The sequence below is a fragment of the Bos indicus genome, chromosome 16 (assembly GCF_029378745.1).
Source record: "Bos indicus isolate NIAB-ARS_2022 breed Sahiwal x Tharparkar chromosome 16, NIAB-ARS_B.indTharparkar_mat_pri_1.0, whole genome shotgun sequence".
NCBI lineage: Eukaryota > Metazoa > Chordata > Mammalia > Artiodactyla > Bovidae > Bos > Bos indicus.
This window is the reverse complement of record NC_091775.1, coordinates 51,298,950-51,532,706: the sequence shown is the minus strand read 5'-3', so window position 1 is coordinate 51,532,706 and position 233,757 is coordinate 51,298,950. Positions and strand designations below refer to the sequence as shown.

Sequence of the window (233,757 nt, the reverse complement as noted above, 5' to 3'; positions counted from 1 at the left end):
CATTGTAGGAATCAGCGAACTGAAATGGACTGGAATGGGTGAATTTAACTCAGATGACCATTGTATCTACTACTGCGGGCAGGAATCCCTCAAAAGAAATGGAGTGGCCATCATGGTCAACAAAAGAGTCCGAAATGCAGTACTTGGATGCAATCTCAAAAACAACAGAATGATCTCTGTTCATTTCCAAGGCAAACCATTCAATATTACAGTAATCCAAGTCTATACCCCAACCAGTAATGCTCAAGAAGCTGAAGTTGAACGGTTCTATGAAGACCTACAAGACCTTTTAGAACTAACACCCAAAAAAGATGTCCTTTTCATTATAGGGGACTGGAATGCAAAAGTAGGAAGTCAAGAAACACGTGGAGTATCAGGCAAATTTAGCTTTGGAATATGGAATGAAGCAGGGCAAAGACTAATAGAGTTTTGCCAAGAAAATGCACTGGTCATAGCAAACACCCTCTTCCAACAACACAAGAGAAGACTCTATACATGGACATCACCAGATGGTCAACACCAAAATCAGACTGATTATATTCTTTGCAGCCAAAGATGGAGAAGCTCTATACAGTCAGCAAAAACAAGACCAGGAACTGACTGTGGCTCAGACCATGAACTCCTTATTGCCAAATTCAGACTGAAATTGAAGAAAGTGGAGAAAACCACTAGACCATTCAGGTATGACCTAAATCAAATCCCTTATGATTATACAGTGGAAGTGAGAAATAGATTTAAGGGCCTAGATCTGATAGACAGAGTGCCTGATGAACTATGGATGGAAGTTTGTGACATTGTACAGGAGACAGGGATCAAGACCATCCCCATGGAAAAGAAATGCAAAAAAGCAAAATGGCTGTCTGGGGAGGCCTTACAAATAGCTGTGAAAAGAAAAGAAGCGAAAAGCAAAGGAGAAAAGGAAAGACATAAACATCTGAATGCAGAGTTCCAAAGAATAGCAAGAAGAGATAAAAAAGCCTTCCTCAGTGATCAATGCAGAGAAATAGAGGAAAACAACAGAATGGGAAAGACTAGAGAGATCTTCAAGAAAATCAGAGATACCAAAGGAACATTTCATACAAAGATGGGCTCGATAAAGGACAGAAATGGTAGGGACCTAACAGAAGCAGAAGATATTAAGAAGAGATGGCAAGAATACACAGAAGAACTGTACAAAAAAGATCTTCACGACCCAGATAATCATGATGGTGTGATCACTGACCTAGAGCCAGACATCCTGGAATGTGAAGTCAAGTGGGCCTTAGAAAGCATCACTATGAACAAAGCTAGTGGAGGTGATGGAATTCCAGTTGAGCTATTCCAAATCCTGAAAGATGATGCTGTGAAAGTGCTGCACTCAATATGCCAGCAAATTTGGAAAACTCAGCAGTGGCCACAGGACTAGAAAAGGTCAGTTTTCATTCCAATCCCAAAGAAAGGCAATGCCAAAGAATGCTCAAACTACTGCACAATTGCACTCATCTCACACGCTAGTAAAGTAATGCTCAAAATTCTCTAAGCCAGGCTTCAGCAATATGTGAACTGTGAACTTCCAGATGTTCAAGCTGGTTTTAGAAAAGGCAGAGGAACCAGTGATCAAATTGCCAACATCTGCTGGATCATGGAAAAAGCAAGAGAGTTGCAGAAAAGCATCTATTTCTGCTTTATTGACTATGCCAACGCTTTTGACTGTGTGGATCACAATAAACTGTGGAAAATTCTGCAAAATGGGAATACCAGACCACCTGATCTGCCTCTTGAAAAATTTGTATGCAGGTCAGGAAGCAACAGTTAGAATTGGACATGGAACAACAGACTGGTTCCAAATAGGAAAAGGAGTATGTCAAGGCTGTATATTGTCACCCTGTTTATTTAACTTATATGCAGAGTACATGATGAGAAATGCTGGACTGGAAGAAACACAAGCTGGAATCAAGATTGCCGGAAGAAATATCAATAACCTCAGATATGCAGATGACACCATCCTTATGGCAGAAAGTGAAGAGGAACTCAAAAGCCTCTTGATGAAAGTGAAAGTGGAGAGTGAAAAAGTTGGCTTAAAGCTCAACATTCAGAAAATGAAGATCATGACATCCGGTCCCATCACTTCATGGGAAATAGATGGGGAAACAGGGCAAACAGTGTCAGACTTTATTTTTTTGGGCTCCAAAATCACTGCAGATGGTGACTGCAGCCATGAAATTAAAAGACGCTTACTCCTTGGAAGGAAAGTTATGACCAACCTAGACAGCATATTCAAAAGTAGAGACATTACTTTGCCAACAAAGGTTCGTCTAGTCAAGGCTATGGTTTTTCCTGTGGTCATGTATGGATGTGAGAGTTGGACTGTGAAGAAGGCTGAGCACTGAAGAATTGATGCTTTTGAACTGTGGTGTTGGAGAAGACTCTTGAGAGTCCCTTGGACTGCAAGGAGATCCAACCAGTCCATTCTGAAGGAGATCAGCCCTGGGATTTCTTTGGAAGGAATGATGCTGAAGCTGAAACTCCAACACTTTGGCCACCTCATGGGAAGAGTTGACTCACTGGAAAAGACTCTGATGCTGGGAGGGATTGGGGGCAAGAGGAGAAAGGGACGACAGAGGATGAGATGGCTGGATGGCATCACTGACTTGATGGACGTGAGTCTCAGTGAACTCTGGGAGCTGGTGATGGACAGGGAGGCCTGGCGTGCTATGATTCATGGGTCAGACACGACTGAGTGACTGATCTGATCTGATCTGATCTGAAGAATAGTTAGAAGCCTTTTTAGGAGATAGTGAGCTTAGGATACTAGGGGCAAGCAGGATTTAGAAAGATAAGAAATAAACTGGGGAATGTGGTATGTGGCCCAGACATAAGCATGAGTTACAATGTAATCACAAGTAAACAGGATTCTGAGAGAATCCCTGAAGCAGGAACTCTGCTTGAAGGCCAACAATGAGACAATAAATCTGGGTGAGGGGGAACTGAAAATATAAAACCGCTGTCTAATGCTTTTGTCAAAGTATAAAAGAAGACCTGATGCTTGAAATAAACATGTAGTCCCATACCTCGAGTCAGAGGCTACATCATTCTTAGCCGACACGGCTCATCCCTTCAGGCTGATTCCCTGGCTGATGGAGCTGGACTCTGGCAGGCCTTAGGAAGCAGCATGAACAAAGCTAGTGGAGGTGATGTAATTCCAGTTGAGCTATTTTGAATCCTGAAAGACAATGCTGTGAAAGAATTCCAGTTGAGCTATTTTGAATCCTGAAAGATGATGCTATGAAAGTGCTGCACTCAGTATGTTAGCAAATTTGGAAAACTCAGCAGTGGCCACAGGACTGGAAAAGGGCAGTTTTCATTCCAATCCCAAAGAAAAGCAATGCCAAAGAATGTTCAAACTACTGCAAAATTGCACTCATCTCACACGTTATAAAGTAATGCTCAAAATTCTCCAAGCCAGGCTTCATCAGTACCTGAACTGTGAAATTCCAGATGTTCAAGCTGGTTTTGGAAAAGGCAGAGGAACAAGAGATCAAATTGCCAACATTGGTTGGATCATCAAAAAAGCAAGAGAGTTCCAGAAAAATATCTACTTCTGCTTTATTGACTATGCCAAAGCCTTTGACTGTGTAGATTACAACAAACTGTGGAAACTTCTGAAAGAGATGGGAATACTAGACCACCATGCCTCATGAGAAATCTGTATGTAGGTCAAGAAGCAACAGTTAGAACTGGACATGGAACAACAGACTGGTTCCAAATCTGGAAAGGGGTACGTCAAGGCTGTATGTTGTCACCACATGTGTCCCACATGCCTGCTGCCAAAAAGCCAAAACATAAAACAGAAGCAGTATTGTAATAAACTCAGTGAAGGCTTAAAAAATGGTCCACATCAAAAAAAATCTAAAAAAGGAATTAAAAAAAAATTTATTTATTTATCTGTGCCAAGTCTTAGTTGCAGCATGTGGGATCTAGTTCCCTGGCCAGGGATGAAACCAGGGCCCCTTGCATTGTGAGTGCAGAGTCTTAGCCACTGGACCACCAGGGAAGTCCCTGTAAACTCTATTTCAATAAAGCTGACTAAAAATAAAACAAACCTAGACAACCGTCTGCATCTACTGGACCACGCATGACCTGGCTTCTGCCTACCTTGCTCTACAACCGTTACTCCCTCCCTCCCAGACCCACTGGCCTGGCCTTGCTCCTGCCTCAGGGCTTTTTCATGTTCCATTCTCTGCCCAGAACACTTATCTGGCTCTGGATGGGGCTGCCTTTTCCTCCAGAAGGGACAGAATAGAATCCAAGCCTCAGCTCAGATGTTACCCCTCAGGATGGTCCTCCCTGTCTGGACTGCCCACCCTCCTCATTATTTTTATCGTTCTCCTCATTATTTTTATCTTTCTGAGATTCCTTCCCAGCATGCATTGTACTTGAAATGATCTCTTTTGTCTGTTTTGTTGTTACTGTTCAATCACTAAGTCATGTCCAACTCTTTGGGACCCCATGGACAGCAGCATGCCAGGCTTCCCTGTCCTTCACTATCTCCCAGAGCTTGCTCAAACTCATGTCCATTGAGTCAGTGATGCCATCTAACCATCTCATCTTCTGCCACCCCCTTCTTCTCCTGCCCTCAATCTTTCCCAGCATCAGGGTCTTTTCCAATGAGTCGGCTCTTCTCATCAAGTGGCCAAAGTATTGGAGCTTCAGCTTCAGCATCAGTCCTACCAATGAATATTCAGGGTTGATTTCCTTTAGGATTGACTGGTTTGATCTCCTGGCTGTCCAAGGGACTCTCAAGAGTCTTCTCCAGCACCACAATTTGAAAGTATCCATTCTTCGGCACTCAGCCTTCTTTATGGTCCAACTCTCACATCCATACATGACTACTGGAAAAACCATAGCTTTGACTATAAATGGACCTCTGTTGGCAAAGTAATGTCTCTGCTTTTTGATATACCATTTGTCAATTGTTTGTTTACTCACAATTGTCCCTGTTCTTCCTCCTAGAAGACAAGGCCACTAAAGGCAGGGACCTTTTATATCTTATTCAGGCTAAACATCTAGACCAGTACTTCACAGAGTCAGATGAATAATTCCTTAAATGGTTAGATTTGGGTTAAATAAATATCGACCTGTGTTGGGGCCTTTCTTGAGGAAGTTTAATCAAAGCATCTATATATCAAGTGTAAAAAAGATTACAGCAAACCTCTTGCTTTTATTTCTCCAACATCCTACCCAGGGGATCACCATGTCAGAGCAGAGAGGGGCTCAGGGAGCCAGGTTGACTTCCTCAGGGAGTCTGGGGAGCATGGCTGCCTGCCATCTGGGACACTGCCAGCAGACCCTTCAGGACTTTCACATCGATTCAGTCTTGCCGTGGGTGCCATGCTAAGCTGCTTCAGTTGTGCCCAACTCTGTATGACCCTATGGTAGCCTGCCAGGCTCCTCTGTCCATGGGATTCTCCCAGCAAGAATACTGGAGTGGGTTGCCATGCCCTTCTCCAGGGTTTCTTCCCGACCCAGGGATCAGGCCAGCCTGTCTTATGTCTGACCTGAATTGGCAGACGGGTTCTTTACCACTAGTGCCACCGGGAAGCCCTCGATTCAGTCTTGCTGGCCCCAAAGCTGAGTCTCACTTGACAGGCAGCCCTTTGTCGGTAGTGTTAATCTGTGTTTAGTGTTTTCCATCAGGTGAAAGAATCACCACTTTAAAAAACATAAAATAGGAGAATAGAATTCTGACTTCTCCTCGTTACATGTGAGCAGTTGTACTTGGACATCTATTTACCTTGTGGAGAAAAAATTCTCTAAATGGCCAAGTTTGATCACTTATTGGTCCTCAGGGCCTCGATGACTAAAAGCAGCCATGAAACCCAGCTTCCTCATGCATCCTTAGTTTGAGTAGACATTGATCTCAGGCTGCTGCAAGGATTTTGCATGTGGTCCTTTCTGCCAAGTAGTCTCTGCTTCTCCAAGTGAATGAATTCCATCTGGAAATCATGGGATTAATAATGACACTCTAAGCTCGGAAATATTTTTCTGTGTCACTGCCATTTCCTCTATTTGGTGCATTTTCCCAGGAAAATAATAAAACAGCGTCACCAATGTATCAAGCAGGGATTTTAAAATTAGCAAGTACAGTTTCCCCTCCTGGGTCCCATGATTCACCTCTACCTCCTGGGGCCCATCCTGCTGCTGCAAGAGACTCAGGCCAGCTCTCTGCCAAAGCTCTGGACTCGGTGCCATGGCTTCCCAGACGTTGAGAGCAAGCAGCAAAGCCATCACTCCAAAGAAACAGAGTGGAAACAGGAGCAGGCTGAGGATCTCAAGAGTCAAGCAGACCCCAAACCACACCTCCCAGCTCCCTAGACACTACCCATGGTCTTGTCACCCAGAGAAGTGTCGAGTTGGTGACCCTGGGGCAACCACGGAAGCAGAGTTTCCATACCTTCTAGGGCCAAGTGCGTGATGCCCCACTCTGCACCATATGGGGAGAACAGAACGCCTCCCTGCACGGAACAGGAGGGAGGGACCGAAGCTGACACCCTGAGCCTGTAACCAGAGCGCTCTGCATGCATCATCCAGCCAAGAAGCTGCCGTGTTACCTGTGAAATAAGAGGAAGGGGAGAGTGTGGGTGAGTTAACTGGACCCACAGGGACCACAGGCCTCACCATTCGGGCTTCTTGTTTATTTCTGTCTGCAGGCATGGACACCAGGTGCCTGACTGGTCTCCGTGTCCAGACACAGGGATGGGACCATCGCGTATCTGGGCGAAGAGCACAGACCTCACGAGAAGTGGACAGAGGCCCTTCATCTGATTGATTTGGAGAGTTTCAGCACAGTCAGACATGGTGTGTGAAGTTCTACTTCCCCTCTAAAAAAAAATCACAAGAATGAATAAAGATGGGGAGAACCTACACTATTTTCCAGAGAAGGTGGGAGAGCCTGAGCTCATATAAATTAGACTTCTGTCTTTAGTGAAGACAGTCTATTGAGATTCTTTGTAACAGGATCAGCCATGTGGACTTGTGCTCAGGACACCCATCGCTGAGCAGCCCCTCCTTCAGCAAATGAATAAAACAAAGCCGGGAGAAGTTACTCCCTGAGGCCACACAGCCATTTAGGAGCAGGACTGGGACTAGTTCCCAGACCTCTGACTTGGGGTCATTTCCTGAATTATCAAAAAGTGGGGAGAAGTGGACTGTTAGCACTTCCTGGGGGCTTGCCTCAGCAGCAGGCCAACCACCCAGCACTGAGGTCCTGGTTTCCTGACCTTTAGTGGGGCTGCCTGAACAGGCTTCCTCATCCTGGGGTGTCTGGAGCTTGTCTGGGTGAAGCAGAAGAGGAGGCTGGGGAGACCAACATGGGGCACATCATGGGCTGTGACTGAGGTTCAGGAGTGTGACTAAGTAATTCTTGAGGAAGGAGCAATGAAACTTCTCATTCTTGAGATCCAAGCTGAAGCCAATCAGGGGCATGGAGAAGGCAATGGCAAGCCACTCCAGTACTCTTGCCTAGAAAATCCCATGGATGGAGGAGCCTGGTGGGCTACAGTCCATGGGGTCACCACGAGTCAGTTGTGACTGAGCGACTTCACTTTCACTTTTCACTTTCATGCAAAGGAGAAGGAAATGGCAACCTACTCCAGGGTTCTTGCCTGGAGAATCCCAGGGACCGCAGAGCCTGGTGGGCTGCTGTCTATGGGGTCGCACAGAGTCGGACACGACTGAATCGACTTAGCAGTAGCAGCAGCAGAACTGGAATAAAGTTTGTAGACTCTGAGGGAGAAATTTTGATTTAAGGTCAGTGAACAGCGGGCACCCCAGGAGGAGGTGGGAGGGAGGTGCGGTGTCACAGGGCCTGTGGGTGTGCTGGACACTGCTTGACCTCTTTCTCTAGTCCTGGCTTTGAGTCCTGCTTCCTCCAGGGCTCGAGGAAGAAAAGGCAATTGCTGTTTATTTTTTTGTTGTTGTTTTTTAGACTGCACCATGTACTCCAGTAGCTTCCCTAGTAGCTCAGATGGTAAAGAATCTGCCTGCAGTGCAAGAGACCTGTGTTTGATCCCTGGGTTGGGAAGATCCTCTAGAGAAGGGAATGACCACCCACTGCAGTATTCTTACCTGGGAAATTCCATGGACAGAGGAGCCTGGCAGGCTACAGTTCATGGGGTCACTGAGTCGGACACAACTGAAGCGGCTTAACACACACATACATGCAGCATGTGGGATCTTGTCCCTCCACCAGGGAAGAATCCCCCAACCAACGCACTGGGAGCATAGACTCCTAACTAGTGGACTGCCAGGGAAATCCCAGAAGAGATGCTGCCCAGCACCCTGAGCTACAGCTGAGACGCCCGTGCAGGGAGTTCTCCAGGGAAAGCTCAGTATTAATGTTATGCCTCAGATAACAGAGGAGCATGTAGAAAATGGCAATAATGTGGTTTACTCTGAACCAACTGAATCAGGTGATTCAAGGCCAGCAATATTTCTCAGAGGCCCTCAGCACCTGGATCTTCTCAGATCCAGGAAAAGAGTGTGACAGGATATGTGACCAGTGCAAGTTCAATGCGTGAAGCAGGGCACCCAAGGCTGGTGCTCTGGAACAACTCAAAGGGACAGGGTAGGGAGAGAGGGAGGGGGGTTCAGGATGTGGGGGACACATGTATACCTGTGGCCGATTCATGTTGATGTACGGCAAAAACCATCACAATATTGTAAAGTATTTATCTTCCAATTAAAAAAAAAGAAAAGAGTGTGACAGGGAGCCATGCACAAGAGCCAGAACCTGGACCAGCACGAAGTCTAGAACTTGGCGCCGTGCAGCCCCGAGCAGCCCTGAGCAGGTCTGACCACACCCGCTGTGCTGGTTGTCGTTGACTCTGAGCCTAAATTTTCCCAGTTATTAAGCGCCTATCATAATAGAGGCTGTTAGACCCAAGGGCTGCTTTGAAGAAGCAGACAGACAAGATCTCGATCCAGAGGAGGAATAAAGAAAAGGATCCGCTCTCCACACTTTCTGTTGGATTAATTTCTCAACTTCCCATCAAGCCTGTGGGAGGACACGTGGGAATGTGTCCAGAGAAGCACCCAGGACACCATAACAGGCACAGTAGGGCAGCACTTCCAGGTCCCAGAAGATCCTCCCAAGAGGTGGGGTTGGGGGGCAGGGAGAGGCATTTATGCTGGGACCTGGTTGCCTGTCTTAGGTCTGGGTGGCTTTAAGAAAGAAAGCTGAGTGGGTCTCAGCTTTGATCTGTGGCCCTCAGGACTGGAAATTCCCAACAGTGAAGCCCTTTCTACCTCCCTCCACTCCGCCCCCACTCAGACCAAGTGTCCACAGTCACCCACAGGACCCAACCCACTGCCAGACCAGTTTGCCCAGTTTTAAGATGAGGTGGTTGGACAGCATCACCGACTTGATGGACATGAGTCTGAGCAAGCTTTGGGAGTTGGTGATGGACAGAGAAGTTGGTGACGGACAGTGCTGCAGTCCATGGGGTCGAAAAGAGTCGGACACGACTGAGTGACTGAACTGCAGGAGACGCTCACTTCCGGTTGTCAGATGACATCCAGTCCAGAAGTTAATGGACAAGACCAAACCATTAAAGTCTGTGGTCAGCTTTGGGGGGAAACTGCAGAGCTTTATGTTGAGAAGAGTCATGCTAGAGAATTCGAGGCCTTGGCCTTCTTAGCAGGTCCGTGGGGTTGGGGGTGGGGATGGGGTGGGGTGGGATGGGGGCGTCATCTCTTCAGAGCCGGGCCTTCGGCTTGCCCTCGGACGGCAATGTGGGCGGGTGTGGTGGAGCTTGGCCCAGACAGGCGGAGAAGTCAAGTCCTTGCGTCCGGCGACCAGCGCGGGGTTTTGGGTTTTGACTGCAGAACCGCGGGCAGCGGAGCGGCAGCACGGCCACCCCCGCTCCGCTCACCGCCCACCCAGCCTAGGTGGGCGAGGCGCAGGCCTGAGGGTTTTGGAAGGAGCTGCGCGTGTTGGGGGGAGGTATCTCGTCCGGTGGAAGGTGGAGGCTTCTGAGGCGCTGGGACCCTCGTCACCCCGAACCTGCTCCCGGGGACCGTGACCCAACAAATAGCCGACCTCCAACTTTTCCCAGGGCGGAGGTCCTGCCGCGCCCGTCAGTCCGCAGGCTTCTGGCCGGCAGCTGGAGGCCGCGTCCACGCGGGTCTTTCGCCTGGGTCGCCTCCGGACAGACGCGCGGAGGGACCGTTTGTGGTCGGCAAGGGCAGTGGCGACCGGACGGGGCGTGCCAGACCCCCCGGGGGACCGCGGCCCTCGGGTAGGGGCTGGCAGAGGGGGCGGGGCGCGGCAGGCGGGGCTGCCCGAGCTGGGGGGCGGGGCGGCCGGCGCGGGGGGCGCGGCCCGGTTCGGGGCGGGGCGGCTCCGGGCTCCGCGCTCCGTCCGCCCTCGCTCCCGCGCCGCGCGCCCTCCCTCTCCACCCGCCTGTGCCGCCGCCGCGGCAGCCGGCGAAGCAACTTCCGAGCGCCCGCGACCGCCGGACCCCGGCGCCGCCCCCGGCCCAGCGCACCGCCAGCCGAGGCCATGGACGAGCTGGCCTGGCTGCTGCCCCCGCTCCTGCTGCTCTGCGCGCAGCACCGCGGCGCCAGGTGAGCGAGAGCCGGTCCGCCCTGCGGCCGCCCTCGGTGCGGATCCCGCGCCGCCGCGCCCGGGCTGCGAGATGGAGCCCCGCGCGAACCCTGGTCTTCAGGGCCCCGGTCTGTCCCCCGCCCACCGGTTCCCACCGTGTCTGCCCCCATCCCCTCCTCCACGACTCTCCCAGCGCCGGCCCTCCTCTCTCCAAACTCGCCGCGACGATGCCCTTGGGCGCGGGCAGCGGCGTGTTCTAGGTTCCGGCTGCCCCGGTGCTGTCCGCCGTCCCGGTGCTGAACCCGGCCGCGGGGCCGGTCGAGGGCGTCACAGCAGCTCTCCGTTCCTCCCCAGCCGGGGCTCTTCTGCTGAGCTCGGGTTCCTCGGCCCCGGCCGCCACTTGGCCGGTCCCTGGCTGGCTGGTGTCCTTCCAGGCGCGGCTTGAGCGCTCAGCATGGAAGAAAGGAGGGGTCCTGAGAACACGGGGAGCGGGTTGTGCCCCTTCCCCTGACAGCATCGCTCCCCGCAGCAGCTTCCGTGCAGCTAGCAGTCTGGGGTGGACACGAAGGCGCGTCCTCATAGCGGGTCTGGTTGTGGGTCTCCCTTCTGGGGCCATTTCAAATGCCACCCAACTCTAGAGAATGCGAATGGGGGAGCCAGGTGCCCCTGGCAGGAGAGAGACTCCAGATTTCTCCTTAATTCTGTCAGGAGAGCGGATGAGGCGCCCTGTCTGCCCTAGAGAGGGAAGAGGCTAAGAAGAAAGGTCCCAGTGCTGGGGCTCCCTCGCTGGCTCCCAGGGCCAGTGCAGTTCCAGCTCGCTTTTTGCATCTCTGCAGGCTGGACTTGATGTGGGCCCCAGGTCACCCAGTGTCCTGAGCACTGAGTCTGGTCACCTTTGAGGGGCCCTTTTGAAAATCAGCTGGGTGCAAGGACTGCAGAAAAAGCAGAGCAAAACCAGCTCTCCCCACCCCTTTCCCCAGCATTCCAGACTTCGTGGTCAACCAGCTGATGCCCCAGACTTTAAAAGCTAGAAATGGTTGAATGCTGACCTGTGTTTTGGCTGTAGGTGCTCGGTCAACATGTAGCATGGCTCTGTGTGTGTGTGTGGTCACACCTTCCTTGTTGCTGGGTTGGTGTAGAGTCAGGAAGGCCTGGGTCTGGCTGGAGAGGCGGACATCCCGCTGAGGTCACAGGCAGTGTTGATGTGGCCCCCGTCCCATTCCTTGTTTTTATCAAGCCTGATGGGCCGTTCTCCTCTCTCTTCTTCTGTTTCATGGTCCCAGGAAGGACAAAGTGTCCTGGTGTGGCCATAGGCAGATATGCTGGGAGCTGGGGGTGGGGGTGGGGGAGGGGTCAGCTGCTGGCTCATGCCCTCAGTCTTGTAGCCCCAGTTCTGAAATACAAGCTGCTCTGAACTCCCAAGTCTTTACCCAAGTTTGACACCGAAACTCACCTGGCAGCAAAGCCTGCCCTGCTCATTTTGTCTTTATTCATGCTACTCATGGGGCATATTTACATGTTTGCTGCTGGAAAATTCTCCAAACACCTCTTTCCCCCAACCAAGTCCATAAGTGCCTCATATCACCCTTCTCCAGTCTACAGTGTTCTGAACTCTGGCCCCATCTGGATCCTAGGTTGTGGGGTGAGGGGGACCTGTCTGCCTGCAGGAAGGCTGAGGCCCCAGTTGGGACAAGAACCTCCAGGCTTTCGGGGCCTTCATCCATTCAGGCCTCCTTTCCCATCTGCTCTGTGTCCCTCCACTCGAAAACAAGAGGAACAGTGTCCTCACTTCCGTCATCACCTCCCTCCACCGGGGCACTGTGGGGGTGGACCGTGGGGCTGAGGGAAGGGCCTCTCTGCTGCAACTACTAAGCGAGATCCCAGGGTTTCTGGTGGGATGAGAGGGGGGTGAGCCTCACAGACTTTGTGTGTTGGGTCAAGGCCATGCATCCCTGAGTTTGAAGGTCCGCTCACACAGCGGCCTCCTAAGCTTGCCGGCTGCACACCTGAGTGGGTGGCCTCCCCAGCTGCTGGCACCTCCGTCTCCCTGGAGAAGCTGCGCCTGCGGCTCCCGCCCGCCTTCACCTCCTGTGCGAGCATCGTGGTGTTTGCCTTGGTAACTGAGGTGCCAGCACGGTGGTGGCTGCTCTAGAAGCAGAGCTGTCAGGGATCTGTGGACTCGTGTGTGCACAGGGGAGGCTCCTGGGGGGCACCTGCTGCCTCGCTCAGCTACGCCCACCTTCCCTTCCAGTCCCCAGGGGCACAGGCAAGTGATGGGCTGGGCTCTCTCTCAGGAGAGAAGAGAGGAAAGTGAAGCCAGGAGAGGGCGGGGCCTGGCTACACCAGGGGTAGCCAGGGTGGAAGCTGCCTGTGATTTCAAGGCACCTGCTTCGTTCAGGAGCTTGAGCCTAGTGTGTCTCTGAGCTCTAGGCCAGCGCCGGCCAGACCTCTTCTCAGGACAAGGTCGATGTCCCTGCTTTCTAACTCCATGCAGAGCTCCCAGCAGTGGAGCTGGTTCCCGGCCCACCCCCACTGACTGCCTGAACCAGTGGAGGTGGGCGGGGTCCTCCAGGACTCAGAGTAGCACAGTCCTCGGGCAGCCCCAGCCCCCACATTCCTTGATGGCTGCAGAAATACCCATCCTCATCCCAAGTGAGATGTGACCCAGGGCAGCCTGCTCCCTTCTCATCCCTGGAGACGGCAGAGGCTGACTGGGGTCCTGACACTTTCTGGTGAGTTTCAGGGGGGTGCTGCCCTTGACCTTGCCTCTGTGCCCCTGAGTGGATGTGGGGGCCCTGGCCAAGGGCAGGTGTATCCACCTGTGTGCCAGCCTGAGCTCAGGAATGATGGCGTCTCCTAACAGCCTGGCTGCAGGTAGGCCAGCCGCTACACAAGACGGCATCTGGGCCGGTCCAAAAATAAAGCCTTGTTCAATCCCTTCATATCCGACCTTCAGGGTGACCTCCATTTGCATTTTTAATTGTGCTTTACTAGGGATCAGGGCTTCAGTTAATTCTGTCTTTTACTTTGTCACCAAAGAACCTGCCCTGTGCACATGTCCCACCCAGCCTTGCCTGGAGGGACCCTGTGGGCCTGCAGGGTGGGGCAGGCTTCGCGGGGCTCACTAGCTGAGGACCTCCTGTCATAGTCAGCCTCCCCACAGGCACCCGGCCTGGTGCTTCCCAAGCCCCCGGCAGCCCCCAGGGCTTCTTGAGCCCACCTCTGTGGATGGCTTCAGGGCTGGTCCAGTGGGTTGCTCAGCCCCATGGACTGCATCCGAGTTTGCTCCTGGCCCCTCTCTTCCCCCACTCCCCCACCGTTGGTCTGGACTAGGCCCCTTCCCGTCTCCACGGCCTGGCCAACTCAGCCCAGCTTCCCCCACCTCCACAATGGGCCCCCAGTTTATCCCCAGGACACTCCCCAGCCCCTCCCTCACCAGTACCAGTCCCCCCCGTCCCCCGTCCACCCCTTTCCACTCTCTGCCCAATGCCTCCTGCCACCCTCCAGGCCCCTCCCAGGGCCCCCCATGCGGAGTCCTCGCCTGCCTCCCACCTCTTCCCATCCCTGAGACTCCCATTCTCTCTCTTTGAGCTCTAATGTCACTTTCCCCAGGGGGCCGGTGTGGGGTGGCTGTCCCTGTGTCCCCAGTCAGAGGACTCCTGACCTCACCTTTCAGTGACTCTGTTCACACTCACAGCCCTCGAGTTGCCACCCCTCATGGACACTGACCATGCTGGGCTTGGCCCACAACTGCCCTTGCCTGGCTCAGCCACATCCCTGGAGTAGGGCGGCACTGAGGGTCTCGCCTGCCAGATGAAGGGTGGATGAATACAGGAGTAACCAGGCAGCTTCCTGCAGGGCCAAGAGCAGGACCAGGAGAGGGATGGGGTCAGTGGAAGTGGGGGGAATCAGCTTGAAGATATGGGTATGGTCAGAGTTAGGGCTGGAGAAAGGAGTCGGGGCAGAGGGCAAGGTCTGGAGGGTGAAGCAGGCTTCTAAGGGGAGATGGGAGAGGAGAGTCAGGAAGCACTGGCAGCCTGGGGGTGCTGGGGTGAGGGCAGAGCTGGGAGGGGTGGGCAGCAGCCCTGAGGGGGCCCAGCGGGGCCAGGGGTCTTCTCAAGGTTGCCAGAAGGGCCCAGAGTGGGGACCCAGGCATGCGGCCACACCTGACTCGGGGACAGGGAGGAACAGCCTCAAGGCTCCTTGCAACCTTCATCCAGACCTGGCCAGTCATGTTCCTGTCCCCTGGGCTGTGGCCAGGCTCTGGCCAAGGTGACCAAGAGGCCTTCTCTGCTCAAGGGGAGGGAAGTGACTCAGACGGAAACTCGAGGGTTGCTCCTAAATGTCCCTCCTCCTTCTGGCTGTCCAGTTTAGGAGAAATACCACTCCCTCACGGTGGGCCAGAATAAGAAGAGGGTCTGAGGGTCCCATGGCTGCTGTAACAGTGGCTGCAAGCTGGAGGATGTAACAGGAATTTATCCTCCAGTAATTCTGGGGCCAGGAGTCTGAAGCCAAGGTGTTGGCAGGGCTGGGAGAGTCTGTCCATGCCTCTGTCCAGTCCCTGGGAATGCTGGAGTCCCCCATGTCCCTGGGCTTGTGGCCTCATCACTCAGACACCCGCCTCTTTGGGCACATGGCTTCTCCCTGGACGTCCATTTCCTCTTCTTGTAAGGATATTCATCCTGGATTTAGAGCCCACCTAGTCTAGCATGACCTTATCATAATTAATAATGTCTGTTAAGTCCCTATTTCCCGTTAGGGTTCCATTCTGGAGCTCTGGGTAAATATGAATCTGGGGGGCACTGTTCCCAAGAGGATGGGTAAGCAGAGGAGAGGTGGGCCAGCAGAGCCACTGGGACATCTGGCAGTCAGCGTGTCCAGGCCACAAGATGCCTGTGTGTGTGGGTCCCTGTCTGGCATCCCTAAGGACAGATATCACCAGCACCGGCTGACGGTAGGGTTCACCTGAACCAGCGGACACGGCCTACATCTGCTCCGGGGTCAGGCTGAGTCCCAGAGGCACATGGTAATTTAGGGACTTCTGGGGCCTGCCTAGGAGGGGACAGAGCTGGAAGCCAGACTATGGCCTCCCCACAGGCCCCAGCCCGGCCCTGGATCTCCCTCTCCTGAGCCCTTAGCCTCCTTGTCACATGTTTTTTTTTCTCCCATCACCTCCTACAGGACACTTGGCCCTCAGAGCTGAATGAGAGGCCATGTGCTCTTTGTGGGGTCCCCCAAGGCCAACTTGTTGAGGAACCCCAGAAGTGGAGGTGCAGGCTGGTTATGGAGGGAGGCTGGGGCCTCTGCGTGACCTGGCATCCACCCTCAGGGCCGGGGTGAGGGGGTGGGGGAAGAGGTCAAAGAGTCCCGGGTCCTGCACCTCCAGGGGTCCCTGTGTCCCCGGAGGGCCTTCTCCCTGTCCACTCCTAGCCTAGCTGCCCAGAACAGGCTCTGTCCCTGGTGCCCTGCCTGTGAGGAGCGGACCTTGCGTTTCCAGGGCAATGAATGACATTGGCGACTATGTTGGCTCCAACCTGGAGATATCCTGGCTCCCCAACCTGGACGGCCTGATAGAAGGCTACGCTCGCAACTTTCGGCCCGGCATTGGAGGTGAGAGTGGCTGCCGGACTCGGGCAGACCCTGGGTCTGGCCATGATGTGAACCCCACTGGGCTCTGGGCTGGGGCAGACCCTGGGTCCCCAATAGTGCATCAGAGCACCAGTCCCCAGGAAGCCAGCTGGGAAGGTGAGTCTGCTCAGGCCTGGGCAGATCTGCACCAAGACAGCCTCCCTGCCAAGCTCCCAGCTGTCCCCTGTCCTGCCTGTGGGGGCATTTGCTGGCCTGGTCGAGTTCTCGGGGATGCTGGGGCCTGGGCTCAGCCCAACCTGCCTCCAACCCTGCTGTTTCCTTGCAGGCCCCGCTGTGAACGTGGCGCTCGCCATCGAGGTGGCCAGCATTGACCACATCTCGGAGGTGAACATGGTAGGTCCCGTCGGCACCCCGGCCCTGCCCCGGCTGCGTGCCCCCGGGAGCGGAGGGGCTGACGGCCGGGCCTCTGTGCCCCCAGGAGTACACCATGACAGTGTTCCTGCACCAGAGCTGGCGCGACAGCAGGCTGTCCTACAACCACACCAATGAGACCCTGGGCTTGGACAGCCGCTTCGTGGACAAGCTGTGGCTCCCGGACACCTTCATCGTGAACGCCAAGTCTGCCTGGTTCCACGATGTGACAGTGGAGAACAAGCTCATCCGGCTGCAGCCTGACGGGGTGATTCTCTACAGCATCCGGTGGGCTGCCTGCGAGCGCCGCTGGGAGCTGGGGGTGGGGTTGGGGGGACGGGGTGGTATTTATATCCCCAACAAACAGCAGCTGTGCAGGAAGCAGAGGTTGCTGGCCAGCAGCCAGCACAGGCTGCTTTTTGGCTAACACGTGCCCTTTTCTTTTTAAATTGAGGTGAAGTTCACATAACACCAAATCAAGCATTTAAAAGTGAACAATTCTGTGATTTTAGTACACTCCCCACGGAGTGCAAACACCACCTCCAGCCAGTTCTAACACACTTCACCCTCAAAAGGAGACCCTGTCCCCATCAGCAGTCACCCCCTTCCCTCCTCCTGGCTCCAGAAACCGCCAATCTGCTTTCCAGCTCATAGATTTGCCGATTCTGCACATTTCACACAAAATTAATCCTATGCCACGTGACCTATCGTGTTTGCTTTTTCCCACTTAGTGTAGTGTTTTCGGGGTTCATCTGTACTGTAACATTTATCAGAATTTCCTAACTCTTTATGGCAGAGCCACATTCCGTTGTGTGGACACCAGTTTGTGTATCCACTCCTCCATCAATGGACAGCTGTGGGGCTGTGGACACACGTGTACGTGTGTTTGTTTGTTTTCTGATACACGCCATTTAAAAGTGGACTTAATCGCCCACATTTTAAAAATCAGATTTACACAAAAACCTGAATTCTCTTGGAAAATCAGCCTTTTTACAGGCTGCAGGGTCAGTGGAGACACCTTGAGGCCATTCCAGTGATAGGCGGGGGGAGGACGCTCAGGGTGGACCTGCCTTCTTGGCTCCTGACTTAGGTGTTCTGAAGGATGAGTAAAGTGAACAAAATCCAGTTATTGATCCCTGAAGCGAGACTCACAAATATCTGTAAAGTGGCCACAGTTTCTGCCCAGATGTCAGCAGCTTGCTGACAAAACCAGGGGCAGCCTGGGCACTGCCCCCGCAGCAAGGTCCCACTGGCCGTATGCAGGGGCGTCTCTGCCGTGGGGGGCAAGGGAGCCGCCGGTGGCCCTAGGCTGGCCTCACCCCGGCAGACTGGTGTTGTCTGGGCAGAATCACGTCCACGGTGGCCTGCGACATGGACCTGGCCAAGTATCCCATGGATGAACAGGAGTGCATGCTGCACCTGGAGAGTTGTGAGTGTGGCTGGCCTGCCAGTGGGAGGGAGAGGTTGCAGGGGGTCGGGGGGTGGGGGGCAGAAGGCAATGGGGAGGCGGGGCACTGGAGGTGGGGGAAGGGGGCTAGGTGGGGAGGTGGGGGAAGGGGGCTGGGTGGGGAGGTGGGCAGGGGGTGCTGGTGGGATGGGGTGGGGTGCATGTGGGGGATGGGGGTAGGGCACTGGAGTTGGGACACTGGAGTTGGGGGTGGGGGCAAGGGGGCAGGGGGCACTGGGGGAGGGGTGGGCTGGCCTTGGGGTGTGTGGGGGAGAGGAGGGGGCGTGGGAGAGGGGCAGTGGGGTGGAGATGGGCAGCAGAAGCATAAGGAAGAGAAAGGAGCAGGCTGGCCCTCCTCCCTTGGGTCAGCGTCCTGCCTGTGACAGCTGGCCCCAGAGCCCAGATGAGACAGATACCTATGTCATTGTCCAGTATGGCAACCCCTGTGGGCCACCTGGCAAGGGTGGCCTGCACTTTTGCCAGCTCCTCTGGACTTGCCTACCTTTCCAAGGCCCCAGGTGTGGCCCCAGGCTCCTTGTTCCCTGTCTCTGTGTATCGAACCCTGGTATAGTCAGGGCAGTCCTGTAGGAGCCACCAGGGGCTGAGGAGGGGAGCTGCAGGGGCTGGGGAGGGGGTGCCAGGCCCTGCAGCCCATCCGCGGCCTCTCCTGCAGACGGCTACTCATCCGAGGACATCGTCTACTACTGGTCCGAGAACCAGGAGCAGATCCACGGGCTGGACAAGCTGCAGCTGGCCCAGTTCACCATCACCAGCTACCGCTTCACCACAGAGCTGATGAACTTCAAGTCGGGTAATGTGGTCACTTCCTGTGAGCCCTGCTGCTGGTTTTCTAGTGTTTTCCGTGGGGCCCCTAGTCAGCTCTGAGGGCCCCGAGGTTGCAGCTAGAATATTGCTGGTCAGTGCAGGCCGTACCCAGCCTAGCTGCTCGGGACAGGCCACAGTGCAAGCCCAGATCAAGTTTCCTCCATCTTGCTCCTCGGCCCTTCATTACTTCCCAGAGTTTGGGGGATATCTGGTGGGGTTGGGGGTACCTTGGGGGTACATTGTCTTCTGGCCTCTCCTGCCCCTTCCCACTCCTGCTGCCCATTCATTGGAGCCAGTGAGCCCAGACTGGCTCTTTCTTGCCGCTCAGCTATGCATGGGGAGGGTGGGGAGAAAGGGGTGGGGGACCATACCCTGGGAGGGTCCTGGCGGGCCAGCAGCCACACTAGGCTCTCCTCTCCTTTCTCTGGTGGCCCTGCAGCAAGGCTGGCCCTTTCCTGACCCATCAGGCTATTGGGAGGTGGGGACGAGGGCCCTCCTTCCTTTGGAGGCTGGCAGTGGCCCGGCTGCTCCCCCAGCCCTCCTCTCCCGGTGCTGTTGAGGGTGGTGGGCCTGGTGCTGATGCTGTTGGGGGTGCTCTCCGGCAGCCGGCCAGTTCCCCCGACTCAGCTTGCACTTCCATCTGCGGAGGAACCGCGGCGTCTACATCATCCAGTCCTACATGCCCTCCGTCCTCCTGGTCGCCATGTCCTGGGTCTCCTTCTGGATCAGCCAGGCAGCAGTGCCCGCCAGGGTGTCTCTAGGTAGGGGCCCTGGCCTGTCCTCCGAGGGAGCAGGTGGGAGGGTGGGAGTCGGGCCTGGACCTGTCCTGAACACTGGCCCACGTCCTGGGGCAGAGGCCAGCTAGGCCAGCCCCGGTAAGAGGAGCCTGACCTGCACTCAGGTTGGGTGGGGTGGCAGGGCTCCAGGGATGGCACCCTCTGCGCCCCCAGGCATCACCACAGTGCTGACCATGACCACGCTGATGGTCAGTGCCCGCTCCTCCCTCCCACGGGCATCGGCCATCAAGGCATTGGATGTGTACTTCTGGATCTGCTATGTCTTTGTGTTCGCCGCCCTGGTGGAGTATGCCTTTGCCCACTTCAATGCTGACTACCGGAAGAAACAGAAGGCCAAGGCCAAGGCCAAGGTCAAGGTTAAGGAGCAGAGGGCTGAGGTGAGGCTGGGCAGGGCAAAGGACAGCCCCTCCCCCAGCACCGCCAAGGGCCAGCATTGCTGGCAGGGTGGGGGGCATTTTGTCCCGCGCTCAGCCCGGCCCCCCTCTCTCCTGCTATGTGGATGGAGCCACTGGTTGGGTTGGGGTCCCCCGTGCTGGCTGGGTCAGGGGTCCCCCGTGCTGGCTGGGTCAGGGGTCCCCCTGCTGGTCAGGTTGGGGGTCCCTCTAGCTGTCTGAGTTGGGTTCCTGCCCTTGCTGTCAGGGTCTGGGTCCCCCCTGCTGGCTGGGTTGGGGTCCCTGCCCCCCGCTTTCTGGTGCTCAGCCTGCCCCCTCCCCATGCAGATGGACGTGAAGAATGCCATTGTGCTCTTCTCTCTCTCCGCTGCGGGCGTTACTCAGGAGCTAGCTGTGTCCCGCCGGCCATGCCGCTTGCCCGGGAACCTCATGGGCTCCTACAGGTCTGTGGAGGTGGAGACAGGGGAGACAAAGAAGCAGGGGAGCCAGGGGGGCCTCCGTGGGCTTCTCAAGCCCATCGACGCGGACACCATTGACATCTATGCCCGTGCTGTGTTCCCCGCGGCCTTTGCCGCCGTCAACGTCATCTACTGGGCCGCATACACCATGTGAGGCCCACGGGGGGCTTCACTGGCCCAGGACCTCCTGGGGGAAGGATCCTGGGCAGCTCTGAGTGTTTCAGAGGAGGCAGGACCATGGGCCAGATGAGATGAGAGGAAAGCTTCGGTCTCGCTCAGCGCTCCCAGGCTCTGACCCCACATTTGCCAGGACCCCGTCTGCAGACACCTCCTCTCCAGCAGCCCAAACGCCTGACCCAGTAGCCAGGCAGGCACGGCCCTGGGAGCTTCACGTCAACTTGGAGACAGATCCTGACTCAGGGACTGGCTCTGTGGGTCTGGACCAGGGAGGGGGAGGAGGCCGGGTGAGGATGGTGCTCAAGTCTCGCGAGACCATGGGAAGGGCATTCCCGGGCATTGGGTCCCAGCATGAAATAAAACGGAGCCTTTGGCCATCACTCACACTGTGGCTGTGGCCTCCTCTCCTGGGGCCTGCACGGCCCTCCTCCACTGTGGGCTCCACAGGTTTGGGACAGAGGGGCTCCGGGTTGGGATGTAGGGGCTGAAGGTGTCCCTGGGGTTCATGGCGAGGTGCCACCATAGTGCCTTCTGAATGTGGTGATGGGACAACAGTGGCCACTGAGTCCCCACAAATGCCCAGCCCCTCCCACCTCTGCTGCCACCAGGGACTCAGGGTGACAGGGCCACTGCTCTTAGAAGGGCTCCAGGTGCTCCCACACCAGAGCAGAGCAGGCTGTCACACTGGAGGGAACAGAGGCAACCGTGGGGCAGCTGTGGGTGAGCTGTCTACTGCGAGGTCAGGAATGCCAGGCCCAGGGCCCTGCTGTGATCAGGTGGCAGCCAGGCCATGACCCCACTGGCCTGAGGTCCTCCCCAAGCCACCTTGAGGGGTGGCAGTGACTTTGTGGGAATCAGAAAGGGTGCCTGCTGGGCCACCTGCCCTCAGCCAGCACACGTGCCCAGGATGTGCAGTGTTCCCAAGCTCTGGGGGCAGGTGCTGGGGACCCTCACCATGGGCAGGCTGAGCTGGCTGAGTGACCCAAGGCCAGCTGAGCCCACAGCGGGCTCCCACAGAAGCAGCCGTGTCTGAGGCCTGTACCTTCCCAGGGTCCACACCTTCAGCTTGAAGACCTTACCTCCTGAAGACGCCTTCCTGAAGGGCTGCCCTCCGGGCCTCTGCTCTAAAGGACTGGCCTGAAGGGCTGGGCAGGGTCATCCCAGGGGCGGGATCGGCCAGGGAGTGGGACCCCCAGACCCCATCGTGACCCACGTGGGAGCAGGAGAAAGCAGGAGGCAAAGTCTGGACACACAGGCCCCAGGCCAACTCCGGACAGTGGGGGTGGCAGGCCATACCCGGCCAGTTCTGAGAATGAGGACAGAGAGACCTTTTTCTCCACCTCCCAGATGGGTACCTTCTGGCCTGCATGCCCAGAAGGGTCACCACGCCCTCCTCCTGGAAGGTGGAGCATGGCCTGGGGGTGAGATGTCCAGGCCCAGCTGGCACCCTGAAGCTACTGAGCTGGATCACAGCACCCCTGGCACCTAGGGTCCTGCTCCAAGGCCTGCCTTCCCCGGGACCTCTGGTGGCCACACAGGTGGGTCCAAGATATCTGGAACTTCTGTCCTTACCTGGTTCCAGAAGCTGGTGAGCCAACCCCCCTCTGCTGCCAGGACCCTGCCCACCCGGCGCCACCTCTCCACACTGTCCCCACCACTCCCAGGCTGCCCTCCTTCTGCTGCGCGTACCCACAGGAGCTATTTAAAGCCGGCTTTGTGACTGCCTTGGGCACCCACGCAGTGAGGCCCGCCCGGGCAGGAGACTTCTCCTGATTCCAAAGCCAGCAATCACTCCCTCTAGCCTGCAGGCTGCTATTTCTGCCCACGTGTTTACAGGGCTGGAAAGAGGGATGGGAAGGGTTGATGCTCTTTAAATGCAGTTCTGTGCTGGTGCTGTTGACTCGAGCAGATTGAAGGCCAGGGGTGGATGGAGATTTGCAGTTGAGAGGAGCCAAGTCGGGCAGGGGGGCAGTGTTCCCTGCAGGGGCACCCAGGCTGGGAGTAGGGTGGGGTGGCAGGGAGTGGGCCTGGACTCTGTCTATGGGGACTGGTGACTTTCTTTGTGACCCCAAGAGCTGTAGCCCACCAGGCTCCTCTGTCCATGGAATTTTCCAGGCAAGAATACTGGAGCAGGTTGTCATTTCCTACTCCACGGGATCTTCCCCATCCAGGGATTGAATCCACATCTCCTGTGTCTCCTGCATTGGCCGGCAGGTTCTTTACCACTAGCACCACCTGGGCTTCCTTGTCTGTGGTCTCCTGCGGAGGCTGGGACACCTGTGTTATCTGGGTAGATGCCCAAATGCTTCCCTGAGAGCTGGACCAGCTCTTCCCCAAGGTTGGAGGGGCCGCAGTGTCAGGGGACAGGGCCTCAGCTTCCCTCTGCCCCCACTTACCCTTCCTTCTCCCTCCCTGTGAGGCTGACAGCCTGCCCACTGGGTGGAGCCCACACCTGGGGGGCATGGCTTGAGACAAGGACCTGGTGCAGGGAGTTTATTTGGGGGAAGATGTTTCCTCAGGCAGCTATTACAGAGTACCACAGACTGGTGGGCTTAAAATTCAGAAATTCAGGGACTTCCCTGGTTGGCCCAGCGATCAGCACTCTGAACTTGCGGTGCCTTAGCCTGGGTTTGACTCCTGGTTGATGAGGAAGTAAGATCCCACAAGCTGCAAGGCACAGCCGAAAAATAGAAAAAGAAAAAAGAAGAAAACCTGGTGCTTTCAGAGTTCTGGGGACCAGGTGTCCAGGACCCAGAGGCGGACAGGCTGGGCTCCCGAAGGCTGATGGCAAGCCTGCCCCAGGCCTCTCCCCAGCTCCCCGTGCTGCTGGCCATTGCCGGCACCCCTGGATTGTGGATGCATCACCCTGTCTCCGCCTCCGTCATCATGTGACCTCTCTGTGTGTCCCTCCTCTCCTTGTAAAGGCAGCTCTCATTGGACTTGGAGCCTTGTAATCCAGTGTCCTTCATCTTAAGTCATCACAGCTGTGAAGACCCTATTTCCAAATATGGTCACATTCTGAGGTTCTGGTTAGAAGTGAATTTGGGGGTCACTGTTCAACCCAGTACAGAGGGTGACACCCCAAACACAGGAGCAGGGGTGGGGGACACAGAGGTAGAAGGCAAGTGCACAGGTGCTGGACTGGCCTGGGGACCCCTGCAAAGCCCTGGGGAGTGGGCCCCAAATTGTCCTTTTGAAGGAGAGGCTAGGGCTTCACCGACTCCCACCCTCAGGCTGCCTGCCTGCCAGCTGAGCAGCACTCTGGATGCTCCAGAGGGTGCTTGGGGCGGCAGCGGGGGTGCTGCCCTTACAGCGGGACAGTGGCAGGCAGTCACCCCCATGGCGCTCACGTCTGCCAGGATGGCACTGGTCCTCCAAGGTGGTGTCTGTCACAGCAGCAGCAGCAAAAAAAGCGAAATTTAGTGGAAGAAGCCACGGTCAGTGCCGTAGTGCCTCCAACCGGGGCTGTGATCAGCCATTCCCACCCCCCTCTCCTGTCCCCAGCCAGCACTTCTGCTTGCTCAGGGCACCTCCTGGAGCAGGGGCCACCCTGATCCCGGGAAGCCTCGGTCCTTTTGCCCTCACCAGGCGCCTGTCTCCGTGGCCCACTCTGCGCCCACAGGCCACGGGAGCCCGAGAGGTGACTCCTGTAAAACTGAAAGGGTGCCACTCAGATTTCCGCCTGGGGCGGGGGAGAGGGACTCTCCACCTGCCGCTGTCACCACTGTTCTGTGATGGCACCCTTGGGCAGGGCTAGCAGCCACCACAGGCCACTGGCACCTTTGATGGATGTGGAGCTGGCACCTCTGTGAACCAGGTTGCCTTCTCTGTCACTTGGTTTAGGGGCTCAGCCCCCCATGAGGCCACCAAATCAAGCTGAGCCAAGGTGTCTGTGCCATGGCGTCCAAGTACCTCTTAACATAACTTCTTCACCCTTGAGACTCACTTGGTGCTAAGCTGCAGTACCGGTGGTTCCCCCTGTTGCTGGACAGGGCCATGCCCATGTGGCAACCCCATCTGGCAGAGGGCAGCTCCTGGTGTGATGGCACCCACATTCCGAGGTTAGGCACCCAGCCCCCCACCATGAGGGCCTGGTCGCACTCTGGGAGCCACTTTCATATGTGAACCAGTCTTCATGCCAGAGGTTCTGCTCACCCCAGAGCCCTAGGGAACCCCCAGACATTCCCCAGCTGGGCTTTAGCCCCAGGTCAGAGGGTCCAGGGGCAGGATGCCCTCACCTCAGCCCAGACCACAAGGTCTAAGAGCCAGGGCTGTGGTTTCCTTGAGGCCCCTCCTCCCATTGCCATAACTAGGCTCTCGTTGCCTGGATGGCTACAGGCTGCAGGTCTCTGCTCTCTTAGGACCCGGGAGCGTGTCCTCCCATCCACATGGCCACTCGGGCCAGCGCACCTTGTGCTCCTTGGCAGCCCTGCACCCTCTTGCCTATACTTTCTTGTTGTTTCAGCGAAGGCCTGTCTCCTAAACCCTCCTGGGGACCCAGCAGGTGGTGGTTCCAGTGGATTCATCCTCACAGTGCCCCCTGTCCCCACTCCCGAGTCTTCAAGCTCCTCACACACAGCCCAGGGTCTCCACCATCACACCCCAGCTTCAGGGAGCTGCCCCAACTGTACGAGGTGCCACCTCCTTCGGATGGTCCACCCCACTCAAAGGTGAGCACTCACATCAATAAACTGTCCCCTTTCCAGCCTTATGTCCACCCTGCCCCCATTCCAACATCCTGGAGAGCCACCCCCACGCGGCCAAGCATGGGCAAGCCAGGGGTTGTAGGTTCCCCACGTCCGTGCTCAGGCCACTGAGACTCAGTCCTCGCTGTCAGTCTGGACACTGAGAGGGAAGGCGGGGGGAGGCGGGCAGATTCTGAACAGCATGAGATAGTGGGGTGAATCGTGTCCCCCAGAAGATGCCTTAGGACCTCTTCATGGCGCCTGTGAGAGTGACATTGGGAAAAGGGTCTCGGAAGATGCGGTTAAGATGCAGGTTTAGATGAAATGGGTCTCGGGCCCACCCCCCGCATCCTCAGTTAAGGAGCGGACACAGTGAGACGGGACAGAGGCAGGGAGGCATCCACAGGCCACGGAGCCTGAGGCAGGGGCTGGCAGGGGTCCTCCCTGGAGAAGCCTCCAGCCTGCCCCACTCTCGCCGCAGGCTTCTGCCCTCGACCGTGGGAACGGATTTCTGCTGTTTTCAAGACTCCCTAGTCTGTGGCCCTTTGTTACAGCAGCAGTCCCCAACCTTTCTGGCACCAGGGACTGGTTTTGTGGAAGACGATTTCTTCCATAGGGAAGGAGCTGGTCTCAGGCGGATTCTCATGAGGAGCAGGCAAACTAGATCCCTCACGTGAACGAGTCTCAGTTCACAGTAGGAGTCTCAGTTCACAGTAGCGTTCTGCTCTTCGAGGGTCTGATGCTGCCACGGATCTGACGGGAGGCAGCGCTCCCCATGAGAGAGCGATGGGGAGCGGCTGTGAACACAAAGCTTCACTCCCTCCCCTGCCTGCTACTCACCTCCCTCTGCGCAACCTGGCTCCTGACAGGACCAGTACCAGTCTAGGGGTCTAGGGATTGGGAACCCCGGATTACAGCATCCATAGGAATCTCATATGGCAAGTGCCCTTCGACAAAGGTATTGTTGCTGAGTCACTCATTTGTGTCTGACTCTTTGGGACCCCATGGACTGTAGCCCCCCTAGCTCCTCTCTCCATGGGATTTCCCAGGCAAGAATATTGGAGTGGGTTTTCAGTCCCTTCTCCAGGTGATCTTCCCGACCCAGGGATGAAACCCGCATTTCCTGCACTGGCAGGTGGGTTCTTTACTGCTGAGCCACCTGGGAAGCCCACATGTATTTTTAGGGACTCCCAAACAAGTGCAATATGACTAAGATTACAAGACCCTCAGGTGGACTCGCTTACATAGACCGTGAACCTCAGGCCTATGCCTCCCAGTCCAGGTCCGGATCTTAGCACAAGGTCTGGCAAGGGCTCAGGTCTGCCCTCTCGAGGGTCTAGGATTGGACCCGGGGCCTGATGTGACATCAGTACCCCCTGCCCTCCAACTGCAGGAGATGGGGTGACCTGGAGAACTTGCCGGCTCTCCCTGCCCCCAAGGCCGCAGCTGGCTCTGGACACAGCGGCAGGAGGTGTGCAGGCCTCTTCTCACCTCTCACATCCAACAGCAGAGCTGGGCCCTTGGTGTCACTCTCGAGCAGCAACCCCAGGTCTCTTCCAGGACCCAGCAGTGCATCGGCCTCAAGGACCTCAGCGTGTGCAGTGACCTTGGGAAGTGACCCCAGGAGGCAGGAGCAAGCTGGGGCTGGGTAGGGGAGATGGAGGGAAAGCTGGGGGAGTGTGGTCTCCATCCCCGGAGCCCCTGAAAGGCCCCTTGCCACTGCCCTCTGAGGGTGATCAGCTGGGTCTCTTACTCCTGGCCAAGGGCAGCCCCTAGGGATGTTAACCCCCACTCTTTCAGGCTGCCCCATCCTGGGTCGAGCAGGTCAGAGGAAGTCCCAGGTGGGACAGTTGTGGAGACAGGGCACTGGCCGTGTGCTCAGGGACTGTCCACCTGCTGCTGAGGATGGAGGTGAGCTGAGGGGCCCTGGCTGAGAGCCGAGAGCCCCCACAACTAGGAGGTTCTGGATTTCCTGTGTCACAGGTAAGGCTTGCAGGGAAAATGAACGCGTTGTCTCCTGTGCCCACCCTCTACTCCCTGCCCAGTGTGGCTCCTGGGTTGAGAAGTCCTAGAACATGGTGGCTATGGTGTGGGCTCCTGACCCAGTGCCTCTCATGTAAACTTGGGAGGTGACTCACCCACCAGGGGACCCTCAGCTGCTAAGTAGGAGGTGATGGTGTGTGGTCGTTGTGAACGTGAACTGCTGTGAATAATAAAAAGAACCTGCAACAGGGCTTGCAGTCTGCTTCACTCAGTTGTTGAGTCGCTGAGTCGTGCCCGACTCTTATGCAACCCTGTGGACGGCAGCCCACCAGGCTCCACTCAGGAGGTGCTACTTAACAGCTGTTGTTGCCCAAGGTACCCATCTGCCCAGCTGGGAGGCGATTAGCCAGGTGGCGGAGACCTGCAGGAGAGCCTGGTTAGTGTTTGGGTTTGTTGTTGTTGTTCAGTTATGCCCAACTCTTTGCGGCCCCATAGACTGCAGCATGCCAGGCTTCCCTGGAATGCTTCACTGTCTCCTGGAGTTGGCTCAAACTCATGTCCATTCAGTCGGTGATGCCATCCAACCATCTCATCCTCTGTCACCCCCTTCTCCTCCTGCCTTCAATCTTTCCCAGCATCAGTGTCTTTTCTAACAAGTTGGCTCTTTGCATCAGGTGGTCAAAGTGCTGGAGCTTCAGCTACAGCCTGTCCTTCCAATGAATATTCAGGGTAGATTTTCTTTAGGACTGATTGGTTTGATCTCCTTGCTGTCCAAGGGACTCTCAAGAGTCTTCTCCAACACCACAGTTCAAAAGTATCAATTCTTGGGCGTTCAGCCTTCTTTATGGTCCAACTTTTACATCCGTACATGGCTACTGGAAAAACTATAGCCTTGACTGTTCTTCACTTTGTGACTAGTCACTTTGTGACTACTACTTCATTTCACAAAGTGACTATTCATCACTTTGTCAGCAAAGGGATGTTTCTGCTTTTTAATACTCTAAGTTTGTCATAGCTTTTCTTCCAAGAAGCAAGTGTCTTTTAATTTCATGGCTGCAGTCACCATCCACAGTGATTTGGGTTTAGACACTCGAAATAGGGTTTGCAGTGATGACAGTGGACTTGCAATCTGGGATGTCTTGAAAATTCCCTGAAGACTTTTAGCTCCTGTCTAGCAGAGCAAGGGCACCTCCAGGAGACGTTGGCCTCTTCCTCAGAGGGGGCTGCACTGCCCTCTAAAGAAGGATCGGTCCTGAGAAATGGAGGAGCCCCCTTTCCCAGCCTGGGAAGCTCTGCTCCCATTTCCCGCTGGGATGCTGCTCCCCTTGGGCCTCAGGTCTCTGCACCTCTTAGGAGCAAGGTGCCACCTGCCTGTCACCCTGCACTGTCTCTCCAAGGAGGCCTGTGCCCACTCAGCATGGACCAACCCCTTGGGAGAAGGAGCAGGTTGTCTGCCTAGTATAAATACCTGGGTTCCTGGAGCTCAGGTTCATCTCCTGTAAGGGACCAACTGTGCATGCAGTGCCCACCAGGGCTGCCTTCCTCAGGTGCCCACCAGGGGGCCGAGGTGCCCGAGTTCCTGGTTGGGGTGGCCGTGGGTTTCGTGTCCTCAGCCTGGGGCACCAGCAGCCCCACTCTCCTGGGTACAAGGGCCCCAGGCCTGGCCTTCATGGGTCCTGGGAACTCTCCGGCCAGGCTGGTGGCTTCCTCTCGGAGTTACCCTGAGGTACTGTGCTGGGGGGTAAGGGGGGGCATGGAGGGGCCTGCCTTCAATCTGTGCTAGACCCTCTCAGGGCCGAAGAGCCCCACTCGCCCACCTGGTGGGAGCTGCAGAGGTGAAGTGCCATGCATCCTGAGGGCATCTGTCAACTCCAGCTGCTCTGCCTGGTGAGCGCCGTCAGGGGTCCGTGAGGGCTGAGGGTGCAGCTGGCTGTCCCGAGGGGACAGTAGTGAATCAATTCCTAGGTAGGTTGATAAGAAGTTCGGGGTTCCTGAGGAGGAGAGAGGGGTCTGGAGTTCTCAAGGAAGAGGAAAGAACATTTTTTTGTGCATTGCTTTGTCTTAGTCAATATAACAGTGTATTTCTCCTTAACAAGAACCTTCTGACTAATCCTATCGTCTTAAAATGTATGTTGTGGGAGTGGGTCTGGTAAAACCTGTCTATTGTTAGTTCTAGTCTTGTTAATTTAAGATGTTGTGAGAGTGGGTCTGGTAAAAGTATATAAGGCCTTGATAAGGGTAGTAAGTGGGGGCACTCTCTGTCCCCCTTCTGATGTCTATGTCAGAAGCTTTCTCTGTCCCTTTTTCACTTTAATAAAACTCTGCTACACAAAAGCTCTTGAGTGATCAAGCCTGGTCCCTGGTCCTGAAGCTAAATTTTCTTTGGAGATCATGAATCCAACATCATTCCCTGTAAGCCAGGTCCACGCCCAGAGGAGGCTGCTGACCCTGGGTGACGATGAGACTCCAGAGGGTCTTCTCCCTGTGTGGGAAAACTTTCTTCAGACTGATGCCTGCACACAGCCGGGCTGGAGCTCCCTGCTGGACAGTGTCCTGCTTATCCATCTGCTGGTCTGCCTGGGCTACTTGGCAGGGGTGCTGGCAGTGCTGCTCCTGCCTGGCCGCGTGTGCTGCATTGCATGTGTGTGTGCGTGCCTGAGTGTGCACCTGTCTATCACAGGGTCACGTGGAGCCTGTGGCCAGGCGGGTCACCATCCACCTTGGACCCTGCAGCTGACATGGGGATGTCTGGTTTGGAACTGTTGGCACTTCTGGTTCTTTCCGTAAAGCAGATCCCCAGGAGCAGAATGACGGGACCTGCCGATGCAGGCATGCTCTGTGCACCGGTCTCCCCGGAAGGCAGGCCCTGCTGCGCCTTCCCTGCTGGACAGGGGCCTTCTGCCTGCCCCCACCCCCACCCCCACCCCCAGGGTTAAGGACAGCAGTTCAGAAGCAATGATGGGCTTCTAGCCTTGCTCACCCACCTTGGGCCACAGCCTCGGGCTCCCATGGGCAGGGCTCAGTGATGTGGGGGCAGTGCAGCCAGGTGGGTCCTGATGCAGGTGGCCCACTGAGGACAGGCAAGGGGCTCAGGCGGAGAGCTGGGGACCTGTCCCAGCTCCACCACCATGTTTCCCTGTGATGCCTTGTGGCTAAAATAGCCCTGGCTCAGTATTGCCATGGCGACCGTGCTGGGTGCTGCCTCCCCAGCTTGCTTTGGGTTTTAAATATAATCCCAGGCAGCTGAGGGGATGGGTGAGCGGCTGTTTCCCGCAGGAGGGGGAGCACCCCTCCCCCACGGTGCTCTGACGGCTCATCTTAGGCCCCGTCCAGTGGGCACGTCCAGCCTGAAGGGAGAGATGTGTGTGTGTGTCCCCACTGTCCTGGGTAGGGCTGGTTTCAGCCCTAGAACCTGGACAAAGCACTGGCCAACCTGACCTCGGTGTCCCCCTCCGGAGAGAGGTCATGTCCTAGGTAGGAGCCCGGGGCTGAGGCTGGCACAGGGCCTGCCCTGGGGTGCCTTGCCCGGTGATCTTCAGCTGGGTAATGGACGTGAGGTCAGCCATGAGCGTGTGGGATGTGCCTGCTCTGCAGCGACCAGCCCTTGCCAGCAAAGCAGTCGGTGTCCTGCCAGTCCCCCTCCAGCCTGGACACTCACCCCCCCGCCGGCTCTGCTGTCCTGCATCTGTGGACACGGCCTCTCCTAGAACCTCCAGCAGCACATGCATGTGGAAACACATGCAGGCCCACAATCACGTGCCGTAGCACACACACACACACACACAGACTGTCTGGGTCCACAGACAAGCTTTGTGGTGCCTTCAGACAGGGAGCATCAGTGTAACTGATGGCTGAGATGAACGCGTTGCTGTCGGGGGAAGACAGGGCTTATGCCATCGGAGAGATGAACTTGGAGGGGCCCCTCCCAGGTGGACTCGTGGTCTGAGCATATGGTGAACATCCTTAGCCCCGTGCCCAAGACTCCCACCGTGTCCAGCTGCGCCCTCTGCTGGGAACTTGCAGCACTGCGCCTGAGGGAATGCGCTGGGGGTGAGGCAGGCCCAGATGCTCCTCCACACCCGCAAGACACTGGGTCACTGCGGTGACCCACCTGATCCAAGTGCCAGCGGTGCTGGGGGAGAGACCCTCAGGATCACCTGGAAGGAAGCCCGTCTAGGGTTACAGGTAGAAAACGGTGCCTGAAAAAAAAAAAAAAACTGTGCCTGAGTCTGATAGACACACGGCTGCCCAGACATACACACACCGACGTGCCTGCGTGGACACAGGCACCCTCCAAACCTCCCTGCTCCCCAGGACCCAGGGCCTTCCACAGGCTCCTCCACCCACCACTCCTCACATCCTCAGGTCCCCTGGGCAGGGTCCCTTCCAAGGCCGTGGGCACACCCCACTGTCTCCTGTCTCTCTGCCAGGTCTGACCTGCCCCGTGCCACCTGGGTGTAGGCTCTCATCTGCACAGTCAACGGAATGAAGGAGCAGGTAAAGCGAATGTTGTCACTGAGCCAGTCTCTCCAGACCGCGAGGTCCCAGACGAGGAAAGGAAGCACCTTCAGTCGTCCCCCGACAGCTGTGTGCCCAACGCCTGTCAGCGGGTGCCTGGGCTTTCTAGTGACCTGTGTGGTCCTCACCTGGCCCTGCGTGGGTCAGTGTCACACCTGAAAGGATGACCAGTCCCCACCCCCTACCTTCCAGGCTCAGGGAGATGCCAGCTCCGCCAGTCATCTCTTCCTGGGCTGCCCCAGGGCTGGCCTGGCACAAATGTAGCCTGTGAACCTTCCTGGCCGGGGCCTCGCAGTCTGGAGAGACTGGCTCAGTGACAACATTTGTTTTACCTGCTCCTTCATTCTGTTGACCGTGCAGATGAGAGCCTGCACCCGGGTGGCACGGGGCAGGTCAGACCTGGCAGAGAGACAGTGGGGTCTGCCCACGGCCTTGGAAGGGACCCTGCCCAGGGGACCTGAGGATGTGAGGAGGTGGGTGCTGAGACCAGCCCCTCAGGCAGGACCACTGACCCCCAGCGGAGGCCTTTGCTTCTGTCTGATGGGGCTCACTGAGCATAAATTCCACCTGACTTTTACCTTTCACCTATAAGGGCTCAGTTGTTGATATTATTTCATAAAGAACATTTATCAAAGAAAGTAAGGGGGCCAGCCATGCACCAGGGGTGGGGGCACTCTGTCTTGCCCACCTCCTCCCAAAGGGCCCACAGTGGGTGGGACGCACATGCAGCAGCCCCGCCCTGGGTCCCAGGTGACTGGAAGGGCAGAAGGCCCAGTTGGGTTTGGGAGGGGCGTCAGCGCAGGAGGAGGTCTTCTCTGCCTGCACCCACTGCTGTCAGAGCTCTACAATGAGCCTCTGTCACTTTTATAAGCAGCTAAAAACAACACACCTTTGTACTTTCTACTTTGGAGATAATAGGTGTTTGTGATCATGAAAGTTTATGAGATCTTTGTGGAAAACTGGGAAATAGAGAAACTGCCCAGAGGTGGAAAGGACTGGCCCTCAGCGGCCAGGCTGCCCTCAGGTCTGTCTCTGCTGTTCCGCACCCAGGCGCCGGGCGAGTCCTCTCATGACCTCATCACACTGCAGCCTGCTGGCAGGTGAGCCCCAGAACAGGCCCAGGGTCCAGGGGGACAACTGGCCCCAGCGTTTCCAAGGGGTCTCCACCCTCTCACTCATCGTTCGCGCCAGCCGTGCCAGACGCTGGACACAGCGGTGACTCAGGCTGATAGAGTCCCAGCCTGCCAACCACTGGAACACCCTGTGCCTGTGGCCGGGATGCAGGGTGAACGGTGGACACCAGGCAGGCACACCTGCCTGTCACTCACTGGGGACCAGCCCTATGCCCTCGAGGCCCCGGGGTGTGGGAGACTCAGCGGCCTCACCCTCTGGAGCTGGGTCCATTGGCCTGAGCTGCCTGGGGTTGTTTTGCAAAGCTTGTTGGGGAGTGGGGGAGGGGCTCAGGGAAGTGTTCTGGGCATTCTGGACAACCATGTACCCTCACCAGGGCCTGGGGCTGGTTATGGTCGGAGACCCCAGTCCCAGAATAGGCCTTTCCCCTCCCCCAGCCCTCTTGGAGAACAGAGGCTCCACCCTCCAAACCCACCTGACCCCGAGTGGGCAGCAACAGCCCCCTTTGGACTTCCTCACTAAGACTGGTGGCCCCAGCTTCCAGCCTCCTGGATGGAGGGTCCCACGCGGCCCTCAGGTTTTCAGGCAAAGGCCAGTATCCATGGGGCCACTTGGATGTGGAGGCTCCCATTGCGGCCAGGGCTTCCTTCCTTAGAAAGGGCTCTTGTGTTTGGTAGGGCCTTGGATGGAGCAGGTCCAGGAGATGGTGCCCAGGGAAAGGCTCTGGTTGGCCAGTGCTGCCTTCAGTGGGCATCAAGGACTGGACCCACTGACCCTTCCTCCTCTGTCTCCACCCCACTCTGGGGCAGGAACGTGGGGAGAGGGCGCAGTGGGGCATCTTGCCTAAGGCCACATGCCAGGCTGGGCTGCCGATAGCCCAGGGGACACAGCCCCAGTGCTGGCCATGGGGCCAAGAGAGGGGGACTGGGGACTGTATCCCACACTCTCGCCCCTGGACTGCAAGTTCCTGCGCCCTCCTGTGGTGGGCGTGGAGGGATGTCCACAGGGTGGGGCTGAGAGCAGACTCACACGGGCGTCAGAAATGTTGAGTGGGCGCTGTAAGTAAGTGTGGGTCTGGGCAAAAGTGCCACCACACACACAAAGGCCCGGAGGCAGAAGGCAGCCGGGGGCTGGTGGGGATGAACCAGAATGAGGCCGGCGGGAGGCAGGGCAGGAAGGCCTGGGGTCCCTTAAGATGATGGGAACCACTGCAACTCTTACGTCCAGAGAGATGGACATGGATGGACTGAGGTTTTAGGGAAACAGAAGGCTGATGCAAAAATCCCAGCTGGACCAGGTGGCAGCAGTGGACGTAATCACCAAATGGAGGTGACCACCCCACACCAGAGAACTCTGAGCTGAGAGTGGAAAAAGGAGGGGTGGGCACCCTGAGATGGAGAAGGGCCTGTCTGAGGGAGGCCTGGTGGGATGAGAGATGGTGGAGGGTGAGGGGGATGGTCAGCCCAGTGGGGCCATCGAGCTTGGGAACGAATCTTGAGCCCTAAGTGGACATGAGCAGCTCAAGGGTCTGAGAAGCATCAAAGACTGAGGCGGATGTGGTGGGGGCACATTTCCAGGCTGAGCAGCTCAAGGGTCTGAGAAGCACCGAAGACTGAGGCGGAGAGGGTGGGGGTGCATTTCCAGGCTGCCGGAGGAAGCAGCAGAGGGAGGTGCAGGAGAGGTGGGAGACGGCAGCGTTCAGGGGTGAGTGTGCTGCCAGGGGTCAGTTCAGAAAAAAGCAGAGAATTGGCCAGTGTATGTAAAACACAGGAGTTGGTGGTGACAATGGGGGACGAGGAGGGCTGAGAAAGTGGAGATGAGGCTGCAGATAGTTGGGAGGGGGGGCAGGCGGGTATTATGTTGTAAAGAAGAGCAGAGAAGTGGGCAGGCGGGTGTGGTATAGAGAGGGCTTTGTTTTTTTAGGATGGGGAGTTCAAACCACCCTAAGTAGGAGAGAGGTGGGCTGTCAACAGATTTGTGTGTCCATCTCTAGGGAGGACAAAGGTTCTATGACCATAGGGACATGGTTCTTCAGGAACACCCAGCACCCTGTGCTGGGAGGCGCCAGGAAATGTCTGTGGAATGAAAGGTGAATGAGAAAGCCTCACACTATGCAGGTGAGGAGTTGTGAGGGCTTAGCCAGGACTGGAGGCGAGGGTCAGAGGTTGCCAACGGGGTAGCGGTGGGGGAGGGGAGGGAGGCAGGCAACAGGGGTGTGGCCCAGCGGAGGACCGGGCTTGGTCGGGAAGGCAGGAATGCTGGGTCTGCAGATCCCCGAGCCCCGGTGGGCACCCGGTGCCCGGCTGAGGTGCTACAAATTGCAGATTTGGGTCCCTGTGGATGCAACCAGTTAAGGACGTGCTCCTTGGAAAAACCCCATCCCAAGGTTAAGGGGAATGGGCCCAGGATAGAGGCACCTGGGGGGTGGCGGCGTGGAGAGTGTTCCAAAGAGACAGTCCCGGACAAACGCCCGGTGTTAGTAAGACCCAGAGAGGATGTGGATTCAGAAGTGAAGGTCTCAGGCGGCCTGGACAAACGCAGTCCTTTTGTCCCGGACCGAGGAGTGAACTGGAGCAGAGGGAGCAAGCCAGCGAGTGTAGACAAACCTTCTGCACGGAGAGGAGGGCCGCTGAGTCCGGACCTGACGGCTGTGACCTTCGCCGGGTTCTAGGCTCTTTGCAGTCTGTCTCCGCATCTCTAAGCTGGTAGAACGCGTGTCACTCATTCCGAGCGCCGTTCGGAATCCAGGGTCGAAGGGGCGACCCGTTGCCGCTGTCCCCTAGCCCGGGAGCTCGCAGACTCGCGCTCACCTGAATTACCCGGACTGTGAGCTCAGACTGCTGGAGTTTCAATTCAGCGAGTCTGGGCTGGAACCTGTATTTCCAAAAGTTCTCGAGACGCTCAGTGCGGGAGCCCACCTGGGAACAGCGGCCCCGGGAGCCCACTGCACCCGGGGACAGACGTGCCGGGCGGGCAGGGGGCGCGCGTTGCCGGGCAGAGCCGGGCCACGCGCGCTCCCATTGGCCGCAGGTGGGGCCGCACCCCGCCCGACAGGTAGTCCGCCCCGCGCCCCGCCATTGGGCTGCAGCTGCGGGGTCCCCCGGGGATTGGCCCAGGTGGCGGCCCCGCCTCGCCCTCATTGGCCGCAGGTGCCACCGCCCCCGCCCCGGGACCGCCCGCCCCGCCGATTGGCCGCCGGCGGGGCCTCGGGTCGGCCATGTTCGGACACCCCCCGCCCCCGCGAGGCCTGACGCTGGACTCCGTGCGCGCGCCCCCCGCGCGCGCCCGCCGGCCGCGCCCCCGCCCCTCTCCGCCCCGCCCGCCGCCAAGTTTCTAGAGTTGGACCCGTGTCCCTCGGTCCGTGCGCCGCGCGCTCCCTTCCGCGTTCCGCCGTCGGCCCCACCTGCGGCCCGGCTCGGCCGCTGGGGCCCCGCGCCATGGCCCGAGTGTCCGGGGCGCGGCGCTGACGGCGACCGGCGGAGCGCGCAATGCCCAGCAGGACGGGCCCCAAGATGGACGGGAGCGGCGGCCGCGGCCGCGTCCGCCTAAAGGCGCACTATAGCGGGTGAGCGCGAGCGCCCGACGGCGGGGCTCGGCCGGGGTGGGGGCTGTGCGAGTCGAGGCAGCGCCGGACGCAGGAAGCTGCCCCCGACCGCGCTGGCCGTCGGGGACCGTACTGCCTCCGCTCGGGAGGCCGAGGTTTGGGGGCAGCGGGCGGTGGCGCGGGAGGGCGGGGACAACGAGGCCCCTCCGGGCCCAGGGGGTCCCAGGAGCTTTGGACGCGCCCGCGCTTAGAGACTGCCCCAGGCGATGCGGGCGCACCGGCCTCACTAGGACTTCACAGACGGGAAAGCTTGCGGGCAGGGCTGGATCTGCGTGCACCCGCCCTCCCGTCCCGACCCCGGCTCGGAGTCGCCGGTCCAGCTCCGAGCGCCGCTGCCTCTCGGGTCAGCGGGTCTCTCCCCGCTCCGACGGGGTTGTCCTGGGCTGGAAGTTGCCCGGAGGGGGCCCGTGGCGCGGAAGACGGGCACCTTGAGGCTCTCCGCGTCTCCGAGCCCCGTGTTGACATTCTCCCTGGGAAGTTGGCCGGTATGTTAAGGCCGCAATCTGTAAGGAAGAAAGTTTTCGTCAAATTGTGAAGACTGCTGGCAGGTTTTAAAAGCAGAGGTTTTCTAAACTTTTCCCAATTTACCCGACCGGATATCTCAGTTTAAGACCAGTTTATGTGCGGGAGAAGGGCAGGTGCGGTGAGCCGTGGGGGTCGCGCGAATGGAGGGCACCTGGAGGGCCTGGGGCCCTGCGACTGTCCACACTCGGTGCTCTGGATTTGACCTGCCTCTCTGTGAAATGGGCGAACCGGCGTCCACAGGGGTCAGTGGCCAGACCCCTGGACTGGCCCCGGCGCTCGCTGGATTCTTGGCCGCTGGACAGTCCTGGTGGGGGTGGAGAAGGCTGCGGCCCCCAGCACTGTGCACGCAGATACTGGGGGAGAATGAGGGTATTTGGCTTTTGCAGCCTTCTGCTCCTGTTGGTCTCCAAGAGCCCCCAAATCGGGCGGCTGCCCCCAGGGTCGCCTCTGAGGGGTTGGGGGGTGGGGAAGCTGAATGCCACCTGCAGTTGAACTTGGTGGTTGAGTATAGGGCCTGGAAACCCCAGCTCTTGACCTGGAGAGCACACCTTGTTTGGGGTGTCAGTCAGGACGCACCTGCCCTCTCTGCTGTCCGCAGCCTGACTGCCTTGGGAGTGTGGGTGTGGGGTGAGGTGGTGGGAAGGGAATTGGTGGTGGTGCCCTAGAGAATAAGGATTTGTGGGGGGGATGACTGGCCATCCCACCTGAAGAGGATGAGGGATCGTATCTTCTGGCCTGTCAAGGTGGACTGCAGACTGAAGCTGGTGAGGTGTCAGCTGGGTCCCGGCTTGTCCGAGAGGGACGAGTGGCAGTCATACATCAGACAGTCCTCTTTTCTGTCTGGAACCGTGGGATTGAGCAACTAGTGACTGACTGTGGAAATCAGAGCTGATCCTTAGCCAGAGGAAGTCCACACCCGGAGAGGCAGAGGGCAGGTGGGAACCAGACCCCCAGCCCTCCACCCAGGGACGAGTTCCAGTCGGCACTGCGCCCAGGGAGGGGAGGGGGAGGTGGACTCGGCCGGTGTCCGGGCAGTGCTCTGGGAGTCCCTGGGAGTGCTGGCCGAGCAGCCTGTTTAGCCGCCCCTCGCCATCCCCACCCCCTAAGCTTGGGCCCCTGGAGAGCGCTTTGGTTACCTTGGGAAATGTGACCTGTTGAGTCCGGTTTCCTGGAGATGAGGCCACACCCTACACTCTTCCCTCTTCTTCCCCTTCCAACCTGTGCCCCTTCCTCTCTCCTCCCCAGCCCCCTCCTTTCCTCCCCTCCCCCTCTTGGTTCCTCTTCTTTCCTCCCCACTGAGGCTCCCACCTCTTTATGCCTCCTCCCTCCTTCTGCATCCACCCTTCTTGTTTCTGCCCCAGGCTAACTGTCCCTTCCCTGTCTGAGCTCCTCTTCTCTTCCCAGTGCTTTTCCTAAAGGCTTTGCACTGTTGCCTGGGGAGGGGCCTGGGTTGGGAAACTTAGTCCTCAGGGATGGTAGACCTGACGCAGGCTCCAGAAAGTGTCCGCCAGAATCCTCGCTCACTTATCCAAACCCCAAGGTCCAAGTGAAATTTTGTCCCTGCCCTGTGGCCCGTGGAGGGAGGTTCTGTTTAAGCACCTGGGCGAGGAGCTGAGGGTCAGATACACTGGAGACACTATTGTTAAAAATAGGGGTCTTCAGGGCCCCCCCCCCCCCCCGGAATGGCTTCTGCAGTCACCCTTTCCCATCCCCTCTCCTCCCCAGGCCCTCCGGAGGCTTGAGATTAGGGTCACCCCCTCGCCAGTGGGGCTTTTTGAGGGTGTGGTCACTGGAGTCTCAGGGGTGTCCTGTGTTTTGGGGGGTTTCCGGGTGAAGTGTGCTGGGTTTGGAGACCCTGCTCTGCCTGGTTTTCTGAGATGACAGAAAGACCTGGCTGGATCTTCTTCTCTCCAGCTCAAGCCTGGTTTCCAGAACTCAAAGCCTGGGCTGCATATGAGGCTTGGGTGGCCTCGTGGGTGCTGCCCCTGCCCAGGGCTCTGTCTGAGCTGTTTGCTCAGAGAGGCTGCCTGATTCCGGTTTGGGGTGATGCTCGGGGTGGTGGTCAGAGACCTGGTCAGGGAGTGGGACGACCTTTCCCCGCTGTGCTCAGGTTGTGGGGTGGAGGGAAGAGCTAAAGTGCTGTCACTGGGTGATGACCTCAGCCTGGTGTCGGTTGCCTCCAGACCACTGGGGAGCCATCCACCTGACCTCTAGGCCCTGAAGCACCGGGCAGGGGGACTAGCTACCACCTGGGGGTGGAACTGTGGGGGAGGATCGTGGGGCAGGGATAGATAGTTTGCCACCCAGGGATAGATGGGTGGCAAACTCAGTTCCAGAGCTCCCTGTGACAGGGGGACTGATGGGTGTGCCGGGTGGCACAGGTACAAGGTCTGGGAGATGTGGGAGTGGGGGGGCTTGGTCTCTGGGGCCCCCACTGATAAGCCGTGAGACCCCTCTATGCCTCAGTCTCCCCATTTGCCAAGATGCCACAGGCTTTGGTGAGCTTGGGGCCCTGGGGTGGGCGCTGAGGGTCTGAGCAGATGGGGTGGGTTCCAACTGTGTCCCCCCACCCCCTAGGGAGCGAGCCATGGGCTGGACACGGGCTGCCACGGGCATCCAGCAGATGGATCCTGGATCCTGGTGGCCCTGGGTCTGTTACCTGGTGGACCGAGACGCTCTGTCAACACGCATTTGATAGAATTCAGAAGCCATTGGTGTTAATGCTCAGTGGACCCTGTGTTTCTCTTGTTGGGGGTGTTTCAAAACTTTTTTCAGAGGCTCCCACCCTTGTGGTGTCAGATGTGGATAAACTTCCCCCAACTTCAGTGTATCCTGTGTGATTCCTGCTCAGAGTCTCAGCAGACGTACGTTTACCCATGTCAACACCAGCCCTGCTTTGGGTGGTAGGTGATGTGGGGACAGTGCATGGGGGTGGTGAACACCCCTCCCTCCCTGTCCTAGGGAGTCGAGTGTTCCCTGGTGCTGGCTTGCCTTACCTCTAAGGGCCATTCTCAAAGACTGACCATGAATCCCTGGGCTGTCTTCAACCATCCAGCTTTTATATCCCAAGTGTGGATGAAAAGATAAAAGGCAGTGGCATTCTGGGACTTGGTTTTCCCAACAGACTGGGTCTGGAATTATGTTGTGGCCCTACCAAAGGCAGTTGTCGAATGGTGCCTCCAGGGTTTCAAGAGGCTGTGACATTGGGGTGATAAGTTAGTCCCCCTCCCCATACCCCCCACCACTTCCCACCTCTCAAAGGTCTCACACCCTGGATACCATGTGGCCCTGTTGGCACCATCGAGGTAGTGGGATGATGTAATGAGGCCTGCGGGCTTGAACTGAACAGTCTGTCCAGCTGCGCCCACCCCTCCTGGGTGACTCCCCCTTACCCTGTCCTTCTGCCTCTCGGAGGCACGTTCAGGTGCCAGGATGCGTGTTTCTGCACCAGGGTACTCATGGTGTAATTCACATGGCCTGTGGGCAGTGGTTCCGGGTTGCGGGGGGAGCTATCATACCCTTGGGGACAACACAGCTTCCTGTATTTGATCAACAACTTGGTTAGTTGATCATCAGTATCTTATGTGACTTAAATGTGCTCCCTGGTGAGACCTGTGTGTCCTCTGCGCCCAGGGACCTCCTCATCACCAGCCTGGACTCCGCCACCACCTTCGACGAGCTCTGCGCAGAGGTGCGGGAGATGTGCTGGCTGCACCCGGGCCACCCGCTCACCCTTAAGTGGGTGGACAATGAAGGTGGGCCTGGGGGGTGTGGTGGTCGGGCAGTGGCTTTCTAAACCTGGGCGCGGCCCCTTCCCTGTGGAGGTAGACAGCCCTGGGATTAAGCGATTCAAATTAACTAGCTTCTTGTTTCCAGGGAAGAGGCTGTGGCAGGTCATGGAGGGACTAGGGGGCGAGGGTGAGGGTCCCTCGGGGGTGGTCATCCCCGTCAAGGCCAGCTCTGGTGCTGGGCCCCGGGGAGAGGCTGCAGGAGTCCCCCCCACCTTGTGTGGGTCCTAACCTTCCTGACCCCGTTCCTCATGTTCTGGATTTTTCTGGCGGGTGATTTGCTAGCTGAATTGTGGTTTCTAAGGGAAATGGGGAGGGGAGGGTGGCCAGCTCCCTAGGGTCCACCTCTCTTTTCCTTTCCCTCCCTCCTTTCCTGTAGCCAGACACACGTCTGAGATAGTGGAGGGTTTGGAAAACAGTTCAGAAGGGCCTGCCCAGCAGCTCTCAGCCTGGATATGGGAGTGGGGCAGGGTAGGGGCAGGCAGACCTCTGGCCACGTGCCTTTCCACTGAAGCCAGGCCACGTTGTCCTGGCTCTGGCTGTCCAAGCATCTGTGCTCCTGTCCAGCCTCAGTAGACAAGGAGCCCTTCCTTCCGGTCTAGGACTGGATAGGAAGGGTGCTCATTCTCTCTCAGGCCAGGAAACCTGCCCAGCTTGGCACCCCATGTGGAGCTGTGGGTGAATTCATTGCCATTCTGGGGCTCGTTGGTTCTGACCTGGGCCTTTGGGTTGAGGGGGTGACTCACTCTGGGACCGGCCAACTCTGCCCTGGGCGGCTGGTCACTAGCAGCTGCACTTTGCCCTCCCAAGGTTGGGTGCTCACCACCGTGAAGCCCTTTGCCTCGGGCCTGCAGTGGCCTCAGCTGTGTCTCTCGTCTGCCTAGGTGACCCCTGCACTGTGTCCTCCCAGATGGAGCTGGAGGAGGCCTTCCGCCTGTCCTGTCAGCACAAGGATGAAGGGCTCACCCTTCACGGTCAGTGCCGGCCAGTGGACGCTCTGGGGGTGGGGGTGGGCACTTGGGCGCTTTGTTAGACCGGAAGCCACACAGATCACGGTTTAAGATCTTAGGATGCAGAGGATTTAAGAATGTGGAACAGGAAGCAATCTGGTTTCATTTTTTGCTCTTAGGTCTTATTATCCCAGATAAAAACCGCTCTTACTTGTCAGGAGTCAGTCAGGTGTCATCTCACTGGACACGGAAGCCTGGGTTCTGGTGATCGGCCCTCACTCCCTGTCCATGTGCAGGGTTTCCAAGGTTTTGCCTTAATAATTATCTGGCAAGAGCAGGCCATGGGGCTCCATGGGCAGTCAAACTCAGTGCAGGGCTCCTTGCGAGGCCACAGTGGTCACTGACCTTCACTCTTTTTCTGGCTCTCTCTGCATGCAGTTTTCCCCAGCATCCCCAAGGAACCAGGCATGCCCTGTCCGGGAGAAGACAGTGAGTACCGTCCTCCTGCCACGCGTGTCCTGGTTGTGGGTTGACGTGTCTGTTACGCCAGGGAGGGGAGAATGGGAGCCGGATGGCCTGGGGTTCAGTGCTCCTCGTGAAGTGTGTGAGGACAGAGTGGGCAGCTGGTGTGGCCTCACAAGGGGTTCTTACTGGTGCCCCTGCCCTTGGCTGTGTGTGTTCAGGCACCAGTGCCACCACTGGACAGGGCATCGGCTTGGCCAGCGGTGCCATGAGGAAACATCCCGGAAACACCCTGACCTCCCCAGGCAGGCAGGACCCTGGCTGGGATGGCTGGATGCGGCTCCCGTGTGTCTGTCCCAACTCCTACTGGCCCCATTCTCCTTCGCGGAGGGTCTGTGGGTTGAAGGTGAGGTCCCAGGGGCAGTGGGTCGGAGAAGAGCTTCTGACCACACCCCAAAGGCCCCTGACCCTGGGCAGTTTGGTCCACCTTGTCCTTCAGGGCAGCCTCTACTGATTGGAGCACAGAGAAGCTTATAGGACTGTGCTTGGCCCCTGGCATGGGGCTGAGGGCATGCCATGGTGCTGGAGGACCTAGCTCAGCCCCTTTCCTGGCAGGGGTCCTCAAGGGTGGGAGCAGATTCCAGCAGAGGCCGGGCTGAGTTTGTGTGCACCCCCCAGGGGTGTTCAGTGGGCCCTTGTGTTTGTGAGTCCTGGATTTAGGGGAGAAATCAGGGCTGAAGAGAGGTTTGGGGGTCTTTGAGACCGAGGGTCGGAGTGGCCAGTGAGCAGGGCTGGCCTGGGGTCCCACGAGGAGAACAGGGGACCCTGAAGGAGCACCAGCAAGGCGGGGAAACATCTTGATTGTGGAATCCTGGCAGGAGGGGAGCAGGCAGCCTGAAGAGGTTGGAGCAGCCCAGGGGTGGCAGAAGGTGCTGCCCCAGTGGTGGTCGTGGGGGTAGACGTGAAGGGCAGTTTTGGGGGAGCAATGTGAGGAGCCCAGGAGGTCCCAGCTGGTGTCAGACTATGGTAAATAAAGTTAAAGGCGGCAAGGGGAGGGGCCTGGAGATTCTGAGGCCTGGAAGTCGCCTAGAGAAGTGGGGGTGGGCGGCAGTAGCCAGTCCTGCAGGTGAGACTTTCTGGCCAGAGTGGGAGGAGCTGATGGGAGGCGCCTGTGCGCATGTGCAGTTTTGCTGTGCGTGTACTTGAACCTGCAAGGATGTGGTCAAAGCAGGACCTTGGGGGGTAGGGTGGGTAGACAGAGAGGAGCCTGTCAGTGGGGGGCTCAGAGATGGGTGGGCTGCACAGGGGCTTCGGGGTCCTCATCCCCATGTGGCTGCCCCCACCTGACCTCCTGCCTGGGTGCCCACGTCTCCTGGAAGGGGCAGCATCACACTTGGTACATCTCACCTGTGTTTTCAGACACACGGAAAGGTAAAATGAGAGAGGTGTTCCTGTTGGAGACGAGGCCCTTTCTACTGTGCTCTGTGGGCAACTCTCAGCCAGAGTGACAGGCTGGCTCACTGTCTGCCCAGAGCCGTCTCTAGCAGCCAGAGCTGACCTGGGGCACAAGGGACATCCAGCACCTCCGCGTCTCAGCATCCCCGGGGCAGGAGCCAGCCATTGGCTTAGCCCAGGGCCCTGGCTGTGCTGCCTGAGGGCTCAAGTCTGCCCTTTCTGTCCCTGCCTTGGTGCCCTCCTGGCTTGATCCTCATGTGGATGTTGCCCCATCCGGGGTCTCACATAGGGGATGGCAGTGGGGGCTGCACTCAAGCACCCCGGTGACCTCCTGGTGTCACGGGGTCTCTACTGGAGGTTGACATGGGATAACGTGTGGGAAGGGCCGTGTCCCTGTGTGGGAATTCGGGGAATGTGGTGCCGTCTCTGCTCGCCAGCAGGCCCTTGAGATGCTCACCCGGGGCGGCTCCGAGGCTCCAGGCCCCTTGGTGTTGTTGGAACATTCCAGCAGTGCTGTGGGGGGTGGGGTGGGGGTGGGCAGAGAGGAGAGCGGACAGAGTGTGAGAGGTGGCATCTCCTCCGAGTTCTGCTTGTCTGGCTTCTTTGTGACGGTGCCCTTGGGCAGTCAGGACGGCCCGCACTGTTCCCTTCCGGCAGTCAGGACAACTCCCACTGGTCCCACCATGGCCCAGCTACAGGTGTGATTCTAGCACCTGCATCTGTGTTCCCTGCCAAGGCCGTGGTCAGTGAGAAGGGATCAGTGGCAGCCATGATCCGGGTCAGGACCCCACGCGGAGGGCTGACGGTGTGACAAGCCGTGGCTGGAGAAGGACGTGCTGTAGAGATGCCGATGCAGGGGTGCCTGGGTGCGTCTGGCCGGAAGGGCCGTGCCACACCTGCCAAGCCTGCGTTCCTGGCAGCAGAGCCCCTTCTGTGCAAGTCCACAGCCTGAATTTAATCGGTTCTCTCGGGTTTTTAAAAAGTTGTGTAAAGACACCTAACATAAAACCATTTTAACCACTTTGAACAAATTCAGTGGCGTTTAGTAAGTCCATCACCTCTGCCTGCTTCTGAAACAATTTGGGAAGAAAAACCTGAGCCCCCGAGCAGTTGTGGCTCCTCCATGCAGCCCCTGACGGCAGCAGACTGTGCCATCTCTACGGAGTCACCCTGTGTAGACATTGCCTGGAACGGAATGTACAATATGTGGTCTTTTGTGGTAGCTTCTTTCACTTAGCGTGATGTTTCTGAAGTTCATCCATGTTGTAACATGTATCAGAACTTCATTCCTTTTTTTTCCTCCAGTTTTTATTACCATGGTGAAGTACATGTAAATTCACTATCTTAACTATTTTTAAGTATACAGTTTGTTGATATTAACTAAATTCACATTGTTGTGCAACCATCCCCACCATCATCTCCAGAACTTTCTCATTTTCCCAAACCGAAGCTCTGTCCCCATGAAACTCTCCCCACCCGGCCCCCAACCCCTGGCCCCCACCCTCCCACTCTCTGTTTCTATGATTTTGATGCCAGGGACCTCCTAGAAGTGGGATCACACAGGATTTTTTTCTTTGGTGTCTGGCTTGTTTCATTCAGCATCATGTCCTCAGGGTTTATTTGTGCTGGAGCAGGTGTTAGATTCTCCTCACTTTTTAATGCTGAGACATATTCCGTTGTATGGACAGACTACAGTCTGTTTATCTGTCATCTGATCATGGACAGCTGGGTTACTTTGTGTTTTAGCTACTCTGAATAATGCTGCTATGAACACAGGTGTGCAAATATCTCCTTGAAACTCTGCTCTCAGTTCTTTTGGGTATATATGCGCAAATGGAATTCCTAGGTTGGAGGATGAAATGGTTGGATGGCATCACTGATGCAATGGACATGAGTTGGAACAAACTCTGGGAGATGGTGAAGGACAGAGAAGCCTGGCATGCTCTACTCCACAGGGTCGCAAAGAATCGGACATGACTTAGCGACTGAACAACAGCAATGCTGGCTCTGTTTGTAATTTCTCGAGCAACTGCTGTGCTGTTGTCTCCGGTGGCAGCACCGTCTTCCGTCCCACCGGTAGTGTGCGCAGTGGCTCTCCTCGCCCCCTGCGTTCACCAGTGCTCATCTCCTGTTTCTGACACTGGTCTCTCTGGGCTGTGCGGGATCTTCGTTGCTGCCCTTGCAACCTTCCTTGTGCAACATGGGATCTCTCGTTATAATTGGGGTGTGCAAACCCTTTGCTGCGGCCTGTGGGATCCAGTTCCCTGACGGGAGATGGAATCTGGGCCTCCCGCGTTGGGATCGTGAAGTCTAAGCCACTGGACCACCAGCGTAGTTCCTCCCTGGTGCTGCTTGTTTTCTGTTCTGTTGATGGTACCCTTCCTGACGGATGTTAGGTGGTGTCTCATTGTGGTTTTGATTTGTGTTCCCGTGATGGTCAGTGATGTTCAGCATCTTTTTAGTTCTTGTTGGCCATTTCTTTGGAGAAATGTCTACTCAAGTTTTTCACCCACTTTGAATTGGGTTGTTTTGTTGTTGAGTTTTAGAAGTTCTCTACCTACTCAGCATATCAGATACACCAATTTGCAAGTATTTTCTCATATTCTGAGGTTTTTTTCCTACTTCGTTTGTGGTGACAAAATTATAAAATTTTCATGAACTCCAATTTGTTTCTTCTTTTGTTGCATGTTTTGCTGTTGTTCAGTCGATAAGTTGTGCTGGACTCTTTGCAACCCTGTGGACTGAGGCACACCAGGCTTCCCTGTCCTTCACTATCTCCCAGAGTTTGCTCAAACTCATGTCCGTTGAATCGGTGATGCTATCCAACCATCTCATTTTCTTTCACCCCCCTTCTCCTCCGGCCCTCAATCTTTCCCAGCATCAGGGTCTTTGCTAATGAGTCAGTTCTTTGCATCAGATGGCCAAAGTACTGGAGATTTAGCTTCAGTCCTTCCAATGAACATTTAGTGTTGATTTCCTTGAGTTTTGACTGATTTGATCTCCTTGCTGTCCAAGGGACTCTCAAGAGTCTTCCCCAACACCACAGTTCAAAAGTGTCAATTTTTTGGTGCTCAGCTTTCTTTATGGTCCAACTCTCACATCCGTGCATGACTACTGGAAAACCAGAGCTTTGACTCTATGGACCTTGGTCAGTAAAGAGATGTCTCTGTTTTTTAATATGCTGTCTAGGTTTTTCACAGCTTTCCTTCCAAGAAATCATTGCCAAATCCCCTGTGGGGAGGCTTTGGTCCTTTGTTTTCTTCTTAGGGTCTTTGGTACATTTTGAGTTGACTTTTGCACATGATGTTAGATAAAGCTCTGGCTTTGTTCTGTTACATGTGTACGTCCAGTTTTCTCAGCACCATTTGTTGAAGACTGTCCTTTCCCCATTGAATGGTCCTGGCACCCTTGTTGGAAATCATTTGACCAAACTTGTGAGGTTCATTTCTGGGCTTCCTGTTCTGGCCCATATGTCTTGTCTGTATGCAGCACCGCAGTTTAGATCACTGTAGCTTTGCAGTAATGTTTGAAACCAGAGAGTGTGCATCTTCCAGCTTTGTTCTTTTTCAAGAGTGTTTTGGCTATTCTCGATCCCTTGTGATACCATATTAATTTTAGGACGTTTTTCTGCAAAAAAATTGGAATTTTGGTAGGGAATACACTGACTCTTTAGATTACTGTGAGTAGTATTGGGACTTCCTTGGTGGCTCAGACTGTAAAGAATCCGCCTGCAATGCACCACCCCACCTGAGTAGGGAAGATCCTCTGGAGGAGGAAATGGCAACCCACTCCAGTATTCTTGCCTAGAGAACCCCAAAGACAAAGAATCCCAAAGAACCCCAGGACAAAGGAGCCTGGCAGGTTATAGTCCATGAGGTCACAAAGAGTGGGACATGACTGAGCGACTAACACTTTTTTGATGTCTCAACAATATTAAATCTTCTGGTCCATAGACATGAGATCTCTTTTTGCTTATTTTTGTCATTTAATGTCTTTCAGCACTGTCTTATAGTTTTCAGTGTACAAGTCTATCACCTCCTTGTTAGATAATATTGTGAAGTACTTTATTCTTTTTTAAAAATTATTTTTGGCTGTGCTGGGTCTTCATTGCTGCATGGGCTTTTCTCTAGTTGTGACAAGCTGTTAAGCTGTTTTGGTGAATTTGTTTATTAGTTCTAACATTGTTTGGAATTTTAGGGTTTTCTATATTACCTGTGAAGAGAGGTAATTTTACTTTTCAGTTGATAATGCTTTTTATCTCTTTTACTTGCCTAATTGCTCTGGTTAGAACCTCTAGTACTTTGTTGAATAGAATGGTGATACTGGGCATCCCTGTCTTGTTCTTGGAGGAAGAGCTTTCAGCCTTTCTCCATTGAGTGTGGTGTTTCCTGTGGGTTTTTTGCGTATAGTTTTTCTTGTGTTGAGGTGGTTTCCTCCTGTGTATAAGAAGTGTTTATGGTCTTCCTCCCTGGTTTATGGCAGGGAGGTCCTGAAACCCTTGGAATCTCCTGAGTGATAGGTGTGTCTTGTCATTCATTAGCAGTGGATTCTGGGTAGGGCCCCTGATAGCCTCAGGATGGGGCTGGTCACTGGAAACACCCAGAGATTAGAGGGTTGGAACCTGACCTCCAGGGAGAGGCAGGGGGCAGGATGAACTAATCTCCAATGGCCAGTGATTTAATCTATCATGCCTCTGTAATGAAGCCTCCATAAAACCCCAAAAGGATGGGGTGCCGAGGCTCTCTAGTTGGTGAACACATGGAGATTTGCGGGGAGTGACTCCTGGAGAGCCTCACACTTCCCTGGTGCATCTTGCTTCTGCCTGTTCCTGAATTAATCTGAGTTCTGTGCTGTGCCTTAGCAAATTAATCTGAGGAGGGGGTTGTGAGCCTGTAGCCTGTGGGTCAAACCTAGACAGCATATTAAAAAGCAGAGATGTTGCTTTGCTGACAAAGGTTCATCTCGTCAAAGGTATGGTTTTTCCAGTTGTTATGTATGTATGTGAGAGTAAAACCATAAAGAAAGCTGAGCACCAAAGAATTGATGCTTGTCAACTGTAGTGAAGACTCTTGAGAGGCCCTTGGACTGCAAGGAGATCAAACCAGTCAGTCCTACAGGAAATAAGTCCTGAGTATTCATTGGAAGGACCGATGCTGAAGCTCCAATACTTTGGCCACCGGATGCGAAGAACTGACTCATTGGAAAAGACCCCAATGCTGGGAAAGATTGAAGGCAGGAGGAGAAGGGGACGACAGAGGATGAGATGGTTGGATGGCATCACCAACTCGATGGACTTGAGTTTGAGCAAGCTCTGGGAGTTGGTGATGGACAGGGAAACCTGGTGTGCTGCGGTCCATAGGGTCGCAAAGAGTTGGACACAACTGAGTGACTGAATTGAACTGATCTGTGGGTCAGAAGCCCAGGCATTAGCCTGGACTGGCGGTTGGTGTCTGCAGTTGGGTTGGAGGGCAGTCTTGTAGAACTGAGCCCTTAACGTATGGGGTCGGCCACTGCCTGCAGGTAGATGGTGTCAGAATTGGTAGTATGAGTAAAAACCAGATCAGGTACCTGCTGTGCCTAGTTTGTTGAATATTTTTATCATGAAAGGATTTTCAGCTTGTCAAGTGCCTTTTCTGCATCAATTGAAATTATCATTTTTTTCCCTTTGTTCTATTAATGTGGTTTGTCGCATTGATTGTTCATCTTTTTATTCCAGGAATAAATCTGACTTGGTCATGGTGTATAGTTCTTTTAATATGCTGCTGGGTTTGGTTTGCTAGTATTTTGTTGAGGATTTTTCATAAGGCATGTTGGTCCTTGGTCTTCTTTTTCTTGTAGTGTCTTTGTCCGACTCTAGCATTAGGGTAAATCCACCTTCTGGAATAAGTTAGGAAGTGTTCCTTGCTCTTAAGTTTTTTGGAAGAGGAAGATTGGTGTTAGTTCTTCTTTAAATGTTTGGTAGAATTCACCAGCATAGCTCTCAGGTCCAGGACTGTCCTTTGTCAGGAGATTATTATTATTTTTAAATTACTGATTCACTTTACTAGTTATTTGTTCTTATTCAGTTGCTCAGTTGTGTCCAGCTCTTTGCAACCCCATGGACTGCAGCACACCAGGCTTCCTTTTCCTTCAGTCTCCTGCAGTTTGCTCAAACTCCTCCTGTCCATTGAGTCAATGATGGCATCTAACCATCTCATCCTCTGTCACCCCCTTCTCTTCCTACCCTCAATCTTTCTCAGCATCAGGGTCTTTTCCAATGAGTCGGCCCGGCAACTAACCTAACTGGTTACAGGTCTATTCAGATTGTCTGTTTCTTAATGACTTAATCTTGGTAGGTCCTATGTTTCTAGGAAACACAGAATTTGTGCATTTCATCTCAGTTATCCAGTTTGTTGGTATACAATTGTTTACAGCGCTCCCTTACAGTCCTTTTTATTTCTGTGAAATCACGAGTAATGTTCCCGTTTTCATTTCTGATTTTAGTAATTTGAGCCTTTCTTTTTTCTGGGGCATCACTGGTTAAGCCTGCACTTCCACTGTGTGGGCTTCCCAGGTGGCTCAGAGGCTAAAGCATCTGCCTGCAGTGCAGGAGGCCTGGGTTTGATCCCTTGGTCAGGAAGATCCCCTGGAGAAGGAAATGGCAATCCACTCCAGTATTCTTGCCTGGAGAATCCCATGGACGGAGGAGCCTGGTGGGCTACAGTCCACCGGGTCGCAAAGAGTCAGACACGACTTCACTTTCACTTTTTTTCCATCTAGCTGAAAGGTGATCAGTTTTGTTGATCTTTTCAGCAAAAATGGTTTCACTGATTTTCCTTTGTTTTTCTATTCTGTTTTGTTTATCTCTGCTCTGGTCTTTATTATTTCCTTCTGCTAACTGGGAGATGGTGAAGGACAGAGAAGCCTGGCGCGCTGCAGTCTATGGGGTTGCAAAGAGTCAGACACAACTTAGCCACTGAACAACAACAAAGTTTCGGATCTTAAGGTGTATAGTTAGACTGTTGATTTAAGATCTTTCTTGCTTTTACAAGAAAGGGTTTATAGCTGTCAGTTTCCCACTTAGCTTTGCTTTCTCTGTATCCTTTGGGTTTTGGTATGCTGTGTTTTTGTTTGTCTCTGAGTATTTTCTTATTTCCCTTGTAATTTCTTCTTTGATCCACTGGTTGTTTGAATGTGTTGTTCAGTTTCCACGCATTTGTGATTTTTCCAGGTTTCTTTCCTGTTGTTAATTTCTAACTTGATTCTGCTGTGGTCAGAGATTATAGTTTGTATGATATCTGTCCTTTAAAACTTGATTGAGACTTACTGTGTGGCCTGACATGGTCTGTTCTGGAGATGTCCCTTTGTACCCGAGGACGTGTGCTGCTCTTGGGGGTGGTTCTGTGTGTGTGTCCATCACGTCTCCTTGGCTTCTTGTGTTGTTCAAGCCCTTGGTCTCATTGTTTGTTTCCAGTCTGACTGCACCGTCATTGCTTCTTATGGCTGAGTAGTATTCCGCTGGGTGTTTTGTTATATCTTACGTATCCATTCACTCACTGATGGACATTTGGGTTGTTTCTGCATCTCGGGTATTGTGGACATTCATGCAGAGATTATAGGTTTTTGAAACAGTGGATTGGTAATTTTGTTCTGGCCACAGCACAAAGAATTTTTCGAGTCTGTGTGTGTAGAAGCATCATAAGAATAAACTGTCAGCAGAGCCCATGAGGTGCCCACTTTAAAGGGGTCTGGCTCCCGCCCAGTTCCTGGGTGAATAGAGCCCTGTATTGCCTGGGGGCTACAGGCAATGGAGGTGAACAGGCCAGTGGCTCAGCCAGAGAGCCGTGCTCCCTGGTGTGGCAGCTAGGGGCTTGGTGGCTCCCTGCCACCAAGTGGAAGCACGTTTCTAGGGCTTTTGGGTTGGGCGCCTGACAGGATAAGGGGGTCTTAGTGGTTGGTGGGCTGGGTCTTTGTGGGGAGAGGTGAGCTTGCTGGTGACATCCCTGGGCCAGGCAGAACCCCTGGCCAGTAGTGGCTCTGGGTGGCTTGTTGGAGCCCAGGAATGACGTGGCAGTGCAGGGGCCTGAGGGGGCCACCTGCTGGCTCTGGGCAGGGGTGGCTGCAGCACAGAGGGGCTTTGTGACCTCATGGTCCCCAGCAGGCTTATGTCAGCCCCTCTGTGCATTGTCCGTCCTGCGCTGGTGGGTGGGGGGGCTCCTCTGTTGTGTGGGTCATCCTGCCTCTGTTCACATGGAGACGTTCATGTTTGATTTTTGTGTTAAGTATGGTCAGATCTGTTTAACATTTTCACATTGCCTGTGCTGGTCACTTGTGCACAGACTGTGGGTCCTCCAGCAGGGAGCAGGCCCAGCAGGGGATAAGCATGGCTGAGGCCTTCAGCCCTGCTTCCAAGGACACTGGGGTCCTGCTGCCCACTGCCCCCTTGGCCCCTCTGATGGCTGCTGTCCTTATCATCCGGCCACACTCCCCACAATGTGACTGGAGCCCCATCGGCCACTTCTGCCAGCCCTGGGGCCTCTTTCTAGGGACCTGACTCCAGCCTAGGGGTGGAGTGGAGTGGCCTCCCTTGGTAGGTATGGGCTGCATGTGTGCGGCTGGGAATCAGGCAAGTGCCCAGGTGGCAGCCAGGGCTCCACCAGTGAGCAGATGATGGACCCACTGTTATCCATAAAATGGGGTCATGGGGCTGTGAATCAGACACGGTTGTGAGAGCGCTAACACCTCTGTGGAGGGAGCGGTCATTCAGTGTGTCTTGAAAGACAGCTGGGGGCACTTACAGAGCAGAATAGATATAGTAAAGAAGCCCTTTCTGTCAACTTGAGGATTTCCCTGGGGGTAGTGAGCGTTGGCCCCAGGAAGGCTTCCTGGAGGAGGAGTCGTGCCAGAGGCCCTGTCACATGGAGCTAGCCATGGACACTGCTAGCACTCAGGTGACCCCCTGGGAAGGGGTACAGAAAGGAAAGCTTCTCAGTCCTTAATGGTCTCAGAGAAAAGCTGAACCTGGGGGTGTGTGGCGCGGCAGCCTGTCTTAAAGCCGGGGGTGTCCCTCGAGGCCATGGGAACCAGGCACTGGCACCCTGACTGCTTCATGTCCTTGGCCCCACCCTGTCCATGCACTCAAGTGAGGAGGTGTCCCTGGATGGCGGGTGGACTGGCTGGTGTAGGACGGCCCTTCTCCAGCCTGCTCCCTGGAGGCAGGCAGCCCTGCAGAGGACCCTGCTTGTCACCCGGGTGGCTGGCCTGTGGGACTGGTGCCCAGGGCAAGGAGACTGTACCTGGTCAGACCCTGAGGAGCCAGGACCCTGTCCAGCCCTACCCCTCTGGTCCGGAGGTGCAGTCTGAGGGGGTCAGGGGCTGTTTGATACATGGCTTTGCCCGCAGCTGTGCCCCTGCCAGCCCCCGTGGCCCAGGACTGAGCTGGGCTTTCTGGCCTGTCAGGGGTCCTGGCCTTTGGAGCTTTTGAAGCCCTCTAGCCCCTCATCAGTGAGGTTGGGGAGGTGACAGGCTTGCCCCTGCTGTCCCTGCATCTGGGCCCCAAGCCATTCCTTTTTCTACTCCAGCCACAAGGAAGCTTTCACAACCCAAGGTGTTAAAGAAGGTACATGCCAGTCAGCCTCTGGAGGGGAAGCTGAAGGGACATTCAGTTCGGCTCACCTGGACAGGTTCCTCCAGAAGCCCGGAGGAGTGGTGACCATGGAGTGGCGCCAGGTTGGGGCTAGTGGGGTCAGCCACAGGCTGCAGGAGCCATAGTGGGGTGCAGAGGAAGGGGTGGCCTTGCCAGGGGCTGTGGAGGAGGATGGAGCTCGTGCTAGGGCCCACCCTTCTCCCTCACATCCCCGCCCGGTGGGCCCAGAACTGCTGTCTGTCTCTTTATTGGCTCTGAAGCTTTGTGTGCTTCCCAGTCATGCTGGATACCCACCCAGGAGCAGAGCTGTGCAGGAGAGGCCGTGCTGAGGCGCATCTCCCATGGCCACAACCCACCCAGGCAAGCAGGGGCAGTTCTGTGGACTCAGGCGTGTTTGTAAGACCACAAAAGGGGTTGCTTCTGTGCTGTTAGGGCCAGACCCCGGCTCTGGGCAGGCGGGGGTGGCTTTCTGTGCCTCAGCTCCCCCTGCTGTGGAAAGGATCTGGAGTGACCACCCCCTCGGACGCCATGTGAGCAATAAGAGAGCTAGAAGGGCTCCGAGAACGGGCTGGTGCCTGGTGAGATCAGCTCTCTGCCTCCCCTGCCCCCGCTGGTGGGTTAGGGGGAGCAAGTTGCCCTGCCATCGTGTGCTCAAGGCCACCCAGCATCCTCAGATGAGAGGACAAGAGCCAGACCCAGCCTGAGTGAGGGGCTCGGGGGGCACTCAGGGTGGGGGGTCAAGCTGGCAGGGCTGGACTAGTTACCACTGAATCCTTCCAAGGTAACAGACGCTTGTTATTCCCTGGTATTTTTATGTGTGTGTATTGCTTTATTAAAAGTCCAGTTTCATTCAGCTTTGTCTCAGGTTATCTGTAACCTAGAAAAGCTACTTTTCTATCTAAAATGGACTGCCATTAAAATGAACAGTCCCCCAGTTTAGCCTGGGTTTTCTAGAGCTCTGCAAAGCTGCACATTTGGAATGACTGGAGGAGAGTGGGCTGAAAGGTGGTAACTGATGTCCAGCTCAACTTACTTGGGTTTACCTGTTGGACTCAGGGTAGATGCGTTTCCCACTGAAGCCCCCAGTAGAGGTGGTGGGTCTGTGATTTTGTGGTTTGATAGCCTGAGGGTGATGCAGACCTTTCCAGTAGAGGTCCAGTAATGAATATGTTGGGCCCTCACGTGTCATGTCGTGTGAAATTGGCCACCATGCAGAAACGGGGGGTGAATGGGGAACAGGGCTGTGCCCTCACGAGGTGTCATCAATGGACAGTTTCTTGTGTCTTCTGGGAACCTTCTGTTCCACTGGTTCTTCCAAAGTCACATGAGTTTCAGACGCCATCACTTGACGACTCAACTCTCCCAGGTGACTTTAGGCCAGAGTGAGGGAAGGAGCTGGGTTTCGAACCCAGAGCTTTGGTCAGATTCTGTGTTGGGAACACAGAGAAGTGTAGACTCCTGAGCTGGCCACTTGCCTAGAACCCATTGCAGAAGGGTTGCTCCCCTTCCCAGCCCTGGTGTTGCCTGGAGGTTAGGGGGAGAAGCTTCACAGACCTCTTGGGCTCCCAGCGTGGAGCCTGGATGCACAGGTCAGCTCAGGCAGTTGGGGGTCTAGGCAGGGTCGGCATAGGCTTCTGGGGGTCCAGGGAGGTCGGCTGAGTCCCCTCGTGATTTTGGAATTGGAAGGAGAAGCTGGCAAGGACCAGATGTCACGTGGGGGAGCGGAGTGACTGTCGGGGCCCAGAGGTCTGCTCTGGCCGTAGCCGGCACAACAAAGGCCACCTGCTGGGGCCCACCTCTTGCCTGAGGCTGGAGTGGGTGTGACTCCAGGCTGGTCACCCCAGTGCTCGTCTCTCTGGGACCTTGGTTCCCTCATCTCTGCCCTTCCTGCTCCCCCCACCCCCACCCCTCGGAGCAGCAGCAGCACCCAGACACCTCCCGACCCTGGTCCCGTTCACCTCACTGGCCAGAACCAGGCCTCCCTCTTGCCCTCCCCCCAGCTCTGGCACCCGGGAGCCCGGGACCTGTGAGCATTTGTGTTGGACCCATTCTTGGCCTCTGCAGAGCCAGGTCAGAGGTCACCCACAATCCGGGGCTACTGTCACTCGGCCAGCGAGCCTGGCGTGTGACAGGCTGGGGCCCCACTGGGTCTGTTCCCCACAGACGCCGCTTCTGGGAGGCTCAGAGGCCGAGCTGCTGCCCCGGCTCCTGAGGTCCGTCTCCACGCAGAGACGCTGTGCTCCCGTGACGTCAGCTCCTCGGCATCCAGGCCATGTTTTAGTCGGTGCCTCAGCTGCCGGCTCCAGCTTCCCCGGGGAGCCGGGTACCACCCGGGCCTGGAGACATGAGGAGGCAGGGATGTGAGAGGCGGGGGTCGGGCCGGCCAGCCTTCCTTTAAATATCCATCTGCCCTGGTGTGTGAACCCCTCCGCCTATTGTCAGGGCCCACGGGGAGCAGAGGGCAGCGTCCGCGCGTTCACGGAAGGAGGATGCCTTCTTTCACGCCCACCGCTCCGTAGAGCATAAAGAATCTGCCGAGGAGGCAGGAGAAGAAAGCCCGGTGAGTAACGTGCATCGCCCGGCGGCGTGCAGGCAGCGGTTGTGTCCGGACGCAGCCTCCCCGCTGCATGGATGCTCCAGACATGGGCGCGCTGGTGCTGCTGGCCCGGGCAGGGATGTGGCTGCTGCAGCTCCAAGCTGAGCCGCGGGGGGAGCAGCACTGTGGGGTGACAGGTTTTAGAAAAACAAGCCCCAGGAGAGCCTGCCCAGCGAGGGATGCGGCTGATGCGGGGGCGGGGGAGGAAAGGTGCCCCTGAGATGGACGGTGTGTGCCCGAGGCCTGGCGGCTGGTTGGCTCCGGAGCAGCCTCGTTTTCATCCAACACCCTCGCCCGGGGGCCCTGCTCACTCGCTTCTGGGAGTCCTGCTGCTGGGCTCCTCCATGGAGGGCCTGGGCGCAAGTGTGCATGTGCGTTGCCTGCTCTGCGCTCCGCGTCGCTGCCGCCCGAGTGTGGGCAGCTACCGAGATGGGGCCGCCCAGGCTGGCCGTGGCCGGCACCTGTTTCCCCGCCCTGAGCCCTGTCCACAGAGTAGCTGCGCTCCCGCGGCCCTGGCAGTCCCGTGGACAGCGGGTCGTGTCAGTGTGGCTCTTCCACCCGGCCCTGGGCTGTTGGCAGCGAGTGCGGCTGGGTCTCGGCTTCTTCGTCCTGACATGGTGGGAGGTACACGCGGATGCTGGGTCTGCGAGTCGCTGGTGGGGACAGGGGGATGTGGGTGCTCCTCTGACGTCCATTTTGCAAGATGTTTTTGCAAAAAACAAAAGAAGCAGGAGGCAGCCCCCCACTAGGCCGGCGGGGAGCAGGTCCCCCCATGTGGACAGTGCTGGGGTGACAGGAGGCTGTTCAGGCAGGGCCGCCCCTCCCCCAGAAGCAGGACCCTTGAAATCTGGCCGCTCTGCAGCCAGTCCAGGGTGTGGGGGTGACTCGGATAAATCATAGAATTTGGGATGCACTGGAGGGGTGCATGGCAGGGGAGATGGAGCGGGAGTTGCTCGCATGTGTGTGGCCACGGAGCAGAAATTAGCTGTGTCATAGTTTCTCTGGGCCGTCTCGGCCTGTTCCCATTCATGATCACGCGCCGCCTGTGCAGGGCTGGTGGGACCCTTGGTACAGGCAGGCTGCCCGGGGGCTCAGGACGTGGCCTTGGGGCCCAATGCCTCGGCTGGGTCTAGTCAAAGCCATGAATGGGGGACCGGTTGGAAGAGTGAGCCCGCCAGAACCGCAGCCATCCTGTCTGCGTTGGCACTGCCAGGTGGGGTTGTAGTGGGGCCCACCTGTATCCGTGTCCTGGTCCCATCTGTGTGGCTTTCTCACTCCTGTCTCCACTGCGTCAGCCACCGATAGACCGCCTTCACAGAGTTGAGAGCCGCTGACACTTACGTAAGGAGCGTGAGCTGTGTAACCTACCTGACTTTACCTCCAGGCTGCCTGCTGTTCAGTCGGTCACACGGAGCAGCGAGGAGCCCTCCTGGGCAGATGCCACCCTCAGGCCCCCTCCCTGGGCGCTGGCCTGGGGCCCCACAGAGACAGCCTGCTTCAGAAGATCCCCATCTTCCTGTCTTGTCCCTTTTCACATTTGTGCAGTGAGTTTGGGGGATGTGTCTATGCCCTAGAATGAAGCGGGGCCCACGGCAGTCCGTCCGTTGTGAGGTCTGTCCTTCTCAGTGCTCCAGCTGGCAGGTGCCTGGCTCAGGCCCCAAGCCCCACTGAGCATCCTAAGGCCCGGGGGCACCTGTCTCCTGCTGCTGTGGGGCGGCCCAGGGTGAGGGGACTGTCCTAAGTGCTGCCCTTGGAGCCAAGGCCTGGTGACGCCAGTCCTTGGAGGACAGACCCTCCTTCCAGGTGTCATGTCACTGTGTCTACAGCCAAGAACAGAGATCAGTTCCTTTCTGTATTTCCTTGCCTAGATCTTGGGAATGGCACGTTTGGGGTGAGGGACCAGTAGGTCTGGCCCCCCCCCCCCTTAGTAGACGCCTCGTGCTGCTGGGCCTCTGCTTCTGGGGGGCAAGTAGCACTTGGGGCCACAGCTCCAGAAGGGTCAGATGTGTGTTTCATGCTGGGGTGGGGGTGGGGCCCCAGGCAGGCTTTCTGACCATAAAAGCTGGCTGTTCTGTGCAAAGGGCAGGAACAGCTTTGTCTAAGATCAGCCACCTGAACCGGCAACTCATCCAGCTTTCGAGTTGTTTTGGTCCCCAAATCATGGCTGTTATCTTTCACTCAGGAGGTGGCACTGCAGAATCCCCGCCATGCATGTGGACGTGGCGGTTTATTTTTAGGATCATCCTAAAATGTGGAGTAGGCCACCTTGTTCATTCTGCCTGGGCCCAGTCGGGTTCCACACCCCCTCATCCCTAGCCCCAGTTGCTGAACCACGAGCCTGCAAGTCTCCGTTTCCTCCAAGAGGCCCCCGATCAGGAGGGGTGAGGATCCAGGTTGACGACTAACCAGCCTTCTTGGAGATTATCTCAGAGGCTGTGATCTGATGGCCATGGAGGCTGCTTCATTTTCATTTTACTCCATGATGGTTTATGGGGTGAACAAGAGATTGTGCACGGGATGCTGGGGCTGGGGGGACCCTGAATTTGTGTTTTACTGTTTAATTTGGTAGTTATGTGTGTGGTCTTTTTAAAGGTTGCTCTTTTTCATGTGCTTTCTCCGGGAAGTTGAAGAGTTGATTTGCAGCAGCAAGGAGTGTCTCTGTGTGTGGGCACCCTGAGGGGAACTGCAGTCAGCACCCCAGGGCTGCCCTGGTCACCTGCCCCATGGCCCTCCTGCCCTGTGCCTTGGTTTCTTTTTCTTTGACATGGGATTGTCAGGAGGCTGGAACGAGGTCATGTCAAACAGGGTGGACATCTCGTCCTGGTCGGGATGTGCTCGTGTGTACGGTTTGTGTGATGTATTGTTTTCACATCTTGAATTTAAATTTGAGTTTTATGTATTTCTGTTTTAAGGTGCTGAATAGTCCATGTGGCTTAAAGAGAGAAAACTGGTATCACTGCCTCTCCCCCACCCTTGGCACATGTTTCTGCATTTCTGAATCTTGCATTTCCGTCAGAGGTGTTTCTTGTTCTGTCATGTCTCTGGACGCGGCAGTGCAGCACTCCTTCCCTCTGCCCCCAGTGGGATTGTTTAGTCACTGACTGTTTATGTCTACGTGACATAAACATTCACGTAGATCGTTCATGGGGCTTCCCTGGTGGCTCAGTGGTAAAGAATTTGCCTGCCAATGCAGGAGATACAGGTTCAGTCCCTGGGTCAGGAAGATCCCCTGCAGACGGATTTGGAAACCCACTCCGGAATTCTTGCCTGGGAAATCCCAGTGACAGAGGAGCCTGGCAGGCTACAGTCCGTGGCATTGCAAAAGAGATAGACATAATTTAGTGACTAAACATAATTCAGTGACTAAACAACAACTTAATGCACAAGTAAATGTTTAAGAGCCACCAGCGTCATATTTCCTGTCTTGCACAGCTTGTAGTTTCTCTTGCTGTTGATACTTGTCTTGATTTTCTTCCTTAGAATTTTCTAGAAGTCCTGCCTGAAATATTCCCACAATCTTCTCAGTACATGGGCAACACTCCTGGGCACCCCCAGGCCCCACACAGCATACCCAGGACCTCTCTTTGCTTTCATCCCTGGATCTCCCACTGCTCTGCTTTATCTGCCTCTTTCATCCCTGGTCCATCCTCCATCCTGTGATTTGGGAAAATGACCTGACCTTTCTGGGCCTTGCCCCCTGTCCTCTTTCTTGGCCTGGTCTCCGGTTAAGATGTTCTCCAGATACGTTCTGAGAAAGGGGTCTGGAGGGAAAGGAGAGTAAGTCTTTTGATACCTGGAGTGGATGTGCGTTTACCTGAGTAGAACACTTGGTGATAGTTTAGCTGGGTATAGAAGCCTATGTTAGAATCACCCCCATTGGCACATTGAAGGGACTGACCATGGCCCACTGGTTTCTGGTCTGATCATGAAGTCAGAGGCCAGTTTGATTGTTGTGGGATCTTTTTTCTGCTGAAGGTTTCTAGGATCTTTCGTTTCCTATATCCTCAAGTTTCATGACAACGTGACTCGATGAGAGGTGCTTTGTTTCCTGTGCTGGAACTTTCAGCATGGACGCGCCAGGCATTCCTGGTGGGACCCTTCTGTTCAGTTATTCCTTTGACGGTTCACTCCCCTCTGGTACCCTTTTCTAGAATGCCCACCAGTGGTTTGTTGGAACTCTTGGACTGGTTCTATGATTTTCTGTTTTCCACTTCTGTTTTATTTTCTAGGTGATACCTTTAATTTTTCTCATCCAAACCATCTATTAAGTGTGTTGTCTTATCCTTATTTTTTAAGAGTTCTGTTTTGTTCTCTGAAGGTTCATTCCTGGAATAGACTGTTCTGCCCTTGTTTCAGAGCTGGATGATCGTAGTGTTGCTTTGAGGTTATTAATTGTGGCGAGAGGCGCCGTAATACACAGTGAGTCACTGAGCACTTTGATGGCTTTAAGGCTTCACACACATGAACGCTTTAGTCCTCACGATCCTCTCTGGGCACCTGCTGCTGTTGTCTGTGTTCTGTGGAGAGAATGCCACCCACAGCACAGAGAGGTCAGATCATTTTCCCAAATCACACAGCTGTGCCTGGCAGAGCTGGGATTCATCTTCCGCAGGCTGGGTCCAAGTCTAGGCTCTCTGCTGAGAGTTTGGCTCCCACTCAGACCCTCTTAAATGGAGTGTGATTGTGAGCTCAAGTCCCCACTACTTCGAGGACCTAGTTCGTGAATGAGACACTGGCACCCATAGCCAGTGGGAGCAGAGGGGGGTGGGTGAAAGAGGAGCTGGTGTCTTCATTCTAAACATGTTCTTCATCCCTTCCCATGGTTCCATGTCCACCTAGGTTCTTTTTCGCAGCTTATTTTGCCGGGAGGTTTCCATCGGCCCCTGTGACCCACGATCACCAGCCCATAAGGATGGCCAGTTTGGTATCCCCACTGGGCTACTCCCAGGAGGCTGGGGTCTCATACTGTGTGACCAGGCTGCCACCATCCCCCTGGGTCAGGCCCTCATTCCATCTGCTGCCCAGGTGAGGATGGGGGTCTTCTCCTTAGAGTCTAGGAGTCTCCGAGTCAGGCCTCAGGGGCTCCTCCCTGTCTCGTCTCCTGTGACCACAGTTGGGGGGCTGCCTTCCGGGGTTCCACATGGTGTCATCACCCACCTCCTCTTTGCTGTGATGGGTTTATCGGTGTTTCTTTTCCTTTGACTGTGGTCTTGGAGGGAACATAGTAAGTGACTGTGTTCCTGCTGCTGTTTGCCTGGACACCTTCTATTAATAGATGATTAAAACTGTGCAGAAGAACCTTGGCTGGTCAGGCCATCATGGGTGAACGTGGGTGGGTGTGGATGTTGGGAATCAGTGCGTCCTAGGGCCCAAGTGCCCGTGGGACAAGGACTGGTGCTGCCAGAGGGGTGAGGGTGAGCAGGGGAGCCCCAGCGGCTGGGGACAGCAGAGCTGGCGCACTGTGGCTCTTCCCAGCCCAGCTCTGTGTGTGGGTTGATAGACACCATGTTTCAGAGCAGGCTTGGGTTTAGGGCAGGTCGGGGTGGTCCCGCAGCACCACCAGTGTGTGTGCCAGTCATGGCCGCTGATCCCGTGTTGGCCCGTTTCCATGGGCTCCTGTCCCACCTCACCCGGTGTCCTCATTTCCCACCCAGGCCCCCATGTGACGTCAGTCGTCATGTGTGCTTGGGCTCCTCTGGCTGCGACAGGCCCCAGACCCCCTTGTTTCTGTGACCTTGGCCTGTGAAGGAGGTCTGGCCAGATGTCTGTCAGGTGCCCTGCTGCTGGGCTTTGTCTGATGTTTTTCTCATGCTTAGACTGGGGCAGGGCCTCCAGAGGAACCGCAGGACCACCACCCTGCTCAGCACATTGCACCAGGCCCTGCTGTCTCGCCTGTGCTCACGGCACCAGGTGACGTGGCCTTGCACCCCTGGCTGAGGTGTCTCTGCCAGGGGTCCCCTTGTAGAGCCCCTCTTTCCCCTTCTCACCCTGTTTTCTGAGGAAGGTAGCCAGCCCAGCCCACCTTGAGGGGAGGGGGTATCCACGTGGATTATCTGGACTTTTCTACTCAAGGTGTTTGATGTCACGCCATTTCCTTCTTTATGTTGGTCTGGACTCTCAGATGGTAATTTCATGCTCCTATTTTGTTTCTTGTCCACATTATTCCAACTTTGGCCACTGGGAGCTTGTGATGGGCCTGGGGAGCAAAAGGGCCAGACCCTGGCCAGTAGGGTGATGCTGGGTGCTCAGTGGTGGGTGGTAGGCCTGGAGCCCCCATGGTGGGGCAAGGCAGAGGGCTCTCCGACCCCCACAGACAGGGACACAGACTTCCCTTCAGTCCCATCATCCGGGAGAGGTGGCCAGGGCTAGAGGGTGTGGAGGGCAGCACAGCTACGGCTGTGGACACGGGATTTTCCCAGGGAGCACGGTCAGTTCTCTGCCACCCGTCCTCCTGTTAAGTGGTGGTGGTGACAGGCTGATCTGGCCGTCACAACTCCAGGCGAGTCCCCAGGTCAGACGCTGCAGTGCTGCCCCAGGAGAGCCCAGGCATATTCTGGCTGCTCTCCTGACCGACCTGAGCCGGAGTGGCTGCATGTGGCTCCCTTCAACCCTGGCTGCCTCCCCCACCTCCATCTCTGGTGTTGTCTGGGGAGGGAACCCTGAGTGGGTGGGGAGCTGGGGCTGCCGAGCAGTCATCCAGGATCAACCAGGCAGGGGCACCTTTCCACTGGTGCCGTGTGTCCCTTGGCTGGTGTGAGGTGAGTTTGCAGGAGACTCGGGGTAGCTGACTAAGCATCAGTGACTGTTTTGCCCTGGAGGCGGCTGAGCACTTGGAACGTGTAAGCTTGCTCTCCCATGTCGCTCCTGCCCATTTCCCTGGTGCAAATGCTGCTGCTGCAGCCGACCTGGAGCTGCCCGGTGACCTGACTGCAGGCAAGAGATGCACAGTCATCAGAGAAGGTCAGAGGGCGACTCGGACACCGGGTCTCAGCTGGTTGATCCCCACAGCTCAGAAATGCCACTTCCCCAGGCTGCCCCCTTCAGAGCCGTACCCATTGCTATTCAAAGTCGATGGGCGAGCCTAGTGGTGGGTGGCTCCCTGGAGCAGCCCTGAGGACGTGGGCAGGGGCAGAGCGGCTGCACGGTGACAGGACTGATTGAAGCCGTGGTGAGGGTTGTCACACTGCAGAGACCAGCTTTAAACACCCCGTTCCCAGGTTTGCGTTCCACGTGTTGCTCTCCTGAAAGCACTGAGTCTCAGAACAGACCGTGTGGACCACGTACTCCTCCTCCTCTTGCCACACTGTGCTGTTTATCACACTTTTTCCAAATCCTTTGTTGTCTGGAGCAGCCTTTCCAAGCCGGTGCCACCCACTCCGTGGTCCTGCTTCTAGCACTGGTGTCCCAGGTCCATGGAATGAGGGGAGGTCTGGGATGGAGGCTGAGGGTGTGTGTCTGCTGCACGTGGTGTGGGCCTCTGTGGGAGGGTTGTTGTTGTTGGGGCACTCATGTAGCCAGTTTCTCTTGCCGTCACTCCCTTTCCTGGTGGTGGTGTTGTTTAGTGGCTCAGTGTGTTCTACTCTTTCGCAAGCCCATGGACTGTATAGCTCCCAGGCTCCTCTGTTCATGGGATTTCCCGGGCAAGAATACTGGAGTGGGTTGCCATTTCCTCCTCCAGGGATCTTTCCTGACCCAGGGATCGAACCCGTGTCTCCTGCATTGACAGGCAGATTTTTTATTGCATTGTATCCATGTGGACTGGGATTTTTCTGAATCGTGAGTTTATTAAAATTCATTTTTATCATTCCTTTTGAGGCTCCAATTTGCTGCATTTGGCTGGCAGGGCCTGCAGAAGCGGTTTCTGCCAATGTGGGGCACGTTCCCCCAGCATTTAAGGGGGTCCCCACTTTCTGGCACAGTTGCTTCTGGGACTAGCAGGCACGGTCCTTGTCCAGCCTGGAGCTGCTCCGGGGACCTGGCCTCCTTGGGGTGGAGGGGACTTTTGGAGGCAGGTCTGGGCTCTGTGTGCCCCTCACACCCAGGAGTGGGGCCTAGGCTTATGCTCTGACCCTCGAGCTCCCACCTGGACTGGAGCTGCCCTGGCTCCAGACACCTGCCTCAGGCCTCCTGGGCTCCTCAGCCCCAGTCCACTGCATCAGGACACGTGTGCCCTGCCTACGTGCCAACATGCCTCCCTTGCAGCCTTGGTCCTTGGACTCTGCTACCCTGACATGGGTTCAGTTCAAGTGTGGCTCCTGGGGGGTCACCTGGGCCCCATGGCCCCCTGGGTGTTGTCAATGCAATGGTCAGCTGGGTTTATTTCTTTCTGTCTGCACTCACTTTTAGGGTATGTCCCCATCTTTGTTTGTTTATTGAGGAATTCTGTGATATTACATGAATTGAATCAAAAATAAAAACTCTGCACAAAGATTCCTAATCATGTACCTTCAGCCCATGTGCAGCCAATTTCATTCATCTTTTGTGCTTATTCTTCCTGTGTTTCTTTTTGGAAAAATAGGGGTGTGTGTGTGTGTGTGTCTTGTGATGGTGGTGGTTTAGTCACTAAGTCGTGTCTGACTCTTTAGACCCCATGGACTGTAGCCCTCCAGGCTCCTCTGTCCATGGGATTCTCCAGGCAGGAATCCTGGGGTGGGTTGCCTTTTCCTTCTCCAGGAGGAAATGTGTGTTTTGTTCACCCTTTTCTGCTGCATGAAGAGTAGCCTGGTACATGTGCATGTGTTTGCTTGTACTTTCTGCACTTGTCTGCTTTTACACATGTATGTGCATTTGTATTTAGTATGAGAAGTAAAGCTAAATGATAACTTTTAAAATACAAACAGCATTCCAAAATCTTGAAAAATCACCTTAATTACACTCATCATTAAATATCTGCTTGGCATGATCCTATAATACATTTCTTTAATTTTCTTCTCAAATGACAGTTTTGCAATGTTTCCTGTAGAGAAACCTCAAAGATAATTACCTCAGTCTTTCCCATTGTATATGGTTTCCCTTGTGGCTCAGACAGTAAAGAATCCGCCTACAATGCGGGAGACCCTGCTCCGATTACTGGGTCAGAAGATCCACTGGAGAAGGGATTGACCCACTCCAGTATTCTTGGGCTTCCCTGGTGGCTCAGACGGTGGAAGAATCTGCCTGCAGTGTGGGAAACCTGGGTTCCATCCCTGGGTTGGGGAGACCTGGAGGAGGGCCTGGCAAGCTACAGTCCGTGGGGTCACAAAGAGACACGACTTTCACTTTCCTGTTGTATAGTTGACAAAAGTTTACTTTGGGGCCATTTAGAAAAAAATTTTTTTTCACCCCCACAAACTACTATTGGAGGGCCTTCCCTGGTGTCCAGTGGCTAAGACTCCACACTCCCAATTCAGGGGGCCTGGGTTCAATCCCTGGTCAGGGAACTAGATCCCACATAAGGAAGAGTTTGCATGCTGGAGCTAAAAGACCAAAAAGAACCCATAAACAAAAAGTTATTATTGGAAATGTCACATCTATTTTTAGGATTATTTTCTAATTTTGGAAAAACCTCAGTTTCTTTCATTTTTGACTTGTAAGACTTCATAATATTTCAAATTTTCTCATGCAGTGACTCATCTTAAATATTCTTTGAGATGATAATCATGCATTTACCATTTTGCTGTCCAGGTCCTCATAGATGCACACTGCATGAATTTTGTGTTACCTTCATTCACATTGCAGTTTTTAGAGATGCTTGCAGTGTGTGACTTGACTCAGTATTTCTGTAAGTGTGTGAAGCACAGTGAGTCACACAGAAGCACCAGCAGCCCCTGGCCCTGCTGGAGGCTGGTGCCCTCAAACAAAGTGATGCTGCGTCAGAGCTGGGATGGAGGTGCCGGTCTCTGTCCTGCAGAGCAGCTGGGACCAGCCAACTCCGGAGCATCCATGACCCTCCACGGCCCCCTCGTCCCTCATACATCTTCTTCAGTCAGCCATCGCCGCTTAACACAGGACATAAAAATCACTGTCTCAACCCTGCTTAGGATTCTCTTTTAAAATTAAGGTTTTATTTTCTAGGACAAGTTTAGATTCGCAGCAAAATTGAAAGAAAGATACAGAGAGTTCCCACACATGTCCCACCACACACACAACCTGCCCATTATCGACACCCCCACCAGAGGGTACCTTGTTACGTCTCCCAGATCCCACAGTTTACGCTGGGGGTCCCTCTCGGTGTTATGCGTTCCGTGTGTTTGGACAAATGTACAGTGATGTGCACCCACCACTGTTGCATCACACACAGCATTTCACTGCCCTGAAAGCCTTCTGTGCTCCCCCTGGTCACCCCGCCCACGGCAGCTACTCATCTTTTACCGTCTCCAGCATTTTGCCTTTTCCAGATTGTTTTATGTTGGAATTATACAGTATGTAGCCTTTTCAGATTGGCATCTTTCACTTAAGTCATATGCATTTAAGTTTCCTCCATGTCTTTTCATGACTTGATGGCTCATTTCCTTTTTAAAAAAAATTTATTTTTATTTTTGGCTGCCCTGGGTCTTCGCTGCTGCACGTGGGCCTTCTCTCGTCGCGGCAAGCGGGGGCTGCTCTCTAATCGTGGTGCACTGGCTTCTCTGTGTTGTGGAGCATGGGCTTAGTAGTTGCCACTGTCAGACTCGAGAGCACAGACTCAGCAGCTGTGGTGCACCGGCTTAGGTGCTCTGTGGCATGTGGGATCTTCCCGGACCAGGGCTTGAACCAACATCTCCTGCATTGGCAGGTGGATTCTTTACTACTACACCACCAGGGAAACCTGGCTCATTTCTTTTTAGCTGGGTAATATTTCCATTGTCTGGCTAGAACAGTTTATTTGTCCATCACCCACTGAAAGGTACCTTCATTGCTTCCGAGTTTTGACGGATATGAATAAAGCTGTTGTAAACATCTATGGGCACGTTTTTGTACAGACATGGTCTTCAGCTCCTTTGGGTAAACACCAAGGAGTGTGGCTGCTGGCTTGTCTGGTAAGACTGTGTGTAGTTTCATAAGAAAACTCTGAACTGTGTCCCCAAGTGGCTGCACCATCTGCATCCCCATCAGTGGCCACCGAAGAGTTTCTGTTGCTCCAGTCCTCACCAGCATTTGGTGCCGTTGTGTTCTGGGTTTTGGTCGTTCTAACAGGGCATCCTAACCACTTTTAATGTGTGGTTCAGGGGTGTTAACCATATTCCCATGTTGTACAGCAGAGCCTGAGAATTCTTTCATCTTCTCATCTGCTTTTAAACAGAGTTCTGTGAGAAACAGAATAAAAGACAGGTTTGCTGCCTCATAGCTTAGAGTCATGGTGTTGTCACAGGCTGACCATGCCCACAGCGGGGCAGAGCCCTGCTGACCGTGCCCACAGCTGGGCAGAGCCCTGCCTCCCAGAGAGCAGTGGTGGTAGTACCGTTGACAGGGAACTGAGATGCCAGGTGGTCCTTGCACTTACGAGCCACTGGTAAGACCTTGCTCAAAAGCATTTTAATGATTCCCTTATTCTCGCATAATATGGGGTTTTTGGAGGGGAGGGGACATTTTTTTGGTCTTATCTCATCATCCAGAAATTCTTATTGTTGTTAGCACAGGGCTGTGATAAGGTATCTGAGCAATGTGTGTGTTGTCATCAAGAAGACTTGTGGGAAGAATAAATTAATAAGCCGAGGTGGTTTTTCTTCTGAAGCCGGCATTTAGGGGGTTAGGGTACCATCTTTCTGCCCCTGTGTGTGGAGAAGTGACCCCCCAAGGAAGGATGTGTGTCCTAATGGGGCAGGCACGTCCCATCCGGCTGGCCTCCAGGGAGCTCGTGCCCCCAGGGAGCTCGTGCCTGGTGTGGAGGCCCTGGGGGCAGCAGTGGAGGCAGTGTCCAGGCAGCCATGGGGGGAGCCCTGGCTTCGAGGTGGGGCTGCAGGTGGGCTGTGGGGACGGCACAAGGGGCTGGCTGCCTGGTGACTGGCACGTGTTGGCAGCCTGGACACGTGGCCTGAAGGCATCCTTTGTTCTGCTGAGGCAGAGCCATGGCTGAATAGCGGCTTTCTCTGCGCCCTCCATTTCTCTGTGGCCTTTACTACCTCCATCCTGCTCTTTCCCTCTCATGTGACCTGAGGACAGTCACAGCCTCTCCAGGTCTACCTGGCCCAGGCTCCGCCCCCTTACCTGATGACCCTGCCCCTGCAGCCTGACAGAGCCTGTAAATGGGCTCTCCCTGGGCTGACTCCCCATGACCCCCAATCTCCATCTCGCCAGAGTCGGGGGCCCTCTCTGCCCCAGCCCCCACCTCCCTCTGCAAAGGCAGCTGTGTTGGGGTGGGGGGCAGGCCCTCCACCCTTGTCTCTCTCCCCATCACCTTCCACCCCATCTCCCTCCCCACCACTTCCCATCCCTGTCTCCTTCCCGCCCCTCTTCATCCCCACCCCCACCTCCCCCATCTCCCCATCTGCTCCCAGCCCTGTATCCCTCCCTACCTCTTCCATACTGTCCTTCTCTCCATGAAGACCACCCCCCCACAGCCTTTCCTCTCCCCCCAGTACACAGGACTCTTGTGCTGGAGGTTGGAGTTGGCCTGCTTTGATCTCAGGTGCAGTCTCCATGGGCATTTATCAGATGGGCTTCTGTGAAGATGTCCCCTCCTTAACACCAAAGGTCCCCCAACCCCAGGACTGGTCAGCAATGGGCTGCACATGCTGCCCGCTGCCCGGGAGGACTGGCAGCCCTGCTATGTGGGTCAGCCTGCCAGGGCCTCAAGCCAGCCAGGGCTGGATCATGTGTGCCGCTCCCTGAAGCTTCCGCCACCGCAGCATCTTCACTCGCCATCTTGGGGGGAACAATGGTGACCAGGAGTGGACAAAAAGGCCAAATCAGACAGACAGGACTTTCCAGTTTGTATTTAGACAGCATTTCTGGTTGAAACCACAAGCACATGTTGACTGCAGAAAATCTGAAACAGGCAATAAAACAGAAAGGAAAAATTTTAATTGCCCTTTCCGGAGCTACCCAGTGAGTGGATCCTTTTAAATTCTAATCTAGTCTCACGTGCTTACTAATGTTATGGTGCTGTGGAGGCATCACGTTAGTTAAAATTCCTCCCCATCTTCAGCTTGGCTGCAGGCGGGTAGCAGCTGCTAGTGGCCCCGGGGGCGGCAGGGTTCCCAGGGCTGCGCTGTGTCAGCCCCTCTGGTCGACTCGTCATTGCCTTGGCGCAGAATCCCAGACCAGCAATCACTCTGGCCAGGAACATCAATGTATTTTAATCATTTAGAATCATTTTATAAAGCCACCAGTCATTCGGATCAGGGGCCACCCTGTGACCTCATTCTAACTTCAGACATCTGCAGCGACCCTATTTCCAAATGAGGGCACGGTCTGAGGTACCGGGGGTCAGGACTTAGCATTTGGGTTTGGGGGAATGCAATTTGGCCAGAATGGGACCTGCAGAAATTGAATCCTGGGGTCCGCACAAGTTCACAGCCTGGCAGGTCTGCAATCCTTGTGGTCAGCTGTCCTTGGCGTCCTCTCCCAATTGGGAACAAGAAAAATGCCTGAGGATTTATAGTGAATGGTGTGTGACTGACCACAGAGGACCCTGCTAACCAGGACCCCAAGCCCAGTGTCCCCACAGGGTCCATCACACCACCTGGAGGACGTGGTGAGGCTCTGACGTCCTACTCTGCAGCTGCCCCTTCCTGGACAGGAGGGTCCGGTCACTGGGGAGTCCTGAGCTCATGTGGTCGTGAAGAAACCTCTGACACTTCTCCAGAGAGGCCATCACACACGTAGGAATGAAGGGTTGCGCCTCGTTTCCTGTGTCCAGCATGCGGTTTGCTCTTCAGATCTCACGTGGCTGAAGTGTCAGAGAGAGCCTGTCCAGATATTTCCACCATGTTAGTTTAGTTTTCTGTATAATATGCAGAACTTCGTTTTTCTTGACATTGTGATCTAAGCAGATCATTGAATACACTTTGTAAAGACCACTTATGAAGACCAGCCAATGTACATGGACACACTTTAAAAAAAGGGTTAGAAAACTATGGCCAACGCACCAAATCCAGCCCACCTTTGTTTTTTGTTGTTTTAAAAAATGGTGATGAAAATATACTTGATCCCATGATCCATGGCATCCCATCATTTCATGGCAAATAGAAGGGGAAAAAGTGGAAACAGTGACAGACTTTATTTTCTTGGGCTTCAAAATCACTGTGGATGGTGACTGCAGCCATGAAATTAAAAAACACTTGCTCCTTGGAAGAAAAGCTATGACAAACCTAGACAGCATATTAAAAATCAGAGACAGACCTCACTTTGCCGACAAAGGTCCATATGGCCAAAGCTATGATTTTTCCAGTAGTCATGCAGAGATGTGAGAGTTGAACCACATTGAAGGCTGAGTGCTGAAGAATTGATGCTTTCGAAATGTGCTGGAGAAGACTCTGGAGGGTCCCTTGGACTGCACGGAGATCAAAGCAGTCAATCCTAAAGGAAATCAACCCTGACTGTACATTGGAAGGACTGATGCTGAAGCTGAAGCTCCAATACTTTGACCACCTGATGTGAAGAGCTGACTCAGTGGGAAAGACCCTGATGCTGGGAAAGATTGAGGGCAGAAGGAGAAGGGGACGACAGAGGATGAGATGGTTGGATGGCATTAGTGACTGAATGGACATGAGTTTGAGCAAACTCCAGGAGATAGTCAAGGACAGGGGAGCCTGGTATGCCGTGGTCCATGGGGTTGCAAAGAGTCAGACATGACTAAGTGACTGAACAACAAGAAAAAAAATAGGCTTCATATAAAACTTGCCACTTTAGCCGTTTTTAAGTGCACAGGTCAGCAGTTAACGTGTACTCACATAGTTGTGGAGCCATCACTGTGATCGTCTCCAGAACTTTCTCCTCTTCCCAAATTGAAACTCCATCCCGTTAAACACTCCGCACCCCTCCCCTCTGACACCCACCTTCCAGGTCCTTCCGGAAGTGCCATCTTACATTGTTCTTTCACGTCTGCTTGTGTCACTTGGCACCGTGTCCTCGAGGTTCACCCATGTTGCAGTGGGTGTCAGACTCTCCTTTTTATGGCTGAATCATCGTCCATCGTGTGGATGGACCACACTTCACTTATCCATCACCCACCGATGGACACTGGTTTGCTTCTGTCTTTTGGCTGTTGTGAATAACTCTGCTCTGAACATGGGTGTACAAATACATTTTCAGGGCCCTGCTTTCAGTTCTTTTGGGAATATACACACAATTGGAATTGCTGGATCGTAGGATAAGTCCATTTTTAATTCTTTGAGGAACCACCAGACTGTTTTCCGAAGGAGCCACGCTAATTTACATTCCTACCAACAGTGCACAGGCTTCCAGTTTCTTCACTTTCTCATCAACAGTTGGTTTCTGGTCTTGTTTTCTGGGAGCCACCCTATTGGGTGTGAGGTGGTGTCTCATGGTGGTTTTGATTGGCGTTTCCCTAGTGGTCAGTAATGTTGAGCATCTTTTCTCGTTCATCGGCTGCCAGTATGTTGTCTTTGAGAAACATCTGTTCAGGTCCTTTGCCCAGTTTAGAATGGGATTGTGTGCCTGTGTATTTGTCGATTGTCCTGGTCGGTGTATAATGACTGACCCACTGCTGTGCACGTTGGGCTCAGCTTTCTCTACTTGAACCCACTGGTTGGCACGTCAGAGCAAGGTTGTCCAAGGAGCTGACTTCAGGTGGAGAACAGACGGGCATCTGTGATGTCAGTGTGAAGATGGACCAGTTTTCCTTCTCTTTTCGTTCTTCTGATATTTTCCATGTCTCTTACCACCTATTTTTATAGCATAAAAATTCATTACGAAGGAGAAAGGCTCATGTGGAGGAGGGACTCTTGAATCAGAAGGTACTTGGGGGCCCGTGAGTCAGTCAGTCTGTCCCCATGAGAACATCCTTCCCCGTGCTCCTGTGGGGTCTGCCCAGTGGCGGCTACCCTGTCTGTCCAGAACCCCTAGATGCTTGGTCACATCAGCAACACCCCCCCCAACCCCCAGCATGTTTTGCTACATGAAGCGACCCCGTGGGATAACAGAATGAGATGGAATGAGTCCAGGGCTCTGGGCCATCTGTGGGGTGATGGGCACACCTGGTGTTGAGGAAGAAAGCCCTGCACCCGGTGGGCCGCTCCGCTGGGAGGAGGGCAGGCGGCGGGGTCCCACCTCGGGACAGCCCGGGGGAACAGAGCCCAGAGCAGGCGCCTCCCTCCGCTCTGGCCCCCCTGGGAGCACCTGCTGGTGAATGCAGACCACCTTCGCCTTCTCGGCTTTGGGGCCGTGGAGACTCACCAGGGTCCTGTGGATCTGAAGGCCTTGGGTCCATTTAGAACAGAGACTTCGCTGAGCTCCACGGCGACATTCTTGGGAGTGAACAGAACAAGCATAAATTATTCATGGATTTTAGCTGATCTGTTTTTGTACAAAGGGAGCTTTTAAAGTTAATTATTTTTAAGCAGTAGAGGATGGTTTATCTGAGAAAGCTGGAGGCTCGGTTTTCAAGGTGAGCAGATGGCAGTGGGGTGGGGCATGGGGTGGGAGTCTGGGCCCTGTGCTCAGAAAGGAGAGAGGCCCAGATGTCGGGAAGGGTTTGGGGGTGGCTCTGACTTCAGTCCCGGCCAAGACTTTAAACTCAGCTCCACCATCTTAAACCTTGCAGGCCTCTGACGCGCCGGCCCCCAGGGTCAGGGAAGGCCCTGCCGCTCTCCAGGCACTGCCCTGTGGTCCAGGTGTAGGCGCAGCCCCAGTGCACCGGGACGCCCTGTAGCGGGTCTCGGGAAGCAGATCCACAGACATGTTGCAACACCTGCGAGGGTCTCCCGCCAGGAGGGAGGCTGAAGCCAGAGTCTCTGCAATCCCTGCCCAAAAAAGGGAGGAGGCGGGCAGCCCATGGGCTGAGCTGGCAGCTGCTGTTCCTTTGAAAAGTGCTTCCTCCTGGGTTTAGACAGGGGTGGGCGGGTGCAGACACCGTGTGGACGTGATGTGGGCGGGCGTGGGTGCTGTGCAGACAGGTGTGGACACGCTGGACGTGGACGGTGTGGACAGAGGGCCTGCAGCACTTGGTCCCCTCTATTCCGGCGCCTGCTCACACTTGGATGGCCTTGGAGGGGGTGCACCAAGTAACCACAGGTATGGACACAGATGCTTGCATGCGGGCACAGGTAGGGGCCTCAGTGCTAGGTCCAGTCCACACCCCTCATCAGTCTGACCTGGGGGCCACGTCTCCTGCCAGACACCCCCTTGTCGCACCTGCTGTGGGTGATTTCCCAGTTTGTCACATCAGAGACTTCCCAGTGACTTCCTGGTTTGTCATGTCGGAGCAGCCACCTTCCAAGAGAGCCCACATGTCCTTCCATTTTGATGCACAGTTTCGGGGTTCTCCTTTGCCATCACCTCTCCACCCCTGGGGGGCAGCCCCCTTCTGTCCCTAGATCCCATCTTTGGCGTGAAATGAAAGAAACCTGGTTCCAGCCTGAACTGCATGTCCCAGGGCCTGTGGCCTCCCTGTGGTCTCTGCATGTGGCCGTGTTCTTATGTGTGCTCTGCTGGCCCACAGCACGGACAGTGGTCACCAAGGGGTGATCAGGTCTTTTCTGAGGCTCCTGCTGCGGCCCTCCCCCAGCCACCCCACCGCAGCCCATCTCCCACCTCCCATATTGGCTGTTTTTGGCCTTGAATTAATTTCTTGTTCCCCAGTCATTTTTCTTAAAGCTCAGTTTCGGTCTCTTTCAGTCTCTTGTCTGTAACAAGCTCTGCCCAGTTTCCCAGGCTCGCTGCTATTCTTGTGGTCTCCCACAAGCCCCTTGGTACTGTTGATGGTGACCAGGAAGGAGCTGCTCCTTCCTTTCTGTGACCCTGGGGCTTCGTCCCTCTGATGGGGCAGGGGTTTCCATGTGTCTGGGACACTCAGGCTGACCGCCAAGGGGTCAGAGCTCGGGTCTCAGTGTCTGGCAGCTCCTGCTTCCCCCTCTGGTCTTGAGTCTCCTCTGGGCCTCCTCAGAAGGCAGGTGTGGGCACAGGGAATGGAATCACGTGGATTTTGTGAAGCTTGTCTTTTCTCTTTTTTTGCAGTAGAACCTTTTTTATTCAGAAAAGCAAAAATGTTTTCCAACCACACACAGGAGGGTATGGGTTGGGGGCAGAGGTGTCTGTCCATCCAGTGTGGGCCCCCCACCCATGTGGTTTTGGCAGCAATAAGGTGTGGGGTAATGGCCCCAAAATAAAAATGGTGTGTGTGGCGGGGAGTGTGGTGGGGAGCAGAGGGGTGCAGAAGCACTGGGGAGTGGTGAGGGGAGGGCTAGACGAGGTCAGTACTGGGAACACCGCAGGTGAGAGGCCATTTCATAACATTTCTTATTGATCATACCGCTGTGGACACCTTCTTTGCCCATCAGCAGTACTAGTGTCTTGACAGTCATGGTGACAGTGGTAAAAAATATGGAATGCTTCACGAATTTGTGTGGCATTCTTGCGCAGGGGCCATGCTAACCTTCTCTGTACCGGTGAGGCTTGTCTCCAGTGGGCGCTCAAAAGCAGCACTAGTGTGTTGGAGCTGGTGACGTATTTCTGAGCTGTGGGTGACAATTCTGGGGGAAGCGGCTTCCGTGCTGCTCCCTCGGTGTTTCCATGGGAATTAGAAATGGTCCTGGGCTGCAAGTTGGGAGTCAGAAAACGTGGAGGCAGCAAGACCCCAGGTCTACTTCTGACTCCTGGCTTCTCCTCTTGCAGAGCCAGGGGTCCACTCTGGCCTCAGTCTCTGCTGTGTCCTCAGCCCGAGTGTTAGCAGCACATGCATGCACACACACAGACACACATCACACACACTCACACATATATACATACACACATACCACACACAGGCACACACACACACACACGTACACACCACACAAGACACAAATGACACCACACACAGACACATACATACATACACACACGCCACATGCACACACAGAGACACATGCACACAGACATACACACACCCCACATACCACATACACATACATACACACAGAGACACAACATACATACAGAATACATACACATTCAGACACGGAGACACACACATACATACACATTACACAGAGACAGATGCACACAGATAGAATCACAGACACCACATAGACACACACGCACACCACACATAGACCCACCACATGCATATACACACCACACACACACATACCCACACACCCAGGAATGGGAATCCCTGCACAGAGGGCTCTGCTGCTGGTGGTGCAGGGAAGCTGTGACTCTCCCTTGTGTTGTGTTTTGCAGTGTTTAGGGAAGAGGACTGTCAGGAAGACTGATCAGCTGATGTCCACGAGTACTTGGTTTGTGTCAGCTGTCACCACAGAGGCAGGTCCTGCTAGCTTGTCACTGAGGGCATCCTTTGATGTCACCACTGATCAGGTCCCCGTGTCCCTGAGGAGGCTTGGGCAGCAACCTGGCTCTGAGCTTTGCCTGCTGTATGCACGTGGGGAAAGGGAGGCTTCAGGGCCTAGCTGGGGAGCAGTGGAGGATCAGCAAGATGCTGTGGATCCACCAGGGGTTGAGGCGGCAAGCAGGGCAGGCTGACTCCGTCTAGGCTTTGCCCTCTGGCCCTCCATTGTTCATGGAGGAGGGCAGGTCTCTCTAGCATTTTGACAGAGGTCCAGAGCCCTGCCTGGTCCTGGGCCCAGCCTTGACCCTTTGGTGTGGCAGGAGCGTGGCACTCTGACCAGCCTTGGCCCCTGGCCCTGGATGGACCCATCTATTCCTGCTGCCTGGTGTGTGGTGGGGGAGCTGTCAGGTGGACACTGTCAGGGTGCAGGGCTGACAGGCTGCAACCCCCCCAGGAGCTGGTAGACTTGGATCCCCCTCCCAGGTGTTGGTGGACTTGGACATACACACCCCCGCAGGAGCTGGTGGACTTGGATCCCCGGCCCCAGGAGCTGGTGGACTTGGCACCCACCCCCACCCCCACCCCCAGCCCCAGCCCCAGGAGCTGGGAGGAATGCGATTTCACTTCTCAGGATGGTGGGGACACACCCGCAGCCTGTGTGTGAAACACCGTGTGGCCTTCCAGGAGGAGCGGTTGTTCTGGGTCCTGGGGGCCTCTCTTGGGGACCAGGGAGGGATCAGAAACAACTCAGCTGATGAGCATGAGGGAGGGTGGTGAGTCCCTGCTCTCTGCCCCCATGCCTGGGGGCCCTGATGAGAAGGCAGTGCTGCCGCCGCCAGGTTGAGCCCAGGAGCCCTGGCAGCTTCTCCCTGGAATGCAGCCTGCAAGACCCAGGTTTTCAGGCCATTTCTCTAAACTCAGGAGATTCTTTACTTAAACACCCCGAGAAACATGAATGTGGGGTGCACTCGGTTCCCATGGGTGCTGCGCCCCTGCCTGAAGCCCCCATCATGAGGACAGCAGTGGTCTAAGGAGCTGATTGCCATCTGGGGTTCTCTCAGAGGATGGGCTGGGTGGGTGGCTTGTGATTCTACTTCCAAACAACCCCTCATGACTGTCCTCGAAGCTGCAGGGTCAGGTTTAAACTTTGGATTTCCCGGTGCCTGGACTCACAGATACATCTAATAAGGCTCCTGCTGCCTTGGACCAGCTCGGCGCCGCCTCTGGGGGTTGGGGGGGATCTGTTCTGGGACCAAAGACTCCTCTCCCTCTGCACGCCCTGCCACACCCTCCTTCCCACACACAACAGCAGGGACACGCCGTCCCCAGGAGTTGCGAGAATGAATTAGGAGATCTATGTGGAATTACAGTGCATGGAGCCCGAGCAGGTGTTTTGCTGATATGAGCCTGGGTTTTCCTCTCTCCCTCCCGCCCTCCCTCCATCCCTTCCTTCCCTCCTCCCTCCCTCCTTTCCCTCCTCCCTCTTTTCCCTCCACCCTCCTTTCCCTCCTCCCTCTTTTCCCTCCACCCTCCTCTCCCTCCTCCCTCCCTCCCTCCTGTCCCTCCACCCTCTTCTCCCTCCTCCCTCCCTCCTGTCCCTCCACCCTCTTCTCCCTCCTCCCTCCCTCCTTTCCCTCCTTTCCCTTCTCTCCCTCCTCCCTCCCTCCTTTCCCTCCTCTCTCTCCTCCCTCCACCCTCCCTCCTTCCTTTCCCTCCTCCCACCTTTCCCTCCTCCCTCCTCTCCCTCCTCCCTCCCTCTTTTCCCTCCACCCTCCTCTCCTTCCTCCCTCCCTCCTTTCCCTCCTCCCTCCTCTCCTCCCTCCCTCCTGTCCCTCCTCCCTCCTTCTTCCTTCCTTTCCCTTCTCCTTTCCCACATCTGAGCGGTATGGCCCCAGATTCCAGGCCAGGCAGATACTGAGAGAACCATGATATAGAGGACGTGCTCCTAGTCTCAGCTGGTTAGTGAGCACATGTGCAGAAACAGATAAAGTTGCAGCTTGTAGTGAATGTAAGTGGCACCAAGATGGAAAGGGCTGGTGCTGGGGGCCCAGGAAGGAGGGGTAACACCTGAGGTGAGGACTCGCTGACCTGGCCATGGAAGGGGACCGGCAAGGTTCTTGAGGGGTGGGGAGTGTGGCCCCTCAGAGGAACTGGGAGAACCTGCTGGCAGAACCCCTGGGGAGGCCAGGGAGGGGGCCACACAGGAGTCTCTGGTCACCCCTTAGTCCTGTGTTTTGTGAGCCTGTAAGGTGTTGGTTCAACAGCCCTGAATCCCGGTTATGACCTACTTGCTGTTCCAGTTAAGCTGAAAATCATTTGTCCACATCCAGCTAAATCAAATGACTTGCAAGGAGCAGAGAAGCCTTGAAATGCATTTTTAAAGCAGTGAAAGTGAGACGAGGATTTTTTCTGAGGGAAAATGCAACACTCGAGGGCTCCCCTGGTGGCCCAGTGGTTAAGAGTCCACCTGCCAATGCAGGGGACATGGGGTCGATCCCGGTCCAGGAAGACCCCACACGCCGCAGAGCAGCTAAGCCCATGCCCCACAGCTGCTGAGGCCCACACGCTTTAGAGGCTGTGCTCCGGAACAAGAGAAGCCACTGCAATGAGAAGCCCACAGCTAGAGAGCAGCTCCCGCTCCCACAGCTAGAGAAAGCCTGGGTGCAGCAACCAAGACCCAGCACAGCCAAAAATAAGTAAGTCTGGAAAAAGGAAAAGAGAACACTCGGATTCCGCACCCTGGTGGCAGCGAGCTGTGTGCACCTGCTCTGAACCAGCTGGTTAAAAGCCTGTGTTACTTCTTGTCCCTGCAAAGCATGCAGGTACTCCAGAGTCTTCCCCTCCAGGGTCTTCCCCTTCAGGGTCTTCCCCCCCAACCCCTCCTTCCCGTGATCATGGCCCTGGGGCAGAGGAGGAGCTGGTCTCAGCCCCTTGACCTAACCCTTCACTCCAGGCTTTTCCTCGGTTTTATTTTGCAGTGATAGAGGCTCTCTTGCTAAAATTATTTCAAAATCTGCCACCTGGAAAAACAGACCCATTGTGGGACCATCCATCTGTGGCACCGAGGCTGCAGCTTTTGTGCTGGCATCTCGCTTTTTCACCCTGCTTGCTCCTGTCCCCACCCCCAAGGCCCTGAGCCACCCTTTCCTCCCAGCCCCTACCTGGTCCCCCGAGGGATGTGGTTTGCTCCCAAGGCTCTGTAGATCTGCAGGCTGCACACTGACCGTGGACAACCCCCCAGGGTCGCCATCATGAGGGTTAGCGCCTGTGGTCAAGGATGTCTGTGTGTCATGTTCTGGTAGTTCTCGCAGTATTTCAAGTTCATTATCACTGCGTTAGTTGTGGTGATCTGCGATCTGTGTCATTGTTTCTGGGCCACGAACCACACCCGCTGAACTTCACCTGTCAACGTGCTGTGTTCTGCCTGCCCCACTGATTGGCCGTCCCCCCATCTTCCTCCCTCTCCTTGGGCCTTCCTGTTCCCTGACACAACAATATTGAAATCAGGCCGATTAATAACCCTGCAATGGGGGGACTTCCTTCGTGGTCCAGTGGTTAAGATGCCACACTTGCACTGTTTCGGGCCCCAGCTCCATCCCTGGTCAGGGATTTAAGATCCTGCAAGCTGTGTGGCATGGCCCCAAAACACCCAAACCAGGACAAAACAATTCCTGCAGTGGCCTCTTAAGTGTTCAAGTAAAAGGAAGAGTCACATGTCTCTCAGTTTTAATCAAAAGCTAGAAATGGTTAAGCTTAGGGAAGAAGACAGGTCAAAAACCAAGACAGACTGAAAGCTGGGTCCCTTGCACCAAACAATTAGCCAAGTCATGAATACCAAGAAAAGCCCTGAAGGAAGTTAAAAATGCTGCTGCTGTGAATGCAGAAATGGTAAGAGAGCGAAACAGCCTTACCGCTGATACGGAGAAGGTTTTAATGGCCTCGATAGAAGATCAAACCAGCTACAGTATTCCCTTAAGGCAAAGCCTCATGCAGAGCAAGGCCCTGACTCTTCAGTTCTGTGAAGGCTGAGGGAGGAGAGGAAGCTGCAGAAGAAAAGTCTGAAGCCACAGGGGTTGGTTCATGAAGTTTAAGGAAAGAAGCCATTTTTACAGCGTCAAGTGCAAAGTGAAGCAGCAAGTGCTGATGAAGAAGCTGTAGCAAGTTTTCCAGAAGATCCAGCTCAGAGCATGAAGGGGCCACACAAGTGCGTGTATGCTCAGTTACTCAGTCGTGTCCGATTCTTTGCGATCCCATGGACTGTAGCCCACCAGGCTCCTCTGTCCATGGAATTTCCCAGGCAAGAATACTGGAGTGGGTTGCCATTTCTTCCTCCAGGGGATCTTCCTGACCCAGGGATCAAACTCGTGTCTCTTGAATTGGCAGGTGGATTCTTTACCACTGAGCCACCTGGGAGTCCTTGACACAAGCGAAGGGGCCCTGAAGAATTAAGCTGAATGCACTGTACATGTGCTTTGGAAATGGAATAACAAAGCCTGAATGACAGCACATCTGTTTACCACATGGTTTCCTGCAAGATTTTAGGCCCATTGTTGAGACCTTCTGCTCAGAAAAATACTCCTTTCAAAATGTCAGTGCTCATTGACCACACACCTGGTCATGCTCTGATGCAGAAGGACAACGAGATTCGTGTTGTTTTCATGCTGCAAACACAGCATCCACTCCGCATCCGTGGACCAGGAAGGAATTTCAACATTCAAGTCATATTATTTAAGAAACCCATTGTATAAAGCTATAGCTCCCATAGGTGGTGATTCCTCTGTTGTTTCTAGGCAAAGTCAATTGAAAAGTACCTGGAAAGGATTCACCATTCTAGATGCCATTAAGAACATTCATGATTCATGGGAATATCAACAAAATACCAACATTCGCAGGAGTTTGGAAGGGCTTCCCAAGTGGCAGTGGTAAAGAATCTGCCTGCCAATACAGGAGACGCAGGAGACTCTGGTTCGATCCCTGGGTCAGGAAGATCCCCTAGAGGAGGAAGTGGCAACCTATTCCGGTATATTTGCCTGGGAAATCCCATGGACAGAGGAGCCTGGGGGCCACATTCCATGGGGTCACAAGAGAGTTGGATACAACTTAGTGACTAAACAACAGGAATTTGGAGGAAGTGGATTCCAATGCTCATGGATGACTTTGAGGAGTTCCAAACTTCAGTGGAGGAAGCAACTACAGATGTGGTGGAAACAGCGAGAGAGCTGGAATTAGAAGTGGGGCCTGCACTTCAGTGGGAAGCCTCCACACCACACCAGAGCAGCTGCTGCTCGCCACAGCTAGAGAGAGCCTGAGTGCAGCAATAAAGACCCAGCACAGCCAAAAATAGTAATTAATTAATGCAACTACAAAATTAAAATACACTTGCTCCTTGGAAGAAAAGCTATGACAAACCTAGACAGCATATTAAAAAGCAGAGACATGACTTTGCCAATAAAGGTCCATATGATTAAAGCTATGGTGTTTCCAGTAGTCATGCACAGATGTGAGAGTTGGACCATAAAGAAGGCTGAACGCAAAGAACTGATACTTTCCAACTTTTTTGAAGAAGACTCTTGAGGGTCTCTTGGGCTGCAGGGAGATCAAACCAGTCAATCCTAAAGGAAATCAATCCTGAATATTCACTGAAGCTTCAGCTTCAGCTTCAGTACTTTGGCCATTGATTCAAAGAGCTAACTCATTGGAAAAGACCCTGAGGCTGGAAAAGACTGAGGGCAGGAGGAGAAAGGGGTGACAGAAGATAAGATGGCTAGATGGTGTCACTGAATCAATGGACATGAGTTTGAACAAACTCCAAGAGATAGCAAAGGATAGGGGAGGCTGCCGTGCTGCAGTCCCTGAGGTTGCAAGGAGTCAGACGTGACTTGGTGACTTGTTCAGTTCCTCAGTCATGACAGTCAAAGGTTTTAGCGTAGTCAGTGAAGCAGAAGTAGATGTTTTTCTGGAATTCTCTTTTTCTTTCTGTGATCCAGCAGATGTTGGCAATGTGATCTCTGGTTCCTATGCCTTTTCTAAATCCAGCTTATACATCTGGAAATTCTTGGTTCACGTACTGTTGAAGCCTAGCTTAGAGAATTTTGAGCATTACCTTGCTAGAATGTGAAATGAGTGCAATTGTGTGGTAGTTTAAACATTCTTACACACTGCCCTTCTTTGGGATTGAAATGAATACTGACCTTTTCCAGTCCTATGGCCACTGCTGAATTTTCCAAGTTTTCTGCAGAACTTCCACAGCATCATGGTTTAGGGTTTGAAATAGCTCAGCTGGAATTCTATCACCTCCATTAGCTTTGTTCATAGTGATGCTTCCTAAGGCCCACTTGACTTTGCACTCCAGGATGTCTGGCTCTAGGTGAGTGATTGTACCATTTTGGTTATCCAGGTCATTAAGATCTTTTTTGTATAGTTCTTCTGTGTATTCTTGCCACCTTTTCTTAATATCTTCTGTTTCTGTTAGGTCCATACTGTTTCTGTCCTTTATTGTGCCCATCTTTGCATGAAATGTTCCCTTGGTATTTCTGATTTTCTTGAAGAAATCTCTAGTGACTTAGTGACTAGACAACAACAAATTGATTGAAAAAAAAAGAAGTTGGGCTGAAGATGTGGCTGAATTGCTGCATCTCAGGATAAAACTCTAACAGATGAGGAGTTGTTTCTTGTGGACGACAAGGAAGGTGGTTTCTTGAGATAGAATTTGCTCCTGGTGAAGATGCTGTGAAGATTGTTGACATGACAGCAGAGCTGAAAAAGCAGCATCAAGATTTGAGTTGCTTAACTCCAGTTTTGAAGGAAGTTCTCCCACGTGTAAGATACTGTCAGCCAGCATTACCGCTGTAGAGCAGTTGTTTGTGAATGAAGAATCCATTGATTTGGCAAACGTCATTGTTCTTATATTTTAAGAAATTGCCACAACCAGCCCAGCCTTCAGCAACCAGCACCCTGATCAATCAGCAGCCATCAGCATGGAGACTAGACCCTTCTCCAGTGGGGAAAATAAAAAGAGATTTGCTGAAGGCTAAGATGACGCTTACCATTTTTTAGCAATAAAATATTTTTTATCTGAGGTATGTACATTCTTTTTGGGCTTCCCTGGTGGCTCAGAGGGTAAAGCGTCTGCCTACAATGTGGGAGACCTGGATTCGATCCCTGGCTCGGGAAGATCCCCTGGAGAAGGAAATGGCAACCCACCCCAGTACTCTTGCCTGGAAAATCCAATGGACTGAGAAGCCTGGTAAGCTACAGTCCATGGGATCGCAAGGAGTCAGACACAACTGAGCGACTTCACTTTCATGTACATTCTTTTTAGGCATTCTTTTTAGACTTAATAGGCTATAGTTATAGTATAAACGTAACTTTGCACTGAGAAACCAAAACATTTGTGTGTATCACTTTATCATGATACTTGCTTTATGTTTGCTTGAGCCAAACCCATAGTATCCCTGAGGTGTGCCTGTGCTGATACATGATCTTTACAACACGTTTTCCTGGCGTGCTGTCCCTGTGTGACATCCCGCCTCCTGGAAGCCCTGGGGTCCTGGCTTCCTTAGGTCTGACTTTCTAAAATGAGTAGGACAGGGAGGAAATACTTTATTTTGTAAAAAGACATTAAAAGGTTCTCTGTTGTGTGGGGGGAATTCCAAGGGGGCTCCTCTGGTGCCAGCCCCACCCCTCCTCTTTCCCTGACCCTTGACCCTTGAGTCCTCTCTTTCTCTGCTGCTGCTGCTAAGTCGCTTCAGTCATGTCCGACTCTGTGCGACCCCATAGACAGCAGCCCACCAGGCTCTGCCGTCCCTGGGATTCTCCAGGCAAGAACACTGGAGTGGGTTGCCATTTCCTTCTCCAATGCATGAAAGTGAAAAGTGAAAGTGAAGTTGCTCAGTCACGAATATATATGCAAATCACACATCAAAATTTAGTTGTGACAGCTTGGGGCTTCCCCCCACCGCCTGCCCCTGATAAATTCTTAAAGCCTTTTAGAAGGCTTAATCTCAAGGAGAAGCCGGCCTCTTGTATGTGTTTAATCACCAAAGCAGTTTTCAATCTCAGATGTGATTTAAGAAACCTGGAAACTTGCAGCAGCTGAGTCCTCCAACCAGAGGGAGGCTGGTGGGCATCCTCCCTGCCCCTTCCCAGGTGGCCCAGGATTTCCCGGGCACTTGTCTCCCCCTCTGCCTCTTTCTCCTCTGACCTGGTCATGAGAGCCCAGGGACAGCCTCCGTGGGGGTCTGAGGCTGATTGCCTTGTTCTTTCTTCAGCTTGTGTGTGTCATTTACTCATTCATTCATTCCAGCTCAGCTGTCAAGACCACGGCCAGGCACCTTGGGCTGAGCTGGCCTGAGTCAGCTCTGGCTGCAGGAAGCAGGACAAGGCTCCCTGGGCCTCAGTTTCCCTTAGGAGGGGCTGCCTCGAAGGGCAGGTGGGCGGGCCCAGCACTTGCCCCCGCTCTCACGAGCCCCTGCCCCGCTCTATGCCATTTCTCCCCAGCTGTAGTCACAGCTTCCTGACGGTTTGTCCCTCATCCCCTAGAATGAGGCGCTAGGATGAGAGCCAAGCACGGGGACACAGGCCTCGGCCAGGCCAGTGGACTTCTGCCGTTAGTGTATGTTTTCCTGTCCACTGTGTGTCCCTCACGTCTGTTGCTCTGTTACTTGAAGGTTAAGGATGAAACCGAGTTTGGAAATACTGGGCTGACCTGGAGTCCAGATGCTGTCCTGCAGGCCTGCCTGTGAAACAGATGTCAACGCTTGCCCCCCTCAGAGGCCTGTGAGGGGATCTAGGTTCAGTGTGTCCTTGGTCTAAATCAGCATCTGATACAGTAGAGTGGACACATCCCAGGTTATATGTAGCAGAGACACCGAGTCTCAGGCATATAGTCACAGGGTATGTCACAGGCATATAGTACATGCAGAGTAGATACATAATAGATACAGAGCAACTGTCGTAGATACAGAACAGATACTTCATAGTAAACTGTGGAAAATTCTTCAAGAGATAGGAATACCAGACCACCTGACCTGCCTCTTGAGAAACCTATATGCAGGTCAGGAGGTAACAGTTAGAACTGGACATGGAACAACAGACTGGTTCCAAATAGAAAAAGGAGTACGTCAAGGCTGTATATTGTCACCCTGCTTATTTAATTTATATGCAGAGTACATCATGAGAAACGCTGGACTGGAAGAAACACAAGCTGGAGTCAAGATTGCCGGGAGAAATATCAATAACCTCAGACATGCAGATGACACCACCCTTATGGCAGAAAGTGAAGAGGAACTAAAAAGCCTCTTGATGAAAGTGAAAGAGCAGAGTGAAAAAGTTGGCTTAAAGCTCAACATTCAGAAAACGAAGATCATGGCATCTGGTCCCATCACTTCATGGGAAATAGATGGGGAAACAGTGGAAACAATGTCAGACTTTATTTTTTTTGAGCTCCAAAATCACTGCAGATGTTGACTGCAGCCATGAAATTAAAAGACGCTTACTCCTTGGAAGGAAAGTTATGACCAACCTCGATAGCATATTCAAAAGCAGAGACATTACTTTGCCAACAAAGGTCCATCTCGTCAAGGCTATGGTTTTTCCAGTGGTCATGTATGGATGTGAGAGTTGGACTGTGAAGAAAGCTGAGTGCCAAAGAATTGATGCTTTTGAACTGTGGTGTTGGAGAAGACTCTTGAGAGTCCCTTGGACTGCAAGGAGATCCAACCAGTCCATTCTGAAGGAGATCAGTCCTGGGTGTTCTTTGGAAGGAATGATGCTAAAGCTGAAACTCCAGTACTTTGGCCACCTCATGTGAAGAGTTGACTCATTGGAAAAGACCCTGATGCTGGGAGGGATTGGGGGCAGGAGGAGAAGGGGACGACAGGATGAGATGGCTGGATGGCATCAGCGACTGGACGGACGTGAGTCTGAGTGAACTCTGGGAGTTGGTGATGGACAGGGAGGCCTGGTGTGCTGTGATTCATGGGGTCACAAAGAGTCAGACAGGATTGAGCGACTGAACTGAACTGAGATACAAAATGGATACATCATAGATATATAGTAGGTACAGTGTAGACATGTAGTACATAGTAGAGTATATACATCTTAGACACATGGTAGATACATGTTAGATATGTAATATATAGTAGATACAGAACAGATATATCACAGACATGCAGTACATACAGAGAAGATAGATGTAAATAGATACAGATTAACTCCATCATAGATATAGAGCAGATACATCATAGATACATAGTAGATGCAGAATAGATATATAATGGATACATGGTAGACACAACAGATACATCATTGGCACATAGATGCAGTGTAGATATAAGATATATAGTGGACCCAGAACAGATACATCATAGGCACATAGCAGATGCAGTGTAGATATATAATAGATACAGAGGAGCCTGGTAGGCTGCAGTCCATGGGGTCGCAAAGAGTCGGACACGACTGAGGGACTTCACTTTCACTTTTCACTTTCATGCATTGGAGAAGGAAATGGCAGCCCACTCCAGTGTTCCTGCCTGGAGAATCCCAGGGACGGTGGAGCCTGGTGGGCTGCCGTCTATGGGGTCGCACAGAGTCAGACGAGACTGAAGTGACTTAGCAGCAATAGCAGCAGACACAGAGCAGATACATCATAGGCACATACAGCAGAAACGCACCTATAGCAGACACATCATTGGTGCGCACACTGTAGGATTAGTGTGTGCCAACAGTGGATCACGAATGCCCTGCGTGGGGTTCTCATCACTGTGGGATCCTTTTCCCTGGGGAGGACTGTGATGGGAGTTTGGGAAAACATCCAGTTTTCTCTCCCTCTCCCCCTTTTGTTTTTTATCAGACACAGCAGGGCTGTGCTTCCTGTCTGGTGGGTGGAGGCTCATCCTTCTGGGTTGGGTCCTAAGGTCAGAAGTGTGGTGGGCCAGGCTGGGGGGCTTGGGGGTGGTCCCAGAGCCAGTCCTCTCCCCACCCCACCCCTTGTCAAAAGACACCCCACAGGAGTCTTTTGAATTTACATTTTTTTCTTTCAGAGTCTGCTGTGGGCTTTTCGAGGTCTGCTTACAAGTTTTTGTTGGTTTGTTTCCAGATTCATAGGAACTGTTTGTATTTTGCTCTCTTCTTTACTACAGTTTTGCAGAAAAGAATCTAAAACACAGCCCCGCCTTGCCTTACTAAAGGGCTGCAAAACAAAGGTGTGCAGCCAACTGTGGGGTGAATGGCCCCACCATCACTTTTTCTGTTACTGTTTTTCTCATAAAGAGGCCTCTCCTCCTGGGGAGGGGGAGAGCTTTTCTTGACGGGGATGCATATGCATACACTGCTGGGAAGGTGTGGAGAAAAAGCAGGTGTGCCTGCGGGGCCTAGGAGATGCTCTCACGCCCGGTGGGGGAGTGCACCACCCCTCCCGAACACATGTGAGGTGGTCGTGGACACGTGGCCCTAGTGCTCTTTCTGTCTCTCAAATCAATTCACGTCACATCGACATGACAAATCTTTAACATGACAGCTGAATAAGCTGTTTTCTGTGGGAAGCCGTCCCAGTGGGTGGGGCTGCAGTTTGCTCCTTAGTCCCTCTTGGGGTGGGGAGGGGGATTTGACTGGCAGCTGCTGCTTGTCTGTTTAGCCCTTGCTCCTGCTGCTCACCTGGAAGATACATGAACTCGGCTCCTGCCCGTGGGAAACCCACGGGCCAGGAGGAGAGTAATTCCTGGGGGTGCTTGGACGTGGGACTTGAGGGGCCAGTGTCTCCCAGGTTCCTGTTCGGGCAGCAGCGAGGGGCGGTGGTGGGGGCACTGTCACCCGCTGGGCCCCAGGCTCTACAGGGTGCCTTTCCTTCTCACGTCATGAGACATGGGAGAGCCATGGGCTCCCGAGCTGGTTCCAGACGACTTGGGGGGCAGCTTGGGTTTAAGTTTTGGGGAGGGGGTGAGCCAGGCTGGGGCATTCAGGGTGTGAACCTCCCCGCTCCCACCCGCTCCTCTAGGCTTTCTATCCTCCCCGCCCCAACCCCAAATGTGGCGGGAAAGGCAGGGGGTGGAGGCTGTCAACTGCTGAGCGTCACAGGTTACCTTCTCTGTGGCTCAAACCAGACTCGGGGCCTCAGAGCTGCAGGGGCTGGTGCAGTGGCCATGGATGCTGGGCACTCCCCCAGGGCAGCGAGGAGAGGGTGGGCCTCGCTGATCACAGGCTGCCCGTACCTCTCGGCTCCTGTGTGCAAGGCCCCTGTAACCCGTGTCTGGTTCAGGGACCCAGGTATGCCACCTGTCCATGTGGAGCCTGTGCTCTGGAGAGGGGAGGACACGCAGGTGCCAGAAGGTCACAGGGCTACTGCCACCCCCAAGGAGATGCTGTTTTAGCTGAGACAAGAGGTGGGGTGGGGCAGGCCTGGGCCCTGGTGTGGACAGAGTTAGGATACTGAGGGACCTGGTGTAGCTGGAGGAGGAGGAGAAGGAAGCCTGGTGTGGCTGTGAGATGCAACTGTGTGGTTGGGGTGTGGACCAGGTGGGCACTCTGCGCTGGAGTGGGTTGGGGCCAGCAGGCCTGTGGGGCCCCCTGCTGCCCACAAGGCCAAAGATAGTGGGGCAGAGGGTCAGGGAAGGGGAAAAGGGGCAGGAGTCCAGTGCTGAGAGGAGATTGGCAGGACCCGGGAGGACCAGGAAAGGGAGAACTGGAGGGTGGGTCCCATGTGAACCATGTGGGTAAGTGTGGGCTGGTGAGCATGGACAGGTGAGTGTGAGTAGGTGTGTGTGAGCAGGTGAATGTGGACAGCTGAGTGTGTTCAGGTGGGTGCAGGCAAGTTAACATGGGCATAGACAGGTGTGCAAGTCCCATCTCTCCAGTGAGGGGAGAAGCCACTGGGATTGGAGGTGTTGACTCTGCACGCATAGTCCCTGTTTGAGGACAGATGTGTCCAAGGCACTTATTCAGCCAGGGACACCGGCCTCGGCAGGAGCTGCTGGGCTGACCCTGGGGCTGACCCCGGGTCACTCCTGTCTCCTGCATAGCCGCCATGTGCATTATGGCACTGTTTTGGCGAGGATGCTGAGGACTCGGCATTGGTGGGAAGGTGGTCTTGTAACCGGGCCTGCAGATGACCAGGAGCCGACTTGTTCCTGGCAGGGGAGATGGGGCCCACAGGCCACCTGCACGAACAGCCTAAAAGGAGCTGGGGTTGTGGGGGGAACGGCAGCCATGGCTGCACTTGGGGCTCACAGTTGATGAAACAGGGCTTTTCCCCTGTGGCCTGGGAGTGACCAAGTGCAGCATGAATGGTGTGTGCAGTTCTCCCTAATGGTCATCTGAGCAAATGGATTTGGGATGAGGTGGTCATATGAGCCTAAGAGCTGCAAGGAGGAGCTGGCTGGCTGCTTTGAGATGTTGAGTGGGGATGGAGAGCTTTCCTTTGGGGTGAATAGGGCTGTCCACTAGGGCCCTGCTTGGCCCCCGGCATGGTTCCAGGACTGCAGCAGAAGGAAGGGAGTGGAGGCCAGTCATATCTCTCTCTCGGAGGCCTCCTTCTTGTTCCTTGTTGGACCAGACGAGCCCCTGGGAGCCAGGTGAGTGAGGGGCACACCCTGAGGCTCTGTCCTCATGCCTTCCCTCTGACTTGACCCTCTTGCTTCCGCCTTATGGGGACCTTGTGACGACACTAACCCCCAGATAATCCAGGATCACCCCCTCCCAGGGTCCTTACCTTAACTGAGCAGAGTCCCTGCCCCATGTGAGGAGGCTCAGGCTGGGGATTAGGATGGGACGTCCCTGGGGGCAGATACTTAGCCAACCACAGATGCTTTCGGTTTCTGGCTTCCGAGGAGGGATTCCTGGGGTGAGACCCAGACAGAGGGCACCGACAGGAGTCCCAGGGGTGGTGGGGGCAGCCGGGACCCCTGGCCTTGGGTGGCCTCAGTTTGCTCATATGTAAAGTGAAGTCATAGTAGCCACCCCTTTTCCTCTGATAATGAACAGATGTCATCACAGGCATTCAAACATGCTGGGCTGAGCTGCCTCAGGACACCCATGGAAGGCCTGAGGGAGGGGATAATGTGACAGCAGCTGTGACTCGGTGGCTGACATAGGGGGTGCCAGGTCTGGGCTCTACCACCCTGCAGCCCTGTCTGCAGACCATCTTACAGGCCCACCTCGGGGCAGGGGGAGCCCCCAGCATGGTCTGGGGGGCATGTGGGTCCCTGAGATTTGATTGTGTCAGTACTAAGAACCACACGGGACAGCAATGGTCAGGCCGGGACCTGGGGCCCCGGATGCGGGGGTGAGTCTAGGGTCATCTGGAGGCAGAATCAGTGGATGTGGTTGCAGGCTGGGCACTCAGGGAGGGCAGGTTTCTGCCAGGCGAGCTGTGGCGGGGGAAGAGCTGGACAGGAGAGTGCTTTCATTAGGGCTCCTGTGAGTGACTGGAAACTGAAGACAGATCTCTAGTCTGGAAAGACTGGAAACCCAATGGCCAGGAGTGAGCTGGCTCATCCTGGGGTGGCCAGACCTGCTTCTCTCTCTGCATGCTGACTTCCTCGGAGCAGTCACCCTCCATCAGGTGCCTCCTCAGGGTCCCCTCGCTACTGGGTCACACTGATGCCTCGTGCCCTTGGTCACTTGTCCACCCTCAAACCACTGGTGGAAAACCCCACAGGTGGCCTGGACTGAGCTGGTGGGAATGAAGCCTGCAGGGCCAGGGTGTCAGGAGAGGGACTCCCTCCTTCTGCGTGCTGTGCTCTGGCCTTTTTCTCTTCCAGGAAGGACGCTAATCCTTTTGTGAGAGCCCCACTTGCCTGACCTCATCTAAACCCAGTCACCTCCTAATATTATCACTGGAGTGGGGGTGGGGCTTCAATACAGGAATTTAGGGGGACGCAGACATTCAATCCATAACAGCGGGTAGGGTGGAAAAAGATTCGGAAGGTATTTTGGGACCACCTAACGGGTCAAGAGAGGACCACACATCAGCCAAAAAGTGGCAGTGGAGAGGAGAGCCAGGGAGCCAGACAGGGGAGATGGGAGCTGATGTGAGGGTCTTGGGTGAGGGAAGGGAGAGCAGGGGGATGCACCCTGAAGGCTGCAGATGCACTAGGGGTCTGTGGATAAGCTAGGGTCTGGGGGCCTGGGAGCGATGCGGAAGGGTGGAGGTTTAGAGATGAGATGTGACCAGTGAGGAGTCCAGGGTGGGAATGAGTGATGGCGAAGGACTTGGATTAGGGGAGGCAGCCCAGCCTGCTGGGTCAGTTCCAGTTAGGAGCCCCACCCACAACCACACCCCCGCCCCTTCATCTGGTTTTGGATCTGCTTCTACGGGCTGGTTCATGCCGCAGAACCGTCCTCCTCGCTGCTCGCTCGCTGCTGGCCCTGTGGGTGGCCCCAGCCTGCATTCTAGGGACACATGCTCTTGAGCACTGCTTCCCCTCTCCCCCCAACCTCCCCGGCTCAGCCTGGACCCAGCTTGGACCGCAGCCCTGCCTGGGATGAAGCCCACCCTTGCCAGACCCTTTCTGAGCTCCTGCGTCACGAGGTACAGATCCTCTCCCCAGACCTCATTCCTTATGATTCATCCTCAGACTCAGGATTTACAAAACTTGGCATGTGCGTGTGTCCAACCTGCTGCCCAGCCATCTGTCCATCGAGGTTCCTAAATGTCCACCCAAGTGGAAGAGATCAGCACAGGGTGAAGGGCAGGCTGGCTTCCTTCCAGGGGGGCTGGGAGTACCCCACACCCGGTTCATTCCATCAGGTCTAACGTGGCTGAAACTGAGGCATCCTGCAGCCTGGGGTTGCCGTTCAGTTGGCAGTGTCATTTTCTATCTTTCTGGTCCATAAGATCATGGTGTTTTGGTGAGTCATGGTCTCTGAGGTTGGATGAGGGCTGGCATCCAGGCAGAGCGAAGGTTGGGAGCAGCACAAATGGAGGCCTGGAAAGTGGGTGGCTCTGAGGGATGTAGGTCTGAGGTGTAGACGAAGACAGGGAAGGTCAAGGCCATTGATGTTGACAGATGGGGACCTGTGCCCAAATCTTTAAGGACAGACAGTGTTGAAAGTGTGGAGAGAGGGGAGGGACATGGCTGTATGGGCAGCTCACTGACCGTCTGTGACCCAGAGTCAGGCATGACCTTCTGTCCCTTTCATCTCCCCAGAGGTCAGGTGTGGGGCTGAAAGTTCTGACCTTCTAATCATGCCTTGGACTTTGACGACCAGCCCCCAACCTGATGCCAGTCTCATCAGCTTACAAAGGATGCTCAGAGACTTCTGGGCTCTCAGGAGGCATGTGTCAGGAGCCCAACCTTGATGACCATCCACCCTCATCCCTGGGCTCTGCGGTCCCGCTCCCTGGCCTCCCCAGCCCTGGGCTTGTTAGAGCTCTCTGCCATCAGAGTAGACCTGAGAGTGGTCTGCGTGAGTGTCACATCGTGGCCATGGTCTGCGTTTCCTCTTTGCCCCCAAAGCTAAGTGTCTTCTCGCTTATAAGCTGTTTAGGACCCACTGCTGTCAGCTGCAGAAGGAAATGGCAACCCACTCCAGTGTTCTTGCCTGGAGAATCCCATGGACGGAGAAGCCTGGTAGGCTGCAGTCCATGGGGTCGCACAGAGTTGGACACGCCTGAAGCGACTTAGCAGCAGCAGCAGCTGTCAGCTGCTCCTCCAAGTCTTTTCCTCAGTTTCAGACTCAGGGTGTTGAAAAGCAACTTAATGGGCCATGCGCCTACGTTACTGATTTGTAGGAGCTCTGTGTGTTGTGTGTGTTTGTGACACTGCTAGCATCTCACTCGGCGGCTTGCCTTTCCACTCTTGGTGAACAAAAATGGACAGTGCCTTTACAGTGTGTGCCTTTTGTTAGAGAAGCTGCCCCTGAACCCCAGGCCCTGAATGTTTCCCTCCTGACAGAGTCATAACCCTCGTTAGTCCTGCCACACCTGGGAGTAAGCTGTGTATGGGGGGAGGTTTCCCACCCCTGCTCCCTGTGGTGATAGCCGGTTGAGCCAGGACCACTTATAGGAAAAGCATCCTCCTCTCACCACAATTCAGTGATGTCTTTATCATCGACTGTTGCGGGGTGGGGGAGGGGGCATTTCTGGACTTCTGTCCCTTTGGCCTTTTGCACAATATCACATGGTTTTAACTTGGCTTTATAATAACTCTTAATATCATGTATTTTTTGTTTTTCTTCAAGGGTATCTTTCTTGTGGTGGTTGTTAAGATTTTTTTTTTTGGATGTTCAGTTCAGTTGCTCAGTTGTGTCCGACTCTTGGTAACCCCATGGACTGCAGCACTCCAGGCCTCCCTGTCCATCGCCAACTCCCAGAGTTTACTCAGACTCATGTCCATTGAGTCGGTGATGCCATCCAACCATCTCATCCTCTGTCGTCCCCTTCTCCTCCTGCCTTCAGTCTTTCCCAGCATCAGGGTCTTTTCCAATGAGTCAGTTCTTCGCATCAGGTGGCCAGAGTATTGGAGTTTCGGCTTCAGCATCAGTCCTTCCAACGAATATTCAAGACTGATTTCCTTTAGGATGTTCTGGTTGGATCTCCTTGCAGTCCAAGGGACTCTCAAGAGTCTTTTCCAACACCACAGTTTTTGATGTGGACCATTTTTAAAGTCTTTATTGGATTTGTGACAACACTGCTTCTGGGTTTTTTTGTGGCTTTTTTTTTTTGGCGTGTGGAATCTTAGTTCCTTGACCAGGGATCAAACCCACACCCTCTGCATTGGATGGCAAAGTCTTAACCCCTGGACCACCAGGGAAGTCTGTCTTGGTTGTTTTTTGCTTTTCCATTTCTATACAAATTTCACAATTGGTTTTAAGTTTTCCAAAACCCAGTGAGATTTTTTTATTTGGATTACATTTGAGTTCATAGATCAGCATGGGAGAATCGACATCTTCGCAGCCTTGAGGTTTCTGAGCTTTGAACATGCACTCAATTCTTCTTCAGATTTTTTCAGTGACATCTGTGTCTTCTGTGGAGCAGTCCTGCACATTTTTTGCTGGAGCACTCCACTGTCATTTGGCTTTTTACGCTGCTTTAAATCGTGTTCCTTTTATAATTTTGTTTCCTATTTGTTTGCTTATAGAAATATATGGAGAAATACAGTTGACTGTTGATATTGAACCCTTGTCCAGCCACCATGTTAAATTCATGTATTCATCCTAGGACTTTATCTGTGGGTTCTTTTGGGTTTCCTGTGTACACTCCCAGTTCACCAGTGCATTTTATTTCTCTTTCCAAACCTTCATCTGTTACCTTGCATCACTGGCACTGTTTATCTTTCCAAAACACCATGGAACAGAAGTTCTGACCACAGGCATCCTCTTGTTCTAGATTTCAGTGGAAGGTTTTCAGAATTCTGCCATTAAGGATGTTGTTTGCTGAATGACTCTTCTTTCTCTTGTAAATTCCCATCGTCAAATTTAGGAGGTTCTATTCTGTTTCTTGTTGAGGATTTTTATCCTGAATGACGTAGAATTTTATCAAAGCGTTTTTCCCCCTTCATCTGTTGACATGCTTTTCTCTTTTATTCTATTAATAAGGTGAATTATACTATTTGACTTTGTTAAACCAAACTTGCATTCCCTTAGTTCATCCTGTTTGGCTATAATGTGTTGTTTTTTCTATGTTTTGCTGGATTCAGTTTGCAAACATTTGTTGGTATTTTTGCAACTATTTATGAGAGAAGTTGACCTGCCACTTTCTTTCTTTCTTTTTTGGTAACTTTGTTTTCACAGTTAAACATGGAGGTTATTTTTGTTGTTCTTTGCAACCCCTTGGACTACAGCACTCCAGGCTTCCCTGTCCTTCACCATCTCCCGGAGCCTGCTCAAACTCATGTCTATCGAGTTGGTGATGCCATCCAACCATCTCATCCTCTGTCGTCCCCTTCTCCTCCTGCCTTCAATCTTTCGCAACATCAGGGTCTTTTCCAATGAGTCAGCTTTTCACATCAGGTAGCCGAAGTATTGGAGCTTCAGCTTCAGCATCAGTCCTTCCAGTGAATATTCAGGACTGACTTCCTTTAGGATTGACTGCTTTGATCTCCTTGCTGCCCAAGGGATTCTCAAGAGTCATCTCCAGCATCACAATTAGAAAGCATCAATTCTTCAGTGCCCGGCCTTCTTTATGGTCCAGTTCTCACATCCATACATCACTGCTGGAAAAACTATAGCTTGGACCTTGGTTAGCAAAAGTGCTGTCTCTGCTTTTTAATACACTGTCTAAATTTTTCACGGTTTCCCTTCCAAGGAGCAAGCATTTTAATTTCATGGCTGCAGTTACTGTCTGCAGTTATTTTGCAGCCCAAGAAAATAAAGTCTGTCATTGCTTTCACTTTTTCCCTTTCTTTTTGTCATGAAATGATAAGACTAGATGCCTTTCTTAGTCTTTTTTAATGTTGAAGTATATTGGCCTTAAAAAATTAATTGAGCTTTTTTATTCTTGGGAAGATTTATGTTAAGATTAATATTATTTCTAAATTAATTACTTGAAAGAATTCACAGCAAAGGTCTGTGAGCCTGGAGTTTCCTTTGTGGGAATGTTTTAAATTCTAGATTTAATTTTTAAAATACAAATTATTCAAATTTTTTATTTCTTCTTTTATCACCTTTAGTAAGTTGTGTTTTTAAGGATATTTTCAAGTCTGAAAGTGAAAAGAAAAAGTGAAAGTCACTCAGTCGTGTCCAGCTCTTTCCAACCCCATAGATTTTCAAGTCTAAACCATACTTATTTACATAGTCTGTATCTTTATTACCCTTTAGAATATCTTTAATATCCGTAGACATTAAATTATTACAGATTTGTCTTCTCTTTTTTTTTTTACCGTGCAGCTTCTCCATTTTATTTTCCCACTCCCACCATGTACAAGCCACCAGGTGTTTTAGTTTTCTGTGGTAACATTTTAAATTTAATTGTGTTTCACTTATTTTTTGGTTCACTAGTGTATGTATTGAGCCTGGCGGGTTGCCGTCTATGGCGTCGCACAGAGTCAGACACGACTGATGCGACTTAGCAGCAGCAGCAGTGTATTTCTTACTGAGGTAACTTTGGTTTATAACATTATTACAAGTTTCATGTGTATAACATTATGTTTCTACTTTGTTATATTTCTACAACAGCATGCTGCTGCTGTTAAGTTGCTTCAGTTGTGTCCGACTCTGCGACCCCAGAGATGGCAGCCCACCAGGCTCCCCCATCCCTGGGATTCTCCAGGCAAGAACACTGCAGTGGGTTGCCATTTCCTTCTCCAGTTCGTAAAAGTGAAAAGTGAAAGTGAAGTTGCTGAGTCATGTCCGACTCCTAGCGACCCCATGGACTGCAGCCTACCAGGCTCCTCCGTCCATGGGATTTTCCAGGCAAGAGTACTGGAGTGGGGTGCCATTGCCTTCTCTGACAACAGCATGGTCACCACCAAAAATTTAGTTTTCATTTGTTATCATACAGTGGATCCCCTTTACCCATTTGCAGATGTGTCTTTTTCCTTTCGTTTTCCTTGATGTATTTTGTGCTTTATTCGGTGCATACAAATCTAGGATCATTATATCTTCCTTTAAAAGTGACATTTTATCATCACGAAATTTTGCTCTTTTAGATGAAGAACTATTATTGGCATTTGAGTCCCCTTTGTCTGACATCAGTACAACTATGCCTCTGTGTGTGTGTATGTGTGGCAGGGTGGGGGAGACATAGTGTTCATGTGATATATTTTTTCCATCCTATACTCTCAACTTCTCTGTATCATGTTTTGGAAATGGCTCTTATAAACAGAAGTTAATTGTTGTTTTTGACCTAGCATGAAATCTGTATCTTTTAACTGAAGCATTAGTTTATTTACAATTAATGTTATTCTGGTAAATTCCAATTTAAATCTATCATCTTACTGTTTATTTTGTAACTGGCCTATATGTTCTTTCTTTTGGCCTTCCTTTCTTGCCTCCTTTTGGTTTAATCAAGTGTTATTTTTCCACCCCCACCCCCACCTTTTATTATATTTGCTAAGTAATACTTTTTAAAAAATATTCCAGGTACCTTAGGAATTATACAAAACATTCTTGAAATGTACCTTAAGTTATTCCTTTTACTGTTCCAGGTAATGCAAGAACCTTATAATGCTTTAGTCTTATTTATCCTCTTATCAATTTTTATGCTGTTGTCGTCTTATGTGTAAACTCTACTTATATTTTAAGCCCCACAACAACTATTAATGTTATTTTAAATGGCATTCATTCAGATTCCCCTCCTCATGCACCCACTTCCTCTTGAAGGACCGTGCTTACGTCCAAGACCATTTTCCTTCCTGAAGTACTCCTTTTAGTATTTCTCCTAACAGAAGTTTGCTGGGTTTTGGTTCTGTGCAGATGTCTTTCGCCTGCCTTCATTTTTGAGGCTGTTTTCTCTGGGTGTGTTGCCCAGAGGGCAGGGATGCTCTCTCTGCATGCCTGGGGCTTGGTCTCTTGGCCACGGCTGTGTTGCTGTGTCTCTTAGAGACTCGCCTGACCACCCTGTTACTCTCTGGGAGTGGGTGCTTCTCTTTCTTCTCTGGCTGCCTGAAAAATGGTCTTTGGGCAAATTTGTCAAATTATATTAAAATTACTAAATTGCATTTAAATTTCTTGTATTTATAAATGCAAGAAAATCATATCCCATGACCTGTTCTTAACTTAATCTTCAGAGTATGTGAACTCATGTTTCATCTGTCAGACATGATATTTATTTTACATAATTGTCCTTCTTACACACATGAGCTTCAAAATCTTGGAAGCCAGACTGTATTTTTATAGCTTGAGTGCCTTGGTCAGGCAACTTAGTCTCTTTATCCTTTAGTTTCTGTGCATTTTAGAAAGATTATAGGATATTTGAAATTTCATTGTAAGTGTGGGTTATGTTTAATGCGATATTTCTGTAAAAAGCTTGAAAGTGAACATCACTCAGTCTTGTCTGACTCTCTGTGATCCCATGGACTGTAGCCCTCCAGGCTCTTCTGTCCATGGAATTCTCCAGGCAAGAATATTGGAGTGGGTAGCCATCCCCTTCTCCAGGGGATCTTCCCAACCTAGGGATCGAACCTGACTTTCCTATGCTGCAGGCAGATTCTTGACTGACTGAACCATCAGGGAAGTCTAGTAAAAAGCTTAGATGGATACTTTTACATAAATGCTTAATAAATATTATCAATGATTTCAATGAAAAGAACAGCCTTCATTCTTCTGTTTCAACAGACTTGAGAAAGGGGGAGTATTGACTTTACTTTGAGACTGTGAGCGCCTCGTCTTGGGCAGAGTCTCTTATCTCCGCTGTAAGGTGTCAGCCCAGTCCTTTCAGGTGCTGCCCGGCCCCTCCCCGCTTGCCGCTACCCCTCAGACTCCACGTCCGCATCCCTGTCTTCTCACCGGGTCCCACGGGCCCTTTTGCTCTCTTCTGCACTTCCTTCTATCCTGCTTTCCCCTCTCTGTGCTGCAGTCTGAATCTTCTCATCTGAAAGTGAAAGTCGCTCATTCACGTCCAACTCTTTGTGACCCCATGGACTATACAGTCCGTGGAATTCTCCAGGCCAGAATACTGGAGTGGGTAGCCTTTCCCTTCCCCAGGGGATCATCCCAAACCAGGAATCGAACTGGAGTCTCCTGCATTGCAGGCGGATTCTTTACCAGCTGAGCTACCAGGGACGCTTTGGATCTTCTGCTGTCTCTTATTTTATCTAACCTGTTCTTTTTAATTTTTATTTTTCCGTGCTTGGTCTTCCTTGCCTCGTGGGCTTTTCTCTACTTGCGATGGGCAGGGGCTGCTATCTAGTTGCAGGGTCCTGGCTCCTCACTGCGATGGCTTCTCTTGTTGCGGAGCACAGGCTTAAGGGTGAGCAGGCTTCCGTAGTTGTGGCACATGGACTCAAGTAGTTTTGGCTCCCAGGCTTAGTTGCTCCTCAGCATGTGGGATCTTCCTGGACTAAGGATCGAACCCGTGTCTCGTGCAATGTCAGGCAGATCCTTTACCACTGAGCCTCCAGGGAAGCCCTAGCCTATTCTTAAATCTGGCTCCTGAATTATTAATTTCAGACGCTGTATTTTCACTTTGAGAATTTCTAAAATCCTAGGGTCTTTAAAATTTGACTCCTTTTTCAATAGATCCAGTTCTTGGGTAAAATTCTGTCCTTTTGCCATCTTTTTCAATGTACGTTGAATATCTGGATCTCCTCTGAGTCCGTTTCTATTGACTGTTGGCCCAAATGCTCCTGCTTTATGGCCGGCCTGGTGATTTCTGAATATCAGATCCTGTGTTTGCAAAGCGGCAGGAGCTCTGAGTGATGTTATTTCCTCATGAAGGGACTTGATCTCATCCCGGCAGATGGACTGTGGATGGGTCACCTGGACTCCGCTGATGCTGGTCTGTTCCTCATTTTCCTTTAATGTCTTGTAGTAATTGCAGCTGGAAAAGTCTGGGGGGTGACTAGGACCCCAGTCTCCATCTTTTGTCTCCCCGACACCATTAGTCAGCCAAAAATCTCGTATTGGGCTTTTTTGTTTTCCATTTAACAGCTGTGTAGCTTCGTTTCTTGGCCTTCTGCCCTGAACTTCACAGCATAGGACTTGTAGTTCCCTTCCCTCGAAGGGAAGCTTGGATTTGAGGTTCATTTCTTCACATCCCCGTTTCCTCGGGGACCTTGAGAGAGCCCCATAGTGGGGGTCACCCCAATCCTCCGGTGAGGCTAGGGGACAGCATCAAACCAGGTGGGTCATTCTTGAGCCTCATAGAGCCAGTGGACTTGCCTTGGCAAGTGTGGGCTCCCTGGGGACCTGTCGCTTTCCCTGCTTTTCCGTTCCTCCGTTTGGAGCGGGACTGGCTATCCACTTCCTGTCCAATGTTGATTTTTTTTTTTTTCTTGCCACGCTGCATGGCTTGTGGGAATCCTAGTTTCCCGACCAGGGATTGAACCTGGGCCCCAGCAGGAGGAGCACTGAGTCCTACCCACTGGACCACAAGGAAGTTCCCCCAGCATTGCATTTTCGAAACACAGCTTGTCTGGTCTAACAGGTCTGAGCTGGGGCTGGGTGAGGGCAGGGGTGGGGTAGATTTCCTCAGGACAAATTGCAGCTGAGTGTCACTCCTGCAGTTTAGATGATTTTTTATAAGACTGTGGATGTCAGAGTTGCTGCTGGAGAGGAGCCTTGGAGCTGCTGGATGGAGTGTTTTGTGTGCAAGAGAAGCATGAATCTGGGGGAACCAGGAGCAGATTGTTTGGGACCAAATGTGACCCCTAGGTCCTGTGCAGAAGCCCCACCCCCAAATGTGTGTGAGGCCACGAGGACTTTGGGAGGAAATAGTTGGGGTTGGGGGGCTTATACCCTGTGAGAGGAGACCCTGGGGAGAGGCCATTGTCAGAACCCAGACCTTCAGTCCCCAGACCCTGCTGGAGACAGCCTGTGGGTCTGTCACATGTCTAGGAGGGCTGAGGTGACCCCTCAGGAGGCTTGTCTTTGCTGCTCTGAACCCCAGTTTTTTATTTTTTTTTTAATTTTTACTATAGTCAATTTACAATTTTATGTTAGTTTCTCATGTACAGCAAAGTGATTTGGTTATACACATATATATATTTTTCTTTTTCTATTTGGTTTATTATAGTATATTGAATGTAGTTCCTCATAAACCCCAGCCTTTACCTACAGTTGGTTCCCACGAGCTCCGGGCCTCCCTCTCTGCTTGGCCTCCCAGGAACCAGCCTCGTCTCCTGCTTTGACCCGCACATCTGGCTGTGATGCAGGCGCCGTTTTGACTGTGGCCCAGCCATTGCTGGCTGACCTTCAGAGGCCGGCATCCCCAGTCTCTGCCCGTCATTTCCCCGGGGACACGTGGGGCACATGTTCTCGGGCCAGAGCTGTGTCTCAGTCAGCCTGGCCCTGTGCTCCCAGCCGTGGACGCAGCAGGTAACACCGGCCCTGACAGCACAGGTGGGCTGTGAGCAGCTCCAGGACTTGTGCTGTTTTTAAAAGTGAATCCGCAAAGGAAAGCCTCCAAATAGAGATGGGTTGGTTCAGCGTGAGCTCAGTGGCAGTAGATAACTTGCAAGTCTCTGTGTTTTTCCAGAAACTCTTTGAGAAAACCCTGGTCTTGGTCCGCTATTTCATCAAAACTGAACTCACTTCGTGACAATTTGTCTCTTTGTGACGAAACTTGTTAGAAAGTGGAACTGTTACAATACCCCACCCCACCCCCACCCCCCAGAATGCCTTTTAGGTTGGGCTTCCTTGTTTTTGCTTGTGCTGGGTCTTCATTGCTGTGCGGGCTTTTCTCCAGTTGCGGTGAGCGGGAGCTACTCTCTAGTTGCGTCGCATGGGCTTCTCATTGCAGTGGCTTCTCTCATTGTGGAGCGTGGGCTCGGTTGCTCCATGGCATGTGGGATCTTCCGGGACCAGGGCTCAAACCCCTGTCCCCTGCACTGGCAGACAGATTCTTTACCACTGAGCCACCAGGCAAGTCCAGGGTTGGGCTTCATAACGGTCACTAATGGGGCAGAGGGACAGATTGAGGAGCCCAGGTAGGTGGCCTGCACCTCCTGGGACCCCGAGGCTGTGACCCTGGTCTCCACCACCTGAGCCTCATCAAGGTCTTGTTCTTTGATGGAGCATCTGGTCCTGTGACAGCAACTGAGCCGATGGGGACAGGCCTTGAGGTCTTGGTAGCTGGGCTCCCCAAACCCTGGTGTACGGTGCTGGCTGGGCCCTGGCTCCACATGGAGGTCCCGGCCTCAGGAAGCAGAAGGCTTTGTTTCACTGAAGCATTTCTCTTTACAAACATCAGAACCCTTGTCCTATGCTGGTCCCTCAACACTTTTGCAAGAGCGAACCCACTCTTCAGGGCCTCTGCTGTTGTCTTCCCTCAACGGAGACGTGAAGGCTTCCTGCCTCGAGGGCCAACTTGCCCTCCTCCCCTCCCCACACTTGGCTGCTCCGTGGCTCCCACAGCCACTCTGCTGTCCACACAGCCACTCTGCTGTCCAGACCTTCAGCTGTTGTGTCCTCACAGGCACGACTCAGATGTCCATCTTGGCCACCGGGTGGGAAGAGTGTCAGGCAGGTGAACTCTGGGGACATGTCTCTGCCCCATTGCTCTGCACACAGGGTGTGGCATTGGGTGGGGCCCCCGTACCTCTTCTCTCTATTGCACGTGAGGCCCCAGGAGACAGGACACAGTCTGGTCCCAGGCTCCCTGGGGGAATTTCCGTTGTGCACCCCCCCAGTGCTGCTGGCCCCGCTGCTGGCAGGTGCTCCACAGACCTCTGGGCCCACAGCTGATGGAGGTTGTCCCCACAGCATGTGTCCAGAGGTGGTGGCATGAGGTGGGTCCAGCTGAGCCCAGCCCCAGTCACTCTATCTTCCCATGGCTGTTGTGGGACTGACCTGCCTTATCCATGCAGCCAGCCATGCCAGGCCCCGTGTCCCTGCTCCTCTGGCCAGCCCGGGAGGCCAGCCTCAGGGAGGGGGGCGGAGCCTGCAGCCTGATTGGGTGGTTTTGGTTACGTGATGGCCCTGGGCCAGTCACATCCCAGGGTTGTCCTTCTTGGGTTGTGGTAGACCCAGATGAGATCACCTCCCCACCAGCAATGTCAAGGCTTAGGAACCGCGTCAGGACCGCGTGAGGAGGGACAGGCTTCGTGGGAGCCAGCCTGCTGAGGGGACCAAACTGCCACCATCCCTATGTGGCTGGCTACCTGCCATAGCAGCTCCGAAACCCTTCCCAGTCTGCGTTTTTGGCCTTGGGCCCCTTCACTCACCTCTCAGGACAGCAGAACACAGTTCAGAGTGAGAAGCAGGAAGCCATGTGAGAGAGGACCCTGGAGGGGTGCCCCCCCTAGTCAGCCCAGCCATGTCCTGCTCACTGCTGCCCTGCCCCCATCATGACCTTCAGGGCTGCAGGTGGACATGGGTCTGGGTCGTATGGCTCTAGGGGCAGTGCCAGGTCCCTCTTGAGACAGGTCACTTGGTGTGCCTAGCAGTGGGTGGCCACGGTCAAGTGATTCCAGCCCTTAGGGAAAGGCCCACAAGCTGTATGGCTCCATGGGCTTCCTGGGGCTTGTGTCCAGTCTCACTGTGTCCCTCAGGGATGCCCAGCCTATGCGGCCACCAGGTTCCACAGCAGCTCCAGACATGTCCCCCAGTTCAGGCCAGCATCCCACCTAAATCCCAGACTTCTTTTTCAGATGGTCACGTGCAGCCTGCAGTAGGAGGGTTTTGGTGGAACGTGTGGTTGGTGAGGACAGGGCAACCTGAGTAAATGCCCTGCCTCCTGGGGCCTGGATCCCAGGGGACACGACTCCCCTGCAGGAAGCCAGGCCTGGAGGAAACAGCACTGCTCTGCCAAGGACCCCACCCCCAGCCCAGCCCCAGGGCTGCGAGGACCTCCCAGCTCCCTGGCCTTGCCTTGGGCTGGTCACCAACCTAGAACTGCCAGGGACGCATTCTGCTGACCCAGGTGCCCTGCTGCAGGTGCGTTCCTGCTGTAGTTCTGAGGCTACAGGACTGGGGGCTGTGCTGGTTGGGCCAGTCACCTGGGCGGTGGGTCCATGTCTAGCAAAAAGCCAGAGAAGCCTCCGAGAGCATCATGACCTGCCCTGCAAATTCAGCACCTCCTCACGCACCACTCCCCCCGCCCCGCCCAATCTGGGGGCTGCCTGGTTTGTTTCGAGGTCTGTTGCTCTAAGCTCCCTTTTTAAAGTGTAGTTTCTTCACCTTGTCAGAGCCCTCATGATGCTAGATTGCCATAGAAACGGAGCTCATTAAAGTTCCCTGCAGCCACCCTAATTATAGAATTCCAAAGACAAGCAGCGAGCTTCTCTGGGGGTGTCGCTGAGGCTGAGCGAAGATACCAGAGTGGCCGAGCCCAGGGACCATGAGGACTGCAGTTGTTCCCACCCTGCACTCAGATTGCAGGCACCCCGGAGACCACTGGATGCTCCCAAGTGGACTGTGGCTTTGAGCAGCTCCAACTCTGAACTCAGCCGTGACACAGTGACTAAGGTGGAGCCTCCTGATCCCCAAGGACTCTGGGTGGAGCAGCCGCGAGGTCAGCTGGGGTCACCCACCAGTGCCTCTTCTTGTGGAAGTCTTGCCAGCTACCCCCACCCACCCCTGGCTGGTTTTCAGGACTGCTTACCACTGAGACCAGCTGCACAGGAAGGTGGACAGGCAGGGCCCACGGCCAGAGCGGTGGGAAGGGGCAGGTCATCCCCAGTGTGCCCGGCCCTTTGAAGCACTCTGCACACGTGCCCTTTTCCATTTCTTGTTGTGTCGGGTGAGTCAGGATCTGCACAGACATGTGTTCTGCACATGCGTGTGCCTGCCTCCGTTGCCTGTTGTGTGAAATGAGTTGGGATCCGAATGTGCTTCCGTTCTTTGCTTTCTGCCATTAGACTGGTTCAGTTCAATCACTCAGTCGTGTCCGACTCTTTGCGACCCCATGGACTGCAGCACGCCAGGCTTCCCTGTCCATCACCAACTCTCAGAGCTTGCTCAAACTCATGTCCATCGAGTCGGTAATGCCATCCAACCATCTCATCTTCTGTTGTCCCCTTCTCCTCCTTCCTTCAATCTTTCCCAGCATCAGGGCCTTTTCAGATGAGTCAGTTTTTTGCATCAAGTGGCCAAAGTATTGGAGCTTCAGCTTAGAGTGGTATCATCCGCATATCTGAGGTTGTTGATATTTCTCCCAGCCTGGCATTTCTCCCATGTGCTCAGCGTATAGGTTAAACAAACAGGGTGACAGCAGACAGCCCTGTCACACTCCTTTCTTGACCTTGAACCAATCAGTTGTTCCATACAGGGTTCTAACTGTTGCTTCTTGACCCACATCCAGGTTTCTCAGAAAACAGGTAAGGTGGTCTGGTATTCCCGTCTCTCTAAGAGCTTTCCACAGTTTGTCGTGATCCACACAGTCAAAGGCTTTAGCATAGTTGATGAAACAGATAGATGTTTTTCTCAAATTCCCTAGCTTTCTCTATAATCCAGCAAATGTTGGCAATTTGATCTCTATGTCCTCTTCCTTTTTGAAACCCTGCCTGGACATCTGGAAGTTCTTGGTTCGCATAATGCTGAAGCCTAGCATGCAAGATTTTAAGCATGACCTTCCTAGCACAGGAGATGAGTGCAATTGTCTGATGATTAACACATTCTTTAGTACTACCCTTCTTGGGAATTGGGATGAGGATTGACCTTTTCCAGTCCTGTGGCCACTGCTGGGTCTTCCAGATTTGCTGACATAATGAATGCAAAACCTTGATGGCATCATCCTTTAGGGATCTGAATAGTTCTGCTGGAATTTCATCGCATCCACTAGCTTTATTAACAGCATTGCTTCTTAAGGCCCACTTGACTTCGCACTCCAGAATGTAAGTGTGAAATGGGGACTTTCCTAGCAGTCCATTGGTTAAGACTGCTTTCCAGTGCAGGGGGCACAGGTTTGATCCCACATGCCATGCAGTGTGCCCCCCACCCCCACCCCCCCAAAAAAAAGGTATGGGATTCCCTGCAGTCCTTCATGGTTCCTTATAAGTCCACAGGGCACTGCTTTCCAGGTGGCAACGTGGGTGTGGGTTGGACAACCAGGGGCTCCTGTGCCTCTGCTGGGATTGGGGCCGGGGTCTGCACTGCTGGGGCTCTGACATCTCCCCATCCCTGCCAGGGACGGGGGTGATGGATGGTACACCTGAGAGCCCATGTGAGTCAGGTTCTCCAGAGAAGCAGAACTGACAGAACATGTGGAGAGTCGTTATTGTAAGGATCCTGCTCACAGGGTCATGGAGGCCGCAAGTCAGGCCTGCAGGTTGGAGATGTGGGAGGAGCTGCTGCCATGGTCCAGGTCCAAAGCTGTCTGCCACAGTATCCCTCTTGCTGGGGGAAGGTGGCCTTTGGGTCTGTTCAGGGTGTCACCACGACAGAGGATGAGACGGTTGGATGGCATCACCAACTCAATAGACATGAATCTGAGCAAACGCCAAGAGATAGTGAGGGACAGGAAAGCCTGGCATGCTGCAGTTCATGGGATCACAAAGAGTCAGACATGGCTGAGCGACTGAACAAAGCCGTCACCTGATCAGATGAAGCCCACCCGTGGGGGGCAATCTGCTCCACTCTGAGGCCATTGACTTAAATGTTCATCTCATCTGGAAGCGCCCTCATAGAAACATCCAAGATATTTTGACCACAGATCTGGGCACTGTGGTCCACCTAGCTGACACATGAAATGAACCACCACATCCCCACCCCCCACTGCCAAGAGGTGCCTCCTGAATCCACACTCAGTCTCCCGCTAAAGACAACAGCATGGTCACACCTCTGTCCGATGTGTCTGTCCTGCAACGTGCTGGACATACACTGACCCCTCCCCCAGGAGGGCTGGTTGTCTTCTGGAGCTTGGAGGACGCCACTTCCCTCCTGTCTGCTCAGCACTTCCTCTCTGCTTCTCCCTGAACTTACACACCTATAACCTCTGCCATCTGGGAGCCGTGTTGCATCTGTCCTGTGGCTCTCTGAGCCCACCCCTCTAGCCAGTGTCCTCCCATGGTATGGAGCGTGTGTCTGCAGGCACTGCTCCCCACTGGTCAGGGCACAAGCAGCAGCGGCATGGACATGGTTCCTGCAGTGGGCTCACAGCAGCAGCTGGAGCCTCTGTGCAGAGACAGAGCTCAGTGTTTCTACTAAGATCTGAGATTCATTTATGACCATGTTGTTGTTGCCACCTCTGGCCCCTCGCTGTGTTTTTACAGTTCCTATTGTATATTGTTTACTGCAGCCTTTGAGGCACCCCAAGAACATGGGAATCACGCATGTTATGAAACATACAGTGGAGTGGATATGCACGCCCTCAGCAGCCAGCCTGCCCAGCACTGACGCACTGTCCCAGTCTACTTACTAGGATGATTTCCCTTTATGAACATGCATCCTGAAACATCACACTGTCCATTTTCTTGGTTTTTAATTTGACTCTGTGGACTGTAGACCTCCAGGCTCCTCTGTCCATGGAATTCTCCAGGCAAGAATACTGGAGTGGGTTGCCATTCCCTTCTCCATAGGATCTTCCCAATCCAGGGGTTGAAACCAGGTCTCCTGCATTGTGTGCAGATTCTTTACTCTCTGAGCCACTGGGCAAGCCATTTTAGTTTGATAACAGGCGTCATTTTACAGAGCCCATTTCATATACGTCAGTCTGCCATTTTATAACTTAAAATTTTTTTATTTGTTTGTTTATCTTTGGCTGTGCTGGGTCTTTGTTGCTGCACAGGCTTTTCTCTGATGGTGGTGAGCGGGGTCTCCTCTCTAGTCATGGTGCACAGGCTTCTCATTGCAGTGGCTTCTCTTGTGGCACACAGGCTCTGGGACACTCGGGCTTCACCTGTGGCTCCTGGGCTCTAGAGCAAGGCTCAGTAGTTGTAGTGTACAGGCTTAGCTGCTCCACGGCACATGGGATCTTCTTGGATCAGGTATCAAACCCATGTCTCCTGCATTGGCAGGCAGATTCTTTACCATTAAGCCGCTAGGGAAGCCCCTGAGATTTTGTACTGATTTTTTGATTTGATTTGATTTTGGAAGATGCATTTGTGTGGCCGAGGGTGGCTCAAGCTGGGTTATGACTGAGGGTCCTCCCAGACAGCCATGCCCCAGGTCACCTGTCCTCTTGGACCTGGGTGGCTGCAGACATCCTCTGGTGGCCGTGAGCCCACATGTGAGGCCTGTCAGGCGCTGACCTAGGAGCAGTGTGACTGCTGCGTCCCGGGGAAGCACACATGCCCTCGACCATTGATTCTGGCCGTGGTTGAGCTCCCCCAGAAGGACAGGTGACTTCAGGTTACTCTGATCCTTGACAGTTTTTGGCGTTGCAGGAGACTCATCTTGTTTCCGTTTCTGTTTTCCCTCATTGACTTGTGGGCATGCCTCCTGTATCCTGAATCATTAGCCCATGTGGCACGGCTGATAAAGAGACGGGGGTTTGTCTGGCCTCGTGTTGCCTTAGGGTGAACGTGCGTCCTTTCCTCCTTTTGTTTTCAGGGTTTTCCTCCACCTCCGATTAAGATCGTCAGGTTTCCTTCTAAGACCTGTCATTTTGCCCCTTAGTTTCAGTCCTTGTCTTTTTAGATGAGTGTATTTGTGTGGTGGCACCAGGTCTTGGTTGTGGCATGTGGGATCTAGTCCCCTGACCAGGAATCGAACTTGAGCCCTTGCATTGGGAGCACAGAGTCTTAGCCACTGGACCACCAGGGAAGTCCCTCAGTCCCTACGTACTGAGGGGATGATTTGTGTGTGGAGTGAGGCAGGCATCTGGTCTGCTCGAGTCACTGTCACAATACACCGTATGCAGCAGAGACTACAGGACCTCACTTCTCAGGGTCTGGGGGTGGACGGCTGAGCTCCGGGTGCCGGCAGGGTCGGGGTCTGATGAGCACCCTCTTCGTGGCATACAGACACTGCCCCGGCTGGGTCCCCATGCAGTGGAGACAGAGGTCAGGTGTCTCCTCCTCTTCTTATGAGTGTACTGACCCCATCAGGGGGCCCCACGCATGACCGCTGAACTCAGTGACCTCCCCAGGGGCCCCGCCTCCGAATACAGCCGTGCATGGGGCAGTGGAGAGGGGCTGAGGGGGGTGGTCAGAGCTTCCACAACAGCGGGGATCCCGGCTTCTCTCACTGTGGACAACAAGACATCGCCCATGTTCCCTCGGCCCTGCTCAACACATAGGAGTCCCGAAGGGCTCTGTTCTGTCCCCTAGCCTAGCTTTCTGGTCTGCTGGGGGCTGCTAGACATCTTTGAGTTCCTTATTTCGGATGGCTTTACTGAAATGTGAAGGGCGTCCTGTGGGTGCATTTTCAGGCTTTCGTGCTGTGTGTGTGTTGAACACTGGAAGGGCCAGAGCCTTGTGCCACCGCGTCCCTGCCTGACAACCCGGCTCCCTCTGTGTCTCGGGGTCTGTCACTCGGTGCCTCACCCCGCCGCGTGCAGGCACGGCTGGGGGTTGTGAACGCCACACACAGGGCAGTCAGCCCTGTGGATGTCGGCAGGGACCTGCTGGGGGCCAGACTTCCCCCGGATCTGGCTGGGAGGGCTATGCCCTGTGATCAGGCAGGGACCCTGGGGCGTCAGCGGGAACCCCTGGAGCCCAGGGCAAGATAGGCGGGGGAGCCCTGTTCTGTTTGCGCGTTGGCGTCTTGGCTTCCCCCTTCACCTCTCAGTTGATGGGAGGGGAGCCGGTTTTGCAGTCACTGTGACCAGGTTTTACAGGTTCCAGCCAGAGCTGGTCATTTGCTTGTTTTAAAAACACTCTGTTACAGTTTCCACTTCTGTATGTTCCTGGCAGCTCCCTGACTCTCATGAAAGTCGCCTTCACTACAGACCTCTGTAAAAGCACAAAGCTTCCCGTTGTAGCCCAAGTATTTTGTTTTCACATACTTTCAAAGCGTTGGGAAGGAGCAAAGTTGGAAATGTTTTTGAGGAGGAATGAAACCGCCCGTCCTGGTCATACGTGTACCTCAGCGTGTTTCATGAGCCGCTGCTTCCACACAAGTCTGGTGCAGGTTGGGAATGTGATGTTTTTGGTGACTTTCAACTCAGCATAAGTGTGCGGTTGGTTTTGCTTTGTTTCTGCCCCTAGGTTTGTTCTTAAAGGGGAGCTGGGGGAGGGGGGCGGTGCTGGCTGGACGCCTGCCTTGGGCTGACCGTGGACTTCCCAGCGGCCAGGGTCCCTCCCTGGACAATTGAATGTAAAGGTCTGGAGAACCCTTGGCTCCCATGGAGCCAGTTCCCATTTGGAACGGGACCTGGTTTTCACGCCCGGAGGGAAGGGAGTGGACAGGAAGCCCATGGGGGCACACAGGCCCCAGTGGCCTCACAGCCTGAGCCCCTGCAGACGGCCGTCCTTGTGGGTCGTCCGGGGCACCATCTCCCCACCTGGTGGTGTGGAATAGCTGCGAGGGTGCTGGCGTCTCAGCTCCTCGGCCACCGCCCCGGGCCGCCTGGACTGGCGGCCTGTCCCCACCACCCACCGTGTGGTAGAGCTGGGCTCGCAGCACCAAGGCCATTTCTTTACGCTCTTCTCATGTTCTCTCCAGAATCCATCTACCGCCGTGGAGCCAGAAGATGGCGGAAGCTGTACCGCGCCAACGGCCACCTCTTCCAGGCCAAGCGCTTTAACAGGGTGAGTCCCCCCCAGGGGGAGATGCTGGGCTCTGCTCCACACTCAGCCCTGGATGGCCACAAGCCCTTCATGAGCTCCCTGAGCCGGCAAGGCGCCAGCTCAGGTCTTTTCTGACAAATGTGACCTGTGTGTCCCTGTCACATGACCCCCTTCCAGGTACCGTGTCCCATCACATGACCCCAGTCCTGGCACTGGGACTCCATGGACATTCAGAAGGGACCCTGGATTTGTCCCGTAACCAGGATGCATGTGTTACCACACAGTGTCCCCTGCTGGTCTCAAGGGTGTCCTGTGAAGCCCAAGGCCCGATAACGGCCCTCCAGCCCCTGGCCCCACTGCCCGGCTCACTCCAAAGGCTTTATAGCTACACGTATGGTATTTCTCCTCACGCTGCCCTGTGTCCTGTAGAGACCACGGGGCTCACGTGGTCATTGTCCTGTTGCCACGTGGAAAGGGAGGTGCCTGCAGAGGCCCTGTGGCTGAAGACCGCCTGCCTCAGGGCTCCCCACACAGAGCGCCCCAGGCTAGGTGCTTAGCAGGTCGGTCTGGTGTTTGAAGTCCAAAACGAGGACTGCTCTCAGGGCCCAGCTGCTCTCAGGGAGAGTCCCTCCTGCCTCTGTGTAGCTTCTAGGGTCACTGGCATCCTCGGAGGCCCTGGGCTGGGAGCACAGCCCTCCTGCCTCTGCCACCTCCTGTCTCTGCACCCCACCCCCACCCCCGACTCCTCACCTCCGGGATGCCCATCATGACAAGGACCCAATCTGACCTCATTTATGGGTGGACATGAATTTGAGGGACACCGCTGAGTCCCATACAGCAGCCGAGCACCTGCTGACCTGGGGCCCCACGTGTGCTGGCACCCTGCCCTGGAGGCTGGCCCCTGCACCTGGCACGAGTAGGCACACACAGCGTGGCGGGTGCCGTTCACTGTGATGAACGACTGGAGGGAAGTCAGCCAAGGGGCCCCGGGGCTGTGTCAGGAGTGAGCGAGGAATGAAGCGTGTCTGTCGGGAAGGAGGGGGCCCTGGTTCCTCCAACAATGACAAGAGGACACGAGGTCCTTGGGGCGTCGGATAACGTGGGAAGGCTGGGCATCACTGAGCGTGGACAGAGGGCGGGGGCTGCAGGGATGACGGGCCACCCGATGGGTGTGGACGTGAGACTGCGGTGAAGCACCCAGACAGACAAGATGAAACCTGGAGAAATCGAAACTTCCAGCCCCGATGACACGAGGTACCACTGCCTGCCCTCCCATGTTAAGAAACAGATGACTGACCAGCCTGTGGTCAGACAGCTTCTCTCCTGTGCCTTTGGGCACCAGCTAGGTTCTGGCCATAGATGGTCTCAGGCAGATGGGCCAGGCCGCCCTGAAGGACCTCAGGGAACCACTCACGCCCTGCTTGACAAAGTGACTCACTGGCCCACGATGAAGCCCACCCACTTGGCAAGACTGCTCAGAGGGGCCTGGCCTCTCCTGCCTACAGGTTCTAGGAGGAAAACTCATTTCTCTATTCGTCAGGTGCAGAGCCTGGCACTCCTCCTGCCACACCCCCTCCCCAAAATTGTGGGCAAAGCTTTTCCTCTCTAAGGAAGAGCAGGAATTTGGGGTGAGGGTGGCCACTCTAGTCCTCTCCCATCTGCTGTCCCCCAAGCACCGACAAGCTTCTAACAAACACCAGGAGGCCAAGGGGGGAGCCAACCCTGATACCCCCAGCCTTTCGGGAGCTGGCTCTTCACAGGTGGGGAAGTGGGCGTGTCGCTGTTCATCCCCAGGCTGGTTTCCCACCTGGGGTCCCCAGACTCCACCTCTGGAGGCCATACCATCCACCTGTGTTCGCTGGGCAGTCATTCCACATGTCTCAGGAGCTGCACACCTGGCTCTGCGGGGTCAACAGGGCTCACAAGGACGAGCCAGCGAAGGAGGTCACGTCTCTCCATCTTTGCTGGTGACCTAAGGACGAAAGCAAGGGCTGTCAGCTTCCCAGGGCGGAGCTCCCTTCACTGGACACAACTGATCTCGAGCAGAGAGAGAGGCTCAGCCAGGGACTTGCAGAGAGAAGAGGGGGGTGCAGCATCCACCCCAGAACAGGGAGCACGAGGGGCCAACGGGGACCCCCAATCTCTGGGACAGGACTGGCGATCAGAACCTGGCCTGGGACCCAGGGCGTGAGTGTCTCCTGTAAGGGTGGAGGGTCATCCAGTCCATCCAAGGGAGATACTGGTTGAGTGTGAGTCAGCAGGGAGGGGCTGTCCAGGGCTGGGTTCATGGCAGAGTGAGTCGGGGCAGATCATCAGGGAAGGTGTTCACTGGCGTGGCCTGGTTCAGAACTGAGATCCCACAAGCCTGGCAGTGCCACACACACACACAGAAAAATAGAATCAAAACCTAGAAGTGCTGCAGGTCTCAAGAGAAGCCTGGCAGGGGGGAACGGGGGGAGTGGTCTTCAGACTCAGCCATAATCGCTTGCCAGGCATCTGCAGCCTACAAACGTTGAACACGAAACACACACAGGGAAGATGTTTGTAGCGGAACCTGGAATAAGAGATCAAGACAGTAAATGTGTTTAGTACCAAAGAGTTCTGGCCTTTTGCTAAATGCCCAAGTCAGAAGTTGGGCAAGGGTGTGAGTGGTCAGTTAGAACAAGAGTGGTCACTGCACATGAATGCAGGCACCCTGACCTTGTTGGTGACCAGAGAAACGCAGGACGTTCAGACCTGCCAGTGCCCCGGGCTGCTGTTTACACAGTGACAGTCCTCGTACTTCTGGGGGTGCAGACCCAGACCCCTGCTTTCTGGAAAGCAGTTGGGGAAAAGCTCAGTGGCTCTAAGGTGCCCTGTCCTGCTGTCCCTGCAGTGAGTCCATCCTAGAGGAGTGGCCACATCACTGTCACCCTCCCTGTGCTGAGAAACCCTGCCCTTAACCCCCCAGTGCAGGGGTTTGAGCCTCGGCACTGTAGATGCCTTCTTCCCATCCTGGGACAACTGGAGGGGTGTCTGCTAATGGCACATGGGCCGCCTGTGCAGCAGGACTGGCTGGGTAGACGGTTCAGGAACTGCAGCTTTTATTATGAGGAGAGAGTCCTGCGGGGAGGGACAGTATGGAGTGAGAGGCGGGCGGGGAGACCCGGGTAAAGACACCAGCAGGGCTGGCTGTGCTGGTCGAGGATTTCTCCTGGGCTTTTCGAACTGAGGAAACCTCCCCTGCAAAGGGCCAGAGAGTAAATGTTTCAGGCTTTGTGGGCCATGCAGTCTCTGTCACAACTGCACAACTCTGCAGTCAATGTGACCACGTAAGAGCAGCCCCAGAGGTTGATGACTGAAAACATGAGCAGGGGGCCAGCCGAGCAGCACGTGAGACAGACTGAAAAATACTTTCACCCATTAGTCTGTTAATTCACATGATTTTCTGAGAGATGAAGCTTCATTTTTGTTATTATTTTTATGATTTAATTAATCAATTATTTTTTTATGTTTTATACTTATTTTTATTTATTATTACTACTCCTTTTTGGCTATTCCACACAGCTTACGGGATCTTGGTTCCCTGACCAGGGATTGAACCTGTGTCCGCTGCATTGCAAGATAGATTCTTAGACTGCCAGGGAAGTCCCAAAGACGTGACTTTTTTTAATGGTTCCATGAATGCTGACGGGCTGGAAACAGGGGTGAGAGCAGTCTCGGGCTTGACACTCCCTCCTTGAATCCTGGATTTGCTCATGAGCAGTCACCCTTCTGGGTGGAGGCGCCAGTGCCAGTATTAAACTGGACTGGCCAGAGTCAGAGCTCTCAGGAGGAGTGACCCTGTGGCTGGCCTCCCATCTGGCCTTCGCAGCCATCACTGTCTCTTGGGCCATGCCCAGAGGGAGCCCCATCACCTGTGGTTGCCTCCTTGGGTCGGGACAACTCCAGCAGCGTGGGGGACTTGGGTACATGCTTCTTTTCCTGAAATTGTGAGCAGTGGTGTGTGTGCATGTGTGTGTGTGCATGCATGGACTTGTCTTCAGCAGAGCTTTACTGGGCTCCCACTGTGTGCTGGGCACCATCCCAGGTGCTGGCCATGTGGCTGTGACTGAGATGTGTGTGCTCTGTGTGGGGGAGAGGCTCCTTCCTGGGGGGAAATGAGCTCCTTGTGCCCACTGGCTGCCAGTAGCTGGTCCTGCACCCTTGGCCCACTCTTGGGGAAGATTTGCTCTGGTCAGTACCGGTACAGTGCATCCTTTCTGTTCTCCAGGAGTAATTTGAAACTTTCTTGAAGTAAAGAAATTTGTTAAATGTAACAAAAGAGGCTAAAACATGTAAATGGGATATGGCTGCAACAGAAGTAAGTGGGAGCCTGCCAACGTACGGACACCGTGTAACCAAGGAGACGACTTGGGCTCCAAGTGGTAGGCGGGTGACCCCACTACTGGACACACTCATCTTTGCGTTTTATGACTTCCAAAAGTTACAAAATTCTCACCAAACGAGCCAATCATGATCATGAATCTCAAGCCTTTATAACCAAGAGGAACAAAGATTGACCATTTAAAGTCTTTTTGAAATGCTGAGAAAAATACAAGGGTGGAGCAGTACTAGAAGGGACACTCGGAGGCAAGTCTGGGTCAGTCTCTTGTGGGGTCACTGCTCCTTTCTCCTGGGTCCTGGAGTGCACAAGGTTTTGTTTGTGCCCTCCAAGAGTCTGTTTCCCCAGTCCTATGTAAGTTCTGACGGCTCTGTGGCGGGGTTAATGGCGACCTCCTCCAAGAGGGCTTATACCACACCCAGGTCTGCTGCACCCAGAGTCCCTGCCCCTGCCGCAGGCCACTGCTGACCTGTACTCTGCAGGAGACACTCAGACACTCAAAGGCACTGTGGTGGTAAAGACTCTTGAGAGTCCCTTGGACAGCAAGGAGATCCAACCAGTCAATCCTAAAGGAAATCCTTTAGGATTTCCTGAATATTCATTGGAAGGACTGATGCTGATACTCCAATACCTTGGCCACCTGATGCAAAGAACTGACTCATTGGAAAAGATCCTGATGCTGGGCAAGACTGAAGGCAGGAGAAGAAGGGGATGACAGAGGATAAGATAGTTGGATGGCATCACTGATTCAATGGACATGAATTTGAGCAAGCTCCAGGAGTTGGTGATGGACAGGGAAGCCTGGGATGCTACAGCCCATGGGGTCACAAAGAATTGGACACAACTGAACAACTGAACTGAACTGAATCGCATGGAGCCCTAGAGTGGTTCAGAATCCAGATGCATTCAGTTGCTAGGCATGGTCGCCTCTGTGTTCGTCATGCAGGGGTCATGTGGGTTTGGACGAGGGTCATGCAGTGGTCAGGCTCCCCCATGACCTTCTCACCTGGGTCACTTCACTCAGGCGGGGCCCCTCGGCTGTTCTGAGCACAGCCAGGCTGGATTTGCAACCCCGCTGCAGGTCTTGCAGGCAAGGAGGCCCTGCCCACGGAGAGGTCTCGTTATCTGCCCACAAGGTCCTATGGGAGCATAGCCCCAGCCCCTCGGGGCCTTGGTTCCCCCAACCTTGGGACAGACCTGAGTCAGGGCTACTAGGCCTGGGTGGGGCCTGGTACCAGGTATGAAGAGGCCTCTTTCTGGCCTGGCTGCATGTCCCCTCAGTGTGGAGGGACAATGGGGGCACAGGCCCGGCTGCGTGTTGTTACAGGGCAGCATGTCCCCTTGGTGTGGGGGAACCACGGGGCCACTGGGCCTGGCTGACGGTGCCTGTTCTTGTCCACACAGAGAGCGTACTGCGGCCAGTGCAGCGAGAGGATATGGGGCCTCGCGAGGCAGGGCTACAGGTGCATCCACTGCAAACTGCTGGTTCATAAGCGCTGCTACGTGCTCGTCCCACTGACCTGCAGCAGGCATATGGTGAGTGGACACCTCGGCCGGCTGGGGTGCAGTCCACACTGCTGTCCCTGGGGACCCTCGGCCTCCCCCTGCCCAGCTGGGATGCTAACCCCATCCCTGCTACCCACAAGACGAGAAGAGGGGGTGACATAGGGGCTGCAGAGTGACGGCTCGGGTCAGCAGTTGGGTCGGGGCCTGTTCTCAAGCCCCAGGAGTCCCCCAGCATTACTGGGGCCCCAGGGTCCACCAATAGGGAGCTGCCTCAATTGTGATGTCAGCCGTGGAAGCTGGAGCCAGGGCCTGACTGCGGCCGCTGTGTGATGAGGGCAGGGCTGACAGGACTAAGTGTTACTATGTGAAAAGACACATTTTATAAGCGCCTGCTAGAAGAGTGGAGCCTGAAGGCTAAGCGGCCACCTCCGCCTGTGGAAACGCAGGTAATTTCAGTACTCATCTTGCCATGTTCAGGGCGATGCTGTAACAGGTGAATGACGTGTGTTGTGACGTCACAGTGTATGTGACAGGTGAGTCCCGGTCATGCAGTGTCTCCAGAAGCCCCGTGTGGTGCTGCCTGGTCACTCGGCCTGTGTCTTTGCAGGATTCCGTCATGCCTTCCCAGGAGCCTGCAGTGGACGACAAGAGCGACGACGTGGACCTTCCCTCCGAGGAGAGCGATGGAAGTAGGGCTGCTGCTCCCACCCCCAGAACCCTTTCTAGATCCTCCTCTCTCCCACAGAGCCTGTGAGCATGGCCGCTCGCTGCAGGGCTGGGGCGGCCTCTCCAGAGCAGGAGTGGGCAGGCTGGCCTGCCCTGGGCGCCCACATCTCTGTGCTGCTGCCCATGGGAGTCGGGGTTGGGGCTGGGGTTCCCTCTGTTCCAACCTCGGGAGTTCTATGAGGCTCTAATGCAGTGGCCACCACAGATACTCGTCTCTGGAAAGGTCTGCCATGCTCAGTATTGCATAGTTCTTGGGTTTCAGTAGGTTTGTTTTTTTTGGTTGTACAGAATTTTTTTTTTTTTTTTTATGCTAAGAAGCATTCAGAGAGCAATTTTGATTCCATTTTGACCCTTGGCCCTGCTCTGAGCTTCTGCAGTTCTGTGCATAGTCACAAGGGTGTACGAGAGCCTAGGCCTCACTCGATAAACACTTGTTCCTTCCCGAGGGGTGATGTGAGGCCACAGAGCACAAAGCAGTACAGCACCTTATGTAAAGGAGACTCCCACGCACCACCCACCTGTCCACCCACATCCACACACGTCCACTCACTCTCCACCCACCCCCACCATCCACACACATCCACCCACCATCCACCCCCACCATCCACACATGTCCACTCACTCTCCACCCACCCCCACCATCCACACACATCCACCCACCATCCGCCCCCACCATCCGCACACGTCTACTCACTGTCCACCCACCCACCATCCACATACTCCACCTGCCATCCACCCCCACACGTCCAACCACCACCCACCCCCACCACCCACACACGTCCACCCACCCACCATCCGCACACGTCCACCTACAATCTACCCCCACACGTCCACCTACCCACCATCCACACACATCCACCATCCACACACATCCACCCACCACCCACCCCCACCATCCCCACACACACTTCCACTCACTCTCCACCCACCCCCACCATCCACACACATCCACCCACCCACCATCCACACACATCCACCCACCCACCATCCACCCCCACCATCCACACACCATCCACCCACGATCCATCCACCTGCCCACCTGTCTACCCACCCATCTGCACACGCTGAGAACAGAGACTGGAAGGCTCGACATCAAACCCTTCTGCCCGCTAACTTCTAGAAGAACCATGAGGGAAAGTTGTCACAAATGCAGATTCCCAGGCCTCAGCCCCAGAAGCTGAGAGTCGGCAGGTGGGGGTGGGCTCTAGAAACTGTTCTCCCGAGTCTCTAGTTGGGGCAGAAGCAGCTGCTCCAGGCCTGCCCCCTGAGCAGCAGGGGGCCTGGCCTGGCCCGGCACTGCGTGTCCACAGAGGGCCAGAGGCCATGGGGTCCCTGGGTCCTGGGCCACATCCCTGATGATGCCTGTGACCCCCCCCCACCTTTTTCCTTCCTCTTCACCAGTTGCTTATATTTCTTCAACCCGGAAACATGACAACATTAAAGATGATGCTGAGGTGAGTAGAAAGTGGCTCGTCGGTGTCTGTCTCTGTTATAGAGGTCCGTCAGCTCATTTCTGGGGCCACTGTGGGAACTTAAAGGTGAACTACGAGTCTCCGGGGAGACGCGGCCTGGTGGGCATCAGGGATTGCATACACCAAGGCGTCAGGGTCACAGGTCTGCAAAGTCTTAAGAGACATTTAGCACAGAGGCAATTGCCGGACAGGAGGTGGGACTGACCCTCTAATCCCAGGACTGGTTCCCCTGGCAACCAGCCATACCCTCAGGTGACCTAGAGGCTTCCCTCGAGGCGGTTCGTTAACATGACAAAGGGACATTTTGCTGGCTCTCTGCACCCGGAACCCCCTGGGGTTAGGAGCTCCGCGCCAGGAATGGGGCCCTTGAACAAGTAGGGACTTTATATTACCAACCACAACAGCACAGTTTGACTCTGGGTGATAAATGAGGCTCTGAGAAGTTTGGTCCCGTGCGAGGGCGGTTCCAGCAGGAGCTTCCATCCACTGAACCTCCTCGCAGCACCTGGGGAGGCCACACCTTTCCCAAGGTCCTTGTCCCCTCTGGACTTGAGCTCTTTCTCCTGGTCGTCTGTGTCTGGAATGAGTCAGGAGCACTCAGTTACCTTTCCTCCAGTACAGAACCCTCTTCAGAGAGTCCTCAGGAGGGGCGCACGTGGCCTTTCCCTGCCATCGACGGTCGCTTCTAGTGACGCTTGCTGTGGCGGGTCTCCCGAGGCATTAGCAGGTTATGCTTTGTGCCCCCTGGGGAGGGCCAGGTGAGCTGATCCCAGCACCAATGGCCCTGGGGTGTGTGAGCCCATGGTCACTTCCTCAGCAGTCAGGGCAGGCTGGCCCTGAGCATCCCTCCTGGCTCACAGAGGGGCCACCTGTGACTGGTGATGGCTCCTGGATCTCTGCTCCTTCCATCAGAAGCTCTAGGGGCCTGCTCCTGGGTGGGGAGGGCATGGGGGATGATGAGTCCCTTCCCGCTTCCTCGTATCTTGTCCACCCCCATCAGGACCTCAAGCCAGTCATCGACGGGATGGACGGGATCAAGATATCTCAGGGGCTCGGGCTGCAGGACTTCGACCTGATCAGGGTCATCGGGCGCGGGAGCTACGCCAAGGTCCTGCTGGTGCGGCTGAAGAAGAACGACCAGGTCTACGCCATGAAGGTGGTAAAGAAGGAGCTGGTCCATGACGATGAGGTGAGACTGCATCTGTTCCCACTTGTTCAGTTGCCAAGTTGTGTCCAGCTCTGCGACACACGGCCTGCAGCACACCAGGCCTCCCTGTCTGCTCCTCTGCGTGCAAGTACGCGCACAGAACAGAATGTGCGCTTTTACCGCTTTCCAGTGTACAGTTTAGTGACTTTTAGCACATTCACGGTATTGGGTAACCATGGCTACCGCCCAGCCCGCGACGTTTCCTCCCATGAGCAGTCTTTCCCCGGTCTCTTCCAGCCCCACAGCCGCCCGGCCACTTCTGTCTCTGTGCATTTGCCTGTTCTGGACGCTACATGTAAATGGATGTAAACCATGCGCTGTGGGACCTTCTGTGTCTGGCTTCTCTGACGGAGCATCTCGTTCTCATGGTCCACCCAAGTGTATCGAGGCGCGGCACACCTCCGTCTCTTCTAGGCCTCAGCTGTGTTCTGTATTACGGACAGGCCCCGTTTGGCGTGTGTGTCCGTCCCTGATGAGCACATGGCTTGTCTCCATTTCCGGCTGCCGTAAACGTCTGTGCAGCTGAGTCCCTGTTTTTACTCCTCTGGGTGTTCACCTGGGAGGGGACTGCCAGGTCGTAGGGTCATCTTGTGTTTCGCTCTGAGGAACAACTGAACCGTCTTCCCCTGTGTCATTTTACATTCCCACCAGCAATGCACGAGGGCCCGCTTCTGCCCGTTCTTGTCGATACTGGCTGTGTTCTGCCACGAGGGCCCACTTCTGCCCATTCTTGCCGATACTGGCTGTGTTCTCTTTTTTGATTATTGCTGTCCTAGCGGGTGTTTAGTGGCTTTGACAGGCATTCAGCACCTTTTCATGGGCTTCTTGGCTCTGTGTACTTTTGATCTATTCTTTGACCCCTGAATGGGGGTTACGTCCCTTAGAAGCAGAGTGACTTCAGAGGGAGCAATGATGATGTCACTGTGAGACGACTTGATACACGTGGAGTGGGGGCCACGGCAGGGCTGCCCAGGCTTGCAGCTCAGAGGGCAGAGCCAGGGCTTCACCATGTCCCCACCTGCCCTCCCAGCAAGTGCATTTGGCAGTGCACACACCGCCCAGCTGGCCGCCAGCCCCTGGTGCTAAGCTCACAACTGAGCTGGTGCAACCTACCTCTCAGCTGAGGAAGCGGAGCCTCGGGGAGGTGTGGGGCCCAGCGTCTTCACTGCTGGTCACAGCCCTGCAAGGTGATTCCAAGTCCCCGCCCAGTGCACAGCTGGCTGGAGGATTGATGGTGTCTTTGGGGGTGGGGCACTTTCTAGAATGCTGAGAGGAGAGGTCTCCAGGGAGGGTTACTGCTGTGGTTGATCCTGGCATCATCACATAGCCAGGGCCAGGGCTGGAGCCTGGACTTTGAGGTGGTCTCAGGAGAATGAGACACTAGGAGTTGGCAGAGGGGCCAGCTGTGTGCATTTGTGAGACTCTGCCATCCTGTGGCCCCGGGCCTGGGTCCTGGTCGATGGACTGAGGAGTGGCCCGCATCTGATCCCTGGAACCTGTGAGCAGGACCTTATTTGGCAAGAAGTGATTACGGATCCTGGGATGGTCATTCTAGATTATCTGGAGGGGCCCTAAATCCAGGGACAAATGTCCTTTTAGAGAAAAGCAGGGGAAAATTTGAGACAGAAAGAAGGAAAGACACAGTGAAGCTGTTAAGAGGGAGGTAGAGAGGAGCCAGAGACCCCTGGAGGTGCAGGAACGACCCTCCGTGGGCACCTGGGAGAGAGCGTGGCCCTGCCCACACCTGAGCTCAGGCTTCTGCCTCAAAGCAACGAGAGGATGCAATCTGGAGTGTTAAAGCCCAGCACTCTGTGGCATTTTGTTACAACAGCCTGGGGAGTCCAGCAGGCGGGAGGAAGGCAGACCAGGGGTGGGGGCGGTTTGGCCTCCATGTGGGGGAGGGGGTATCGTGCACCCACTGAGGTTTCCTTCCTGAGCACCTGGGTGGCCAGGTGCCTTAGAGAACAGACAGGGACGGTTGAGGGCTGTGTTTAAGGCTGGCTCTGCATTTGAGACTCTGAGTGGAGATGCCAGGTGGCCATCACATGAGCAAGCAGAGCTGGGCTGGGTAGGGCTGGTTAGATGAAGCCATTCCTCCCAGAGCATCTCTTCGTGGGGTATAGAGGTCAGAGGGATCAAGACCCAGCCTAGGATGAGGAACCCAGATGATCTTTGGCCCTCCAAATGTGTGCTCACTGAGAGTTTGCTAATTTTTCCCAAATTCCTTGGGGGAAGGCAGGCTACTCTGAACACATCTCATTCCCTCTCACTTTCCCTGAAAGAAGGGGTTTAACTTAGGGAATATGGGGGCCTGGGCCTCATGCAGCTCTTTCTCCGGTTGGAATGGAACCAAAGCTGGGACTGTCAAGCTGACTTTTCTCCAGGTTTCAGCGTGGACTGTGAGGGAGACAGTCCGATTGTGGGAGCTGGTGCTTGGGAGATGAGTGTGGGGTGTGGGGAATCCTCCACTCTCTGTTCCTCCCGTCTTCAGTGGAGATGATAATATGAACCTTCCACGGCACCATGGGCAACACATGAGGCCAGCTCACAGCTGGTGATGGTGGCTTTAGTGGTGCTTTGGTAGAAATGGTGATAACTGATGAGTCATGATCCTGATGGTAATAGAGTTGGTGATTGTGGTGGTGATGCTGGTGGGGATGGAGATGGTGGTCAGGGCGGTGGTGGTGAGGGTGATGGTGGTGGTGGTGGTGGTGGTGAGGATGATGGTGATGACAGTGAAGGTGGCAGATGGTAACGGGGACAGTGGTGGGGATGGAGAATGTCTCAGTGGGAGTTTTCTTTCCTCTCTGCGTTGTCTCCCCTCAAGCAGAGTTGGCAGAGTTCCTCTCTTGCCTCCCCTTCCCCAGGATGTCTGTGAAGTACTCACACTCCCTGGCTTCTATTTCAGGATATTGACTGGGTACAGACAGAGAAGCACGTGTTTGAGCAGGCATCCAGCAACCCTTTCTTGGTCGGCTTACACTCCTGCTTCCAGACAACAAGTCGGTAAGATAAGGGGTGTTTCTGGGATTCTGCTGCTCTCTAGTCTGAACTGCGGAGAGGCTGAGTTGGCGTGAGGTTTCCGCTCTTATCTGTGGGGCCCTCCCGTTTGCAAGTGTCGAAGCTTTTTGGTTCATCACTTAACTTTGTTCTCAGCTGGTGTCATATGACTTGAATTTCATACAAATGAAGCTAAATTCTTTGATTCTATTTGCAAAATATTTATTGAGCACATCCCACTGTATGGGATACAAGTGTGGGATTGGATGCTGGTATGGCCCTGTGAGTGGGAGGTCTGTCTCTGTACTTGTGGGTCTCACTGATAGTGCAGTAAAGTAATAAACACCAGGACCTTCACTTAAAAGCTTTGTATGTGTTAGATTTCTGCTTTAAAATGGTTGGAACTACTGGTCTATGACATTCAGCATATACTCAATTTGGAATTTTCTTGGCCAGATGACTTGAACTTACACAATTTGTTTTATTTGAAAAAGTACTGTGTTCTGGGTCAGAGTCCTCAGGGCCCACCCACAGGTTCAGTGACTTAGGAGAACTCACAGGACTTAACACAATGTTGAATTCAAGACTGAGACTTACTTCCGGGAAAGGGTATAAAGCAAAATTGGCAAAAGGCAAAGATGCTCGAGGTAAAGTTGGGAGGAACCCAAGCGTGCACTGGCCGGAGTCCCTCCGCATGGGGTCCCACGGGACTCCTTGAATTCCTCTGAAAGGAATCGTGAAACCTGGGGTGAGTCATGTAGGCACCTCTACCTAACACATGCCAAATCCCAGGCTCCCAGTAAGCAGCAGGTGTCCAGGGCAGATGCAGTGTTTCTGCAGCGTGATCGCGTGAGGCAAGCTCACCATTTGGGGAGGGTTCGCATCAGCGCAGGGAGCCAGTGACTCCACTGGAGTCGGCGTGTAGCAGGGCGGTCTCAGCCCCACTGTGCTCACTGTCTCTGCTCAGGGTCCCCTGTAACGAGCAGTGAGTCACCCCCGCCCCCGTGTGCCCCCTCACCTCCCCCATCTCCAACCCCCTGTTCCCACAGAACTGGCCTTTCCCCGGGTCTGCAGATGTCCCCCAGCCCTGTCCCCAAGCTCAGTGATTCTGCCTCCTGAGAGGGTCTCAGCCACCTCTGTTTCCTCCCCTTGAATCCTGGCCACAGCCTCTCGGGGCATCCGGTCCCTGGGGCACCAGGTTGTCACTTCCCCCATGCAGAAACCGAGCCGTGTTTGAAAACACGGATCTGAGACTTCTGACCACTTTCCCAGTTGTTTCTGGGAAACATCCAGGCTCCTAGGCGTGTGGATGAGGCCCTGCGACCAGGCTCCATCCCAGTCTGTCCATCTTTGCCGCGCAGCCCTTTCCTCACCTCTTCTTCCCCGGCCCAGGGTGCATGGAGAGCCTGGGACTTGTGTCTGGTGTACTCTCCACGCCTCTGTTTGGCCCTGACCGGTCTCTGGGATATGGGACAGACCCTAGAGAGGGAGTGCTCCTGACTTCACTCTTTCTAAATGGATTCTAAAACGGGTTTCACTGTGATGTTCTGTTAACTTTACTACATGGAACATGAAGAGTGTGGACAGACAGGGGTCAGATATTTCAGCCTCACTTACAGCTTTGTTGCTGGGAGCATGGCACCCTCTGAGCTCACGCCCTGGCAACCCTCCAGTTCACATGCTCCCAGGTGCATTAAAGTTAGGATCACTCCTGTGTGATCCCCACGATACAGGCACGCATGATACTGCCTTTCCAGACCGCCGTGAGAAGACTCATATAGAGCCTTCAGCACCATAGCTGGGAGGCACCCTGGAGCAGTTATCGTCTGTATCTAGTTTCCTTGCCTCTAACATTACAGAAAGTGAAAGTGAAGTTGCTCAGTTGTGCCCGACTCTTTACGACCCCGTGGACTGTAGCCTACCAGGCTCTTCTGTCCATGGGATTCTCCAGGCAAGAATACTGGAGTGGGTTGCCATTTCCTTCTCTAGGGGATTTTCCCGACCCAGGGATCGAACCCAGATCTCCCGCATTGCAGACAGACGCTTTGACCTCTGAGCCACCAGGGAAGCCCAACGGTACAGAGCCCGGCAGTAACCTCTAGAAGCACCTGAAACCTGGATGGTTGGGGCAGGTGTCTTTCCCAGGCTGTTTCTCGGTGCCTTCTTGGACCCAGCCCCTCAGTATGAACTCCCTAAGAACTGGGCCAGGCATGCTTTGAGCAGTTGGTTGATCCTGGCACCTCATGGGCAGTCATAGTGTTAAAGGATGATTCTCTAAGTGCAGCCATATTCTCGGTAAAGAGGCACAGTGAGCGTATGTCAGAGTTTGCTTGACTGTCTGATTAATGAGAAAATAGTAAGAGGTCATGACGTGCCCACAGGAGTTCCAGGTCCTGCACATGTTGGCTGATGGGGACCTTGGGATGGACAGATGCCCAGTGCAGAGCTGGCTGGGGGGCCGGGAGGGGTCTGCACGGGGCAGACCTCCTTTGCAAGTCTGTGGATGGCATTGTTGACATAGAACCCCCCCAGAGAAAGCATCTGACAAGTGCAGCCACCAGGACCCCCACACAGACCAGAGTGGACACTGCAGGGGGCAGCAAGGCCTACGGCATTCAGCACGGCTGTGGGGATGTGGCCGGGGCACCTGCTGGCTGCTGCACCACCTCCTCCAGGCTCCTCATGAGTTGTCTGCCCCCGAGCGCCTGCTGTGGAGCCAGGGGCCCACTGAGTCCTTGCAGTGCTGCCAAACGGTGGACACCTGCTCAAGCAGAGCTGTGCCCGTGGGCTCCCAGCAGCAAAAACCTGGCGAATAAGACCCAGCTTCTTATGAGCAGTTATCAGAAGAGGAGCAGGTGGGTCTGCAGTGAGCAGACACAGGGTCCAGCCTGATCACCTACTCCTGATGGGGGTTGGGGAGAACTGGTTCCTGGGGGCCCTGGAGATGGCGGAAGCACTCACAGGACACACCAGCGGCTGCGATGCAAGAACCTGCACAAGAGGCTGTGACCCCGAGAGGAATCAGCTTTGACCTTGAGAGGCCAGGTGCCCCCTCCCTAGGAGCATGAGTCATAGTACTTTCAAAAGGTAGAGCATTTGTTCCTGTCATAATTTAAACTCAGAATAGAAAGCGGGGTGCTGAGTGACAGCGGGTGTGGGCGGAGCCACGTCAGCCTCTGTTCTCCATGCAGATCCCCTGAAATGGTCCACGTGCAGCCCCGACCCCATGGGCTAGGGTCTCAGCATGAGGGCGCACGTGGGGAGAAGGGCATTTCAGAAGGTGGCTTCCCTGCTGCCCAGTTTTGCTCGCTGTACTTTTCACATTTTCTAGGTAGTGATATCCTCAGTGTCCTTCTGCAGCTGCTCCGCTGTTTTGGTCTCTCCTACTTTGCCTGATTTCATCATCAGGCATGTCTCCTGTGAACGTGCGTTTCATGTTCCAGGCATCCTTCACATGTGAGGGCACCTGCATTTGAGCTGGACTCAGCCCAGTCGCACTCGCCCTGGAACTCGGACATGTGTTGGGTGGTGTGGTGGGCACACGTCCTTTACGGGGAGCTGGAGGCTTGTTTGTCCTCTCATCCAGAAGGAGGTTTCTCTGGGCCGGTGTCATCAATTTCCTGTCAGTATCTGTCCCTGAGCTGTGGTCTCTGTCTGGTCTGCTTGCTCACAGTGAGCAAGCAGGATCATGTGAGCATCCTTCTGAGTCAGGGACCAGGTTCTGACCATGTGGGTCCAGGGGTTGCCAAGCGTTTCTGATCTGTGTTTTCTTTGGGAACAAGCCTGGTCCATCCTGAGATGCCCCTTTGGCTTTTGACCTCCTTTTTTGTCTGTCCTTCATTATCAGAAGCCCAGGCCCTTGTCTGCTTCCTCTGTTCCTTTCTTCTGTCCCCTAGCTTCAGGGGGACGGGGGTGGCCACCCTGTGGTTGGGGGGTTTATACCTGGAAGTGGGGCTCCAGGTGTGGGTTCTGGATTCCTCCAAGCCACCCAGTATCGGATCTCATAGACAGTACCTGTAGTCCTGGGAAAATTACTTGACCTCCCAGCATCTCAATGTACCTGTCTAAAATAAGAAAACCCCTAGAACCTACCATGAAGTTCTTGGGTTAAGTTTCATACACAGGTGTGCTTAGAACAGCACCTGACATTTTGTGAGAGTTGTGAGAACTGTGTTCTTACTATTTTTTTATACCGGGGATCAGCACTTTTTCTCAGAAGACCAGATAGTAGCATCACCTTTGAGGGCCACATGGTCTCTATGACAGCTACTCACTGGGGTGCAGACGGACGCAGGCAGTGTTCCAGTAAAGCCTTATCGACAGACACGGGTTGGGGAGTGGGTGTGGTCAGATGCTGGTGGCATTACTCTTGATCTCAGCACTGTCCCGTGTCATCTGGGTCCCCTCTGAGTGAGGCTGGTAATCTACCCTATAGGGGAGGGAGGCTGGGCTGACTTGGCCCTGAGATGAGGAAAGCGCTCAGGTGGTCCCCTCCTGCCCCCTGGCACCTCAGCCCTCAGAGGGGCCGGCATTCCAGGTTTATCCTGGGTGAGGGGTCAGGTGGGTAGCATCTCTGGCCCCCACTCTGCAGCCTGGCTCCTGCCCTGGTCTCTGGCCCAGGAGTGGACTGTGGTGTTTACGCCCCTTTCTGTCTCCAGCTCTTGATTAATCCTGTTCTGTGAGTTTTTACTATATTCTGTACATTTAGTTAAGTACTAAGGAAACGTGACCTGCTGTCTCGGCCCTGGGGGAGGCTTCTTTCCTGTCCTGGCATCACACACGTGCCAACCAAGCCATGCAATCTGGGGCTCACGGGCAGAGCCAGTTGAGCCCGGAGACGGGCCCTTGGCTGTGCTCGGCCATGGACATTGGGGTGTTTGTCACAGCAGCCAGCTTATCGGAGTCACTTGAAGCGTCATCATCGGAGTGAATCAGCCCCTGGTGGCTCCTGAGGGGTTTGCTCCACAGAAATGTTGAAGGTAGTACACCTAAACTAAGACGACATCGTAAGTCAACTAGACTCCAGGATACATTTTTTTTTTAATGTCAAAAGTAGTGTTAATGTTTATCTGTAAAAGGAAAAAAATATTAGGGAACTGGGGACCCATGTGCCACATGGCATGGCCAAAAAAATAAGAAAAACAAAAAACCCACTCTGCCCTGTTGTTACAGCTGATCAGTGTTGCGGATTAAATGAATTCCTTGATCAGCGACTTACCTGAGCCCCGGGGCCCCAGGTGGCAGTCACAGACCAGCCAAGTGTGCCTCCGTGTCCACTGCAGTCACATGGCTTCTGTGAAACCCCTGTTATAGGCTTTCCTCCAGATCCAGAGAGGAAGCCACCATTGCTGCTACTTTTCTCGGGTTTTAAACATCTCTTCTGCTCCCCGAGGCCTCATGTTGGTGTCTGTCACCAGCTCCAAGATGGCACTTCTTTCTGTCCATGTGGGCGGCCACCGTCCATTCCCTGGGGAATATCCACGTAGGGTGGACACGTCTCCTGGGGCAGCGCCATCCCTGATCACCGTGGCAAATCTCGTCCTGTTCTTTGAAGTCACAGTGTTCTGAATAAACGCTCTTGTTTTTTAGTGGCGAGGCCTTGGGCCTCTCCCCAGGGCTTGAGCACCTGCACGTTTCGCCCAGGGTGGCTGCCAGGGTTCAACGTGCACACATGTTGGAACAGCGCGCAAAGGTCTGTGGGGGCTGTGCAGCCATCCTTGTCCTGTTTGTGCCACATCGGCAAGCCTTTTCCGTCTCTCACCTCTGTTGTAGCGTGAAAGCAGCCACAGGCAAACGTGTGAGTAAAACTTAGCTACAGTGCAGACCGCCCAGTGTCAGGGTCAGGGTCACTGGGCCCTCTCCAAGCATGAGAGCCGTCCCGCCCTGCAGGACCACATGGAAAGCTCTGGCTGCTCCCCCAGTACTCAGTCCTCAGTCTCCATGTCTGCTGTGTGCGTTTAGGAATTGTTTCTTGTGTAAATATGTGATCACAGGCTTGGTAGGCGGTCTGTAGCTTGTTCACATGCTCCACGTGTTGGGCATCGCCATCATCGCACCGGTGATGCAGACGGGCTGCCAGTGCTCAGAAGGGCTCCCTCTGTGCTCTCGACTCTCTGAAAGCCGCCCCTCTCCATACCCAGAGGAACTGTTACCTAAAAATCCACAAGCTGGCCTCAGCAGGGCATTTCAGGGAATTCGTGTGTGAATTTAATTTTGAAAATAGAACCTTATTAAATGTGAGGAGGATCCTATCAAGGAAAGAAACCACAAGGTAAATTGTTTAGGGACCTGAAGAGCCCTGCCTGCCTCCAGAGAATGGGCCTGTCAATCACAGGCCTCTCCCACCAGCACCCCCACCCTCCTAGAGGCCTGTCAATCACAGGGCCCTCCCACCAGCACCCCCACCCACCCTGCTGCCCCACCCTCCTAGAGGCCTGTCAATCACAGGCCCCTCCAGCCAGCAGCCCCACCCTCCTCTGGGAGGCCCTTAGCATTGCAGATTCCCAGTGGCCAAGTCAGCGTGTTGGACCCTCTTACTCTGGACCCGCATCTTGGGGTGGGTCCCACAGGAGGGGTGCATGGGACCCTCCCATGGTTCCACCCAGCCCTTCCCCTCCTGACTGCTTACCCCACTGGCCATTTTGTGGGCTCTGCCTCAGGCCCTCCAGGCCAGCTACACCAGGAGGCTGAGCACCTCGTCTCCTTCAGCCTACCCATCTCCCTGCCCCAGGTCCACCCAGACAGTGGCCAGAGGGTCACTGATGTCCCCCAGCTGGTGCACCCGCCCTTCTGGCTTCTCCAGCTGAGCTGGGCCCCTCTCCTTGCAGGGTGGTCCCTCAGCTTTGCCCTCCTCCACCTCTTCCTACGCACCATCCAGGCCTCTGCTCCCTGGGGAGGCCTTCCATAGCAACCAGCCACATAGTGCCCTCCCAGCCCCAGTGAGCCCCCGGCCACCAGCCCTGCTTTATTTTTACATTTTTACTCCAAAGGCAGGCCAGGCATCATTGAAAGTGAAAAGTGAAAGTCACTCAGTCGTGTCTGACTCTTTGCAGCCCCGTGGACTGTAGCTTGCCAGGCTCTTCTGTCCATGGAATTCTCCGGGTCAGAATACTAGAGTGGGAAGCAGTTCTTTTCTCCAGGAGATCTTCCCAACCCAGGGATCGAACCCAGGTCACCCACATTGCAGGTGGATTCTTTACCATCTAAGCCACCAGGGAAGCCCTCTAAAGGCATCATTGGGAGAGTAAATAACTGTGTTGAATGACATGAGTGGTCGACAAGAGTTTCTCTCCCAAGTTTTATTTCATCAGGATCAGAGCTGAGGGGCTCCTGCCACTGACCCCAGAGTTGGATGGTCTGGTCGCCGCCTGCCTGGGCCTCTCAGGACAAGGGTAACCCTAGCCTGTGTATCCTGCAGGTTGTTCCTGGTCATCGAGTACGTCAACGGGGGCGACCTCATGTTCCACATGCAGAGGCAGAGGAAGCTGCCCGAGGAGCACGCCAGGTGGGTGCAGCTGGGGCAGGCACGGGGGTGGGGGGAGGGGCAGGGGAGGCCAGGCCACAGCCTGGAGGGTCCTGGGAGTGACCCGGCCTTGGTCCTGACCCTCGGCGCTCAGTGTACGCAGTGATGCCATCCGGCCTCAGCAGGATGATCTTTGTTATTAAATGATTCTCAGGGACACTGACCACATTGGCCACCCCCTCCCCCCTGCAGCCTCGACCTCACAGGTGGGTGGGGCATTTATTTCCACCCCATACACATCTCTTTCCTGTTTTCCCATACTTTTTTCCCTTTTCCTCATTTCCTCACTTAAAAATAATTCCACGTGGCACTGTGAGTCACCATAGGTCCTTTTTGGGGAGAGGCAAGTAATAAATCAAGAACCCCACATGCTCATGTTCTCCTTTTTTAATTGTGGAAAAATATGCATAACATAAAATTCCCACCTCAACCATTTTTAAGTGCACAGCCAGTGGCATCAGGCACATTCACATTGCTGTGCAGCCATGCCCAACACCATCTCCAGGACTTTCGTCTCCAGGACTTTCATTGCCAGGACTTTCTCCTCTTCCTGGACCGAAGCTCTGTCCCCATAAAACACTCATTCCACATCCCCTCCCTCAACCCACACACTCCTACTTTGTCTCTGTGACTCTGACTCCTCCAGGGACCTCAGAGAAGTGGAATCACATAGGATGCATCCTCCTGCATCTGGTTTGTTTCACTCCGTGTCATGTCCTAAGGTCCATCTACATTGGAGCAGGTGTCAGTGTCGGCACCTCCTCCCTTTCCAAGGCTGGATCCTATTCTATCACAGGAATGGGCCACATTTTATCCTCATCTTTTGACGAACACTTGGGTTGCTTCCATGATTTAGCTACTGTGAATAGTACTGCTGTGAACAAGGGGGTACAAATACCCATTTGAGCCCCTGTTTTCAATTCTTTCGAGTTATTCACAGAAGTGGAATTGCTGGGTCACATGATAATTCTATTTTTAATGTTCTGAGGACCTTCCAAGCTATTTTCCACAGCAGCTGCACCATTTTACATCCCAACCAGCAGTGCATGAGGGTTGCAGTTTCTCCACATCCTTGCCAGCCCTTGTCATTTTCTGTTCGAAGGGATGGGGGGCCTGTTGTATAGTGGCTGTCTTGGTAGGTGTGAGGTGGTGTCTCATGGTAGGTTTGGGTTGTGTCTCCCTGACCATAGGGATGCTGCCTGTCTTTCCCGGTCCTGTGGGCCCACGTGTGTCTTGCCCAGTCCTATTGGCCCATGAGCTCATCAGTAGAGAATTCCAAGGTCTTGTGTCCTCCTGTCCAGGTTACTGGTTGGGTTATCTCTGCTGATGACAGGTGTTGCCCCTTCCCCAGGTTCTATGCTGCTGAAATTTGTATCGCACTCAACTTCCTGCACGAGAGAGGGATTATCTACCGGGACCTGAAGCTGGACAATGTCCTCCTTGACGCCGATGGCCACATCAAGCTGACGGACTATGGCATGTGCAAGGTGAGCATCCCGCCCACTGCTCCTACCCGCCCGCCTCCCAGAGTCATGGCCAGCCTGGCGTCCGCACCATCTCACCCATGCCTGGTCTCCGGCACCTCCACATGACCACAGTCCTCTGCATTCTCCCACTAGTGGGGGCGTGTCTGGGGGTGCCCTCCCTCCTGGTAATTGGCTTTGTCCCCACAGGAAGGCCTGGGCCCTGGTGATACAACAAGCACTTTCTGCGGAACCCCGAACTACATCGCCCCTGAAATCCTGCGCGGAGAAGAGTATGGTGAGCACGGGTGGGACAGGCACTCAGCTCTGAGGCTGGAGTGGACCAGGACACCCAGACACCCCACGCCCTGAGACCCTCCTTTGCCCAGGGACTTGGATCTGAGTCGGAAGTGGACCAGGACACCCTGAGCCCTGGGAGCTGCCTCTGCCGGAGACTCTGTGATGGAGCACAGAGGGAAGGAGGCAATCCTAGTGGGGCTAACCCTGCCGGGGTCCTAACCAGGGTCTCTGGGGAGCGGGCCCAGCTGCCAGGAAGAGGGTTTCCTGACCAAATTCCACTAAAACACACACCCTTACTTTGTCCAGCCCCAGGTCATCACCTGGCCTCAGTCCCAGCTGTTGTCCCATGTGTCCACCTGAGTGTCCCCTGGGGAGGTCACTGGACAGGATCCCTCTGGTCATGGAGCCCAAAAGGCTTGGGAAGAAGACAATGCAAAGACAGGCCCCAAGCAGGGGTCCCAAGCCACTGGTGCCGCCCACGAGTGTGGGTTCCCCAAACCCACCAGAACCACCCACAGCCCCTGTGACACTGGAGTACATCCACACCCTCCTCTGGGTGTGAAATGAAAATGAGATCAGAACATATGTACATACGTGTCTGTGTGTGCACACCCCTTGTATTTTTGGGTTCTGCTGTTTTCCCATCACAAGTACTCTTTCAAATAGTTCCACATATTTTCTTTGCCATTGAAATTGGGGGGTAGCAGGGTGGGCAGGTTCTCTTCCCCCTCAGATCCCTGGGCACCCGGGAGGCCAGTACAATTGAAGTCACTTAATAACCAAACAAGGAGGATGGACAGCAGCCATGGTCCAGAGCAGAGTCTATAGCCCTCCCAGGATGGGGGTCCTCTGTGTGACAGAGCTTCACACCTTTGGACATCGGGGGCGGCTGGCTGTCCCTGGGCTTCCTTCACATGAAGACAGCTTTACAACCGCCAAGACGGTGGACAGAGTGGAGGCCAGGCCACCTGGAGATGCTGGGGACACCCAGCCTCAGCTGTGGTCCAGGCCCAGGTCACAGCTGTTGCCTGTGACTGGATAGCACAAATGGAGAATCCTGGCCTGACCAGCCTGGCTCTCCCTCAGGGTTCAGCGTGGACTGGTGGGCGCTGGGCGTGCTGATGTTCGAGATGATGGCAGGCCGCTCCCCCTTCGACATCATCACTGACAACCCCGACATGAACACTGAAGACTACCTTTTCCAAGGTGCGTGGGCCATATGTCCTATTCCCTCCATGCCCTGTGTGTTTTCCCCTTTTAGAAGTGGGGGTGAAAGAGTCTCCTGACTGGTTGCTGTGGCTGCCATAGACTAGGTGGGGCCACCTGTCCACTACTGGCTCTCAGGGAGCAAAGCATGGTGGGCAGGAGGATACTGCTTTTTCACATCCATGAGAAAGAATCTGTCCTGATTTAGTCCAGGCCCCCTTCTCCCCACCTCCGGTGTGCACCTGAGTCCCAGCGGGGGCTGTGCTCAGCCTCAGCTCCTTGCCATCTGGGCCCCTGGAGCAGAACTGACTGCCCCCAGGATGTTGACCCAGGCTGTCCCCACAGTGCCCTCCTGCGCCTGTGGACGTGGGGAGGCTGTCCCCACAGTGCCCTCCTGCGCCTGTGGACGTGGGGAGGCTGTCCCATAGTGCCCTCTTGTGCCTGTGGACATGGGGAGGCTGTCCCATAGTGCCCTCTTGTGCCTGTGGACCTGGGGAGGCTGTCCCACAGTGCCCTCTTGTGCCTGTGGATGGGGAAGGTGTCCCAGTGTTGTCTTGCGCCTGTGGACGTGGGAAGACAGGACCAGCTGAGCTGCCGTTGGTTCATCCCTGATCATGAGCATGCCTGATTATGGGCACCAGGGCCTCTGAGGCTTGGAGACCCTGCTGGGGTGCAGGAAGAGGCCCAGGCCACCGTGACTGCTGCGACCCTCTCTCCCGGAAAAGGTTCCCAGTACCTTGCAGGCTGCTGGGAAGAGCTGACAGGCTGGGGGTGGGGAGGGGGAGCTGGAGGAGGGGCAGCAGAAGGAACAACTCTCTCCTCCGGTCCTGCAGTCATCCTGGAGAAGCCCATCCGGATCCCCCGGTTCCTGTCCGTCAAGGCCTCCCACGTGTTGAAAGGATTTTTAAACAAGGTACGCCCCTGTGGCACCCCAGCGGCCATGGCTGCAGCCCTTCCTCAGCTACTGGGGTTGAGGCTTTACCACCTGGTCTGCTAGTTCAGTGCTGGACGTGGGTGTGACTCTGCTTCCTTCCTTGGTGGTCCTATGGCTGCTTATTCACACTTGACAAAAGATAATGAGGAGATACTATGCCAAGGAGGCATTTCCTGAAGGAGCTTAACCTGTTGGGAGGAAGCAGTTTCACCTGGGTCGGGGGCCGGCCATGGATGGTTTGCTGATGCTGTTTAACACCCGCTACTGAGTAGGGCTGCCCTACTCTGTGCTGACTTGTCCTCATTTGAACTCTGACCCCCCAGGACCCCAAGGAGAGGCTTGGCTGCCGGCCGCAGACTGGATTTTCTGATATCAAGTCTCACGCCTTCTTCCGCAGTATAGACTGGGACCTGGTAAAGTGGTTGGAACCTGATACCCACCTCCCTGGGGGGCAGGGGCCTCCAGGGGGCAGGATGGGTGGAAATGGGGGTGCATTGGGAAACACTGATTGAGAACAAGGAGGCGGGCTGTGACAAGGCCCTGGTGGCAGTGCTTCCTGAAGGTCCTGAGAGCAGCCTTGCTGGGGTGTCCAATTCATGCTGTGCTGGGTGTCCTGTGGGGGTGTGTTTGGGTGGATGAGCACAGCCATACACCCATTGATTGAGCTCCATGTCCACGCCCTGAGTCAGCTCACAGATACTTCCACTTAACCATCTAGCTAGTCCCAACTAGACACCTAGGTGCGCTGTGGCCCCTCCCCCTACAGTGGCCCTTGACCCACCCAGTCCTGGGGACTCAACCTTCTGGGTCTGGGCCTTCTCCCACCCCCAGTGCTGCCACCCGGGGCCCTGGGATCGCAGTGTGCACATGGGTGTGTGGGCACCTGCATGCATGCACATACACACACTGGTAGCCCCCTTCTGCCAGTGGGGTCCACCCATCCCCTCTGTTCCGCACCCCCCTCCTGCATCCCCTGGGTGAGAGAGATAGGTGTGCCTCTCCAGGTGGCCTGGGTGTGCTGGCCTCAGCCCTGACACTACCGGGCGGGACTGGGGGATTCATCTCTGTGACATTCTCATTTCCTGCACCAACTTCATTAGCAGAACTTGTGTGTTCAGCTTCCCAAATCCCCCAAACTTATAGGACCTGTTTCAACCTTCCAGGCCCAGTTTGCTTTTGTTGCCATAAGTGGTGTTCCTAAGGGCCCTGGCCCCACAATGCAAAGACAGGGTGAGCTGAAGTGGACTGGAGGCTTATTTCTGACTTGGCTGGAGCTCTCTCCCTACAGGGACCTTGGGACAGTTCCATGTCTCCAACCTGGTCACGTGGAGGCCCCACCCAGGCAGGGGTTTCCAGGCTGGCTCACTCAGGACCCTCCAAGGGAAGGCAGCAGCCAGTCCTGAAAGGCCGGGGTCATCCACCCCCTGAATCAAGCTGTCCCGGCTGTGAGAGTACAGTGGTCCAACTGGAGGACTGGCTCCTGCCTGTCCTCTGGCTCCAGCTTCCCTTCTGACTGGGACGGTCCCTCCGGGCAGGGATCTCCATGCCTCAGTGTGGCTCTATCTGAGGTCTGAGGAGCAGGCCTGGCCCAGCACCTGTGTGCAGCACACACTTGGTGGAGGGAGGGGAGAAGAGGTAAAGAGTATATGAACCTGGGGGCCCATGCCCGCCCCCCTCGGTGATTGGAACCACTCTTGAGTTGCTCTACCTCCTCCACGTGACTCTACCCTCTCCAGACACCACTATGTCTCAACCCCCAAGATGAGACGTGCATCCCTTTGGGATTAGGAATACTAGTCTAGAATACTAGAAATGGCCGTTTAAGGCTTCTCGGGAGGAGGGGTCCCAGTGGAACATAGGTATCCCTACCAAGCCCCAGCTCTCTTACCACCGGGGTTCCAAGATTAAAACTCCCTAAACCAGCCTCCTTTGGTTTAAGGAGTGGGGTTGCAGGCCCTCGATGGCATGGGGTATGTCTCTCATGGTCTGTGCTGCCAGCACTTTTCAGCTCAAGTAGAGTTTTTCTGACTTTGGCAGAAATTTCTGCTACACTTTAGAGAAAAACAAATGGCCATCAAACGAGCCGTATATACTTAAGCACCCTTTCTTCTGTTTGATTCTGTGGTTTGAGTTTGCAAAGCGCCAAGACGGCGCAAGTGGCTCTGACCGTATATCTTCCTGCAGCTGGGGAAGAAGCAGGCCCTCCCGCCCTTCCAGCCGCAGATCACAGACGACTATGGCCTGGACAACTTCGATACGCAGTTCACCAGCGAGCCGGTGCAGCTGACCCCTGACGACGAGTAAGGCCTGCACCACGGTGGGGCAGGGTGTCGAGCTGCAGGGGCGGGGAGGAAGTATCCCAGGTGGAGGCAGGGCGTCCTGAACTTTGTTGGGGAGGAGTCCCATGCAGGGGTGGGGCGTCCTTAGCTGCGGGGCGAGACAGGGCCAGGTCTCGAACACGCCCACCAAGCCTCCTCTGTCCTGCGCCACAGGGACGTAATCAAGAGGATCGACCAGTCGGAGTTTGAAGGGTTCGAGTACATCAACCCACTGCTGCTGTCCACTGAGGAGTCCGTATGAGGCGCCGCGCTCTCGTTGTGGACGCGTGGACGGCCCTGGCCCTGGCCCTGACCCCTGCGCATGCATGCGGGGCCGGGCGTGGGCCGGTGCCCAGGGCAGAACAGCCTCCCCGTGCGGCCCATGGGCCTCAGGCCCAGAGGAACTTGCTTCTCGCGCCTGCGCCGCAGGGGCCACGTGACCGTGTCCGAGGGAGAAACTGCCCCCAACTTCGAAGGTGCACACTTTCCACAGAAGCAGAACTGACCTGCTCCACCTGGAGTTGGCCTGTAATGTCCCGAGGAATAAAGTGTCCCTCTGATGCTGGCGCTTCCCTCTGATGCCTTTTTTCCGCGGGGGGCACCCGCCCAGAGTCGCAGGCGCGGCCCACGCGGAGGAGGCATGGCCGGAGTGTAAGTGCCTGCGCAGTGGAGTTTATACAAATTCGGAACATTTTCTAAATCCTGGTAAGTTCCTGTTGTTAATATTTAACAAGTATTTTCATACCGAGCATGTCAGCAGTTCCTGTGGTCTGACGCCCAGGTTACACCTTCACCAGGTGGGCTCCATCGGTCCCAACCCGGGCCTTAGACTGACCAGGAAAATTGGGTCATAGAGGTTCTAAAACAAGGCTCACCAAAGCACCCGCAAACCAAAAAAAAAAAAAAAAACCCACAAAGTTGAAAAAGAAATCTGCACAAAATATATTTCTGGAAACACTAAGCAGTGCCTACATTATGTCTTGTGTTATGTATCAGATTTTTGGAGAGTATTTTTATCAGGAGTAATAATGCTCAGAATTAGACATATTAAAAGGGTATGTGTATGATGGGCCCTAGCCTTAAAGGAATAAGATTTAAAATATTTAGAAGGATGCACCTCCCGGCAGGGCTCACCTCCTCCTTCCCATGACCTGCAGGGGGCACGGTGGGGCCACCAGGCCACCCTCCTTCTTAGGTAAAAGGCTGAACCCAAGGTTTTCTAGAAAGAGGTAAATCATGTGGGTTTTTTAAGTCCCTGATATTGTCAAGTGTGGCTCAGGCCAGGCAGAGTGGGGAGGAGGGCCTTGTGCACCCTCAGGACACTGGTCCCTGGATGTCCCTTGTGGGTGTGGGTCCCACATCGCCATGCACCCTTGGGCCTCGCTTCTCTCAGTGTGGCAGCGGCCTGGAGCAGATAACAGCAGTTGAAAATAAAGAAGCTGCTGGCTTGGCCTGACCCTGCGCAGACACACCAGCCTCCCCTGGTGCCCCCAGACTCCCTGGGCATCCCAGCCAGGCCCCAGTGGCAGGCCAGCACCTCTAGAACGTGGAGACTTGCACCTCCCCACCCCCACCCCCCAAAATGGAAGTGAGGGCCCTGGGCCAGAGTCAGGGCTGCCCGGGCCTGGTGGGTGTGGTGACCCTGTGGTGACATCATAGGAGGGCTATGCAGTCACCTGGGGAGACCCCAGTGTGCCCACAAACGGGGTCACGTGCCACCTCAGGGACAGTGACACCTCTGCTCAGACAGTACAGGGGCCGCAGATTTGTTCACACTTACGGCATTGATGTCAACGCTGCGGTGGTGCCAGATACAGCCTCCTAGTCGCCAGTGTGGTTGCTGGTGTACAGACCTATGTGTAACCTGGGCTCCTGGCCAGGGTGATTTTGTGCATGGTCCCATGCTTTTATAAATTTAGAAGGCAAAGGATGTGCCCAGGTGGGTCCAGCGGTTCCAGTCACAACATGGCATGTCCTCTGATATGGTTCTTGGAAACGGGCGCCTTCAGGACTGTGAAGCAGGAGACACGTTCTGTGGTTTTGTACAGTGAGTGGTGGGCCGTGGCCTTGGCCTTACTTTTGCAGAGGGCATGCCCACCAGGGCCACAGCTGCTCAAGTCTTGCACGTTATTAAAGACTTTAATGACAACGCGTGCTGTCGTCATTTTCATTAAAAGTAGGTGTCTCCAGGAACAAAGGCTTCTGAAGATGCTTTTTAAAAACAAGTTTTATTTTTCAGAGCAGTTTTAGGTCCCTCACTTCCATTTCTGGTGAGGAGGAAGACAGAGACCCCTTCTCCCCAGCCCTCGCCTTCACATCCCCAGGGGGTGCACTTGTTGCAAATGAGAGGCTGCACTGACACGTCAAGTCATAAAGTGTTTTTCTGCCCTAAAAATCCTCTGTGCTCTGCCTGTTTATACCCTCTCCCCACTAATCCCTGATAACCGCTGATCTTTTCGCTGTCTCCATGCGTTCTCCCTTTTCCAGAACAGCCTAGAGTTGGAATTGCTCAGCTTGTAGCCTTTCACTGTACCGTGTGCACGGAGTTTTCCTCCGTGTCTTTTCATGGCTTGCCTGAAGCCTTTCTTGAAAATACTGACTTCTGGACGGTAACCTTAGACTTTTGCAGCCATGGCTGAGCTGAAGATGAGGCTTTTCCAGAACCTGTGGACTGACGGCACAGGAGAGAAGACCCCCTGCACAGGGCCTCCAAGACAAAGCTCACACAGGACGTCAGCAGGCGGACCTGATCCCTCTCTGCAAATTCCAGGGGCTGCTCTGCCTCCCTGCAGCTGCAGGAGCAGGTTCACCTGGGGATTCAAATTCAAACATGGTCATGAAGCCCGAGTCAAGTTCATGGAGTCAGCAAAGCATCCATTCCCAAGCCACCCTGAGTTCAAATACTCTCACTGCTGGTGACACTGTCCCTGTCACCCACCTGGGGTTGGTCCGTCTGCTGGGTGGCCCTGTCCACCTCAGTCATCACATCGCTCAGCATCAGCAGAAAAGGAAAAAGGACTCAGTGTTTCGGTATCAACACAAAGTGATAGGACACGAGCGCTTCACGCCGACGTGCTTTAATATGCAGCTTTTGGGGACAAAGCAGAGAGGAGGTGGCCCAGCCAGGGCGGGGGAGGCACTGGCCAGGCTGCTCACCACTCTATGTCATCCGTGCTGTCTGCCAGGCACTGGGCCAGGTGGCCGTCGATGTCCAGCTGCGCCAGCCTGTGAGCAGAGGAGAGGGGAGGGTCATGGGCGGGGAGGGTGCCCAGCCAGAGTATGTGTCTCTCACTTTCACACCCCTCCTGGGAGCTGATAATAGAAAAACCCAGGATGGTCCCCTCAGCTGGCAGAACAGGGGGCAGGGGTCCCCCAATGAGAAAGGGCCTTTCCAGACCCTGTTCCTGGGTCCAAGGTCCCCAGGGCACCAGACTCCTCAAGCGCCTGCATCTGAGGGCCGGGACCCTGTGTCTGAAAAACCCCGAGAACCCACCTGCGGGTGAAGGGTGTAGGTGGGCTCAGCAGAATCGGGCCCTGAGATGGAGGGCGGGGTCTTCCCCACCCCTTCTCAGGCAGAAGCTCTTATCACATGTGCCCCGGGCGACCCTTCCCTCCTCTGACAACCACTGGGAAAAGACAGGGAGTAAAGGGTGGCACCTCACCATAGAGAGCAGTCACTATGAGGGTGGGCATGCACCTCGGGCCAGACTTGGCCCTGCTGGGGAGGGGATGGCCCATGAGGGTCTGGGCGCTGCCTGTGCTGTCCCTCAGTGGGGAGCATTGTCTGGGGTTTCCTCAGAACCCCCTCAACGAGAGCTCTGAGGCAGATCCCACTCGAGCCCAAAGCCTGCTGTGTGGACTGATGGCCCAGACCTTCCAGGACACCCAGCAGTACAAGGGGCCTAGGGGCCAGTGAGACCCCACGGGCCAACCTGGGTCTCGTGCAAATGCAGGGACTCATCTTCCTGTCAAGTGGCAGGTGGAGCCAGTCTTCCTGACTACCCCAGAGCTTGTGGTACAGGGACCTGGAGGGGTGTTCGCATGCAGTCTGTGGAATCCACCATTGTGACAGCCCTTGGTGTCAGGAAGCTCGGAGAACCACCGGTTCTGAGTGACCTGTAAGCACTAGGTTGCCCAAAGCACCCAGGCTGTCCGTGCCTCCTGCAGACCAGCAGCCACCTCCCATCCCCCAGCCCCCATCCCTCCGCTGCTCAGAGGGTGGCAGGGCTTCCCCCTCTGGTCATAAACATTACCCAGAATCCTGAAAGCAAACGTGTTTCTAGACACAAGACTCATTTCTGCTCCCTCGTGCCCTGGCCTGTCCCCAGGGAGGGGGGTCCCCAAGTCACTGCAGCCTTGGGGTGGGGCCTGGCCAGGGTACACTCTCCTTAATCAAAGGGAAGAACGTATAAGAAGCACTCCAGGCGCATGGAGACCTGGACCGTCCACACCAACACCTACGCTGAGGCACTCTGCCAAGCCTTAGCTGACTGCTCAAAGAGCTCAGACTGGAACTTTCTTTCCAACATCCTTCCAAAGTCTTAGGAACTCCCTTCTTAGACTGTTTAGAAAAGCAAGCGATCCAAAAACAAAAGCTGCTCCTACAACAGAGAGGCAGGGTTGGGGTGCCCTGACAGTGTCAGAAAGCTTCAAAGGCATCTTCTGCCAAGAAAATGAATTTCCCTCCAGGGCTTCCGATGATATTTCTGTCCCTGGGTTTCTCTAAACTGGTACGAATCAAGAGGACTTAGTATTTCCAAAAGTGTTCACGGCTTCCTCAGGACTGGCAAGGGAGCTGGTGTCTTCAGCCCGCAACCATCCAAGAGCCTCAATATGGGGTAAGAGGTGTGTTCAGTGAAATGCTGGGTCTGAGGACATTTTACAAATTCTCCAGAGCACAGGCATCTCAGCGAAGCCGCCACACCTGCCCTGCTGCCACGGCAGACCTGTGCCTACTGGGGGGCTTCACCACAGGTCCTCCTGGGAACAGCCACCCCCTCGCCCTCACTCCCTGCACAGTGAACTGTCCAAGCTCTCAAAGGCTTGGTTCCTGTGAAACATCACCATTGGAGGAGCCTGGATATCTGAATGCAGATCATGTTTCTTCTCCTTTCTGCAGTCTGTGCTGCACATTTTGGTAACTGTTGTGATAACTTTTTGTCATCAGCTGCCATTTCCTTCACCCCTAGGGCTGGTTTTGTTTCCAAAAAACCAGGGACGAGGCATGTAATTCAACACAGTCTCCAGGCCACAGGCCACACAGAGTAAGACCAGCTACCAAAACCTGCCATCTATCCCCTACATCCGACCAAGCTCCTTCCTGCTGTCCTGACCCCCACGCCTGTGTCCTTAGCTATGTGATACATGGCTCAAAAGCTGGACAGGTGGGACTTAGCAAAGTCAAATTCCATTACCTTACTTTAAAAAATGCATATATGTCAGATTTCTAAAACAAAAAAAGGCATCTCTAGACACTGAAACAGAGTCTTCATTTTTAAAACCGGCAGTCCACCCATGGGGAAGGTTGTCCGAGGGACCATAACAAAAAACTGCTCTGTGACCCACAGCCCAGACTGGCCCTGGAGGCAGTCTCACCGGCGGGTGTCAGTGTGGACCCCAATAAAGCCAGAGCCTCCCTGCCTTCACACTGCAGGGGGTGTGTCTGGGAGGCTGCAGCCTGTCAGCAGGGTCTCAGGCCAGTGTACCTGCAGGGGGACTTTCAGACCCCCAGCCCTGTGCCCTCCGGCTGATCAGCACCGCCTCTGCACTTTGCCAACTTTCTATGCATGAAATTTCACTTTAAAAAGCCAGAGTTGAGCTAAGGTACCCTAGCCTTCAGAAACTGCCTGTGGTTTCCAAACAGGGCAGGGGCCACGGGGGTGGCAGTGGAGGAGAGGGAGGCCTAGGGGGCCACTCACCCGGGGGCGAAGTCGACTTGGCACATGGGACAGCTCTGCAAGGTCATTGCACCGTCCACTGACGACTGTCGCTGGGAGGGCTGCTCCTCCGAGGGCTGCTCCTCCGAGGGCTGCTCCTCGGCGCTGGGGGTTCCGCGGAGCTCGGGCGGTGCATATTGCTGGGGGGACCCCGTGCGCCCCCGGACCGCGCTGAGCACAAGGTCGGAGCCGCCCGAGTTCCCGCCTCGCCCCGGCGGGGGCGCCGGGAAGGGCGTCCAGAAGAAGGTCTCGGTTCCCACGGTGAATGTTTCCGGGGGCGGACGCTCAGGACTGCGCCTGGGCTCCTGCAAAAAGGAGTCGTCGGACCGCGCCCGCCTGCCCGCCCCGGCACAGCTGGAGACCCGGGGCCACGCGGGGACCACTTCACACGCACCTGGCCGGGGAACGCGGGTAGCGGCGGCAGCTCGCCGTCCACGTTCAGGTCTGCGCTCGCGGTGCGCAGCAACTCAGTCCACAGCTTCGCGCACTCGCCGCCGTCCGGGAGGGGCCCGGCGGTATTGCTCCGAGGCCTGGGGCGGCGAGGGTGGGCATAATCACAGCACAGGGGAAGCGGGGAGCGGGGCCCTCGGGGAACAGGAAGGAGGACTCAACGGGGAGAGACTGGGGGTGTAGCTCTGCAGTGGGGAGGGAGTGGGGCGGAAGGAGGGCTGGCGGGGCGGGATCGAGGCGGGTTCCAGGGAGCACGTGGGGGCGTGACACCCGGCTACCGCTGGGCCGGGGACACTAGGCCCCACCCAGGACGCTTCCCGCCCCCCGCCTCCCGCTACCCCCAGCCCCAACCTCACCGGACCCCCAAGGGCGGCCTCCGGCGGCTCAGACTCAGCCGCGACCTCCGCATAGCCTCCATCCACCCAGACGCCCCACGTCCGGCGGAAATGAGCGGCCGGCGCGCCAGGCCCCGCCCCTGGCACAGACCCCGCCCACAACAAGACACACCCCCAGGAGCCCGCCCTGGGTAGCCCGGCCCAGACAAGAGCGGGCCCAGGGTCCCCTCCTCAATGCCCCAGCACCGCGCGGAGAGCTCTGTGGACCCGAAATCGCACTCCCATCTGGGCGCTGGACTCGACCCCCAGACCGTGGGATGACCTCCCTCTTGTGGCAGTATCGGAGGGAGGGAGACGGAGGCCAGAGTTGCTCCCTCCCCCGTGGAGGCAGGACTGAGGTCGCGAGGCTGCCTTGCCCTGAGGGAGCCATTTTCCAGCTGAGCTGGGAGGTGCCGCCCTCAACCCTCAGACCTGGGGTCTGCAGGGACCTCCGAGGAGGTGGAACTGGGCGAGAAGGCGGCCGGGGGCCCTGACGTCCCCACCCGCCGCTGGTCCTGGTTCTGCCCCCTTCCTCTGCCTGGACAATACTGAGCCTGGGAGATCCTTCTCAGGATGTCCGCGTTTCCTTACAGGAGGGAGGAGCCTAGTTTTCTTAATTAAGAGACGAAGTGAGAAGACCAGGGCCCGGGTGCTCGGAGGTCCTGCGAGGAGTTTCCTGGACACACTGGGCCCCAGGCGCTCTCGCTGAGCCAGCGACCTTGCAATCCGCCACTTGGTGGCAGCAGATGCCCAGCCACCCTTGTCCGTTCTGCTGGTGCAGTCGGTGCCCTGGGGTCCCACCAGGGCTGAGGGGTGCCGGGGGTACTGGGTGGCGGCCAGCTCCTCTCCAGGCCACAGGCAGATGCCACCGGGGTCATGGGCTCTCCCTGGCTCCTCCCCAGCCCCACAGCTTCGGGGACTCTGTTCTGCACACCCTTCTGCAGGAGCTCCCATAGCCTCCTCACCTCTGCCCCTCTTCACATCACAGACTGCCTCTTCCAACTCGGGTCTGTGGCACCCACCATGTGGCACACTCCAGCCCCCAGGCGCCCCAATCCCCAAGTTGAGGCCACCCAAGTGACCTCCATCCAGCTGCTACACAGACCTCCAGGGCAGAGTGGACTCTCCTGGGCCAGGGACTGGTCTAGAGGCTGAAGACGCTTGGGGGAGCGAATGAGACAGAGCTCTCACCTGGAGCCTGCCAGTTCCTGGGAGACAGCCTGTGCATGTCTAAACAAGGGAGCTGCTACAGTGGGTGGTCTCAGGGCCCCAGAGGAGGTGACCTACCACTTTCCCAGGTGAGAGAAGCCCACGTGAGAGGACTCACAGGCGGGCCTGGAATGTTGCAGGGGCTGGTTGACTGAGGACCCCCGAATGGCTCGCATCTGTGGTCCCCAGCCACAGTCCCCCTACCCTCACCCTGGCTTCAGTCTCCACTGCTTCAGAGCTGTTCCTGGAAGTGTCACTGCATATCTGCATGCCTGCCTGGAGACTCTCAGGAGGAACACCAGTCCTCCTCAAGGCAAGCAGGACCTACCAGGCCTCCAACAGCCAGCCTGTGCCCAGATCTCAGGGCATGCTGAGAAGCTGTGTGGGGACATTTTGTGAGTTACTGATCCCCGCAACAGGAGCCCTGGGGTCTTCAGCATCCCGGCCACTTCCTCTAAGGACCTCACACCGCCAGCTCCCAGACCCAGGAAGGGTAGCTTGAGGCAGGAGCCAGGAAGGTCTCAGGTGGACCCAGGACAATAGGGAGGCCTGAGGGCAGGTGCCCCAAGGAGGTGCAGGTCCCGGGGGCTGCCAGGGGCTGGCTGAGCCCGGGTCCAGCCTTCAGCATGAGGTGAGCGGGCACCTACTCTCCTATGGCCTTAACCACCCCAGGGGTCTCCTCTACCCTGGGCTGCTGGTGGGGGCAGAACGGAGGCCCTCAGGGCCTGCATGTGGGGATGGCAGAGCCAGAGTGACAAGTCGAGGCTGTCTCCGGGGTCTTCTCCTCTCTGATTTCATCCGGCTGCTGGGGATTAACTCCCCCATCATCACCAGGACCTCCAGCCTGGGACACTTCCACCAAGAATGGAGCCGGGGTGACCCCTGTGCCAAGCACACAGCAGGTGCTGGCCCCAGCAGGAGTCCTAGCCCCTCGGCCGGCACTCTCCCAACAGCTGCCCGCCGCCTGCCCAGCCCGCGCGGGGACCTTCTGGAGGTGGAAGGAGACTACCTTGTCCCAGCTGTCCTGGCGCTATAAGCAAGATGGAGTGCCAGGAGGGGGTGCTGGAGGAAGTTTAAAAGTTGAACTTGATTAAAAGGCTCCCGTTTTCTGAGCCATCTGCTGCAGTGAGGGGCCATGGGCTTTACTGGGAAATAATTTCTGATTGGGACTGACGCTGCACTACGGAAATGAGATTTTTACAAGCCAAATTCATGTTTACAGAGAATGTTTCAGCGTTCTGAAGGAGGCACCCCTCCAATGAAGCAGAAAGGGCTCCAGTGGGTGGGGGTGAGGGGGTGACAACCCCACCCTGCAGCCGCAGGCAAGGCCCAGCTGAGAGACTGCCACCCTCTGGTGCTCTGGCTTCGTCTGTGATGGCGAACCAAGTCCCCTCTCCCCTTTCCTTCCCTCCCAGAATCAGGGTGCCGTCTGCTGCCAGCTGGTCAGGGCCCAGACCTCTCCAGCACCTTCCGACAACCAGGAGCCACAGGTGTCCAGGCTCCTGGTATCCTCGGAGCCTGGTGACTGTGCTCTGCCCTCCTCTCCATGGAGTGGGTCTTGCCACTGACTGACCCACGCCGAGCCCTCCAACTCTGAGGCAAGCCGGCAGGGTAAGATCTGTCGGCTGGACCCCAGCTGGCTGGTGAGGTCCGAGCCCCACTTGGCTTCCCCATACCCTCCTTTGATTGCTTGAGGGCCAGTTCTGCCATCAGGGCACCCGGCAAGTGGGGTCAAGACGGCGCAGGCAGGCAGAATAGGGCCTGAGGCTGGTGGGCATAACCAGCCCCGTGGAGCAGCGCAGCCTCTGATTGCCAAGTGGAACTGGGGACTGGGCTCCTGTACTCCATGTGGGTGCCCTGTTGGTGCGTGTGCTGCCCAGCTTGGCCTTGAGAGCTGGAGCCCAGCTTTCCCAGGCAGCCACACCTGCTGGCCTGTGGGTGCCAAGGGGGCAAGCAGGCCTGGAGCCATGTGGTGGCGTTCATGGGCATGCGGAGCTCCAGGCAAACAGGCTGGGTTGAAACAGTTGCCAGGGAAACATCGCAGGATCCACTGGGCAGCAGAGCGGGTGCTCAGGGCCCACTCACCCTTGTGGAAGCGAGGGCACCACGGCTTCCTCAGGACCCCTCGTCACGGCTGCAGAGGAGTGGGTGTCCGTAGCCAGGAGCCACCACTGACAGCAGGCTAAAGCCAAGGACCAGCTGGACCTCCAGCCCCCACTTCAAAAGCCTGAAAGTCGTAGGTGGCGGGGGGAGAGATGGTGGCCTGTGACCAGGAGTCCACCCTGGCTACCACCTCTCGCCTGGACAGCCACCCTCTCCCAGCATGCATAGCGAACCTCGTCCTCCCTGAGGTCCCCTCCCTCCCACCCCAACACCCTCCTCTGCTGCTGCCCTGTGCTCCCCGGCCCCATCTCTGTCCCCACATCTCCACCCCTACTGACCCCCAGGCTCTTTTCTGGGGCCTGCCTGCAGAGAAGCCCTCCTGACCCTCCCGAAACCCATCGCCTGGCTGGGTTTTCCTGCCCCACAGTGGGACTCATGGGGCGAGGGTGCCATGTCCTTCCCACAGTGTCCCCGAGCTTCAGGAGTGCTGGGCCCAGAGGAGGGGGCGTGGGAGCTGGCGGGGGCACCACCTTGGCTCCTGTGGAGAATGTCGGTCCAGCAGAGACCAAGCTTTGAGGCTACTGGGCAGCCGAGCAGTGTCCCTGGGAACGTGAAAGTGTGACTTTGCTGGAAATGGGGTCTTTGCAGCTGGAATAGGGTTAAGACGGCGCCGTGCTGGGTCAGGGTGGGCCCTGAGTCCAGCACTACTGGTGTCCTTGCATGAAGATGCGTGGCTGGACACAGCCACACAGAGGCCAGCCAGGCAGCAGTGGAGGCAGCGGGCGGAGGCGTGCAGCCACAAATCCAGGAACACGGAGCTGCAGAAGGCCAGAGGTGGTAGGAAGGGTCCTCTCCAGTGCCTCTAGGGGGTTGGGGCCCCAGCAATGCCCTGAGTGTGGAGTTCTGGCCTCCAGAGTGTGAGGGTGGACACCGTTGCTGAGGCCCCCAGTTGGTCATTTGTGCAGCAGCCACTGGACTTGGACACAGGGACTCTCCAAGTTGTCAGCACCACATGCGGCTTGAAGACCCTGAGTGCGGAGGAGGAGGGGGCAGCAGGGTGTCCTCTCTCACCCAGGGTCCCGTCAGCATCCCCAGGACGGGGAAGCTGCTGTCCTGTGGCTGAGAATGTGGCCTGAGGAGAGCCAGCTCTGCAAGTGTCCTGGGGAGAAGGCCGGGTCCAGCGGATCCAGGGTGGGGCAGGACCCTCCCCTCCTCTCTGCCGCCGCCCCGCCTCTCCCCCTCCTTCTCCTTCCCCCTGCCTCTCCCCTCCCCCTCTGCCTCCCAGAGATGGCAGCCTCTCCAGATGGAGACCCCGGGGTGGACCGGCTCCTCACTGCAGTGGCCTCTCACCTGCTTACAGCTGATCTGCTGGCCGCAGCCTGGCCTTCTAGGCCCCCACTGCATCACCCCCATCCCCCGTTTCTGTGGAGCCATCTCTGATCTCCCGCTGCAGGGGGCCTGACACCGAAAGCTTTGAGCCCCTCCCTGGGGGCCTCTAGGGGCAGGGCGGTCCTTGGCCAGGGCTGGGCGTCCCCCCCAGAGGTGCTGCTGGGCTCAGCTGCGTCCTCTCCCTGCTCCTCCTCCTCCCGCTACTCGTCCTCCTCCCTTCCCCTCCCCCAGCAACCCCCCTCCTCTTTTCACAAGGGCACAAAGGCTTTAGCCCCTCCCCGTATTGACTCAGAGGCTAGGTCAGGGGTCAGCAGACGGTTGTTTGGCCTCCCTGGCAGGCCAACGGGTAGGGGTGTGTTGGGGGCTGCAGCTGTGCACCTGGAGTTATTTTACCTGCTTCTGAGTCTCACAGGGATCCCAGCCTTCAGCCACCAGAGATCCCAGCAGCAACCACAGGTCATGAGTCACAGCCTGAGACTCTGCAAGAGATGCTAGGCCCTGGCAGAGGACCTGTGTCTCCTCTTTCCACTGCCAGGTTTGGGGCAGCAGCTGGTCAGGGCATGGCTGCCTGTGTCTGTTCTGGAGGTGGGGGGCAGGAGGGGGGCGAAGCCAGCTTTCTGACCTGAGACTCCTTGGCCTCACCATCCAGGAGGCAGGAAGCAGGACCCCAGGTCCCACCTTCCATTGCCCTGGGTACTGGGCTGCTCCAGCCTCAGCTGCCACATGGCCCCTAGGGTCCTGGCAACCCCCCAGGCCAGAGGGAAGCCCGGGTCCTGAGTGTCCCCTTTGCAGTCTGCAGGGGACTGTTCAGCCAGTGAGAGCCGTGGCTGCGGCCCTGTGAGTCACTTCTCTGAACCTGCTTCACTCCGGCCTGAAGCCCAAGGTGGGGCCAAGCAGGACGTGGCTGGAGTCAAGCCAGGTGGCCAGTAGGTACCACCCAGGCAGCCGCCCTCCTGCCTAAGCCTCCTTGGCCACTGAGACCACCCTGTCCTCTGCTCCTAGGGCCTCCATCTCCCCTCCTCCTCCTCCTCCTGGGGCTTCCACCCCCTCGGCCATTCCACAGGGCCTGAGTAGGATGTTGGCAGGAGGGAGGGAGGGTTCCCAGCTGGGGCAGAAGCCCAGGGGGAGAGCAGGCCCTGCTCAGCCCCAAGGCACCTTCAGGCCCATCTGGCTGCTGAGAAGAAGGGTGGGGGAGGGGGCCAGGAGGCAGGGGCAGGGCACTTGTGTTGGGCCATTGTCCACCTCCCTGAGCTGCTGCGCCCACCTGCCTAGAGAGCAGTATCCCCGTAAAACATGACTGGGCCCCCAGTCGGGGTGGTGAGGGCCTACCAGGGGTTCAGTAGGCTCTGGAGAAGGGGTGCAGCCCCCTCCTCCCCGACCACATCCTTCCTCTCCCTCGGGAGCAACCAGGGGCCCTCTGTGGCCAAGCCCTCCCGACCACATCACTGGTCACCCCACTTGGGCTTGGCCCAGCTGGGCCAGCCTTCCTGGTAGACCCAGTGCACATGGGTCCCCCTCTCTGGGGCCAGCTGAGCCCACACAGTCCTCCTCTGGGCTCAGCCTGGCCTTGACTGTCCACCCACTCAGGAGGGGAAGTGAGGCAGGTCTCTGATGACTCAGGACCACCGGGATGCAGGGCTTGGGGGCCGCATCAGGGCCACAGCTGTGGAAGCTACTGGACAGGACTGGCAGCTGGGCGGCCTCCCCGAACTGCTTCCCCAATACCTGGCCCACAGGCAGCCCAGTTCAGGGCTCACTTCTGGGCATACCCACCCTGTGTCGGAGGTGCCCTGCCTGCCCCACCGACAGGGGGGCTGCCAGCCCCCATCATCAGCTGTGCTGATGAGCCCTGAGCTCTGGGCAGGGACTTGAGCCCATGTCTCCTGTGCTGCTGCCTGGCTGGTGGCCTTGCTGACTTGTTGCCCCTGAGTGGCCACCTTGAGGGTGAAGGTGGTACAGGTGCTCCAAGCACTGCAGGGGGACAAGGGGCAGCTTCTCTGGGAGACCCAGGCCAGGACCAGGCAGACAGTGAAGCCAACTCCTTCCATCCTGGGTGCCTGTTTGTCTCACAGGCTGTTCCTGAGCTGGGAGAGGCCCCCTGAGGCCCTTGGGGAGAGGATTACCCACCCGACTCTGCCCACATGCAGCCACCCCAACTGCCAGGGTCTGCTGACCTGCAGCTGGTGTGTGTGGCCAGTGTCCTTCTGGTGTCCCCAGGCCTGGACACCTGGCCTGCCCCTCGGTTAATAAAGACTGCCCCAAATCTCCTGGACCACCACCTCCTTTGAGGGAGCCGTTCCCCGCTAGGTGCCCTGGGGAGGTCGGCCCCCTGGAATAGCAAATTTTCCTCCCCACGTGATAAGAGTTGCTGGCCACATGGGCAGGGAGGATGCGGTTGAGACCTGGGGCCACCCACAGGACTTCAGGCAGTGGTGGGCCATGGGCCTGCACCAAGCTTCCCAGGGCACCCTGCACCATAGGACCCTACGGACCAACCCAAACGGCATGGCCCTCGCCAGGTCCCCAGCTCCTGCCCCCAGTGCTTCACGGGGCTGCAGTCAGTTGTCCCCAGCTTGCCCCCCTGTGCCCTTCTCCGACCTGCCCTCTCCCTCCCAGCCTTCGTCCATCTGCCTGCTCCTCCTCTTGGGTCACTCAAAATTAGAGCAGCCATCCCTGAAAAGGGAAAAGAAGAGTGAAATTAATCGTAAAAATATATTTCATTTTAACCCAACGTATCTAAAATACTGCTTTTCAACATGGAATCGTATGTAAATTATTAGTATGTTTTCACACATTCTTCTCTTTACACTGGGCCTTTGCATTCAGAGTACCACTCCAGGAGCCCAGCTGATATATGGCTGCCTCCTGGGAAGGAGCCTGGGCACACAAGAGCCCCGTGCCCACTGGAGCCCGTGGTGGAGATCGGGCTCCTTCTGCCGTGTCAGGGCGGCAGGCTCCAAGGAGGCTCTCATGTGTGCAGATGCACTGTCTCTTCAGTTGTGTCTGACTCTCTGCAACCCTGTGGACTGTAGCCTGCCAGGATCCTCTGTCCATAGGATTCCCCAGGCAAACATACTAGAGTAGATTGCCATGCTCACTTCTAGGGTATCTTCCTGACCCAGGGATGGAACCTGCATCTCTTACATCTCCTGCATTGGCAGGCAAGTTCCTTACCACTAGTGCCACCTGGGAAGTCTGAGACTCTCCTGACTGCCCCCCAAATACCACATCAGGGTGCCGGAGAACGCTGAGATGGGCATCAGGAGCCCCCTCAAGGCCTGCCATCCTCCACCTTGGGCCCGGCCTCTGTACCTCACCTGTGGGCTGGCCTGGGCCCCGAGCCTTGGAAACATGCTCCAGGCAGGGAAGATGAGTGACCACAGGCCTCAGTTTCCCTGTTTCCTTTCAGCCTGGCCTGAGATCTGATGCCCACTGGCAGGGACAGAGATGCCCAGTGTCTTACTCTGTTCAGGCTATTGTAACAAGATACCACAGACGGTGGCTGTAGAGAGCATAGATTTCTCTCTTGGTCCTGGAGGCTGGCAGTCTGAGGTTGGGTGCCAGCATGGTTGGGTTCTGGTGGGGCCCACATCCAGGTCCTGTTCCTCATGGGTAGGGCACAGCTGTGAGGGCGCTAATTCTGCTAATGCGGGCCTCACCCTCGAGACCCAGACACTTCCCAGGGCCCTACCTCCCTGACTGGGGTTAAGTTTCAACACAGGAATTTGGGGGCCTCAAGCGTTCAGGCCACAGCATCTGCGTGGCTCTCAGGCACCCTGCAGCCACGTTCCAGGTGCTTTCATCACAGGCACCCTCTGGGGTAGGGGAGGAACAGACGCCCCTGTGGATCCCCTTGCAGGCCTGGCTGCAGATGGTGATGGCCCAGCTTCCTCCTGGGAAGCAAGGTCTCCTATCCTGGAGACCTGGGTCCCCCTGCAGGCCCGCACAGCACCGTCAAACACATGCTCTGCAGGGAAGATCCTCATGCTGTCCAGGCTCCTTGCCAAGCCCGCCAGCCAGGCCATGAGTCCAAATGCTCAGACAGAGACGCTGCTGTCAGGGCTGGACTCTGACTCCCAAGAGGAAGTTCAAAATGAAACAGTTTCACTAGTGAAAGAAAAGTTGCAGAGCCAAGCGCAGATACCAGAAGTGGGAAAGCAGCGCTCTGAGTGCTTCCACCAGATGGTGCGACTTGGTGAGGGTCCCTCCCCTGGCAAGGCGCCCCCCTCCACCAGCTGCCAGATGCCCTCCCAGCCAGCGCTGGTGGCCCGTCCTCAAGGTGGGGTACAGGGTTTTATGATATAGGCCCCCAGTGCCCCAGGGGTAGACAGGACAAACTACATGGGTGGAGAGGAGTGTGTTTCTCCCCAGGAAATACATGCTTATGGAAAAGAAGCTGAGAACTTCGATTTGCTACATTCCAGAATGGAGGCAGCTTTTTACCTGGCACGATGGAGCGGCCCCAGACTCGGGGACTGCTGGCAGAGCTGGGTCCTGGTCGAGGCAAGTGGGCCCCATGTGGCTTGGAGACCCAGGGTGACCTGTCCCCTAGACGAGGGAGCCAGGGCCTCTCCCCTTGGTCCTCTGGAGCAGGCCCTGCCTTCTTAGGTGTGGACGGGTGGACACCTGGAGCCAGGAGAGTTTCTGTGTTCCCAAACTCTCTGGGGCAGCCGCTGCCAGGAAGTGGCTGCGTTTCCCAGGGGGAAGGAGGGCACACTAGTGGAGCCCTGCCCAGCTGGGCACTGGGTGGTCAATTCTGCGTGCGTAGACCTCAGGAGGGCCCTGGCCTGCCTGCCCTCCCAGCCAGCTGGACCTCGATTGTGCTCCTGCCTGAGGGTTTTTCCATCCTGTGCTGAAGCCTCAGCGCTGCAGGCAGGCCATTCCGCTCAAAACCACAAGTTCTGTGTGTGGATCTGTGTGTTTGTATGTGTGTATGGCTCTCTGTGTCTATGTGTGTGTGTTTTATCTGTGTGTCTGTGTGTGTATGTGTGTGTGGATCTGTATGTGTGTGTGTGTGTCTGTATCTGTGTGTGTGTGGGTCTGTGTGTATGGGTCTCTGTGTGTGGGGGTATATGTGGGTGACTGCATGCGCACGTCTTGTGTTCTCTGCCCCAGAGCTGAGTCCAGGGCTCACCCAGAACGAGGTGCTTCCTGCTGGGGGGGAGGCCGAGGCTGAGGGGCTGCCCGGTGTGCTGGGCAGCGCTGGGCCCCTCTGGGGAGCCCCCCTAGAGTGCTGGTCTCAGGCCGACTCCTGCAGTCCTTTCTTCCTCTCAACTTTGCCCTCACTCCCCTTCCCCCACTCCTTCCTGGCAAGCAGATGCAATCCAAACTTGTTGTGAATGTCTCCCCTGCAGTTGTCCACCGGCTCGTCCAAGTTAAATATTACTCACCGAGATGCGAGCCCACTGGGCAGTGCTGGCCTGGAGGTGGACTGGTCTGGGGAAGGTGCTGGGCAGAGGCCAGTGCCAGGCCTGTGGCATCTGTGGGTGCTGGGGGTGGGGCTGGGGTGGCAGCCAGGAGCCTGCCAGCCTTGGGCTCGCCCTTTGAAGGGGCTGTTTCCTTAACCCCTGCACTGTGCCCAGAGCAGGCAGGAGAGCGGGTAGTGGGTCCCTGGGCAGGGTGGGGCATGGCGGGGCCACCCAGGGACCAAGAGGGGCTTGGACTGGGCTTGGCAATGGCTTTCCTCCCGGTCGGTGGCTCCTGCCCTGTGCCAGGCTGGGGGCGGGACTGGGGACAAAGTGCTAGGAAGAATAGCCTGTCTCTTTCAAATCAACTTCTTTCCTGGCCCTCAGTTTTTCCCAGCAGCAAAGTAGAGGAACTGGGGTCTGGTGGCTGGACCCCTCCTCCTCTGGGGAAGAACCACCTGCTTCCCCTGGCAGCTTCTCCATCCACCTACCAGTCAGTGACGGGCTGTGGCTCTGAGGTCCTTCCCGGCTGGCTTGGAGCAGGGTCCCCCAGACGGCCATCCTCTGGGGCAGCAGAGCTGGGGGACTCACCAGGGCCAACCTCCCGCCAGCACCTGCCCCACTCTCCACGTGGACCCCAACGGGACCTGACCGCACCCAGCCTCAGGGCCTTTGCACCTACTGTGCCCTGCACTCACCTCTTACCCATCACAGGGCACTGCTGGAATGGACCTCCTGAGGAGCACTATCTCCCTCGCTTGGTACCCCACCCACCTTCCCCGGCCCCAGTCTGTTCTTAAAAGCATATACCCCCGACTAATACAGAACATCTGGAAGTTTCATTTTTCATTGTCTCCCATGAAAACAGAAGCACTGGAGAACAGGAATTCTTTCCTGCCTGTCTACATGCGTATCACAGTTTGGCCCTTGATAAACCTGGTGGGGGAGACTGATTCCATAGTCATGCCTAGTATGGGGGTCTCACCCACAGTCACACATCGCCTCTCAGGGCCAGAGCCCCCGGCCCACACTTGAATCTCAGCCTAGGGTCCAAGAATTCCGAACAGGGTCCCCTGTGAGAGGCCCGCAGGGTGTAAAGGAGACGCGGGGCTGTGGCTGTCCCAGAAGTCTGAGCCACCACATAAAACCCTACAGGAGGGAGCTGTCTGGTGGCCTAATGGTTAGGATTCCTGGCTTCACTACCTGGAAACCCTGACCAAGGAACTGAGATCCCTAAAGCCATGCAGAGTAGCCAATAAAATAAAATAAAATAAAATATTAAAACAAAAACAAAACCAAGGAAGAGAGTAGAAGAACAGAGTCCACGCAGTCACCTATGGTAGTGATGGGGCTGCCCCTGATACGTTCCAGGGCCACAGGCCTTTCATCCTTAATCTTCACACCTGTAGCATGAAGCCTGCCCCCTACCCCTCACTGTCCAAAGCCCCTCAGACCTGTGTCTCCTGTGGAGCTTGCAGGGGTGGGTGCTTAACTGGACAAGGCCACACGTCCCTCTTGCTGGAGCCACCTCCACTCAGGGAGCAGAGTGGACCCAGGCACCCAGAACCCAGTGCCTAGGTCTGCACCAGCCTAGGCCCACTCTCGAGGGGCCTCCTCCAGGCCTGAGCCCTTCCAGGGACACAGCCTCAGGATAGGAAGGCCCCTGGGGGAGCTGTGGAAGGCCCACCTGTGCCCTCCTGAAAGTTCTCTGCACACCTTTGTGCACGAGTCTGTGTGGGGCTCTGGAGACAGGGCCGCCCACCTGCCTGCCTCCTGCCCAGACCTGTGAGTACTGTGCCTGCCGGTGTGGACGGGGGCGAGTTGGGACTTCGCACCTGAAATCCAGCGGGAGGTCAGGAATGTGAGTATTCAAACTACCTTCCTGCCATGTCTGTCATTTCTGGGAGCAGACACGGCAGCTCACGGCTAGCCCAGTGTCTTCTCTGCCCTTCCAGATGCTGGCAGGACAGCATGTGGCCGCGACCCTCGGCCTGGCCCATGCCAGCGCCTCTGACCCTTGCAGAGCAGCCCTGCCTGCCTGCCCTCCCTTCGGCCCCAGACCCAGCATCTGCTTTCTGGGTGAGGCTGGTGGGGGTGGGTTTGGGTTACTTTGGCCCCGGGCCTTGTGGGGTGATGGGGAGGAGCAGACCCTCTGCAGGTCCAGGGCTGGCCCTTCAGGCTCCTCCGTGGAAGGAGAAACTCCTTCTGACTGTGGCAAGGACATAGGGAATGCGGGCTCTCCAAGCCTTGCCTGTCTGTTCTGCAAGGCCCTGCTGAGATGTCTCGGGCCTTTTGGCAAATGTCTGAGTCCCCAGGAGTAGGGTAGGCCTCCAGTCCTGAGTGCCCCCACCATCGGTCTGGGCTGAGGGCAGCCCTCAGGCTGAGTGTTGAAGGAACAGTTGGGTCAAGTGTGGCCCAGATAGAGACGCAGCCTCGTGACCAACTACAGGACACCTCGGCCAGGAGGAGGGACCATGGCCCCCCAATCCTGCAGTCAGACTAGGCCCAAGATGTGGAGCCTGAGACCCGCAGACCATGCACTGGGGATGGGGGAGGCAGCAGCCCTGGAGCAGGGGGGCAATGTGACAGCTGGTGTGTATCAGACCAGGCCACAGGGCCTCTCCATGCTCCTGCCATTCTGATGGCCCAGCATGGTCACCAGAAGGGCTGCAGGGGCAAAGCCAGTGAGGCCTGCCTCCTGGGCTGCCAGGGTTGCAGCAGCTCCCACAGGCACTGGCGTGGCAGGGAGCCCAGGCCTAGGGCCCCGAGGAAGGGCCTGGCTGGTGGGCAGCAGGCATGGGGAGGCGGCAAGGCCCACACCTCCGGGGCTTAGCCGGGCGGGAGGCGGGGAGTGGCTGGGGCGGCCCCGTGGCAGCGGCTGGAGGCCTGGGCGGCAGGAAAGGGACAGGTGACGTCATTGCCGCCTGGAATCTGCTGTTTGGAGGCGTCGCCATGGAGACCGGAAGGCTCAGGGTGGGTAAAAATAGCAAACCCAAGAGGGTGTAAGTTCCAAGAACTAGAGTCTGAAAAGAAAGGAAAACACGGTCTCCTTCCCTGTTTCTTGAGGAGGACAGAGACCCAGGGCTGCAAGCTGCAGGAGGGGCCTTGGGGCTTCCAGCTCAGCCCCACCGCAGCCCGCAGTCCTGGGGTCCCTGCCGCCTGCCCTCCCAGAGCTTTGTCCCCAAGCAGGGCGTGGCGCAGCCAGGCTCCAGCGGGAGTGTCTGGAGTCCGCTTTCTCCAGGCGTTGGAGGCAGCGCTGGGGCCACTTTCCTCCCCTCTTCCTCCTGTGGCAGAGAGGCAGGAGCTCTGGACGCCCAGCAGCCTGGATGGGCGGTCTGCATGGAGTCCCAAGGCTCAGTTGCCCAGGCCCGGGGGAGTGGGGGAAGGGCATCCCAGGGGAGAAGCAGCAGTGGGCCTGGTCCCTCCGGTCCCATGGCCACCCCTCTCTGAGTTTCCCTGAGGGGACTTGACTTGCTCCTCTCCAGGCCAGGAGCCAGCATGACTCCCAGAACACTCAGCACACGCTGTCGGGACGCCCCTTCAGCTGCAGCCTCTGGGGCCTGCTGTGTCCTCATGGTCCCAGGACACAGAAATGAGGCAGGAGGTCTGAGGTCCCTGGGTTCTTCTCCCCAGAGTCCTGAGAGGACTGTGCAGCCTCGAGGGGCTCCTGGATTGGTGCCCACCTCCAGGAAACAGAGCTGCCCTGCTGGAGGCTCTGGTGGCACTTCGCGGGGAGGGGTCGTCTGTCCTGACCAAAGGGGACTCTGATTGCTGCTCCTTCTAAGAACACAGTCCTGGCTGAAATGTTGGGCTCAGGGCCCATGGATGAACCAAGTGCTCTCAGAGGGGCCAAGAGCACCAGGCAAGGTGCTGAAAGCACAGCAGTGGGCCACTCCCAGGCCCAGAGGGAAGGCAGTCCATCCCATTCGCAGTGCCCTGGGGAAATCCTTTTCTTCTCCCCTTCCTGCCTAGGCTGGCAGTGGGGCTGCATCTCTGCCCACAGTCCCTCAACAAATCTGGAAGAACCTATAGTCTCTTCTCTTCCACCCTTGTTCTGCAAGGTTAGGGGAGCCCTCTCCCCACATGGGATGGGACCCTGGGAGTGCAGGGGTCTTGCCTCTGGTGCCCAGATGCCCTTGGCCGGTGGCGGTCGATGGCTGCAGAAGCGAGGGGGGAATGGAGCCCCGTGCAGGGGGAGCTCGTTCCCCCAAGAAATAGCTCAGATGCCTTATGTAAGGGTGAGCTCACTGCAGAGTCTGCCAGGAATGACGGCAGGAGGGCGGGGGGGCTGCTTAGGCCGGAGTGTGGCTCCGATTTACGAGGAGAGAGGGGCCCAGGGCCTGGCGGCAGGCAGGGGCTGCTGGCTGTCCTGGGGTGCAGAGCCGGGGCACAGGTCCTCCTGGGGCTGGAGGGGCCAGGGAGGGACCAGGCCCGGGTGCTGTGGATGGGCCTGGGGTTCTTAGACCAAGATCCACCCTGCTCTACCCTCCGACCTGGGCACCATTAGGAGTGTGGTCAGAGCAGGGGCCTCTAAGTGCCCAAGATTCTCTGGGAGCAGCGTGGGGGGCCTTGGATGGGGGTGGGCACTAGCTGCCCTCTGTCTTTCAGCCCCTTCCCAGGATGCTTAGCCAGGGGGACGTGGCCTCCCTCTTCTTTCTTCCCTGTTGGAGGCTGGTCTGACACCCCTTCGTGTCCCCTCCCCTCTGGGGTGTGCAGCATCCCTCACCCAATGTGGGATAGGCCCAAACCTCAGAGCCAGCCCAGCAGCCCTCTCTCCTGGAGAGGCAACCTCAGGCCCAGAGGGGAGGGGCTCAGAACAGCCGCAGTGGGCATGCTCAGGGCCCCGGAGCAATCCACCACCACCCCCAGTAGGAACCAGCTCCCAAAGCACCCAGCCTGTGGACCTCTGACTCCCTGGTTGCTTGGACTGGAGGAAGGTCCCTTGACCCATGAGACCACCATCAGATGTCCACTAACAGGTATCCAGAGTGCTTGCTCCTCACTGGAAAGGGCTAGGTCACAAACTAGAAGAGACAACCCCAGGGCCTGGTGGGGGGGTGGGGGGGATGTACACAGAGGACACAGGAGAGGGCTGGGAGCTCAGGGTGGGCAGACCCTGCTCCCAGGAAGTGTGGCTAGGAAGGATGATGAGAAGGAGGCAGCTGGAGGGGCCATGGGCCCAGGAGACAGGAGGTAGGGCCTATTCTAGTGCTGGGGGTGTGGGGGTGAAGATGGGAGAGGCCGGGGGTCCCTCTGGATCTCAGGCTTTACCTGGCTGCTGGGAGGTCAACTGGGTGTGTCCTAAAGGTAGGGGGTCCTTGTTGCTCCATGCTTCACTAGGGTCAGTGGGGTCTCCGAGTGGCCCTCAGAGCAGCCCCCTGCCCGGACTGTTCATCAGAGCTCCCATCCAACACCTGCTGCGGGTGGCTGGGCCTCACCTGGGTGCCCATGTCCTCACTACACAGTGCCCTGGGCAGGTCCCAGGCCTCCAGAGCCTATGTGCGCCCTGCCGTGATGCAGGAAGTGACATCATGTCCTCAGAGCTGCGTGTGTAGGTGCATGTATCACAGCGGCCCTGGCGACCGGTCTGGAGAGGCCATCCTGACCACCGGACTCTTCTGTTGATACCAGCAGCTGTCTGGTGGGAAACTTCCTGCAGGCAAGGAGCTGCCTTTCCACCTATCATGTCCCTGGTGCCCACCTGGCACTGCTCAGCAGTTCTGCTGCTTAAGGGGACATTAGGGGGTCCTTGAAGGGCTTGGCTCCCTGCTCCTTGCAGTTCAGCACCCTGGCCCCTCATCCTGGGGCCCAGGGCTACAAGCCATAGGCGGCCACCCTGTGATCGGTGGGGCGTGGCCAGCAAGGGGCACGTTCCGCTTGGAGCAGTAGGACGCTTCAGGGGACAGGGTCTTGTTGGGCGGGGGTGAGGCCGCAGGGCAGGTGCCCACAGAGCTCCCTGCAGGCTGAGGCCAAGTGCCCAGAGGCTGGGGCCAGACCTGCTACAGTGAGGGGGTTGGATAGGGCCTCAGGGCCATGGGGTGGGCATTTGGATGGCTGTGTCTGGTATGGGAAAGGGGCCCACTCGTCCCTCCCCATTCCAGGAAGATGGTGACAGCTCCTGGGTGGGGTCAGGGTTTGGGGCTGCTGCCTGCAGTGGGGGTGGGCAGGACCTGGGGCTCCAGGGGAGGCAGCCCCCACCCTCTGCCAGCCTCTGCGGTGGTGTGCCGGGCTCACCCTCATGGCCATTGGCGTTTCCCATGCCCCGTAGCCAGGTGCTCAGCTCAGCTTTCCAAGCACCACTCCAGCTGACCACCATGAAGCAGGTCTGGCCTGAGTACTGGGTGCCAGACCCATGTGGGACCCAGCCCAGGCCTTGGCCCCTGAGTACCCAGGGGAGGCACACACACCTTCAGCCCCTGGGTAAGTAGTAGTTCTTACACAGGCCAGGAGGCCGACCCTACAGAAGTTTTCATGGGGGGAGGGGAGACTCCTTCCCAGACAGAATGATTCAAAAGAAACGAGAGGGAAGGTCAGTAAGACTGAAGCAGCTTCTTTGGAAGACCAGAAAATGCAGGTCATCACGAACAAGAATTTAAAATATCTGAGGTTCTCTCACTTGGGAAAACCTACTTTCTTGTTTCTGACACAGAAACTGAGGACCATAAGCGTCTGAGCCCATGATTGAAAGTGTTCTATTGACTTTCAGCTGAAAACTTGTGATTTCCATTTTGATTCCTTCTTAAATTGATGACTTATTCAAAGTGTATTCTTTAATGTCCCAAACTGTGTCATTTTGAGGGAGGGAATGTGAGGATGAGATGGTTGGATGGCATGACTGACTCAATGGACATGAATTTGAGCAAACTCCAAGAGATGGTGAAGGACAGGGAAGCCTGTTGTGCTGCAGTCCATGGGGTTGCAAAGAGTCGAACACGACTGAGCATCTGAACAGCAACAACACGTGACTGCGTCTTTTCGTTGTTACTTATTTTTAGTTTAGAGTTCCGCTCTGTTTGCTTGATTCTTACCAAAGAAAGACGCATAGATGAAAGGAACAAAAAGAACCCAAGAGGTTAGGACACTGTGGACAAGTCTGTAGTAGTCACTGAGCCACCTCCCCCTGACCCTGGGTCCAGTGACCTGGGCTCAGCCTCTCTCAATCCTTTCAGCTGTTCCTTCTCTGATTTTTCTCCATTTTTATGAATTATGTGCTCCTGCTGTTCCTTTCTTCAAGTTTTGGACTCTGTGACAGGTCACTGGAGCAGCTCTGATCCAACACCCCCTGCCCCTGCCTGACTTTCTCTTCCTTTCTCCCCTCAAATGTGCTAAGTTGTTGTTTACACTATTATAACTATGTCAATACATTCACTGCTTAAGCCAACTGGTGAACTCTACTTAGATTTTCCCTTTGTTTTTCCTGGAGTTAATATTTGCCTTGCTTTCTTTTTCAACTGCTGAGCTAGTGCCTAGAGCTAATATCTTCCACCTCACCCAGGAGGCCCTCCATACAGTTGCTTGCTTGCTTGCTGAGTCACTTTAGTCATGTCCAACTCTTTGTGCAACCCCACGGACGGTAGCCCACCAGGCTCCTCTGTCCATGGGATTCTCCAGGTAAGAGTACTGAAGTGGGTTGCCATGCCCTTCTCTAGGGCATCTTCCCGACCTGTGTCTCTTACACCTCCTGCATTGGCAGGCAGGTTCTTTACCACTGGTGCCACCTGGAAAGCCCTCCATACAGTTTGGAGCTTGTCAAATGCGTTCTGTAGTCCATCACATCCTGGCACCCTCTGCTCTCTTGTCCTGCTCTGGGCTGGTTGCTCTCTGGGCTCCTTCTCTGGGCTGCTGGGAAGAATCTCTACATCCCATTCAGGGACCAGACAGCCTCTTCTGAGCCTGTGTGGTCATGCTGGAAGCTTGGTTCCAGCTCCTATTTGAGAAGTGGCCTGTGGCCTCAACTGCATCTGATGGTGTGCTTAAGCCCCTGTCCTTGGGGGCGTGACGCCAGCTCCAAGCCCCAGGTAGGCTGCTCAGTCTCCACCCTGCTCCACCGTGGGGCTTGCCTTCTGTCCTTGCCTCCAGGCCTGCAGAGCGCTTTCTTTCTGCCTTTTCACAGAACATTTAAAGAGCAGACCTGTGTTCCCCGGCACGCGTTCATGCTGGGCCAGGAAGCCGTCCAGCTCGTCTGCCATCTCAGCTGGAGTTGCAGCAGACACTCGTGGAGTCTCACCTGCCTTGCTTGACTGGAGGGCTTTCAGTGGCCCTAGGTTGGTGCCCACTCCACTGGGCAGCTCAGGCTCATAGGACCCAACAGAGAACCCATGCCTCCTCCCTGTGACATTCTTAGAAATAAACTGGGTGTTTTCTAACAATCTCAGGTTAACAGAGAAGTTAGCAGTTGCAAGAATAGTACAGGAACCCACCCTCCCCACACCCCATGTGCCTTGTGAGAGTGAACTGCTGGCATGGGACTCCATCACACCCTGCAGTGCCACGTCCTGGGCAGGGCTGCTGCCCTCTGCTCCCCAGACTCATTCCAAGCTGCTCTGATAACATCGTTGGCAGTAACCATGTCCAGCCAGGGACCACACATTGCTCTGAGCCTTTATAACTTTCATCTGCATCGGTCCGGAATATTCTTCAGACTTTCTCTGTCAGGACCCTGATGCCTTTGAAGGTTCCAGGCCCGCCTTTCTGTACAAAGTCCTTCTGTGTGGGTGCTAGAGGTTCGGCATGGTCAGATGCAGGCTATGCCTCTTTGGCAGGATAGAGGGAAGTGACTCTCTGCCCCCCACTGCCCCTGCACTCAGGTGGTGCAGGGTCACAATTAATATGATGATTGCTGGCGTCCACTGGGATGACTGGGTTTGGGTGGTGCCTGCTAGTGTCCCCCGCCAGGAACTCACTCATCTTCCCTTTGCAGTTGATGGGAGCCTTGTGGGGAAGAACTGTAAAACAAGGCAAATAGACCATTTCTCACCAAACTTTCAAGTTACAAATATTATTATTTTAATACATATTTAAATACGCTGGCTATGCACAGCCCTCTAGTTTTCTATTTTGTTTTGTGGTTATGATTCCCTACCATTGTGAGCACCTCTGACTTGCCAGTGGGTGCCCGTCCTCTTGAAGCGGCTACACCGTCTCTCTTGACCAGTCCCTGTTATCCTTTGGACCTCCCTACTTCCAGACATGGTAAGATGTTTCAGACTCTTTCTACCCTCTCTCTGCCCAAGCCCTATGACCAAATGTTTCTCCAAAGGACCCTGCTTCCTTTTAGTGGAGGATGGCACTTAGAAGCCAAGACACAGCTTCTCAGGGTGCTTGCTGCTGTTGGGGGTGTCTCTCTTCTCAGGGCCTCTCCCTGGGGAGAGCTCGGGGTTATATGGATGCCTGTACAAATATGCATCCACTTTTACAGTTTCATGGGTCCACATGGATAAGTTCAATCCAATGCCATGCACTTTATTCCTTTCCATTCTTAAATTCCCATCTGACTTGTCACCAATAATTTATTTCCTTATTGGCTCAATCCCATAAGTAATCAAGCTGCCTGGCCAGCAGATGTCTTTTTCCTCCTCGGGCTCTGACCTCAATCAGGACAGCCCCATGGCATTGCTCTGGGCCCCACAGTCCAGTTCCAGGAGCTTGAAGTGGCAGGCTGGTGACACACATGCCTTCCCTCCGCCCACCTTCCTCCCACCTGGAAACATCTCCCAGACACACTGTGTGGACCCAAATCTTTGTCTCAGGATCTGCTTCAGTGGAACTCAAACTAAGGTAAAAGGTTTAAGTTTTTATCAAACTTGTGTTACTTAAATGATTTTTTTTTTCAAATTTAAAGTTTTAAAACAGTATCTTAGGGACTTCCCCAGTGGAGTAGTGGATAAGAATCTGCCTGCCAAAGCAGGGGACATAGGTTCAGTCCCTGGCCCGGGAAGATTCCACATGCCACAGAGCAACAAAGCCTGTGTGCCACAAACCACTGGGCCACGCCCTAGAGCTTTCAGCAAAAGAAGCCACTGCAAGGAGAAGCCAAGCACTGCAATCAAAGGTAGCCCCTGCTTGCGGCTAAGCAACAAAGACCCAGCACAGCCAAAAATCAAACAAACCGCTGAACAAAATAAAAATAAACAGGATCTTAGCCCTTTCCTGATAATGGCAGTCTGTGCTTGTTTGAGGCCAGGTGTTTTCTTCCCAGGGAGCAGGGAGTCGGGAGCAGGTGGGACCAAGGAGGGTGAGGCTGGTCCTCCAGGGAAGCTGTCTGTGGGCGTCTATGTAAGGACTTGCTGACCTGAGTTTCCTGGTCCATTTCCCTAGCTGGGCCTCTGAGCTGTTCCCCATGGCAATGGATACCACATCACTGCCAACATGCGCATCTCCTGGGTCCTGGGGCGCTGCCGGTTCCAAAGCCAGCACCCAACTGCTGGAGGCCTCTGAGGGGCCTGAATGACCTTGCTTCCTTACAAGCAGGGATGTCTATCCTTGGCCTCCTTGGCTGCAGGAGACGGATGCCACAGAGGGCAGGATTTGGTCTCCTTCCCCACTGGTCCCAGAACTTGGCTCGTGCCCATCAGGGTACGCATTCCCTAAGTGCATGCTTATATCTTAAGCGAACATGTGCATGACCCATACCTATCAGTGCAGCAAAGGCTGGGGAGTGAGCTAGGTGGCCTGGTGCACTGGGTTCTTCCTCTGCCCCCTGACATGGCTGTGCCTGTGGCCTGGCCCCTCCACCTGCCAGCGGGGTGAGTGGCCTGTGGCAGTGGTCAGTGGGAGGAGTAGGCCACTGGCCAGGACAGCTGTGGTGATGAGTTGATGGGAGGAAGGTCAGCAGGTGGGGCCCCAGCTGGGCTTGTGGAGAAGACAGGACCAGGCTGACTCTCTAGGCACAGCAGCCCTGGCCCATGGTGGTTGGGGTGGGGTCGGCTGCTCCAGAAACTCCAACATCTTTCGGGGAAAGAAACCTCAAAGTTCACTGAAGCACTGAAGTTTTACAAACCAGTCCAGGCCCTTCCCTGAATCTCAGGGCCCTTCACTCCTCACCTGCCCCCCTCACCTATGCACAGTCACTTTGGCTTCAACCTGGGTTCTCAAGCTCTGGGAGTATTGTCTCCTCCACCTGGTCCCCTCTTAAGACCCCTTCCTGGAGCCCTGCAAAGCCAGAGGGCAGAGGGGAGGGGGCCCCCTGGAGTCAGGCACTGCCCATCCAGGAGCCCTCAGGCTTTGGGCCCTCCTGAGAATGCTGGCTTGGCTGAAGGAGCAGGAGGAATCGAGCGTTTGGCTGAAAACCCTTCCTGTCCAGCCCTCCAACCACCTTCTTTCAATTACCTGTATGGGAGTCAAAGCCATGTAGAAGGAACAGACTCAGGTACAATAGAAAATTTTTGGTCCAGATATTGTTTACTTGCGAAGTCATGTCTGACTCTTTGCGACCCCATGGACAGCAGCACGCCAGGCTTCCCTGTCCTCCTTCACCATCTCCCAGAGTTTGCTCAAACTCATGTCCATTGAGTCGGTGCTGACATCCAACTGTCTCATCCTCTGTTGCTCCCTTCTCCTCCTGCTGTCAATCTTTCCCAGCATCAGGGTCTTTTCCAATGAGTCAGTTCTTCGCATCAGGTGGCCAAAGTATTGGATCTTCAGCTTCAACTTCAGCCCTTCCGATGAATATTCAGGGTTGATTTCCTTTAGGATTGACTGGTTTGATTTCCTTGCAGTCCAAGGGACACTCAAGAATCTTCTCCAGCACCATGGAGTCTGCGAAAGCAAAGACATCTCTTTTCTTGTTTTGTATGGACCCCTTTCCTAGTTTTCCTGTGTTGGCAGCCATAGGAAAACCTGGTGTTGAGTGGACATGTGGGTAGGAGAAGGTTTACGCCCATGGGAGGGAGCTGTCAGTTCTTCAGATGTGGAGCAAAGCACCCTGAACCACAAGGTCTCCCCCATGAGATTTTGCAACCATACAGGTGTGGGGTCTCTGCCCATTCTCGCTGCCTCTCTGGACACCTGTCCATGCCTGCAGAGACACCCAGTCAGCTCCCCGGGGCAGGAATGCTGGTTTGGGGCCAGTTTCAGCCTCCAATGGGGAGTCAGGAGCAATAAGGTCCAAGCTGAAGGTCACACAGGCTGAAGTGGGTGGGCCCTCTCACCTCTGCCCAACACTGTGGGCCCCCCACGTGTCCTCCAGTGTCTGGGCCAGCTTGGGTGCCCTGGTCCTGTGGAAGAAAAGATGCCACTGCCTAGCTGGGCAGGACTGTCTCTCTGCCCTTGAGTTAAGCACAACCAGAATTGTCTTCTAGATCTCAAGTCTCCAGCCCCCAGGACTCTGCTAGATACTGTTTCCTCTGGGGGCCACCCAGTCAGCCTGTCCAACCTCAGGCCCTTGTCTTGTCCCACCCAACGCTTTTCTGTCTGTCCCTTGTGATAGAGCCAGGGTGCAGAAGGATGGACAGTGTGGTCTCACATTGGCCCTGCCCTGGGTGCCCTGCAGATGTAAAATGGCTCTTTGAGCCTGGGGACTGTCGGGTAAGGGTCGGGCCAGCGTGCTCGGGGCACGCAGGCAGGAGCCAGGTTCCTGAGGAGCCTGGGCCTCACGGTAAGCTGGATGCAAGCCCTGCCCTGGAACTGGTGGTGGGCGCACAAACTGGCTGTGTGGGGGACCATCGTGAGGGGTCGTGGGGTGGTCGGCCCTGCGGCCAGTCATCCTTTGGGGGTTGCTGTGTCGCGCCTGCATTGCTCGGGGGGACTCCCTGAACAGTCTGCACGGTGTCTGTCTCCCGTGTGGGGTCTCTGGGGTGTTGCCATCCTGTAGTAACCCACGTCGTCTGGCTCGGTGTCCCAGTCCTGCGTGGGACTTGGGTCATATTGCCCCGTCACGTGCGTGGGGACCCCGGGGGCTGGGCTGGGAGGCGTGCGGTAGAGGGTGCGCCGGCCCCATCCGCCCGCCCCTCAGCTGGTTTGCGGTTGTGGTGGGGGGCCCTGTGTGGGTTTCTGGGCTCTGGCGGCGACACGGCGGCTGGACGGGCGCCTTCGCTGCCGCGCAGGAAGTAGCCTCCACCGGATGGGGGGCCCGGGGCGCAGCCACCGCCCCCGCCGAGCGGCCTTCCGGCGGGCGGGCCCGAACGGAGCCGAACGGGGCTGAGTCCTGGACGGGCGGGGCCGAGCGTAGCCGAGCGAAGCCGAGTCGCAGGCGGGCAGGCCCGAGATCAGCCGAGCGGATCCGAGTCCCGGGCCGGAGGGCGGGCCCGAATGCGGCCGAGTGAGGCGGAGCGCCAAGCGCGGGCGGGGGGAGCGCGCGTTCCTGGAAGAGCCTGGCCGGTGGGGGGGGCGGGCGCATTCCTGGCTGGCGCTCGGCTGAGGCCGACGCGCGGCCCCAGACGACGCTCGGGGCGGGGCGGCGGCGCGGGGCGGGGCGGGACGCGGGGCGGGGCGGCGGCGTGAGCTCAGCGCCCGGCGCTCAGTCCGAGCTGGAGCGAGCCGCCGGGAGGATGTGCGCCGAGCCCCGCGCCGCCGCCGCCGCCGCGGTCTGAGGCCGCCCCACAGGCGCTCCGCCGCCCCGGAAGCCGCGCGCGCGGGCGGGCGGGCGGGTGGGCAGGCCGCGGAGCCGGGCGCGGGCGGCGGGGTGGGTGCGGGCCGGGCCGGGAGGCCGGCGGCGGGCGCAACGCGGCCGGCCAGCGCCGCCGGGACGAGCCGGGCGGGCGCCGCGCGGTGGGAGGAGCGGGGCGGCGGCGGCGCGCCGCGCGAGGACGGCCCGGCGGGCCCCGCGCCCGCGCCCCCGCTCCTCCCGGGCCCCTCGGCCTCGGCCGCCGCGGCGATTCGCGCCTCGCGGCGCCGGCACCTGCCCGCGCGCCCCCCGCGAGCCCCGGGCCCGCGAGCGTTGGCGTTGGCGTTGGCGGCGCGCGCTGGGGCATGCCCCGCGCCTAGGGCCCGGGGGGCGCGCGGGGGGCGCGCGGGGGGGCCCGGGCGGCGGCGGGCGCGGCGCGGGGCGCGTGGATGTGGCGCCGGGCCCGGGCGGCGGCGGCGGGCTCCAGCGGCGGGACCCCTTCGCCCCGCCCGCCTTCCCCTTCGGGCCCCCGGGCGAGGCCGAGGCCGCGGCCGTGATCGGCCGGGAGCCGGCGGCGGGGGGCGGTCGGGGCCGGGGCCGGGGGCGCCGCCGGGGCGCGCGGGGCGGCGGCGGGGGCCGCGGGGGCCCGGGCACGCGGGAGCGGGAGCGGCCTGGGGAGCCGGAGCGCACCATGGAGGCGGCGGCGGGCGGCCGCGGCGGCTTCCAACCGCACCCGGGGCTGCAGAAGACGCTGGAGCAGTTCCACCTCAGCTCCATGAGCTCGCTGGGCGGCCCGGCCGCCTTCTCGGCGCGCTGGGCGCAGGAGGCCTACAAGAAGGAGAGCACCAAGGAGGCAGGCGCGGCCGCGGTGCCGGCGCCGGTGCCCGCGGCCGCCGAACCCCCGCCGGTGCTGCACCTGCCCGCCATCCAGCCGCCGCCGCCCGTGCTACCCGGGCCCTTCTTCATGCCGTCCGACCGCTCCACGGAGCGCTGCGAGACCGTGCTGGAGGGCGAGACCATTTCGTGCTTCGTGGTGGGCGGCGAGAAGCGGCTGTGTCTGCCGCAGATCCTCAACTCCGTGCTGCGCGACTTCTCGCTGCAACAGATCAACTCGGTGTGCGACGAGCTTCACATCTACTGCTCGCGCTGCACGGCCGACCAGCTGGAGATCCTCAAAGTCATGGGCATCCTGCCCTTCTCGGCGCCCTCGTGCGGGCTCATCACCAAGACGGACGCCGAGCGCCTGTGCAACGCGCTGCTGTACGGCGGCGCCTACCCGCCGCCCTGCAAGAAGGAGCTGGCGGCCAGCCTGGCGCTGGGCCTGGAGCTCAGCGAGCGCAGTGTGCGTGTGTACCACGAGTGCTTCGGCAAGTGCAAGGGGCTGCTGGTGCCCGAGCTCTACAGCAGCCCGAGCGCCGCCTGCATCCAGTGCCTCGACTGCCGCCTCATGTACCCGCCGCACAAGTTCGTGGTGCACTCGCACAAGGCCCTGGAAAACCGGACCTGCCACTGGGGCTTCGACTCGGCCAACTGGCGGGCCTACATCCTGCTCAGTCAGGACTACACGGGCAAGGAGGAGCAGGCGCGTCTCGGCCGCTGTCTGGACGACGTCAAGGAGAAGTTTGACTATGGCAACAAGTACAAGCGGCGGGTGCCCCGGGTGAGTGTCCCGTGGCAGCCGTGCCTGGGGAATGGGAGCGGGGCCTGGAGAGGGCGGGGTGCCCTCCTGGGTGGGGGGCTCAGCCTCCCCCACACGTTTCAGGGCTAGGTTTTGTTTTGTGGAAACTTGGGGGTGGTGTTGGCGTCCCCATAGACTGCTCCGTATCAGGAGGAAGGTCCTTTGGTCTGACTTCTAGGACTAGCTCCTTGCCTGGTTGGGAGCCTGGGGGGCAAGCTTGGGGGGTGAAGCCCTCCTGAGGCCCAAGCTGTTGCCCAGCTGGGTCGGGAGGGGCAGGCCTCTTTTGCCCTTAGTCCCAGGAAGTTTGATCCTGGCCGGATCCACTCTGGAGCCTTCAGCCCAGGCCTTCCTGGGGACCGGGGGGGTGTCCAGGCTGAGTGGGGGGCAGGGAACCGCCCTGGCCTTCCCACTCCCGGGCTGGCACACAGAGGGGAGCCTGCCCGTGTCCCCAGCAGGCGGAACTTGGCTGGGCAGGGCCTGTTTGTGCCTTGAAGTCTTGGGAGACAGACTCCAAAGCGAAGCCAGGTGTCTGGGCCGTGGTGGCCGGGGGCCGAGACTCGGCGACTCCAGCTTTGTGTGTGTGCCTGGCCTGTCAGAGAGTTAGTCTCAGAGTCCCCTGTGTGGGGGCGAGGGCCGCTTGGCACCGGGATCGGGAACTGGTCAGCGGGCGCCTGAGGCTCTGAGTGTCAGGGGAGCCACTGGCCTGCGGTTTGTTTTGGACGTGCACGTTTTCTTCTGTCCTTTCCTCTGAGAGGCAAAGGGCGGTGGGGAGGGCGGTTGGCCTGGGGTCTGTTTGTTCGCCAGACGGTGGATCCGTGTGATCCAGCCTGGCAGCTCCTGGCCTCTCACTGGGGTCCACACCAGCTTTGCATGGCACCTCCCCCCTCCCCAAGTATTTGTAACTTTTCTTTTGAGTATCCAGGCTTATTAAATTGCACACACAGAATGCTGCATTGGCTCTGCTATTCTTGGGAGGCCTAATTAATTCAGCTATTGCATCAAACTTTTTTTTCCGAATCTGTGAATAGATGTTCCCGCCCGGTTTTCTCTGGGCGCCCCTCCAGCGGAGTGTCAGAGTCTCCGGGAGCGGAGGAGGGGAGGGGAAGCCAGGCCTGTCGCCTGCGCTCGGGAGGCCTGTGTGTGCTTGTGGATGTGCTGGTGTTCCTGCCTTCGGCTCCTCTGGCGCCCAGGTGGCAGCTGTCTGCAGACCAGGGCTGGGATTGGGCAGGAGGGACGGTCTGAGTGGGCATTGTGGGTGGGGGAGGGTGCTGGTGGCAGGTTCCAGCAGGCTGATCGGGCCTCTCGTTTCAGACTGGGAGCTGGCCGTGTGTGGCATGAGGGGTGTTCTCAGTGAACTGGGGGCTTCTCTGTTTGGGGTGCCTGCCCCCTCGACAGCCATCGTGGCCCAAGGGCACCCTGTGTGCAGGATTGTGGTGGGTTCTGGCTGCCTGGATAAGCCTGTGGTTGAAAGGCTGTGGCAGGTCACTTAATGCAGGGTGGAGAGGAGACGGTCTTGTCTGCAGGGTGTGTCTGTGTTTGTGTCCGAATCTGGGTCATGTGTGTTTGTGGTTGTCTTCCTGGGGTCGGCTGTGGCAGCTGCAGGCCGGGGCCTTGGCTCCCTTGCAGAAGGCCCTGCTGTTCTGAACATGAGTGTCCGTAGGCTCAGGGAAGGCCTGGCCTCAGCTTATGGGCCCAGGCACTGCCAGGCAAGTGGGCAAGACGGCCCCCTGAACCGCGGCCTCAGAAAAGGGGCCAGAGCGAGCTTTGGTGTTTGGTGATTCCCCAGACGGTCGGCGCCACCCTTTCCTCTTGTGCCCTGCCAGTGGTGCTTAGAGCTCTCGTTGGTTCAGGGATGCTGATGGTGATGTGATCATCCTGAGAGGTTGGGGTCTCCAGGCTGTGTGTCAGTACCACGTGTTGTCACAGTGGAGTCTGGGCCGGTGATCCCATGTGCCCCCGTCCAGGCCTCGGCTGTGCCACTGTCCGTGCTGGCTCCTGTGCTCTCCTGTCACCCCCAGCTCAGTTGTCCTGTTCTCTGGCCTCTGCCCATGGCTTTGGCTCTGTGACCGTGCACTCGGGAGTCCTGAGCTGTGTGGTCCTTTACAGGTCTCCCCAGCACAGCCTGTCTGTGCGCCAGGGACACCCAACCCCAAGAGTGGGAAGGGGATTTCGGCCTCAGGGTGGGGAGCTCATGGGGAGTTCAGGGGAAAAAGCTGCAGGGAAGACCCCCTCCCCAGGCTGTGGGCCTCTATTTGCTCCACCCACTCCTGACAGATTATTCATGGGATACATTTTGATTTCTCCACTTCTTTCTGTAGTTCATTTTAATATTTTTGATCTCCTGAGGCTTAGGACAAAAAGCAACAGAGAACGGGCTGGAACTGCTCTTTGTGGGGGCCTCAGGTTCCTGTGAGATGAAGTGAGCTGATGTTTGTCCTAGGCACTGAGGGCTGCGGGGGTCACCTGGCTCTCTTGCCGCCAGCACTGAGGGGGCCGCACGGGGGCCTCCTGGGGTCCTGGGGCCCAGTTGCCTTCACCTGCCCTGCTGTGCCTACAGCCTGAGCACAGCAGGGTGGCGGTTCCTGTGGTCACTCCAGCATGGGGATGGGCTCCAGCCTGAGCCTGGAAACCCTTGAAGGTGGTGTGTCTGCGCATGCTGGCCCGGGGGGTGCTCCTCAGTGATGCCCCTCACACCATGGGGGCCCTCAGGACGTGCCTCCGGCCATCTAGCCACTGTCAGGGCTGCCGGACCCTGGTGCCCTGCGCTGGGCGGGTCTGACTGTGAGCTCCTCGGGGCTGCTCCTGTGTCCTGGCTCTGTCCCTCCCTGGCTGCCTGACTGAGCAAGCATGCACCTCAGTTTCTGCGTGTTGAGACGGGGACAGTATGCATAGCAGTTGTTGGCGGTGTCTTGGAGGTGTGTTTGGGTGACGAATGTTGTAGGTGGGCAAGGATATGTCTTTTCGCTGCCGGACTGTGTAGCAGTGAGGTGGGAGTCTCAGCCTCCCCATGCCCCCTCCCTTGTCTTCTGTCTGATCGACTCCATCCCTCATCTGATGGCCCTTGGACTAAGCTAGATCTGTCAGTCATGGAGGGGGCGTTGGTATGTGTCCCTCGTTTTGAGGGATGGCTGCTTGTGGGCCAGGTGGGTGGCGGGGTTGCACTGCCCCCCCTGGGGCTGGAACTGGGCGGGCCCCTGCATGATCGAGAAACAGGCCGTTGGGAACTGCTCGCCTTCCGAAGGTCCTGCTTCCCAGGCTGGAGACCAGGGATGCTGTTTGCTCATGGGGCTTCTTCCTTCAGTGCTGAGTCCCTGTAGGAGTGTTTCCACAGAATTGCCTGCCTGGCAGGGGCTCATGGACTGAGGGTCCCCGTGCTGTGTGAGTGTCCAGAGTGGAGTCTGTGTGAACTCCCAGCAGTGGAGCAGTTTCCCCCATCACCTGGGGATGGCCAGGCCATCAGTGTGGAGGAGCGTGGACTCTGACAGTCCCTGCTGGGCAGCAGCTGAGGCTTTGGTGAGGGAGATAGGCCATAGGGATTCCGCTAAGTGGGCACGTGTTGTATGGTCAAGCTCAAGTGGCCGTGGGAGAGATGGTGTCAAGAACGTCCATCGGGCTGGAAGGGACTCTGGCCAGCCTGCCTCTCTTAGCACCTCCTCTTTATCGTGGGGCTAGGCTTACAGATGCCCTTAGTCTGGGCACAGGTGTAGAGGCTTGGGTGTCCCTTCGTCCACTGGCTTTGCTCGAGGTTTTTGTGGGCACCATTGTGATTTCCTGGCTCCTGACGCTTTGCTGAGAAGGTGGGGTGCTGTTGGGTGATGCTCTGCAGCCAGGCTCCTGGATGGGCCCAGCCCCGCATGCAGGAGGATGGAATCAGCAAGTTGGGCTGGTCCTTGGTGAAGGCCCCAAAGCGAAGGCCCAGGACTCATCAAACGGGAAACAGCAGCCTCTGGTCAGCCGAGTGTGAGTGAGGGAGGGTGTGGGGGGCCGGCCGAGTGCCCTTGTCTGCGTGTGGTGAGCAGGGCTGTGTTGAAGTGGTCCTCCAGGTCGGGGCCGTCTGCCCATCAGCCCGTCTTCAGCCATCCTGCTGGTTTCCAGCACTTCTCTTTGGAACTGGGCGGGGCTGTCGGCTTGCCGGGGGCAGCAAGGTCCCTGAGTGGCCCTTGCTTCTGTCCCTGCTGCCCGTCTGGGGATCCTCGACCAATGCAGGGCTTTGAGAGTAGAGCCGTTGGCTCCCAACCTTGCTCACAGCCCGTCTGAGTACTGTCTGTCTGAGATGCCAAGCGAGGCCCACGAGGAAGTCTGGGGAGGTGACCGCTGGGCGCCGGGAGGGCCTGGGGGAGGCGGTGCTTCCGGGCCCTGCACCCTGGCCGTCTGGCGGGAGGTGTCGGTGGCCGCCGGCCGGACTCTCTGTGGCCCAGAGACTGTTACACAAGCAGCAATAATGTGTCTCTTTCTAAGGATTGCGAAAGTTGGGGAGGATTTCTCCACTGGAAGAATTATGCAAGTTTCAACTGAAATGTTTTTAAAAAGTTTCTTTGTTTTGAGTCAAAATACAGAGGCTGAATTATTTCCTTAAGATCTGTGAGAGCTGCAGGAGAGGGAGAAGCCTCCACTCTTCCCAGGGCCCTGCTTGCTTCCTTCTTTGCTTCCCTCCGGATGCCCATCACATGGGGATGGGGCGTGTTTGGGGGAGGTTGGGCCCCGAGGTCACGGGTGGGAGCTCCTGGCCACACGTGTCCGTGGATTAACAGGGGCCTGTCAGAGCCCCAAGAAGGGATGAGAAGTCACTTCTGGGAGTGTGAAGCTGTCACCGTGGGGTTTGAGGCGGGTTCCTGTTGGTGTCGGATTAGAGCTGTGACTGGTCTCTGTGTTCATGTGAGTGGAGTGGGGCGGGTGGGGACTCAGGCTGTGTGTCCACAGTTGACTGGTGTGGCTTGGGCCCTGCAGGGTCCCAGGACGGCCGGAGGAGCCCGTGCTGTGACCCAGCTCTGTGCATGCAGGGCCAGCTTCTCTGGTGGCCCGGGAGCAGCCGGGGTGCTATAGGGTTTACAGCGTTTGAGTCTCCTCTGATTTTACGTTTTTCACTTAGAAAGACTCGAAGAACGCTGCGACTTCTTGATTTTGCAGCTACAGATAATAATTCAGGAAGTCTCGGCGTGGCTCTGTGGCCGCGCAGCCCGCAGCGGTCGGGCCTGCCCCGCGGTCTGGGCTCTCCGGGGAGACCTTTTTGCGGCCGACCTGGGGCTTGTGTGTTTGTGGTTGTGTTGTTGGCTTCGTGTGGGCCCCCAGTTCCGGGCCCGGAATAAATACTTGTCGAATGACTCATGGAGACATGAAATCACTAATGTCAAGGTTTATTGGCAGCTTGGCGCTTGCTGGCTAGAAAAGGAAGGAGCTGGCGCTTTCCCTGGAGTGCATGGAGCCGTCCTGTGGGGCCCCGGCTCAGGGCTGCTTGGGGTTCAGAGACGGCTCCACCTGGACAGGCCCTGACGTGGCTTCCGCTTGGATGTTGGTTGGTTACTCTGAAAGGAATGTCTCTTGTTGAAAACAGGCTTCTCAGGGGCTACCATGCTGCCTGTCACAGAAGATGTGGTGACGGGTGGTGAGGGGGCTTTGGCTGTGGGGGAAGGAAGCTGGAGCCACTGGGCCTGAGGGCTGGCAGGACTGCGGGTGGTTGGAGCGGAGGGGGTCTGAGGGCCCCAGGCACCCGTGAGACCTCACTCAACCCCTGAGCGCCTGTGAGGGGTGTTGCTGAGTGGAGGTGACCATCATGTGATGGGGAGGGTCTGAACCCCTGGGACAGGGCCGGCAGTGAGGAACAGGGCTGGGCTTCGGGACTGCAGGTGGGGGTCACCTGCATGTTGGGGGTCACCCACTGGTGGCCCCATGTACCTGCACCCACCTCCCTCTGCCCCAGGAGCTGTTGGCCACGTCCTCACAGGAGCCCAGCGGTGTGATTGGTGTCTGAGGACCTGGCTGGAACCTGGGCCTTCTCTGCACCCCACTCTCACCTCATGTATCTCCTGGGCCACATAGCGTTCCAGGAGGGCTGAGGGTCCAGGTTTGTGTGCAGTACGCAACCCCCAGTACCAGAGCCCCTCTATCCGTGGCGCTTGCCAGTGACAGCCAAGAGGGCCCTGAGCCCTGGGGAGCCTGGCGGCCCTGCTGGGCTGGAGGGGGGTGGGGGCTGTGACTGGGCCTGTGTGTGGCCAGCTTTCTCTGTGCACATCTGTCACCTTGGCTCTCTCGTGACCCCATGGTTCTGGTTTGTGGTTCAGGCCTGGTGGGTGGGTGCGGCATCCACACGCTATGCTGCAGTCCTCCGGTCTGCGTGAGCTGCCTTCAGAGCCTGACCTGCTCGCTGGCTGGGGTCACTGTGGTCTCCAGTGGTGCTGGTGGTTCTCTCATGGCTGTCATGGTTCCGCCCACCTGCCCCCGTGGATGCGTCCTGTTGGCCTGATGGTCTCCTCTTGCTGCCTTTCAACTGCTGGAACAAGAGGGGCCCTTGGTCCTGGGGACCCCCTTGCCTTGCGTGGGGCTGGGGCTTCTCTTGCAGGGACCCACGGGTCCGGCCATGGACAGAGAGCTGCAGAGTCTTCACAGAGAGCCGTGGGGCCTGGCTGGCCTCTCCTGTGCCTCCCAGCCCAGCTGCCGTGGTTGTCTGGGTCTGACTGTCGCCCCCAGTGGGGCCAGTGTGTCTCAGGTGTTCTCTGAGTCCCTGGAGGAGGTGGGGCGTGGGGCGGGGGCCGCGGTGCCGCCCTGGGAGGAGGGCAGGTGCATGTGTCCACAGGTGGTTCTGGAAGCTCCCGCCCAGCCCCACCTCCAGGTCAAGGCAGCGGGGAGTCTCTGCTGGCCTTGCCTCTACCTCCACATGGGGTGGGGACCCCAGGCCTGGCGTAGTCCCTGGGGTGCAGCCTCTGCACGTCCAGGGAGGGCAGGCTGGCCGTGCAGAGGCTGCTGGCTCCCCCCACCTGCCGCCTCCCACTTCCTGGTGTTAGAACCACGTTGCCCAAACCATTAAAAAAATTATACTCCCATGTTGAATGATATGCAAATGTAGTCAATTAAGCGAGGGGATTTTAATTAGCAGTTTAAGTTCATGTGTGAAGTGCCTAGCCTTAATTACTTGACAGTTTTGTTGTAAATTTGCTAAGTTTTTTTTTGCAGAACTATCAAAACTGTGATTTTTTTTTAACATCCTTGTATGTAATAAGTGTCGCCCAGCTTGCCTGACCCTAGTGGGTCTTGTCTGCATTTACAAAGCTCCTTAAACTGTGAAAACAGGGTAGGCCCTGGGCTGGCTCCGTGCGGCTCCAATAGTTAAACTGGGTTCTGAGTGGCCCGGGTGTGGGTGGCCGAAGGGTCCTGGGCTCTGGGTGGTGGACCCGGGGACCCTCCTCCCAGCTGGGGTCTGGCTGCCTGCAGTGGAGCTGGCGCCCGGCAGTGTACCGACAGGCAGGAGCGCAGAGGACCAAGGCTACAGCCCTTGCCCAGCAGACCCGGAATTCCTAAATTCCCAATCTTGCTCCTTCCCCACTTCCAGGAAGGAGGCCCCCCTCCTGCTGCCGTGCACATCCCCCCGCCCCCCAACCCAGTTCTGACGATGCGGCCCACCCAGCCTGGTGTCCAGTTTCTACTGCGGGAGAGGAGACATGCGCTCTGTTTGTTGGATTCGGATTCGTGTTGGACTCTTCTCCCCTCTGGGGAGGATCTGCTTTAATTTTCCTGTTGCTGTCGTTGAGGTGGTCTCAAGTCATCCAGGTCTTCTGTGGTTTTTAGTGTCCCTTCCAGGTTTTATTATCTGAGCTCCGGGTGTTTCACATACGCAGTTAGGATTTAAATGTTCTCTTGAACCGCCTTGCGATTTCTCTCAGGAGTCCATGTGACAGAGGCTCTGGCCGGGACCCTGCAGAGCAGGCGGCTGTGAGTGGGGGAGGGATGGGGTGCAAGCCTTTTGAGGGGCTCGAGGGAGAGCCACCTGGGCCTCTGCCTTTGCTTGGTTAAGTTTTGAGGGGTGAGCAGAGTGAGCCCAAACAGTGATCCCAGGGCAGGTTCCTGCCCAGTGGTGAGCACCCACCACCCACTGGGCCAGCATGTGTGTGGACTTACAGCGGGTGGTGGTGTGAGGGCAGATTCAGGCGCCCGCGAGTGGGGAAGGGGCTCACCCACACATTCTTGGTGCTACACTGCTTTCATCTCACTCATCTCCCCCAATCTTCTCGCTAAAGCAGACCCCAGGCATCATTTCACACGTGAGTGTTTCAGTATCCGTCTCACAGATACGGAATCGTGGAAAATCATTACCTTGGGGCTGTTAGCGTGCCTGGCAAAGTTGACAACAGTGTCGGAATGCCTGCGGGTCCCCAGCCTGTGTTCAGATCCCGCATCTCAGACGTGGCTCTGCCGGCCTCCCTCATCCATGCCCCTGTGCACACGTGTGTCTTGTGCACGGCTGTGCCTGTGGGCAGCCATGGAGCACTTTGGTGAGCAGTCTGTGGTGTTGAGGGTCCTGGAATGTCTTTCACATCCAGGGCCAGGCTGTGTTTTTGTTATTATGCAAGAGGCTTCAGAGAGTGTCTTAATGTGGACTCCTCCCAGGAGCCTCAGTGCAGCCATGTGGAAGGCCGTGTACACCTGCTGCCAGCTTCCAGCCCCCCTACTCCAGCATCCTGAGCGCCCTGTGTTGACCTGCGTCCAGCGCGGCTGTGGCCCTCACCCCCACCTCGTAGCTGGGGCTGGTCCCTGCTCTTGTGTGATGGGCGTCGGGCCTCCAGTGCGGGCACCCATGGATGGGACTGTGGTGCGTCCTTGCTGCCGGCGTGTGCATGTGTGTCTGGGTCAGAGGTCACGCTCAATTGTTTTCTGCAGGGAGGGTGGGGCCTGTGTCCTGAGGGGCCTCAGGTCAGTGGTCGCTGCAGGCACATCTCCTCTGATGCCCGGGACTTGAGCTGAGGCTCTCATAGAAGACTTGGCGGCTCAGAGCGAGCTCCCAGCCTTGTTGGTTGCGCTTCCGTTTGTCCCATTTGGTTGCTCACACACAGGGTGCCTGTACTTCTCTGGGTATTCCCTTGGGAGACTCTGACCCAGAGAGGCAGGTCGTCTTCATGGATTCTTGATTTTGTTGCCAAGATTCTCCCTTTTAACAGCATCAGGTACCTGCCTACCTTCCTCCATCCTCACAGCCTTAGTCACTGTCGTTCAGAATAGTCTTGTTGAAGGGAGTATCTCATTGGTTCATTTTTTCCTAAAGGAGTTGGCTATTTTATTATTTTTAGTATTCTTTTTCCTATAATTTTCCTTGTGTGTGTGTTGTTTATTGTGGTAAAATGACACTTACAATAAAAACCATCCTCCTCCTTTTTCTAAGTGCACAGCTCAGTGGCATCGGGCACATTATCGCTGTCGGGCAGCCGTGCCCACCATCATCTCCAGGACTTCATCCTCTTCCCCGCCACGCCCTCCCCTGGCCCCCACCCTCCTGCTTTGTGTCTCTGTGACTCTGATTCCTCCAGGGACCTCAGAGACGTGGAATCATGTAGGGTGTCTCCTCTTACGTCCGGTTTGTTTCTCTCCGCATCGTGTCCTGAGGTCTGTCCACGTTGGAGCAGGTGCCAGTGTCGGGACCTTCTCCCTGTTCAGGGCTGGATCCTGTTCTCTCGTATGGATGGACCACATTCTGTCTGTCCGTCATCTGACGACGGGCACCTGGGTTGCTTCTGTGTTTCGGTTGCTGTGCGTGGGGCAGGTCCCCGCTCTCAGTTCTGCTGGGCACGTCCTCACAGGTGGAATTGCTGGGTCACACGGTGGCTCTGCGTCTGCTCCTTGAGCAGACCCTGTACTGGCTTCCTCAGCAGTGGTGCCCCGTGTCCCGGGTTCCCTGTGTCCTCGCCAGCACTGGTTTCTGGGTTTTGACAGTATTGGTCCTGAGGGGCGTGAGGCTGTCTCGCTGTGCTGTTGATTTGTGTGTTGAGCATCTTGTCATGGGCTTGTTGGTTGTGTGAGTACATTGGCCTCTGAGGTTTAGCTGGTGAGCTTGACATGAGACTGTCCTCTCTGGAGTCTATGTCCTGCCCCAGTTTCTTGAGAAAGTTCTTAAGAGAGGAAGCGGGGGTCTCATGCTTTTCCCCACACAGAGGCCGGAGTCTCTGCCTTTTAATCTTGTCACCACACGGGGGTTGCGTGTTGGGCCCAGAGCAGGGGGACACCCACCTGTGTTCTGGTTAGCTTGAGGGCAGCTCTGGGCAGGAGAGCCTGCCGGCTGGATGTGGACTTTCCCTCTGGCTCCGGGACAGCCAGGAGCCCACGCCCAGGACCACCGGCCACTTGGCGTTCTCCCTCTGCCTTGGACACAGTTTCCTGAATGACTGGTGCATGTGCCCCTCTCCTAGGCTTTGGGTCCAGCCCAGCTTCCAACCATGATTTCCACTCGTTTGTCTCCGTTGGTTTCAGGAGGCCACAGTGACAGGTGGTCCGGGAGACACTGGTTGACCAGGCAGACCAGGCTGCTCCGGGCCCTGACTGGTGGCCCTGGCCAGAGTGGGCTGTGCCCGCACTGCCCATATCCCAGCCCCGGGGCTGCATTGCCTGAGCAGTTGAGTGGCCTCTGAACCAACCCAGATGTTTGGTTTGCAGACGCCCCCATCTTGGCCTCTTGCGGGAGCGGGAGTGGGAGTGGACCCGAAGGCTAGGGATCGGAGAAGTGGCCCTCTGCTTCTTTGTCCACTTTGTCTTAGCTGTTGAATATTGATGAGAGTCTGGGGTGTGAGGGCGCCCTGCCGCGTAGCTCTTGAAAGGAGGGTCCTCGATTTTTGTTTTGCAAATACTGCCAGGTCTGCCTGCTGGGTGGGGGTGACACCACTGGTTGGATTCAAAAGGAAGGCCCGGTGGTGGGAACCGGGGCAGGGCCTGCAGGGACCTCGTGAGGGTGGCTCTTTGTGCTCTGGTTGAAGAAAGAAAGAGAAGTTGGAAACCGCTTGGGGTGGGAGGGCCCCCCTCTGCCCCACCTGCTGCCCACAGTGAGCAGAAAGCACTGTCTTTGGATCTAATTTTAACCTCTTTCTTACCCCATTTTCTCTGTGCAGATGTTAGCAAGTATAATTTTTTGTATTTCTGGTGAAGTCCAAGTTCCTAGAAGTCTAGAGAGGCAGCATTGCTTAATGGTTAGGGGCAGGGATCCTTAAACTTGATTGCTGGGAATTCCCTGGCGGTCCAGTGGATAGGATGTAGCCTTTTCACTGCCGAGGGCATGGGTTTGATCCCTGGTCAGGTGAACTAAGATGCTTCAAGACACGTAGTGTGGCAAAAACAAAAACGTTGGCTTTTTTTTTTTTCCCTAAAGAAACCAGATATAACCCACTTGATTCCTGGGGCCAGATCCTGGCTCGGGCAACTTGTCACTTGTATTAGAGGCTTTGTCAGTTCCCTGGGCCCTGGTGTCCCCGTCTGTAAAGTGGGTGGGGGAGTGGGGTGCCTCCTCTCATTGGTCATTACAAAGGCCCAGCACTGCGCCCGGCCCTCTCTCTGTCTTCCTAAGCCGGGGCATTTGACAGGAGCATCCCAGGAGCCCGGCCGGGCCCATGTGTGGGCATACGCAGGCTGGCACAGTGGCCTCCTTGCAGCCAAGCGGGCCAGCGGACGGGCGCCAGCAGGTGCTCTGAGCGGAGCACACAGTGTACCGGGCGGCCAGGCTCCCTGTGCCAACAGCAGCTCTGGGCAGCCTGGGGCCTGTGCAGTGTGTGGTCAGTGTGCCCATGTTGGCTGCCCTGATGGGCTTGCAGAGTCTCAGCTGACTTCCACGCTGGGTCCCAGGTGAGGCGGGTGCTGGTGCGTTTAACCGGTGTGGGGTCCTGCTAGAATGCTGGGAGCCGCCTGTCCTGGGTCCCCTGGGCTCTGTATGCAGCCAGGCGTGTGTGTGCGGACCCAGGTGTCCACTGCGGTGTGGTGCTTGGTGACAGGCTGAGGGAGTCCCTTCTCTGTCAGGTGCAGCCCCCAGGTGGACCCCTGGACAGACGGAGGACCCGCATCCTGTTTGAGCAGGGCAGGTGGTTCGGGTTTTCAGATGGGAAGATGGGAAGACTGGGGGTAACTCTTCACATGGGGACTTGGGTAAACAGCTAGCAGTGGTCAGCGCCTCATCGGCAGCCTCAGTCTCAGTGGAGCAGCACTGATCCCAGAGCCGTTCTTACCCAGAAAGATGAGGATTTCCGGAAAGCAGAAACAAGGCAGTGTGTCAAGAACCCTCTTAGGGAGGCTCGCTCGTTCCCGTCCTGCTCTTGGGGCAGAGCCTCAGGAGGGAGGAGCCCAGGGGCAGCAGCCAGGGTCCAGGGGTTGGCAAGGGGTGGGGATCCCATCCACCTGCTCCTTCTCGCTACAGGTCCTCACATGCTGGATTATGCATCACCCTTGCAGAGAGTCGAACAGAATCAGAGATCTGTTTTTCAAACTAGGGTTTGTTACTGTTCAGGAAATTTGGGATTTTGAGAGGTTTTTCATGCTGCTCTTGTTCCATTTCTGATGCTTTTGGGTCTGATTTAGAAAAACCACTCAGTGTGGCTTACATGTTGCAAGATGTCATTGCCCTGCCCAAGCTGGGTGTCCCCAGAGCACTGCTGTCCCTTCTTGGCACATGTTCTTGTGTCCTTAGACCAGGGGGTGGCTTCCACGCCCCTGCGGATGGCTTCCACCCCCCTGTGGACAGAGGAGCAGCCAGCCACCTGTTGGTGAATCTGCTGCCTCTCCTTGGTTCAGGGCTTTTTATTTTTTATTTGTTGTGTACTTGGCTGCACCGGTTCTTTGTTGTGGCACGCAAGATCTTTTAGCTGTGGTGTGTGGGATCTATCCTTGATGAGGGATTGAACCTGGGTCTCCTGCACTGGGAGCACAGAGTGTTACCCACTGGATCACCAGGGAAGTCCCTGGGGCTTTTTTATTATAAGAAGTTTTCAAGTGAAGCTTTTCTGCAGTGAAGCTTTGAGGCAGGTTCCCCAGGGTTCACTGCCATTGTCCTGCTGCATTGGAGGGAGAGTGTCTAACGCTGTGGTCCTTGGTGTGTGACCGTGGGGCCCCGGCTGCAGTGCCGTCATGCTCCTCGTCCACTCAGCCCTCCCGCAGCAGTTTGCTTCTGCCCAGGACCCACTAGGATGGGCCCTGCGATCTGGCATCTCTGCCTGAGCCTGTCCGCTGAGATCTCCCCACCTGCGGTCCTGCCTGATGCAGCATCTGAAGGGTGAGGAGCTGTCCTGTGGGCACGTGCTGGGTGTGTCTCCTGGCTGGTGTCAGTGGCAGGCTTGGAGCCCCCCTCCCCTCGGGGATGGCAGCTTCGCTCACACTCGTGGTGAGTCTGCTTCTTCCCTCTGTGGTTAATAAATAATCTGTGGGCAGACTTTAGACCCTGGCAGTGTACGCTTCCCGTGAACTTGCTCCTGGTGGGTTGGCTGTCCCTCCACGATGCTGCCTGACCTGCTGCTCCTCTCTCTCCTCCCCTCCCCCCCACCCTCCTTCCTCCTCCCCTCCCCTCCACCCTCCTTCCTCTTCCCCTCCCTCCTCCTCCGGCTGATTGGTGTCACCAGATTAGCCCCAGACAGTGTTGTGGTCATTCCTGCCATTATTTGATGCCTCAGTCATCCTCTTTGGGCCACCTGCTAAGGACTCAGTCTCTCCCTATGGCTTTTCTCCGACCCCCGACCCCTGCCCGACGCCCCGACACGTCCCTGCAGCTTGTGGCCCATCCCCTCCTGACTGTAAGGCAGCTGGTCACTGGGGGTTTAGACACAGATGCAGCCCCTTGAGTGGTCACACCTGCCCCCCAGCAGGAGCCCCCAGGGGTGGGTGGGTTCCAGTCTCAGGGTTGTGTCACGGTGGGGCAGCAGTCGGTGGCTGCTGACAGTAGAGGGTCTCGCCGCCTGTGAAAGTTGGGCCATTTTCCTCGTCTTGTGGGTCATGGATGAGACCCGAGCCACTTCCCCCTGATTTCTGTCCTGGGCCTCCCACAGGGCTGCATCTGTTGCCATTTCACTCTGAGCCCAGAGGCTATGTCTGTGCCTCTGTTCACTCCGCCCTGGATGTGCCCTGCCCTGGGGTCACTCACGCTTTTCCGCCTGGGATGCTCCCAGGTTCCCATGTGACACGTGGGGTCAGGAGGGGAGGGCGCCTGGTGGGCTGCACGCCCTCCAGGTGCCTGTTACTTCAGTTTGAGGTGGAATGGAGAAGATTGAAAGCCATCCTTTTTTCCCCATTTTAAAAACGAATCTTTATTCTACTTCAAATCTCTGAAAGCTCTGTAAAGTTAAAAAAAAAAATAACAAGTGTTGATTCATTTTAGCTGCCCTAATAAGAAAGATGTGGTTCAGTCACTAAGCTGTGTCCGACTCTGTGACTCCAAGGACTGCAGCGCGCCAGGCTTCCTTGCCTTTCACCATCTCCCGGAGTTTGCTCAGACTTGTGTGCATTGAGTAAGTGATGCCATCCAACCATCTCATCCTCTGTCACCCCTTCTCCTTCTGCCTTCAGTCTTTCCCAACATCAGGCTCTTTTTCAGTGAGTCAGCTCTTCACATCAAGTGACCAAAGTATTGGAGCTTCAACATGAGTCTTTCCAATGAATACTCAGGACTGATTTCCTTTAGGATTGACTGGTTTGATCTCCTTGCTGCCCGTGCTTGGTGCTCAGTCTTCCCCAGCACCACAATTTGAAAGCATCAATTCATGGCGCTTAGCCTTCTTTATGGTCCAGCTCTCACATCCATACATGACTACTGGGAAAACCAGAGCTTTGAATGTGAGTGTTTTGAGAGCAGTAGTCGCTGTTCCAGGCTGGGGTCCTGCCCTTGGTGTGACCTGATGGTCTGAAGGTCCTCTGGGTCATGGTGGGGGGGGGTGTTGGGGGTCACGATCCCAACAGGTGGCCCAAGGCCTCTGTGGCTGGGAAGGTGACCCCAAGTTCTGTGCCCTGTGCTGGGGACACAGCCTCCCAGGGAGCGTGGGCGGAGTCCTTGACGGCTCCAGTGCACTGTACCTGCTGAGAGCTTTTGCCTCTGTCAGCTGCTGACCACAGAGTGATGTGAGAGCCTGAATGCAAGGACGGGCACCTAGGAGAAGACAGACCTTAAAGACACGCTGCGCCACAGCCACCTTGCCCTCCAGTCTTCCCACATAGTCCATGGCCCTCTGGAGAGGATCAAGCCTGTGTCCCCAGAGCCCCTCCCAGCTTGAGGCTAGTTCCTTGGTGAGGCCAGTGTTGGGCCAGTGCAGGCTCTGCCAGGAGTACCTGTGGGTCTAGCTATTGGCAGAAGGTTCTAAATACTGAGCCTCACAGGAACATAAGGATGGCCTGATTGGAATGAATATTTAGGATCTGATTTGATTAAAGTTGCTTTGGCTAATCTGTGGGGTACTATGCACCATGGGTCACAGCCTCATCCATCCCGATCTGCAGCCAAGCACCCCGCCAGCACCGCCCCCGCCACGATCAGTGAGCATGGGCATCGTGGGGCTGGGGGCCTCAGGTCCTCCCCGACGAGGCTCCCAAAGCAGCACGTGTGCTTGTTTTCGATGTACCGTGTGTGTATCCCTGTGTCCAGGTCTCTAGGGAGGGGAAAGGGACATTGTGTGTGTGGGTCTGTCTTTAGACGGGCCCTTCGAGGAGACAGCACGTGAAGCTGAATTCTCTCAAACCTTCCTGCACGCATGCCTGGTAACCAAGGCTGCCGCCACCACCAGGGGCTTTGCTCTTATTCCCGAGGATTTGTTCCCAGTGTGCGTGTGTGTGTGCTTAGTCGCTCAGTTGTGACCCTATGTTACTCTCTGTGACCCCATGGGCTGTAGCCCACCAGGCTCCTCTGTCCATGGGATCGTGCATTTGTTATTCAGTGCCTGGGAGTGAGGCGGAGGCTGAGACAGGCCCCTTGGGGATGAGGAGGAGCTGGCCCTGGCTGTGCTTCCAGCTGGGTGCCATGTGCAGGCCTGGCCTCCCTGCAGCTTGCAGGGCCCAAGGGGGTTGGGGGGCGGCGTGTGTGAGCAGCGGGCAGAGCAGGGCCTCCCTGTGGCGCTTTCTGTCGCCTGAGGCCCTAGAGCCATTAGTTGAGGGCCTTGCCCCCACCTTGCCTGGGCGACAGGTTTTGTGTGGCTCATGTGGAACTGAGGGGCCTTCATTCAGAAGCTGGAGGATATGTAGCCCTGGGAAGCCCAGCATGAGTGGGAAGAAGCCTCACAGCTGCCCGGTGGCGTGAGGGGTACAGAGAGGAGGGGGTGATGTCAGCCAAGGCCTTGGCCAGGCCTGGCACTGATGGCCCCTGTCTGTCGCGGGCTGATGTGGACCCCGGGGGCTGCTGCAGGGCGGCATTGCCTTCTGGATGCCTCACACCTGCCCTACTCATCCCCTGCGAGGCCTGCTCTGATGGGGAGCCATCCCAGGCCCCACGCACACCCAGCATGCCTGCCACCTTGGTGGTGCCACCTAGCCCTTGCTGCGGGAGGGGGCTGTGGACTGTGCTCACTGGATCCCCTCTCCCCCCGACCCCTGCAGTCAAGAGAAGGGCTGGAGGTACCAGACCTCCCTGGGCCCTGGGGGAATCTGACAGTGGCAGGGGGTGTTGAGGGCTGTGTGAGCAGCCTTTGGGCTGCAGGTCTGAGCGTCTGTGGCCAGGAGCTGTCCTGAACTGTGCTGCGGTGTTTCAGGCGCCCCAGGCATGTTCGTTGGTCGGTCCAGGGGAACTTCCCTGTGTCTCCGAGACTTTCTGAGACACGTGGGAGCTTCTCGTCCATCTCTAGATGCTGATTCTGTAGAGTTGGGAAGGCCCGCCATGTTGACTGGGCTGTCATTCTGCGAGGTGCATCTGCTTAGAGTGCTAGCCGGCCTCTTGCCGACCCCTCTACCCTTAGAAGAAGCACCATCCAGCCGTGATTGACTTGTTTCCAGTTTTGGCACCGATGGAAGGGCTGACCCAGGCTCTCCTGCCCATCAGGGAAATCCCAGGGTGCAAGAACCCCTTGCAGGGACCACTGCTGTCTGTCCCGTTGCTCTGTCCCTTGAGTCACCCTGCAGTGGAGCTGCGTCCTCCCAGGAATGGCCGGACTGCAAGGTCAGGATCCTTGTCGGCTGCTGTCCATTTTGGTTTACTTGGTGCTCAGTCTGGACATGTTGACGTGCACCCTCTGGCTGTCAGATAGCCCTTGTGTGCGCTCCTGCTCGTCACCGTGGCCTCTGGGCGGGAGCAGAGTTAGGACCTTCTGTTTGCTTCTGATGTCCTCAGGGTCTAGGCCAGCCGACTCTGGCTGTGACTCAGCCTTTGCAGGTGGGATCGTGATGTCCTGGGTAGGCACAGCCATGGCGGCTCTTCTTCCTCCAGATGCCCTGTCCTCCTGTGGGGCACAGGTGGGACCTTTAGCCCCATGCTGCCCGGTAAGGCCTGCTTTGTCAAGTGGTAGGAGGTGTAGGCTTGTACCCTCACTCCCCAGGCACACAGACATCATTTCTTCATCTGCCTGGGGTTTGAGGGTATGATGTTTGTTTTTATCATTACACAGGTGTCCTCTTACAGCTAAAGGGCACAAGGCCCAAACTCAGCGTCCGCGTCCTGTCTTCCCTACTTGGCATTGGGCAGGGGCTTCCTGTGGTTCACAGCTTATCCTCTGTTGACTCCATGTTTCTCAGTCACCTCCAGGCCCGCCCAAGCCTGTGTGTCTCAGGTCTGGATAAATCGACCCTTCATGCTGACCACTGTGACTGGGGGACTGTTTATCCTGAACTGGTGGACAAGTTCTGACCTCACTTCCTGTCTGCTCTAGGTCCTGCATGCTGACAGGTCCCACGTTCTGACCTCACTTCCTGTCTGCTCTAGGTCCTGCATGCTGACAGGTCCCACGTTCTGACCTCACTTCCTGTCTGCTCTAGGTCCTGCATGCTGATAGGTCCCACGTTCTGACCTCACTTCCTGTCTGCTCTAGGTCCCGTGTTCTGACCTCCCTTCTTGTCTGCTGTGCGTCCTCCATCCTGGTAGGTCCCTTGGTTCTGACCTATCTGCTCTAGGTCCTGCGTTCTGACGTCACTTCCTGTCTGCTCTGTTTTTTTCCAGATCCTGACATCACTTCCTGTCTGTCTGTCTGTCGTGTGTCTTGGGTTGGTCAGTCACTGTTTCCTGCTCCCCTGTGTGGTCCTGTCCCCTCTCGGAGGCCGAGGTGCTGGACCTGGCGGGTGCCCTGCCTCTTCCTTCTGAGCCCAGCACCCGACAGGTGGCTGTGCAGGCCTGCCCCTTTTGGGGTGCCTGGTGGCATGTCCCAGCTGTTGGCCCACTGCTCTCCGGTGACCTGGAGAGCCTTCTGGCTGGACGTCGGCCTCTCTGTCTCTTGGTGTCACTTTCTGGAAATTTCCTCCAGTTTATTGTCATGTTCATTTTTCTTTAAGTTTTATGTTTTATTTTTGGCTGTGCTGGGTTTTCATTGCCGTGCAGGGGCTTTCTAGTTGCGGTAAGTAGTGGCTACTCTTTAGTTGCTCTGCGAGGGCTTCTCATGGTGAGAGTTCTCATCGCAGAGTCCAGGTTCGTTGTGGCTCGTGGGCTTACTAGTTGCTTCATAGCATGTGGGATATCCCCTGATTAGGGATCGAACCCGTGTCCCCTGCATTGGCAGGCAGATTCTTAACCACTGGACTACCAGGGAAGTCCTGTGGTGTTCATGTGTAATACTTCTTTTGTTGTCATTGTTTCTTCTGTAAAAGTGCTCACCTGTTCTGTTCCATGGCTTGTCTCCTAGACCCAGGGGTATTGGCTGTGGTTTCCTCTGAAGTCAGCTTTCAGGGCCTGCTTTTCCCTCGATGGTGGTTCTTGACCATATGGTTTTATCATGGGCAAGCGTAGTGGGCAGCAGGGTGGGGCACTTGGAGTCCACTGAACTGTTTCTCAGGCATGCTTGCAGATGAGCCCCTGATGATGTTTTTGAGAAACGTCCTCCTGTGGTCGCTGGCCCCTGCATCCCGTGCCTGTCCACGCGGTCCCTGGTCCTTCTCTCTGCTGCCTGCCCAGCCCCCTCCCGCCCCCACATGTGCGCCTTTGCTGGAGAGCGGGGGCTTTGGCAGTTTCTGAGAGAAAAGCAGGGTTGAAGTATCTTTGTTCTTCCATCTTGAAACGGATTTTCTTTCGTTAGCATTTTAATTATTCTATCTTGATGTGTTTCTCTGAATTTGTAGAAGGTTTTGGCATTTTAAGCATTCAGGAAGGAAGGGCATAAAGAGCTGCTTTAAAAAGGAGGATGCGTTGTTGCCAGTTATTTGTGATCTTAACCAGAAGTAACCTTCAAATAACCAAGATTTATTTTCTCAAAGTGTTTTATTTCTTGCTAGTGTGTGTGTGCACGTGTGTGCACGTGTGTGCACGCGTGTCCACACAGGGTTCACTGCCATTGAAGGTCTCACACTCAGCGCCTCTGGCTGAGTGTGGTCTTGACTGATGTTTGGACAAATGACTCAGACCCCTTATTCTAAGACTTAATCATCCCTGAAGGATGACTAAGTTCCAGATCCTGCAGAGCAGAGTGCAGTAAAGGGAGAATGTGAACCAGGACAATTTTAGAACTGCTTTTAAAAAATGGGTTGAAAACTCTTTGTCAAGAAGCGAAAAGAACCAGCAGGAGCTGTTTAGTAATAGAGGTTTGTCAGGACGAATCTCGTTTTCTTTTCTTTTTTTTTGAAATTTTCTCCCATGGTTATTCTAAGTCAGCACACGTGTTTTATCACAGACTGCCCCAGACCTCGGCTCTCCTCTGTGGACCGTGGTATGCAGCTGTAACGTGCTCATTCTTGGCTCTGGATCAGTCCCTCAGTCTTGCTGGTTTTCTAGGGCAGAGGTTCTAAAGCTTGAGCTTCAGAATTCTTCAATGATGAGCCTGTGGGTTCCACCCCGGAGTTTCAGATTCCTGGGTCTGGGATGGGTGCTGAGATTTTGCATTTCTAACAAGTTCCCAGGTGAGGCTGCCTCTGGGCCCCCGCCGGAAGCAGCCCTGGGCCGAGGCCAGCCCCCACCGTCTGTGTAGATAAAGCTGTATCAGCTCGCGCCTCGCCCCTGGTGTCCACTTGGCCTGTGGCTGCTTTTGTGGGAGCCTGGAGCAGCTGGAGTAAGAATGCACACCCTGAAAAGCCAAAAAAAAAAAAAGCCAAAAAGACAGTTTGTCCTTTGCAGGGAGTACATGCTGGTTCTGATCTGGACAAAGAAATGACTTGAATGCATGGCGACGGCATTTTTGTGAATCTTTTGGGACGGAAGAGGATGTGTTTGGGATCGACCTCAGAAGAAATGGTGGCCTGTGCTGCTCGTGTACACATGTCACTGACCTGTGGGGGTTGTTTCAAACTGTGGAACAAACGAGTCCTGGAAGATAAAGGCTCCGGTTGGGATAATTGCTGTATAGTTATTTTAAAGGCAGCTTTTTAAAGGTATAATTAACATAATAAGCTGTGCACATTTAAAACATACAGTTTGATAACGTTGACGAATGTGTACACACGTGAAGCCATTGCTGCAGTCAAGGAGGAGGAGCTGTCCCTCACCCGCAGGGTGTCCCGTGCCCTTCGGTCCCTCCCCACCCCCACCCCAAACAGCTGCCAAGCCAGCTTCCTTCACTCTAGATGGGTTTCCTTATCTAGAGCTTTATGGGAAGGAAATCTCTGTGTTTTTTTTGGTCTCATTTCTTCCACTCAGCACAGTTATCTCGAGATTCTTCTGTGTGGTTGTGTCAGTGCGTGGTTTGTCTTGTTTTTGCCTCACTGTAGGAATTGCCATGGTTTCTTTCTTCATTCACCTGTGGACCGATGGGATCCTTCCCGGTTCTTGGCTGTTACTCACAAAGCTGCTGTGAACGCTCCTTGTGAGTTTTTTTGGGACACACACATCTCACTCCCTTGGTAGACACCTCGGTGTGAGTGGCTGGGTCCTGTGCGTGCGGGTTGGCCTTTCTGGAAATGCTGAGCTGGCCCAGGCATCCCCACCAGCTCCTGCGTCCTCACCAGCACTCTTGCTGTCTTGGGGTTCAGTCATTCTAACACGTGTGGAGGGATAGCTGTCTTTGTGGTTTTAAGTTGCATTCCCTAATGACTAATGGCTTTGGACATCTTTTCGTGGGCATATTTGCCGTCGTCTATGTATGTTCTGTGGTGAAGTGTCTCTTGGAAGTTTTTGTCTGTTATTTGAGTGGAGTTGTTACTGGTGAATTTTGAGAATTCTATATGTATTCCGAGTGCAAGTCCCTTTTCACATTTATGCTTCGCAAAGCTTTCTCCCTGTCTGTGGCTTTCTTTTTTTTCTCTTTTGAAGAGTAAAATTTTAATGTTTTCATCAACTCCAGTGTATCGATTGGTTCTTTTAGATTGGAGTTTTGATGTTCTAGATGAGAAATCTTCTCTGATGCAAGGTCACAAAGGTGTTTCTCTTCTGTTTTCTTCTAGATATTTTGTGGCTTTAAGATTTGCATTTGATGCAAGGTCCGCATCCACATTTTTGCATGTGGATGACTGATTGTTCCAGTCCTGTTTGTCATGGAGACTATACTTTCCTTACTGTTATCTCCGCACTTTTGTCAAAAATCAGTTGTCTGTGTGAGTTTATTTCTGGACTGTATTATGTTCATTTGTAGTCGATGTGTCTGTATCAATGCTGTACTGTTTTTGCTTATTATAGCTTTATAGTTCTTGAAATCAAGTGACATTAGCTCTCCAGCTCTGTTCCTTTTCAGAGTTGTTGTGGCTATTTTAGGTCCTCTAAATTTCTATGTGAATTTTAGAATCAGTTTGTCAATTTCTATGAAAAACATCTTGCTGAAATTTTGATTGGGATTGAATTGAGTTACAGATAACTTGGGAAGAACTGGCATTTTAACACTTGCGTTTCCATCTCCTGGTCAGGTTATACTGCTGCATTTATTTAAGTTGTTCTTCGTTTCTCTCAGTGGTATTTTGTAGTTTGCAGGGCATAGGTCTTTGATCTCTTTGGTCAGATTCCCTGACCTATCTCTAAGCTTTTTCTTTTTCTTTTTCGGTGTTACTGTGATTATTATTGGTGTTTTGAAATCAACCTACTTGACCTTATTAAAGGAGAAATATCATATGATCATCTCAGTTGATCCAAGAGTATGTGATAAAACTGTTCATCAAATTGGGCTTCCCAGTGGTGCTAGTGGTAAAGAACCCATCTGCCAGTGCAGGAGGCATAGGAGACACTAATTTGATCCCTAGGTTGGGAAGATCCCCTGGAGTGGGGCATGGCAACCCTCTCCAGTATTCTTGGTTGGAAAATCTCATGGACAGAGGAGCCTGGTGGGCTACAGTCCATAGGGTCGCAAAGAGTCAGACATGACTGAAGCGACCTAGCACACACATACCATCAAATTAATGGTGAAAACTCTTGTCAAATTAGAACTAGAATTTTGTTTCCTAATAAAGGGGGTTTACCAAATGCCTATAGCAAACAGTTGCCATAATTAATACTGAAATGTTAAAATCATCCTTTTTTTAAAAAGCCTTTTTATTTTGTGTTGGAGTATGGCTGATTAACAATGTTGTGAGTTTCAGGTGCTCAGCAGAGGGACTCAGCGGTACATGTGCATGTACCCATTGTCCCCCAAACTCCCCTCCCATCCAGGCTGCCACATAACATGGAGCAGAGTTCTCAGTGCTGTACAGTAGGTCCTTGTTAGTTACCCATTTTAAATAGAGCAGTGTGTACATGTACCTTGTTTTTTTAAAAAAAATTCATTTCCTGATTATAAGTTGCTCGTACAATTGATTTTTGTATATTGATTTTGCATCTTGCGACTCCTTCTAGTAGCCTTTTTATAGATCCCTCAGGGTTTCCATCTGTGAGTAAAGACAGTGTTGCTTCCTTTCTGACTTGGACGCCTTTTCTTTGTCTTGCCTGATTGCACTGGCTGGAGCCTCCAGTGTCCTGAGAGCAGACAGCCCTGCTGCTGGCCTGGGGGGAGGTGCAGCATCTCACTGTCAGACACGCTGTTAATAGGTTGCTGGGTTTTGTAGACGCTCTTCAGGAGACTGGAAAACTTCATGCAGTTCTGTCCTTTACTTTGGCCAGGAATGGGTGCTGGGTTTTGTCCAGTGTGTGTGTGTGTGTGTGTGTGTGTGTGTGTGTGTGTATTTTTTTTTTTTTTTTCATTTACTGATATTATTAAGATGGTGAATATCTTTTTTTAGTTTATTAACATGGCAAGTTGCACTGGCTAATTCTTGAATCCAATGAACCTTTTGTTCCCAGGATAAATCTCCCTGGTTGTGGTGTCTCATACTTTTAAAATGTTGTTGAGTTTGACTTGATAAAATTTCATTCATAGTTTTTCCAATTGTATTCATTATGAACATTGGGCTGTCGTTTTGTTTTTTTTTCTGTTTGTAATAGTCTGGTTTTTGTATCAGAGTAATGTTGGATTCACATGATTATTTGGAAAGTACTCCCTCCATAAACTTGCTGAAAGAACCAGTAATTCTTTTAGAAATACTTGGTAGCACGTATTTTTGAAGCCTGTTTGGATTTGGAGGTGTTTTTTTTGTGGGAAGTTTTTTAACTATTCAGATTATTTATTCTTGTTTGAGAGGTTTTTTGTTTGTTTTTTAATGAGTAATTGCCCAGTTCATTTGAGTTGTCAAATTTATTGGCATGGGCTGTTGACAGTGTTTTCCTGTTACCCTTTCATGGCTGTAGAATTCAGGGCGATGGCACCTCTCGTATTCCTGATGCTGATCAATTTTCTTTTTTTATTTTCCTGATCAATCTGCGTAGAGGTTTATCAGTGTTCCTGGTCTTCTCAAAGAACCAGTGTGGGTTTCCGTTTCTCCTGTTGTTTCTCTGCTGTTTGTGTTGGTTTGTTTCCGTCTTTGCATTTCCCTCCCTTTGACTTGCTTTGTGTTGAGTTTGTCCTTTTTTAGTTTCATGTGTTGGATGTGGAGCCATTTGTTTGTGACCTTTTCTCTTTCCTTGTGATCTAAATGTTTGGTTTTCTCCTGAGTCCTGTTTCAAGGGAATTGCACATATTCTGATGCGTTGTTTTCATTTTCATTTAAGAGTTTAAAGCTCTTCTCATGACTTTCCGAAGTCATCTAAATAATGAGAGGACTCAATGTATTTATGTATGTAGTCATCGTTTCTTGCTCTGCTCTTCCTTTGTGTAGACGCAGGTTTCCATCCGGGGGTGTTCTTCTTCTGTTAGAAGGATGTCCTTCCACGTTCTTTGTTGGTATAGGACAGCTGGTGATGAGTTTCTGTATGTATAAAGCAGATTTACTTCCGCCTCTTTTTTGAAAGATACTTGCAGTGGGTGTAGAATTCTAGGTTGATAGTTTTTTCCAAGAAGAGGTACCAAGAATACACAGAAGAACTGTACAAAAAGGATCTTAATGACCCAGATAATCATGATGTGATCACTCACCTAGAGCCAGACATCCTGGAGTGCAAAGTCAAGTGGGCCTTAGGAAGCATCACTACAAACAAAGTTAGTGGAGGTGAGGGAATTCCAGCTGAGCTATTTCAAATCCTAAAAGATGATGCTGTGAAAGTGCTGTACTCAATATGCCAGCAAATTTGGAAAACTCAGCAGTGGCTCCAGGACTGGAAAAGGTCAGTTTTCATTCCAATCCCAAAGAAAGGCAGTGCTAAAGAATGTTAAAACTGCTGCACAATTTGCACTTATCTCACATGCTAGCAAAGTAATGCTCAAAATTCTCCAAGCGAGGCTTCAACAGTTTGTGAACTGAGAACTTCCAGACTTTTAAGGTGGATTTAGAAAAGGCAGAGGAACCAGAGATCAAATTGCCAACATCTGCTGGATCATAGAGAAAGCAAGAGAGTTCCAGAAAAACATCTACTTCTGCTTCATTGACTACGCTAAAGCCTTTGACTCTGGATCACAACAAGTTGTGGAAACTTATTCAAGAGATGGGAATACCAGACCACCTGACCTGCCTCCTGCAAAATCTGTATGCAAGTCAAGAAGCAACAGTTAGAACTGGACATGGAACAACAGACTGGTTCCAAATTGGGAAAGAAGTATGTCTAGGCTGTATATTTTCACCCTTGCTTATATAACTTCTATGCAGAGTACATCATGCAAAATGCCAGGCTGGATGAAGCATAAGCTGGAATCAAGATTGCCGGGAGAAATATCAATAACCTCAGATATGCAGATGATACCATCTATATGGCAGAAAGCGAAGAGGAACCAAAGAGCCTCTTGATGAAAGAGGAGAGTGAAAAAGCTGGCTTAAAACTCAACATTCAAAAAACAAAGATCGGGGCATCTGGTCCCATCACTTCATGGCAAATAGATGCAGAAACAGTGACAGACTTATAAAGAAGGCTGAGCACTGAAGAACTAATGCTTTTGAACTGTGGTGTTGGAGAAGACTCTTGAGAGCCCCTTGGACAGCGAGGAGATCAAACCAGTCAATCCTAAAGGAAATCAGTCCTGAATGTTCATTGAAAGGACCGATGCTGAAGCGCCAATACTTTGGCCACCTGATTCGAAGAGCCGACTCATTAGAAAAGACTGTTGTTGAGAAAGATTGAAGGAAGGTATTGAGGGTGCAGTAGAAGACAAGATGGGTGGATGGCATCACCGACTCAATGGATGTGAGTTTGAGCAAGCTCTGGGAGATGGTGAAGGACAGGGAAGCCTGGCGTGCTGCAGTCCATGGGGTCGCAAAGAATCATACACGGCTGAGCGACTGAACAAACAGCTTTGAAAATACTGATCGGCTGTGGTTCTTCATTCCTCTTTCTGGAATATCTTTATGATTTTCATTTTTATTAGCCACTTCCCAGGTAGTGCTAGTGATAAAGAACTCACCTGCCAGTGCAGGTAGATGTAAGAGATGTGAGTTCGATCCCTGGGTTGGAAAGATCCCCTGGAGGAGGGCATGGCAGCCTGTTCCAGTATTCTTGCCTGGAGAATGCCATGGACAGAGGAGCCTGGCAGGCTGTAGTCCATAGGGTCGCAGAGTCAAACTTGACAGAAGCAACTTAGGACGCACGCACACATGTACTGCTTTTGAGCATCTTGATTTTGATGCACTTTGCTGTAGTTTTCTTTAGATTGCATGTGTTTGGGGTTTATTGAGCTTTTGGGGCTCATAGTTTTGAAGTTTGGAGGATTTCTGGCCAGTGTTTCTGGAGCCTTTTTCTGCTTCCCTGCCTCCTTTGGGAACTCCAGGCACCCGTTGAGTCACTGTTTGAAGTAGCCCAGCCCAGGGGTGCTCTGCCCCTCCCGTGTCCTTGCTGTCTGTCCTGTTCTGAGCAGTTTCTCACCAGCCCCTCAGTCTCACCTGTGTCCCCTCAGCACGTCCGCTCTGCCAGACCATCCAGTGTTGTCTTCATCTCGTGGACGCTTGACTTCACAGACCTTCTGCATCTCTGATTAACTCCTTGAATGTGTGGAGTTCAGCCTCAGTAGTGGTTCTCATCTCCTCTGTGGATTCTGGCATCTGTGTCAGTTCTGGTCTGCCTTGGAGGATTCATGAGTCTCCTTGTGGTGGCTCATGTTTTCCCGCTTCCTTGGCTGTAGACGTGCTGATGCAAAGTGTCCTGAATTCCTGTGAATCTCCTCAGGCTTTGTCCTGGGTCACTTACTCTGAGACAGTTTAATCCTTACAGGTTTTGCTGCTATGTTTTGGTGGGTTGCTCCGCCCTGCCCCTCGAGTACTTCTGGTGGGTGTTTCCCAGCCTCAGGCAGTCCTCACACACTTGTGCCGACCTGTGCTCTGCTACCGAGCCTGCCCTCTGGGGCTCCTTCAGGTCCCCCTGGACCATCAGCTCTGTCTCTTTGATTCCAGGGCCTTGGGCCCCACCTGGATCCCCTCCCTGCACTGCTGCCTGGGGGCTCAGGTCAGTGGGCTGGGTGGCCGGGAGCTCCCCACGAGAGCCTCTGCATCTGGGGTCATTGTCCTCGGTGGTGGGATGTCCAGTGCCTTGAGGGTGATTGTCTCCTGGATCTTGTCTGGGTTTTAGCTGGATGTTGGAGGGGGCGATTAGTCCCTTTGATGCCATTTGGGCCACAGGCACGTCCTCTCCCTGTGGTGTGGTTACTGCTCCCAAGTTGGCTTCCAGCTTGTCTAATCAGGCTCTCTTTTCGTAAACAGCATTGGAAAAATGAGATCAATCAAAAGCTTAAAATTGCCATCATCTCACCTGATGCAGGCATCTGCACCCGGGAGGCTTGCCTGCCCCAGGGAGCCCTGGTGGGGGACAGCCCAGTGCCCCCAGAACCCACGAGAAGCAAAAATGACTGGAGACTGGAGTAGCAGAGCCTCGAGTGGTCTCGACTGCAGGAAGGAGGGGAGCATGTCCAGCTCTGAGGTAGAAGGTTTTGAAAGCTCTCTGAATTGTGCTGACTGGCATGTCCATTGTGACCAGATATGTTTTCCTTTCTGCAGTAATTTTGGCTACATTAGATTCGTTTTTGTTAACATCTTCATTACTGCCTTTTCAATTTTAGTCAGAATTGATTATGAACAAAGTGCCGTAATTTTGACTATTCAGAGTAGCAGCTGTGTGGAGCCAGCGCTTAACCAGCCTAGTGACAGACTTGTGTCCACACACTCCCCTGGTGGCTGCGCGAATGGGCTCATGTCCACATGCTCCCGTAGCGCCTACGAGAAGGGGGTGGTGTCTGTGCGCTCCCCTGGTGGCTGTGCGAATGGGCTCGTGTCCACGCGTTCTCATGGCGCCTACCAGAAGGGGCTCGTGTCCACGTGCTCCTGTAGTGCCTATGAGAAGGGGGGGTGGGGCTCCTGACCCACGCTCCCCTGGCGGCTGCGCAAACGGGCTCGTGTCCGTGTGTTTTTTATGGCTCCTGCCAGAAGGGGCTTGTGTCCGCAAGCCCCCCTGGCAGCCCCCACCCCACCCCCCAGAAGGGGCAGCACTCATAGTTGAGGCCCTGGCTGTTGGGGAATGGGGTTACCACCTGCCACTCACTTAAGCTTGAGCAGAGGCAGAGTTGAACGTTCTGAATTTCAGACACTCCCAGGCGATGTGGTCCCTTTCAGAGGAGGAGGTGTGCGCTGGTGATCATCTGGATGGAGCAGGGCCGTGGACAGTGCCTCTGTGCCCTCGTGTCCTCACCCTAGAATGCTTCCTTTAGGTCTAGGGGCACGGTCAGTAGTTTGGGGATCCAGCCAGGCCACAGGGGAGCCGTGTTCTCCTGAGACGCTGTGGGGGAGGGGCTCAGGCCAGCAGGTCAGCACTGTGCTGTGGTCTCGCCTGGAGAGGGACAGCACCTCTGTGCCCCCGGTGGGCCCCAGGCATCCAGGTACAGTGGGAGAGGGTCATGGGCCTCCTGCATCCAGTGCCCCCTACCCTGTGTCTGCCCAGAGGTGCATTGAAGAGGCTTCATCAGGCAGCTTGAGCTCTGGGGTCAAGGGGTCCGGGCTGCTGTGGTGGCCTGGGCGCCAGGTGGCGAGCCCCTGGCAGGTGTCACTCACCCTGGAGCCCATCCTCTGGTGCCTGGCTCTGGCCAAGGGCTCCAGCTCAGTGTTTTGCACAGCAGGACCTCAGCCCTGCTGGGGTCAAGGTAGGCTGAGGCCCTGGGGCACCTGATGAGTGGAGGGCCTCTGAGGGGTGGAGGTGGGGGGAGGTGCTGCCACAGCTTGGTTGCCAGGGGCGTTTTGCTTCCTGAGTCAGGAAGGCCCCTGTAGGGCACATGACTGCCTGGAAAGTTGTATCCAGGGCACAGGGCCCAATGTGCTGAGCTGACCCACAGGGCAGTTGTGGAATGGGAGGCTGTGAATGCTGGTGGTGACAAGGAAGGAGGGAAGGAGGCAGGGCCAACTGAGACCCCAGCCCTGCACACACCTCCTGTAGCTGCCGCAGGCCCCCGAGTGACTGGAGGGTCATCCTGAGCCGTATTTAACATGGTTTCTATGGGTGGAAAAGAAAATTTGAGTGCTGAAGAATTGATGCTTTTGAACTGTGGTGTTGGAGAAGACTCTTGAAGAGTCCCTTGGACTGCAAGGAGATCCAACCAGTCCATCCTAAAAGAAATCAGTCCTGAATATTCATTGGAAGGACTGATGTTGCAGCTGAAACTCCAATACTTTGGCCACCTGATGCAAAGAACTGACTTATTTGAAAGGACCCTGATGCTGGGAAAGATTGAGGGCGGGAAGAGAAGGGGACGACAGAGGATGAGATGGTTGGATGGCATCACTGACTCGATGGACATGAGTTTGAGTAAACTCTATGGGAGTTGGTGATGGACAGGGATGCCTGGTGTGCTGAAGTCCATGGGGTTGCAGAGTCGGACATGACTGAGGAACTGAACTGAACTGAACCAGGGGTGGGAGTGAGGTTCCCTGCCCAGTTTTAGACCCTGATCCTGCCCCTGGTCCTGGGGCATCGTACCTAATTTAATTTGCTCATGGAGGCTGCAGAGCAGAAGGGTCGAGCGGTGGTGGGTGAACACCTGGAGGGGAGGCCTGGGAAGCTGTACTCACCCACTTGGGACTCACTCGGTTCTGGCTCAGGGGTCCCTTCATGCTGGGCCCTCAGTGTGGCTGTGCTGTTGGGGATTCTGGATAAGTGTGGTCCATTTGGGACCTGCTGTGATGTCTGGCATGTCCTTCTGGACAGCAGGTCCCCAAGAGCCATTGCCTGCAAGTCCTCCGCAGGCCACAGGGCTGTTTAGGATGACGCCAGATCTCACAGGGGTAGACGATGAGCTGGAGGAGGAGCAGCAGTGAGTGCTCGGGCTCCCAACCTTGTCCCCGGGAGAGGACCAGGCTCCAGGGGTATCTGGTCTCTGGGATGACGATGTGTTGCTTGTCCTCAACCCCCAGGAGAAGGGGTCACTGTGCCGATGGTGCCTGGCTTTCTCCTGGCCTGGCCTGTGGTTATGCCATATGCACTGGGCTGAGGGAGCCACTGTGTCGTGGTGGGGGTGGGGGTCAGTCTGCACACGGAGCCCTGGGTGTTCCTCCATATCCACTCCCATGGCCGTGCCAGGAGAGGTGGCCTGGCCATGGAGGTGCCGTTGGGCAGGCTCTGAGCAGCAGGGCCTGTACCTCTTCCTGCCCCGTTCCCGCTGGCGGGCTGGCTTCTTTTCGGTTCTCACACAGCAGGTCTGGGAGACACTGGCTCATCACCCCGAGGTCAGGGCTGGACGGAGCCCTGGTGACCTTCGCTGGCCTCTCCCGGGTGGGGGTGTAGCCGCAGGTCCTGGCTGAGGTCAGGCAGTCACAGCGACTGAGGAGGCCTGCGGCCCCGCCATCTGGCGGTTGTAAAACGGGCCCTCCGAGGTTCTGGAGCGGGGATGGCGGTGTCGCCCCTCCTCTCCCCACCCGCTGCGGGCAGACACCTCTGAGCCCTGCTCTCTGGTGTCTGTGCTGAGGGTGAAAAGTTCAGGCCATCAGCTCTAGGGATGAGGGTGGGGCAGCGCCACTCCTGCTCTCCTGAGCCCTGGACTCCTCGCGGGCGGAGTAGTTTCAGGATCCACAGATGTGTCCCGCCTGCTGTCCAACAACACACCCCCCCTCCCCGCCCCCCAGGACCAGCCAGGTCCAGAGTAGGTGGCAGGAGCTTGGGCACCAGAGACGTGCCTTCCTGTGTGGTCGGGGCCCTCTGGCTGCGCCTGTGACTCTGGGTGGAACACACCCATGCCCTGTAGGGGCTTTTAGGAGGCCCCTATCCTGTGTTCTGTCTCCCAGTTCTCTGGGAATGAGGGGCTGCTCTGGGCACTTGGAGCCGCGGGACCCTCGGCACAGGGGCCTGGGGCTGCCGGCTCCGACCTAGATGCTCCTCTGTGCCGAGTGCGTCCTGCCCACGAGAACCTTTGTTCCTCTGGGCCCGCCAGCGCCTGGTCCCCTGTACCCACACGACCTCTGGGCTGAGATTCAGCCCTTGTCCTCGAGCCTCCTGCTGGCTGCCTGGACCATGGGGTCTTGGGGGACCCTGGGGTGCCCCTCCTCCTGTCCGGGCCATTGCTGAAGGGCCAGGAGGCGCTGATGACCTTTGTGCAGATGGCCTGAGAGGACGATTTCGGGAGAAGGCCTCCCCAGCTTACAGAAGTGTCTTCTGGGAAAGGGGACCTGGTCCCCCACACAGTCAGCGTCCCGGGGACAAGGTGCTGTGGCGTGGGTGTGCCAGCCCCCTGGGCTTGTGTCTTCTCCCCAGGGGCACAGGCCCCCATGGGCAGGTGCAGGGCTAGCCAGCCCTTCTGGGGAGAGGTGCCCCACCCCCCAGCGCTCTCTAGCAGCCCAGCCCTGTGGAGAGGCCAGGTCGAAAGGTCACTGCCCTGATTCTTACGCCATGTCGTGTGTTCTCACGACCCCTCGCCCTCTGCACAGACAGCTTTTCAGGGGCTGAAAGGCCTGGATTGTAGCTCCCTAAGTAAAACGTTTCAGTAGCTGCAAAATGGGGTTAAAACTGAGAAAACACACACACACGTCTCCGTTTAGAACAAAGAGAAGCCAGGATGGCTCGGGACGACACCACCTGCTAAAGTAGAATGAGGCGGGAAGGCCAAGTGGGAAGGCCGCACCAGGAGCTCGTCCAGACGTGCAGGGTGTGAGGGCCTGGCTTGAGGAAGGCCTCTGGGACGTGCCCGAAACCAGGGCGAGTGGGTGACCTGGTGTTTCTGCGTGGTGGCCTCTCCGCTGCTGTGTCCTGTTGGTGTCGCCCTTGACGTAGCTCCGTGTTGTGCCAAGCCCGGACTCCCTGCTTCTCTGGCTTCTGTCCACATGTGTCTTCGCAGTGTGGGACCCTCACCTCCCTGGAGCAGTGAGGAGTTCTGCTCCCAGGATGACCCTGGTTCCTTTCTGAACCAAGTCATCAGTCTGCTCGCAGCCAAGGTGGCAGGGGCCTGGGTCTCAGGTCTGGGGAATGCCCACTGGCTTCTCCTCTGAGAGGGACTTGGGTTACATGGCTGAGAGTGCGCCAGGCCTGGGCATCAGGGCAAGTGGCCTTGGAGATGGGCGCGGTAGGTGGCCTTCGTGGGATGAGGTGCTGAGGGTCCTGGGAGGGCAGGGTGGATGGGGCCCTCCCCTCCTGCCCTACCCAGTCCCCAGCTCTGTCCTTCATTCTCCCTGTCACTGGGGGGCAGGGAGGTGGTTCCAGGCTGGAAAGGCTCATGTGTTTGGGGAGGCCTCCCTCTCGCATCTGTTCTGGTCTCTCCTGTGGCTTTCCTGGCATTTGTGCAGTGAAACCTGCACACCCTCCCTGCTCTCGCACCTTTCACGTCCACGCGGGGGTCCGCATCCACATCCTGGCCACATGCTCCATGTTTCTAGAGGTGGGAGTCCAGTTGGGACCCAGGGCGTGAGGGACGGCAAGGTGAGCACACTGGGCTGGTTCCAGGAGGATGCGGTAACGACAGGGGTTTCAGTCTTGTCCCCTTTCCGCATCCATCCTTCATTACTCTCTGACCGTTGCAGGGCGGCGTCTGCGGCCTCTAGGCTGTTTTGGGGACATGGCGCGTGGTCCTGTCCGACCTTCACTGCCCTTTGCTTTCTGGTCTTTCAGGGTTCCTCTCACCCAGGGACCCACACCTGCCAGGTCTTTGGTTCTTTCTTGCACACCCTACTGCATCTGTCCTTAAACATTTGCTGGAAGCTGTGGCAGGGCTTGAGGGGCCCTGGCTCTGTGGGAGAGTCCTGAGCACGCCTTGGAGATGGGCTCACCTTTGCTCTCCGGCCTTTGCCCTTGGGCCAGGGGGTGGTTGCTCGGAGCTGGCTTCAGCTTAGCTGTGGCTCAATCCTCTTTCGCCCGCCGTGCCCACAGCCTGGTTTTGAGTTTCAGCCCACACTGCCAGCGTGCTGGAGGGAGTGGTCCGTCCTGGCACTTGCCCCCCAGGAGGCAGTGGGCTGGGCACACCCCAGGGGCACCGATCCCCTTCTCTGTGCTCTCAGGTCATTGTCTACTCTCAGGAATGGCATTCGTGGTGCCTAGTATTTCACTCCAAAAGGACGAGGCCCCAAGGTGAAAAGAGAGGTGTGGGTGGCTGGGCCTTTGGGGAGGTTGGATCCTGGCTCTGCTGCTCCCTGGTAGAAAGGGCCCGCCGGCAGGGCCTGCACTCCCGAGGTCCTCCTGGTCCCAGCCCTGGATGCTGCGACCTTGTCTGGTCTTTTGGAGGACTGGTGCTCTTGTCAGCTCTGTGGATTATCCATGGAAAAGGTGGAGAGCCTCCCAGGAGCCTCAGGGTCCCTAGCCTTGAGGTGTTTCTCTCTTGTTCTGAGATTTGGGAGGTTCTCGGGCCATCATGTCCACACGTGCATTTGCAGTGGCGTCACCTGTGTGCTTGGCTTCTGACTGCTCCCCCAGCAAGGATGGGCGTGGGCCATGGATGCAGCTAGGCTCCCCCAGAGGTGAGGAGGTGGGTACCCACGACCACCAAGTCCTGCGCTGGGGGAAGGGTTTCTGGCTGACCATGGAGAAAACAATTCTGTTTAAAACGAAGAGCTTTTTAAAACCTTCCACACTTAAAAAACTGAGACCTTTCAAACTGAAATCCCTCAGCGCGTGCAGAGCACACACAGTGTGCATACCCCTCTGGCGAGTGCAGCCCAGAGGCAGGAACCCCTGTCCTCACCAATGGCATGCGTGCTTGCCGCCTCTTGGCCCAAAGAGGCTGTTCCGGCCACCTTCCCACCCATGCACAGGAGAGGCTGTCACCCAGGGCAGGATGGAGTCCTCTGGCCTTGGGTCCTTGCGGGGAGTCCTTTCAGCTGAGCAGGGTGTGCTGGCTGCAAGTCCAGCCATGCTAGCCCCTGTCTGGCCTTCTCTGTCCTTGCCGGGAGGCCTTGCAGGGTGGCAGCTAAGATGGGCCCCAGGGCCAGACTAGTGGCTTTTATGGAGCCATTCTCACAACCTGCAGATTCCTAAACTTGCTTTGAAGATGATTCCCAGTGAGGTCCCCACGTGGTCACCTCCACCTGGTCACTTCCCAAGCAGAATCACGCTGTCCTCACATGTTCTTCTCCTTTCACCCCGCCCTTCTCAGAGCAGGGGCCTGACCTTCCTGTTCTAAAGACAGAGGCCTTTCCATGGATCCTGGCGGGTTAGGGGGAGATGGAGGTGCTCTGAGGCTGAATAAAAATAGGGTGCTAGTCAGAGCCATTCACGGTCAACGGAGACACGGCCTTAGGTGGCCACTGTGAGGTTTTGGTTTTTGACAGGTGAACAGTGGCGGTTCCATGCTGGCCTACGGGGCTTTGGCCTTTTCTCTGCCTGCTGCCCTGGGCGGTGGGTGGAAGCCCTGATGATCCCCAGGATGGCTGTAGAGATCAGCCTGGCCTTGGGTGGGGACCCTGATCATCTAAGCCAATCGCAGCTGGGCTTCCTGCCAAAGGAAGAGACCATCCGGCCTCATTCTGGCTCCAGCGCCTGCCATAGGGCCAGCCTGGAGACGGGGCTGTGGCCTGGGGTTTTTCACAGCCATCAACCTCGACCACCAGGAAGCTCAGACAGTCTTGTGTCCCCAGGACACCTAGGCGCTTGAGATGGCTGTAGCCTGGCTGCATGGGACAGATGGACGTGTCCATGGATCCCTGGGACTGGTGTCCTGTGTGGACCCCAGGGTGGCCCAGCAAGGTTCTTAGGACCTCCCAGGGGCATTGCAGCCCCAGCTGGGCTCCTCTCTCCATGAGCTGGGTAGGAATCTCGTCCTGCCCTTGACTACACAGTTAGACTTGGATATCCAAGCCTGCCTGGCCTGCAGGGGTTGGGGGTGTTGGTCATCACAGCCCGTGGGAGGAGTGGCCAACCGTCCCCCAGGGCTCCAGTCATTCTGGGCCCTTCACGCAGCACAGGTGTTCCTGGAGCAGTTGTCACAGACCTGGTGTCCAGAGGCCCTGGGCTGCCCCCATGAGCAGCACAGAGCTGCCCCGGGGCAACTTCCCAGTCTAGCTGGGGTGGCCAAGATGCTGGGTCTGGTGGCAGAGCCCTGCTGACTGGACAGTCACCCACCTCCTGGCCCCCTGGCATCTCTGTGTTCCTGAGGGTCTCCCACAGCCCTGGTGCTGTGGACCAGGACCCCCATTCACCTGCCTCTAGTTCTGGCCTCCTGTCAGTGGGTGCCGTGGGCCTGGCGGATGCCCCAGGTGGGAAGACCCCAACACAGAGCCCCTCCCACCTCGTCAGCCTTCTTGGAGCCGAGTCCTCCTATCCCCCACTTCCAAGCCCCTTCCCATCCTTGGCGCCTCCTGTCCTTGGGGCTTGGCATGGAGATTGGAGGGGGACACAGGAAATGCCTCCTTCCTTCCAAGGACCGCTCCAGCTGCAAATGCAGAGGCTGGGAGAGGGGCGCAGGTGCGGAGAGCTGTCTTCCCTGCGTTCCCTGTCGCCTTGCTGAGGCCACCCTCACCCTGCACACATGGGACGCCCTGCCAGGAGGGCTGAGGCCGGAGGATAGTGGGCTCCTCCTATCCTCCTAGGAGCTGTATCTCCTTTTCCTGTTTCGGGGGAGGTTGATTCAGTGGTGATGCTCCCGTGGCCTTGCTGTTGAAGAGACACATTAGCGGCCAGGGTGGAGCCCGCTCCTGTGTGGGCGGATGTCCCTTCTCCAGGAGGCCCCCAGATCACCATCACCGAGGCAGGGCTGGTGTCCCAATGTGGCAGCGGGAGCCTGGCTGCTGTGCCCACGTGTGTCTGGGCCCCAGAACAGCCCTGGCCTGCAGACAGGAGACTGTGTTCCCTGACAGCACATGGTGCACCTTTGGTGAAGATGAACCCGCCTGAAGACAGCAGTGAACACAGGCCGCAGTATGGCGGTTGGAAACTCAGGAGACCCCAGTCTTCCTAATTAGATAATGTGAACTCAGGTCTCAGGTCAGTGAGGGTCAGAGACAGGTTGGGTTGGGGGGTGGGCCATGGGCTCCCGTCTCTCTGCCGCAGTGAGCAGACCAGGCCTGGAGCCAGGCGAGGGGCAACTCACCAGCTCTAAAGGTGGCTCCAGCCCTCCGCCCTTAAGGGCCAGATCGGGCCTGCAAAGGACTGCAGGTCCTCCCTCCTCCCCCTACACACAAACCCAGGAGAAGGCGCCAGAAGGCCCTGTCCTTGCTCCCCACCCAGGCTTCAGGCACACCCCTCCTTCCCCATGGGTTCTTTGGCTTCATGCAGCGAGGGGAGGGGGCTCGGCAGGGTGTGTGGCAGTGAGGAGGCATTGCTGGGTGGGGTGGGGGTCAGGTCCCCTGGTGCAGCTGTGTCACCTGGCCGCTGGCCTGGCAGCGCTGGGAGAACCTTGTGCCTGGGCCCCGGCCTCCTGCACCTGCCAGGCCCTGTCCCCCTCCATTTGCTGGGATGATCCACAGGAAGGGGGAGTGTCGGGTTTCTGGCCTTTGACCAGCTCACCAGTGGCAGGGGTCCTGCAGCTGAGGGTCAGCTGTGGATGGCGTGGTTCCTGCTGTGGATGGACGTGTGTGGGTAGTGACCCCAGTGCTCTCTGTTCTGAGGCAGCAGAACCTGTGTCCCCCACTTCTCAGATGAAAGATAGGTGTGTGTTCTGCAGCCTTGTCCCATACTCACCTTGTTGACTTGTCCTGGCTCTCCTGGGCCCGGCATGGCCCATGCAGCCCCTTCCCCACCCCAGCCTATCTCCTGGGCAGCGATGAACCTTGGACAGGAAGGGTCAGGTGCCCTCGGAGACCCTCATCGAAGTGTGAGAGTGATGCGGTGTGCTTCATGCGATGTGTCCTGCACTTTCCTCGGGACTCACTCTGGTGGCCCTGCCTTCCTGGGAGCTGGTCGGTGCCAACCACAGGTCCGTGGATTCTCAGCTCCGTCTCCACGTGAGCTGTCTTTCAGCTGGGACTCTGGGAATGTGCCAGGGACACACCTGTGGTGACTTCCCCAGCCCCTCGCCAGCCTCAGTGCCTCAGCCCGAAAGCGGAGGCAGCCACCGCGCCAGCTCTGAGCTGCTCCCAGGCCGGGCAGCGCCACTGTCCACCACGCTGGCTCGGGTGCTGGGCTCAGTGTTGTGTCGGTTTCTATGGAGAGAAAACAACCAGGGCTGCCGCCGCTGCGAGAGGGAGGGGTGGGGACCGAGGAAACAAAACAGACCCGGCTGGGTGGGCGGGGCCTCCTGGCCACTTCCTGGCCGGAAAGCTGGCGAGAAAGTTGTCTGTCCCTTGAGCTGGCCGCTGAGGCCAGGACGCTCTCAAGATCCAGGCTGGGCCTTGTCAGCTTTCTCTGCACATGCGATGCCCAGAGAAGGAGGACCTGCCTCTGGGGGCCTTTCAGGCTGCTGTGGAGTTGGGGGCAGCTCCTCTGGAACCCCTCTCGCTGGCAGGAAAGGCCACACAGGGTCTGGCCCTGTTGTGGGTGACCGCCAGGTCCAGCGTGTCTTCCCTTCTGCCCACTCAATCCCGCTGGCCCCACCGCCCACACCTGCCCTTCCGCAGCCTCCTCAGCACCGGGTCACCCTGCTTTTTCTCTGTGCTGCTTGCAGGTGTGGGTGAGGGGCCAAGCTGCACCTCCCCCGCCTTGCTGTGTGTCTCTTGCTGGGTCGAGTTCCCCTCCCTTCCCCCAGGAGGCCTGCGCCCAGAGGAGGATAGGTGGGGGCAGACCGCCGCCCTCCTCTGGGGGCACCTGCCTGACAGGCCACACCCACCCAGGGGCTGTGGCCACTGCGGCCGAAAGTGGGGTGGGTACTCCACGTGGGTCCTCCGACTCCATCTCTGTCAGTGGTCAGCGTGGACCGGGGATTTGAGGGCCCATGTTTGTGTACTTTCCTGGACAAAAGCATCCCCAACAGTAAAAAGAAGGGACTTGTTTTGTTGTTTGAACTGGTAGTACAGAAAGCCCTTTGGCTCTGTGTTGTGTTTGGGCCGCGGTGGCCGGCCTGCATGGTGTGTCGTGCTGTGGTTCAGACGCCTGGGGTTTCTGCAGGCTTGAGCCACCTCCACTGTGAATTTCCATCTCCTCACCGTCACCAGCCCTCTGCATGCACTTGGGGTACATTAACAGATGGGCTTTTAAAACTCTTCTTTTGGAGGATCTTTCTTCTTAACTGGTTAGAAAGCAGTTTCCAAGTTCCCTCGCAAGGCTGCGCTCCACAGCTGGGGGAGCCCTTGACCCCGGGTCCCTGAGGACCGTGAGCAGCCGTTGCTGAGCCTCTGCAGTCACGCACTTGGCAGGTCCAGGGGACCATGTGTCTTGCGGATTCTGGCCTGCTGTGTAACTCGGCTTTTGTCCGGGAAGCAGAAAAAAGGGCTAAAATCTCTGACAGACTTGTCTTGGGGGATTTTGTTGCTAATTAACACCATTTCAAATAAAGAAAAATAAGATGTTTTAAGTTCTACCGTTCTTAGAGCAGTAGAACGCTCTAAGTTCTACTGTTCCTCTTTGTTCTGTGCAGTGCAGATGGGTGCGTCTGAGGGATGTGTGGGGAGCTGCAGCGGGCTCTCGAGTTCTGTCCTTGCTTTGCGGGCGGGGGGCCTCCACAGCTCCTTCTGCCACCCTCTGAGGAGCGGAGGGCTGGACGATGAGAATCTGGGAGCCCGGCTTTCCTTCAGGCCGGTCTCCTTCCCCCCACGTGGTTGCGAGAGGCCAGGACGCCCTGCTCGGCCGGGGTAGGGGGCGAGTGGCCCCCTCTGTCTGAAGGAAAGCCCAGCCCCTTGGGATCTCATGCTGTCTCGCTCTTTGCCCGCACTGTCTTCCCGATGGACTTCATCTGCCGAGAATCTGTTCAGAGTTGACGCCAGCCGGGTGTCGGCCGTCGTGTGACCTGGGATCCAGCCCCAGTGTCTCGTCCTCAGGTTAGAAAGGCTCTTGGGAGGGCCTCCTGGGGCTTCCTTCTCCACCGGCCTCCTGCCCCGGGGCGCTATGGGAGTCTGGCGTCAGGCTCCAGAGAGCCAGGCAGAGCCCCGTTCTGTGTGGAGATGGGCCTCGTGCGGCCTTTGGGTGGACACCACATATGGGTGTTTTTGCTTAGACTCTGAAGACGGGGAGCGTGTTTCCTGGACAGGAGAAATCCTGATGTGGAGAGAAACAGGAATCTCCTGACATGGGCGGTTCGGACCCTGAGAACATTGTTAGTGGGCTGTCCGCCTGAGGATGGCGCAGGCTCTGTGGTCCCTGTGAGGTAGGCAGGTCTGCCCCCATGGACTTCAGGTGCTGGAAAGTGGGGCCTGAGCAAGGGGCTCCCCTCAGTGGCTTGGGGTGTGGGGTGGTGGACCTCATCCACATGGGGCCTCCTGGGACACAGGGAGCCTGGCTAGCTGGAGTGAGGGGGTCGTTGGAGAGCAAGGCTCCCCCTCTCTCACTCCCACTGTGTCTTTGAGGCCCCTGCCAGCTCCTGCACGATCAGCAGGTCTGGTCAGCAGATCTGTTTCCCTCTGGCCTCTCAGGATGCACTGAGCTGGGGGCTCAGGGTCCATCGAGTGCCCTCTCCCAGCACCAGGTCTCCTTCTTGGAGTCGTGCTTGTGCGACAGTAAACTGAACATGGGAGTCACACCTGCCGGCTCAGAGGTCAGGGCGTGCTTGACCAGTGGGGGTCACGTCAGTGCCCTCAGGACACAGATGGTGGCCGGGATCCGGGCATGGAGCTCTTGCTACTCCAGCCTCCACCACAGAACCAGCCGGCCCCTGCACCATGTCACCTCCTCCCGACGCCAAGCTTCCCAATCCTCCTGCCATCGCACAGGGAGGGACTTGGTGCTGCCCACCCTGCCCATGCCGCCCTGGTGGCCCCTCCCGCAGGAATGGGTCATGGGTGAGATGGTGGAGGCGCCTCTGGGGACACAACCCTTGTTGCTTGCTCTGATCGTGTGTGCTCCCTGGCAGGATTCTGAGCAGTCCTCAGCCTCATCCTCCCTGGGCCCCCAGGTGCTCGGCAGGCCCCCTCCTGCTCTGCTCTCATCCAAGGCTCAGGAGCCGGTCAAGTCCGAGGGCCTCAGTGGGCATGAGGCTGGCGTTTGGAGGAGCAGGAAGACCCCTTACTGGAAGGAGGCGGGCTGCTGGGTCCCAGTGGCCTCTCATCGCGTGTGGCTCCCATTTTCATTGACGCTGTGGCTTAGCAGTGCCCCCCTGCCCCCAGTCAGCATCTGGGTCAGTGTCTGACTGACAAGACCAGTTGCGGGGGGCTGTCTTCCACCCAGGCCCTGTCTCGGGGCCAGCCAGACACACCGGCCCCCAGCCTGCTGGGTTTAGGGCTCTGCTCTGGGAAAGGCCTGTTGGGCCTCGCCCGTCCCCCTCCTGACTCCATCCCCTCAGCTGACTCCCACCTGCCCCCTGCTTGGGGCTCTCTCTGAGGCTCTCACCTGGGGCAGCTGATGGATTACACATGAGAATGTGCAGGCTACGTGTATGCCCTAGGTGCCCACACACACGTATACACATGCTCCCCCACATGTGCCCTGACCTTGTCCTGACGGCCAGTGCCCCTGTGAGTCCAGGAGCATGTTGGGGTGCTCTGTAGGTGTAGGGAGCAGAGGGTGGCCCAGCGCCACCGCTGGGCAGAGCTTGCAGCTCTGAGGAGGAGGAGGCCAGCTAGTGGAAGCAGAGCGGGGCGGGGACCACACCCCCTCGGGCCTCAAGGGAGATGCCGTGGGTGCAGTGAGGCGCCATGGCACCCCTGGTGGCAGATGCTGGTGTGAGAGGAGCGGCTGGGGGGCGGGCCCAGGTCAGGAGGTGTCGGGGGAGTGACCCTGCAGAGCAGCCGCCTGGCCTTCATCAGGGGACGGCACCCACGCATCCATCCTGGTTCCTGTGTCAGAGGCCTGTTGGGGGTCAAGAGAGTGGTTGAGCCTCCTGAGGGCCTGGTGGGGCCAGGGCTGCCCACGTGGACCACAGTGTGTCCAGCCCCGCTCCTGCCCTGTGAACTGTTCTCTTCTGGTGAGGCTGGGGCTCAGTCACCCTCCAGGAAGGGCGGTCGCTTTTCCTTTCTTGTTCTGGGTAGACAGGCTTGTTTGTCCCCCTCCCTCTCCCGGGGCCAGAGCCTGCGTCCACTCCACACTGGCTAGTCAGGGCGCTCACCACCCTTTAAAACCAAGAACAGTGTTGTAGGAGTAAAATAAGCCCCAAAACAAGAACCGTGGATTTTCAAAACAGCTTCATTGTTCTTGGGTTCTGGTTCTTTGGGGTTTTTTGAAAGTCTTTTTACGGTTACTTTCCAGTGACTGCGAAGGAAAAGAAAGGTTCCATTCCCCCTGCCCGGTCCGGCGGGACTTTCCCTGACTTTCTGATTCTCAGGGGCGGCGGGCGTGGGCGGCCGGGTACGGGGCTGGTGGCAGGGCTGTGGTGTGTGGAGACTAGGGCACCAGAGGCCTCTTGTGGTCAGGACAGACGTCCAGGGTGTTCAAGGACACATACCCCCGAGCCCTTCCCCCACCCCCCTACAGTCTCCATGGAGGGGCGCCAGCCGCAGCTGGGTGGCCGTCTCGGGGGCTGCCAGACCGTGCACCTGCCCAGGGTTCCTTCTGAGTGGTGTCCAGGGCTCCTTGGGGAGGGAAGGCCCCACCCCTGCCCCCACCCTTGCCAGCCGAGAGCTGCTGAGGTTTGGTTCGTGGGGGAGGGGCAGTGACTTTGATTAGAAAAGTCTTAACTTATTCTCATCAACGATGTGGAAGTAACAGAAAAGATGACCTACTTAAATTTAAAAAAATCAAAGTGAATCTGTAAAATTGCTATTTTCACTTCATTTTGGGGTTTGGGGTTGTCTTGCAAATTTAATCTGCTTCCTCTGTACCACAATAATCAGAAAATAGGTTAATTTAAGCGTAATATGAAACATGAATGATCACGTGGAAAATATTAATGGTACTTACAAAAATAGCTTGGCAGTTTCTGGAACTGTAAAATCTCCTGGACTGTCCACGACGCAGCCCTGGGGTGGACTTAGAGATGGTGGTCCGGAGCGCCGGGCCGAGAGCTCCCCTCAGGAGACCTGGGTGCTGTTGGCAGGACTTAGTCTTGAAGCCTGGGTGGGACGTGGTAGCTCAGAGCCCCGTGTCCGCCCAGGGGCCACACTCTGTCCTCTGCAGCTGCCCTCCCTTGGGGTGGGCACCCCTGCAGGAAGGAGCCTGTGGTTCCCTGCTGTGCCCACCCCGGATGGGGGCATTCTGGGCACGGCAGGGCTGGCTGTGGTCTTGAGTGAGGGAGGTCGTCCACCTGCTGGAGCAGGGTTGACCTCCTGCCCCATTGGGCCCTTGGCCGCCCTGGGCAGGAGAGTCCAGCATAGTAGGCCCTCGTGCCTGCCCAGAGCTGGGGCCGGTTCACACGAGGTTTCCCTGTGTCCACTCCTCTCAGGCTGGGTTTATTTGGGTGTTTCTGCCGTTTTCTTGCAGAGTCTGGGCGTCTGTGTGGTGCTGCCTCTCACCCCGTTCCTCCCAGGGGTCTGTGTAGGCCTGAGGTTATGAGTTCTTGAGAGACTTTCCCCTGCATGGTGGGCATGGCTCCTGGGGTGCCCACTGCCCACCACAGGGTTTAGGAGGTGGGGATCTGGGGGTCCTCAGGAATTAGGGGCCACCCCTTGTGCCTGGCCTCTGCGTTTGTGTGCAGCCCACCACCCCCACCTCAGAACCCTGACCATGTCCATGCTGTTGTCCTGGACATGCCCTGGCTGCCCAGCCAGGTGCCAAGTGGATGCCAGTCCCACCAAGACCTTCCCTGACCTCTGACGCCCTCTGGGCCCTGTGGGTCAGAGTGATCCTGTGGGCATGGGGCCATTACCTCTTCCAGGGCCAGCCACAAGTGGCTCCTCAGGCGTCCTGCTCCGTCCTGTGCTGGAAGGACGGTGAGTCAGGAACCGTTGATCCTCAGTGGTTTGGCTTTTCAACCAACAGTTCATTTCATTTTTCTCATAGGTAGTTTTAATAGCTTTATGGAGATGTAATTCACGTGCCATAAAGTCCACCCTTTCTGAGAGCACGATTCCATGCTCAGGCACCAGTGTCTAGTCTCAGCACATCTGCATCACCCGGAAGGAAACTGTGCCCCGTGGGCCCCCGGGCCCACTGGTGCACTTCCTGTCTGCAGATCTGCCTGTTCTGGACTGTCCACGAGAATGGGGCCGGAACAGTGTGGCCTCTTGGGTCTGCTCCTCTTGCTGGGCCACCTGGTGTCACATGTCAGAGCCTTGCACTTCACTGGGACCAAGGGGTGCTCTTTGGTGTAGATGGATGGACCACGTTTCATTTACTCCTTCGCCCACTGATGGACATGTGGGACTTTCCACTCCTTGGCTGTTAGGAACAATGCTGCTATGAATACATGTCCCATTTTTTGTGGATGTGTTTTCATTTATCTTGAGTGTGTCCATCCAGGAGTGGCATTGCTGGGTCGTGGGCTATTCTGTGCTTTTGAGGAATTGCTAGTCTGACTGTTCCCCTCCAGTAGCACGGGGTTCTGGTTTCTCCACGTCCTCCCCAGTGATGCCGCATATCATTCATCGTTGAAACAGCTCCAGCTGTCCTCGTGAGTGTGAGGGGCACTTGGCAGGTTACTTAAATTCTCCCTATTGAGATGATTGTGAATTCACATGTGGGTGTACTTTGTCTGGATTCCTGTAGGTTCTGGTCCCAGGCTGAGCCCCTCTTTCCAGTCCTCTGGGTGTTTACCGAGCTCACGGGGTGGTTCTACATTCAGCTGTGCCGCAGCTGCCTGGGTCACGTCCCCGCCAGCAACACACAAGTTCCCTGTTTCTCTCCTGCCTCCCAACACATGCTTTCTGGTTGTGATTGCAGTCATCCTGGTGGCTGTGAGGTGCATCGCCCTAGTGTGAGACGCTGAGTGTCTTCACTTGCTTGATGGCTGTGTCCTCTGTGGAGACACGCCTGTTCGAGTCCTTCTCCCCGGACTTGGGTTGTTTTCAAAGTCTTTCTCGTTCTGTGGGCTGTCTTCACTTTCTTGCTGGTGTCCTTTCAGGCACAAACGTTCTGATTCTGCTGGATTCCCCCTTTGCTGTTTCACCTTTGCTTCCTTGTGCTTCAGCATCATTAGGGAGTTCGTGGGAGTGGGGCTCACCCCTTTAGAGCCTTGGTTTCTCCAGACGGTTCACCTTCAGGTTTTCTCTGAGCTGGTGTAAGGTTCTCCATGTTAGCTGCCGCCTGATGAAAGGGTGCAGAAGCAGATTGATGGACAGGGTGGTGGAGACGGTGCAGGCAGGTGTATTGTACAGCAGAGCTGGTGTGTCTGGAAGGCACGCCCAGCTTCATGTGAGCTTCACGTGGGGTTTCCTGCTCACCTGGAGGCTGTGTACACACACCAGCCGTATTGGGACACGGCCCTCAGCTGAGCTGTGGCGCTTGCTCTGGGTGTCTGTCTAGAAGTGCAGCTGCCTTTGGGGAGAGGCTGACAGTCCTCCAGTGTCTGATGGTAGGAGACATCTGTGCCACTGGGGCTCGGCCAGGGCGGCTGCGCAGGCATTGAGTCTGGGGGGGTCAGGTGGTTGACAGCAAGGCTGATATTGTCCTTCGAATCAGTTGATGACCAGGGTCTGGCGGCTGGACGGTGCGTTTCACTCCCTGATTGAGTGCAGCGCCTAGCTAGACCCTCACCTGGGCCTGGTCCCCAAATGGCAGAACTCGGCCCCTAGCAAGGAGTCCAGGGAGCCGAGTGTCATTTTCTCTGTGGGGCGGGTCTTCCGTCCAGGTTGTGCTCCTCATCCCTAGTGGAGGTCTCGTCGGAGACTCTCCTGCCGGGTTCCCCAGCCACATCGCCTGGTGCCGCTGGACCAGAGGGTGTGTGGGTGCTGGCTGCCCTCAGCCCTGCAGAGCACCCAGGGCAGCGTGCATCCTGGCCTTAGGCCCTGAGGCCAGAGGGGACACCTTTGTGCTGAAGAGAGCAGACCCACCCAGCTCGGGGGTGGGGATGGGGGCACTGCTCTTTTCTGGGTGTCTGTGCATGCGGCCTCCCCGCCGAGCTCTGCGTGTGCACGACTGTGACCAGGGGCATGTGCCCCCGTAGGGAGGGTGCAAGGAGTCTCTACATCCTGACCACCCAGGGTGTCCTGGGCAGGCACCCTGGACAGATGCCCAGCTGTACTCGGGTGGCATTTCTCAGGGCAGCATAGTGCCTGCCTGGGTAGGTGGAGCCCGGTCACCTCATGTTCCGGGGCCTCAGCCCAAAGCCCGCACATCCCACAAGGGCTCGGGGATGAAATTGTGGACCTGGGCGGGGAGGTGACCCCAAGTGGCCACCCTCCCGCCAGGCAGCCACCTGGGTGGTCTCTGGATGCTGCACGCGGCCCTGTGCCACCCCACTGTGCCATACTCCGGCAGCATCTCCCTCCACCCTGCCTCGTGTCCATGTGCGGGCTGAGAGTCTGATCTTCCTCCCAGAGCCTGGGGCCATTCGGGCTTGGTCCTGCCTTGTGCTGGGCTTCTCTCACTCCGGCCTGTCCAGGTTGGTGCCCTGGCTCTGCCTTTTGGTCAGAGAGCCTCTCCTCTGCACTGCCCGGTCACCCCAGAGCCAGGGGCCTGGGCGATGGGCCAGTCAGCGCCCCTGTGTGCAGAGCTCGCACTGGGTGCTCTGGCCTTAGTCCGGTGCTGCCGGCCGGTGTCGGGAATGTTCTCTTCCTTCCTCCCCCATGTACGCTTTCTCTTTCTGTTTAAGGTGGACAGGGTGGGGCCTAGGAAATGGAGTGTGGAGCCGGTGTTCACAGTGCAGAACCCAGGGAGGAAAACCCGAGACAGCTTCGTCCTCGGTAGTCCGAAGCCCTCCTTTCCCCCAGGAGCCCCCTGCCTGCAGAGAGGACCCCAGGTTTGCCTGGCTGAGCTGGCCTGCAGGACCTCTGGGGCTCAGACACTGAGTACAGCCCTTGTGAGCACGAGGGGTGTTGCCGGGAGCCACCCCTGCTCTGCCTGTTGCCCCCTGTGCTGCCCTCCGCGGTGGCCACGGCCTCAGCAGCCGTGCACACCCTGCTGCACCCATATGCGGCGGCTCCACGGTTTGGGGCCTCTGACCTGGGAGGACAGGAAGGTCATGGGGGTGACGTCACCTCCCGTTTTACCCCAGATCATGCACACGTATGCAGGTCCCTGGGTGATGCACAGGCTCCACGGTGACAGACAGGCGTGGCCGCTGAGCAGTCCCGGGTGGCGGCTCCCTGTGGCACCAGGGGGGTTCTCCTGGAACCCATGTTTCTGCACTGTCCCCACAGGCTTCTCTGTCAGGCAGGACGTGTATCTTGGAGTGTGGAGAGGCTGCTTGAGTGCGTCCTGGATTCCAGGGCCCAGCAGGGTCAGGAGCCAGAGGCCACAGGCTCTGCCCCTCACAGAGATGGCCACACAGCTATCACTGCACACATGGCTGTGTCTCCGATCTTATGCCATCTCCACGACCCATCCTTCCTGGGCTTTGAAGAGGGGTCACTCCCTCGGGCCCTGGTGGCCATGCCTCCTCCTCTGGTGCTTCCTCATTCCCATAACCAGCCAGCTGGACTTTGTGGAGAGCACACTGGGCTTCCTTGGACAGAGTCCCCAAGGTTGCTCAGCTCCTGCATCCCGGGTGGACCAGGACTCAGGCAGGTTGCGGGGGGCAGGAGGCTCCAGCCTTTCTCCCGAGCAGGAAGCTGCCCCCGCTGTGTGGTGGGGCTTGCTGGCCACATGGGGGTGGCCTGCGGCCCGGGTCGTCTGACACCTCCCACAAGGGCTCCCTGAGGTTTCTCGGAATTGGAGGAGCCGGCAGGGCGCTGTGGCTTCTCTCCCGTGAGAACTCGGCTCAGACAGGAAGCCCCACCCTTGCGGGCGGCGCCCAGTCCAGCACTATGCACCAAGCTCGGGAGGCCCCCAGGCATTGCCCAGCTCCTTTCCCCTTCAGCACCCCCAGCAAGAGCACCAGGTGTGTTCAGATCTGAGTTGTCTGTCCACGCTGTCTGAAGGACCCTCAACCAGTCTCCCAGGGACTGGGTGGGCAGGCTGAGGGGGCAGCCACCCTGTGCTGGGACCAAGGCCAGAGCATGCCGTCCAGCCCCACGGGTCTGGGCCTGAGGGTTCCGCGTTTCCTGGAGTGGAGTTAGGGAGCCTTGGCTGTGGGGTTGGGAGTGGCCCGTGCATTCACCCAGAAGTGTGGGCTCTGTTGCCCTGGCGGCCTTGCACCCAGTTGGTTCCGTCCCTTGAGTTTTGTTGTGATGACCCTGCTGACCCGGCAGCTGACTGACCACTTCCTCCCCCACAGCCCTGGAAGCGCAGGCCCCTCAGGGCCAGTTCTGGGGTTCGGTATTCTCTCCAGGTGCTCCCTGGGGCCAGCAGGCAGGGGGCAGTTGGACACCAGCCCTGGAGGCCACTCCAGCTACAGTATCCAGCAGACACAAGGCTCGTATGTCCTGAGCTTCCTTCCCCTACACGAGACTTGGGGACGTCCAGGGGCTTTCTCAGCGGGCTGAGTGCACTCAGTTCATGTTGGGACTGTTTCCTTCCAGCAGGGACGGGGCATGGCCCAAGCTTTCTGCTCACCCGTCATGCAGCTGGCCCAGCCCCACAAGAAGTTTCTAAAATTAGTACCATGTGGTGAAACCCAGGGCTCTGGGGGCACTACATGTGACGGCCTTGGAAAGCTCTGGGCGACCCCAACAGGGCCCTGTGCTCAGCCCGCGAGCCTGCCTGCCGCTGCCCCTTCCAGACCTGTCAGCCCGAGTTGGGGTGGGCAGGCGTCCCTTCTGAGCCAACGTGCTGTGGGTCCTTGGCCTCTGCCAGCTATCAGGCCCGTGTGGGACCAGGCGCACCATGCAATGTGTGCCTGAGGGGTTTGCGTGTCCCTGGACATGCCTCATGTGTGGCTGCGTCCTACCCAGCGTGTCAGCGGGAACTTCTGTGTCGCTCACAGGTCTCTGATCCACCGGCCTCCGTAAGAAAAGCAGATGACGCCCCCTCCCAGCACCCCACGTCCTCCGAGAAGGACAAGCAGCCAGGCTGGCTGCGGACCCTGGCCAGCTCCTCCAGCAAGGTGTGGCGCGTGGCACTGGCAGGCGGGGCGGGGGCGGGGTGGCCTGGGGCACCCCTCTGACAGCCCCTCTTCCCACAGAGCCTGGGCTGCGTCCACCCTCGCCAGCGCCTCTCCGCCTTCCGACCCTGGTCCCCTGCGGTTTCCGCGAGTGACAAAGAGCTCTCCCCACATCTCCCAGCCCTGATTCGAGACAGGTGAGTGACCCTCCCACCGTGACCACCAGCCGTGACCCACGGGGCTTGCAGACCAGCCAGAGAAGCAGGTTCCCGCTTTAATCATCCCTGAGCTTGGCGGGCAGGTGGTCTGGAGGCCTTGTGTCAGGCCCCAGCTCTCCGGGTAAGGCAGTCGCAGAAGTGCTGGTCCTTTGGTGGTATGGGGGAGGGTGTCTAGATTTTCTGTGCTCTAAAGTTGGTGGCACACAATGCTGGTGTGGCTTGTCCAACGCACGGTGGCTGGGGGCCGTGTTCCAGCTGCCCCAGGCTGAAGTGTCCACTCCCTCACACTCTCTGTGGGAGCAGGCCCTGCTGTGGGGGGCGTGCAGGGGCCGGGGAAGCTGTCAAGGACCCAGCACCTGCTGTGTCCCCCACAGCTTCTACTCCTACAAGAGCTTTGAGACAGGCGTGGCCCCCAACGTGGCCCTGGCCCCGCCAGCCCAGCACAAGGCAGTGAGCAGCCCACCCTGTGCCACGGTCGTCTCCCGGGCCCCTGAGCCCCTCCCCGCCTGCATCCAGCCCCGGAAGCGGAAGCTGCCTGCGGACACCCCTGGAGCCCCGGAGACACCAGCACCCGGGCCTGCCCCCGAGGAGGACAAGGACTCGGAGGCCGAGGTGGAGGTGGAGAGCCGAGAGGAGTGTGAGTGCCCACTCCCTTCTGCTCTTGGGGGCAGTTGGTCCTCCCGGGAGAGTCCTGTCCCGGGAGAGGACGCTCTGCTAACTTGTGTCTCCGTCTGTCTGTCTCTGCAGTCACCTCCTCCCTGTCCTCGCTGTCCTCTCCATCCTTTACCTCATCCAGCTCCGCCAAGGACCTGAGCTCCCCAGGCCTGCTTGCCCCGCCCGCGGCCCCTGCCGCCCCCGATGCCACGGCCCCCACCGACACCCCGAGCAGCGGGCTGGAGGCAGAGCTGGAGCACTTGCGGCAGGCCCTGGAGGGTGGCCTGGACACCAAGGAAGCCAAAGAGAAGTTCCTGCACGAGGTGGTGAAGATGCGTGTGAAGCAGGAGGAGAAGCTGAGTGCCGCCCTGCAGGCCAAGCGTAGTCTGCACCAGGTGAGCCGCTGCACACCCGTCCCCACACTGGGCCCCAGGCCACTCCCCCGGGCCACTTACTTCCTTTCCAAGAGGCTCCTCCTGGCCTCCCCTGCCCACCTGACTTGATTAACGAGTCCTTAGCACCGGGAGGGCGGGGCTGTCACCCAGGGCTCTGTGGCCTGGGCCCCCTGGTCTCTCTGCTCTCACACCTCAGCCAGTGTCTGGCATGTGGGCTTGCTCAGCACAGCCCTGCCAGCCCCAGAGCCAGCTTGCAACCACTTGCTCACTCAGCACCCCTCCGTCTCCCTGGTTCTGGTTGGAGGTGTGATTTCCCACATGCATATTCATGAGAATGTTTGCAGGGGTGGGGCTGAGTCCCCAGAAGGGCCACCTCCTCTCCATCTGGCCGTGGGGCCTCTGGGGCCCTCAGATGGTGCGGTACCTGTGTGAGCCCCTCCCAGCTCAGGATACCTCCGGGGGGCTGTGGGCAGTGCTCTGAGGGGACAGGGACCCATGGGGCGGGCGGGTGCTGGGGAGGCCTGGGGTGGGGGCGCCCCTGAGCTGGCCCCTCACCCCAGGAGCTGGAGTTTCTGCGCGTGGCCAAGAAGGAGAAGCTGCGGGAGGCCACGGAGGCCAAGCGCAGCCTGCGGAAGGAGATCGAGCGGCTCCGTGCGGAGAACGAGAAAAAGATGAAGGAGGCCAACGAGGCGCGGCTGCGCCTGAAGCGGGAGCTGGAGCAGGCACGGCAAGCCCGCGTGTGTGACAAGGGCTGCGAGGCTGGCCGCCTGCGGGCCAAGTATTCGGCCCAGGTGCGCAGGGAACTGCGGGAGGCAGAGGTGGCTGGCGCGCCCTTGACATCTCAGGGTCCCTCCCCTCCTTACCAGGCCGTCTGGGTGTGGGGAGCTGCTCGGCTTTGGGCCTGTCCTCCATGGGGTGGTGGTGTGGCCCCAGGCTCTACTCTCCTGTCTTGGAGGAGGGCTGAGCTCATCTTCACATGCCTGTGAATGTCTTAGCCGGTCCCCATTGGCCATGCTGCCATCTGGGGCTGGGGCTGAGCAGCAGGCTCCCAGGGGTGGGGGGTGGGTGTCGTCCCCTGTCTCAGGGTCTCTGGAGACGGTGCTGGTCCTTCTACCGAGCTCACCAGTAGGTCCAGTGGGTGGCGTGGGAGGCGAGTGTGTGATGGCCGGAGGGTAAGCCCGGGGCCAGGGCAGCAGCAGGGTGGGTGGGGAGCAGCTGGCTAATGCAGGCGTCCCTTTCAGATCGAGGACCTGCAGGTGAAGCTGCAGCACGCAGAGGCCGATCGTGAGCAGCTGCGGGCTGACCTGCTGCGAGAGCGGGAGGCCCGGGAGCACCTGGAGAAGGTGGTGAAGGGGCTGCAAGAGCAGCTGTGGCCGCGGCCCCACTCCGAGGCTGCAGGTGGCGAGAGCACGGCCGAGCTGGAGCCCTAGCCGAACCCACTGTCTGCTGTGCAGGGCGGATGCCGCAGGGCGGGCGGGCGGCGGGCTTGGGGCTCCGTGCCAGCGGGACGCCCCCCTCCAGTCCTTATAGCACAACGTCTTACTGTGCCTAGAACCAAGCAAGTGTTTGGAACCACATACTTTTGGAATCCACTGCAAAATTTTCTACTGGCCAAGTTCAAGCGTGCAAGCCGGTTCCCAACTGCCCCAGAGACGAGGGCAGCTCGGTGGTTGTGGCTGGCCCTCCGCTTGCCGGAACGTTCTAACATTTACACTTTTGTTATAAGCTATTTAAAACCAATAAGGAGACTTGATATTCAGAAAAATCAACACGTTTTTTAATGACTAACTTTTAAAAGCCCCACCCACACGTGATGCCCCCCGAGGACCCACTTGGGAGCTGGGGCCCCGTCCTGCCTCTCGAAGCCATCGCAGCTCGTCTGCACCCGCGGCCGCGTGACCACACGAAGGGTTTTTCTCCAGAGTCTATTTTTTCAGCGACAAGAACCCGTCTCCCGCACTGTCGGGGGAGGACCCGGGGAGTGCCGCGCACGCGAGCTGGAACACTGCCGCCTTACCCGCCTACCGCCACCGCAGGGGCGTCCGCAGGGGCGTCCGCAGGGGTGCTCGGGCGGGCGGCGGGGGCGGGTTCGCGCTGGCCGGGCATGTGCCCTCCTCCACGCGCCCCTCCGTCCAGCTGGCGGCCCACAGAGGCATCTGCAGGGGTGCTTGGGGGGGCGGCGGAGGCGGGTCCGCGCTGGCCGGGCACGCGCCCTCCTCCTCGCGCCCCTCCATCTGGCCGGCGGCACGCCTTCTGTTTGGGCCGAGGCTGCAGCATTGCAACAAACACAGCATTATTTCAGTTTTTCTTTTTCCTTTTGTTCGTTCGTTCATTTAAACGTATACTTAGAACTGCACTTTGTCAAAAACCTTCCCCTTCTCTTTTTATTCCCCAGTTAACTGAGGTTTTTACTTTCAGATACTGCAAACCGATTTCTAGAGCATCCACATCCTAAGTGCTCGAGTGTCTAGAAACCCCTCTGGTGCTTGGTTGAACAAGGGAATCACACGAAAACGAAAACGCAAAAACTGAACTTCGGGGGGTGGTTCTGTGCCTTCCAGCGTCTTGTACAGCAAACCCTGACTCGTCTTCTTCCCCCAGAATACGTCTCCAGTAGCTGTTGGATCTGCCATGATCACAATGAGTTACCTGCATTTATTCCAAATAATCGCGTTTACTCTCAACTGTATGCGAATTGTATAAGGTTTCTTATGCCCAAGCTTGAAAAATGATTTCCCAGTAGACCAGGGGGCTCCCTGATCTAAATCATGGTATTTATTTACGTGGAGAGACCTGACCAGAACCCTCTGCCCGCGTCCGTCCCAGCACCTGGCAGCTGTGGCCATGGGAGGTGGTGCCATGGCCGCCGAGTAGAGCAGAGTTCGGGTGACCACGCCGGTGGTGGGGTTCTGCCCTTGGTTTGCTGGGTGGGGGCTGGGTGCTGCCAGCCCCCCTTCTAAAGTGCAATGCAAAAGGGACACCGTGTATATGCAGCGTGCGTTTGGTTGTTTTTCTTTTTTTTAAATTTTTTTGCTTCTGTTTTTCTTTGCAGTTATTAAATCTGTATGCATGGACTTTGAAACCTCTGCCATACGTATATCCACCGATGGGCATTATTACCGTGTCGTGTAGAGGGTCGGTTGTGTCACGCAACACTCAGAATGCTGTGTTTACCCTTGTTTTTCCAGAGTTGTGTTTTCCAGTCATTTCTTCAAGGGAAACTAAATGATTTAGTTGGAGCAAAGCTTTGAGTGTGTCAGTGTGCTTCTGTGCGGCTGTGCTCTGTCGCCGTCTGAACCTGCAGTGAGGTCGCAGGGCCCCCGGGACCTGCCACCCGAGGCCACCGGGTTTGCTCCGTTCACTTTCTGAGTTTTTAGACTCCAGAGGGAGACACATTTTTCCAAGTTGCGCGTGGGGGCAATGTGTCGCCTCACCTCCCTTCCGCTCACCTGCACATCTGACCATCAGCTCGGTCTGCCCCATCACCATCCAGCTTGGTCCCTGATACCTGATACCGGGAAGAGCTGAGGTACGGCGGTGGGGTTGGGCAGCCTCGTCCCCTCCACCCCAGGCCCACTGTGAGGGTCCCATGACCTGCCAGAGCCAGTGGCAGCCGCGGGCGAGGCCGGCGTGGGGCTGTCTGTCCCCGTCCCCGCCTCGGGGGCAGGGTCCCCAGGCTCCTGCCTCGCAGCTGCAGTTGCATTTCTTTCAGAAGAGGCATCTCTCCGTAGGCTGTTGACTCTCCCCGTGTGTAATACCCATTACCAGAATGACCGTGTATTCAGTTTAATCACTCATTATTTCTATGCTGAAAGAAGATTTTTAACGAAGGGAAAAAACAACAGCAATAACATTCATATCTATGGAGCAGCTAACTCACTCACATAGTGTCCTGCTTTTCGTACAGAACTCGCCAATGTACAAAGCGACCATGTAAATACTCTTTCCTCTTACACTCGTGTATCATACGTGTACATGGTGGGTCCTCCCCTGGGACTCTCTCCTTACTGGTAGCTGTCCTATTTTCTGGGTTGTTTCTAACAGAGGAAGAACATGCCCACCGGCTTCCTGGGCAACCCCACCCGTCCTTCATGCCTGCTCACCGGGCTTGGGGGGCTGTCTTGTTCTTGCTTTAAGTCAGGAGTCACAAACGACACTTTTTTTTTTTTTCAATTAAGGAAAAAAACCACAGCTCCACCCTGGTGCCCGCCAGGAGCGTCCGCATCGCCGTCCCCTTCTCTCCTTTGCTGCTGCTAATGACAATATGACGACTTACTCTACTATTCGAAAACTATTTTTATGTAATTAATGTATGCTTTCTTGTTTATAAATGCCTGATTTAAAAAGAAAAAAGAAAGAGCTTGGCATATTTCTCTATTTCTCTGTGTACCCGTCAGTCCTTCGACGCCCCTCCCCCAAACAGATGACATGACTCAATCAATCAGGGTTGGCCCTGCCCCTCCCTGGGCCACCACCAGGCCTGAGCCCAGGAAGATTAAGGGGGTGCCTGTTTTCCCATCAGACCCTGGGGTCCTTCGGTCTCCATTGACAAGTGGGCAGGTCCTGGCTGGGGCCCTCTGTCCCTCCCTTTTGGTCACTCTGAACTGTGGCCCCTCGTACTGTGGGCATCCACTGAGGACGCCTCATTTGCCTGCTGGAGTAGGTGGCCAGTCCCCTGCAGAGCTGCCTCATGTCTTAATGGGGAGGCAGCCAGCGGCCTCAGAACTGCAGACCCCAACGTGCTGCTCTAAAAGATAAGCAGAGCCCCCACCCCTACCTGTGTGACTCCCTGGGGGCTTCTCCAGACCCCCCTGCCCCTTGATGCTGGACCTCACCTCTCTAGGCTGCCTTTCACCACCCAGGCCCAGCCTCCTAGCCCAGATCCCAGGGCCTCACAGGTTACCTGGAGGAACGGACCCCAGCCTAGGAGATCTGGGTCTCTACCTCCTCCCCAATCCTTAGTAAGCCCCCCAGAGCTGGGCCCAGTGGTGTCCCCTGGAGCCCCTGGGGGAAGCAGGATGGGCTGTGGTGTGGACAAGGAGGCAGACTCCACCCCATCCAGGGCCGGGTCTCCACCCAGGCCAGGGAGGGTGCAGCAGGGCCAGGGTCGCCGGGTGTCGGCTTGGGTCTGAAAGGTCAGGCTGCGGACAGGGGACAGGGAAGCAGGGGCCCCGAGGTATGGGTGACAGACCCCCCTCGTGGGGCATGACTGAGGCCCCCACACCCTCTGCCCCCTAGACACAGATGTCACCTGGGTCTGACTCCCACTGAGCTGCAGGCCCCCCTTACTCCAGCAGGGCTGGACCCTTGGGCACTGCCCTGCATGAGGTGAGGTGAGCAGGGCTCCTGGGCACTCCTGGTTCCGTGTGCCCAGGGTGGGAGGGGAGGGGAGAAAGGTTGGTGACCAGACACTGCGTGTCCCCGTTACTGGGCTGGGCAACTCTTCTGTCCTGACCACTGCCTTATGCCCGGACATCCAGGGCGCCACCCAGTACTGTTTTCTCAGGTCTCCTGAGTGGACAACCGCCCACTGTGGCCTGTTGAGGGTCCCAGGGGCGCCCCTGCAAGTATGGACGAGAGTCAAGAGCAGCTGAAGCCTTGTTCACTTGTGATGCCAGATACACACGCCTTCCTCAAGACCTGCACAGAGCCCAGCAGGGTGGGCAGTGTGATGGGGGGGCAACTGTCCATGTCCAGACCCCCTCATCTCTGCAGGGCCTCATCCCCACTGCGGACACCATGCGCTCCGCAGCCTGAGTTTGTCCCCAGAGGTGGGTGCAAGGGCCTTTTCTCATCTGTGCCCAGCACCTGGGGCCTCCTGACGTCCATGTCTCATCTGAGATCTTGACCACAAGGAGGTGCAGGTGGGGAGGAGGTGTCCCTGAGGGAGGCTGGGGAGCCCGCTGGAGGGCTGTGTGTGTGTGCGTGTGTGCATGGGCACACGTGTGCAGTCAGGGTCCTCACACCCAGCACGCTGCTCAGCCTGTCGTGAAGGGCCTTGGAGCTGGGCTGAGCACATCTCCTGGGGCTCCAGGCTCATCACCTGGCACCGCTCTGGCCTTCATCTCTGAATGTGACCTTTCACCTCTGGATGTGACCTGCCAGCATAAAGGGCCCTGGGCACCCCAGCCCAGAGAAGACAGAGTGGGGGCCATCTGACCTCAGAACCCCCTTCCCAAGCCCTCGCTGAAGGTCAGAGAGCCTCAGGGAGAGAAGGGCCCCTCCTTGGGGATTCCTGGCAGCCCCCCACCCCCACTTCTGGTCCCCAGGCTCAGGACTGTCACACCAGCCATGGCCTCTGTAGGGACCCCTTGGTCCCGTCCCCTAGACTGGCCTCTGTGTCCCTGCCCACATTGGTGCTGGTTCCCAGGCCCCTCCCCTGAGGCTTAGGGTGAAGTCAGCCTGGGGCAGGGGTGCTCCTGGGAACCTACTCAGCTCCCCAGTTTCTGTCCCTGCCCTGTGGCCCCCACCCCCAGCTTTCACTTCTCCTCAGTCACAGGCAGCCGGGGCCCCACCCCAGCCCCCTGGGTCAGCTGTGCCTGCCTGTCTCTGTCCTGGGGTCCCCACCCCTCCCCTAGGCTGCCAGCCCCAGAGCCTCAGTTTGGCCCCCCCAACCCCCACCCAGTGTCCTGTGGTCAAAGGGGCTGACCGCAGGCCGAGAGCTGGGCCCTTGTCTGGGAAGGCGGGTGCCAGGCGCGCCATGTGGAAAGAGGAAGCCGCCTGCCCTTTACAGGAACAGCTGGCACGGCCTGTCCTCCTTCCTCTGACCCCTGGCCCTAAGTGTGGCCCCCAGCTTCCACCCCACCCACCCCCCAGCACAGCCCAACTCTGGCCAGCAGCCCCCTCCCTGGCCCACCTGGCCCCAGACCCCAGCCTGCCCTTAACCCCCACTATCCTCTCCCTTGTTTCTGGTTGTCTTGTCCCAGGGTCACTCCTGTTGGCCAGGAAGAGAACAGCTGGAACATGCCACAAGCAGGTCCAGGTCAGATCAGGCTGCTTCACGACATCCCAAAGCCTCTCCCCATATACCATGCTCGCCAGGGAGGGGGTGACCCGCTGCAGGGAAGTGGAATCCCGCAGGGAAAAAGCCAGGCTGGTCTGCGCTCTGGCCTGGCCCCCAGGCCAGTCTGGACCCTCAGGAAACGGTGTGGCCGTCAGCGGGATGTGAAACCAGGGCATGGAGGGGATCCTGTGTCCTCCCCACAGAAACCCTTGTGCTCAGGGGACAGCAGCCCTGCACCCTCCTGTGTCTGTCCTGCCTGCTGACGGGCGACCCTGGGAGGGGTGGGGGCAGAACTTTGGGGACCTGGGTGCCTGCTGGCCCCTGCACCCAAGGGTTGGAGACGTGGGCCCTGCGGGCAGCCCCCCACATGGGGCCATCTGTGCCCAGGCCTGTGCCAGGTCTGGGGCTGCTGGGCGGGACTCCCAGCCCTGGAGCAGGTGGCCCCACGGCAAGGGGTGGGCAGGCAGGTGGACCTGGCTTGTCTTGGAGCATCCTGTGCCAGTCAGGTGTCCGGCTGGGCTGGGGTCGGGCCTTCCTGTTCTGCGCCCGGCCTGGCAGGCGCCCTGCTGGCAGGAAGCTTGGCCCAGGCTCTCACGCGGCTCACTCCTGCTGCCATGGAGGCCTGTTCCGGAACCCTCAAGGGATAAGGCACCTTGTGCTGGAAGGACTTTGAGGTCACCCTCTCTGTAAGGCCCCGTCGAGCATGTGTGTCCAGGGCCACTTGGGTCCAGCAGAGAGGGCAAGCAGGTACCCGGCTGAGCCTCCGTCGCGGTGTGGCTCTGCAGCCCCAGGGAGGTGGGTGGTGTCAGGTCCCCCCACCCCTCACTGGGCACCCAGGCAGGCTGTGGGTGTGGCTGTGGGGCCCACACCCTGGCAGCTGAGTGTTGGGGTGCCTGCCCTTCCCCTCCTTGTACCCACATCTGCCCCTCAGGTTCCCTCCCCCCATCTTCCTCTCTCACACCAAGTCAGAAGGTGCCAGGTGCCCTGCCAGCTGGAGATCAAGTGTGCACAGACTCGGGGCAGGGCCCACCCCACAAGCCCTTCTAGGCTCCACCCTCTGTCACCCTGGGGCCCCCAGGTCCCCAGTGAGGGCTGGGGTGGGGGCCTGCCTGAAAGCCTCCAAAACCAAACCTCCCTGTTCTGGCCAGGAGGGTGGGGGTAGGCAGCTGCTGACCCTGGCTGGGCCTGGAGCATGTCTAGGCCGGGTGGGCAGAAGTGGCTAGGAGGGCTGGGTTGGGCGTCCAGGGTGGTGTCCACAGTATCCCTCCACGGGGCACCCACCACAGTGGCTGGCAGTGGGACTGCCAGGACAGGTGCCCTGGGAACACAAGGTGTCAGACAAGGGCAGAAGTGGAGACCCCTACCCTGTCCAGTGAAACCTCTGGGGCTCCCCTGGAAAAGAGGCAGGGCTGGGCCCCCAGAAGCTGGATGGGAGACCATCCTCAGGCCCAGGACGGGCGCGGCCCCTTGTCTGGAGCTGGTGGTCTCCTGGCCTTGCGGGCAGGCTCTGCTCCAGTGAGTGTGCACACTTGCTCACGTTTAAGGACAGGCCTGGTGGCAGGGCCGGGGCCGGAAGGAGAGCACCAGCACCCCTGCTCCACACGCCTGGGGCTGCCCTCGTGGAGGTGGCACCGACAGGCTGAGTGACCCAGAGGTGGGGCTACAGGCCGAGGGGCAGCAGAACCAGGCGGCCAGGCCCCGCTTCTCCTGTACCCCTCCCCTCTTCTCCCACCGTCCACCCTTGGGCTTCCATCGGGCCCCGAGACCTGCAGTAGTTAGGCAGGGTGGCACATTCCCATGGGTCCAAAGCCCCACTATGCTCTGCCGACGGCGGGGCCTTGACCTGCGGGACGTGTGGCCCACACCCCAACTTCCTGTTTCTAAGAAAAAACAGTCCCAGAAAAGGCTCTGGTGGTGTGTGGAGGAGGCTCCCTGCCAAGGCCGGGCCGGCGGGGAGGGGAGTTGCTGCGCGAGGAGGGCAATAGCCGGCGCGCCAGGCAGGTGTCACCGGCCCGTCACCGGGGGCGTCTGCCTTCCCCACGGCTGCTTCCCCGGCGGGAAAACAGCAGCCGCTTGGACACGCCCAGCGCCGGGAGGCCCAGCTGGTCCCGGCTCCTCCGCCCAGTGCGGCCTCCCTGCCAGGACGCGGGGCGCACCGCCACCCTGCTGTGCCCTCGGGCCTGAGGGAGGCGGTGGGCCGGGAGCCCGGGACGGAAGGCAGCGCCGTGGGGCGCCCGGGTCTCCCTCGGCCTGGGTTTACCCCAGAACCCATGAGATTGCGACCCGGCCAGACGCCAGGGTTGCCCCCAGCCCTGGAGTACCACCCCCTCCTCGGAGGCAGGCTAGGCCCCGCCCCCCCTGGCGGGAGGCGGGAGGCGGGAGGCGGGAGGCGGGAGGCGGGAGGCGGGGGGGGGGGGGGGGGGGGGGAGAAGCCTGGGGAGAGTTATAACTCCGGTTCCAAACATTCCAAATTCCTGCTTCTTCCGGCCTGGCCGGAAGCCGGGCTGGGGAGGGTGCGCAGGCCCAGGGTGGCGGGGGGATGGTTGCAGGCCGTTTTGGGGTGAATCTGAGCCCCTTTGCCACCTCCCTTGCGCGCGGCTCCAGGTTCCCAGTGCCGAGTCTAGGGCGGTGGGTACGGGGGCCACGCCCTACTGCGCAGAGGCTGGACACACCCCAAGGCTGCACGGCACCCCAGAAGGCCCCTCCCAAGTCACGCGGGTCTCAGATGCCCCGCAAACGCACCGAAGCGGGTGCATAACGTGAACCCGAGATGCACCCCAGCACGGGGTGTCCGTACGGGGCACGGCGCCCAGTGAGTCAGGCAGAGTGGGTGTCACCGCCGGAGTGAGTCACCAAGAGGGTGTGCGCCCCTCGTGGGCGGTGCCAGGAGCCTGGGGAGCGGGCTGCGCCCGCCCCAGGAAGGCCACGCCCCAGTTGGGGACTAGGCAGATTCCCCCCACTTCCTTCCGCGAAGCTTCCTTCTGCGATCCAGAGAGGCTGTTGAGGGCCGGGGAGGGGCGCGTGATGCGCCCCAGTCCGCGGCCGAGGGGCTTCCCGGGAAGGGCGGGTGCGCCGGGAACGCTGGCGGCCGGGTCCGGAAGGGCCGCGCGGCTGCCGCGCCCCCGCCCCGCGGCCTCAGTTTCCGATGACGCGTCTGCAGAAACCCCGACGCGGCCCCCAGGCTCCGCTGCCCGGTTTCACTTCCCCTCCCCCTGCCCGGCGTGAGGCGCGGGGCTCAGTCTGCCTCGGATTCCAACGGGGGTGGGCACGGGGGCGCTTCCGGCCGTGGGGCTGGGTCGACGAAGGGGTTACGACGGGGCGGCCCGCCCCCGCCCAGGCCCCTCCTCTCCACGCCTGCGCCGGCACCGGGGGTGGGGCCGCGCGGTACCCGGCCGCCCCGAGATCGACCCCCTCCCCCGCGAGGGGCGGGATTAGGTTCAGGCCACGGTGGGGGCCGAGCGGGCCGCGACAACCCCCACTCCGCAGCCTGGGCGCGCGGTCCGCGGGGCCCGGAGGCGGCGCTAGCTCGGGAAGGAGGGGGTCGAGCGGCAGGAAGTGCGCTCTCCCACCGCGTCCTGAGCACAGTGACCCCCTCCCGTCCGACGCGCGGGGGAGAATTGGGATGGCGGGAGAGAGAGGGGTACCCTGGGGAGGAGGCGCCTCGCGGGCACGTTGCGCTGGAGCGAGCCCTCGCTCAGGGGTAGGGTGGGGGCTCCCTGGTTCTCTGAGCGTCTTCCTTGCGGGGGCGGACGGGCGCTGACGTGTCCACGCGTCTGAGTGCAACTAGGTTTGGTGGAGCCGGTGGGCGGGGGGGAGGGGGGGTGGGGAAGGAGTGTCAGCGCGACCCCCGGCGGCGGAGGTGGAAACTGCAGCTTCCGACCGAGCGCGGGGAGGGGCGCACCCTGGGGTCCGCATTCGAATCGAGGTTTCAGCTCAGTTTGGGTGCTGTTTTTCTGTGGGGGGGGGGGGGGTCGCTTGTCTAGTATGCCAGGTTCGAAGGAAAACCCGATCCTTTTAAATCCCTTGAATTCTGGGAGCGCGATCCCACTGGTATGGAAAAGCGTCCCTGTGCCAACAACCGTGCCCCACTCAGTACAGGCCCTGGGCTCCATTTCTCTGCAGTGTTCCCCATCCAGGTCCCTCATCCAGGCCGGACTTTATCCTAGTCACTGCTAGGCGGCTAAGCGCTTCTTCTGGAGGGGCAACCCCAGGGCACCCCAGCCGCCAGTGTGGGTGGGAGGTGGAATGGGCCTTGAAGGACGTGACCAAAGAAAGCCACAGTGACCTGCTCCCCCTGCGTTACACTCCCTCCCTGTTTTCTCTAGGCCTGTCTCTGTCCCCAAGCTTCTCGGTCCATCAGGATGGTAACCCCCTACTCCACAGGGCTTACCTCTCTCTGGCACTGTCCAACGCATGGACCCCTCACCCCACTGGCTTCCTGCCTCTCTCCACCAGCTCACTGCAGCCTGCTGGCTCCTTCCCCAGCCCTCCAGTGCACCACTGGCAGCAGGTTCTTGCCTAATCAGCATCTGTGTGGTGCCCAGGTGCATCCCAGCCCTGACCCTGGCATCTGCCTGATGGCTGCCCTTCATGTCTACTCCGTCTTCTCTAGCAGGGTCCTCAAGAGGAGCTCACCACGGATGAGCCCACAGGATGAGAAACTCCTGGAGGGTCAGGGAGCACTGAGGGGTTGGGGGCTGGGCAGCGTTCCTCAGGCTGACCCTGGAGGCAGGACTCCCATCCGGTCCACCCTGCTGGGCTCTGCAGCTCCATCCGTGGGAGAGCCTCTCCTGGTGTTGGGGCGGGGGGGAGCAGGACGAAGGGGGTGACACCCCTGAGGGCAGTGACCAGGAGGACGGTAGGAGGACTGGCCTGCTGGCTCAGTCCCGTACATCTGGCGCACGGTCAGGCTGCCTCCGACTGATGACAGTCCTATTTATAGCCTCCACCAGAGAACGTCCCTGGCCGTGGCAGTGGGCACCCGCCTGCGCCTTGAGACCTCAGGCCTCCTGCCAAGAGGAGCCTGGGCGGGGGCTGCTGTGGCCAGTGCGGGTCACCACCTGGCTCGCTGCCTGCCCCAGCCGCTCCGCAGGCCTACTGAGGGGCCGAGGCAGTTTCCAGCCTGAGGAGAGGGGCTACTGGAGACACCACCCACCCAACTCTTGAGGTCCCCTATGCCTGACCCAGCCTAGCTCTTCCATTGGAGAGGCCCCGGGCTGTCCTCAGTGGCTGGCTGTGCCCTGCAGGGATGGGGCAGGAAGGAAGAGGCCTTGGGCAGCTGGCGTGTGCCCCAGTGATCTGGCTGAAACAGGCCCAGAGACCCCTGCTGATGCCCCGAGGACCGAGGTTCCCAGGGTGCCTCAAGTCCACAGTGAGCTGCCCACGCTGCACAGGAGCCAGACTGGTAGGCTGGTCCCCTTGCACCCTCCAGGAAGCCCTGCTTGGGGTGGCGGGAGGTTGTTCTGCACAGCTGGCCTCGCCACCTGCCTGGCACCGAGACTAGGAGGCCTGCCCAGGATGCAGAGAAGGAAGGCCTCCCCCAGCAGCATCCCGGGTGACCCAGGACCAGTGGGAGGGGAGGCCAGGAGGCGCTGCCTGTGCCAGGCTCTGTCCTGTGCTGACTGCTACGCGGCCGCTGATGGTCTGAGGGGCTGTGCCTGCCAAGGCTCTGCAGGGAAGTGGGCTGGACAGAGGGCAGGTGCCCCCACCTTTCTCATCTCTTTGTCTCTGCATCTCTTGTCTGTGGCTCTAGACTCCAGTCGAGGAAGGAAGATGTTTTCTGTTTCTGGTGATTCCTGACTCAGGGCTCAGGCTCGTGCTTGTCACTCAGTAAATGTCCATTACATGAGTGGACCATCCGGAGCTGATGTTGCCACCCTTTTAGAAGTCAGAGGGCAGGAGGAGGGCCCACAGGGGACACTGAGGCCCCAGGGGGAAAGGTGCCCTCCTTGGGGTGTGAGGCACGTGGGGGCAGCCTCATGGCACCTCTACACCCACCTCAGTCTGCCTGCACCCCACCCGGCATGGAGGTGGGTGGGTTGGGGGCCCACCTGGCCTGTGGGAGACCCCAGGAGGCCTGATTCCTCTGAGAAGGTGGCCCTGGGGTCTTCAGGCCAGGGGCAGATGCAGAGCCGCCCCAGAGAGGCAGGCCTGATGGAGTCCAGCCATCTTGATGCTCTGGCTGTTTATGGTCCAGGCTGGACACCACCCTCTCAGGACCATCCCTCTCCCTACCCAGCTCCTCCTCCAGCCGACATGATGGCCAGGCCAGCACCTTTGGCCGCTGCTGACTCTCCCTCTTTTTTTTGGTGTGTTTTTTGAGAATTCAGATTTTGTATAGATTTGTCTGTGGGACACAGTGTTAGGATTGGGGGGTCCTGTCAGGGAGGGGCAGTACCTCTGTGAACCTCCAGCTCCCCAACACCTTCAACCAAAGTCCAGCAGGTTCCTGAGGCCGTGGCCCCTAAAAGACCTGCTGGTCATCAACTCAGGTGCATTGGCCAGGAGCAGTGCCCACGCCCCACCCAGGACTCCTGCCAGGGGGTGGGCACAGGGTGGGGCAGGGGAAGTGCCTTTCACCTGGGACCAGAACTGCCGCGGCTCCCCCGCCTCCCAGACTCCAAGTCGCCCTTGCTCTCAGGCTTTGCAAAGTATAGAGGTTTCACTGGTTTGCATTTGGAGAGGCTGCCGACTGAAAAGTCAGCTTTGCTCCAAGTCTGCAGGGGCCCCACGTGGGGACCCCCCGCCCTGCGTCCAAGTAGGCCTGTGTCCTCATGAGACAGTGGCCCTGAGCTTGCGGCCCTGGGCTTGGTGACTGGAAACCATGATGCCGGTTTGGAGTTCAACCCGAGAAGATGCCTCCTGACCCGGGCGTGCGGGAGACAGCAGCTGCTTCTGTTTCCAGCGTTTTTGTTTTCTAAATTGAAACATCATTTTCATTGTTTTCCTTTTGACAGAAATGTGGTTTCATCTTGTGGGGAAGGAAGAGCTGCAGAGAATTTGCTGTCTTGGGCGGGCCGGGTGGACTACGGTGGCTGGAGGAAGTGGTCTCAGGGGGCTTTTAGGGACACGTGGCCCTTTGGCTCCTGGCCCCACACTTGGGGGGTCCCGCTGGGGATCTGCCCCCACATTCATGCAGCCAAGTGTGGACACTGCAACCCCCCAACCCTGCAGCTCACCTGCACCCCCTTCTGGAGGGGACTCCGTCCTGCAGGCCCTCCAGCTACCTCCATGCTCTTTGGGCAGGACAGAGACCCCTGGGGCCCAGGCACGACGCAGGAGTCAGAGCTGCCTGAGAACAGGTCTCTCTGGGGACCTGTTGTCCCCAGAGGGGACATGATGTCCTCATCTCTGGGACATCATGACCTATCCTCTCCTAACAGATGTTCAGAGGCCGAGGCCCGGCTGGATAGGGCTGGCATCGTCAGTGGCCGCTTGAGCTCCTGGAACAGAAAGAGGCTGGCAGGTACGGCTTGCTCCGGGTGCCTGGCAGCACCCCCCATGCTTCTCAGACTCAGAACTAGGCCAGCCCCCCTTTTCCTGGACCCCCTTCTCCTTGGCTGTCATTCTTCTCTGTTCTGTTGCCACAGCTAGCCCTTTGGGGGTTCAGTGCCCAGCTGCCCCACCTGCTCTGGGAGCTGGGGTCCAGCAGAGGCGGAGGTCATCTGGTCCTGCAGGGGGACCAGCTCCACCCCAGCTGCCCCTACTGCTAGCTGTGACTATGTGGAGGCAGGTGTGTTGAGGGAAATTGTGTGTGAACCTACTAAGAGACAAGCAGGAATGGTGAAGGGATGGGTGGGTCCAAGGACATGACTGGATTGGTTCCAGTCATCAGACTCGTCTGGCCTTTCATGTGAGAACATAATTATCCCACGGTAGGAGAAGGCAATGGCAACCCACTCCAGTACTCTTGCCTGGAAAATCCCATGGACGAAGGAGCATGGTAGGCTGAAGTCCATGGGGTCGATAAGAGTCAGACACGACTGAGCGACTTCACTTTCACTTTTTACTTTCACGCATTGGAGGAAATGGCAACCCACTCCAGTGTTCTTGCCTGGAGACTCCCAGGGACGGGGGAGCCTGGTGGGCTGCCGTCTATGGGGTCGCACAGAGTCGGATACGACTGAAGTGACTTAGCAGCAGCAGCAGTGACATAGTAGTGGTGTTAGTCTTCAGTTGAGTCCAGTTGTTTGCAACCCCATGGACTACTGTAGCCCTCCAGGCTCTTCTGTGGGACTCTCCAGGCAGGAATACTGGAGTGGGTTGCCATACCCTCCTCCAGACCGGCCTCCCACATCCATCCGTCCATAATTATACCCATCCCCACCCACCATCCCTCCATCCGTCCGCCCTCTGCCTGTTCTTCCAGTTGTCCTCTGCCTCCCGCCCTGTCCTGCACACCTCTCTGCCTGTTTGTCTCCAGTGCCTCTGGACACATCACAGAGTGGCTGTTGCACCAGCCGCATGCTCCACGTCCACCCTTTGGTTACAGGTACCTTCCGGGCACCTCCTGTAGGCCACACACTTCGCCATGTACCGAGCTGTGCTGGTGAACAGAACTGAAGAAGTGCCGGCCTTTGGGAGATTCCTGCGTGAGATGCATGGCGTGCTGGCCCGTAACATGTGCAGGGGAAGAGAGAGTTGGGGGCGGGGGGCTTTGAAGCAGGTGACCTAGGAAGGTCTTGTGAGCAGGTGAAGAAAAGAAAGTGTTAGTTGCTCAGTTGTGTCTGACTCTTTGTGACCTCATGGATTGTAGCCTGCCAGGCTCCATGGGATTCCCCAGGCAAGAATACTGGAGTGGGTTGCCATTTCCTTCTCCAGGGAATCTTCCCGACCCAGGGATGGAACTGGGGTCTCCTGCACTGCAGGCGGGTTCACCTGCCAAGCAGGTGAAGGGCACATGCAGAGGCCGTGAGGCAGAGCGTACCTGGCTCAGCTGAAGGGCTGCAGGGAGTGGGGGCCATGGGGGGCCAGGGCAGTGAGCTGTGGGTGCCAGCTCTGGTTGGGCCTGCAGTCCTGGTCACGATGTGGCCCAGCGGCCCCTTGTGTTGGGGAGGGGTGTCGGGTGAGATGGCTTGTGCTGCGGCTGCACCTTGAGCACCCGCAGGGTCATTGTGGGGTGGGGCAGGGATGTGACCCACAGAGCCAGAGAACAGTCGGATGCTGACGGTTTGGGCCTTGACGACAGAAAGTTGTGGTGTTCTCCATGGAGCAGGAGGAGCTGGTATGGAGCACGTCAGGTCTGAAGGGCCCTGGACCCCCGCCCAAGGGGGCTGCCCCACCATTGCTACTGGCCATGTGGCTGGGAGAGATCAGAAATCTGGAGGAGGGACCGGGCCCTGGGCCCCAAGGCTGAATCAGGGGCGGGGTGTGCAGGGTGGGGCATACCAGGGCCAAGAGTGATGTCTGGAGCCCCGTGGGGTGTGCTGGGTAGAGGAGGCAGGGGCCCTGCTGGGAGTACTCCACAGGTGGGGTAGAGTGCTCATGGGGGAGAAGGAGGGCGTCGACCATAGGTGTGGGAGGGCAGTGGGTGCTGGATTGAGGGTGATGGCCAGGAGGGCCTTTAAGATGGGAGACAGCAGCTGGGGCTTCAGTGGCCAGTCCACCCTGGCCCGGAGGTGACTGCCAGCCAGGACCAGAGGGCTCTGGGTGTCCCTTCCCCCATTCCGTGAAGAAAGCAGGTGGTCAGGTGAGAGGATGGGGGTGAGCTCATCCCTTCTGGATGCAGGGAGATGGGGGGCCTTGGATCTGAGGCTGGGGTGTGGTCAGCCCCAAGTAGGGGGTTGGCTGCTCCCTGGCTTCCTGGTGTGCTGGGCCTCTATCCCTGACCTGAGGCCTGGCTTATCCGCTGGGGCTGCATTTCAGAGGCCCTCTATCCCCAACCCCCAGGCCAGGCTTATCCCCGGGGTGCATTTCAGAGGCTGCTGTAACATCTGAAAAGCGGTCCCTGCAGACAAGGCCTCTCAGTTCAGCGTGTGA

At 56.4% G+C, this 233,757-nt stretch overlaps 4 protein-coding genes, 3 long non-coding RNA genes and 1 other non-coding gene across 13 annotated transcripts; 4 read left to right on the top strand and 4 right to left on the bottom strand.

Moving 5' to 3' along the window:
• Positions 1-10,424: 10,424 nt before the first annotated feature.
• On the top strand, positions 10,425-21,067 carry GABRD (gamma-aminobutyric acid type A receptor subunit delta). 2 transcript variants are annotated; one of them, XM_070768359.1, is made up of 9 exons: positions 10,425-10,605; positions 16,083-16,195; positions 16,500-16,567; positions 16,683-16,873; positions 17,932-18,014; positions 18,706-18,843; positions 19,463-19,618; positions 19,808-20,031; positions 20,374-21,067. In XM_070768359.1, exons 1-9 carry the CDS (start codon positions 10,541-10,543, stop codon positions 20,656-20,658), a joined length of 1,323 nt encoding a protein of 440 aa, XP_070624460.1. In that variant the 5' UTR covers positions 10,425-10,540; the 3' UTR covers positions 20,659-21,067. The 2 variants fall into 2 exon arrangements, with proteins under 2 accessions (XP_070624460.1, XP_019831565.1); XM_019976006.2 differs by having other exon boundaries at positions 10,426-10,605; positions 16,653-16,873.
• Positions 21,068-23,159: 2,092 nt separating this feature from the next.
• LOC109570812 (uncharacterized) lies at positions 23,160-36,004 on the bottom strand. 2 transcript variants are annotated; one of them, XR_011560857.1, is made up of 4 exons: positions 35,605-36,004; positions 31,461-31,548; positions 29,167-29,831; positions 23,160-28,584 (listed from the first exon to the last, which is right to left on the bottom strand). It is a non-coding gene; the product is annotated as an uncharacterized lncRNA (long non-coding RNA). The 2 variants fall into 2 exon arrangements; XR_002182559.2 differs by having other exon boundaries at positions 23,160-29,831.
• A 327-nt stretch (positions 36,005-36,331) lies between these two features.
• On the top strand, positions 36,332-136,135 carry PRKCZ (protein kinase C zeta). Of its 2 annotated transcripts, XM_019976638.2 has the most exons (18): positions 36,332-36,563; positions 40,761-40,882; positions 41,800-41,889; positions 42,304-42,354; positions 109,492-109,577; positions 115,324-115,455; positions 116,033-116,114; positions 117,553-117,605; positions 118,624-118,812; positions 121,739-121,836; positions 129,248-129,334; positions 130,704-130,839; positions 131,026-131,113; positions 132,202-132,321; positions 133,155-133,234; positions 133,579-133,668; positions 135,440-135,555; positions 135,748-136,135. In XM_019976638.2, exons 1-18 carry the CDS (start codon positions 36,487-36,489, stop codon positions 135,833-135,835), a joined length of 1,785 nt encoding a protein of 594 aa, XP_019832197.1. In that variant the 5' UTR covers positions 36,332-36,486; the 3' UTR covers positions 135,836-136,135. The 2 variants fall into 2 exon arrangements, with proteins under 2 accessions (XP_019832197.1, XP_070624459.1); XM_070768358.1 differs by lacking the exons at positions 36,332-36,563; positions 40,761-40,882; positions 41,800-41,889; ... (1 more) ...; positions 109,492-109,577; positions 115,324-115,455 and adding an exon at positions 115,853-115,871.
• LOC139176409 (uncharacterized) lies at positions 68,881-73,307 on the bottom strand. The gene is made up of 2 exons (XR_011560856.1): positions 72,321-73,307; positions 68,881-71,809 (listed from the first exon to the last, which is right to left on the bottom strand). It is a non-coding gene; the product is annotated as an uncharacterized lncRNA (long non-coding RNA).
• On the bottom strand, positions 74,460-74,565 carry LOC139176600 (U6 spliceosomal RNA). Its single transcript, XR_011561054.1, has one exon. It is a non-coding gene; the product is annotated as a U6 spliceosomal RNA (small nuclear RNA).
• A 2,499-nt stretch (positions 136,136-138,634) lies between the features above and the next one.
• Positions 138,635-142,449, bottom strand: FAAP20 (FA core complex associated protein 20). Its single transcript, XM_019976640.2, has 4 exons — positions 142,316-142,449; positions 141,904-142,039; positions 141,492-141,814; positions 138,635-138,798 (listed from the first exon to the last, which is right to left on the bottom strand). The coding sequence occupies exons 1-4, from the start codon at positions 142,375-142,377 to the stop codon at positions 138,726-138,728; spliced, it is 594 nt and encodes a 197-aa protein (XP_019832199.2). The 5' UTR covers positions 142,378-142,449; the 3' UTR covers positions 138,635-138,725.
• Positions 142,450-165,926: 23,477 nt separating this feature from the next.
• SKI (SKI proto-oncogene) lies at positions 165,927-221,153 on the top strand. Its single transcript, XM_070767677.1, has 8 exons — positions 165,927-165,930; positions 165,982-167,642; positions 215,393-215,512; positions 215,591-215,706; positions 216,102-216,364; positions 216,475-216,776; positions 217,337-217,567; positions 218,018-221,153. The coding sequence occupies exons 1-8, from the start codon at positions 165,927-165,929 to the stop codon at positions 218,204-218,206; spliced, it is 2,886 nt and encodes a 961-aa protein (XP_070623778.1). The 3' UTR covers positions 218,207-221,153.
• A 4,732-nt stretch (positions 221,154-225,885) lies between these two features.
• Positions 225,886-232,500, top strand: LOC109570813 (uncharacterized). Of its 3 annotated transcripts, none has more exons than XR_002182560.2 (3): positions 225,886-227,479; positions 231,162-231,244; positions 232,271-232,500. It is a non-coding gene; the product is annotated as an uncharacterized lncRNA (long non-coding RNA). The 3 variants fall into 3 exon arrangements; XR_002182561.2 differs by lacking the exon at positions 225,886-227,479 and adding an exon at positions 227,671-229,183; XR_011560855.1 differs by lacking the exon at positions 225,886-227,479 and having other exon boundaries at positions 227,647-231,244.
• The last annotated feature ends 1,257 nt before the right edge of the window (positions 232,501-233,757 follow it).

Coding starts and splice junctions, on each gene's coding strand:
- GABRD (XM_019976006.2), top strand. CDS start 10,541: ATGGACGAGCTGGCCTGGCTGCTGCCCCCGCTCCTGCTGCTCTGCGCG. Junction 16,874..17,931: donor GTGATTCTCTACAGCATCCG/GTGGGCTGCCTG, acceptor TTGTCTGGGCAG/AATCACGTCCACGGTGGCCT. Junction 20,032..20,373: donor TTAAGGAGCAGAGGGCTGAG/GTGAGGCTGGGC, acceptor CTCCCCATGCAG/ATGGACGTGAAGAATGCCAT.
- PRKCZ (XM_019976638.2), top strand. CDS start 36,487: ATGCCCAGCAGGACGGGCCCCAAGATGGACGGGAGCGGCGGCCGCGGC. Junction 116,115..117,552: donor CTCCGAGGAGAGCGATGGAA/GTAGGGCTGCTG, acceptor CCTCTTCACCAG/TTGCTTATATTTCTTCAACC. Junction 135,556..135,747: donor CAGCTGACCCCTGACGACGA/GTAAGGCCTGCA, acceptor CCTGCGCCACAG/GGACGTAATCAAGAGGATCG.
- FAAP20 (XM_019976640.2), bottom strand. CDS start 142,377: ATGGAGGCTATGCGGAGGTCGCGGCTGAGTCTGAGCCGCCGGAGGCCG. Junction 142,040..142,315: donor AGGCCGCCCTTGGGGGTCCG/GTGAGGTTGGGG, acceptor TCGCCGCCCCAG/GCCTCGGAGCAATACCGCCG. Junction 138,799..141,491: donor CAAGTCGACTTCGCCCCCGG/GTGAGTGGCCCC, acceptor CTCTGCTCACAG/GCTGGCGCAGCTGGACATCG.
- SKI (XM_070767677.1), top strand. Junction 215,513..215,590: donor TGGCCAGCTCCTCCAGCAAG/GTGTGGCGCGTG, acceptor CTCTTCCCACAG/AGCCTGGGCTGCGTCCACCC. Junction 216,777..217,336: donor CCAAGCGTAGTCTGCACCAG/GTGAGCCGCTGC, acceptor CCCTCACCCCAG/GAGCTGGAGTTTCTGCGCGT.